Source organism: Centropristis striata, chromosome 14, assembly GCF_030273125.1.
Source record: "Centropristis striata isolate RG_2023a ecotype Rhode Island chromosome 14, C.striata_1.0, whole genome shotgun sequence".
In the NCBI taxonomy this organism is placed as follows: Eukaryota; Metazoa; Chordata; class Actinopteri; order Perciformes; family Serranidae; genus Centropristis; species Centropristis striata.
This window is the reverse complement of record NC_081530.1, coordinates 17,436,958-17,723,604: the sequence shown is the minus strand read 5'-3', so window position 1 is coordinate 17,723,604 and position 286,647 is coordinate 17,436,958. Positions and strand designations below refer to the sequence as shown.

General features: G+C 37.2%; 22 protein-coding genes and 1 long non-coding RNA gene across 30 annotated transcripts in view; 5 read left to right on the top strand and 18 right to left on the bottom strand.

Moving 5' to 3' along the window:
• Positions 1-3,213, bottom strand: part of zmym4.1 (zinc finger MYM-type containing 4, tandem duplicate 1) — a 25,073-nt gene extending 21,860 nt beyond the window's left edge. The window contains exon 1 of the mRNA XM_059349296.1: positions 3,013-3,213. Within this exon, the coding sequence (XP_059205279.1) occupies positions 3,013-3,057 (45 nt within the window). The 5' untranslated portion in view covers positions 3,058-3,213. The remainder of the gene's footprint in view (positions 1-3,012) is intronic.
• A 10,948-nt stretch (positions 3,214-14,161) lies between these two features.
• Positions 14,162-33,017, bottom strand: sfpq (splicing factor proline/glutamine-rich). Of its 2 annotated transcripts, XR_009395626.1 has the most exons (12): positions 32,065-33,017; positions 30,981-31,169; positions 30,422-30,723; positions 30,209-30,304; positions 29,453-29,649; positions 29,236-29,320; positions 28,949-29,060; positions 28,775-28,823; positions 28,267-28,364; positions 15,074-15,122; positions 14,409-14,499; positions 14,162-14,293 (listed from the first exon to the last, which is right to left on the bottom strand). XR_009395626.1 is itself a non-coding variant. In XM_059350425.1 (10 exons), exons 1-10 carry the CDS (start codon positions 32,818-32,820, stop codon positions 25,334-25,336), a joined length of 1,995 nt encoding a protein of 664 aa, XP_059206408.1. In that variant the 5' UTR covers positions 32,821-33,015; the 3' UTR covers positions 24,956-25,333. The 2 variants fall into 2 exon arrangements, 1 of the variants encoding a protein (XP_059206408.1); XM_059350425.1 differs by lacking the exons at positions 14,162-14,293; positions 14,409-14,499; positions 15,074-15,122 and adding an exon at positions 24,956-25,444 and having other exon boundaries at positions 32,065-33,015.
• A 2,869-nt stretch (positions 33,018-35,886) lies between these two features.
• lypla2 (lysophospholipase 2) lies at positions 35,887-52,894 on the bottom strand. Its single transcript, XM_059349450.1, has 10 exons — positions 52,865-52,894; positions 47,265-47,357; positions 45,147-45,178; positions 43,983-44,048; positions 42,543-42,590; positions 42,319-42,389; positions 41,916-41,989; positions 40,686-40,787; positions 40,300-40,470; positions 35,887-39,509 (listed from the first exon to the last, which is right to left on the bottom strand). The coding sequence occupies exons 2-10, from the start codon at positions 47,340-47,342 to the stop codon at positions 39,459-39,461; spliced, it is 693 nt and encodes a 230-aa protein (XP_059205433.1). The 5' UTR covers positions 47,343-47,357; positions 52,865-52,894; the 3' UTR covers positions 35,887-39,458.
• A 3,048-nt stretch (positions 52,895-55,942) lies between these two features.
• On the bottom strand, positions 55,943-61,501 carry pithd1 (PITH (C-terminal proteasome-interacting domain of thioredoxin-like) domain containing 1). The gene is made up of 6 exons (XM_059350003.1): positions 61,186-61,501; positions 60,280-60,323; positions 59,791-59,868; positions 58,850-58,954; positions 57,618-57,726; positions 55,943-56,347 (listed from the first exon to the last, which is right to left on the bottom strand). Exons 1-6 carry the CDS (start codon positions 61,381-61,383, stop codon positions 56,246-56,248), a joined length of 636 nt encoding a protein of 211 aa, XP_059205986.1. The 5' UTR covers positions 61,384-61,501; the 3' UTR covers positions 55,943-56,245.
• Positions 61,502-63,561: 2,060 nt separating this feature from the next.
• Positions 63,562-81,223, bottom strand: eloa (elongin A). 2 transcript variants are annotated; one of them, XM_059350209.1, is made up of 12 exons: positions 81,013-81,223; positions 77,130-77,186; positions 75,861-75,973; positions 74,237-74,856; positions 69,929-70,266; positions 69,084-69,195; positions 68,082-68,234; positions 67,473-67,570; positions 67,139-67,319; positions 66,899-67,028; positions 66,145-66,308; positions 63,562-65,922 (listed from the first exon to the last, which is right to left on the bottom strand). In XM_059350209.1, the coding sequence occupies exons 1-12, from the start codon at positions 81,082-81,084 to the stop codon at positions 65,861-65,863; spliced, it is 2,100 nt and encodes a 699-aa protein (XP_059206192.1). In that variant the 5' UTR covers positions 81,085-81,223; the 3' UTR covers positions 63,562-65,860. The 2 variants fall into 2 exon arrangements, with proteins under 2 accessions (XP_059206192.1, XP_059206194.1); XM_059350211.1 differs by lacking the exon at positions 81,013-81,223 and adding an exon at positions 78,835-78,973.
• A 10,149-nt stretch (positions 81,224-91,372) lies between these two features.
• klhl43 (kelch-like family member 43) lies at positions 91,373-96,858 on the top strand. The gene is made up of 6 exons (XM_059350125.1): positions 91,373-91,803; positions 91,899-92,047; positions 93,146-93,492; positions 94,542-94,841; positions 94,924-95,099; positions 95,401-96,858. The coding sequence occupies exons 1-6, from the start codon at positions 91,490-91,492 to the stop codon at positions 96,197-96,199; spliced, it is 2,085 nt and encodes a 694-aa protein (XP_059206108.1). The 5' UTR covers positions 91,373-91,489; the 3' UTR covers positions 96,200-96,858.
• A 4,107-nt stretch (positions 96,859-100,965) lies between these two features.
• On the bottom strand, positions 100,966-104,972 carry rpl11 (ribosomal protein L11). The gene is made up of 6 exons (XM_059350706.1): positions 104,818-104,972; positions 103,973-104,123; positions 103,324-103,430; positions 102,824-102,955; positions 101,258-101,368; positions 100,966-101,041 (listed from the first exon to the last, which is right to left on the bottom strand). The coding sequence occupies exons 1-6, from the start codon at positions 104,821-104,823 to the stop codon at positions 101,012-101,014; spliced, it is 537 nt and encodes a 178-aa protein (XP_059206689.1). The 5' UTR covers positions 104,824-104,972; the 3' UTR covers positions 100,966-101,011.
• A 2,607-nt stretch (positions 104,973-107,579) lies between these two features.
• LOC131985344 (cyclic GMP-AMP synthase) lies at positions 107,580-114,817 on the bottom strand. The gene is made up of 9 exons (XM_059350408.1): positions 114,757-114,817; positions 114,515-114,673; positions 113,676-113,908; positions 112,151-112,370; positions 111,851-111,981; positions 110,391-110,544; positions 109,803-109,902; positions 108,634-108,756; positions 107,580-108,500 (listed from the first exon to the last, which is right to left on the bottom strand). The coding sequence occupies exons 2-9, from the start codon at positions 114,651-114,653 to the stop codon at positions 108,113-108,115; spliced, it is 1,488 nt and encodes a 495-aa protein (XP_059206391.1). The 5' UTR covers positions 114,654-114,673; positions 114,757-114,817; the 3' UTR covers positions 107,580-108,112.
• Positions 114,818-119,024: 4,207 nt separating this feature from the next.
• On the bottom strand, positions 119,025-127,179 carry LOC131984334 (elongation factor 1-alpha-like). Its single transcript, XM_059349193.1, has 8 exons — positions 127,105-127,179; positions 125,959-126,111; positions 123,546-123,725; positions 122,653-122,949; positions 122,426-122,576; positions 120,860-121,116; positions 119,921-120,155; positions 119,025-119,220 (listed from the first exon to the last, which is right to left on the bottom strand). The coding sequence occupies exons 2-8, from the start codon at positions 126,100-126,102 to the stop codon at positions 119,099-119,101; spliced, it is 1,386 nt and encodes a 461-aa protein (XP_059205176.1). The 5' UTR covers positions 126,103-126,111; positions 127,105-127,179; the 3' UTR covers positions 119,025-119,098.
• Positions 127,180-127,508: 329 nt separating this feature from the next.
• Positions 127,509-138,107, bottom strand: LOC131984749 (elongation factor 1-alpha). Its single transcript, XM_059349688.1, has 8 exons — positions 137,984-138,107; positions 136,725-136,877; positions 135,528-135,707; positions 134,399-134,695; positions 134,093-134,243; positions 130,608-130,864; positions 128,936-129,170; positions 127,509-127,884 (listed from the first exon to the last, which is right to left on the bottom strand). Exons 2-8 carry the CDS (start codon positions 136,866-136,868, stop codon positions 127,760-127,762), a joined length of 1,389 nt encoding a protein of 462 aa, XP_059205671.1. The 5' UTR covers positions 136,869-136,877; positions 137,984-138,107; the 3' UTR covers positions 127,509-127,759.
• A 183-nt stretch (positions 138,108-138,290) lies between these two features.
• Positions 138,291-142,103, bottom strand: LOC131984750 (elongation factor 1-alpha). Its single transcript, XM_059349689.1, has 8 exons — positions 142,015-142,103; positions 141,045-141,199; positions 140,146-140,325; positions 139,759-140,055; positions 139,522-139,672; positions 139,182-139,438; positions 138,847-139,081; positions 138,291-138,735 (listed from the first exon to the last, which is right to left on the bottom strand). Exons 2-8 carry the CDS (start codon positions 141,186-141,188, stop codon positions 138,614-138,616), a joined length of 1,386 nt encoding a protein of 461 aa, XP_059205672.1. The 5' UTR covers positions 141,189-141,199; positions 142,015-142,103; the 3' UTR covers positions 138,291-138,613.
• A 12,152-nt stretch (positions 142,104-154,255) lies between these two features.
• Positions 154,256-174,308, bottom strand: si:ch1073-513e17.1 (sialin). Of its 4 annotated transcripts, none has more exons than XM_059349327.1 (12): positions 174,006-174,308; positions 169,672-169,749; positions 169,353-169,496; positions 166,867-167,084; positions 165,011-165,244; positions 163,982-164,156; positions 163,568-163,686; positions 162,156-162,317; positions 160,880-161,012; positions 159,639-159,786; positions 158,257-158,347; positions 154,256-156,628 (listed from the first exon to the last, which is right to left on the bottom strand). In XM_059349327.1, the coding sequence occupies exons 3-12, from the start codon at positions 169,435-169,437 to the stop codon at positions 156,461-156,463; spliced, it is 1,533 nt and encodes a 510-aa protein (XP_059205310.1). In that variant the 5' UTR covers positions 169,438-169,496; positions 169,672-169,749; positions 174,006-174,308; the 3' UTR covers positions 154,256-156,460. The 4 variants fall into 4 exon arrangements, with proteins under 4 accessions (XP_059205310.1, XP_059205309.1, XP_059205312.1 ...); XM_059349326.1 differs by having other exon boundaries at positions 169,353-169,493; XM_059349329.1 differs by having other exon boundaries at positions 169,672-169,700.
• A 137-nt stretch (positions 174,309-174,445) lies between these two features.
• Positions 174,446-177,829, top strand: mycbp (MYC binding protein). The gene is made up of 5 exons (XM_059349332.1): positions 174,446-174,614; positions 174,842-174,914; positions 175,044-175,092; positions 176,731-176,860; positions 176,959-177,829. The coding sequence occupies exons 1-5, from the start codon at positions 174,600-174,602 to the stop codon at positions 176,983-176,985; spliced, it is 294 nt and encodes a 97-aa protein (XP_059205315.1). The 5' UTR covers positions 174,446-174,599; the 3' UTR covers positions 176,986-177,829.
• A 12-nt stretch (positions 177,830-177,841) lies between these two features.
• On the bottom strand, positions 177,842-179,354 carry LOC131984493 (gap junction alpha-9 protein-like). The gene has a single exon (XM_059349330.1). It carries the CDS (start codon positions 179,352-179,354, stop codon positions 177,846-177,848), a length of 1,509 nt encoding a protein of 502 aa, XP_059205313.1. The 3' UTR covers positions 177,842-177,845.
• A 3,490-nt stretch (positions 179,355-182,844) lies between these two features.
• On the bottom strand, positions 182,845-188,284 carry LOC131984494 (serine/arginine-rich splicing factor 10-like). Its single transcript, XM_059349331.1, has 6 exons — positions 188,124-188,284; positions 186,092-186,196; positions 185,031-185,134; positions 184,709-184,880; positions 184,564-184,614; positions 182,845-184,224 (listed from the first exon to the last, which is right to left on the bottom strand). The coding sequence occupies exons 1-6, from the start codon at positions 188,186-188,188 to the stop codon at positions 183,996-183,998; spliced, it is 726 nt and encodes a 241-aa protein (XP_059205314.1). The 5' UTR covers positions 188,189-188,284; the 3' UTR covers positions 182,845-183,995.
• A 1,404-nt stretch (positions 188,285-189,688) lies between these two features.
• Positions 189,689-192,658, bottom strand: LOC131984766 (fatty acid-binding protein, liver-like). The gene is made up of 4 exons (XM_059349711.1): positions 192,421-192,658; positions 191,238-191,410; positions 190,053-190,142; positions 189,689-189,841 (listed from the first exon to the last, which is right to left on the bottom strand). Exons 1-4 carry the CDS (start codon positions 192,485-192,487, stop codon positions 189,788-189,790), a joined length of 384 nt encoding a protein of 127 aa, XP_059205694.1. The 5' UTR covers positions 192,488-192,658; the 3' UTR covers positions 189,689-189,787.
• Positions 192,659-193,445: 787 nt separating this feature from the next.
• LOC131984765 (Na(+)/H(+) exchanger beta-like) lies at positions 193,446-212,623 on the bottom strand. The gene is made up of 12 exons (XM_059349710.1): positions 211,915-212,623; positions 205,653-206,113; positions 204,192-204,442; positions 202,915-203,132; positions 202,515-202,711; positions 201,309-201,398; positions 199,715-199,785; positions 198,732-198,905; positions 196,721-196,835; positions 196,537-196,635; positions 195,491-195,563; positions 193,446-194,878 (listed from the first exon to the last, which is right to left on the bottom strand). The coding sequence occupies exons 1-12, from the start codon at positions 212,204-212,206 to the stop codon at positions 194,718-194,720; spliced, it is 2,202 nt and encodes a 733-aa protein (XP_059205693.1). The 5' UTR covers positions 212,207-212,623; the 3' UTR covers positions 193,446-194,717.
• Positions 212,624-214,642: 2,019 nt separating this feature from the next.
• Positions 214,643-217,834, bottom strand: LOC131984768 (uncharacterized). Its single transcript, XR_009395594.1, has 3 exons — positions 217,733-217,834; positions 216,128-216,217; positions 214,643-214,774 (listed from the first exon to the last, which is right to left on the bottom strand). It is a non-coding gene; the product is annotated as an uncharacterized LOC131984768 (long non-coding RNA).
• Positions 217,835-218,930: 1,096 nt separating this feature from the next.
• Positions 218,931-231,610, bottom strand: LOC131984958 (cilia- and flagella-associated protein 69-like). 2 transcript variants are annotated; one of them, XM_059349939.1, is made up of 23 exons: positions 231,255-231,610; positions 230,263-230,322; positions 230,100-230,165; positions 229,604-229,713; positions 229,439-229,515; positions 228,797-228,967; positions 227,361-227,513; positions 226,964-227,138; positions 225,960-226,083; positions 225,804-225,852; positions 225,581-225,702; positions 225,267-225,498; positions 224,451-224,615; positions 224,243-224,358; positions 223,153-223,271; positions 222,727-222,808; positions 222,431-222,623; positions 222,127-222,264; positions 221,721-221,797; positions 221,226-221,423; positions 220,825-220,911; positions 220,646-220,729; positions 218,931-220,116 (listed from the first exon to the last, which is right to left on the bottom strand). In XM_059349939.1, exons 1-23 carry the CDS (start codon positions 231,342-231,344, stop codon positions 219,949-219,951), a joined length of 2,856 nt encoding a protein of 951 aa, XP_059205922.1. In that variant the 5' UTR covers positions 231,345-231,610; the 3' UTR covers positions 218,931-219,948. The 2 variants fall into 2 exon arrangements, with proteins under 2 accessions (XP_059205922.1, XP_059205923.1); XM_059349940.1 differs by having other exon boundaries at positions 228,869-228,967; positions 231,255-231,609.
• A 132-nt stretch (positions 231,611-231,742) lies between these two features.
• On the top strand, positions 231,743-246,206 carry LOC131984959 (lysine-specific histone demethylase 2). Its single transcript, XM_059349942.1, has 21 exons — positions 231,743-231,896; positions 232,917-233,059; positions 233,294-233,415; positions 234,025-234,114; positions 235,138-235,249; positions 235,351-235,464; positions 235,548-235,586; positions 236,091-236,283; positions 236,361-236,545; positions 237,018-237,188; positions 237,783-237,857; positions 237,945-238,079; positions 238,729-238,900; positions 239,609-239,736; positions 240,502-240,633; positions 241,390-241,464; positions 242,029-242,145; positions 242,316-242,441; positions 242,592-242,714; positions 243,520-243,672; positions 245,170-246,206. Exons 1-21 carry the CDS (start codon positions 231,881-231,883, stop codon positions 245,251-245,253), a joined length of 2,505 nt encoding a protein of 834 aa, XP_059205925.1. The 5' UTR covers positions 231,743-231,880; the 3' UTR covers positions 245,254-246,206.
• A 160-nt stretch (positions 246,207-246,366) lies between these two features.
• Positions 246,367-251,658, bottom strand: tekt1 (tektin 1). The gene is made up of 8 exons (XM_059349943.1): positions 251,571-251,658; positions 249,692-249,881; positions 249,416-249,581; positions 249,170-249,298; positions 248,870-249,016; positions 248,452-248,677; positions 248,152-248,348; positions 246,367-247,630 (listed from the first exon to the last, which is right to left on the bottom strand). The coding sequence occupies exons 2-8, from the start codon at positions 249,861-249,863 to the stop codon at positions 247,471-247,473; spliced, it is 1,197 nt and encodes a 398-aa protein (XP_059205926.1). The 5' UTR covers positions 249,864-249,881; positions 251,571-251,658; the 3' UTR covers positions 246,367-247,470.
• A 1,148-nt stretch (positions 251,659-252,806) lies between these two features.
• On the top strand, positions 252,807-263,452 carry LOC131985036 (nucleolar protein dao-5-like). The gene is made up of 21 exons (XM_059350055.1): positions 252,807-252,965; positions 255,087-255,203; positions 255,321-255,446; positions 255,543-255,623; positions 255,710-255,856; positions 256,037-256,114; positions 256,209-256,331; positions 256,412-256,540; positions 257,386-257,532; positions 257,623-257,751; positions 258,212-258,289; positions 258,384-258,506; positions 258,587-258,703; positions 259,492-259,608; positions 259,725-259,844; positions 259,939-260,037; positions 260,126-260,257; positions 260,330-260,437; positions 260,524-260,628; positions 261,407-261,547; positions 262,821-263,452. Exons 1-21 carry the CDS (start codon positions 252,890-252,892, stop codon positions 262,889-262,891), a joined length of 2,364 nt encoding a protein of 787 aa, XP_059206038.1. The 5' UTR covers positions 252,807-252,889; the 3' UTR covers positions 262,892-263,452.
• A 1,596-nt stretch (positions 263,453-265,048) lies between these two features.
• On the top strand, positions 265,049-279,971 carry LOC131985038 (probable C-mannosyltransferase DPY19L4). 2 transcript variants are annotated; one of them, XM_059350057.1, is made up of 19 exons: positions 265,049-265,387; positions 266,841-267,014; positions 267,648-267,769; positions 267,854-267,944; positions 268,062-268,183; positions 269,381-269,526; positions 269,802-269,925; positions 270,005-270,139; positions 270,869-271,000; positions 271,285-271,386; positions 271,489-271,562; positions 271,680-271,838; positions 272,858-272,977; positions 273,073-273,193; positions 273,453-273,509; positions 273,607-273,689; positions 273,774-273,906; positions 274,474-274,632; positions 278,539-279,971. In XM_059350057.1, the coding sequence occupies exons 1-19, from the start codon at positions 265,297-265,299 to the stop codon at positions 278,701-278,703; spliced, it is 2,310 nt and encodes a 769-aa protein (XP_059206040.1). In that variant the 5' UTR covers positions 265,049-265,296; the 3' UTR covers positions 278,704-279,971. The 2 variants fall into 2 exon arrangements, with proteins under 2 accessions (XP_059206040.1, XP_059206039.1); XM_059350056.1 differs by having other exon boundaries at positions 267,645-267,769.
• The last annotated feature ends 6,676 nt before the right edge of the window (positions 279,972-286,647 follow it).

The window sequence follows — 286,647 nt, the reverse complement described above, 5'->3', positions numbered from 1 at the left end:
AACGTGGAGTGTTCCTTTAAGGCTGTGCAATTGGGCAATGAGTTGAAAGGGGTGTGTTCAAAAATATAGCAGTGTCTGCCGTTGACTTTACAGACTCAAAACTATTTTGTACAAACTTTTGTTTCTAGGATTTAGCAATCCTGTGAATCACTAAACTAATATTTAGTTGCATGACCACAGTTTTTTATAACTGCTTCACATCTGTGTGGCATGGAGTCAACCAACTTGTGGAACCTTTCAGCTGTTATTCCACTCCAAGATTCTCTAACATTCAACAATTCATTTACATTTCTTGGTTTTGCTTCAAAAACAGCAGTTTTGATGTCACCCCACAAGTTCTCAATTGGATTAAGATCCGGGGATTGGGCTGGCCACTCCATAACATCAATGTTGTTGTTTTGGAACCAAGATTTTGCTGGTTTACTAGTGTGTTTGGGGTCATTGTCTTGTTGAAACACCCATTTCAAGGGCATGACCTCTTCAGCATAAGGCAACATGACCTCTTCAAGTATTTTGACATATGTAAACTGATCCATGATCCCTGGTATGTGATAAATAGGCCCAACACCATAGTAGGAGAAACATGCCCACATCATGATGCTAGCACCACCATGCTTCACTGTCTTCACTGTGTACTGTGGCTTGAATTCAGAGTTTGGGGGTCGTCTCACAAACTGTCTGCGGCCCTTGGACCCAAAAAGAACAATTTTACTTTCATCAGTCCACAAAATGTTCCTCCATTTCTCTTTAGGCCAGTTCTTTGGCAAATTGTAACCTCTTCTGCACATGCCTTTTTTTTTTAACAGAGGGACTTTGCGGGGGATTCTTGTAAATAGATCAGCTTCACACAGACGTCTTGCTAAACCTCCAAAATCTCAACAGAGCAGATTGCACCAGACAGGAAATCCGACACAGAATCAATGCAATACACTTCCACCCCTTTAAAAATAAAACACAATATGCAGTTCATGCAGCCTAAAACTACTTCACATCAACATTATGTTATGACCGGGGGCACCAGATCATCAATCAATCAATCAATCAATCAATCAAAGGGTCTCAGAGGGGCGACATGGACGATAAGATATTGATTGTTGAAGTGGAACAGCATACAATCATTTATGACATAACACATTCTCTTTATAAGGATTGATGGTCAGGTCAACGAATATTCCACGTCGGAGAAGCAAAGTAAGCCCTTTGTTGTTGTTTACTTTATACACACAGTTTATCACGGGATCTCGCGGTCTCCCGTATGTTCAGGATTAACGCGTGTTCTCGTTATTTGGCGTGCATACGGCTGGCTCGCAACGCTGCCGTTCCGCGCCCGGTGTGAATTGACGCCAGGCAGACGACGTAGCAAAAACGCGGCGGAGCCGTACCGCGCCCGGTAAAAAAAAAATCCCCAGTAACTGTCACAGCACTTACAGGTAACTTTATTCTTCGATCCATTTTGATGGTCGTCTTCCGTTTTCTGCCACGTGTCTCTGGTTTTGCTCTCCATTTTAAAGCATTGCAGATCATTTTAGCTGAACAGCCTATCATTGTTTGCACCTCTTTATAGGTTTTCCCCTCTCCAATCAACTTTTTAATCAAAGTACGCTGTTCTTCTGAACAATGTCTAGAACGACCCATTTTCCTCAGGCTTTCAAAGAGAAATGCATGTTCAACAAGTGCTGGCTTCATCCTTAAATAGAGGCCACCTGATTCACACCTGTTTTTTCACAAAATTCATGACCTCACTGATTGAATGCCACACTGCTATTTTTTGAACACACCCCTTTTAACTCATTGCCCAATTGCACAGCCTTAAGAGCGTACATATCACGAATGCTGGGTCTTGTTGGTTTGCTGAGAATCTACTGCACTATCTACTGGTACCTTGTTTGCCATGTAGAAATAAAAAGTATACTAAAAACCTGGATTCATCTGGTTAGTCACATTGGACTGCTATTATTTTGAACACTACTGTATAACTCTCTTTCACTTCCAATGACTCTATGGATGATATGGCTGTTTTATATATATTACTAGAAGTAGGTGATACAGTGATGATATGTTTTGATGAGGATTAAGCTTCAAACTGTGGGCGCTGAACACCATTTTCTGTAGGTAGTACACTGACTATGGACAAGCAAAGCTATTTCTGTGAAAACAATAACTCAAATGCCTCACACATAACTTTCTTTCACTGTAAATGGCTCCATAGCTATACTAGCTGTTTTATCAGTGGCTTTTTCATTATATATTACTGTTTTATTACCCTATGAGACAGATACTGTAGTGGCATGTTTTATTGAGGTTTTACCTCCAAAGCGGGTGCGCTGATGACCATTTATTGTAAGTGATAAGTGGCGTCCTCATGCAACCCTAGTTCAAAACAATCCGAACTATCCCTTTAAGGCTCATTTTGCATGCCTTAATGGACCGTGCCCTGCAAAATGCCCGTGCAGAAAATACACTCAACTTTACAATGGAGCTAGATTCAATGTAATCATAGCCGACATGCATGTATAAAAACAAACTATAGTAAAACACGGGTTGTCAATATAAACTAACATTTGCATGAGCACACACAGTGTCAGTTTTAATGGTTTTATTGGTGCATCCTCACCACGCAAACATGACAAGTTAGCTTGCTGCTGAGCAATGTAAACACAATTAGCGTCAATGCTGCATAGCTGCAAGTTTGGCAATGAGAGGTGTGGTTACCTCCGTTAGAGTCGCGTCCTTGGATTCAGTCATGTTTGTGATGATTAGTTGTTTAGTTACACGCCCTTTTTCCCCAAAAGACAAACTATTAGCTCACATTTTGCTAGGCTAACGCTAGCTTGCCTCTTAACCTGCCCGTTAGCTCGTTACGGTTAGCTAGCCTTTATCAGTGTGTCCACACGCCACAAGAACTAACAACCATGCTTATTACATAACCTTCTGCACATGTTAAATGTATGGACGTGTTCATGTGTGAATGTTGTGAGGTGTGTAGAGCCGTAGCAGCGTGCACAACATTACCGCGCCAGCCGCTCGGACAGACGACACTTGATTGGTGGCCGCCATGTTTGCTCCAAATTCCTGATGTTTAGGGGTTTGAATATCAAATTCCACTCGGTGCTTTTAACACAAACTCTACAGCAGCACACCTGTGTTACACTTTTATTTGTGTCCCTTTCTACATCTTTTGCTTTCAGTCTAGCTTGTTGCAGAGCGTCTGTCTTCTTCTCTTGTTTACTCTTGAGGCAGCCGCCAAACTTCAGGAGCTCTCTGCCGCCGCCTCCGGTGGAACGTGTGTACTGCTTTACATTAGCCAAGTGGCCAAATGTATATTATGGACACCTGGAGCAGGATTCACAAAAGTGTTCTTAAGATAAAAAAATTAAGAAAATTCTTTTTTTAAAAAACCCAAGATGTTCCTAAGAATATTCGTAAATGCTATTCACCATTTTTTTCTTTAGAATTGTCGTATGTCTCAGGAACTTCTAAGTTTTCTCACTTAGACCACATTTTTCATGTTAAATCTTGACCTGAAAAGCTGTCCGCTAAATGTAGTGCAGTACAATATATGCCACGAAAATGTAGTGAAGTAGAAGTATGAAGTAAGAAAAAAATTAAACACTCAAGTAAAGTACAAGTACCTCAAACGTGTACTTGAGTAAATGTACTGTGTTACATTCCACCACTATACTGCCAACTATTATTTCAGGCCCTTCCAAAAAATCCTGTAGTAGGAAAAAAATGTAAGTGTTTGTTTGTTTACAGGCACTGAAAACAATTTCAAATATTTTTTAATAAAGTGATCTAAAAGAAATTGATTGTAATAAGTTATATTACTTTAATAAAGTAAATTAAACAGATTTTTAACAGGTGATATAATAATAATAATCTGTAACCTGCTATATTTACAAAAAGGTAACCTTCCCAACACTGTTTGTGATTTTTCATTAGTTTAGTGATGATAGTACATTGAAAATAACACATTCTTGATCAAGTGCACATTAAAGTATACCTAGAATACTTAAATTAAATGGACTTATTTTTTCCATTACCTAGACTAACTGAATTTCCCCTTGGGGATAAATAAAGTAATTTTGATTTGATTTTGATTTTATTGGGAGCATATATCCACGGAGTTGCTAATGGAATAAGGATCCATTCATCTATTTGCAGGCATATTTACACATAGTAGCCTATTATTCTGTGTAAATGGACGCTCATGTCCAGGCTCACATTTTTTTTTAAAAGGAAACTATATGGCCATAAGTATGTGGACACCCAAACACTATTTTTAAAACACTGGACTTAAACATGCTGTAATAACAGCCTCCACTCTTTGAGAAGGTTTTCCACCAGATGTTGGATCCTGGCTGCAGGGGTTTACTCCCTACAGACACAAGAGCACCAGGACTGGCTACCATTTGCTTTATCTCAAATGTGTTGGATGGGGTTTAGTCAGGGCTCTAAATCAATGTCTTTAATACAGAATATTAATGTATTTTAACTACTAAATAAAAGATAAAAAATGTGTATTACTTTAAGAGCATGCTATATTTAGATTATTGTTACTGATTTACCTTGCCTTCAGATATTCCTGGAACTGAAGCCGTTTCTTCTCTTGAAAGCCACCAGACTGCATTAACAAAAACACAAATTTTACCTACCGTTACTTTGTTTGTGTTAATGTGTGACTTTGGTGTTTCAAAAGGTTAGTTCAGATTCACCAAAGTCAAACAACAACATAAACAAACTAACCAGTCATGGCAGTCTTCCATCAGTTTTTGGTAATGGAGTCTGGTGGCTTTGAAGAGCGCATAGAACGGCTTCAGTTCCTCCACGTTAACTTAACAAGACTGTGGCTAAATACAGACATATATAGAGTATTTATTTATTTTAATGGTTTTTGTCCACAGCAGTACAACCGCCATAAACTGGAGGTAATACACTGACTATGAATATAGAAAGTATCCCATACAAATCCCACAAAAGAAACAACTATCTCTTTAAGACGCTCCCTAATTTGAACAAGGAAACAACAGTGTCCATATACTTTTGGCCATATGGTATTACATTAGGAGATGAAGTATTAGTGGTATGTAAGTGTCTTTGGCGCTCCCTGCTGGAGCTTCAGAGACGTTATCTTATTGTCCAACTCGTCCATGAACCCTTCGTCCACAGACTCACTGTCCACCTCCTCGCCTTCGGCCTCTGTGGGCAGAAACACGTGGAGCTGAGTGCGAGCTGGACCGGCGGCGGAGGCAGCAGCTGCCAGAGTGGGACGTTCACTGCAGCTCGGGAGACACGGCTTCCCAACGACAGACAGAGGCTCTCTCTGACAGGACGAGTTGCGAGACTGCATCACCAAAGGTCGGAGGTCACCCTGTACCATCTCTGCGCTCGGGGCCGGGTTGTGTGAATGACGCCTCGCCGGTCTTGGCTTGGAGCTGGGCTGGATGGCGTGGGAGAAGTGGATATAGGCCGGTCTGATGGAGCTCTGGACCTGCTGGAGGGTCTGACTGGTTCCTGATGGGGGGCAGGTCTTGCAGGGGAGCAGGACTGACGACTTGGAGAACGTAGGAGGAGGTGGAGGTCGCTTCTGTGCAACACTAGGGCGACGGATGATGGAGAATCCCTCAAATGGGAGGTTTTCATTCGGGGTGAGGAGAGAGGGCTCACTGAGACTGTGGAGACAGTAATGGAGGGTTTAGTTAACAGTGGATAAGCTCATAAATGGAAGGTATTGTGCATTTGATGACTAAAGCATGAAACTTTCTCCATGGTTTCTATAGACCATGAAGTTTATTTTCAGATGTGGAGGCATTTCAGATTTAACCCCTGGTACTAGGCAGAAGGCAACAAATGTTAGGCTGTTAAATTTAGATTTTGTTTACCTTTTGCAGGCATAAATGTGATAAACATCAATTATGTCTTATTTATATGTTGTTATTACACAAACACTGCAGGGTACAGAGCCCCCTAACCAAATTGAGGCTTTAAACTAAATTTTGTTACAGGACAATGGCTAAGGCAGCAAAATGTATCTTTATTAGAACAAAGTTGCAATTTTGGCAAAGATATACATCTATCTATAAAAGCAAGAAGCGTCTGTGTGTGTGTGTGTGTGTGTGTTTAGGGCATATCTCACTGACCGTTAGTCAGACTGACCTCAGATTTCATATGTGGCTTACGCATGACCTGAAGGTGTGCATCCTCAATTTTGAAGATTTTTTAATTCATTTTTCAAAATATTATTATTTACGTAGGACGTGTTGCGGCATTGCACTGTTTCTGATCGGACGCCTTTTAGGGGAGCTCGGCCCCATTGTTTTATAGGCCTACACCTGGTCAGTAACACAATTCACTCTGGATTTCCACCCTGACTCATCTCATCTGCAAGTCTATTTAGCCTACCTATCTTTAGGAGTTTTAAAGTGCGCTAGAAGGTTTGATTTTCCATTAATATTCGAATAGTTTCCATCGAATAACAATGTTCAATGCGTATGTGCTGGATGGTGTGTGTACCTTATGAAAAGTAAGTGTTTTATGGAGTTGCAGACATTGTAGTGGTTTGCATGTAATGTACGAATACATACTTCCTACGGGCACTGCACTTGTGGTAATAATGCAGAGTGATGGAGGTCTATTACAAAGTGTGGCCTATAAGAGCATCAACATGATTAATGACAATGTCAACTTTCTGATGTTTTGGATCTTAGTTTGGCCTGCTAACTTAGTTTGGATAATTTGGTTGAATTTCCCCATTGTGGGATTAATAAAGGATACATTTTAATCTTAAATCTTAATCTTATTGGCTTCATTAAAGAGAGACTAGTTGCCATCACCAGACTCATTCGCAAGTATTAGTCTGGAGCCTCTTTTTAAAGGGGCGTTATTGACAGGCAAAGACCAAAATGTCTCTGAATAGACCCACAACCAATCAGAGCAAGGGTGTCCAGGTCAATTACAGCTAAACAGCTGCTAAAATATTTTTTATGAAAACATTTTAAGGCAATAAATAGGCAACGCAGTGACAGAATATTGATTGGTATTTGATCAGCACTGTCTAGACCAGGGATAGGCAACCTGAGGCTAGAAAGTCTACGGCCCAGCACCTTAACCTCTAAATTTTGCATTAATGCACATTAATAATTGCTCATTATGACCTATTAGTAATGTTGGTAGGCTAATTTAGACTTTGTAGGCTGTTTCACCTTCATTGCAAGGTGCAAAATAAGGTTTGTGGCTCTTCTGTTAGTAAAGGTTGCTGACCCCTGGTCTAGATTGACAGTTGGATCTGAGTTTGAGTTGCTTTGGATATCAGTCAGCCTATCAAACCTTCCTGGTCCAAGCCAGCTGGAGAGCTGTCTGAGTGGGAGAGTGATCATGCACAATCTGCCACAGCAAATAAAATGTGAGCTCAGGAGATTCGACTGGTTTATAGAACAAAGAGAGAGCTCAATGTGTTGTTGGCTGGCCAGCTGGGAGGTGGGGTCTGTAACCGGTATTGTGCGAACCCAAACGCAGTACAAACAAGGCCCAGAAACGAAGGTCAGTTAATGGTTTTATTAACTGCAATCCGGCAAACACACAGTTCAATGGGTTGGCAGGTGGCTTGGTCAGGACAGGCAAAAGTTCGTAAACCAGAAGGCAGGCAGTCCAGGCGAACAATCCGAAGGGGGGCAGGCAGAGCTCGTAGTCAGGAACAAAGGGTAGAGGTAATTTACCAGGCGGCAGGCAGAACAGGCAGGTTGAAGTCAGGCAGGGTCGGAACCGGGAAGACAGGCAGATGAACGCTGGAAAGTCTCGCATGGCAAAGAACAATCTGGCACTGAGTGAGTGTGAGGCTGGAGAATATATACTGAGCAGGCAGGAGGGGCTGATTGGTGAGTGAGGGCAGGTGTGTGATTAGTGAGTGTGAGCAGGTGTGTGTGATCAGTGAGTGGAAGCAGGTGTGTGATCAGTCAATGGGTGTGGTGAGAGTAGAGCAGTGGAAAATTACTGAGTCCATGGGGAAAGGCTGGAGCAGACTATGACAGGGTCGGAAACTGGGAACCTGCAGAAAAAGTTTGGGAACCACCAACCTGTCCAATAGTTGTCCAAAAACCACAAAAGTCAACCTCATGATGGAGCTAGACAAGAAGCCAGAGGATCCATAAAGACAGTAGGATTCATAATCTGGGAACCATCAATGTCTGTACTAAATTAAATGACCATCCATCAAATAGTTGTTGAAATATTCTCCAGTTTTGACCAAAGTAGTGGACTCCCTGATGGACAGACTGATGATGTCACAGCTCAAGAGTCAAATAAAAACACATCAGAACTTCTCATTTATCTGATGGTTATTCAAAACCTGCTCTGCTTGGGTGAGCGGAGGCCATCAAATACTCAGTCAGACAGTGAGGTGCGTGTGTTTGTGTGTTTAAGAGCTTAAAGTCTGTGTGTGTGTGTGTGTGTGTGCGCCTCGCTCAGGTTTCTCCCTCCTCTGAGTGAAGCCAGTGTGGGTGCTGCATCAGGCGACGGATCGGCTTCCACACCTGAGATTTATGACACACTGGCCTTCTGTACTCAAAGCAAACCAGAGGGGGGAGCGCTGAAGTGGCCCACGTTATGCCATCAAACTGGGACGCCCCGGAGAGGAAACAATTACACTGTAATTCCAGTCAAGCGATGAACCTTTGACAGGCACTTTTGCTGACATGAATAGAGACGTTGGAGATGTGAGAGTGGAGATGACAGACAGCTGATTAATCACATTCAAACGATCTGCATCTGCTGCCTTTTATCACAGACACACTCATCAGACAGTTGTTTTGTTTGTGTTCTAAATATATGTCAGTTAATACACATTTTATATAAATATCATGTAAAGGTATAATATGAATAATTTTGCCCTAAGATCTCTTACTTAAGTTATGCAGAATGGACCCACTAAGACTGTTTTATATATTCTAAATATATTATTGGATTATAATTTGTGATGCATTTATAGAAGCACCGTTTTAATTTAGTAAGGATAGGGCTAATTTTAACTACTTAATATACTGTTCTGAGGTTTAATGATATATATATAAAAAAGTCTAATCACTTCAAATTTATCATGTTTTTTATGTTAAATCTTGACCTGAAAAGTAACTAAAGCTGGCAGCTAAATGTAGTGGAGTAAAAAGTACAATACTTGCCTGAAAAATGTAGTGTAGTGTAGTTTTGCTACATTCCACCACTGGACCTAGGTTATATATTTTGTCGAGTTGTGTGCTTACACTGTCCCAAATGGTTCCAACAATTTTCAAACTCTATCTAAAATCTGTAATTTAAATCAAGGTTAACGGCCTGTTTTATTTGGTCATCTATCACTGCCGTCTTATCCGCTTTGAGCATGCATCAGCATAGTGGTTGTCTGCTTGAAGCTGTCATAAATGTACTTTTAGTCCACTTTTAAGCACCGTTTTTATAATACACTCTATATTTTAACCAGATGAAGGATGTGTGGTTCTTACGATATCAGATAAACAAGCTGAGCGAATATCAACGTCAGTTCTGCTGGCAGCCACTCCAGGACGTCCTGTGTTCACCAAACAGCAGTGGAGAAACACTGATTCTACGTGAAACTGCTTTATTCTGTATGTTAACTGGTTTTAATCACTTGGTCTGCTTGTTTTGAAGAGGAGGAGACCTCTGTGGATAATTTGGCTCCCGGTAAAAACCTCCTTAATCGTGAACGCTAAAAAAATATGAACTTATTTAGATACTTCTCATGGCAAAACATTTTTTTAAAGTTTTTATAGTCAAATTAAGTTTTATTTATTTAGCCCAAAATCACTATTGTGCTTCTGAGAGATTTCCAGTCTGTTGAATATTTCTCTCAGTTTGGATAAGAAGATGCTCTTCACACACAAATAATTTGTTTAAAATAAATATAAAATATTTCATCGCAATATTGTACATTTTGCTTAAAATAAATGGTTTGAAATTTTGGAAAAAACACACATTCATTGTCTTGTCTTGAGCTGGATGTTCGGACTGAACATCCAGCTCAAGTATGAAGCTACCGTTAGCTTAGCTTAGCATTAAGACTGAAAACAGAGAAACAGCGCGACTGGCTCTGTTTAAATGTGGCAAAATGAACCGACCAGCTCCATTTTGCAGGTTTTTTTACCACATCAGGACAATTTGGGTCAGAGTCAACTTGATGTGACTCACTGAAATATTTCTTAAAATGACCGATTTCCCTTCAACGCAAATTTCATCATGTATAAAATTATTTGTTTTCCAAATCCAGACAAAGACGGGATCAGAAATGCTGTCAGTGCTGTTTTTGTACAATGGGAAACAATATTAAAGTGGGTAATCAGTAATATTCTCACCTTTGTTGATATTACATTGTATTGTTTTATATTTTCATACAAAATATCATGACTTAATTTTCATATTTGGCACAAAATGAGCTCAGAGGCCTGTGGTTTCTGGTTGCCTGAATAGAAAATACAGCTTCAACTGGATAAACATGCAACAAACTAAATATTTCTTAACCAAGATGGTTAGAAAATTATTTAAGGATGCTGGAACTCACTTAAAAGTGTTGTTTAATCCCTGGAGATGTTTGGAAATGTAATGTAATGTTTCTTTGTGTTGTGTGATGTGATGTAAATCTGAGATGCAGCTCACCTGAGACGAGCCATGCTGCTCCTCCTGCGAGGCCCCTTGGCTGTAGCCACCAGTGAGGGCAGCCTCAGAGGGCTCCTGGTCCCCCTGCTGCCTCCTCCTGCTGTGGGTGGAGGCTGCACAGAGCTGCTGAGCAGACACGTCTGGACCAGGGCTCTGCTCTTCTGCACGGCTCTCTGGTGCCACCGTCCATTAACGTCCAGCCCCAGGCCCAGCACGGCTGTCGGGGGCGACGCTCCAGCTGTGCCACTCATTTGTTCTCTGAGTTTGTGTCACGTCTGGAGGAGAATTTACCTGAGAAATGTCTTCAAACTGGAGTTATCCTACCACACAGAGACAACCGTATAGACATGAAGAAGACAAGTGCAGGGAGGATCTGTGTGCGTGGGGGGTGAATGCAGAGGGGATTGTAGCGCTCCACCTGTTGGCAGCGGACGCCATCAATGATGCATGTCCATTAATGATGCATGGCTGGAGCTGGTCAGGTGCACACCACCTACTTTACCTCCTCTCCCTCTCTCCCTTTCCCTCTTCCCCAGGTCGGCTTACAGTCAGAGAGAACAGCTGGTGAACAAAGTGGAGACAGAGATACAGTAAACTTCAAAGAGAAAGCTTCAGTTGTTTCTCACAAAACACGTCTGAAAACCTTCTACCAGTGTCAATTTCCTGTAAAAACTAAGCTTTCTTCTCTTTTTTGTTTTGACCCCAGCATCTCTTAATCTTTTATATTATCTTTTATTATTATTATTATTATTATTAATATTACTTTCTCCTTTTTCATGTAAAGCAGTTTGTGTTGCATCTCTATTGTATGAAAAGTGCTATAGAAATAAAGTCTGGTTGATTGATTGATCTCCTGTATGCTGAACTGGACCAGTAGAGGATTAGATAACACTATTAAATACTGTAAAAGGTACCAATAAGTCTGGATCTGGTGATGTGCTACAGGTCATGGCTTTGATTCAATATACTGCAAGGTGAAATATTGTGGTTTTTAAAAGCTAATTTCGGAGAAATGTCATTGTATACAGAATAGTCTGCCACATGCTTAAAAAAACCAAAAGTTTTTTTAATACAATCAGAACAGTGATCATTTTTCCTTTCATTTAAATTCACACCTTTTGCTTCTGTTTTTGCTGCTGTGACAAGTGAATTTCCCCATTGTGAAATCAATAAAGTATAATCTAATCTAATCACAATCTGTCTGCTATGAATCTTTGCATCTACATTTTTAATTGAAAATCGATATGGTGTTTTTGAGAATTGATAGTTTTACAAAACACAGTATCTTGGTACACAAGTGTATTTTCTTACCATTACCACTTTTCTTTCTATTATTATCACACAGTCTGTAGGGACCATCTTAATGGTTGACATTAAAATGCATGTTCCAACATTTAAAGATCACTTCAGTAACAGTATGTTTACATTTTCTGTGTTTGTGCAGCTCTGTTTCCAAATAAAGTAAGAGCAAAATTTTATTAACTATTATTTACGAAAATAGTGAAAAACTAAATGACATGGTAAACTGCAGACTGCTAGGATTATTATTATTTATATTTTTTCAAAAGTGTTTAGAAAAAAACTTGGAACATTATTTTATTTGGAACTTATACTTTTGACACACACACACACACAAATGAATTGGACGTTGAAAACAACTTCAACGTCCAATTTTGAGTCATAATCAAGTCAAATTAAAACACATTTTGAACACTGTCTGTGGGGTCAAAATGTCACATGAGCTCACCAGATTCGGGTGTGAGGTGCATTAATTATAAAAGGTTGGGAACCACCACAGAAACTTAACACTTTCTCTATTTTACCTACAATAAACAAGATATTACAAAGCTTTTTGCAATTGCAAGCAATAAGGAATATACAACAGTAAAATAATTTGTTAATTAACTTTTGTTTGTTTTCTTTCAGGGAGTAAGATCAGTTTTGCATTTTCAGTAAGTCATCACTTAACTGGACTACATTATTTAGTAAGAACAAACTTTAAATAACTATTATATATAGTAGTAAACTATTATTTCATAAATGGCATGGTAAACTGCAGGCTGTTTAATTAAGTTTTCCTAGGATTACTTTTTTTTATTTCAAAAGTGCTTAGAAAAAAAACTTGGAACTTTATTTTATTTGGAACTTTATTATAATGACAAACGTTTTTTTAAATGACTTTTTGCAAAAATAATGAGTTAGTATCTCAAAATGTTGACATATATATATACACACATATACATATATATATACATATATATATATATATATATACACGCGCATATATATATATATACATATATATATATACATATACATATATGTATATATATATAAACTTAACACTTTCTCTATTTTACCTACAATAAACAAGATATTACATAGCTTTTGCAAGCAATTGATATGCGACGGTAAAATAATTTGTTAATTAGCTTTTGTTTGTTTTCTTTCAGGGATTAAGATCAGATTTGCATTTCCAGTAAGCCATCACTTATATGGACTACATCATTTGGGATCAAGTTTACAGTTTTTCCTTTAATTCGTCACCTGTCTGTGTTTGGCTGCTAAGTCTGTTTACAGAGTGTTATCGTACCAGAGTGGAGCTCAGGTGAGCCGACACCAAACTGACCCACATTCGGCCTCTCTCAGCCGGCTCGTTGGTGCCCTCAGGCTCCTCCGTATCGCCTTCCTCGCTCCGGCTGGACCTCCTCCAGGGTTGACAGCCAAACCCTCAAGATACACGTGTGATGCAGGAGCGGAAACAGTGAACCTTTAGCCTTAATTGTATCCAGAGCGGCTTCAGATCAGGAGCACTGAGGTGAGTCAGCAGGCAGAGCAGGTAGTTAATCAACTGCTCAGAGCTCAGCTGGAGCTCCTAGTGTGAAGAAAATGACAAATGAAATCAAGTGAAACCATCTTCTCACTTCAACAGCTATTGTGGAGCAATATCAGTGTTTATATTTAATAATTAGGTATATTAAATGTGTCTACTGTTATTTACCTCCTGTTTCCTTTTAACAAATAAACATATAATGGGCAATTATTTTTTTAATCATTTTAATAGGTTGTTCATCATGTAAAAGTGGATATTTGTGAGTAAGCATATTTCTTTTATTCTAAAAAAAATATAAAAACTATAAGGTTTAATAAAATGTGTTTACTTCTGTTTTCATACTTGTGTACAATTAAAAATATATATATATAAAAAATGTAGTCTTCCCTTAAGTGGTATCTTTCAAAAGATTATTTTATTTATTATTAAGTTTAAGATCTGTCCAATAAAATAGTGGTGAAAGAACAAAATAGAATCATGTTTTTTTTTTATATAATTGTTAACAATATGTTCTTTGCAAACTGCAACTCAAGCATGATGTTGTAAGTGTTGTACAGTTATACTATAAACTCCTAAAAGCTTCTTATTGTGAAAACAGGTTTAAATGGACTCTTAACCCATAAATAAATAAACATGCAGTCATCTGCACTGAAACACAAACAACAAAAGTCAGGTTTAATACATTTTATTAAAAAACATCAAAGCAGAAAACAAGACAGTGCATCCCTCCTCTGGACTGCGAGCTGTTTGTCCTCCTGCTGGACGCCTCCTGGTACTGCAACAGCTCTGCAGCCTGCAGCTCTGAAAGGAGAAGCAGAAAAAATAAGTGAACTGAACTTTTATCCTTTATGCTTTTGTAACAATGTTTACCATTTTTCACATTAATATCTGAATTTTAGACTGCAGGGGAACTTACTCGGAGGTCGTCCTGGCATCACCACAGTGCGGTTGCTGGCTCTCCTGCAGCTTTCTGGTATTTTATCATCAGACATCAGTCTTCATTTAACCTACACAACACAACACAAAAAGAAAAGACAATCTGTTATTCAACTTCCACAATTAACCTGCAGAATATAATGACATGTACTAATTTTTAAATGGCCTGCACAACCTCAGTGGTGTTTTAATTTAATAACTATGAGCACAAGTTACAAAACAAAAGCTGGAGGTGTGGAATTAGAAAGAAATTAGACCCCTGTTGCTCACTCAAGCTGCAATCAGCACAACACACCTAAACCTCCAACCTAACCAGCAAGACTGGAATTGCATTGTGGGTAATGTATGCCCCAGGTTTTGGCTAGGAAGAAGAATTCATGGAAGCAAGCAGCTTAGGTTAGCTGTCAAGTGCAAAGTATCACATGCAGTTGCCTGAACAGCCGACATGTTTGTTGGGAAATATGCAAAAAGAAAAAAATACACAAAAAGCTATAATATGTAGCATTTTTTTTTGTTTGTTTGTTTTTTAAACAGCATTCCAATTTGATCACTCAACCTCAGATTAAAAAGTGGATGTGGGTAGGGAGAAGTGGTGGTCGAGCGAGCTACACAGTGAATGAAGAGAGGGAGCAGCACGGATCTTACCTTGGTTTAACGATGTCGATTCTCAGCCTCCTTCGACTGCTCGAGGCTCCTGTAGCGAGAAAACAAACAATGAGAGCCTGGCAGGGAACCGGACAGCAGGTTTCTAGGATACTTTTTGTTTGATATACAATTATTTTAAAGTTGCCAGCTTTACAAAAAGAGAAAAAAATGACAGCCTCCAAGCATTTACGTGTGTTTTGTGTGTGCATGTGTTGGTGTGGCCGTGGAGATTTAAAAGAAACTAATTTTAAATACAGGTTATGATGTTATGTGAACATGCATTATATGCAAGTAACTGTTCATGAGTATGTAAATGTGAGGAGAAGTACAAATATGTTGTATGAATTGTGTGACAAAGTTAAAACACAGGTTTTAGAAAGGCATCTCAGCACCCTCGAGTAGATTCATTTGTTTAGAAACTGCAGACGAGACAAATTCATGACAACAACGTTCAGATCTGTTGCAAACCTCAGGGGAAGGTAATTCTGTTACAAAGCCATGTGGACTTCGTACTGACACGTCAGGGGTGTTACTGCAGAAACCCCAAACAGAGCTGGGAGCTGCACCGTAAAGGTGGTAGAGACGTAGATGTGGTCATTTTCAGTGTCAGTGGTGCAGACTTTGGGCAGTGCCCTTTTAGATGAGGCCATTAGAGGCCAAAAGGGTTATTCTGGCATCACACTCAGAGACGGGACATAGAAAAGAATATTTTTGGCCAATCAGGACCAAGGACTTTGATAGAAAACGGATCACAGTGCAGATAGATACATCTCGACAGCCTCCAGGGCTCGATTCATGGCATTGGCTGAACACAGTGCGGTTCCCTCTTGATCAAGGAGAACCATTAACTCCCAACACGGTCCTTTACAGCTACAAGACAACTCCTACGTACGAGCTACAGAAGGAACATGCCACACTCGCGATGTACTGTTTTCACAATGACTGGCTGGTCACTGGCAGGACAGGGCATTCAGGAAGAGTCACAAAATATGAGCAGTCAGAGGTACTGAGAGGAGAAAGGAAAGGAAAGCAATAGAGTCCAGCACTACTGCAAAATGTTCTCACAGACGAACTACATGTCTCTCAGTCTCTCTTCCTTAATTATTTTCAAGAGGATGTCAAACAACCAGGAACTTGAAGCCAATGTGTTTTTGCCGTGTCTGTCTTACAAACCACTCCGGCCTTAAATCAACAACCAACACTTGGATCAGAAGTTTACAATTTGTGTGCATTTATCATCACCGATGTGCTGAGAGCATGATTACAGTACTGACCCTCACCCTGTCTACAAATACATGAATAAATAGTGCAACAAAAAAATTAGTGATTAATAGATTTTTTTTACTTGTCTTTTGTCTTGATGCTTCGATGAGGGAATCATCATTTCTAAACTTGGGAAATAATTCTCATGATGCTCTAGGGGATATAAGGAGGAAGTACAATGTAGTGATTCAGTAAGTTATGATGCAAGTTGCAACTTAAGCCATTGTTTACATTTTGGCAATTAGCAACATGTTTTAGTAAGAGTACTGGGTATACAACTACCTCTGGATTGTTTTGATACTAATGGAAACTAAAATATGAGGATTCTTGGGTAAGTTAAAGAGTTTTTTGAGCAGAATCATAAAGTGCAATTGGATAGACATCAAAGATGTGATTATCGGGAACTCTAAGTCACACTGAATCTAAAAGCATCCATTTTAACCTTATTTTAACTTTTGAGACTGGACTAAGTCACACGAATGTTTTTACAACAATAACTTTACATTTTCAGAACACTATGATGCACAAATACCATTGTGTTTGTTTCTCCCCATACAAGACTAATTGTAAACAATGCACAGCCAGGTACATGAAAAAAGTAAATAGAGAACTTATAGACCGAGGTTGTAGGAAAAGTGGAGAGAAACGGTCTCACATAAACTCGGAAAGTTTGTCATAAGAAGTTTGAATTTAAATATTTGCATTTTTCACGAGAAAGAAAAAATCCACACCAAACTCCATCTATACAAACAAAATGTCACAAAGGTTGTGGTGTCAGGATCAAATGCAAGCTGCATTGAGAACTGGATAACAAAAATGGGATGACTGACATAGGGATTTAAATTTTATACAGTCCCACCCAGACGAACCCAAGCAGTATGTGACATGTTTCTCTACAAAGCTGCAAAGACATCCCAACCCAGGACCACAATAATATTGTTGTAGTTTTACAGATATTTCACAGTCAGAGACAGAGGGAGTGGTGATGACAGATGGAGCAGTTCTGTCAGCTACCGATACAATATCTACTCAGTTAAAGTACGAACATCTAAATTGTACGATAAGTCAGTGTTCACATTGGGACTACAGTACTTTAATGTGTAAATTAATGTGAAATAAATTGACCTGCATAGTTCTATTGTTTCCGAAGAAGCATAAATCTAAACTACTTAATGTAGTCAGAATTTTATTTATACACATATATATATATATATATATAATTGTGATCAGACACAGCACTATGTAAAAGAGACGGTATAAGAGAAATGTCACCTATGAGATGGCATTTTTGTTTTTTCTGTTCATTATTACACACAGCCTGCCTATTACCAAAGCTAATTACCTATTAAATATGGAAAAAAGTTCAGCAAAAGACATCAGCACAGGCTGAATGAAGGGAACTGAAATATTGTGTCCAGTTGTACAAGATAAAGTTTTTTAATGCATTAAATACTGCAAAATTAGTTTATATCCTGCTTGAATACTTCGAGCAACGCAAAAGGTAAACAGCCTTCCATTCTCTTGATTTGCAGTGTTCACCAAGCGACAATATAGTATCCCACCCCTCTGCTTAGACACTGTAGAGTTGAACCAGTGACTCAGCCGTCCATACATAGTACCTTTCATGCATACATACAGAAAAGCCAAAGTACTACAACCACACGCACACTGCACGGGCTATAATGCTTTGCCACATCCACACACAAAAAGGTTGAAGAACAGAGATCTGCACTGTGATGCCATTCTTTTCAAGTGTGATGCCAGAAGCCCTGTGAACGTCACAGTGAGCAGTGACGTGGTGGAAGAGAGGACAGACAGAAGAGTTAAGTTATGAGAGACCTGTGCAACTTGCATTATAAACATGGATGGGACACTTACCTTACTCGTTCAGCTGATCTGTGTAAGCATACCTCTGGCTGCAGTGCAAACAAGTCCAGGCTTTACTGTCCACTGACTTCTGCAGAACTACTCATCGTCAATGTAACCCAACTGCAGAGAAGGGCCTCTACTGTGGTCTGGGGCAGCCTGTCTTTGACAAGCTGGCTGACAGCAGCTAACACACCTCTCATTTACCCAAAGACATGAAACACACACAACCACACAGGCACAACACGGCTTCCTCTCTTCAACTGTAAGGTGCACGGGACTTCCTGCCTCAGGTAGGTGGTGAATAGGAGGTCGGTCAGGTACTAGTGGGTATCAGGAATTTTTCACACGAAGAGCAAAAACAGATGAGGGGCTTAACAGCAATGAGGCCAAATCTTGAGTAAGAATTTTTGTCTACGATTTGCTTTCAATTATTAATCCAATGACAAAGTGAAAGCGTGTCTAACTAGGGGACATGGCTGGTTTAAACAGCACAATATTATAGTAACTTAACAGACTGTTTACTGTTTTGTTCTGAACCTGAAATATAGTTACTGTGTAGCCTGTTCAGTCTGCCTTTGGATATGCCTTGACAAAGAAATTTTCTTAAAACAAAGCCTTTATTTCCACATTTATTCCTACAATGTCGTAAAAATGAGCTGCAATAAGTCCCTGTAATATTACTGCAATGTTACTGTGCAGTTTGTTAATGATGAGTGGCACCATGTAAAACAAATCTTGAATTTCTCTGAGGAAATGTCAGCATCAAAGGTTAGGTTTCAATTTATAATGCAATAACAAAGTCAGAATCTGTAGTAATGGAGATCACTATGTTGAAACTTCTTAATACAGTCGCTAAATTGTTTGTGTGCTTGGCGCCATTTTTAAAAAAGTAACTGAAATTTGATAAAAGTAACTTATTCTAATGAGGGATGGGCATGAGAAGTTGATTTGAACATTAGTATTCCTTTAATGTAATTTTTTTTGCTTTGTAACTGTCAATATCCCACTACGATGTGCTACTATGACAAATGACTCATGCAAGCAAACAAGTTAATTCATACAGTAGACTAAAGTTGCATCAACACTTAACAAATACAAGTAAGTTTTCGTGTAACTGTTTCTGACCAACGGCAGGCTACCACACAAATTAACTCTCCACTTTAGCTGCAGTAGCAGTATGGGTAGTTGTCGACTGATTTGATGGTAAGCTAGCGTTACTTGCACTTGAATAAACATTAAAGTAACCTACAGTATTAGTTTTATTTATGCGAGTTTCATCTTGATCATCAAGTTTTCCCTGGTCAGCAGTAATGCAGCAGATGAAGGCTTTCTCTGTGAAAGTAGGAACAGAAAGAGCGAAGCTGTGGTTGCTGTTGACAATGTTCAAACTAATAAAGAGTTTTCTGTCTTGGTATAGACTAAGTAGAGGTGCAACTACATTAATTCGTCCATGAAGATCATTTCTGCTCTAGTGCTTTAGACAGGGTTCACAACAGCACAACTCCCATGATTCTATGGTACCAAGTATTCAAAAACTTGTACTTGAATATGAAAATTAGTTCAAACTTGGGCTCTGGATATCAAAAAGACGGCTCCTTACCACACTGTTGTGTAGCATGGTTCGGTGCTTGTTCTTATGGTAGTAGTACTACTACTAAACTGAAGCGTAGCATTGCACAATTTACATATGACTGCGTCCTACATGGAGCTTCAGCAGGTGAGCAGCTTGCGACTGGAGCTCATGGCGCTGCGACATGAAGGGTGGCCAACTACTGCTACACAGCTGGTGGTTGGTGGTCATTCAAAAATATTCTCTATTCCACACCTCTGTAATGTAGTTACTATCTAGTCTCTTAAATGTGCTTGCTGCCTTCTGTCAATTAAACTTGACTGTGAACTTGTCTCAATAAATGGTAGTGTCAAAGCTTACATTTCCATTTTTAAAGTCAAAATGAGCTACAGTTGGGTGTTCTTGACACAGTTAGCGTCGTCTTGTATATTTTAGCAGGAGGAATGGCCAAATTAGTTATCTCTTTCAACTTTAGAGGCTACAGTCCAAACTAAAAAGCCAACAGCTAATAAGATCAATAATATAATAATTAAAAAAAAGGTGCTATTTGGTCCTCAAGAGCCTTATTAACAAAATGAAGAAGCTACAGACTTCTTGGTTTGGAAAGTTCCTTCTCATAGTCCAACACCTTTAAAGATGGTCAAACCTGTTAAAGAAAAACAAATTGTACACAACACCAACACACAGATATAACATTACAACTTTTAAAAGTTACACTTGGATCACGTCAATGAGCACTACTATTCTGCAGGATGTTGAGATGCTGTGTGGAGGAGAACATCTCTTTAGGAAGAGCAAAGTGCTTAACCAATACATATTTCACTGTACAACAAAAAACATCAATATTTAAGATTCTGGTGAGCTGCATATTGAACTATGTGTCTTACCAACTCCAAAGAATTGTCGGTCATCTGTCTTTTTCGTTCTTTTGGCTAGTTTTTCCATTAGCTATGTGTTATTTAGGTAGGAAATAAGTCCAGAGTCACACATTGGTCTCCATCTACAAAAAAATACTTAAACTAAATTATCCTAGTTCATCACTATAAAGTGATAAGAATCAAGAAAGTAATAAAACATGAAAAACAAGCTAAATGAGGGTGCCTTTGCCCTTTTTTTAACTCTTGAAATTAATATAACTACGATCTGCAACACTGGTTGTAAACTTATTTGTTATGGTTTTCTTCAGCAAATCTCTTTAAACCTATAATTGCAATGCAGTGTTATAAATCCAAAGACAACAGTAGCAGTTTTTTACTTATCAAAAATGTTTGGCATTTGCTGATGTCAATCTCTTTGTTGGTTTAAATTATCTTTGGGCACAGAGTTCCCTTCATCTCCAGAGAGGATGCAAGAAGAATGACAAAAGGTAGAACAGCACCATTGCCAAACAGTCTATCAAAACTACTCTGACTGAAAGGCACCGTGTTGGCTAAGACGGCCTCCTTGTTTTAATCCTCTGGACTTAGTTCTATTGTGACTCTTGAGTTCATGGTTACAGTGTGTGAAAGGGGCTTCACTCGAAGTTGTATGTATGAACAGTAGTGTTCAGTGTCTAAATCAGTTGGAACAGACATTACATTAAAATGACTTTACTGTGGGCAACGTCATCCCTTGTACAAATTGTGTAATATCGATTGGGGCCATTTGTGAATACAGCTAGTCGTTGCCCGGAGGATTCACAGCGATCAGGAGGGGAAGTTGGGGAATGGGAGGGTTATGGCATTTCTATGATGAAGAATATCAGAGGAATACAAAAATCCAAAGGCGAAGAAAGGTTATTTACACAAAGACGTCAATGAAAATGACTAACTGGATAGATGACAAGATTCAGGAACTCCTGATGGAAAACTTGTAAATACAAATTCAGATTGAGACCAATTTACGAAACTGGTAGGGTTTGACAATTTGGAAACATTTATTGAGATTATATTGACTGATATATGGGAATAATCATTTGACTGTCAAAATCTGGAGGCTGGGACACCTCTGCAGCACTACTACTATTTAGAATTATGTTTTAAAGTATATTTTGCCTTTAACAAACAAAACAAATTTGATCAGTTGTGCAGCCCTACAAACCAGCTGTGTAAAGAAAACAGTGATTTCTGCAGCATACTTTTTGCCTCATGTCCAGCACGCTCTACCCAGGTGGACTCGATTCACCGGAAATTTCCCTGTGTTTATATGTGAAAACCGCTCATTTTCACACAAGTTCAGGGTTTAGGTTTATTGGTAAAACATTCCTGATTCCATGCTATACAGCCACTTATTCTTCCACAGTCCACAACCTTTACTGCTGGTCAAACCTGTTAAAGAAAAATGGACACAAACACACGTAACATTACAGAAGAACACTCCATGATATCCAAGTCTATTACCAAGTATTTGTGGTCCTGTTTTGCAGTCATGTCAATAAGTTTGCATGGTTCTCAGCTGCCACACGAAGGAGGGGGAAGTTCTTAAATTCCCTTACATTTGAGATAATGTGCAAGGTACATTATCATATTTTGCACAAGAAGAATGCAACAAGTCACTTTAAAAGTTTCTTGATGTTGTACATACTTCAGTGTTTTGGCAGCTAGTAGACAAATGTAAACTATCATAGGATGCATTGTGGTCATCCAGTCAAAGGTCCAAATGTTGCCCAAAGTCAGTCATTGGACACTTACTGTTTACAAAACAGCACTATACAAGTGACTCCACAGCTAAGACTTATAGCCACTTATCATTCTTATTCATCTTAAAATGTTAAGATTATGAAAGTTTGAAAAGCTGCACTGTTGCAAGTTTCAACTGCCAATCTAGTGCCATGCTTCATCTATCAGCATATTCTCCATTTCCAGAACAAAAACACAGTCAAGTGAAACAATTATACTAGAGGTAAATGAAATGTGCTCAGTCTCAAAGTTAAGAATTAATACAAGGATACTTACACTCATTTTTATAGCCCATCTCCTCCTACCACACAATTCTGAGAAATGCTTGCTGAGGCAAGCCACTGTTCATCTGATGCTAAAATACCTCATCAGGTATGGACTTGATTCACGGGGAGAGGCCAGATTGGGCAGTAGATTAAAAATGTCAATTTCTGTTGCAAGAAATCCTTAATGAGGGTTTTAAACTTTTCCCTTCATTTAATAACTTAAGGAAATGTTAATAATTTTATCAGTTTCTTTACATAGGGGGTTATTCAACAATTTGCAAAGTTTAGTTACATCTGTCATCCAACAGATTTGGTAATTAAATTGGCCATTGGTCAAGTATGCTTTTGTTTTCAGCATTCTCTACAAGAGGTAGTCATCACAGGGAAGTAGAGGTTATGTTTACTTCTTATAATTTTACTCTGAGCTTTTGAGTCTTGTCATGTTGCCTAAGATGAAGTTAGTGTAACTACAACTTAACACATGTCACATGAAATATAGAAAGTTGTTTCAATTGGCTCGTGTTGAATGTAACCTAATGTATGATATGAAGCAAACATATTAAAGCCATATCTGAGGAAATAAAAAAATAAACCACTGTTCCCCTGCCTGTACCCAAGTAACACAGCAAGGCTAATCTATTACCAAGAGGTAAATACAAAGAAAACCTCTTTTAGTTATGTTGGTTTGTGCATCAAGCCATAAAAGAATCTAACTGCAGAGCACAATATACATATAATATTAAACCAACAAGTCTTCCTTCTGTGTAGGGGGAAAAAAACTGTAAAATGTCGAAGGTCGGCATGTCTTGCCCCACATTTCACTGCACTACAAGCCATATCGATGCAGTTTGTCTTCGTTATACCTCCATGCCATGGCACAGAATTGAAAATCTTCATTTCTTGTCTTCTTTCAGGTCCAGCACAACAAATGCTTCATCCCAGTACAAAGAACAGCTTGTGCAAGTGTTGGATTTATATCCATTTTTCAGCATTGGCTGTATTTGCCAGTGGCATGTAGCTCGATAAAAATGCATAAATATTTTGCAAGAATTTAAAATTCTTAAAAGCAATAACTTAACTGATCAATGTGACCTCTGTTTAAAAGAGTGACTCCTTTCTTGCAAGTTTATTTTTAGAAAATAAGTAAAAGTTGCCATTTTCATCCATAGGTGGAACACATGCCGATATATTTATGCTACAGTTCTAGTGGTTATCATGATTTCAATACTGACTGCAAGTCAAGCTGGATCCCTTGCCAGTCATGCAGAGGCAGATTTACTCATGCCAAGAAAGTGCAACTACGGTATGAACATTAGGTTCAGATAAAAGTTTGTCAAGTCAAGAAAGACTTCCATTTGTGTTCAATCAACATACAAACTGTTGTGGACTACGTTTACATGCAGGTTTGTGAAAAATAATTGACCCAACTCTCATTTCTCATTGAAAGCTTAATGCCTGGCTCAGAAGCTGGATTCTGTTTTGAAATAGTAAGGAGATCTCATTGTGTGGCAACAGTAACATATTCATTTTGGAATGGATCAGAATCAAGCTGCGGACATAAATTCTGCACTCCAAGTACACTAAAAAGGATCTTCTAATTATTAAGATATATTGGACTGCATGTAAACGTAGTCAATGGCCTCCAAACGTGCACACAAGACAGACACTAATAGTATGTAATATAAGCAGAATGAGTCCATTGGAAGACAAGAGGTGTCCACTTGGTTGCCCACAACCACACACAACTACTAGAGGCGTTCTTAAAGGATCTATGTGTAGTATTTCTGCTTTTCTGAGAGCAACTAAATACCATTGACTAAGACATGCTTTAAAGATTTTTTTCCCCCCAAAGAGACTAGATCTCAATTTCCACTGAGCATTATGTTTGTGGAGAGACATTGCAAAGTTCTCATGTAACAGCACATAATAAATTGAGTCTCTTACTGAGCAAGTGTTGGGTGCAGATACTAAACGTCTTAGCAGTGCCATTACACACTGCAAGTCAATTACTTAAAAAGCTATTAAAAGCAAAGGACAGGGATGGGGCTTTTGCAGCGAGCCTTAGGGTGGGCCACTCATTGGGTTTATTCCATTGGGTTATACACGTCACTGAACGAAAGGTCAGGACCGCTGCAGAGATAACACATAGACCCTTTAAGATCTAATGTGGCAAAGGTATCCACATTAATAACGATCAATTGCCGTTATTGGTTGCTTTTTTATACGTACTGTAGTTTTAGGAATAAATGTTAACGTCTGTCCTGATAGAACCAATGTCTCTTTATTATAATACATGCTTTGACTCCAAATGTATGGCACAAAACACAGCCATAGAAAGTAGAGAAAGATGTTACAATTATCACTTCACGGCGACTCACAGAGCATAATACATCTAGAAAAGAAAATTATACATGGGTCAGAAAGAACTAAAGGATCACACAAGGGTGTCCTATCTTTCCATACTACTGACAATACAAAATAAAAAAGGAAAATATTGACTTTGTCATAAAATTAGTAAATTGTCAGGCTAAAAATGTAGCAACAATTTAAACTTAAATACAAGAAACGTGACTCAACATGTTTGTTGTGGAGAATCTATACAAGTGGTGCTGCTGGGAGCATCAAAGAGCAGGATTTAAAATCTGGGTTTCTTAGCAGGACCATCAAACTCCTCACGCACTCTGCCGAACCCGGAGTTACCAGGTCCCATTCCCCTAGGACCACCCTGGGCGAAGCGCTCGTTGCGCTGTGGGGGTCAATTTGCCAGGAGGCAGACAGCAAGGGTGTGTAAGGTAAGGTTCAGTGAGCAAGCACACAGTTCATGTCCATATGGAAGTGTATAAAATAGTACGGCAATAGAGTTGATTTGTTTTATATTGTGAGATTTATAACACAACCAGCAGGAGACACATCCGAAGAAACCGTTCGTTCCAATATGAAGGTCCACAGGTGCCACAGGTTACATACGGAAAAGGAAGAGAGGGTAATGCTTTCGTTAGTCAGTGCCTACCTAGTATGGTCTCTCCAGTGCATGCCAAGACTAGCCTCGCTATTTTTTGGCGGTCTAGCATTTTGTAAATCAGGGCTCAAGACTAACGGTGTCCTGGGAACAATAAAAAATGTGTTTGGACCAAACTGAGATGTTCCCCAGGACAAATAGGATTTTTGTTTGTAAGTATATATGCATGTATAACAAGCTGAGTGTTAACAGCCAGTGGGTAGCGGCGTCCTGCAGTGTGTTCAGCTAAGACAGGGCAGGAAATGGAGGGGAACATGAAGCAGTGAACTGCAGTTCAATGTGACAACTCTGATAACTTACAAACAATGTACTTAATTACTTCAAATGAATACAATTTGAAGATTTTGAGTTATAGACACGTAAGTGTGCACAAATAACTTCCCAGTACTGTTTTAAACCTATTTCGTTGAATGGAGCAAAATAGTTATTTATCTCAATGTTTTAATGATGTTTTTATTATGCCACTAACAACCAATAACTATAGATGACAATAGGAAGTAAAAAGTACATATATATTTAGATGGCTTACATTCAGTTTTGGAAAATTGAAAACGTTTTTGGGTGGTGGTAAAAAAAAAAAAAAAGTTAGTCTGGAGCCCTGCTATAAATGCTGCACATAAAATTGAGATAATTTAAAAAAACAACAAATAAACCACTTAAAAAGTATATAAAATATATAAAGATTATAAATGAGAGCCAAACATTGTCATATTCCTTGTTGCAGGCTGAAGTCATATTTGTTTAAAATTTTTGAAAATAAAAATAAAAAAAGAAGTGCCATTGGAACAAATTCTGCATTTCAATGTTTCCTGAACAGAAATGATGGTGTGTTATCAACTGTCCAGCAATCAGAGCACCGCTTACGGCACTGCAATGGAAAAACTTAACTCCAGATGTCAAGAAATAAGTAGGAAACAAATGTTTAGAATGTCGGAACAGTAAAACGTACACATTGCACAACACATTCAGCACAACCATTTCTCCAACAAGAAAGCAATTTTTTATAAATATGCACTTTGTATGCTGATGCAGAAATGTTCTGTGAAAGTAGAAACGTGTAAAACAGCCTGGTTGTCTCAAAAGCCAAAACTCTAAGGCTTTGATTTACAACACAAGACTTCAGGGGAAGAAAATGGCGAAAGCCGTACATGTAGGAATGTAGAATAATATATATTCATAACTTGATCCAAATCAATCTGCTCAGCCTACTTAAGACTTTGACTGAGATTAAGACATTCAGATGTGAATAAAACTACAGTGTGTAAATATGTACACTTCATGAATTGTGAAAAAGTTGCATCGCCAACATCAACAATGCCAACAGCATACCTGAAAAAAAACTTCCGAAAGTCTTAACAAAAATAACTTTAAAGGGAAAATGGTGCTTTACACTCAGAAACACTAAATAATTAATGCACGCTAATATCATAATGACTAAACAATGTTTGATTTGTCAAAAGCTACAAATTGAAAGCGTGCCATACAAAACCTAGTTCAGTAAGTAGAAGCATATACTGTGCAGCTAATGCAACTGTTGTATATGGAAAGCTTCAAAGCTTGAGTATTCTGGAAATGCTTTGCATTCATTTCACCTACAATGTCACATTTAGCCATTTTTGCAGACAACTGTAATTCAAAACCAACATAACACTGGTACTACAATTCTGCCAGAAGCGATGATCTAAAGCTTTGTCCAGTATTCAGCAATATAACCTAAACCTAAACACAAGTAGTCACAAGGTTTTGCCTGCCCCCATCAATTAGTTCCGCTCTAATATACAATTTTGAATATCATTTAACATTCAATGCATTATACCATCAGCCTGCACTAAAGCATTATTAATGCTGAGTTACAAAAAAAGATGTTGATGAGCAGGTCCAGAAGATGAACTACACCCCTACTTCAGTTCTCAAAAAGGAGCTTTACACAGGACTTCACACTGCAACAAGGTACACGTAGTCTGTTCATATACAACTTCCTTTCTTCTCATGACAGACGATACATGAAACTGCTAGCACAGTATGGGGAAAAAAACAGTTTAAACTAGATAAGCACATGGTCAACACTTTAGAGAAACAACCCTGGTAGAGGAGATTCTGCCCTCGGTCAAGAAAAAGTGCCTGTCCAGCTCACGTGAGACAGGGCTTGCAATAGCAGTCCACTACACACACGGTGTGATAAGAGTGAGCAGAGCCACTGAAATCTGTCTACAGTTGTCAGAGAGCAAACTGGAGAGCAATTCTTATGATTTAGTGCAGGTTGACGGTTTTATAGCTGGAAAGGGGCAAGACTCAGGTGATGTAACTGAGGGGGCTCGGCTTACCATTAAAAGAGAAACCCTATCAGGCAGGCAAGATATCTGTCACATTCACCAACCAGCAAACCACCCAATGACAGCTGGCAGCACAAGTCATTCTTGGCTCCCATTCCTACTCGGCCAGCTGGCCGTCTTGCTAAAAAAACATCAGTTGAGAGTCTCTCCAACAAAAAGGAAAGCCGAACACAAACTACATTAACTACAGATCGTCCAAAAAGTGGGATACGTTACCATTTCTTTGCCCATCAAGCCTCCTGAAGCTGCTCCCTGGCCATCAAAACCCAGTCCACCCATGGGGAACTTCTGGTTGGCACCACCGAAGGGCAAATCTAACGGGAATATATAAAGTTAAATTCATATACTGCACCTGAAGTACATACATTACAAAAACTCCTAATAACGCCTTGCAAGGCAAAGCTTAGTTTAATTAGATAAAGAGGGAATCACATAACACTGGAATGATGGAATTACCTGAGTGCTGTATTAGACACATATAAACAAATTTGTTTGTTAGCTACAACCTATGCAATGAAATACTACAGCATTGAAGAAATGTCTACTTTTATAATAATTTGTTTACACTGTTGTGAGAGGTTTTGGTAGTATGATGTGTAGATGGATTAAATCGGCATATACTTAGAGCCGTTGATAGTAACTGATATGCCATAAAGTTCAGAAAGCTCTTGAGTAATTACTTTGTAAACAAGTAATCATAATGAAACGGTAAAAAATAACTTACCACCCATTCCCAATGCGCCACCAGCACTCATCCTCATTTCCCTGTCCCTCTGCAAGAAAGAAAAGACAAAAATATTAACCCAGAAAATATTAACACAGAAAATATTGACAAAAATGTTGCATAATGGCATAAATGCAACAGTCTTGTATTGTAATGTTCAAGTGATTAACTCACATCCATGAAGTTGCCCATCCTGTAGTTCTCCTCACGCTGCCGGCGCATCTGTTCTTCTATCTCCCTCTTGCGAATCATCTCTTCTTCCCGCCGGCGACGCTCCTCTTCTTGTCTGTTTATAAGGAGAACATTAATAATGTGATCGAATTTCAGCATAAATATTAACAGATTATTATTTCTTATTACAAAGGAGAACAACTAAGGAATATAGTGTTCAAAGGATGCCTGGATGACCATTATCAATGTCAATCAACAACAACAAACAAAATATAAACAAACATAAATACCTGAGCTGCATCTCCTTCCTCTTCTGCATCTCCTGACTGTGCATCTCCTCCATACGCCGCAGCTCCTCCTGTCGCCTCAGAAGATCTGAGCGGAAACAAGAAACCAACACATTTAATTGTGGCAATAAGGTGCTCGGAAATTGACGGATCTTTTCTATTGATAACCAACAGATGCAGGGTTTCTATTTGAATCTGACAATAACACCACTTCACTTGCCTTGTCTGAGCAGGTTGGCCTGGTGCTCATGGTATGCGTCCTCCATCTCGCTCTCCAGCTTCTCACGGGCCTCGCGCATGTTCTTCTCCACCTGCTGCCGCTGCTGCTTCTCCATGTCATCCAGGGACTTCCAGCGCTTTGAGTATTCATATTCAAAAGTGCCGGGACGAGCAAAACGAGGTGGTTCCTCGCGCTCTCTGTAGAATCAATCAACATTACTCATTATTAGGGTTACATTATTTTATCCACAGCATGTAATGCGTACCAATCATTTGTCACACAATTTCATAATAAATTGGCTAGAATTATTGAGAATAAATACTCTATAGTGAATCGCAGTTGCAACAGCAGAGACAACTTCAACCAGCATGCTGTTGCAGTAATAGCTAAATCTTTTGAAACGGACCAATATTTATTGACTTCTGTCTTTCCATTTGTAGTCAACTTTAACACAGAATGCAATGTAAGCATCTAGCTAAAAAAGTGGTGTAAAAAAGCTGTCGGCAGCATCTATTCTCTACCCTCCCTTGATTTACACAGTTAGCATCTGCCACTCAATATTGATTTTTAACAGCTGCAATCCCTGACCATCACCCCCATCACACCATCTGCTGCTCACACAATGACTTGATGCAAGTAATATGCATATTAAAGATGCCTGCCCCCATCCCTTTGCAGGAATAAATGGATCTTTTTATTCCTAAATACATGTCTCTGAATAGGGTACATGTATCTGATACAAACAGATTTTCTTACGCTTGATATCTGGGGTTTTTCTGTGCCAATTTTTCTGGAAGACCGTCTTCATCATCAAACTGCTCCAGAGGCTCAACAACAACCGGCCGTGGTGACCTGAGAGGGATAAAACAAACCAGATGAATAACCAAACATTTAAAGCACCGTCTATGGGTGTTCATCAACTTATTGTACACACCGCATGTGGAATTATTTAACTTAAACGGTGCTTACGTGGTGAGGAGGAAGACACCCTCGTTGCACCGATCCAGTGCCTTTCTGGCTGCAGGTTTGGAGGCGAACTCGACAATGCCCTTGCCTGAGGAGCGCCCACGGTCATCGACGATGACGATGGCCCTCTCGACCATACCGAACTGTGAGAAAGCTTCTTCCAGGAGCTCATTGGAAACATATGGTGACAGATTCTTCACAGACAGAGCTGCAGAGTGTGTGGCAAATCGGACACGCAGGGGTCTGCCTTTTGTCGGTGTGTCATCCAACTCTGCTTTAGCTATCTCTGCAAGAGCACGGGACTCCTACAAAAACCAAATGTTTCAATTACTAATAAGTAAGATCTGTTTTCAAGTTATCACAATCTTCTGACTTCTCTAGGATCAAACATTAAGATCAGAAAAAATAACATTGTTAGCTGTGGCGCGAGACTAAAAGCAGTAGTCAAGAACACAAAGTAGTCACTTTGTCAAAATGGATATCAAATTCTTGAATGTATTATAGTTATCAAGCACACTACCCACTATAACACTGGGATGTATTTAAGGATGTAATGTCTTACCAATCGGATGAAACCAAAGCCTTTGCTTTTGTTGATGAAGACCTCGCTGGGCTCTCCGTATTTAGCGAACAGCTTCTTGAAATCTTCTTCTGTGATGTCGTTGGGCAGGTTCCCGATGAACAGACGACACCTCTGTGTGTACGACTTCTCACCGGGTTTCAGCAGCATGGACAGTGTTGCCTTGAAAGCCTGTGGATTGATCGCATCATTAAAACTCAAGTTTCCGTGCTAAGTCAAATAATAAATGTATACTCGGTGACGAAACAAACTGATATTGAAGGACAGTGGTTAAAAAAGCCGAACGGCTGTCTTACGCTTCAGCATGATAATGTATTTGTTTATTTGTGTGCTCACGTAACGCTTAGGGCTTTATTCTCCGACCAGCCGCCCATCCCCCATTCGACGTGAAAGCTCAATGGAAAAACAGCTTGACCTACATTTTCTGACCCCATTTCTCAGCAAAACTGGCATAAACAAGATGAGTCAACAAGACAGGGCAGCGGTGTAAGAAAAAACACTTTTATCATCTTTGACTAAACGTTTAACCAGGAAATATTTTTGACTTAACGTTTATTTCACTCGTCTGGATTTTAAACAAGATGGCGGATGGCTGAAGCGAACAAACTGATGTGCGCTGGTTTTAGTCACCGCTGTGCCCCAGACAGCATCCGGAGCTCTCTGAAATATTCGGCTATTATGCTCGTTAAAAAATCTTCACCATGCCATGTTGCCATCAGTTTTTTTCCAGCGGGACCTCACCTGTCCTGATAATTAATTATTAACTTTGACTTACTTAATCAAAATTTTGAACCAAAAAGGAACAAAGCAGGTGGTTTCATATATTCTAGTGTGTTAAAAATTGAACATCGGTAGAGAATGCAGGACAAACCCCGCCCGCCCGCTCGGGAGGCTCTGTGTTCCAAATCGAGCGTTTAGCTCGTCGTACCCGGCTACCAACGTTAGCGAACAACAAAGACCGTTGACGCCATTCACGGCAGAAACGTTAAACAAAGAATTACTGAAAGTGTCGATGCTGTGTGTAGTTTCAGTTGAGACTGAGGTTTTAATAAAATAGAAAACAGACCTTTTCCTGGGCGTCCGACTCCTCTGTGGACATTTTCTCGGGCTCCTGCTGTCTGACTGGTGGCGGTCCTCCTCTCTGGCCTTGGAAGGGCCCAGACCTCTGGCCCTGGTGAGGGCCCCCCGACCTCTGGCCCATCTGGGAGCCTGGCCTCTGGCCTTGGTGGGGGCCCGGCTTGTGGCCTTGGTGGGGACCCGGCTTGTGGCCCTGGTGGGGGCCCGGCTTAGGGCTCGGGTGTGGAGGCTGCTTCTGCCCGTTCGCGTTGCCTGCTGGAGACTTCATCGGCTGGTTCTGGCTCTTGTTGGCCTGGTTTGGTGGAGGTGAGGTCAGGTTAGGCTTCGGCGGGGTCGACTGGACCTTGGGCTGAGGTGTAGAGGCTGGGGTCGGGGTAGGGGTGGTGGTAGGGGCCGGGGTGGTGGTAGGGGTGGCTGGTTTCTGCTCCGGCTGAGCCGCTGGTGTCTTCTGCTGCTGCATCGGGCCTTTCATGGTGAGAGCCGGGCCCGGACTTGGAGGAGGGATGATCGGCAGCGACTGGTTCTGTTGTGGCTTCTGGGGGGTCTGTGGTCCCTGGTTAGGCGGTCTGTTGAAGTTATTATTCGGACCCTTTCGGTTCTGGTTTTGGTTCTGGAAAGGATGGGTCCTGAAGTGTGGGTGTCCCATCAGTCCGCCCCGCATCGGGCCGCCGGGCCCACCGGCCCCTCGGCGCTGCTGGAAATTATTCATCCCGAGGCCGCCGCGATTATTGTTAAATCGAGACATTGATCCTTATATTTGCAAAAAACTACGATTAAAATACCAAAAACGCTATAATTTGCTGCGTAATCACGGCCTTCAACCGGTAGATCGAAGTCCTTAAAATGGCGACTAACGGTTGTGCTTCGACGAGTCTTTCTTCTCCAACAGGACGGCGAGCTCCGCCCGGACCACCTGATTGGTCCGCGGCTCAGTGGGAGGAGTCATCTTCCTCTTCTTTTTTGGTGTTTATTGGCAGTTGGCATCCTTTCCGTTGCATTTACCGCCATCTGCTGGACTTAACTTCTTTCATACTTTCCTTCTGTTATATTCTTTGAATTAGTCCAGTTGTGGCAAGAAATCTCAGAAGGATTTTCCTCCCTTCTCTAGATTTCCCACCTTCTATTATATTTTTGAAGTTTTCTCCTCTTATACCTGCCTTCTGCGTCTCTACCTCCATCCTTTCCCTCTCCCTTTCATACTCAGGACATGCTGTTACCACATGTTCTACTGTCTCCCTCTCCCCACAGTTACACTCACCAGTTGCATGTTTTCCTATTTTACTAAGTGTGTTATTTAACCTACTGTGGCCTATTATTAGTCTACTGATAATTACTTGTTCTGTTCTATTATCACCATAACTCCCTGCCCCCCCCACTACATTTTTCAGTTTGTATGAATGTTTCCCTTTTATCTCCCTCTTCCAATGATGGTTCCACTGATTGCTTATTTCTTTCCAGATTAGACTTTTCCCCTCTGCTTTTGATAATTTTACATTCATTTCCAGCTCCTCTTTTTTTACTGCTTCCTTAGCCATTTTGTCTGCTTTTTCATTTCCTATTAAACCTTAATGAGTTGGAACCTTCATGAACACTATTTCCCTCCCATGTTGTGTCAATCCGGATGTTTTTTAACAGTATTTCATGTAATATTTCCTGGTGTGTTTTGGCTGTCTGTTTTTAATGCTTGATATTGATGAAACTGAATCACTACATATAACTACCTGTCTTTCCCCCATGACTTCCACCCCACTCTACAGCCATTTGTATTGCACATAACTCCACTGCATATATGCTTGAATTATCTTTTTCAAGAATCAAGTTGAATTACTATGCTAAATACTAATTAAGCTCATATTAGATTAGATTCAACTTTATTGTCATTGAACAGAGTACAAGTACTAGGACAACGAAATGCAGTTTAGCATCTAACCAGAAGTGCAGAGTAATAAAGTGCAAGGGTATGTACATATGAACAGAGTATATAAATATAGTGCAGGTATGAATTGAATATGCTACAGGATATATAGTGAATGAATGTTATAGAAATATATACAGTAAAGAATGTACAGTATAGCAGCAGTGCAGGTAGATAAATGGATGATAATAGTCATAAATAGTCATTAATATGGGCAGTTTACAGTAACAGTAGGTGGGTCACCTGCTGGTTCTGGAGTGCAGGGACCTGGAGGGGAGGAGGGTAAACAGTTCTATTTATATATATTATATATAATATTATAATATTTGGGCCTCTATTTAGTTATTTAGGACACTGTTATACTGCGGTGGTAAATGTTACTGTAGTGTAAAACATTAGAGAATTTTAATGGCATAAGAAAACATTACTTGCTTCAACTGTAGTTGTAATGTAGTTCAGTTGATATAGTTAGTTACATATGTCCCTGTATTAAAAGATCTGTGAATTATACTGAGTCATAGTGAGTTCAAGTCTTGTGTGTCTTTATGTTAATATTAAGATGACTCACTTTGCCTGTAATAAAGCAGTAGTTCATCAAGATGCAGCAATTTAGCAGAGCAAAAAGTCACTCTCAAGAACTTCCTCCTCTTGATGTTCACTTGAATGCAACACTCTTCACAGATGGTCGTTTCCTGCCAATTTAAATTTTACACAATACTCTAAAACATCAAGGGCCTGCCCTACATTCATCACGGTAATCAACTGTTAATCTTTCTCTAATCTAAGTAATCTTAATGTAACTGGGCTTTAATCAAGAGTGTGCCCATTTAAACCTTTTGATAAACTTTTATAGTTGTAGTTATTTAAATATGCAAATTGATTGTGCAGTTTATATTATAAGGCAGGGCTTAGGACAAAAACTCAGACTTGACAAAATTAAAATTATTTATGACCACTTGGATTGAAAAGCCCTTTGATTTAAAGAATCTCCCCCTGCTGGGATACAATAAATCAGATTATAACATGATAATAAGAAATATGTATTTCCTGGTTTGCAACACTATTTTTAGAGAAAAATATTTTTTGTTATTCCTTTATCTTTTATTTTATTATGATTTTACTGAAACTTGTAGGTTGAATTTTATACCCATTATTTATTTATAATTATAAATATTATCTATTTCCCTATTTGCTTGTTTTTTAATGTTGATTTTTAATATCAATCACCTTTTATAATTTATCTCTTTACAATTCATTGTCACTTAATATTTATGGTTACATAACAATTATATATATATATAATTGTTTATAATATTTGTATGTGACTATATTGATTATTCATATATATATGTATATAGATATATATATATCTATAGACACACAATTGTTCATTATTTCATATATATATATATATGCATTAATATAGCTTTTTACCATACTGACATGTTAATAATATAATACTAACTATCCAAGTCAAATTGATCTGTTAAGGGGTAGGACTAGATAAGTTTTATTACTCCCTCCTACCCCCTTTCGAGCATGCAGAAAGTCTGTTTATTATTTAATTTTTTTGCTTTTTTGTTTTGTTTTTTTATTTATTCATCTATTTATATTTAAACTTGTTTTTTTTTTTTTTGCTTGCATGTTCGAAATAAAGACAACCAATCAATCAATCAATCAATCAATGATTGCTACTATTTCTCTGTTTCTTCATCCATTGAGGAATCACATGTACAGAGATGGGCACCAGAACTTGACCTGACCTGCTAATTCATGTAGCTCTGTAAATTTCCATAAATAAAAAACATGAAATCAATATTTACCTACCTTTGACTTAAGTAAACTGTGCTGTGATATATGTCTAGCTTTGTAAATGAAAGACGCTCAACTCAGATGGACATTTTTTTTGTCATTTATTCCGCATACAGGTGTTTTGGAAACCAAACCAAAAAAAAGTGGAGAGACCACAAAGTCTCATCTAAACATGTTTTCTTAATGCTCATTATTACAAACAGACAAAAAATAAAGGATGAGATGACAACAGTGACAAAACACAACAAAACCAATAAACAACAACAAAAAAATATTCAAAAGCTTAAAGAATGAACACATACATCCCAGGAGAGAAAACACACGAGAAGGTGCGACATTGTCACACTGGAAAAATGTTGGAATATTAATTAAAAAGAAATGACCAGTGAAGGTGTCAAAGAGGAGAAAAATAAACTAAATAAAGAGAAGTGAAAAGTGAACAGGCTGCATCAGAGGTTCAGAGGAAAACTTGAGGAGGTAAAAGAGACATTCAATGATTTGTCAACAACAATCAAAGCAGATGTCTTCCCTCCTTTCTTTTTTTTTTTTTAAAATCAGGATTGATTACAGCAATATAGAACAAATAATCATGAGAGCAAAATTAACATTCACAAAGGAAAATGCAGAACACCTGATATATATATTTTTAAGCACACACGACTCCTCAGAGTTACACTCCTATGTTCAAGGATCACACGTTGTTCAAGATTAACTTTTTTTATTTTTTATTTGTAAAATCACCCTTCGGTTATGTTGGAACAGCTTCTTGCCAAAGCTCTCCCAGTGTGTTTTATTTTTAAGAAGTTAACTATAATAGCATGGGGTTTAACTTTAAATCTGACCTTTTTATGTTCTATTAGTGGGTTACAGTAAGTTGCCAAAGGAGGGAGCGAGGAAGTGAATATTTTTCTTACATTTTCATGTGAATAAGTGGCGGAAGGTTTTAAAACTCAGGGCTGCTTTGGTGTCACATGGAAGAAGATATGGAAGAAGGAAGCAGGTTTTTCCCAGAGTTTAAAACAAACAAAACCATTAAAAGAATCAACCGATGGAGAGGAGGAGGGTGGTGGTGGTGAAACAGGAACACTTGAATGGGGGGGAAATGTTTAATGAGGAAAGTCGGTGGGAGGAACAGTGAAGCGACTCATGGTGTGCGTTCCAAAGCTCATACTGCCAAACTATTTAGTATGCAAGAAAAATATTTAGTATGTCTCAATGCATAGTATGTCAAAAACCCCAAATACCAGGTTGTTCTACTGCATCTTGTTTCATTTTGCAGTATGCAAGCAGCTTGTTTTTCTGGCTATTCTGACCAACAATCCTCTGTGCACCGGAAGATGCGTCACACCGACTGAGCTGCCAAAAGACAGCAGACAGCTCATGAAAGTAGCTGCAACACATATACAAGCAAGAAGATCAAGGCGCAATGTGTCCCAATCGTATGTAAACTGCATGCAACAGTAAGGGCTCCTTCTTTAATGGCGTACTAAAAGTAAAAAGGAGTAAAAAAGTATACGATTTGGAACGCAGCATTGGTGTACAGTCTGTGCGGGCCTGCAACCATCTAAAGTGATGCATCATTTCATGCAACTCGGTCACTCAGTTCATCTATAAGCCTACAATGTTATTAAAAAAGGAAACCAGCTGAGGTAACTTAACATAAAGAATCACACAAAGCAGAAAGAGGTAATGAACATGCAAGTGTGGAAGTTTTGAAATAAACAGAACAGTGCGGCAATAGATTTTTGATTTGATTAGTTTTCTTTTATTTCAGTTCATTTTTCTTCATATAGTTCAATCACACTCGTTAAAAAAAGGAATACGAGGCCCTCATAGTTGTTGCTTTAATAATAAAGAAAAAAGGTGGGGGATCTTTGTAGGTGGATTACAGATGTGAGACCCGGACAGGCTGCAGGTCATGGGGGTGGTAGGAAACCAGCTGCTCCAGCTCTAAAACCTGCACCTGAGTCTGTGGGACTCCAACGCTGGAATGAAGCTGCAGTCAGACTGAATTTACACTCCTGTGATCGGGAAGGGACAGGAAGTAGCGTGGGAATGTTTTTTTATCAAATATTTTACTGTCATAAAGAATGTCCTTGCACTCAAGGCAGCATCACTTCTTCCCTGCTCCTTGTTTTATTTCACCGTGCAGGACTATAAATAACAAATACTGCTTGATTGAAAACCTCCATCAAACTTCTTCTATCAAACCGCTACATGGTGTCAATGAGATTCAACCAAAGTAGGAAGGTCAATTCGCGATGAGAAGAAAATATGTCTCGGAATGGAAAACCGGGTCCAAATGTCCAAAAACTTGCAACAAAAAGTATTACACTGGGAAGAGAAAGAAACGGTCCAAATTGCGGCTTAATTTTTCACAAAAAATCCGACAACAGTTCTGTAAAACGTTGCATGTACTTGGCAAAAATTGGTCTGTGCGATGAATGAAATTAGAGCTGCACAACATTGGAAAACAACTGATATTGAGAAATATGTTTTCATTTATCCAGGGAAATGCTCCCATGATGAGAAGTGTTAAAGTGTAATGTGCCATGCCGATAGACTGGAAGTGATAGTTGTCATAATTTTTTTCCTTTTTCCTTCTGTATTACGCAGCAAAAAAGCTGGAGCACAACATGTTTGAGTAAATTTGACATTTACACATCCTGTGATGTGACTATTTTCAAAGCTGAAATGAAATATTTTGCAGCTCTAGCACCCATGAACTACAGCGATACACTGCATAGGCGAGTGAGGTGACAGTTTGTGTGCTTGTTTGTGATAATTCAGACAGGAGAGTGAGTCACTGTCACTCGGTTTGTAAATAGAGACTGCAGTGTAGTTCATCAATTTCACTGACAAACCAGAGAACTGTACAGTAACATGATGATAAAACTCTCTAAATGAAAACAAATGCTGTAAATGTTTCTACAAGGTGTTCAGATTCAGAGATAATGAAATCATTGATTCTGAAAACGCGTCTGCTTTTTTATTTGTACGCAGGAATCGAAACAGCAGAATTATTACGGCATTGAGATAAATAAAATCAGAACGATTCCCGTCCCTTCAACATTGCAAGTGAAGTCCAGTCTGACTGCACCTTATATGGTCATATTAGGAAGGTTATGACCTGCTTATTAGACTCATTATTGATTTTTATCTTACAGTCTAACACAGGAATGGAAGAGGGGAAGGCGTGGCAGTGGAAGTATTAGAGAATGTGACAGCTGGAGGTGAAGATGAAGCAAAAATTACGTCAAAGTGGAGAAAAACTGAGGTTTTGTGGAGGCGACAGACAGAGGATGTTTAAATAAAACCAGCAGGAATGTTTCGTGTGAGTCATGTTTCTCCCTCCGAAAGGCTAAGACTTGTGAGTGTGAGCACTTAATTATGTTAGAATCACATCAGTGTGTTTGACAAATCTGTTTTTCAGTACGAGTGCTGTCGGACTGGACTGCATGGAGAAGCATTTCTTTTTCTTTTTTTTAGCAGTGTGGATTATTAAATGTGTGTGCGTGTTTTTTTCATGCGTGTGTTTGTTAGCTTGCCGATGTGTGTGGAAGAGGGGGTGCTCATGGCTGTTTCCTGTGGGAGAATGGCAGATCAGGGGTGAGAGGTCAGTGTCCCAGGGGGTCACGGTGGGGGATGAGGTGATGTCAGATTCGGGGCAAATACTTCTCAATAAATGCCTTTACATGCGCCATCTCCTGCAAGAGAGCAAAGTACATGTTGGTACGGTGGACAAATCAAACAGATGATACTAGTCGTGTTTCCATCAACAAATTTCTTTGTGGATAACACAAAAATTTGGTAAAACTTTGGAAAATTGAAAGAACAATTATAAGTTGCCCATTGAATCTAATTCCTGAAGACTTCTCTCCATTTTCTTTCGTGAGGGGCCAAAGTTGTCAGATTAGCGGCTTCTTTTTTCTTGTTTTTTCCCCTTCTTCTTCTCCTGTTTACTGACGGATTAACCTACAGCAACACATTACACTGCCACCTTCTGACCAAAGTACGTTTGTGCGGCTTTGATGAAAACTTCCCTAATTTGCATTTTCTTTAATGCGATATCTCAAAATTTCATGTCAAAATTTGCTTCAACTTTAATGGAAACATGGCTTGTGTTGTCTTATACCTGATGCACAGAAACACTGATACACTGTTTGTAAGATAAGCCGAAAAAATACAGAGTTGCAAAGTGGGAGGGAAAAATCTCTGGTTTCTGGAACAGGAAACGAGAGCAAAGACTGGAGAACTTGTATTAAATGCTCAGAGTCCAAAAACTGGGGCTGGACAACTAATCAAAAATGTAACGCAACAGACATTTAGAACCTCTAACCGATGTAATCTTGCCTATGACGACTATTTTCACACAGAGGAGATCTCAAACACTGAGCCAAGAAAAGTGCTGTGTCGGTCGCTCGGACACATTTTGGCTTTAGGGCAGACGACACAAACAAAAATAAGTCAAATGTAAAGACTGTGGCATTACAGTACCTGAGGACAGGAGGAGTGAACGACCCCTGGGTAGGTTTTGAAATCAACCATGTGTGGGTCGACTATGCATTTCAGCTTTTCTGCCGTCAGGGCTCCGAACTGCCTTGGGATCAGGGGGTCCATGTCACCGTGGCACTGCAGGATCGGGATGTTCTTGAAGCCGCTTGACGCCTGCAGGAAAGACACAACATGGACTTCAACAATGATCACAGAAAATAATAATAACAATGGAAGTTTAAAAAATGTCACTTGTTTTAACTAAATATTAAATATTTCTCATCTTTAATAGTGCATATTAAAAGGAGAGGAGTTCGAGATTAGGTAGACAAATATCCGCATTGAGGAGAAAGAAGAATGAAAGAATAAGAATAAAAGTGCGACTTTACCTGTGGGAAAGTCCTGTGAAGTGGTAGCCAGCAACTGAGAGCCACAACGCCGGCCAGCTGATGCTGGCAGGTCAAGGCGGTATACAAGGACAAGGCCCCACCCTGAGGAGGAAGCACACATTCACACAAGTTTATTACACATTATTATAACCTAATTTATTACATTAATTTAGATTACTTAACCCTTGTGCCTAATAAGGGACATTTTGGCTTTTTAAATGTTTTATTTTGTGCTGTGTTAATGCAGGTTGTAAGTCTGTAACTTAGAGGTGTGTGAGTTTTTCTTTTGAGTTTTGGAAGTTGAACCTCAGCTCTGATAAAAAGTCAAAAATAAGCCTGGAGTCAGAATTGTAGTTTTTTTTTTACTATCTTTCCACCAGATTGAGTCATTTTCTCATGTTTTCTGTATGGGACAAATGCATGCTATTTGCCTTGTGTCGAACAGAGATATTGCTGCTGTATAATGGAGCACTGCAGTGGTTGATGCAATGCATCAACGTCGGTGTTGGTGCTAATCATTAACATATCCCAGACTGTGGGTAAAATAAATTAGCATAAAGAAAATAATTCAAATTTATAAAAATTTTCCCCATAAAACCCCCCAAAATATTCTGTTGAATACAGCACAAAGACAAGATATCTAATGCTCAACATGGGAAACTTTTGATTTTTCCAAATTTATGCACTCATTTTGAATCTGTTTTTATTTACATTCAACTCTTTTGGAATTGGAATGGTAAACAAAACCGCCATTTAAAGGATTGAAATTTTGAAAATGAATATTCTTGATTTATGATCATTACTGATGTTGTTTAAAAAAAATAATAAAAGTGAATATTAATATATAGTATTTTATAGAAAAAGAGACATTTTTGTCCTCCAAGGTAACAAGTGGGATTTTCTTTAATCTAAACTGCACAAAAAATTAAATGTTGTTGCAAATCATTGACATATCCCAGACTGGGAAAAAAAATCCCCCATTATTTAGTATGAATACATTCAAAAATAAATAATTGAATTGGTTAAAATTCTGAAAACTTTATGAATATTTGGAAAATATGATAATCTTAAGTAATGAAAAATATATAAATATGATTTTATGTCAGTTTTTTGACACAGACATTTTTTCCTCTAGGGACATCAGAGCTCCTTTTTTAAGTGAGGCATAGGGGTTAATGAGTAATAACTTACAAATAATGTTAATGTGGAATAAAAGACATTAAGACCAACCTGAGAGAAGCCACCAAGCATTATACGGTGTGGGGGGATCCCGTTTTTGACCTCATGTTCAATTATACCCTTGACTGGAGAAAAGAAGACACAAATATATAAATACAACAAATAATGTCTTCCCTGACACTTTTAGGGTCCATTTCATTTCTTCCTCTGCTCTTAAAGGAGTTGTTGTGCTCTGTGACCAACAGGAGGAGCCTCAGATCTTCGACACATTTCTGTTTGTTAGAAGGTCGAGGTTGAAAAATCAAAGCCTGCCTGAAATTAACTACTTTGTGCAATGAGTCAACTGCTGAAATGTGCTTTAAAGTGTTCTGAAAGGCAATAAAGACGTAGTGGAAGTAAGGGTAATAATCATGTTGATGTGATTGTAATGGAGGACACTTTGAGATAAACTCACTGCTGTCTGCTGCCTTCTTGATTCCAGATTCGTCCTCCGGGCAGTCGGGACTCAAACCCTTGAGGTCAAACCTGCACACATGAAGAGGCGAGCGTTTAAGGAAATCAATGGTCACAGCCACTGTATTGTCAGTGCCAGTATGGGAGCCTATTGTGGTTTCCAGGGAAACAATGGCATCCAGTGTTGAGCTAAAGAAGGCTGTCTGTTTCGTCACGCCAACTCACCACGCGCGCATCACCGTATTCATGTTGAGAGTGACGGGGATCGGCGGCCTGCGGGGGGAAAACATGACAGTCAGTGTAGAAGATCAGCAAAATGTTGAAGCATTGATATAGTCACTCAACAGGACTATAGATTTAGGTTCACTTTTGGTTTAAAGTTGATTTTACAGTATGCTTCTGCCGCTAGAGGTCTCTAAATCAAAACAATAAAAAACGACAGAAATGCCATCATTACAGTCAGTTTCTCCCGGTTAGAATTCATTGTTCAGGAGGTTAAAACGGGAGACAAATTATCTGCAGAGGTCTCCTCCTCGCAAAAGCAAATAGATCAGGTTATTAAACACTGAATAAAGAAGTTTCACCTGCAAAAATCTGTGTTTCTCTGATGACGTTCTGCCTTTCGGCAGAGGAGCTGCTGCTAACATATACTCAGCTTGTTTGTCTGATACCTTAAGATCCAGAAAGCTGATAACAAAAATCCTTTATCCGGTTAAAATATATCTAACTAAAAGGCAACAAATCTCTAAATGCGGGTGAGTGAGTGAGTCACATATCTCAAGAGTTGGTCCGCGGATCAACTTAACACTCGGCGGGTGACCCAAGTGTGGTGCAGTTTTGCCAGACGGTGGCGCTATAACCACAAACTTTATGTTTAGGTCTGTAACTTTAAACCATCAGTCTCAGAAACAAAATGTTTCTTTCCTAGATTCTGAGGGTCCATACAAATGTAATCATAAAGTCATGCCCGTCTGCATTTGAATAGATTTTCCGGCATTTTTAAATTGTGTTTTATTTTCATCAGTTTTTTCACTGCTACTCCTACAAATGTGGAGCAATCGTCACCAAATTTGGCACAGAGCATCTCTGTACAAAGCCAAAAAAAATCACTTTTGGGAATTTTTTGCCTCAAAAGTTTGCTGAAAGTCATATCTCCTGAACACTTTTTTGGACATGTGTAGATATGATGTCTGAGTGACTGTTGTGCTGTAGCACCAATCCAAATATAAATGAAGAAATCTCTGTCTGTCTATTTATGTGTGACTGTCCTTCACATATCTCAAGGACTGTTCATCCAATTGACTTCCCACTTTGCAGGTGTACAGCTGGAGACCTAAGGAAGCGCAGTGTTGAATCAGATAACCTGTTCACCAGATCACTGCAAGATTTCATATCATGCATTAAAACTGGAAACTGGACTGGCAGGTGAAAGACAGAGCCTGTTCCTAAAGAAAATGAAACATTTCTTGGGGTTTGAAAATGTAATGTGTAAATGTTACATATACTTTAAAAGAATAAAGAGCCAGAAACGGTTTGTTTGCTCATTTCGCTCCACACAACCAAACCAAAAAAAAGATGTTTGTTTCCCTCGCTGCCGACAAGTGACAGTCTTGGAGGAATAAAATATGACAGAAGGAATCGTAGAAAGGGAAAAAAAAGACTTACGCGTGGGGGCAGATGAACTTGACGTGGGGCAGCTGGATCCCTGTCAAAGAGTCTACCCACCCATGCCTGACAGAAAACAGAGAGAAAGATACTCTTTGTTTCTCAGCCCAGCTTCAGCAAAATGACAGATAAGCAGAACAGTAAATTCCCAAATGTATCACAGCTCAGTGCAATGTAGCTACACTTCATTTGCACTTGAGGTACAATTAGATCCTCGAGAGAAAAAAACACCCATTAAAGGGGATATTTTTGATCTCCACTGACACGATTTAACATCTGATTAAGTGAATCAGCCGACATCAAGTGCTGGTTTGAGAGCTTTTTACATTAGTCATTCAGGGTGCCGTCAGTGGTGTGTGTGAAATTAAAGTACATGATTGAGGGCATCAATTAACTGCATTTACACTTCAGCACCACTCCAAGCATCTCAGGCAGTTAGAATAGCTCCGATACTAAAAACGAGATGAAGCCACAGGTCACAGAGATAGCCAGGATTTCAGAAATACTGAGGTCATGAGTCTTGATACACAAACTCTCACAACATCTAAGAAAGTTTGACCAGACACAAAAAACATGAACAAAAGAAAACATTGTGAAATGCATTACAAAACTCAACAACCCACTTGTGGGTTTGAAGAGTATATTTTCATTAAAACAGAAAAAAATCACCAAAATGACTCATTTTTATCATGGCCAGAAACTGTAAAAACTGAAATTATACTTGGACTTTTAAATTTCTATCTGTTTTTTAAAAATGTATTTGTGATGAACACTTCCGTCAAGAGAAATAACAGAATCTAAGCTTAACCTCTTTATCCAGAGAGCCTCTGGCCAATATAATCTATTTCTCAAAATCTATTTATAAAAGCTATCAACATTATATCGGTTTGAAATCATGAAGTCTCAATCTATAAACCATCTCTTATTGCAAATTATAACATATTTTTTCAGAATAGTGAATTAGTGGTTTAAACAGTGACATATCATCAAAATCACTTTATTCTACACATCTTATTTTTTTATAGAGGTACAGGTGCACCTCTACTCTGATCTCACAACTCACAAATTTAAAAAAAGTAGATAAACAGGATTACTAAATCTTTCACTGAGGGTTGCATGCACAGACATGTTCACATCATGAATAAAGAATAAAACATTACTCACCCTGAGTCTCCTAACCCATGAAGGAAGATCAACTGCAGCACAAGTTAAAAAGATCTGATTAGATATTTAACTGTCAACATTTCTCACCCTTCAAACACAGGTACCGAGACATTTAAAAGTTCCTGATATAAACCTGTTTTGAGCACTGAGACAATTTATCACATAACATCTATCTTGGAGCACACGGTGTACGACGGGTTAGTGTGCATACTTGTTCCAAAACAGGGAAAAAACAGGTGCCAATCTCCAATTCTTGCCAAGGAAAGCTCTCACTGCCAGTTTCCACACACACTGCTCCCCGCAGAGAAACCATGAAAGGGAATAACAACAATTTAGAAAGCTGGCAATTCACTGCTCGCTGGCGGGAAATCAGAGACTCGGCTGTCTTTGCAGAGATCAAAACACTTTTCTTCCATGTAGGGTTTGAGGGGGGGCTGGTACCAGCGACAGTCGGCTTTGATCCTGGTATTTAACAAATCCCGGCACTGTACCCGACAAAAGCTTGTTTCATTTTTACGCTCGGATCCAGCCGAGCATCGACACACACTGTACTGTACTTGTTACTACTCCTGCTACAGGTGTCACTTCTCCTCACATGGGAATAGTGTTTATAAGGACTCTTTATTGGGATTTTCTGTGTTAATTTTGACTGAACATTTCTACAAATTCTATTGAAGTGTTCAAGTACCTTACAGATATATCTGAAAATATGACTGAAGTTTGAATTTGTGATGATATACATGATTGTTGTCTGTTAAATGATCAGAATTTTAAAAAAGCTTTGCTGCAGTTTTTACAAACAAAACTAATGTTAACAACCTTTATTCAGGGTTCCTACACCTTTTGTCTGTACATGTACTGTTATTACTGTAAAGTAGTTTTTATATGACAGAATTGGAGTGTGTAGTGAAGTGTGTCTTATCTTATTTTATCGTATCTTAACAGTACAAAATAAAACTCTCAAAGGGGTGAATTATGGGTTTATTTTGACCAAACCAGAGTTGGTGATTGATGGAACAATAGAAAGACTAAACGACAGGACTTTGACTTGCCTTCGAGTCAGTAACTAGGTAAAATTACTGTTTGTCAATGGAGTCTGGTGAATTTGAATAAATTAGTGTAGCTGCGGTTTCTTAAATTAAACCATTTTAGTCTCTTAACAAACAGGGTATCTCTGCAGGTATCCTTTAACTTATGTTGTCAGCCATCGATAATCTATCACTGGCAAAACGTTTTATTGGACGTACTTTGCAGGACGATGTTGCCAAAAACATTATGTGATTTATCTGATGAGTCCCGGCTGACGGCTGCAGCAATCTACCAATTCCAAAACTTTTTGTACCACCTTTTGGTTTTTTTCTTTCACCAAAAAACACAAGGTTTAATGTTTTAAAACAAGACACCCATCTGTAGGCAGACACTTTTCTTTCAAAATCCAAGCACTTTTCAAACCTTAAAAGCATCTCTATAAGTGTATTCAAGGATTCCCAGCAGCACCTGGACCCTGTTATTACCCGCAGAAAATGATCAATCACTTAAAAATGTAGCCGTTATTAGTGTTGCAATGCATTCAGACCTAAAATTAGAAAACAATGCAAGGGGATAGCATGGGGGGGGGAGGGGGGAGGGTGTTCCCAGGTGAGAGGATGCAATACAATTCAGGAAGTCCAGAATGAGTAACAGTAGGAGTCTGAAGGCTTATCAGACGATGAAACACCGCACAGTGTTTTATAATACTATGACTCATGAATTTTACAACTATGGAAAGTTATCAATGCGACAAGTAATTCATCTTTCATACTCTATGAGAAACGTCTCATCCTGTCTCTGTAATTCTCCACCTGGAGCGGAAGACCCAGAGGATGGAAAGATATTTTGGTCACCACAGACCAGCGACTGTCTGATTTAGTTTTAATGGAGCTGGTATGTGAAGGTCTGGAGACAAAGTCTTTTCTTCCTACACAAAACATCAGCAGCTTCGTCATTAAAGTATTCTCCGTCATTAAAGTATTCTTGAGGTAGATGGTGAGTCTCCTATTCCACCTGTCGTCCGCAACTAAGTGACGCTAAGATGCTCTGAACACAGGCACAGATGAGGTTTTTCTGGTTTTCACTCACCACAGCGGTCTCCTTCTCCGTCCCAGACACCGTCACAGCCTCGGTGAGCAGCGGCACAGACATGTTGTTGCCACACATACACTGTAAGAGGTGCTGCAGTCACAAGAGAGGACAGGGAAAAATGTCAGCTTTGTGCAGATCGCAACATAAAATAAGTTGTCATGTGCATTGGAACCGAACAAAAGAGCTTTATTTAACCCATACATTTCAGACATTTTTTGAGCAATTTGCAAAATTTCCCACATGATTTCAAGAGTTGCCAGAGTCTTTATATTTACCACAGGACTACTCACATGACAGATAAATATTTCAAATCTACTCAAAGTTCAAACTTTACATCTTTATTTCATGTGGTTGAAGAGAGATTATGCACATTCCTAATCTATCTTGTGGAGCATTCTCTACTATTTGAGTTATTTGATTACATCATATTAACTTGTTTTGTCTGGTTTCTTGAACTGCAGGACAAGTGGACATATATAGAGGATACAATTAGATTGTATCAAAGTTTAAAGACTATATTTAGTATGACAAGGAACAAAATAAAACAAAATAAAAAACTAAAACATTTTAATTAGATCACATGAAAAATCTGACTTTTAAGTAAGAATTTTTGAAAAATGTTATTGGTATAATTGTGGTTATATATACATTATCCTTTATTGTATTTATTTATTATGAAAATAAAATTCAAATTTATGTTATGCATTCAATTTTTTCTATTTATCTAATGCTTGCTACCATTACCAAATGTGTATTATTTTCCATCAACTCCTTTTTTTGGGTTTATAATGAAGTTTATTATCACATAAATGTTTGCAATATAAAACGTTTTTTTGTGCTGCATATGTGTGCATATATTAAGGCTATAGCAGTGCATTACAACATATTTTACCTAATCTATAACCATGTTTTTATTTATTATTTATCAAATTTTTCTTTCTAATCTTTACATTTGTTTTTACTTATATTTAAAGTTCAAGAAAATCCACTATTTAAAAGCGTTTATTTGAAATTAAATAAATGCACGTTTCCAATCATGTAAAATAATCGTGGTCTCAAGTAAATACTAAAATAATTTTATTTTTCACTTTCATTCACACTGCAAGATAGGGCATGGCCTTGGTGGGTATCTGTGCTCTCTGAGAGCAATTCTACTTTAAAATAGGTCACTTTCAGACACAGGTATGGTCAGTGCCGTGTATCTGTCCAGTGGTTTTCGGGGACTAAGTAGTTTTTTTTAACTTCAGCAATAACAAAGAAAACAGCCAACTCCAGCTGGTTATTCATGCAGCCATTCAGTCTGCAGACAGGAATAACAAAGCTGAACATACCACTTACATGTGCACCACACATAATGAAGCTTCAGCAGTCATGAGGCATGTGTGTTTGTGTGTGTGTCAGCCAGTGACAAGACTCATTAACTAAATTAAATGCACTCCCTGCCCTCTACTGTACTCTGTAAACCGGCTGCAGGCGTCCGTCCCTCTGTACAGTGAGTCAGCCATCGATAACAAGCATGAGATCAGGTGGTGTCTTTACAGTAAAGTCAGGCAGTAAAAGCTCCTTAATGCCCTTTAACTTTCCTGTCGATGTGGGAAAGAATGAGGCAAGACGGGACGGGCGGGTATGGTGGCGTGCTGCATGATTGGTAAATAGATGATGAGGAGATGGATGGGGAAATCTCTGGAACTCCAAGGTTAATGTGTAAACCTTGTGGGGGATTATGCTCTGCAGGGTGTTAAAATTCTTCTGCCGTTAGGTTCGCTCTTTGGCAGGTGACAAATCTGAAGGTCAAATTCACGGCAAAAATAAGTGGAAGTGGACGGTTTAAGAGTCTGGTGGACAAAAGAAGGTTGTTTTTGGCCCACGTCTTGACCCTTGATAAATGGGTTCTAAATTAATAATAACTGGGCAAGGTTAATCAACAGGAAACAGGCTCTCAGTGCCATACTAAGTTGTAATGTTGAGCCATAGCAACACTAAAATACTGTTAAAACTTGATGCATCAGTATTACCATTAGTAGTTTATTAATCTAATAATCTAAATATGTCAGATATCATAATATATTTTAACAGGGGCCATTTTTCTGTGGAAATAGTATTTCTACTTTTGATACTAAGTAAGATTATAAATCCCAGAAATTTACTGGAAGTGGAGCATTTTAAAACTTAACTTTAACTAATAATGAAAAAAATAGGTGAGTACTTCTTTCGTCACTAAATGCTTTGACGTGAGCAAGATGTGAGGTGATTAAAATGTGCATTACAAGATGTGAATCCATGTCACCAAATTCTAATTCAGTGTTAAAAACCTGTCTTTATAAAATGTTATATAGCTGCACTCAGGCCCAGGATGGGAACAGACAGAGCCACAGATAATAATACTTAATACAATAGATAACATGACTAAAAGCAGGCCTCACAATAGATAAAAAAAGACGGAGAGGCAGAGTACGAGCTGGAGGAGTGCAGGAAAATTAGACAATCTGCTGTAACAAGCTCTCTAAACATGGAAGCATAGTCAGAAAGGCATTAAATCACATTTATACCCCTTTCCCCCCTCCAACTGTTATTGTTCAGCAGATTCACAATGATCCGTAACCTGAAGTACCAGTATAATAAAACTGTGTGGGTTTTCAATGTGTGCTCCAAGAAACAATGGCTCACTCTCTTCTCTGCTGCTGGGGGAGGACGGTTGTTAAAAATAGTGTCACAAGCATCTTGTCCAATTCAGTTTGGGTCCAAAACAACAACAACAACAACAACTGAAAACAGGACTTCACAACTTCACAAATTCAATTCAATCTTTGCCTTGGAGTTTCTGACCGTGTACTACTTAAACAACTGAATGGCTGCAGCAACAACCTGATCATTAATGTTTCCTATATCTTCCACGGTCCTCTGCCAGTAATGATAAATATTTAAGCTGTGGATGGAAACGCATCAACTATACGCTCACTGCCAGGGAAGCCTTTAAAAGTTATTGGTAGAAATTATGCAGAATGCTGACTGGCTTTCTGAGATATCACAATTTTTTTCTACCAATGATAAGAGGTGTGGCTGATTATGTTTATTATCTGTTATTTATGTTTTCAATTAGTCTATTACAAAATGTGTAAATGTGAAAAGCAGTGTTCACAAGCTCTCAGAGCCCATGGTAAGATAAAAAACTGTTTGTCTTGTTTGACAATGTGTCAGAACTTCACAAATACTTTATTCAAAATGAATACATAATCTAAAGTCATCACCTAAGCTAAACAAGAGGCAGAGAAAGTTACATTGCTGCAAGAAAAAATGAATTAAACAATATATTTTTGGCAATTAATTCTGTGTTGTTTGACTTATAGTTTCCGCTCCCTTTTTTGTTTAAATTGAATTCCTTTATGAAACAAAAAAGGCCAGGCCTTTCCTGATTTCTTTGTTAAAATTGCATCATTTTGAGTTTTCAACATCTGGTTGGACAAATTGAGCAATTTCATGATTTTGTCATTGTGAAAACACATTTTACAAAAGCTGCCGTTGGTCGGCGTCATGTTTGTTTCTGGTTCTTCAAGTCAGGGAGCTTTTGTTGCATACCATCCCCCGTCTCTCTACCTCCTCATTCCCCTTTCATCTCTAAATAAAAATAAAAAGGCATTCAAATACATTCAAACCGGTTACAGGCTGATGTAGAAGATATATCCCATTGATATATGGGCACTGTCAGACAGGGATGTCTGTCATTAGTTTATTAATCAATTAAACGTTGCTACCCTCACTAAAACTTGCTGTTATGTTTTTTTGTTGACAAAATACATAATGCTTTTTTTTTAAAGATTATTTTTTTGGGCATTTTACTGCTTTTATTAGAAAGTGACAGATAGAAAGGGGGAGACAGAGGGGAAGACATGCAGCAAAGGGAGCTCAGGCCGGATTCGAACCCGGGTCCGCTGCAGCAAGCACACAGCCTTCATGGTAAGCGCTCTACCAGTGTGAGCCACCAGGACGCCCCGAAAATACATAATGCTTAACGTAAATATTCAAGCGTGTTTCCTAAAGATTTATCTTCCTCAAGAGTATTGTTATTAGAAATGTTATTTTTTTTACTATTATTTTGTGAGTTGTCATGTAATGATTTGTAGGATAATGCAACGTTGTGCAAAGTGAGACACATTTCAGCAGCATTTAAAACAGGATTTGGTTATTAAAACATGGGATTAGTTATTTCAAATGGCTCTTATAACATGTTTTATTTATTTATTCCTTTGCTGCGAAAATGTAAATTGTGCTAAATTCTGTCAGGTTTCTAAGTGTTTTCCTATTTTCAGAGTGGTCAAATAGTCTCAGTTTAAACTTAAACACCCCTAGAGTCAATTAATAGTGGGTATTTGCTTGTATTTTGGTCATAATTATTCAGAGTAGATATTTTTCTGACATTGAAGGCTATTTCAAAGCTGAGATTTATTGTGACAAAGCACCAAGTACTGTCTGATGATGACTGAATGAAAATGTAAGTCAATAGCTCAGTGTTACTTTTAGGTAACATTAAACTAAGAAAGAAAAGAAAGACACCGCCTGTGTTGCAGACAACTTAAAGCCCATCACGAGTCTCCATCCTGCATGACTCCAATTACATTTAAGTCCAACACACACACACACACAAAAGCAAGAGTCGTGCTGCAGTCTGTGTGTGAGTGTGGACGTCAAACGGTTGAACACACGTACACACACACACAACCACCAGGCTGCTGCATTCAGAGAGCTCTTTGCTCAATGGCCACGGATGGCTGGCAAACAACAGGATAATATGCGGCACTGAGTGACAGGCATCCCCCCTCCCATACACGCACCATCCAGCAGCAGCAGCAGCAGCACCAGGCGGGGATCAGGTTAGCTGCTGCTGCTGGAGGTTAGCGGCTAGTAGCTGTAGCTGATGTAGTCAGGTGAAAACAGCGACGTTTAAACGGCTAACGGTTACGTAAAAATAAAAAGTATCGGTAGCTGAGGCTGAGGAGGAGGGTGGTGGGGGTGTCCGAGAAGAGGAAGGAGACAATGAATGGTTATCATTGTTATTATTCGACCCTTCATCATCATCTTCATCCTCCTCCTCGGTAGTGATGGCATCCAGCAGTGTAAAGCCTCCGATGCCCCAAAAAGTCTCGCTCCCAACCGTCGCTCTCAGCTTTAATCTCGGTTTAGCTGCGCGCACACACACACACACACACACACACACACACACACACACACACACACACACACACACACACACACACACACACACACACACACACACACACACACACACACACACACACACACACACACACACACACACACACACACACACACACACACACAATAACCTAGTGGTAGTAGAGCTGCTAGCTAACGTCGCACACACACACACATTAATTGTATTGTCTTCTAACCGGTGTCTCTCCTCTTCCTCCGCCTCGGGCTAACGTTACGATTCAAACTCGGACCTCTAACGCGGGCCGTTTTGTAGAAGACACCTTAAGGAACAAAAGGGCTCCACTCTGAGGCAGATTGGACCGGGTTAAAGTGGTTTAAATTCTACCCCCGCGGCCCGCTAGCTTATACAAATGCATTTCACTTACCGCTTGCTGTCCCAGTTCACGACGGAACGGAACTTCCGGTACTGGTCGCACACAAGCAGGGGGCGGGGATAGAACGTAGCGACGTCACGGCATAGCAACGCCCTAACGTAGATACCATTATTTTCACATCACGATTTTCTCATTAAATACATTTATTCTAACATAATTATCAATATACAGAGATTTAAAAACATCAATACTGTATCTGAAAGTACTTGCTATTTCATACTTTCAACTCTACAACAATTCAGATGCAAAAAATGTACTATTTTAACTAAACTACTACAATGTCCAAGCATCTTTTAACACTGCTGCCTACATCTGACTTGAGATTATCAATAACTGTGATCCAATATGAATAATAATATACTTTTGACTAATAATACTTCTTTCATATTTGCCTTTATATTTCTTATTGTTTAAGGTGTTAATACTTTTTAATATTTCTTCTTGAATCATTAATTATTTGTTATATTTATTGTTATATGGCTTGTTTCTATTTATTCTTATTTTATTTATGCTTCTTCCTATTTTTGCTATGCACTTTTTGCTGCTGAAACACTGCAAATTTTCCCATTGTGTGACTAATAAAGGAACATTATCTTTTCTTATCTTACTTTTTTAACTAAAAAGACGAATGTAGGATTTTCACTTGTATGGTATTGCTATTAGAATAAAAATGAGTATGATGAATATATATCTCATTATATGATCACTGTGCATTGATTAAAGTAAAGCATACCTCTTATTTGCTTCCTGAAAGAAATGTGATCTTATAAAATCAAATGTGTAATCAATATTACTTCCTTAAAATAAATTGGAAAAAAATACCATGTGGGCTAATAAAAATTAAATCTACATTAATAAAAGATTTTCCTCTAATACAATTCAGGGGGGAAATGATTATCTAAAAACAATGAATTATATATAGAAGTAAATATTTGCCTTGTAAATTAAATTTTAGCTCATTAAAATAAATCTATATTAATAAATATTTGCTTTTAAGAATTGGAAATAGTAACATGTGAGTAAATAAAAATTAAATATATATCAATACATTTTCGCTTTTAAAATTTTTAAGTACCACGTGAGCTAATAAAATAAAATTTATTTTAATAAATAATTGCTTCTTAAAATTCCTAACGATTGCTTAAGAAATTATAAAAACAAAACTACCTTGTGAGCTCATAAATGTACATTCATACATATTTGCTTATCGCAATCTGGAAAATAAATTACTATCTGAGCTATTTTTGCCTCTAAAAAAGGCTTCTTTTTTATTTTTAAGTACCGTAATTATTACATTTTTCTTTATTTTTTAAACATAGCAACATTCCCAGTTGTCAAACATGATATTTTCTAACATATGTTCCTACACACTGAGCTCACGTGTTCCCATAAATGCACTCACAGGCTGCTGCTGACTGCATGATGACACACTGCATTACTAACAATGAAATCAAGGATGACATAATGCCTTTGTGGAACATAAATAAAAGGACTGAAGCTAATAAGATTGCTTTTAGGGAATTCACTACAGTAAGCTTGGGTCAAAAGGAAATATGGATGTGACATGTTTGTATTAAAGTGTTATTGTAGAGGAATCACAGCTTGGCCTTAGAATAGACCTTTACTGCAGGGAGCCTTGGATTTGGTCCAAGTCAGAGTCTCAACACCTCATCCTCCACTGCACTCCCCTCGCTCTCCCTCAGACAACATCAAATTAATTTAATTATCTGTGTCAACACAATATGTAGCTTCTGGAAAATCATCTTATCACAGAGATAAACTGAGGAAAGACAACCAGGGTGTTCTGGACCATAGAAATAAAGAAATCTAAGATCTAATAGTCACATAAAAAACCACTAGGTGGCAGAAAGTATCCAGCCAGTGTTGGATTTATAAAAGGCAAATAATGTACTTTGATTTGCATTATACAAACATAGGTCCCATATCTTTTTCCAAAGCCAAATTCAAGCACTTTTAAGGTGCACTTTCAAGCATTTCCAGCACCTTAAACATGTTGTAAATTCTGTATTACTGTATAGTTTATACATTATAAACAGTATACTGATTATTTCACTTCTTCATCGCATTAGATAAGATTTTATTGTGCTATAAAAAAAACTTTTTGTGACAGCGAAACACAACATCACAAAAGTAGGTAAAGTTTTCAGCTTAATTAAAAATGATCACAATATGAATGTTTTGTTTCGACAAAAGGCTTTGTAGAAAAACAAATCTCCTATTATACATTTTTAATTTATAACAGTTTATAGAGTATGTTGTAATCTAAAAAATACCATGATCTTAATATCCTTCTAATACATTTCTCTTGTGTTGTTCTTCCACATTAGAGGTGTCATGTGAGTGAAATCTTGATATCTTGTTAATAATTCACGATAAAATCATGTAAATAATGCAGCACCTCTTAAATTGTTTGTTTTTCTGTTCTTGCTTTGTCTTCAATTTTTTATATTTATTTGCAAAGAAAATGTTAAAGATGAATTAGACTTGTAGCTAATTGTTCTCTCCAAATTTTCTATACTGTAATAAAAAAATAATAAAAAAGGGAAAATCTGATATTGTGAGCATAAAGAACAAGTGTCAAAAATATAATAAGTAAAATTATGTCAAGAGACACACACTATGGTATATATATACACTGGTATATTCTCTATTGTTAGGGGTCTTTGGCTGAAAGAGATTGTGAACTTCTGTCCTATAAAACATAAATTTCAAGACATAAATCCATTACAAATCAAGTGTTTTCAAGGTTTTCCAGCACCCACAGGAACTCTGTATGGATTTCTATGCATTTAAAAAGGTGCTATTATGTTTTGGTTGCTTTATTTCTGCAGATGTTTGAGTGCCAATTAAATGTATGTACATATTTCATATCTTAAAGTCACTGTGTGAAGCTAATTATCCAGTGTGTTAATATGATAACAAAAAGCATCACTTGGTTAATTTCCATCCTCCCATGTTTTATTTAAGAGCAGTTGTGGCTTTAGTGAAGTGTGTGGATAAGACATGAACCAGAGTATACAGGTTAAACTGATAACAGCAGACTTTATCTGAGTGTCGTATGTTTCATGCATTTATTATTATGATTATTATTATTAAGCTTTTTGCCCACATCAAGCCTTTACTCTTTTTTAATTCCTTAGAAAGCAGAGCAACATCTCGGCACTTCCACACACATCTGAAGCTCTCTGGTCTTCAGATTTCAGTCCCGGTCGAGCTCGACCAACCTGCCGCAACACGCAGCGTTGAACTCATCTTTGACTTCAGCAGCAACACTGAAACCTCTCTTCTTCTTTTTCTTCCTCCTTGTCCTCTTCTTCTTCTTCTTCTTCCTCCCGACTCTCTGAAGCTGCTTCAAGAAATGAAGTTGGTTTGTGGGATGATGCTTTCCACTTTGTGATCTGCAGGGTTCGCTGCCGCCTCGTAGTTACAGATCGTCACCTCGTGTCTGTGAGCCTGAATGGAAAATAGAAAATAAAAAAATAAATGGTTAAAAGATCAATTTTCAAAAGATAAATAAATAAATGGCTAAAATATAGCTAAATAGATAATAAAAATAAATAGATAAAAAATGGTTCAATGATCAATTTAAAACGATAAGTAAATAAATGGCTAAAATAGTCAAATAAATAAGATAAATAGAAAGAAAGTACATTTTATATTTATATTTTTTATATCCTTTATTTAACCAGGTAAAAGTCTCAATGAGATAAAAAAAAATCTCTTTTCGAAGAGAGACCTGGCCGAGACAGCAGCATAAAAAGTGACAATTACAACATTTAAACACAGTTAACATAAATAATTAAATACAATCAAATACATATACAGCCATCACAACAATATCACAAATAACTAAATAAATAAATGGCTAAAATAGACCTAAATATAAAAAAAATTAATAAATAAGACACTTAGAAAGTATATAAGTTAAATAAATAAATGGCTCAAATAGAGCTAAATAAATAATACAAATAGATAGAAAATAAATAAATGGTTTAATGATCAATTTTAAAAAGATAAGTAAATAAATGGCTAAAATAGTCGAATAAATAAGATAAATAGAAAGAAAGTAAATAAATGGCTAAATAAATACATGGCTAAAATAGACATGAATAAATAAACAAATCAGATAAATAAATAGAAATATATAGAAAATAAATAAATGGGGAAAAAGAGAAATATTCATATTGGTATATACAGTGTTTCAGGTCAAATCTATTAAATTAAGTTAAAAGAAAGGCAGGGCAGGAGAGGGGGAAAAAATCTGGTTATATATTATATTTTCAACCATATAAAATAAAGTAACTTGCATGCACAATATGTCATTTTCTGCTGGGAAGCGTCTCTCAATCAAACCAATAACAAAAGCTGGAGTTTGGTAACGTTGTGTAGTTGTATGGGGTGATGGGGAATGAAGTAGAAACTAGAGCCTGACCGATTTATGATACTGATCTGGAAATCCATCGATAACTGATATATGATATGATATGATGATATGGTGGCAGATATAGTCATTTTTTGTGCTGCAATGAAGAAAATACCTTTTTTTACGTGGTTTGTGCACCGATTTTTCACCCCTCTGTTAATGTACCCAGAGAGCTACTTTCACAAAGAATAAATAGGAATAAAAATAAATAGCTAAATAATCATCATTACTGCTCAGTTTCAGTCAATTGCTGACTATTCAATCATCATTATTATTCATCATTTCTTTTCAAACACTGACCTCAGAGTACTCTCCCCTCAGACCGATGTAGTAGACTCTGGTGCTCGCTTCTCCGAAGTTCTTTGAGATGTGGATGGAGAGGTGGTTAACGTTGGAAAAACGAGCGATCCTGGAAATAGTGACACAGTGAAAGAAAGAGACACTTTGGTTTGAGAATGCAGCCACGCTCAAAGAAAGCACTGCTGAAGTGTAAAGGCTTGCACAGGTGGAATTAAACATGTTTATCTTGAGCCATGGCATGTTTTTTGTTTTTACAGAAACACTTATACATGTCTAAGTGGAGAAAAGCATGACAGACTGAGACAAACTGAAAGATAAACACAGTTGGTTCCACTTGTGTTTTCAACGCTTCTCTGACTAGATGACAGAGGTTGGATTTCATAACATCATGTCAGCAAACTTCTTGAATAACCCTCTGAAATCTTGTGCTATTATGTCCATTAAAAATCTGTTAAAAGGGGGGCGTCCCGCTAACCATGTATGCCGTGTGCTGCGGCGGAGCCGGGTTCGAATCCGGCCTGAGCTCCCTTTGCCGCATGTCTTCCCCTCTATCACCCCCTTTCTATCTCTCACTATCAATAAAGCAACAAAATGCCAAAAAAATAATCTTTAAAAAAAAAAAAAAAAAAAAAAAAAATCTGTTAAAAGATCTTTCCCATGCCATGTTGGTATCAGTTTTTTCAGCGCAACCTCACCTATATGTCCTGATCATTCATTTTTAACTTTGACTTGATCAAAATTTTGAACCCAAAAGACACAAAGGAAAACATCAAATCTCACCTTGAAAATTATGTTTCACACACAGAAATGTACATGTTGCAAATATGAAAATATATGCAAATATAACATATAACAGGTAAAATGAGAATTATATCTAGTTCTATATTTTTATACTAAATATATTTGACATCATCTCCGGTTTTACTTGGCCAAATATCATTAAAAAAAATCTGGTATGGAGTTTCAAGCTAAGAACTTTAGAGGGAAGCTGATGGCAAGGCTCGACATTGCTTTATTTTCATGTCTTCACATCATGAAGAAGTAATGTGCAGGTGGTTTCATGGACTCCAGGGGGATAATGTACAATCTAACATTACTGTATCACTTCTCTGTCTCCACAAATAACAATGTACTGGCAGCTTAATCAGCACCTGAAGGAGCATTAAAGTGTTGATTTGGGAACCTGATGGGACAAACAGATTTTACTTGAAGGCAGAAAGTTGGTGGCTCACTTTGTCGGGTACTCCAGCTCAGCGCCGGGGTCTCTGTTGAGTCTGAAGGCCTGTTCAGGTTCTCTGCCGGTGTCGTCGAAGGACATCTGAGGGATGTTCTTGTACCTGGAGTGAAAAATAACTTCATGAAAACGCCGCCCTCTAGTGAGGGAAGGGATGGAAAAACTTTAATTGAAGATTACCTTTTTTCTCTACGTTTTTTTCTCTTTAATAATATTGTAATTGTACAGAAACACACTAATGTATCGGACTGTCTGTGTCCCACTCAACACTCAACCACTGCCAATGCAAGATAAAAAGATAACTAAAGAAATGATTAAATACTAACTAGCGGACTAAATAAATAGAGATACATAAATATATTGTTAAATAGATAAATAAATAAATGGCTAAAATAGACATTAATTAATAAATAAAACAAATATACAAAAAATAAGATTAATTAATAAATGGCTATAATAGACCTAAATAAATAGAAAAATGGTAAAAAATATCAATTTTAAAAAGATAAATAAATAAATGGCTAAAGTAGACAAACATAAATAAGATAAATAGAAAGTAAATAAGAAAAATAAATATCTGGTTAAAATGCACAAATCAATCAACAAGATAAATAAATACAATAATGAAAATAAATCACAAATTAAATTAACCTTAATGAAAGTTTCAACAATTATAAAATAAATACAAAAATATAAAATTAAAATACAAAAAGGTTGGAGTTGCATCAAATATTTAAAAAAAGATTGTTTTTTTTCTTATTTTAATGGGACTTAGAATCAGCCCAAAACTCTGTTGTATCATGCAGACTAATAATTTATAAAGGCTTTAAGGAGGTGTAAGACCCGGACCATATAGAGTCCCCAGTTCCCAGCTGCTTTTACTGTTTTGTTACCTCGCTGCCACCTGAATGAAAGAAGAAGCAGTGAACCGTCACTCACAGTCGAATCTCAGCTGGATGAGAGTCATCGTCTTCTCCAGAAATGATGATGCCTTTCAGCTTCACACTGCCTGTAAAACTGAAAGACACACAACGTTCATTCACTGCTATCTCTGACAAAAGAGGTCCAAATCAAAAGGAGATGCTATCAGGTAAAAAAAAAAAGCCAACAACAACAACAAAAAACCCAAGACGCTGTGAACGACAACGAGCCGTCACAAGATGATCAATGGAGAATTATTAAAAGCCCCAAAATGAAAGTAGAACCACAAAAGATTTGGTCTGAAATAACATAAACATAAAGAGTTCATCCTATTATACTGGAGAAGAAGAAACTAACATACAAACACATTTTATCATAACTTTTGTGTTGCCATTTACAAAGATGTTTTTCTAATAAATGTTTATACAGGCAGCAAAGCACACAATGTGTTCTTTTCAGAGAAAATGTTAAAGTTCAGACGATGATAAGGATGATTTTAGGACTTACGGGATGTTGAACAGCAGCTCTTCATCTGCGTCACTCTCCACGAACTAAAAGAAAAAAATAAAATATCAAATGTGAATCCTCTCTGACGAACTGCAGAGTTTCAATGTGTCCAAGCTTTTTATTAGAAAAAAAAAACTTGCATATGAAAGGCTTAGCAGCATATGTACTTAAGAATATATGAACGCACATTTATTATGTTAATGACTTAGATTTAACAGATATTAAGTGATTGGACAATGCAGTTTCTGAGCTTGTAGATTTTTCATTTTTCTTCCAAATACCAATTATAGCATATATATCAATGAATACAGTCCATTTTACATAATTGCCTTTTCATTTTAGTTTTTCTTTCTTTGTTTTTAATCGGTGCATAAATGACGTTCCATTACATGGATATAAAATGCTGCATTTCATGGTGTAATTGGGGGGAAAGCAGACCTAATTCTATTTTATTTTACAAATTACTTGCATTCATAAATGCATGTTTTTATGTGAAATGTTTTTTTTTTTTTAACTAATAAATGTAGTGAAGCAATAAATAGGTCTACAAAATTATTATGTGGAGTAGTAGTGTAACGTAACATAAAATAACAATATTTAAGTACCTCAATAGTAGTAAATGTACTTTCAACGACTGGATTTTAACTCAGTTTCTCAGCCCAAATTAAATGTAATTAAAATAATTGAGAGGCCAAACTCCAGCTGCAGCCTCAGTGGAATCAATAAAGTTTGATTTAATAACTGCGCAGCTCCACAGCGAGGCTCCGCAGCAGCAGCAGCAGCAGCAGCCCAGCAGACCCTCACTCTCACCGGACACACTTCCAGGGAACCCCCGGGTGACTTCTACCGCTCTACGGGACTCAGGAGGGATAGCTGGCCGGGGTAGGGGTTCTGTTCGGCGGTTACCTTGTCCCGCTCCTTCCGCTGGTCCCACGGTTTGAACACCAGCTTCCCGTCCCCGTCCCTGCTCTCGTTCAGACACTGCAGCCTCTCCGTGTCGATCCGCCGGTACAGTCCGTACTCCAGGCCCCTCTCCGCGGGTTCGTGCTCCGCCTCGCACCCGCAGCCGTGGCCGTGCCCATGGCCGTGACCGTGTCCGGACATCGTGGAGCTTTAAACACGGATTTTTCGGTTACAGCTGGCTCAGAAACGAGATGACAGCCGCAACTCGTTCAGTTCACAAAGTGCTCTGCGACCAGCAAGTTTCATCAAGTCTGTCAAGCAAACAGACGTAATAAATGTACTTCCGGTTCCAGATCTTTCAAAATAAAACAGACTATTGTTAAGAACACTAAAATAATATTACATCAAGGAGTATTTTTATAGGGCCAAACCTCATATTGTCTGAATTAAAATAGAGATAAAGTAGGGAATTTAACTACTTTTGGGAAAATATGAAATGGAAAATAGACATTTGAAAGAAAAAAGTTATCATGAATATTTCTACTTGTACATATCTCTATTTACTTGATATGATATGATATGATATGATATGATATGATATAATATGATATGATATGACTTTCCTGCAGTGGGGAAATTAAGTTGTCATAGTACCTTAAGATACAAGTGCATAGATAAAGAGGACAGAATAAAGAATATAAAAAATAAGACATATACGTTTTATACACATTATATACATATCTGCTATTTTCCATTTATTATTAATATACATTTTTTGTGTTTGTTTCCTGAAAGTACTTTGCATTTTTACAGATATTGCACATTGGAGAAAATATATTTTATCATGTTAAATAGGTTAAATAGGTTGTTGAATGTAGTAATATGAACATACTTCAGGTGTATTTCTATTTTTCTATATTTTTAATTCTTATTTGTTCATATCTTTGTTATTTATCTATTATTTACTTAAGACTTGTTGCATTTGTATTTTATATTGTAATTTTTTCATCTTTATTTTATTTACATACTTACTCAGGGATCAATGAAGTATTTCTGATTCTGACTCTACAATAAACTCTTACTTTTTTAAAAATTGGTTTTGAATGATTTTTTTTTTTTTTTGGGGGGGGGGGCAACATTTTATTAGTTCATGCTGACAGAAAAGAATGCAAGAAAATGCATATCCATATATAGTTCAGCAAATCAGAATGTGTGACTATTATTATTATTATTATTGTTTCACATTTTCATGGCTGTAGCCTATTTATTCATGTGCTTATATGGATCTCCAGCAATATGAGCCTTCAGTGTTATATGTTTTACTCTCCTGCATATTATTTAATTTGGATGATTTGGAGATTATTTTAGTTTAAATGGCAAGTTCTGTTCAAATTTGACAATATCAACCAGAAATCTTGGACTGACATGAAAAACAGGAAAAATAGATTTAAAAAAATGATTTACCCTAAATTAGTTACCCTAAAGTTAAAGTGTTTAGGCATTAACAAAATGAAAAGTGTTTTTGTGCATAATAAAATATAGTCACCTTTCTTCACTTTGAAACTCGGCATTAAATGAGCTTATATTTTATTTTGAAGGGGAAGGAAACCATCCTCTGTAACATTGATGCCTCTTTACCTTCATGAACTGCAAAACACCAAACACGAGTCATGTGCTCTCTGATTGGCTCGCATCATTTACCACCAAACGTCAGTGCTGTCGCAAATCTTTCACAAGTGTCGTAAAAGTAAAAACATTCTACAACAAAAAGAATCTACAATAATTCAAATAAATGCATAATATATGTATAAATAATTGTGTATTTTACATGTGAATGAAAAATACTAGTGGCAAATAAGTAACTACTAGTAGTATAAAAGTACAATATTGACCTAAAACAGTAAATCTAACCATATTGTAAGTAAATGTTCTGCATTTCAAAATCTTAATCCAGTAGAAGTACAAAAGTATGAGCATCAAAATATATTTAAAGTACAAATATATCTATAGTAAGGTCTACAGGACATCTCTCGGGCCAGTTTCTCCATATAACCACCTCCTCCTCTGCAGACTTTGTATTTGTTCATTAAAAGAGAAAATTTGGACACAAAGTGAAACTCTTCTCTCATGTTCAATAAAAAGCACAAACAAAACACCACCACACATAAAGTATTTAAGGGCAAAAAGTCAATTTTAATAAAAATGACCATATAACATTTATTAAAATCTAATAAAATTACAATTTTTAATCTACTTAGTTTCGGGGGTGCCAGGTCCCAGTGTTGAAAATAAATACATCTCATCATTGTTGTAGACTTATGCTGCAGACGTCCTATTAACTTCCATCCTTATTGTTGTGTTTGCTTGTTCTTCTTCCTGCAGACTCTTCAGCATTCACTCAAGCCATTTGTCACAGTGAAGCAGATATAAACAAGGACACACACATTCGACAGCAGGAATACATGATCTGAAGCCACAGGAGGGTCAAAACAAGTCTACAATGGGGGTTTTTGTGTGTGTGTCACCTTGATGTCAATTGATCCCTACACATTAAAAAAAACGTACCATGTTTAAATATGCAGGTGTTTGTTTGTTTTTTTAAAAAGCAGAGTCTTTAACCAGCCACTTGATGTCTCGGCTGACGTGCAATTTGCATGCCAAAACAATTTTTAAAAAGTGTGCAAAGGTTCTTCCTCATGTAGTGTTTCATTTGATCATAATTAAAAAGTAACAAACAACATTTCTTAAAATGAAAAGAATCTGTGATTCTTTCTGTCCCATGAAGAAAAAGTTTGAAACTTTAGTAGAAGGTCCCTTTTTTTTGCCTTCTTACTAAGAGTTAGATAAGAGCATCGACGCCACTCTCATGTCTGTACGATCAATAAGAAGCTAAGTTAGCTTAGCATTAAGACTAGAAACAGGAGGAACAGTTAGTATGCAGGAAAAAAATACACCTATCAACTAATATAAAGCTAACACTCATAATAGTTTGTGTCTCTGCACAAAGGCTGCAACATTTGGAAAAAATAATGTAATTGCGATTATTTTATCTGATATTAAAATTACAATATGATTCATGATTAACAGAGGGAATTAAAATACATTAAAATGATCATGATCTCTGCAGCACCACAGTACTTAATTAATCTTAATTAATCATTTTAAATTAACAAATATTGTGCCTCATGCAATTTGTCCATACCATCGATTTCAATCAAATTTAAAAAATAGTAGTTTCCATTGCAAAAAGGACAATTCTGTGTTTTCAAGCAGGTTATAAGCTAAGAAAATTATAACGCTTGACCAGTAACTTCTGGCATCCACTGGTTCTGTCAAAAAACAAGTTTTTGGCACATAACCCCCTCTGTCTCCTCTTTATACATGATTTTACAGTGTTTCCATGGTTTAAACCAGGGGTCTTCAAACGCTGAGACTGAGCCCCTTCATATGAACCAAAGTTTACCTGCTTAGTTTAACTCAATTTCAGGATGCCTATAGGATCAATATTATGATTGAGATGATAAAATAAGATAATATTACTCTAATAATGCTGTTTGACATAGTTTTGGACGATACTAAATAGATTTTAAAAAAAAGGTCTGTCCACAGGGATTTATGAGTTCCAGACTCCAGGAAAGTAGGAAAACAGTAGAAATCCCCCAAACAGCTGTATCACTCTGATCAAATCACACACATTTAGGTTATTCCAATATGATCTTATTAATTCATGTGATTTTTTTTTTTACTTCCATGCTCTGAGCCTCCTCTGAAGCGGTTTGGAGCCTCTCACTTTAAAAAAACCCCTCTGGTTTAAATACATAGGGTTTAACAAAGGAGAAAAAAAAGTCTGTCAAAACAATCAACAATTTTCAATACCACATGATTAAAATGATAGAACGGAAGCTATAAAATAACAAATCTACCAGCAGGATGCACAGAGGAAAATAACTGTGTGATCAGCCACTTTTTCTGTACCAGCAGCACTGTGTGCAAATCATCTATGCTAAACCGTATCGACGTTTAAATCTCTGACAACCTGAGGACAGACCCATGCTAGCCGTTTCACCCTGTTTAAAGTCTTTATGCTAAGCTAAGCTAAGCGCCCCCTGGTTCTAGCTTCATATTTATCGTACAGATGTGAGAGTGATCTTTTTGTCTCTGTCGGAAAGCAAAAAACAGGCATTTGCCAGAGCGTTAAGCTATTCCTTTTAAAATGGCTGCTAGAAAAACAAGAAAAGTAACAGACTGTGTGTTTGCAGATGTATGTGTGTGTATGTGTGTGTTTGAGTCTTTCGCGTCTTTTAAAAAATTGGTGACTTAATTTTCCGAGCACAAACGTCACACCCACTGACCGCCGCTGATGATATAAATACTAATTCAAAGACCCCCAAAACAGACGCCACCACTTAAATAAAAAAATGTAAAAATCAACCGTTCTTCCACCAATACTGAAACGTTCCTATTTTATGTTTGGTGGACACATGACAGTGTGTGTGTGTGTGTGTGTGTGTGTGTGTTCATGTGACTGTTTCTGTGTGTGTGTGTGTGTGTGTGTGTGTGTGTGTGTGTGTGTGTGTGTGTTTGTGTGTGTAGGGCTGAGGGGGTCCTCCAGTAAAACTTTGCTAAACTTAAATTAAAAACAGTTGGAATTCATAAAATACATTCAGTCTCTTTCACACTATCGACGGGAGAATCTGTTCTTGAAAGCTTTGATAGTTTTGGCCATCATGGGGGCGATTTCTGCAAGAATAGAATAGATTAGAATAGAATAGAACAGAGTAGAATAGAGTAAAAGAGTAAAATAGAGTAGAGTAAAATAGAGTAAAATGGAGTAGAATAGAATAGAATAGAATAGGGTAGAGTAAAATAGAGTAGAATAAAGGAAACAAATGGTTGGTCAGATTAAAAGAGCTGAAACACAATTTTTACTCTTTTTATGATCCTAAACTCACACACACTTACTTTTGACCTGTGGCTTGTCCCGGGCAGCAGGTCCTGGTCCTCCTCCTCCACCTCCTCCTCCTCCTCCTGGTGCTGAGGAGCGAGACGAGCTTGGAGAAGGGTTAAATTGGGAGGAAGAGGAGCGGCTCGTTTCAGCAGAATAATCAGCGCTGACTGGTCTTATTCTGAAAGGCACAGGAAGAAAAAAAAAAGTTCTGTGACGGCGATAAAGTGCAAAAAAGTCGTGAACAAAAGCAAGAACTGCAGATTTAATTATAATGTTGTCTTTAAAATGTAGAATAAAGGAAAATTCCCACATTTAATAATGTGAAAACAGAGAATCTGAATTATTTTTAAAAATATATAATAATTTTTTATTTGTAAGTTACATGACCAATTTTTTAATTATCAACATTTCTTACAATACTATTTTTTTATGGTGATATATATATATATATATATATATATATATATATATTTTAATATCTATATTCACATCACATTACCAAAACATTTTATTATTGTATTTTCATCTAATTTTTTAAATTTAGCTATTTATTTGATTTTATAAAAAAAAAAATCTTGCATGCATGTGTCTGTTTTAGTGTTTGTATTATGTCGTCAGTTGGTTTAAAAAAATATATGTAATTTAAAAAAAAAAAGAAAAATTGTTGTACGTTAAAATGAACCACACTGTTTATATAAACAGTGATGCCGGCTGTACACATTAATAAAACCTGAATTCATGTGCCACCATGCTGGAAGTGATACTGACTTGATGGGAGCTGCAGCTGCGGTGGAGGCGGCTGAAGAACCGCTGATGGTGCCGAACTTCTCCTGTCGGCGGCGGACGTCCCGCGGCGGCTTGGCGACAGAATTCACAAACGCCATCTTAACCTGCCGCCCTGCCAGGACAAACACAAAAACGTCAAAATAAATTAAGTTCTGTGACATTTCTGTAAAAAATAGCTCTTTCTTGTCATTCATTCATGTAAACCTAAAATGCTTCTCCTACCTTTGGGCTTGTTGGCGTGTGCGGAGGAGATGTTCTGGGTGAGCAACCTCAGCCGCTCCTCGCGCTCGTCGTGCAGCCTCAGATACATCTCCCTCCACGACTCGTACTCCTGAGGAGACTCGCGCTTAAAGTCCCGCTGACAGTGACGCATCCACAGTTCATCAGATTCTTCCGTGAACCACTGAAAGAACAAAATCAACACATCAGTCTTCTCAGGATTCCTAAAACATTCTGCAGCTTTTTGTTTCCTCTCATCAGCGGAGGAAGAAGCATTCAGATCCCTAACTTAAGTAAATTGTGTCTGTGTGTGTGTGTGTGTGTGTGTGTGTGTTACCTGGTTGCTCTGCTCGATGCGGTACAGCTGCTCTGGGGTGCATCTCTCCAGCACCGGCTCCAGGATGTCAAACGGCACTCCTCCAACCTCAGCGATGGCTGAAAGAGCACAGAGGAAACAAAACATCTGTGCAGCAGTGTTTATTTGTTTTCATTCATTCATTAAAAAGATAGCCGTCTCCTAGCCGTCTCCTACTTTGGCCCATGGTCTTGGAATAATCTGCAAACTGTGTAACATTTTACAAACCTAGTATCCCTGGGAAAATTTAAAGCAATTCAAATGGTCCATGTAACTGAAAATTGCCCTTGTTTTATGTATAATGTGTGTATTGCCCAATTTTCTTTTTTGCTGTTTTTCTGCTGTCACTGTCATTTTAATCTGTAAATGGCAGTATGGCAATATTTTATTGTTTGTTGTGAGTGCCAGAACTCTACAATCTCTCACAGTTTGGTCCAGAAAATATTTATCGTAGTATTGAAAGCATAATAAACTACATTTTTATTACACTTCAGTCCTTATTGTCTGCAGGTGCTTCAGTGCAACCTTCTGGGAGACTCTGTGATTGTTTTGCGGCTTTGTTATAAAATAATATCCAGCAGTTTCACTCACAGTCGATGTTATTCTGCAGCACACGGATGCACTGCTCGTACAGGGTCATCATCCTGGGCAGGTAGGCGGTCTTCGACCCCGAGTAGACCACCATCTTGGAGTTGAACCGCTTCCCCGTGAACCCGGTGTCCTCCTCGTCGTTGCAGACGGGAACTGAAAGTGAAGGAGGGAGTGAAAGTGAGGCAGTGTGACACACAGCAGGACAGGGTGACATTTACAGATGTGGCGACACTGACGAAGAAGAACAAAGCGAGAAGACCTAGATTGCAGAAATTCACTCGTTGGAACATGTCAAGGCTACAATTTCGAATTTGACACCTAAATTGTGTTTAGCTAAGCCAGAAGCCTTCAGGCCTCTGAGGCTTACAGCTGCACAGTTAGTTACTGAAAAACATACATTATACAGTCAGCTAGGCAAAATGCACACAAGAAACAAGGAGGGATTCAAAAATTGCATCATTGTTGGAAATGTAGGACTTTAATCAGAATCAGAAATATTTTACTGAGCCCTTGGGAGAAACTGTTTTTGTTACAGTTGCATGGAAAAAACGATTAGACCACCATTGTTTTCTTCAATTTCTTGTTCATTTTAACGCCTGGTACAACTAAAGGTACATTTGTTTTGACAAATATAATGATAACAACATAAATAGCTCATAAGAGTTTAATTTAAGAGCCGATATCTAGGCATTTTCCATGGTTTTCTTGATAACCGTTGTCAGGACAACCATGGAAAATGGCAAGAATTTGAAGAAAATAAGGGTGGTCTAATACTTTTTCCATGACTGTATATGAACTATGAACTAATATTTGGGTCATTATTCCTTCTGCATTAGGAAAAAAAACAATTGAAAGACCCAAAGTCCACCTGCCCTGAACTTGGATGACCTGAACACGTATTTTGTAATGAACTGGAACTGAAAATCACCTGATTTTCATGATTGGGGAACTGAAATATAAAAAGGTTGCTGCATATGAACGAAAGTTAGGATATTATATTACCTTTCCGTCTCTGAGGGGACAGCGGCGTGACGTCGATGGAGGGCAGAGGTCTGTAGTTGGGTTGAATCGCTGGCAGAGGGATTTCAGGGAGAGTCGGAGCAGATTCAACCACCTGCAGGCAACATTAGACATTAACCCAGAGGTGTCAAACACGCAGCCCGGGTCCAATCTGGCCCACTGGATGACTTGGCAACAAGTTAAAATTGCAAAGAAGTCCCAAGTATAGACAAACACAATGTGCTTAACTTATACCATGCAAACAATAAAAATATTATGTAATAATAATTTTTATTACACACATATATATATATAATTGTGCTTTTAGTGGGAGCAGTTCAATAAAATAAAGACAAGCATTTTTCTACACCTTATTCTTGTTTTAAAATAATTCACATTATATGAAAGTTATAGAGAGCGATAAAAAGGTGACTTTATATATAAATAAGGCGACGCAATAAAAAATTTGGGTGCACGAAAATTTTCACCATAAAAAAAAAAGTTAGTTTGCAGCCCTGGGGTCCTTGGGTTTTCCTAAAGTCTCCATATAAATCTTTTTTATTATATAAATATATTAAAACGTTATTATAATTATTATTATTATCACCAGCACTTTCCCGAAATGATTTTCTATTATTGTTTTTAGCTGTTTTTTTTCCTTTTTTTTAATCCTTTTTATAATTAGACTGTTATGCTTTTAACCTGTAGCACTTTGAGATTTCCTGTAATGTAAAGTGCATTACAAATAAAATGTATTACTATTATTTATTATTAGAAAAATTTGGTGCAGCTCTGCAAAAAAGTTGGATCGCTCTGAAAATAGATTTTGTTTCTGCTGTTTCTCTTACCCTCTTGCGTTTTTCCGACGTTGCCGAACTGGAGCCTGAATGTGGCCTCTTGGAGCTCTGGGTGCCGTTGGCCTTGTTCCCTTTGGAGGAGGAAGAGGAGGAGGAGGAGGAAGGGGGGGGAGCAGGCGGAGAGGAGCGTGAGCGATGGGAGGACGACGTGGAGGAGGAAGAGTGAGACGGTCGACTGTGTGACGAGGACGAGGACGACGATGGCTTCTTCTTCTTTTTGACGGGCGTCGGGGCGTCGTACGTGAGGAAAGACTCGAAGGACATGGTGGGAGTCTCAAAGTCCTCCTCCTCCTCTTTGGGCGGAGAGTCCTTCGGCGCCCGTGGTCGCCCTGGAAACAAGAGCAGGAAATCAGCAGTGGAAGGTAACTAAGTACATTTACTCAATACTGTGCCATATTGCCTTACTGATACTATCCACAATATTTATACCATTAATCTGTTCATACCATCATATTCATATTATTTACATCTTCCAGATTTGACACCGTCTTTTCGTCGATGTCTTCTTGCTTGTATACATGTTTTTACATTTATATTTTATATCTTTAACTTATATTATATATTTCATGTTTAGTGCTGTTGCACCGAGGATAAGAGGGAAACACAATTTCAATTCTATGTATGTCCTGTACATATGGCAGCATTGATAAATAAAATTAAGTTGACTTGACTCAAGTATATGTAACTTATTCACTCAGGTTACTTATTCTTTGAGTTACTTTAACAATTTAATTTATATGTGCAATATTCTCTGTGCAATGGTTGCATCTTCAACTGTCAACTCTGTTCCTTTTGTTTAAATTGTTAATACTTTTTTATATTTCTACATGTCTAAATTGTTATTACTTTTTATATTTCTACATGTCTAAATTGGTATTACTTTTTATATTTCCACTTGTGTAAATTTTTAATACTTAATATTTTTGACTTGTTTAATTGCTAATACCTCTCTTATATTTCTTGTTTACACTGTTGTTATTTGTATTGGTATTTGTATTGAAGCTCCTTTCTATTTTTCTGCTGTAATACTTGAAATTTCCCGTTGTGGGACGAATAAAGGAGAATCTTATCTAATCTTTATATTTCTACTCCACTACATTTAGCTGACAGAAAAACACAATACATTTAAAGTAATATTATATACATTATATCTATATTAAAATGAAAATGCTGTTTGCATAAATGAATCAATAATAATAATAATAATAATAATAATAATAATAATAACAATAATAATAATACAATAATATGTTTGGAATATACAAAACAGTGGGTTCATTCTGCATAACCAGTACTTTTACTTTTGATACTTTAAGTACATTTTGATGCCGATACTTTTGTACTTTTACTTCAGTAGGTTTTGAATGCAGGACTTTTATTTGTAGTAGAGTAATTTCACAGTGTGGTATTAGTACTTTTATTTAAGTAAGGCATCTGGATACGTCTTCCACCACTGCGGAGGAGTTAAGAGGAAGCAGTGAATCATGGAACATCAGGAGCCTTGTTCAAAACATCCTGTTTTAAAGCCACTGGTCGGCTGTTAGTTTCCATATTGATTTTTAAGTGTTTTCCTTGGTTTCAGAGCACTTCATGCTGCTATAGTGGCACATACATCTCACATGTTTAGATTGTTTGAACAAGTTTTGTCCTTCAGCTCCTCTGACTCGAGTCTGTTAGTTGTTCCAAAGTGCAAAACTGAATCTTTTGGTGAGGCAGCTTTTATATTCCAGCCGGAAGTGTTGCTATCTTTAAATGTAAACTTTAACCTACATATTCAGCCACTTAAATTGTATCCTATGGTATTATTTTACTCTTATTTTTATTATTATTATTATATTGTTCAAATTGTATTGACTTTCTTTTAATCAACATTATCCAGCTTTAATTCTATTTTTTAGTTTTTTTAAATTCATGTTATAATTATTATAATTATTATTACATTTTTCAAATTGTATCGGCTTTCTTTTAATCTACATTATCCAGCTTTTAGTCTTTTTTGTTTTTTTTAATAATAATAATAATAATTAATATTATTATTATTATTATTATTATTATCATCATCATCATTATATTTTTCAGTCTTATTGATTTTTAAAATGTATTTTTATTATTACCGCTTACAAAACTATTTCATTGTATTTAATGTCATGATTTTATTGTGGTTGCATCTTTTTAATTTATTTTTTTCTAGTTCTTTAATATATTTTTTATTTCACTGTCTTCCTACTATTACTTTTTTGTATATATTTCACATTTATTATTAATTTGACTATTTTATGACATTTTCATCATTTTTATTGTCTTGTGTGCACTGGTCTCAAACTATTAAATTGTTTCTTTGTCATTTTACTAATAACTTATAAGTTTGTCATTTCCTGTCAGTTTCTTAACACACAGATTGTATCTCAGTGAGCCGGAACAGGATGTTGCTCATTTTGTGGGCCTGTTGAAACAGAAAGTTTTCTGGTGCACAGAGCTGCAAAACTAATCATCTAATGAACACAATGTCATTATTTACAAGTTTCCAAAGAGTCCCTGTATGTGATCACTACAAAGACTCAGCAACACTTCTACTCCCCTTTCTTCCAGTATCATCAATATACTCTGTATTATCTTGTTCGAGCCCATTTCAGACCGTTTTGAGACGTGATATTTACGCCTCTGTAACATTTCAGCTTCAATCAGAATGTCCCAGAGGTGTGATGGAGGGACCAAGTGATCCCGGATCTGTATCACCTTCAGAGGTAGTAACAGAGCCGTTAAATTGGAGACTTCTCCAAGCGGGATCAATATGAACTGGAGAAGCCGACAAGACGGAAAATACTTTGTGTAACCAAAATTCTCTGGTAATAAGAAAGGAAGTGGGCTGTGTCATCAGAAATATGCCTCTCACTTGAGTCCGACAGTTGTCGAATCATGTTCAGCAAAATGCAGAACAACTTTGCCGAGTCTATAGAATATTCTGCCCCTCGGTCTCTGTTCACATGCAGGTACTTTAGTAGCGGCTAACCAACTGAGTTCAAATGTGACAACAGACCAACGCGGCAAGCAGTGTTTCCAATTTAGCAACTTTGTAGCGACTATTCAGACCCCTCTAGCGACTCTTTTTCAAAAAAGCGACTAGCGACAGTTCTAGCAACTTTTTCTGGTGCTATTGGAGACTTTTGGAGACTCGTTCCTACTCTTCTTAACAAGTAGTAGGCGCCATCCCAAAGCACTCGCAAGCGGCCCAGTCCTCCCGCAGCAGTCTCTCCCAGCTGCAGTCAGAGCAGGAGCTGTTAACCACTCATGAATCACGCATGCACCAAATCACCACTCAGTAGCGGCTCAGAAAGTACCTACCCGAGCAGGTACTTTCTGAGCCGCTAACCAGTAAAGTTGGGCGGATCCTCTCTCCCAAGCCACACCCATAGCGGCTCACTAGAGGGAAAAGTACCTAATGGAAATGCGCCTATTGTTCTGAATGCACTCCCCGCTGCCGCCGATGATTGTACACGTACTGCTGCTGCAATGCGAATTCAGACTGGGGACGCCAATATTACACCTTTGAGGAAACAGTATGAATGTCGTCTGGCGAAATGATGGCAGAGGTCGTTACGGCTCTTTTGCGGGAACGCAGTATGAAAAGGGGGAATGTTTACACCGTTTGCCTGGATTGCTTTGTAATCATTCCATACTGAGGACAGACAGGAAAATGACTCTAGATAACAGTGAACTAGAGGTGTGAATCAACAGAAGCAACACGAGATAAGATTTTATCCTGATACTTGAGTCACGATACGATATTATTGAGATTTTCAGCATTTTGTGATATGGTGATTATTGCGCTAAAATATATTGGGATTCAACTGTTTAACTGCATCTCTTGTTTTGTCAAATAAGAGAAAATTGTCAGTCTATTCATCTCATTTCAGTCTTTTTGTTTCTCCACAATGAGAGTCAAACCCACAGACTGACCAACAAAGTATTCAGTCAAACTGAACTGAACTGATATCAAACATGTATGGACGACAACAACTGCAGCGTTTGATCAAACTTTCAAAAACAACAAGCTTCACTGCTCTGAATTTTTTTTTAATTAAACATAAAAAAGCCAAACTTTGCAGCGTTATTTCGACACGATATCCTGACACATGGTGCCTAAAGATTCCTTAGATCTTCTAGTTTCATATGATCCCAGTATCTCCAGTATATTCTGAAAAGTGAGCCCACTAAGGCTCGCAAAACAGCGCAATACCATGCCGTATTGATTTCTCCCCCCTACTTCTACAGTGAACCTCCTCTGTCGAACATACTCACCATCATCTCCTCCTTTCTTCTTCTCCTCCTTCTTGCCCTCATGCGTGGTGGACTTCCTGCTGTGCTTCGCAGACTTCTGTAGTGGACTCTGCTGCCTCTCTCTGTCCGCGCTGCGTTTCTTCCCTTCGTTCCCTTCCCGTCCTCCTCCTCCTCCTCCTCCCCCTCGATCACTACTCATCTGTGCGTGGCGTTGCCGCCGCTCTTCGTCTCTGTCCCTGTTTTTGTCGCTGTGGGAACTATGGTGGTAGTTTTTATTGGGTTCTTTGTTTGGTTTGGCGTGGCGGATCTCTTTGCGAGGAGGAGGAGGCGGAGGACTGGGCTCGGGGTCAGGTTCATGTTCAGGCTCGGGCTCCAGCTCGGGTTCGGGTTCGGGGCTCTCATACTCGTCCGACTGGTAGTCTCGTCGCTGTGGCGGGCTGTACTGCTCGTGTTGAGGAGGTGACGGCGAGTAGTTTGTGTGATAACCTCTCTCCTCCTCTTCCTCCTCTTCTTCCTCCATGTAGGAGGGTTCTTCCTCGGGGGAGGGCTCCCGGGTGCGTCTGTGGCCTCCACCTCCTGCTTCTAGGTCCCGAGAGTGTGTGTGTGACCGAGGCGCCTCTTTGACGTGGCTGTTGGCGGGTCTGAGGAAGAAAGAGACACGTAATGTCTGGGAGAAAACTAACAGGAATCATGCAAGAACCACCAGGCAGCAGGTCAACAATCGAGGTCACACAGAAGTGGTGAAACCCAACTGAAAGCTGCAACCTGAAGATTAATTTGAGATGCAGCTCAGCACTGTGTGTCAACATGATCAATCAATCAATCGATCAATCAATCAATCAATCAAAATTATCAAAATGTATAAGAGTTTAGAACATCAATGTTTGGCTTTCTGAAGTCCATTTCCATGATCAACCATGTCTCATAAGTTGGTGCAGCAATTTTTGGGTTAGGGTTATAAACATTTGGTGCTAAATTTGACCTTTTTTTTAAATCAAGAATTAATAAAAATAGTCAACAATTCCTCCAAAATACCACATTAAGACACCAAGACCTTGAGGAACACCCAGGAAAAATCCGTGCTGAGATTTCTAAAGTTTCATAACTTTAGACATTTCTGCAAGAAGGGCATTTCTCTGCGATTGGATGGCGAGCACTTCTGTTGTGTAAACGGTGAGAAACCTCTTTATCGTAAATATACTTAGGAAAGCTGCACATCCACTGAATGCTCTCGGTCTCTAGTGTGTGTTTGTAAAGTTTCATGAGGCTGTGATTATCCTAGAGGTCACAGCAGCTCATTTTATACACTGCTATCAAGTTTCAAGAAATGTTCTCAATGCAATGAAACGGCTATGATGTGGACTATCATCATCACACATGAATGAAACTGGGCTCACTGAATCCACTAGAGTCTCAGCTTTCCAGTGATACTACATTCATGCAGTTCACAGACTGTTTAGGGACCCCAGGATGCAGAAATATTCAAATTTAAAGCATGAGAAAAGCTGCATGGGATAGCATAAAAGGGAGACTCAAGGATACCAATAGAACTTCCACTGACGTACAGCAACATGAGAGCTAAAGCATGCACCTCTCCACTCCTGACTAGTGTTTGCACTTCTCAGCTCAGCTTTGCAGAACGTACCTGTCTGCAGACTGAGGAACCAGTTTCTTCCATTTGGCTACGAGGCCTTTTGCCACCTCTCCTGCCAGGTCATGTTTTCTAAAAGAATTCACAGTCTTCCCGATTCCAGTTTCCTAAAAGAGGGAAGTGAAAACAAGGTAGATGACAAACTGGGAACACGATTATTTTCACACTTTTGTCTCTATTTTAGAGACAAAATACTTTATAATTGCACTTTCATGTTTAAATATACAGCGTGCTGCTTTCACTTCCATGTTCTGCTACATGTCTGCTCATGTACAAATCAGAAAATTACACCACTTTACTGTAATGCAGCCATTAAAACCAGGAAAAGACAATGCTAGGACATCCAAAGTCTACGATATCAAGTCTCAAATTACACTATTTATATTATATCATTATATTGCACAGCTAAGATAAGATAGAACTTTTTTAATCCCGAAGGAAATTCTGGTTCCAGATTTCTCCAAAGTTACAAAAACAATCACAATATAGGATAATATAAGAAAAACAATGAACAAAATAGGTAACAATAACTATATATAATATAAATACAAATATATAGCTCTGCTCCAAGTTAACAAATATTTGCACCAGAAGAAGACTTCAAATGACGTTCTTATTAACCCAAATTCAATGCATTTCCTCGAAATATAAATAAAACGGTACCACAAATATAGGCTAACTAAAGATAAACATGCCATCATCATCATGATGCAACCAAATAAAAACAATTCAGGCAGAAAATTAAAATAACATGTTAATATAGATGATGATTACTGGTTCTTTTAGCATCAGAGTTCCGATTTACTTATTTAAATCAACAACACAAGGCAAAGTTAAGGAGATCTTGTTTATATTTTCAGCCCCAAGTCTTATTTTAGATGTCACATGAGAAGTGTCTGTTATTCTCCTATATCTTGTCTGTGCTGTTACTTTTACAGCTGTTATCATATCTTTTGCAGCTCCATTTTGCAGATAATTGCTATAAGTTGCCGCTGACAAGAAAGAAAAAGCTGACGGAGCAAAGACTTTTTGTTCCCAGCAAGCTTCAGTCCTCACACACTAAAACCACTGTCTTCAATTGGTTTTAATTGTAAAAGTCTGCGTTGATTAAATGTGTCTCTAATGAGCTCCAGACTGGTTATCTACTGGTTTTGTCTGGAGGCCTAGCAGGTCACTGCAACTTTAAAAAATGTCACCACTGCAGTGCCCCAATCTTCTTTTTATTGGGTGAGATTTTAATTTGTGAATTAAGAGGATTCTTACCACCAGGATGTCCACAGTCATGGGAAGTTCCCCCAGTCTTTTGAAAGTCTTCAGTAACTGGGGGAAAAACAAGGGAAAATAAAAATGATTTAGAGAATTTTTCTGGAAAAAGGTGGCACACTTAAACACTGTAAAAGAAGAAGAAACAAAACACAAATATCTTCATCTTAAAGACGAATTTTTCCACAACTGCATCTTAATATTAACCGTTTTGTAAAAAAAAAAAGTCACAAAATAGTGAAGCGTTATTTCCAGGTAACGTCTTAATCCAACAAAGTATCCAAAAAATCCAAAGCTATTCAGTTTAATATCATGTATGACTAAGAAAAGCCTCAAATCTCACCTTTAAGAAACATGAACCCAGCTGTTTGGCTTTTTTTTTGCTTAAGAAATTACTAAAATTATTATTCAATTATAAAAATAGTTGTTAATACATTTTCTCGAAATCAACTTATTGGTAAACTGACTCACTGCTGCACCTTTAGATTAAATCAAATAAATACTAATAATCATAATAAAGATCAGATGGAGACGTTATAACTCTGTGCACTTGTAGCTGAATGAGAATATCTAATGACTGAAAATGAAAAAGCATCCATTTATCTTCTTGACTGATCAAAGAATCATTACTTGACTGATCAAAGAATCATTACTTGACTGATCAAAGAATCATTAGTTGCAGCTATAAACAGTAGAGTCTTTATTTATTTTCATGTAAAATGCCCTCCCTTGTTTCACAATATTGTCTCTCTAAAATAAATAAATAGCACCCAGTGTATTTGCGGATGTTGATGAGCTGTTCTTGACCTTTAATTTACAGTTAAACAGAAAAATAATTGCCAAATGTTTTGATAATCGGTTATTCATCTTAGTCATTTTTCATGCAAAAATGGCATAAAATACTGTTTTAGTTCCCTCAAATATGGGTTTCTTTTTTTTTTTTAACTGATTAATTGACAAAATATCTAATAAAAAAATATGATAATGAAAAGAATCATTAGTTGCAGCTATTAAAAGAACTGTCCCTCCCTTTGTTGACATTATTTTTATGTAAAACTTTCTGAAATAAAGAAATTACACCACATTTATATCTGATGGTTGATGAATTCTTCTTGACTTTTAATTGACAGTTAAACAGAAAAATAATCACCAACTATTTTGATAATCGGTTATTCATCCTAGTCATTTTTCATGCAGAAAATGCTGTTTTAGTCCCCTCAAATATGGGGGTTTCCTACTGTTTTTAACTGATTAATTGACAAAATATCTAATTTTAAAAAATCTGATTAATCGATAATGAAAAGAATCATTAGTTGCAGCTATTAAAATTAAAATTTTCTCCCTTTGTTCACATTATTTTTTATAAAAGACGCTCTGAAATAAAGAAATTACACCTGTTTTCTACCTGATGGTTGATGAGCTCCTCATTACTTTTAATTGACAGTTAATCACAACTTTAATCACAGTTAATCATAAAACTTGCCAACTATTTTTAAAAAATCGGTTATTTATCCTAGTTATTTTTCATCATCATTTTTTCTCAAATATGGGGTTCTCCTACAATTTTTTATCAGATTAATCTATAATGAAAATAATTATTAGTTGCAGCTTTAAAAATATTTTTTAATTTTAAATTCCCTCCCTTTGTTTACATTACTTTTTATGTAAAACTCTCTGAAATAAAGAAAATGCACCTGTTTTGTACCTGATGGTTGATGAATTCTTCAAATTAAAATAAATGTCTGATCCACAGTGGAAACAGCAGCATTTAGCAGCCCTGCGTCATGCAGACTGGGTGATAGATAACGTGGCCTAACGGGGCCGAGCAGTTGGTAAAAATCACTCAGCTGTGATTTCACCATTTTTAACTAAAATAAAAGACTTTAATAACAAGTTACAGCTTCTGTTTACCAAACATGTCTCACACATCGTGACTGCTTTGTTACATATGAGCAGTGAAAGTAAACAAAGGGGAGGTCGGGTATTGTTAATCAACATTTATCCCGTTTTAATTTGTAATAATTGGAGAGCAGTTTTCAGTGCAGTGAAGTGCAGCTGCTGTTTCATGTTAAATGACATAAATCAATGTACCATTACAGGCCCGGAGTCGGTGCAACTGCCATTACTTTCCGCACTAACGTGAGCTAGCTAGAGGGCTAACGGCTACTCTGGCCCAGAGTTTCATTATCAGATAAAATACGCTGTGGTTAATTTAAATATTTTGACAATTAATAGAGTGTGTATTGGCGGTTAATAAAGCAGGCTGGCAGGTATTAATATTAGCTAAAAACGAGCGTTAAAGAAGTACGTTATAACAAGTTAAAACCCCTTAATTATCGTGACGTCTCACATGATGCATTCACAGGCTGTCGGAGATGCTGAAATTCAAAGTGAGTGCTAATCAATCAAATCAAAAGTAATATTTTAAAATGGGTCCTATAAAAGGATTGAAATACTCAAGAACTTTTAAAGCATGAAATACTACTAAAACTAGTACTGTACATTTGCACACATATATATGGTGAATTCAGACAGTACAGTATGTTCCCTCTGCAAAAACAAGTACTGAAACCACAGAACATAATTTATTTTCTTCTTGTGACTTTCAGCTATATTAGAAGCAAATACAATGAAACAATTTAATATAATATGCAGTAGATTATGGATTGGAAATATAAAAATACGAAATACGAAACAGTAAAGAGTACTGCCAACAGTACTAGAGTCAATCAGTAAATACCGGTTAATAACCAAAGTAATTTTTCATGCAAAAATGGCACAATTTGTTTTTTCTCTGTTTTATATCATGTTAAACTGTATATCTCTGGGCCATGGGTTAACAAAACAAGGAATTTAGACATCAGTTCACTTGCAAATATTTCCTATTTTATAGAAAAAATGATGAACTGATTAATCGAGAAAATAATAATCATTTTAATTGATAATGCAAATAATCATTAGCTGCAGCCATATATATCTTTATATTTCCATGTAAAATTCATGTTTTTCTATTTGATTATAATTTTAACTTCTCAGACCAGCACACCACAGCTTGTTGTTGTTTGTAAAAGTATTTTCATTTGTCATTATGATGTGACATCGGTGGGAAAAAACTGTAAAGTCAAATGTTTTATTTTCACAGACAGGGGATGCACAAACTGTAGCTACTTCTGTCTGTATTTTAAATGGTATTTATGTGAATTTAAAAAAATAACTTGGAGATAAATCACGTATGATCTGATTGACATTAGAGAATTGGGGTTCATGTCAACACCTAGAAATAACTATGAATACATTTTATAAACTATACCTGAAAAAAATGTCATTTATTTCTCTAAAGTTACATAATTTACACACAGTGTTATTACTATGCCAATAGCCATCCTTTGTTACATCCTTTTTGAGTGAAATGATCAATAAATGTCATATGTCACACTTTTGGTGAAGTTTTTTGTGTTTCCTGCAAAACTTGAAAAAATGAGTTAGGCGATTATTTTAACAGGGAGACGGTATTTAATAAAAACGTGATGGGATTCATTCATTTCAGCCATTCTATTATTAGTTGACAATAAATGAGCTATCATAATTGTGTCGTTTGTTTACTTTACAGTGGCATAAGCTATAACAACTAATACATACTTAATTTATAAATAAAAGCTACAGAAGTTAAAAGAGTTACTATTATTGTATTTCTGACCCCAAAAGGCACCAGGTTTCTTTTTTACGTAAAAGCTTTTGAGAAAACGAAGCCGGACAGCGGCCCTCAAACGCAGCATTTAAAAAACCGTTGCGAGTGTCGGACCGCGGAGACCAACCGTCGCATTCCGGGAGACAGTCGGTGCTAAACACCGAATCTAGCCGCCTCCGCCGGTTGAGTCGTTACCTTTCGGGGCTCCGGGTTCTCCAGGAGCCGGGACTGAAGTCTGTCCACTGTTTCCAGCAGTTCCTCCGCCATGTTTACTGCTGGTACCCTGTCGCCCGGAAACTACTTCATCCTGACTGAACAGAGAAAGGGAGAAAAAAACGGAGAGGTTCCGCTCGTCCATTACCGTTACGGCGAGAAAATAAGTTAAAAAATATATATTGTAATATTTAATTACATAACAAAATAAATAAATACATTATTGATTAAATTATTATGGTTAATGGAGGGGAAAATAAATAAATTTTCTACATTAAGAGGACGGTCATGAAAGACGGAACTACGTCACAGCACAGCTGACGCAGCACGCAGGGACACCTGTTAGATTGACGTCAGTGAAAGCGCTGAATAAGCAGGTAGTGTAACTTACTGTGCAACATGCAGTGGTGGGATACTATTCAGATCCTTTACTTCAGTAAAAGTACTAATACCACACAATGGAATTACTCCACTAAAGTAAAAGTCCTGCATTCAAAACATACTGAAGTAAAAGTACAAAAGTATCAGCATCAAAATGTACTAAAAGTATCAAAAGTAAAAGTACTGATTATGCAGAATGTACTGCTCGGGGTGTTTTATATATTCCAGGTATGTTATTGTATTATTTTTATTGATGCATTTATGTAAGCAGCGTTTCTACATTACACATATTTTTTTTTACATTTATCTGAAAGCCTGAGTTACTATGCATTTTAAGACTTTACTTAAAAAAACACATTACAGTCTCATTACCATGATGTATTTTCACTTATTAAACTCCCCAACTGTATGTTAAGTTGTTAAAATGAATGTAAACATAATCTAATTATTTGAAATATACTTTATTTTCACAATTAAACCCAAAAACCAAGTACAATTTTGAAATTAATCCACTACAAGTAAAGGTCCAGCATTTAAAACTTACTTTGGACTTAAGTACCAGCATCAAAATGTACTTAAAGTATCAAAAGTATAAGTAATTGTTATGCAGAATGGACCCACTCAGATTGTTTTATATATTCTACATATATTATTAGATTATTTGTATTGATGCATTTATGTAAGCAGAATTTTACTGTTGTCCAGGTAGGGCTCGTTTTAACTACTAAATATATGGTTATGAGGTTTAATTAAAAGAAGTGTCCCATCACTTTAAATTTATTATGTTAAATCTCATGAAACATGAAAAGTAAACAAAAGCTGGCAGCTATATAGTGGAGTAAAAAGTACAACATTTACCTCTTAATGTAGTGAAGTAGAAGTATAAAGTTACATAAAATAGAAATATGAGTAAAGTACTTCCACCACTGCATACATCAAACATTTTAAAAGAAGCTGGAGACTTCTGGAGAGTTCCCCCCTTTACTACTAAACAGACACATCAGATAACATGTTTTAAACCTGTTGGTGCAGAAGTTTCTCCTCTTGTTGGTGTAAAAGAGGAATGACAATCAAACAAAGAAAGCAGACACACAACCAGATCTAAAACCTGAACTCCTGAGGCCATTAGGGGTGAGGAGGAGGGTGAGAGGAGGGACGGCCTCTTATGGGATATTTTTGGAGGGGAGGGCGACAAGGACTGCCTGTATTTGGAGACGGAGGTGGGAAATGAAAGAAGAGCATCTGATGTGAGCTTCAGAGGAGGCGTGGCTGGATTTTAGAGGTTTTTGGAGGACGGGGGCGTTTGAATCATACGTCACAGCCTCGGCTGGGACCCTGATTTCCTCCTGATACCCACACACACATACACACACACAGCACTCTGGCAGGCTGACAGAGGACGAAGCAAAGAGGAACCTTTTACAGAACAACAACGAAGAAAAAAGAAAGAGAAGAAAGCTCAAAGAAGAGAAGCTAAGAGGGCAAAAGGAAGAGAAGCAGAGCAGGAACCAGGAGGGAGAAAGAGGTAAAAATACTTTATATTTTAATGCATCACAGCTCCCAGAGTCTAGTTTAAAGGAAGCAAAGTCTAAAAATGTCCCCTTAAACCTTCATGATATATTGCACTGCATTCATCTGAGAGCTGCAGCTACTTACAAACAAAAGCATATAATACATTTATATAATATAGTTGAATATTAAATCATTCAATAGTATATAAAGGAGTTAAATTCAGCTCCATCTCCACCAGCTGTAACATTAAAATACTTTTTATGTGTTAAATAATATTAAAATAGTGTATAATAATACAGCTCTCTGAAAGGGACTATTATCTCCAACAGGTACAGATTTTTTCAAACAATTTTTATAAACATTTTATAAATAGAAACCCAATATCTATGCATACAAACAAATATCTAATATCCATAATAATTATAATAATATTTATAAAATATAAAAAGATACATGCATATAAATTAATAAACAATTTTAAAATTATTAAAAAATAATTTGTTAAATTAATTCCACTCACATAAATGGTTAAATATTAATAATATTAATACCAATAATTAGTCAGATTTTTTTTTAAACACCAGTGACTACTTTTAACTAAGTACTTTATGCTTATGTTTTACTCAAAGTATTTTAGTATTTTTACATACTGATATTGCTTCTTTTAAATAATATGCACATCTTCCACCTGGAAAACACATATATTTAAAAAATATTTAAAAAATACCTAAATTAGTAATTTATGGTAATATTTATATTTAACCGCTGAATGGAAACAATGTGAAGTAGTTGCCAGTTGCTGTGTAGATATTATTCACTGTGTGTGTGGGGGGGGGGTCGGTGCTTCTCTTTCCAGTCCTCAGCTGTAAAACACACACACACACGCACAAGACACACACACAATGTTCCCGGTGTGTGTGTCAACTCCTATAAATACACTCCTGAGATAGACGAGGAATTCAGCTGCAGCCACGGAGCGTCACAAGGAACGCAGAGCCGTGTTTTGTGTGTTTATGTGCAGGTACAAGTGGTGGACAGAAAAACAGCCGATGAAATAAAACCACGGCTGCAATCATTACCATTTGGTAAAGCTCCACTCTATTGTGTTTGTTTTGACGTCTTTAAGCTCATTCTTTTGGTTTTACAGTAGCTTTACTGTTTTGGTTCATTCTCACAGCTCTCATGGCGTCAGGTAGCTGTTTTAAGTGTAAAAGCTCTAAAAACCTGTGGCCATTGACTTAATCATGAGCCAGGAGGTGCAGCATATTATGACCCATTTTGACCCGTTTTTTATTAGGCAGTGACCTCTAGCGGCCGCAGTAATGAATGTAAGCACAGAAAAAAGTTAAGGGAACAGAACTTGCTTACTTTGTAGGAGTCAACCATCGTTGTATTATAAGAAGTGGATCCGGGACCCAAAGATGGGTCAAATGACTGTTGGAACCTATTCACTCCAATGGTACTTGCTTGCCTGGAGAATACGTCAAAAAAGGTTTTCTGGCTTCCGGGTTTACTAGACATAGATAAATGTCTTTTCTCGGCTGTAGAAAAGTTTTAAAAACATAAAACCTTCATGGATCAAAATAACAGAAACCAACATAATTGAGCTTGTTGCATTTTGATTGCAGTTTATTGCGGGGAAATGCTTTCTGGGCTGCAGGCTACAGTTTTGCTGCAATATCGCAAGTGGCCACTAGGAAAAATTATTTGAAAGGTTGAGCAGCGACGGCCTGGTCAGTTCTTATGAGACATCCATGGTGTCACACACACATAAACCCTGCTGCAACATGGCATTGTAGTGAATAAATATGAGGCCAAACACAGCAATAATCTACTTTATAATTCATTATACATGAAGTTAGGACTCGTGTGCCTAACACAAACTGTCTTTTAATCAAATCCAAACTTGTTTATAATAGTCAAATAGAATGGTTATATTTCATTAGATATAAAACAAACTATAGTTTGATGGTACATTGCAGTCAACATTGATTGTTTAGCAGGTAAACAGATTTCCTCAGGAGTTGATGGGGACCAAATCGGAGCTTAAAAACCCCAATAATGTTGCTCCGTAATTGCTTGATGTGTAAATAAGCAACTCTAAAATACTGCTCTCATATGAAACACGGTTCATAGTTTGTATTAAAAAAAGTTGACGGAGCCCTGATGACATCACACACCGATTAGTGGACTATTGTTTTGAAGCCATCAGTGTGGCATTTTGGCCGTCGCCATCTTGGTCTTTTGGAGCCAGAAGTGAAATTATTTATTTATCTCAAGTTAAAAAGGAATATTTTGAGAGAGTCAGGTGAAAAGATTGTTAAAAATCTTGTGTATGGAGCCAGAGTCAAGAGGCAATTAGCTTAGCTTTGCACAAATACTGGAAACAGTGAGCCGACCCAAACATCAAAAATACACTTATCACAGAATAAATACCAAAACAGAATCAGTGAATCAGAGGGTTACAGTGGGCAGCTCATCAGTGTGAAAACCATCAGTTATGCAATTTATTTGGAAAGACACAGCTCTGACTAAAGCAACCTAATACTTCATGTCAGTTTTCTGTTTCTTAGCAGCTTCAAACACTCAGCGAGCAGATTCAACTCTGAGGTCGCCGTCTAAAAATAAAACTCAGCAGGGACTCTGGTGCTTGGATTACCACCCTGCTCTCTTTCTTACATGCTCAAACTGTTTATTTTTCTGTTTGAATTAAGACACTTTACCACCTTTACACAAATGAATCTACAGTTACTTTATGTTAATTTTCAATTTTTTGAATGTTTGCCACATTCACGCAACTTTATTTCTCTCTACGAGACAAAAAACAGGCATTAGTTTACTGAGGGGACGATATACAACACTGTCTCATGACTCCAAAGTTAACATTTAACATTACAAGAGCAGCTTAAGGATAAATAAATTAACTGAAGCTGACGTTTGTGCAGCTCACATGTTGTGATCGACCGTCTGAGTGGGTCAAACTCTATTTCTGTCCAGCTGAAGTTCACAATAATGTTAATAAATAATATCTTAGTAGTAATAGTAATGTATTACACAAATTGATGTGTGCATTTTAGTTCTGCAGAGGCCTCTGAATAGTTTGGGTTATGTTAATTTTGATCTAAGGAACTTTTTTCCCTTGTGTCTTCAATTTGTTACTGAATAAATTGTTCATGACAGGATGAATACTGGAAATACTTTATTTTAAATCTGTAAATCCTTTTACTTTATCAAAAGTTACTTATAAATTGGTTCTAACTATAGCAAAAATGGTGACAAAGTTCTCAAAGTTATTTGAGTTAGTTGTTGATACTGCTGATACTCTGCTGCATTTAAACCCCTGGGAAGTTTATTATTATTTTGTTATATATTATATTTGAATCACACCTTTTTTTGTCGTATACATAGAACAGAACAGGAAATACAATATCTATCTATCTATCTATCTATCTATCTATCTATCTATCTATCTATCTATCTATATATATATATATATATATATATATATATACACATACATGTATAGTCACATATATTGTACATACTTGCTGTAATTATGGACATATACATACCAGCACAAATATAGGTACCCAGATACCATGTGTAGTTACGTGCATAAACACTTTAAGTCAAGATGTAAAAAAAAAAAAAAAAAAAAAAGAAACACAAAAAAATCCTGTAAAATAAAATAAAAATGACTACATATTCTGTATTTGGATTTTTCCTCTAGATAAATCTCATATTTTTGCACATTTAGCTTAGCTGTGTGAATAAAAGTACTTGGTTATCCGACTTTAGTATTTAATTAAAATTATAAAGTTGCGGGTGCACTAATTGAAACCTGTTTTACCTGAAGTTTTCTAGGAAAATTATACAAAAAACATATGAAATTGGAAATTAAAAAGAATCATTATTTGTCAGTGGTAGTTTTTTGTACAGGAAGGTGTAGAAATTATCTATGTTTTAATCAGTTTTTGATCAGTTTTTTTAATCAGTTGTGATGCTTTTGTTTTGAAAGGAGACGCTGTTGTTAGTTACAGTATATTTGTTGCTGGTGATGATGGTGATGATGATGATGGTGATGATGATGATGGTGGTGGTGTTTGTTTGGGAGGAGGAGGTGGCGGTGAAGTCTGGCTCCCAGTCTGGTGGATGACGGAGCAGCTGCTCTCTAACCTTGGGCCCAGATATTTCTGACGGCTGATCTGTGCAGATTATTTTTATGCCACAGAATCACTGAACAAGTGAAGCGTTTGTCTGAAACGTCGCCAAGACTTTGATTTTAATCTGCACTCAAGTACAGTTAGCCTTTAGAATAAGTGAGACAAGTTATAGTATTTCAATTTTATTCTGCTTCATACATCTACTTCATAAAACATACAACATTCTTATGAAAAAAACTTGTCAATATCAGTTTGCAGTTTCACCAAAGTGATTTCAGATATAAAAACCTTGATTAGTTTCATTAAATAAATATATAATTCACAAAAAAGCAAAGGTTAAAGAAAAGTACAATTTATAAAAGCACATTAGTAAAACAGAACTTTGTTTTGTCTTCTTTCCTCTCACATTAATCACCTCATGACCACCAACGCCGGGCTAAACTGTATAGAAAGCTGTTAAATAAGCTCCACTTTGAGCTGCTACAAGAACAAAATGCTGCTTACACAATAATGCACTAGCATTAATAATCTAATGATGTCATATTTGATCATATATTGGTCAGAGGGAACATTTTTATGCAGAAAAAGTACTTTTACTTTAGACACTTCAAGTACATTTTGTTGATACTGTAACTTAAGGGCTTTTACTTGTCATGAGGTAATTTTACACTGTGATCTTGATGCTTTTATAAAAATAAAGTAGATGTTATATTTAAATGCAAAGAAAATATGTAGGAATATATTGTTCCTGTTATGAGAAAAATATAGGGGGAATACTTGTATTCTATTAAATAAAAGTCTACAGAAATTGTGTTTAATTTCTGTAGACTTTACTTACACTCATGAGTAAAAATAGCCCACAAGATATTAGTTATATTGTTGTTTTTTCATGAATCAAATATGTTTTTGTCGTCATGCTGCTCCTCGTGTCTCCAGTTGGCCCTGACACTGAATTTCTCACCTTCTCACATGTTTTAATGTGATTGTGACACTCACAGAAACTCTTGGCTGCTGTCAAATAAATACATTTCTCTTCTTAGTTAATTTGAGGTGTAATGGATTTTTACAGTATCTGTTGGTGTTACAACGGTTTAAAGGCTGATTGCAACATCAACAGGCAGCAGCATGTATGGTCAGTAACAGAGAGCCCCTCCTCTTCATATGACACCGACAACAGCTGCTGCTGCGTCCTGTATGTCCCGGTCTGTCCATGTGTGGAGCCGCTGGCCGGCGAGCCAATAGCTATTTAAAAAGAGCCAAGTTCAGACACAGAGCGAGGAGGGACGGGGAGGGGAGAGTGGTGCATGTGGTTGTGGTCAGAAGCTCTGGTTGTGGTGTTAGTAGCATCGTCAGTGTCGTTTGCGTGGTGAAATGGTCAGATAATGTATTTTGAAATAGAGAAATACAGCTTAACTTAATCATTGATGTTCTGAAAAAAGTTATCTTAAGATTTTTCAGGAGTAGAAAGCTCAAGAAACTTTTAAAGCACGTACAGTCATGGAAAAAAATTATTGGACCACCATTGTATTCTTCAATTTCTTCTTCATTTAATGCCTGGTACAACTAAAGGTACATTTGTTTGGACAAATACAATTATAACAACAAAAATACCTCAAAAGAGTTAAATTTAAGAGCTGATATCTAGCCATTTTCCATGGTTTTCTTGATAATGATTTTGGTTATTATCAAGATATCAGCTCTTAAATTAAACACGAGTTATGAGTTATTTTTGTTGTTATGATTATATTTGTCCAAACAAATGTACCTTTAGTTGTACCTGGCATTAAAATGAACAAAAAAAAATTAAGAAAACAAGGGTTTAATATTTTTTTCCATGACTGTCAATGGGCATAAAATGTCCAATTTAAGTTAAGTTACATGATAAATAAAACCTTAAAGTTGAGGGAGGCAGCTTTTTTTGACATCATTGGTCACCGTATTGTATTTCAAGAGGTCTGAGAGAAAACTAGAGTCCTGCACCTCATTCTGGCTGTTTAATTGAGCCAATGACAGGAGACTTTGGCCAATCAGAGGTAATTTTTTTCTTTTTAATAAGAATTAAATAACCTTATAAAGTTTGATAGAGAAAAACAAAACAGAACTCAATCAAGTACAGTTTTGTACTTGTGGTTGTTGTTGTCGTTGTTGCAATGTTTGTGTTCGAAACAAACTTTTCACATTTCCACAGTGGAGTTTAAGTCCGGTCCTTCCAGTCTTTTTCATTGTTTTTTTCAAATCAAATGCCAAAAATGACACAACCACAAGGATAGAAACAATTCCTTTCACCTAAGCGTCATGCCACAGATACAAAACCAAACCAACTAAACACAAAAAGGTCTAACCTTGATTCCAAAAAACATCGGGACATTGTCTGAAATCTAACCAGATCAGAATGCAGATAGTTTACATAATACTTTGAGACATATATTCAATTGAAACAACAAAGACATTATACTTAACCTGCCCACCAGCAGGTTAGGAGTCAGTTTAGTGAGATATAGTTTGTTTTTTCTGAGCTGATGTAGTTTCAGTTGTGTTTTAGCCACATGCTAAACAAGCTGCAGAAACTACCTTTCAGATGGAGTCTCATACACATTTTTTGCCTTACAGTTCTTCTGTTATAAGCTTTGGCTCAAAATCTTTAGTGGTCTAACCCTAAACTTTCCCCTACCCCTAAACCTAGTTCAAACGGATACACTTTTATGGATACAGATACACTAGAATTCTTCCTAGAGTCATGATTTAACAAAGAAAACTACAAAACATATAAGCTCCCCTCAGTCATATCCAAGAAACTCCACAGTCTTATTCCTCTTGTTTGTTTATTTCAGACTGTGCACTCTGCACATCAGCACTTAAACGTGATCCTTTCACTCTCTGTTACAGTCCCTCTGCTCCCCGCGCTGATCTGCAGCTCATTGCGATCATGAATAAGATTCCTCAGTTGCATTAAATGCCGGCTGTCCGCTGTAAACCACAAAACTCGACCCTGAGCTGCTTTGTCGGACACTCGCACCTGTCATTCACACTGCTGTCGACACGCAGAGACACACAGTTTGTAGGTGATCCTCAGCAGGATTTACAAAAGGTGTCCGGTCTGTTTGTTTTGTTGTGTGGTGATCAGAGATTAGCAGGGAAATGTGCATCTGTTGGTGCGTTTGTTGTGTCCTTCAGTGACCGTGAGACTGAGATTTAAAGCCTGGAAACATTTGCCAGGAACAAACGCACCTTTCTCTTTAGTAATCTAAAGACACATTGTGGTGAGAGATGAAGAAAAAGATGATACAACATTTAAATAGAGGTGGAAAGAGGTTGTTTTTATTTATATAGCACCTTTAAAAACTGAGTTTACAAATGCAAAAGCAGGATATATAACAGCAGAAAACCAAACTAAGACACATCATGCAAAAACATAGTAAAGAAAAGACAAATTAATAATAATGATAAATAAAACTAAAAATAATAAAGTAATTTAAAGATAAAACCATATTTAAAAAACAGGTCTTGAGCATTGACTGTATAATAATAATAATTTCACCCATTGATTTGGGGACTGCTGCTTTTGAAGCAATATTTTGCGGTCGCCATATTGTTTTTTTGCAACCAATACATGCACATAAGGTCGAGATGAGGCTATGTCAGAAAAAACGTTCTTCTAAATAGACATCTGACTCCTTAGCGTGTCTTTAAGTCCAAGCGAGCGCTGAACAACACATTTTAACCAAAATGTTCCAGTTAACTTTGCTGAAGTTAAAACACATTGTGAAAGAAAAAACTTGCAGCAATATGGTTGCGACCTGTCAATCATAAAGTAGCCGCACCCTCAAGCAAACCCTGCTTTATCACCTATTTTACTCTAAATGGGACCATAATTCACAAAATGAACATAATGTTGTATTGATTTAGACTTAAAACTAGCTATTGAGACCATAAATCCATTATCAGAATGTTTACTGAGGTAATAAATCAAGTGTATTGCTGATTTTCCTATTGACTTACATACAAACAGAATTCTTTCTGCAACCAGTGGAGTCGCCCCCTGCTGGCCATTGAAAAGAATGCAGGTTAAAGGCACTTACTTAAGGCATTGGCTTCATATGTCACTTATCATAAGAAGTGAGTTTTAAAATTTTTCGAATGAGAATAAAATCCCTGTTTTTTTCCTTCTTTGTTCCAGGTGCTGTGTGCTGTGTTAAAGTGAAACCACCAACGAAATCCCAAACCAGTCCAACCATTATAACATTATTAGCTCCAACCTCCATCCAAAGCACTTATATCTTTACATTTATTGATCAGCTCAGATTGCTAGAAAGTGATCCCTGTCTGTCAAGAAGTCGACTCAGTAAACCGTACTCACTGTACAAAATATTTTAGTAAACTTAAAACCTAGGAGAAGTCAAACGATGGCCCCCAAGAAGAAGGCCTCCCGTCAGAAGAAACCCGTCGAGGAAGCCGTCCCTCCGGCCGCCGTGGAGGCCGCCCTGCCCCAGCTGAAGGTGGAGAGCCGCGGTGACGGAGTGGTGGTGGTGGAGAGTGGCGTGAAGAAGATCGAGCAGATGGCAGCGCTGGACATCGCTCAGCTGAACAGCCTCAACCTGCCGCTGCCGCCGCCGGTCATCAAGCCCGGGGAGAGAGGCCTCGGCCTGGGCAGCGAGCTGACACGACCCCTGCACGGAAACGCCCTGCTGGAGGAGCTCAGCAAGATGCGGCAGGAGAAGTAGGTTCAGATGCGATGTGACACAAATGCAGTATTGTATTTATGGTGAGTTCTTGTCTCTGCTATGTACGTCATCCCTCCATCCTCCTCCGCAGGTTCCTGACTGATCTGGAGTTGGCCTGTAAGACGAAAGCCTTCGACGTCCACAAGCTGGTCATCTCCTCCGTCAGTCAGTACTTCAGAGAGATTCTGGCCAAAGACCCGGGCATGAAGCGCCTGGAGCTGCCCTCCCTCTCACCACTTGGTACAATTTATTTTTTTATCACTATAAATTCATTTTGTGCATGATCCCGAACCAAATATATTTAACTTTCAGGAAATTACAATCAAATGTGAAATAGTTTCAATGGTCGTTGTTTTAAACATGTTGTTAATGTTGTAAAATGTCATTACTCGGTTAAGTTTAGGAACAAAAACTACTTGGTTAAGGTTAGGAAAAAGGGTTTAAAATAACTACTCCATCCCAAACTACTGTGCAGTTATGTAGGTGGCATGGAAGAAGATGTAGGACGGATGTTCATTTTACAGCCAGGTTAACTTAAAATTACAACATTGAGTTTTAATTTCAAACGGGACAAGAATAAAAAGGGTCCACGGCTTGTTTGACCCATCCATCACTGGTCCAAACGGCCTTTCTCAGTCTTTATTCTTAAAGATCGGCTCCTTTCTTGCTTTTCTTCCATATCGTCATAATGACTACAGCCACCAGAGGGCGCTGTCTAACAAAAAAAGTAAATACGGGTCGTAATAGGTTGAACCTCCTGGCTCACAATTATGAGAAATTCGAGTTTGTAAGTACTTAGTATATACAGTCATGGCAAAAAATTATTAGACCCTTGTTTTCTTCAATTTCTTGTTCATTTTAATACCTGGTATAACTAAAGGTCCATTTGTTTGGACAAATATAATGATAACAACAAAAATAGCTGATAAAATTTAATTTAAGAGCCGCTATCTGGATATTTTCCATGGTTTTCTTGATAATGATTTTGGTTATTAACAATAAAACCATGGAAAATGCAATGAAGAAAACGGTGGTTGGTCTAATAATTTTTTCCATGACTGTATGTGTGTGTCACAATTTCTGGTTATATGATTTTATGACAATATGATTTCTTTATAAGATGATAACTACTATCCGGGCGCAGTAATGTGCTGCCCACTGCTCCTTGCATGGTGTGTTCACTTGTGTGTAGAAAAGGATGGGTTAAATGCAGCGGTTGAATTTCCCCATTGTGGGATTAATAAAGTAATCTTCTTCATCTTCATCTTCATCTTCATCTTCTTCTTCTTCTTCTTCTTCTTCTTCTTCTTCTTCTTCTTCTTCATCTTGTTCTGGCAGGCCTGGCTAACGTCATCACCTTCGCCTACCTGGGCCGCGTCCACATGTCCCTCTACACCATCGGGTGCACCGCCTCCGCCGCCGCCACCCTGCAGATCCCTCAGCTGCTGAAGATGTGCATGGACTTCCTGCTGGCCGAGCTCAACGTGCAGACCTGCGTCTACATCTGGAACATCGCTGCCGCCTATGGCCTGGTGCCCGTGTGCGACGCCGCCCGCCGCTTCGTCCTGGAGAACTTCGTGCAGTTCGCCGACACGCTGCTGTTCACCCAGCTGACCCTGGAGCAGATTGTCGCCTTCCTGCAGGACGATTCGCTGATTTTGCCTTCGGAGGTCACCGCCTTCCAGGTCAGAGGTCAAACTGTGTCTTCGGAGGTCAAGGGTTGAAATGCAAAGCTGAATATTTAAGTCGTCCTGAGAAACGGCAGGTCTTCTAGGAGGCTTCGGTATTAACTCGAGCCGTCCTGCTATTTTCATCCAGACCTAAAAACAGACCCCAGACCAGCTGCTCAGAGCATAACACAGACCTGCAGGTCGACTGTGAGCAGAAACCTCCAACTATAACTCACTGTACGCACGAAGAGACGCGTTTATTAATACACAACTCTGTTACAGACCTAAATAGACAAACAGCTGAGAGATCGTCATATTTATAAACTGAACCAAATGTGCCAGTCAGCGTTAAATATATCTGTGATCTCGATTTATTCCATTTTAATTGAACCACCTTTTATTTCTTATATATATATATGTTTTTATCTACTTTATTATAAAATATAATATATCTTAAAAACAAACGTATATATTAAAAAGTTGTCAGACAATTATAATTTATCATAATAATAATAATAATAATAATAAATAAATAATGTGTTTATTTAATAACTATTAATTAAACTAAATATAAAGTTTTATCTTTTTCAGTTAACCTCCAGTCAGGAGTTAAATATTTTTTATTATATATATATTTATAGTGTTGAAATAATTCAAATCATTTTCAATTTTCAAATTTCAAAATTTTTTTCACTAGTTACTTTTAAACTCCTTTGTTTTTTCTATAATTTCTTTGGTCTTATCATATTTTATCATTTTGTTTTTCGTTTTGTTTTTACTGATTTTCCCAAACAACATTTCCTATTTTCTTAATAATATATATATTTACGATTTTTATTTATCTTTTTGATCATTTTATGTCTATTGATTGGAAAGTTAATTATTATACATGAGGTTATTTGCTTTTTTATTTATTGTCTTTCTTCTGTTTTGTTTTTAATCCCATACTATAAAGCACTTTGAGCTGCATTTTACAAATAAAGACTATTATTATTATTATTATTATTATTATTATTATTATTATAATACAGTATATATATATATATTCACGTCTCCCCATCCAGTTGGCCATGAAGTGGCTCGACTTCGACGCCTCTCGCCAGGTTCACGCCGCAGAGCTTCTGTCTCACATCCGCTTCGAGACGATCCCGGCCAGCGAGCTGGTGAGTCAGATCCAACCGGTGCCGCGTATGATGATGGACCCTCAGTGCCACCGCCTGCTGGTGGACGCCATGAACTACCACCTGCTGCCCTACCAGCAGAACACCCTGCAGTCCCGCCGCACGCAGGTCCGCGCCGGCCAGCAGACTCTGCTCACCATCGGGGGTCGACCATCGCTCACTGAGAGAGCTCTCAGCCGCGAGGTCGGTGCTTCTCTCTTTATTATTTACTTTAAAAGAAGCAGAAGAAAAGAATCCGTCACTGACCTTTGACCTCTGTGTCCAGGTGCTGTGGAGGGACCCTCGTGAAGGAGGAGCCAGCTGGCGCCACCTCACCCAGCTGCCGGCCAAGAGCTTCAACCAGTGCGTGGCTGTGATGGACGGCTTCCTGTACGTGGCCGGAGGAGAGGACCAGAACGACGCACGCAACCAGGCCAAGCACGCCGTCAGCACCCTCAGCAGGTAGGAGGAGATCTGAGATTAACACAGCAAACACTGAATGATCAGACGAGACACCTGTAGCGCAGTGGCCGCTCTACATAGGGGCCAAAATTATATCAAACAAAAGGACTTGAAACTGAGACATGGCGGTCTTGACTCAGGACTTGAGGGCAAAGACTTGTGACTTGCAAAACAATGACTTGGTCCCACCTCTGGTCAATATTTCATGTTTGTCATGGTCCTTGATGTGATGTGATGGCGGCTGCAGATCAAATTTCTTTCTGGATGATAAAGTCAAAGTTGACCTTCTGTCCTCCACCAGGTACGACCCTCGCTTCAACACCTGGCTCCACCTCGCCAGCATGCGTCAGCGCCGCACCCACTTCTCTCTGGCAGCCAGCGGCGGCCGCCTGTTCGCCATCGGCGGCCGTAACGTGGAGGGCCTGCTGGCCACCACCGAGAGCTACCTGCCCTCCTCCAACACGTGGCAGATGCGTGCGCCCATGGAGTCGCCCCGCTGCTGCCACTCAAGCGCCACCCTGCCCTCCGGAGACATCCTGGTGACCGGTGGCTACATCAACTGCGCCTACTCCCGCTCCGTGGCGTGCTACAATGTCGACACCGACACCTGGAGCGAAAAGGCGCCCATGGAGACACCGCGCGGCTGGCACTGCTCCGCCACCCTCGGGGAGAAGGTGTACGTGGTGGGAGGGAGCCAGCTGGGGCCCGGCGGCGAGCGGGTCGACGTGCTCTCTGTGGAGGTGTTCTCCCCGGAGAGCGGCGCCTGGAGCCGGGCCGCCCCGCTCCCTCTGGGCGTGAGCACCGCCGGGCTGTCCCCACTGGCTGAGAAGCTGTACCTGCTGGGAGGCTGGAACGAGGCGGAGAAGCGCTACAAGGCGGCGGTGCAGAAGTACGACCCGGCCACGGACAGCTGGACAAGGGCGGAGGATCTGCCGGAGCCCACGGTGGGCGTGTCCTGCTGCACCTTGACCCTGCCGCCGCGCCACACACCGCGCCGCCAGCAGCACCGCAACACCCCGGCCAGCGAAGAGCAGCAGCAGCCGGCGAAGAACCGCAGCAGAGAGAGCAGCACGACGCCGTCACAGATGATCACAGCGTAGAGAGACGAACCCACGAGAGAGAAGGACTGAAGAGACGAGAGGGTTTAACCGCTGGAGAACATCTGGATCATGTCTGCTCTTTATTCTGTTTATATAGTAAAAATGATTTAAAGCTGAAAATATATTTCATTCTGTAAATAATTACACAAAGAAATTCGGATGAAGAAAATAAACAACTAACCCAAACAAAACAATAGTGTAAAAAATTTAATTTGAAAAAAAGGTGAACAGGCAGAAAGATAATTTATTGTAAAAATAATTTAAATAAAAAAATATATAAATATGTTAAAATAAACATATTATACATTTGTATGAAAAAAAATCAAATATACTTTGGATTGTTATGATTATAACTCTAAAAGTATTGCTTATAATAATTATGGAGAATTTTATTAAACAAAATGTATTTTCCCCAGATTTCCACAATTACAGATGAGATCAAATAAATGTATTATTTATTCTCTTTAGATCTCATGAATATGAAACTAAAAACTGAAATTAAAATTAATTTCATACTTTAAAAACTGAATAATTTTGGATGAATATATATGTATTTAAAAAAAAGCAGACAACTAAAAAGACACTTAACCCAAACAAAAAGGTCATTTAAATAACTGCAAAAATATGTAAAATGTTTAATGAATATTTAAAATGATATATTTTTAAATAAACATGTTTTATATTTGTATAAAAATATATTTAAAAAAATTAAAATGTTATTTTAAAAAATGTAAGACAAGGTAAAAAAAATGTATGACATTTTCTCTTTAGATCTTGTGAATGTGAAAAAATTCACCTACTAATAACTAAAATTTAAATTTAGAAAATAAAAAAAGGTTATTTTAAACAATATTGATAAGATAAAATAAACTCACTTGTGCCGGAAATTGTTAAAAAAAAATTGCAACAACATACAGAATATGCATACATATATAAGAATAAAAAACAACACATAGAACAATAAATGTGCCAAAACAATACATATAAAATAAGTAAACTAAACTATAAATAATGAACTGATATTGAAAAAGTAATAAGAAATGCATACTGCACTTCTTATATAACAAAGTTAAGGTGGTATTGGACTTGGATTGGAAGTGATATTCCACATGAGGTTGAAAACAGAACGTATTTACTTCTGACCTTTATTATTAAACCGTTATTATAATTACAAGAGAAGGAATTTGATTTAAAGATTCAGAAATGAAATGCCTATGTATGTGCTGGTTTTGAGAGCTTGCATGGTCCAAAGTGATCTCAGGAGGTTTTACACGGATGGAAACAGGAGAAGAAAAAGGTGGAAAAAGGAAGAGAAGTAGAGAGCAGCTGGTGGAGGATGAAGTCTGAACGGGTTGAACAAATGTCACTGTGAATCCACTGGCAGTGTGTGTACAAAGATGTATCTAAAGCAGAGTGTATGTATGTGAGTGTGTGTGATGTTCAACTGTGAAAATAGGTGTGAATGTGTGTGTATGACTGTGAGGAAAATGAGCCAATTCTGACAACAAAAAAAACTGCAATAATCCAAGATTTCTCACCAGCAAACTTGGAATATTTCTTTGTGACTATTGAAGCACGTCAGCAATAAACAAACATGTTTATTGTTTTATTTATTTAACGTATATCTGTCATAAGGAGTGTAGCTTAAGTGTAACAAAATAACTTAAAAAAATATAGATGTAGTACTTAAATATAAATATTTTATAAGTGCAATGGAGTGGAAGGAGGGAGAGGTGAACACAAGAGGAAGGCAGTGTGGAAACTAAACAACAGGTGAGATTTAAAAGCCAATAATAGTAAAATAATAATCTAAAAAAAATACAAAAAAAGTCATAATTAAATAAGAAAAAAGATTAAGGTTAGGTTTAAAGAAAGCAAAAAATATTAAATGATAAAGCTAAAAGAAAAATGCATAAAAAAATCTGCAAAATATAGATTAAAAAAATTCCAACAAATAAAGAAAAAAAATCTAATAAAAAAAAAATCAACAAATAAAGAAAAAATAACATAAAAATAAAAATCCGATAAATAAAGAAACATCCACACAAACCTCACCTGTGTTTGTGTTTTGAAGCATTTGCCGCCCTCAGACATCTAATTTTTACAGAAACTAAGACAAACCATCTGAAGAACCAGTGAAACTCCAGCAGGTGGAGGAAACAAACTGATTAAGATCAGTTATTGATAATATATTTTTTATTTAATGAGGTGAATCTGGCTCATTTGATTGGATGAATCCCTCTGTATTTGTCACTGGACGAGCTCTGTGCTGGTGTTTTCACTGAATAAAGCCAACGTGATCAAAACAAGCAGATTTCCTTTGTGTGTCTTTTTTTGTTTAACTTATTTGTACATACCGGGCTTATTGGGAAAGTCATAATAAATATTATAGGTAAACATATGACTTATTCTATTTAGATATGTGTATATGAAAAAAAACTCATGAACTTAAAACTGGAATTAAAATGAATTTCTCTATTTAAAAAAATACCCAAAACTTCTAGATAAAGAATATAAACAACTAGAAAATTTCCCCTGGGGAAATTCTGAAAGGGCCACGGGGGCTACTGCCGGTGTGTGTACACTATGATGATATTCTTCAGAGATTTCAAACTATGCCCTTTAACCTCAAAATGTGTGCGTGTATCTGTAACTGTAATCACATCAAAGATCAAAGGCAATCAGATCAAAGCAATCAACAGAATTAATTGACACCTGTTCCGGCATAGTGACAGCAGAGGTGGACAGACTGAAATTTCTTGCCTCGAACAGAAAGCATTTTCAAAACCATAATACCCATTATTGATCCGACTTCACTTTGAGCGTCCTGAGTTCTTCCTGAACGTCTACATATGTTTTTTTTTAAGAAAAATGAAAAAATAGCTTTGTTAGAGCGATCTACAAAAACTGTAAAATGTCCCTTTTTCTGAAATCTTCCTGCGTTTTTAATATGGGAGCCAATGAGGCTGTTGGTGCATGTTGGTGGTGCATCTGTGCGCCGTACGCCCAAACTATAACTCTGACAGCTTTACCAGAGGACTGTGAGTGAGAAGACAAATTTTCCTACGTTTCTATGTATAAATGATCTCTGTAGAGTGAAATTTGCGGCCTGGAGCGCAGTTTTCAAATTTATTTTTTGACAATTTCTTCTCTCCCTCTACACTCTGGCGATGATGTCACACACGAACATTCCGTGCAATACACACCCATTATAATCTCAGAATTTCTCCAAAAATGATCATGGTCATTGAACAGGGATTGATAAAAAACTATATTATGACCTATCGAAACGTGGATTAATACACCGATACACAAGATTTGTGTCTACTGTTTAAAGTTTAAATGGAGTCTCTAGGTGAAATTATGCCGGAGAAGTAGACGTTTAAAAATCTCCAATTATTGTTCTTTTTCGCTCATTTTTTTTCGGCCATCCCATTTATTTTAATGCAAAATTTTGGGCAGTTTTTTGCGACCTACGTCGCAAAAAATTCATATTCTGTAGAGAAAAGTAATAGCACACCGATCCCGATCAAACCGCACGTTTTGATATATAATTTGTCCTGCAACTCTTCAAGTTGTAGGACTAGTAGCGGGACGAAATTGCGTCCGGAAGAGGAAGAAGAAAAAATCCACAGTATAACAGTAGTTATACACTGGTCCCTACAGCTATTGCTATATGGGACCTGTGCTCGGTGCGATTGCCCCGAGGCCCTAATAAAAAACAACAAAAAGGACAATCAAACCAAACAAAAGTCGCATAAAAGAGCAGAAAGATTAAATTTCTATCAATATTTAGCTAAATTATGGAAAAAATATTTAGAATCCTAAATAAATATTTAAAATTTATAAATATTTTTAAATAAATATTTTGTGTTAAAAATTGATCTAAATGAATTCAGTTCGATTTCGGGGGGGGAAAAATCCAATAGATTTACACAATTTCAGATTAGGTAAATTAAACCTAAACACAGATTGATGCCAATTCTTTTTTACTTTTAGCAAAGACTTAAGTGGGACCTATTAAATCTTTCTGACAAACTAAATAGTATGGTAGTACAAACAAAGAGAAGAGGTTTAAACCAGCTCTATGTTTCTGAGCTGCAAGAAACATGTTCAGATCAAGATAAAATTAAGCACCAATTAAATGTTTTAAAGTTACAACTTTTAAGTTGCAGGACGTGATAGAAATCGTTACCCAACTCAGCAAAAATTGTATTTAACCATATGTCCAAAATTCTGAAACTCACAATAACCATCTGAGGTGATAAGATCTACAAGGAAGAGGAAAACAATCAGCTGTACACTAAAATTAATATAAATATGCATCTTGCTAATAACATCTTGCATTAAAGAAATCAGGATTGAAAAAAGGGACAAAAAAGCCTGAAAACCTTTAAGATATATTTCAAGAAATAAAGCATAAAATAAAAATATTTTTGGGTTTTTGGGTGAACTGTGAACCTTCGATTACAAGACACCAATCAGCTGCACTCGGGGGTACAAATGAAAGCAATTTTTTTAATTCAGATATTTATTTACCCATGCCCTTTAACAGGTTGAATACAATGAGTTTGTATAGAAATGAGTTGTCTTCATTCATTTACAGCAATTATGTTACTTTAGATACAGCCCGTTACATAAAAGAGGAGAATGATCCTTTCACTGCTGTATTACTGATGTAGTACAGTGAAAGCAGCTTTCTGGTGTATTAAAAAACTGTTCAGTCTCTACAGAAATACAACAGTAACAACACGAGACCAAAGGAGTCATTTTTTCCATTTTTATTTGTTACAAACATCAAAAGGTGGTCCTTTACTTTCCGGGGAGGATGATGCCGTCGTACTGCAAGAATAAAGAGACAAACATTAGATTATAATCAACAGATATGGTATGATATGGTAGGTTTAGATCTCCTGTTTAAATAAAAAAAGCCAGTATCTCCTATTTGATCTATCATGAATTCAAAATTGCATAACATATAATACATTAGGGCTTCTTCCAGGAAATGATCTTAAATAAATTCAGCAGGTGTCTCAGGATGAATCCGACAACACTCACTTTCTGCTGGAACCAGCGCATGGCCTCCTCTTTGCGGATGCGGTGCCTGAAACCGATGCGGCCTCTTTTCCGCTTCTTGTCGGCGATGCTGAAGCCGGGCCTGCCCAGAACCTGAACAGAGAGAGAACGGGTCAGAAAACTTCAACACTGATTCTCCATCACACATGAAAACTTTGGAAACAATAATCAACATTTGTTGTTTGACTGCTCGTCTTCAGTGCTGATGGAATATCAGACTCAGTGAGTCCAGCTTTGATTAGACAAGCTGAAGAGTCATAAAATTAACTTTACGGCAATATAAAGACAGAAAAAAGGACTCCTTAACATTTGAGATTCTGCAAATAAAGATTTAAAAATCTACTAGATAAATTTGGAAGAGCACTTTTTTTTTTTTTTACCACTGATTGATTTAGGATATTCTGCTAATTTTTGCACAAGAAATAGTTTATGGAAAGTTAAGTGTTTAATTGGCAAAGAACAAGACATCAAGTACATTTTTGTTATGTGCACCTCTGACAGAGTTGCACATACGAATGAGGTCAAAGTCTAACAGGATCAAACTCCATGAAGTAGCAACATGATTTACTTCAGAAACACTGAAACTACCAGGAAAAACTGCATTTAACACATTTTCTGTTGACCAACTGAAGAGAAGCTCATCAAATTACAAACGCACAAATATTTATAATGCAGCATCTGATCTGTGAGCCTCAAATAATCTCACACTGAACACAAAACATTCTATGATACAAAAAAGATTTAAACCATTTACATTTTCCTAACATGAAAGATGCTCAATTAGTACAAGACCAGAACTATCAACTGGCGAATGTTTGCCTCTGCAAACATCCATGTCCAGTTTGATATGTAGCCATGAAAGACGATAATGCTTAAAATATTGATGTTTCTGCAAAGATTCTGCAAATTGTAAAATGCTTCTCACACAGCTTCAAACAAACTGCTCAGAAGATCTAAACAATCCCGCCAGTTTCAAGATTAGTGTCACCACTTCAGTTTCCAATGAGAAGTCTCTCCTTCTTTTCCCCGAAATTAGTGTTGAAAAATGGCCAGAAGTAAATATTTCATAACAATTCAGTAAATATACTCTGAATATAAAAGGTAATTCCTGTTTATCCTCTTAGATATTCGAGTGAAATTTTGTCATAGTAAGTATGAATTTTTGAGGTAAAAATGCATTTTATGAGGTCATGTTCAAAGACAAATCAGTTCATCTGTTAGTCTAAGTAGACTATTGTGTGAATCACAAAATATTATTTCAAGGTATTCCTGAGATAGAGTTCACAATAATTGGACAAATCAGTGGACAACTGTACAAAATAATGCCTGGACAGTCATACAAGTGTCAGCAATTAATAACTTAATGTGACAAATGTGCAACCACAATTGAAACATTTTATAACCACCTCAAATATTTTTTTGCAGTTAAAAGTACAGTTCAATCTTCCACATTTTTATTGATTGATTTATTAATATTTAGATGTATACTACTCACTACTTTACACCTACAACACGCTTAATTTAGGATATTAATTTTTCGCCACTCACCACGTAGAAGTCCAGTCCGTAGATGCCGATGCTGGGGTCGTATTTGATGCCCAGATCGATGTGCTCCTGAATACCGAAGCCGAAGTTTCCGGTATCGGAGAAGTTGTTCTTTCTCAACTCGTACTCACGCACCTGGAAGCAATAACATGTTCATAAAATATATTTATTAATTAGCATGCATTTGGTTTTTGGGAAAACTAAAGCTGAAATGTTAACTGGATGAGCAAGACTGAGCATGAGGGAAAATAAACCTTAATGGATTTCAAATCCAAGTCAACACAATGACCAAAATCAGCTTTACGTTTTGTGTGAAAGTTTCTCCTCTATATCTGAACCATGAGTCTAAGGACAGAGGATGTTGAACACTGCACAGATTGTAAAGCCCCTGAGACAAATTTGTGATTTATAATATTGACAAGTCCTTAGAGAGTATCAAAGATATGAAAACAACTACTGAACTAGTGAGACATGTGGAGGCATAAGCAACATGGCTTTCTGACCTTGAGTCCTTTCTCGAGGATCTCCTCTGCTTTGGCTCCACGGACGGTGCAGTGGACAGCAATCTTTTCATTTCTGCGGATACCGAAGGATCGCACAGTGTAGCGGGCTGCGAAAACAAGAAGTGACAAACATGAAATACAGCACTCTGCTAACTAGAAACTCAAATTACTTTATCAAATAATTTCACACTTAAGCTCAACTTCATTGTAACTCCCTACACACTTTGTCTATTAACAGATAACTACAAATTAAGGCAGAGTCTGTAGTCAGCAAGACAAGATTTTGAAATCTTTGAAAGTGTACAACGTAGTCAGAGTTGTATTGACCAATTAAGTGTGAGTGAGCTTTAGTTGCATTTCAAATACTTACAAAAAGTAACTACGGAATTGCTAAGCAAACTGTAAACGATAATCTGGGCATGGAGGAGCATGTATCAGCCTGCTGGCTTCACAATAACCACCAAAATATTGTCCCTTTCCCCAATTCAGAGGCTAAATTCTGCTCTAGGGATATGTAAAATGTGGCTTTTACGGGCATATTGGATGAGACAGAGCCCCCAGTCAAGGTTCGACAGCTCCAAATCCTAACCTCTAGTCTCTCCTACACACACACACACACACACACACACACACACACACAGGTACTCACCCTTGGAGAAGACGGGAGTCTGCCCTGTGAGCTGCTCCAGCACCTTAGCAGCACGGGTCAGCCTGTCTCCGCTCTCACCAACACAGATGTTCAGGCAGAGCTTGCGGATGCGAAGCTCTCTCATGGGGTTCTCCTTCTTCTCACCCTGGTCCTGAAAGACAAATAAAAAGTTAAACCCACCCAGTAAACATCTCACAGAAACACCTGACTGAAGAGAAGCTGTGACACCTCATCAGCCGCTGCTGCCATGTTGAGTTTACCTCCGTGTTAACTTGCTAACAACCCAGAAAGAAACCTTTCACAAGCTTTCAACCAGAGTTTCGGGGTAATATTAACAATTTTTAATCTTCCTAAATCCCTCAGTCCTGACGGTGTTTCTCTGCCTCAACATCAAACTCCTACCAATCTCAGATAGACACATGCCGGCCGGAGAACATGTCCGTACATATCCCGCTGCCTGCTGTTAGCATTAGCACCGCTCACATACGTGTCCGGAAATTAAATACTAACTTTTAAACAACTTCACAAGCTCTTAAAACACGCCTGCTGTCTAAACATAGTGTCATCATGTCACTGTAATATCCATAAATTACAGCATATTGCTAAAAGTGAACACGGTGAGTGAGTTCTAGCAGCTAGCCTGTTAGCATCACTCCGGTTTTTACATTTAACTGCCTTCTGTTACATTTATTGCAAAAATAAGACTTTAGTTTAATAATCCATAACGGAGCCTAAGTGTCGGTTAGTAAATCAGCGGTCAGGATGACTCCACAGCTCCGATGATTGTGGATTTCAACTACAACTTCATGTTTGATCGCCATCGTACGATGTGAGACAGTACTCACCGCCATGTTTGATCACTAGAAGAGGACGACACGTTTCCGGCAAAAGACTTTTATAGTGGCGTGCCAACGCAAAAGAGCCCGGAGAGACACAGCGGGGAAACACAGAGGGTTCCGGCAAACGGCAATAAAAGCAAAAATAGTTAATGATTGTAATTATCAGTGTTTGAACATAACTAAGTACATTTACTCAATACAATTTGACGTACTTTTCCTTTACTTGAGTATTTCAATTTTATGTAACTTTATATTTCGACTCTACAGTTACTAAAACTAATTTTAGAGGCAAATATTATACTTTTTACTCCATTATATTTAGCTACTAGCTTTAGTTTCTTTTCATGGCAAGTTTTCAAATACAAAACATGATATATTTGAACTGATAAGACATGTTTTTATCAAACCTCACAACAGTATAGTAGTTAATATGAGCTCTAACTTGAGAAAATTAAAATGCTGCTCAATAATAAAAAATAATATAATAATATATTTGAAATATAAAAACAATCTAATTGAGGCCATTCTGCATAACTATGAGTACTTTTAATACCTTGAGTGCATTTTAATGCTGATACTTTTGTACATTTGTAACCGGTGGAGGCACGCCCGCCGATAGGGGGGGACAAACGGGTCTGCTGTCCCGGGCCCAGGGTAGGGGGGGGGCCCAGAACTGGGCCCTCATTAAATTATGGAATGATTAAAAAAATAAAATGAAATAGGCCTATTTGTGGAAAAAATATGTAATATTTATTTGAGTTAAAAGCTTTTTATTTGTTTTCTTCCTAATTGTCCTTGAACTAGTGGTCAAGAACCCCCCCCCCCCCACCCCCAACACAAAAATGGTTTGGCCACTGATCAAACTTTGATGTTGCCGTTTGATTTGAAGTTCGCTTTAAATGTCCGGTAAACACAAGTCCGGTGCTCAGAAACGGAAAGAAAAGAGAAGACAAGAAGAAGAAAATGGAGGCCTTATTTTATGAACAAATATTTTTCAAAAAGGTGGTGACGGTGAAGCTGGGACTAGTAAAGTGAACGTAGAGCGAGGTAAGAAACAGCGCAGCCAATGTTTACAGCCTTGTAACGTAACCTAACAAGCTCGCTCTAATGTTAACGTCCATTAGCTTGTATGAAAGCCTGACACAACACGTTATCTTTGACAGAAACAAAGTTTGGTAGCTCCGTCAGAGAGGATGAGACAGAGAGGGGAGAGATCCAGCAGCTGTCAGGTGACAGAGAGAGTGATGCGGGAGGGGCCCGCTGCCTCGGAGGGGAGGGACAGGCTACCGGTGAGAGAGAGAGAGAGAGAGAGAGAGTCATTTATAGTTTATTTATTTATTTAGTCAGTTATTTTCCTGCTAGTGTCAGAATTCCAATACATATGAAGAGTGTATTTAGCAACAGCGCATGTGTAGTTTGTTAATCTTAACCATTATTGTCTCTTGTCAAAGAGAGATGTGAGGAGAGGAAAGGAGAGGAGAGGAAGAGCAGAGGAGAGGAACAGGAGAGAATGTTTTTGCTTGCAATGTTTTATTAAATTAATATTTAATTTATTTTTAAGTATAAAATAGATTCATAAAGCTCATTGCACAAATAGGCTATCTGCAAAAAAGCTTTTTGTAAATCAGGGATATCATACTGGAAAGATGGGAATTAGCCCCTTATTTCAAAATATACACTCATAATCTACAGGGTAAATAGCTGCACATTTAGTCATGACTTATAAAGAAAGAGGAGAGGAGAGGAACAACAAGAGAAAAGGAGACATCTGGGCGCGGGGGGGCCCATCTAAGATAATCTCGTCCTGGGCCCAGGCAAGACTGTCAGCTGGCCTGGGTGGAGGCTACTCTGCGTTGTGTAAAATTGACGCTCAGACCAGTTTTCCTGTTGGAGGCGATCTCCGTTTATTCTCACAGCCTGACAGATACAATTTAACAAAAACAATCTCCAGTTAGTCCTTCCCTCAACTTCAGCTCCTCTGCCATTAACAGTCACAAACGGGCAAATATTAAATGAACAAAAAATAACTGACAGATACAATTTAACAAAAACAATCTCCAGTTAGTCCTTCCCTCAACTTCAGCTCCTAAACAAGTCTACAAAAGTATATTACAGAACATATAAGCAAAACGGTCAATTAACGGACATACACAGGAAAGAAATGCAGCTTAACTCTGCCATTAACAGTCACAAACGGGCAGAGGTACGCGCGAGGACCCAATATATATTCAGTAAACGGACACACAAAAATGACGTGGATTACAGGAGCTTAATGAAACACAAGCACAAGCAGACTAAAGAGGATAACATGTCAGGTAATAACTATATATACAGATTTGGGGAAATTATAATACAATAAATCAAAACTAATATATATTATTATTATAATATTAACTATCCTATTTGCAATATTTCTGTACAATATTCTATATTCTATATTAGCCTTGTTACACATTTACTTAAGTAAGTTTTGAATGCAGGACTTTTATTTTAGTGGATTAATAGTATAATAGTATTAATACTTTTACTGGGATCTGAATACTTTTTCCACCATTGGTAATTACACATACTATTATATTATTTAATAATATTATTATTAGTAGAATATGAATGATTATCTGATTGATACATTGATCAAGTGAAAAATAAATCAGCAAGATTTTAAATAATTAAAAAATAATAAAAACAATCCCATAAACAGTCCCACTGGATCAAGATTCACAAATATGAGGAAAATGTAGTGAAAATGTGATATTGAAACAGCCTTATTTAAGACCTTTATTTAATTAGGAATGAATATACTTTATATTCGTACAAGTGATGACAGTACACTGAAAGTCACACAAAGAAAACACCATATGAAAACCCATAAATTAATTAAATTAAAGAACATTTTAATTAATTAAAAAAAAAAAAAAAAAAGGAAAATACACACAAATAAATATACAAAAAATAATATAATTCATTATTAAATTTATAAACAAAGTAATTGCACAGAGATGATAGTCAGTCCCATCTGAAAAAAAGGAATAAAAGGAACTAGATATCCTACAAAACATTGATTTTGATAAGAAATACACCAGTAAAATAAAAGACATCTGAAAAAAATCTGTATTTAAAGGTAAGCATGAGGATAATTATTTTCCTTTTACATTATAGTGTTAAAACATTCTTTATCATAATAAAAAACATGATATTCTATAATGTCACTGATCAGATAGAATCAATAACAATTATTATACAATAATTCCTGCTTTCACCTGATTTAAAAGAGGAAGAAGTGTCTCTATTTTCCCATAATTTATATGTAAAATAAGACACAAATCACAGCTACAGCAAATACCAGGACCATCAGAGCAGTGTTCAGAGAGAAACCTGCTGTCTGCGTGGATGCCTGGTCAGCAGATGTCTCGGAGGAGGTGTCGTCCTCTCCTGCAGGAGTCAGGAGTCTGAGAGGAGCGACAGGAGGTGCGGGCTTCAGCAGCGGCAGTCCGTCCCTCCTCTGCTCCTCCAGGGCGCCGACGAGGAACGCCAGCGCTCTGCGGGGGAACGCGGCCTCAGAGAAGAGGTTGCAGCTGGGAACAAAGAAGTGAGGGAGGGTGCCGGTGCGGGCGTGCATCTCCAGAGCCCCGAGGAGGTGCAGGAAGCAGGAGGCGAGCTGCTGGTGAGCCCACATGGAGTCATCGAACCTGACAGGAAGATGAAGACACCAAAGAAGTGACTATACTGACAGATATTCCTTTATTAGTAGTTTTTACAACCAATACTACTCATATCAATCCACAAATAAGCTAAAGACACTACATTAGTAAAGAGTCGTACCTGATGGACAGCGTGTGGAGGAAGGCGGTCTTCCCGTGGTAGGAGCAGAGGTGATCCAGTTCTTTGGGGAATCGTTGTTTCAGGCCTTCGATCAGAGACTTGAGCAGCATCAGACACTGTTTACTACCAGAGGAGATTACATCAGTTAGTATAACACAAAAGCTTTTTATCCCAAATGTAAGTGTCTTGACACATATTGATGTAAGATTAAATCATAGATAAATAAAAGATTATTTTCTTTAGTTTAAATTTCTTAACCTTTCGTCCTTCTATTAAGTCCCTGTTGACCCTATTGACAGTATTTACTGTTTGTTTTTTAAGCACCACACCACCTTTAACAAGGCAGCATTATAGACTATGAGTTGTAATTAATTAATAGTTTTATTAATGGGTCCAGATCGGAGTAAATTGTGTTCACCTTATCATGAGCTTTTTATTCTCTGGAAATTTTAAAAGGAAACCGTCACAAAATTTGATCCAAGATGATTCATTATTCCTTGACGTATATATACTGTTTGCATTTTTCTCCTTGTATTATTTTCTGTTTTTTTGTTTGTTTACTGATTGGTTAATTGCCCCACTCATCTGATGTGCTCCATGTTGTCATTTATTTATTTCAAAATCATTTTCTTCTACCTCTTCTGATGTATGTCCTATTTTCTTCATTACTTGGATAGTGTGCAGTCTTATGTATGTGCAAATAAAAATTAAAAAATAAATACATTTTTAATACATTTATAAGAGGTAATCTTAAATGAACCAAAACGTTTCTGAGTATACATTTGAATTTTATTATTATTTAAATTAAGTCTAATAATTAACAATGAATGGATTTTCTGCAGCGTTTTCCATTAAATAACTGGCCAGTCAAATACTTTTTTGAGAACCCAAAAGTTTTTCCTATTAATTTCATCAATTAACATTAGTAAATGATTTATTCAAGAGTACTCATTAAACCATTGATAACAACTTAGAAACAGTTTATACAGAGTTTCTTATTGAAAGCAGGACAGAGAATTCTCTAATTCTCTCTATAATACTAAAACATTAATCACTAAAGCACTTTTATTAACATTATTTACTCTGTCTAACTGACACCACACTGATTAAATTACATGATTAGATGAATAAAGAACTTCATGACTGTGAAGATGTGAAAATAAACTCACCGGCAGCATTTGGTGGCTTTGCTCTCACAGCAGGTTTTCTTGTTGCCGTGACTCGTGATGATTTTCTTCTCAACGTGCGAGAAAGAAATCCTCCAACTTTCTGTCAAAGAAAAGACAGAAAAACGGGACAATGTCAACACACAAATAACACAAAGACCCAAGAACAAATATCTGTCCAGTCACAAGATGAATCTGAGAGGAGTCATAACATTATTTATTAAAGTTCTGCTACACAAATCTGTTTTTTTTATTTTTTTTATTATTTACATTATTCGGTGTTAAAAGCCTCAAACTGTTATTTAACTGAAACGAGACACTAATCTTCCTTGTTTAATCTTAAACAATGTATTTCATTCCATAATCTGATCAAGTAAAAAAACAACAACTGGAAAGTAACTTGTAACTAAAGCTGTTAAATAAATGTAGTGGAGTAAAAAGTACAATATATTCCTCTGAACTGGAGTGAAGGAGAAGAAGAAAGCAGAAGAAAATGTGAATTACCTACTATTACCTCAAAATTAAACTTTAAGAACAGTGTTAAGTATTTGATCACTGTGTTTTACAGAGGCAGAGAGACGTTTCTCTCACCTTTGGCATCCTCACAGAGGTTTCGTCCTTTTGGCCTCTTTGGTACAAAGTAACACGGTAAACTTGTGATTTCTTGGCGAACTTTCTTTCCCAGCCAGTTGTCCACATCAGGACCGTGACGCACGGCGAGCGGCCAGCCCTGAGAGGGGTGAACCTGCACACAGCAACAAGGACAATATTACTAAGTACATTTACTCAAGTTCTGTACTTAAGAACCATTATGAGGAACGTGAACTTTGTGCTCTGCTGCATCTTAGAGAAAAAACGACTCCTCCTACTAAACCCTGAAGGTATCTGGTGTCAGACCGTTTCACCTTGTTGCTCAGAGCTAAAAGCTTGTCAGACTTTCTTCTCTTAGTAACAGTTGCTAAGGTATGATTGGACGAGGATCGTTTGGGGGAGGAGTTTTGCAAATGGTCAATTATAACTTCTCTACATTTATGTGACAGCTGGAGTTACAATGCAGATTTATATTATCATTACAAATACATACAACAAATTAATTCAGATACATTATTACGTGTTAAGCTACCCAGCAGCATGCAAAGAAAACAAGCTCCACATTTACCAGCAGCAGCATTAAAGTGATACATAAATGTATCAATATTCATAATTTTATATTAATGTATTTGGTCTGTTTTTTTCTCCATCTAATCTCCTGATTCATGAAAATATTTTATGTCAATAAATGTACATGTAGGTTGTATTAATTACTTATAACGTGACGTAAATAACAAAGATTTCTGAAAATTCAAGACCTTTTGAAGGTGCAATTTGTCGTTACTGGTCACAGGAGGCAGTGTTTCACTTTGTGTAAGCAATGCATCATTTACTAAATGCAGTGTTGAAAAGTAAGACATGTTAAAACCTCACAAAGTCTTTGATTATTTATTAATATTATTATTAATTATAGTTGCTGTTGTTGTTTTTAGTTATCTTTCCTTACCTGTATATATACATACAGTATATATGTAGGGACTGTAGTTATAGATATTTTCCTCAAAACAAAATCACACTTTTTTTGTTTGTATTTTTTAGGTCAAACTCGAATTTGTACATTTTTTTATGATTCATGTTAGAATTATTTGATTGTTGTTGCTTTATTACCATTACTATTATTATTATTATTATTACTATTAAAAACATTTTTTCTTTAGTAATCTTTCCTTACCAGTAAATATACTGAAATTATATATGTATCGGGTGTAGTTATAATATTTTCGTCAGAGCAATATCACACTTTTTCTGTTTGTATTATTTAGGTCTAACTCTTCCTATTTCCATTTCTATATCTGGTCACAATGTTGGATCGTTAAAGTCTCTGTTGCACATTTCTTTATTTTGGTAGATTTTACTCTTTGTATTTGCATTCCTTGCTTTTATTTCACACTTGCTTTGGCAACATAAACTTTTCCCATGTCAATAATAGAATAGAATTATTTGAAGATAAAAATGATCACCTCCAGAGCAGGAACCAGGTCCACGGAGATCACCTCGTCACTGCTGACTTCAGTCCCGCACAGAGACAAAGTCACAGCCGGAGAGTACGGTCGCTTCCTGTTCACCTCCCAGTGAAAGCCTTCTACAGGAACTGCAACACAGAAACATGAATACAGTCACTCAGGTTCCCAAGGTTAGAGGGAAGTCTCCAAAACATATAAAAGTGCAGAAAATGAGTCACCAACTTTAACAGAATGTAGAGGGAGAAACCAGACGATTGTCCCAACAACAACAACTGAGATAAAAGATGCTGAACAGACCTTTGTAGGTCTTGAGGAACTTGCGGACGAGGCGGTACATCTCACTCAGGACCTTGCTGGACGAGAGCGTGAGCTGATTCAAGAGGAAGGCCTGTATGGGGCCCCGAGGCGGCCGCACCAGGTCCAGCCGGTAGAAGAGGCCGCCGTCGAGCTCCGTCATGTTGAGCCGAGACGGAGCCTGAAGCTTCAGCATCATGTCGAACTCATCGGGGTGGTGGATCTGAGATTCAACACAGAGTAGAGAAGGAAAGGGTCATTCTCAGGTCCCACAGACTTATTCAATGGGAACCGGAAATATCTGTTAACCACATCTGAGTGACGTGGGTCAGAGATTAGAGTTACCTGGACAATAGGTAAGATAGAAATATTTAAATTGAATTAACTTTAACAGGTCAGATTAGACTCGGACATGGATATTGGTGTGCTTCTTTTCCATAAAAAAAACAATATACAAAATCATAACAATACACGTAAAATATGTAGAAAGGCTTTTATTGGGCTCTGAGTGGAAAAATAAAATAAAAATAATTATAATAATTATATTAATTAAATTAAATTAAATTAAATTAAAATAAATCAAAGTTATAAAACTTATAACAAATAAAAAAAACACATTAATAACAAAAATAATAATATTAATAATAATAACAATTAGAGCCTGACAGATATATTGGTTGACTGATATTATTAACTAATAGTTGCCTATTAAAGGCATATTGAAATGTATTGGTATTGGCATATAAGTTGCCCAATATGCACCAATATGAAAATTTTTTTTACACAATATAAAATGCCGAAAACAATGCATGGGGAGATTTCGAAATGGTGTCATAATTCTATTTATTTATTCATTTATTTATGTATTTATATTTATACTTTATTCACACGGTCAGCTATTGACAAAACAGTGCTGATGTTTATTAAGTAATTTCTTTTATTACGATATGTTCTTTATTTTCTCACCATTTTTAGAATTGGTGGACAATGTTAACCATAGCATATATAATAATGTAAATAATGTTCAGTGTTATTTAATAGTTATTTGTTTAAAAGTAGCCTTCTGAGTACCTATGCAGAGTCACTATGGTGCAAAATCCACATAAAATGCCTATTAGAGTAGAGCTGTTATTGTTACTGTTATTATAATTTATCATAAATTATTAATTTTTTTCTCCCCCTTTTCCATCTGATGTTTAAAAAGAAAAATAGGCTTTTTGTATGAACAATGTGTGTGATGCATGTGTAATTTCTGGATGCCAACAAACATTTAAATACAACAATTTAAAAACTTTTACTTTTACTAAAAATTGCATTGTCATTACAAGTTAGTAATAAAAGACCTGACATTAGACAACAGTAAAGCTCCAAAAAAGCTGAAAAAAAAATAATTTTCATAAAGCATTTGACAAAAAGTCACTCACAGCAGTTTGGTATAATGTATATGCATGTTGTGATAAATCCTTTAATTGTCACAGATAAATAATATCATTCTCTGTGGCTGCTTGAGTGTTTATCATGACCTCACCTTCACTTTCTCAAAGTAGCTGCCGGTGTTGAGGAAGTCCGTCGACTGGAAGAATGTCTGATCCCCGTTGCTCCGCAGGAACTTCAGCAGGTTGTCTCGGAAGTCGTTGACCACCTCAGCGGCCCAGCGGCGGTCCGTCAGACGGATCTTCAGGTCTTTGGCGTTGACTTTGATCCAGTTGATTAGCTCCGGGGAGACAGAGAGCGACTCCTCCACCGCTCTGCGTCCCTCCTCTGTAAAGGAGGAGACTGCAGCTCAGTGTGCTTATTCAGGTACAAATCTGAGGTACTTTACCAGAGATTTTTTTTCTTTTTAATCTAACTTTATGCTTTTTATTGAAATATTTAGATTTAACTTTATTTTTAAAATGTAATATTAAGATCGTATGTCAATGTAGATGCAAATATCTGTTTGTTTTTCTAACATATAATCATATTACATTAAACATGTTGTTTTACATGGATTTATGTCTCAAAGTTGAGGAAAATTTGTTAAATATTCAAGACTTATTAGATATTTTGCTGAAAATTTCAAGCTTGTTTTATTCTTCTTTTTTTTTTTAAAGATTATTTATTTGGCATTTTTATGCTTTATTGAAAGTGATAGAGTGAAAGGGGGTGATAGAGGGGAAGACACGCGGCAAAGGGAGCTCAGGCCAGATTCGAACCCGGCTCCGCCGCAGCAAGGACTCAGCCTTAGTGGTAAGCGCTATATTTACATCCTGTTTGTCTCTTATCTTGAGTGTTTTGTGCTTTAGTGGTAATACTTAATATTTCCACCACATTAAGTAAATAATAATTAAGACATTTTACAGGCTGAAAAGATGTAAACTGCTTCACCTGCAGCTTGTTGCTGCTGAGATTTCTGTCTCTGTCTGGCTGGTGTAAGTCGTGGAGGACTCTTCTTTCCTCTGATGTCGTCTTTACGCTGCAGCGCTTCAGTCCAAACGCACTTCGCATCTCTGTCCTCCATGTCCATGACTCACTCCTGGTCTCAGCCTGTAATATTAATGTAGGAAAAACAGAATAAAAAACAGAGCATATTGGGGCGTCCCGGTGGCTCACACTGGTAGAGCGCGTACCATTAAGGCCGTTTCCTTGCTGCAGCGGACCCGGTTTGAATCCAGCCTGATGTCCCTTTGCTGCATGTCTTCCCCTCTGTCTCCCCCTTTCTATCTGTCACTATCTAATAAAGCAGTAAAATGCCCAAAAAATAATCTTAAAAAAAAAAAAAAAAAAAAAAAAAAAACAGAGCATATTGAACATCATTTAGGAAGAAGGTGTTTATACTGGTATGGGGGAAAAGATCAGATCACCATCACTTAACTAAGTCACAGCTTGTACTTTTTTATGCCAATAAAATATAAATTGTGTTAACTCAAACACATGTTAAGGTTCTGTTTCCACCCAAAAACTTTAACTAAAAAAAGTCTACATTTTGATATATGTTTGCCTGACATTTACTGATCATGTGCTCTACAAAAATAGTTGGTAAAACAAAACAAACTAAAATAAACTTGGGGTTTTTATGTCAAGACAGCAAACCATTTTTTTCTGCATTCTACCCAAAATTCCAGCAGGGGGCGCTGACGGCGGTTGCAGAAGCATTTCAGTCCAACTATCTCAATGCAAATTGAGAAACCTTCTCACTTGATTTATTACTTCAGAATTTTTTTAGGACACCACTATGGTCTCAATCTCTAGTCAAACATATTCTTCAAGAGAACATGAATAGTGTAAATAATGGCCCCATTTAGAAGAAAATAGAAGATAAAGAATCGTATGATTTGGGGCGTGGCTACCTTTGATTGACATGTCACTCACAAGGCGAGCCGTCATCATAAGAGAAGCAAAGCAATGCGTTTCCATGGCAACGTTTACCGGTTTGGTCTCATAACATTGACTCTTTCACACTGTATTTTCACTTAATGACAGTTTATTTGAACATTTTGTTCATTTAAAATGTCTTGTTCAACGTTTGGTTGTAACAGAACTGTATCCCAAATCGTGATCGTAGATTGTTAAATACATATTTAAAAATCTCCGTGTGAAATTTCAGTAATATACATGGAGATTTACATATCTTATTACAGTACGAAACTTACTTTGATGCTAAAAAAGTATAGAGACTGTATCCCAAATCGGACACATCTGCAATGTCGCACTTTCCAGTGTTTTCATGGTCATTTCGAATAAGATTGCCAGCACCAGTGTAGGTATAATTGATTTATACATTGTGACGGTCCCCGTCTAGTGTTGATGTGCTGATGTGGTTGATCAGTTATTGTTTCTCCTATGTGTCCTTGAAGGTACCATCAGCACATAAAAGGATAAAAACCCAGTTTCAACGCTGCTCTCTCTCTCTGGGCTGAGTCCTGCCTGCAGCACATCTCTTTGTTTGGGTTCTGCTTTGTTTTCACTTTACAACATTTACACTTCATATTGCTCACACATCCACATTTACATTACTGATGTTACTGACTTACACACTTCACATTTGTAGGCTACTTATAACCTCAGTTGTTTAATTAAATTAAATTAATTAATTAATTATTAATTAATTGCCTGACATTGTAATATAATTAATTTTATAATATAATAAAATTATTAACATAATTAAATTAAATTAATTAATTAATTAAACCTAACTCAACATGCCACTCAACTCCTGACACAAGCTGTTGTCATCTCAAAACTTGACTACTGTAACGCCCTCCTGACAGGCCTGCCAGCCTGCACAATGAAACCGCTTCAGATGATCCAGAACGCGGCGGTGCGCCTGGTCTACAACCAGCCAAAAAGGTCACATGTCACACCGCTGCTCATTGAGCTCCACTGGCTACCTGTTGCAGCCTGCATCAAATTCAAATCTCTAATGCTGGCCTACAAAGTTGTCTCCGGTACTGCTCCTACCTACCTGAACGCACTGATTTAGACATATGCTGGCTCACGACCGTTGCGCTCTTCCAATGAACGGCGCCTGGCTCTGACCCCCGTTGGTCCAAGGCAATCCGGACTCTTTGCATTTCTTGTTCCCCGCTGGTGGAACACACTACCAGTTCCTACCAGAGCAGGGGTGTCCCTCTCTACTTTTAAAAAACTCCCGAAGACCCATCTCTTCAGAGAGCATCTTCTTTCCTAGCACCACACGATAATTCTACTCCTCAAAGAATAGTCACTAGCACTTATTGATGCACTAATAGCTCTTATTACACTATACCTTGATTATTTGCTTTTACTCTTCCTGTAAGTCGCTTTGAATAAAAGCGTCTGCTAAATGACTAAATATAAATGTAAATGTAAATTAATTAATTTCTAACTCACCTGTGTTTGAGACGGAGTTGGCTGCTGTGTCTTTCCTTCTTTTCTTTCACTTTCAATTTTCATTAAATGTAACCTGAGGATAACACACTGTGCCTCCTCCTGATTGGTCAGCTGTCTGTAGATTCACTTCAAAAACAGCTGGAAGGGTTAAACATGATGCCAGATGCTCGTCTCCACCCATTATTAATGAAAGTCCCGGAAGTGTTTGTCACTGATCAGGCTAACTCGTTCCCCACTGTTTTTCTGTGTCATAATACCAAGACACGCCTTTAAGATTCTTCACATTCTATAATATTTTTCCTGAACTAAATAACTTGGCTAATATTTATTAGAACACCTTATCTTACAGTTCATAAATAGATATGTAAATCAAAAAAATATATACTGTTATGGAAACATATTAATATTGTTTTTTGGAGTACTGTCTGTAAAGCCTGACAGATGTATCAGTTTACCGATATTTGCCTATCAAATGCTCCTCTGTATTTATCATTATTGGTGTTTGGTGCCCATAATATGAAAACTCATGTTATTTTTATTCTTTTAAATGACACCTTACATATGGTACTGATGTTTATTCAGCTATTCATTTTATTTTTATTTTTTCAGATATCATTTTTAGATTTGGAAGACAATGTAATACACTGTATGTTTAATGTAAAATAATGTTGAACACCACCTCATCAACCCACCAGCAAGTATGAAATGTATGTTTTCTTTATAAAATCTGGAAAAAACATTGTAATAAACAGATATTATTGTCAGAATTTGAACTCGAACACGAAGTCAATGTTTTCTTGAGAAAAAGTCACCCAATGAAGCTTAAAATTGTGATAATTCTGTCAAAATCACTTTATTCTACACCAAAAATAAACTGTTAAGAACTGGACCCTGTTAAAAACATTAATTTCTGCTCCTCAGCAACACTTTAAAGTCATGATTGATTCTGCTGAGAGGACAAATACTCACTGAAAATCAGTTTACACAGAGCAGAGAGGAGAGGACAGGAGAGGTTGTAAGTTGAGGCTGTAAAAATGCAAATAGTTCAATATGTATAACATGTGCAGACCCAGTTTTTTCCAATATTCATGACACTTGTGGGAACTTGTGTCATGTGTTGTATATAAATTATATTTTATTCCAATTAAAAAACATAATTAATCAGAACTAATTCAACTGGGGTTTCTTTCTGTTTTCATGATGTATGTCATTATAACTGTGTTATTCTGCACAAAGGAAATCTATGAGTTGTTCCCACTTCTAGCCATGATTTGCTGATTCCTACATACTGCAGTGAAAAATAGTAACGTTTAATTTTTTTTTTTTTTTATATTTATCAAACGGGTGACTTATATTAAAATCCACCCCTCATACAGCTGTAAAGATGTTAACCGCTCAGTCAAATTGTGCAGAAATATGCTGCACAAAGGTAATGGGTTGGTGTCAAGAAACGTAAAGCAATATTTTCTTTGCTGTTGCGTTTTGTTAAAACACTGAGCAATAAAATACAACACATCTTCTTTGTAACTTTCATGTTACAAAATTAGGATTTAAAGCTCATGAACATACCACATTTAACAACATATTATAATCATATTTCCTGTCATATATAATAATTTGGTAATAATATAGAAATATTTTATTTAGTATTTAAGCTGTTTTGATGTGTGCAACAATAAACTAAGTTATATCATTGCTAATAAATAGTAAACATTATTAAATATAATTTTATTTCTTAACAATAAAATAGCTATTAACTAAATATTAATGCACCATATTTATTATGGTTATTATCAGGTTTGGTATTTAAAAGGTTGTCAGTTTAAGTATTTAATGTTTGTATTGTCATTAACAGTGAACAAAAAAAAGTTAAAGTTGTGAAACAAGAAAAGAAACACCTTCATTTGGCATGTTTCAGATTTTTATTAATTTGCTTTTAACCTAATTCTTATAATAGTTTTCCCTAAAAGTCAGAAGCCTTCCTTTCCGGCGGAAACTTTTCCGATGGCTTTTAATCATCACAAACCAGAAGACGGCTTTGGGATGAAGAGGGGGTGGCTGCCGAGGCTTGACTTTTTGTTGGACGTCCTGCAGGAGAATTCATTTCTTCGCAGTCGCCTTCTGTGCAGCTTTGGTCGTCTTTCCAGTAACATCAGATTTAGTCACGGACTTGATGACACCGACGGCCACGGTCTGCCTCATGTCGCGCACAGCAAAACGACCTGAGAGGAGGAGATGAAACAGGCTCAAAAGATGCCACTGACATATCACCTGTTTTTATGTTCAAGGAATTTTCCCTCATTGAAAGCCTAATTTAAACAAAGGCAAAAGCTAAAAAGTAAGCAGCTTAGCAGCAGTCAGCCAATGTCTAAGTACATTGCAACTGAAACTGAAAGCAATTGAAATGTCAGTGGGCATGTGAGCACTGAAGGCAGTCCAACTGTCAGCTGAAGTGTAAGAGAAGAAAGGAGTTTCAATCTCAGGTGACGTAGAAGTTCAAGTTTCGTCAAAGTTTCGTCCAAGTTTATTGGGCTTTTTCTTTTCCCTTTTTTCTCTTTCTCTTTCTTTTGGGTTTCACAAACACACAGTTTATTGAGGCTGCTGTCCTATAGATTGAAGTGAGGTGTGGATGTGGGGATGGATAGATGTGGGTACCAATATAGGGTGACAAGGGCGTGAGTTTAAATGTGGATAGTTGGACTGTGAAAGAGGGGTACAGATTGGTTGCTCAAGAGATTGAACAATGCATGATGTGACTGAATATAAAAAATGGAACGTGTGTATTTAAAAACCATTGTAGAAACTGGATTTTGTGTTTGTATAACTTGTTATAACCCACAACCTTCTTGCTGTGAGGCTAAATGCTAACCACTGCAGCCTCCAAAATCAGTTAAATGAGGAAAAAAAAAAATGTTTACTCACCCAGTGGAGGACATTCGGAGAAGGCCTCCACAACCATGGGCTTGTTTGGAATCAGTTTGATGATGGCGGCGTCTCCAGACTTGACCATCTTGGGGGCGTCCTCAAGCTTCTTGCCAGAACGACGGTCGACCTTCTCGATGAGCTCGCTGAACTTACAGGCAATGTGAGCGGTGTGGCAATCGAGCACGGGGGCGTAACCTGCATGGATCTCACCTGGGTGGTTCAGGATGATGACCTGAAACAATAAATGTTAAGTGCATTCAGAAAGGTTGATGAGAGTCCACTGCAGCTCCTGCTAGTGGCCAGCAGAAGTCTGCAGATGTCCATGTTTGCCTGAAATGGAATCACTATAGTCACAAAAAAATAATTAATCAATCAATCAATTAATCAATTAATTATTATTATAAAGTACTTTTTTGAGATTATTACTGATGTTGAATATTTACATCGCGATTAGCAATTCAGCTCTTGTGAGCATCTCCACTTCCTCCTAATGTAAAAAAGTGAAGCCAAATATCACGGATGGGGGCGCTGTCATCTGACACTGGTTACCATGAGTCACACAAAGTTATCATTTGGAGCCAGAATCATCCAGCTGGTTGATGAGAGAGCAGGTGTTTAAGTTATAGCTGAGAACTAAAGCTGGGAACTGCTGTACAGATAATGCTGCATTCACATGGAATCAGGTCGACGGCAAACTGGACAACATTTTAGTAGAACAGAACAGGACAGTACAATTAGGTGAGGTCGGCAGAGAATATGGGCATCGTAATGGTTGATGGCATTTAAAGAAAGGTTTTGATGATGTTTTATCATGGTTTCTGCATCTCTATGTTCACTACATGTTGGGTTTTTTAAAACACAAATCAAAAGACTGTTACTTTTAAAAATCCAAGCCCAGTTCCTCATATTTACTTATTCCCATTTGCTCAGACTCACCTGGGCGTTGAAGTCCTGAGCACCCTTTGGTGGGTCGTTCTTGCTGTTGCCGGCCACGTGTCCACGGCGGATCTCCTTGACGGACACGTTCTTTATGTTGAAGCCGACGTTGTCACCGGGGAGAGCTTCAGGCAGAGCCTCGTGGTGCATCTCCACAGACTTCACCTCAGTGGTCAGGATGTTGGGAGCGAAGGTGACGATCATGCCGGGCTTCAGGATACCGGTCTCAACACGTCCAACAGGTACAGTTCCAATACCTGAGACAGCAGGAGGAAGCAAGTTTCTAGTAGATAGTCCGAATCTTTTGAAATAGGGCTGTATGAGGTGCAAATCAAAGATACTGGATAAACAGAAGATGGGGCTTTACAAGCTTCGCCAATGCAATGAAATCATGTACACCACCAACTTAATATGTATTTATTATATTGAATTTTAGTTTTTGTAAATAATTTGCTAACAGTGGATATTTACAATGCTAACATTCATATACAGACATTTGTAAATGGTTTTGATGCAGTCTTGTGAGACTTTGGGTAACGGTTAGGATATCTGTTGCAAGATCTTGCAAGAGTGAGACGGAGAAAGGGCTCAAACAAAGTTAATTTTCTCCTGCTTTGTCCGTCATAAAAAGGCCATTTTTGTGTCTGAATGTTCAGAAGACGTGTCCTGTGAAAAATGAGTCCAATATTTACTATGATAACTCTGGCAGTAACTGAACCCACGTTGACACAGAAACAGGACCCGAGCCGTCAGTGAACCATCTCACTTCTAAGTCATATTCTACCAAAACACTGAATACATTTTGACTACTAAACGACATTAATTCCTTTTTCCCATTAAACCTTTCCTGTGCCAGAAAGCACCCTTCCTAGTTTTTTTTTTCACTGCAGTTTTACACAACGTTGTTGTGAAGCATGCAGTTAACACTTCGCCTGAGGTGAATAGAGGACTTTAGCCATGTTTCTTTCCACTAGGGGGAAAAGTGGCCACCGGGAAAGTCTCAGGCCACACCCTTTCAAAAGTCTGCTCACTCTGCGTGTCTCCATTACAAGATAGCCCCCAGAGGGATTTACGAGACTCCGGAGGTTTTCAACCGTCGTGTAATCACTTTGCGACAGTTTCGACCATGACGTCACATACGCAACAGGTCAAACACGGGAGACTCAAAAGTGGCCGACAGTGCAGAAGCACTTGGATATCTATATTTTAATACTAATACCAATATACCACAACAAATTCCTTGAATGTGAAAACCTACTTGGCAATAAAAACTATTCTGATTCTGCAGTAACAGATAAATATTAGTTAAGTAATTGATAGCATTAAATATTTCAAGAAACTTTAAAGCTTTCAACTTCAACTTTGAATTTGTATTTTTTTTTGTGGCCGATGCACCAGACTGAAGCAGTCTCTGGGAAACACTGCATTTTACTGTGTTTTTGGTGAACCTTCAGTGCTTATTGTGCCACTTGGTTTGATTATTTTATAACTCAAAATGTCATGTGAAATAATATGAGGTGTTGTGCTGTAATGTGAGGTGAGGTTACAGCACCTGACACTACTTACCACCAATTTTGTAGACGTCCTGCAGGGGCAGACGGAGGGGCCTGTCGGTGGGGCGGGCAGGGGGCAGGATGGCATCAAGAGCCTCCAGCAGGGTGGTTCCGCTGGCTTTACCCTCCTTACGCTCAATCTCCCAGCCCTTGAACCAGGGCATCTGAAGACCGAATCAGAGATAGAAATTGGCCCATGTTTTCAATAATCGGGTTAAAACAAGTGGAAAATTCCCTTACCTTGACACTGGCCTCCAGCATGTTGTCTCCGTGCCATCCAGAGATGGGGACAATGGGAACAGCTTTGGCGTTGAAGCCGATCTTCTTGATGTAGGCGCTCACTTCCTTTTGGATTTCCTCGAAACGCTCCTGACTGTAAGGGGGTTCAGTGTTGTCCATCTTGTTGACTCCAATGATGAGCTGCTTTACTCCAAGGGTGTAGGCCAGCAGGGCGTGCTCACGGGTCTGGCCGTTCTTGGAGATACCAGCCTCGAACTCACCAGTACTAGCCGCGACGATCAGCACGCCGCAGTCAGCCTGAACAGGAAGATATTTTTTATATTTATCAATGCTTGGGCAGTTTGTCTATATACCCCACTATTTAGAAGGCCTGACAGTATGATTTTCGATACCGTCAAAAATAAAGACACTGCTCATTCAGTCTATTTAAACTAGTCGCCATGCTTTTTTTTATATGTAATGCAAAACAAGCCGCCCCCAGGGGCCAGCCTCGAGACAGCAGGCATCTTAGCTGAGAAACAATACTGACATATACTGAATTCACCTGTGACATCTCAGAAAAGTATGACAGTATGAAAAAATTAATACCACCCAAGCCTACTTTGGAGAATTTTCAAAGGTGACAGTATAGTGGGATAATAAGGCTATATCTTGGAATTGATTTTACATGCCAGGGATGTTTACTTCAACTTAAAATAATATAATAATCTGATTCTCTGGAACTACAAACACTCTGAAATACTGCCTGTAAAGAGAGCAGATACAATCACTGCATCCTCTGTACCCGACCCTAATAAGAGCTTCAACTAAAAACTTAATCATAACTTGTGGTATAATGTACAACCCTGAATGTGAAAGGCCAATAAAGAGCAGGTTAGAAAGTGTGTCTTTACCTGGGAGGTACCAGTGATCATGTTCTTGATAAAGTCTCTGTGTCCAGGGGCATCGATGATGGTCACATAGAACTTGGTGGTCTCAAACTTCCACAGAGCGATGTCGATGGTGATACCACGCTCACGCTCGGCCTTCAGTTTGTCCAGCACCCAGGCGTACTTGAAGGAGCCTTTGCCCATCTATTGCAATTAAAACAATACAAACAAGTTTGGCGGAGGTCATTTTAAAAATAAAAACACTTGCATCATGCTGATCACCTTTTTAGTAACATGTTTTGTATGTATGTTTGTAATATAATTAGCTTGAAGTAATTTATTAGGGCCACGGGGCACTCCTCCAAATACACATGCTTCACACACACACACACATTTTGAGGTTAAAGGGCATAGGTTATATAAATACTTGAAAAGGAATGCTTGTTGTATTAATTGTTTGAAATAAGAAGAATCTCATCATAGTGTACATACACCGGCAGTAGCCCCCGTGGCCCTTTCAGAATTTCCCCAGAGCAAATTTTCTAGTTTACTCTACTAAAGTGAGCTGGATCATTTTGTCCAGTGTTTCATGTAGCAAGGTGGCCTTTTGTGTTTTCTAAATGTATTTATTTTAGAGTTTATTATAATACTTAATAAAAATACAACTATCCAACAGCAACTAGTCATTTATGTAGAATAAAATAGAATACAGTTCTTGTGAGCCTTCTATCATTACTTAGTATTATTAAAGTAAGATTATAGGGTAATAATATTTTGGTTATATATAGTTAAAGGTCATATATTAATTTGGTTATGCAAATTTTAATAGAATTTTCAGTATGATTACCATGTAACTAAAAAAATGAATGAATTGTAAATTTAGTGATTATATATACTACAATTTACACATAAAAAAAGTTTGAAAAGTAACTGTGTGGTTACATTTTAAAGAAAGAATAGTGTATTTTTTTTCTTACCATCAATTTATATTATTGGAGTTCATTTATTCTTAGGTTTTTTTCATTAATAGTATTTATAATTATTTTTTAATACTTATTAATTTAAAAAAATAGAAATTGCTTTTTTCTGTGAAAAAAAGACGATAGAAGAACCTCATGTATATGTTCTTTTTAATCGAGCATGCAAATAACATTTATTTAATTATCATATTTAATAATATACCTTTATTAATTATATTTAATTTAAATACAAGTTGATGGAACAAAAAAATTTGAAAAAATTACTTACTTGTTTTTAAGAAGAAAAAAAAAAATTAAAATCCTTAATTGGGTGTGTAGTTATATAGCATATATCATGTAATTAGGGCCTTTTTTTAAACGTCTACTTCTCCGGCATAATTTCACCTAGAGACTCCATTTAAACTTTAAACAGTAGACACAAGTCTTGTGTATCGGTGTATTAATCCACGTTTCGATAGGTCATATAGTTTTTTATCAATCCCTGTTCAATGACCATGATCATTTTTGGAGAAATTCTGAGACTATAATGGGTGTGTATTGCACGGAATGTTCATGTCACGGTGTGTGACATCATCGCCAGAGTGTAGAGGGAGAGAAAAAATTGTCAAAAAATAAATTTGAAAACTGCGCTCCAGGCCGCAAAATCCACTCTACAGAAATAATTTATACATAGAAATGTAGGAAAATTTGTCTTCTCACTCACAATCGTCTGGTAAAGCTGTCAGAGTTATAGTTTGGGCGTATGACGCAAAGATGCGCCACCAACACCGCCAACAGCCTCATTGGGTCCCATATTAAAAACGCAGGAAGATTTCGGAAAAAAAGAAAGATGGAACAGTTTTTTTAGATCGCTCTAACAAAGCTATTTTTTCATTTTTCTGGAAAAAAACCCCATATGTAGACGTTCAGGAAGAACTCAGGACGCTCAAAGTGAAGTCAGATCAATGATAGGTATTATGGTTTTGCCAAAAATGCTTTCTGTTCGAGGCCAGAAATTCCAGCCTGTCTACCTCTGCCATACCGGCAGTAGCCCCAGTGGGCCTTTCAGAATTTCACCAGAGGAAATTTTCTAGTTATATTAATCTTATATTATTTTTTGGGCCATATCTGGCTGTCCCAACTGTCATTTATATACACTTGGGGGAAAAATCCAATCAAAAATGAATAAATAAATAACAAATGCGTCAATGAATGAATAATAGAAAAAAATAAACGGATTTTTAAGAATAAAGTTCAATTTGATACCAAGTTGAACCTTGTTAAATGTAGTGCACATTTTTCAACAGTAGATGGCGGTTGTGACTAACAAAAATAAGGAAGCAGTTACACCCTATGGTTTCACACCCGTTCCCCAAACCTGTATGACTTGTACCACAGTGGCCTCATTGTGTTTTACATAGTGTGAAATTTGGAATAACTTAATATATTATAAGGCTTTATTGTCTCCAAAAACCAACCTCAGCAGCTTCCTTCTCAAACTTCTCGATGGTTCTCTTGTCGATCCCTCCGCACTTGTAGATCAGGTGGCCGGTGGAGGTGGACTTGCCGGAGTCGACATGGCCAATGACCACGATGTTGATGTGGATCTTTTCCTTTCCCATTTCTAATTACTGGTTACAAACAATATGGGTGTAAATTATGAAATTAAAATGAAATATCTCGGGTTTAAATTAGTATAAAACAATGGCATGAGCACACTGCGGGACTGTCGAAAAGCCGATTGAAGACATGGTGGTTTATTATGTTGACAATGAAAAAAAACATTACAGGTTTAAATTTGGCAAGAAAATGAAGGTGAACTCGGCTTGGCCGCCATTAAATAAATATACCTGCATCATGCTGATCCCCTTTTTAGTAAAATTTTTTGGTATGTTTGTAATATAATTAGCTTGAAGTAATTTATTTACTATACTAAAGTTAGCTTTATCATTTTGACCTCAATGGCTGCCAACGGTTATTTAAAATCTGTCAGTTGATGTCAACTGAATTTAGCTAGCTGAAGTTAGCCAGCTGAAGTTAGCTAGCCGGCAGTTAACCACGTGGCATCATAACTAATCAGTCAAAAAAAAGTAACTATATACTCTAACATACATAAAAGTACAAAACTCGAAAAAAATACTTGATTACAACTTAAACTTTAGGAGTACAAGTATAGAGATTAATGGGCAAGAGAAAAATGAAGTAGTTCAGCATGGCCCTGGGCTATTGCATAATGTTCCAGGTGGAACAAATTGTATGTACTTATCTATAGTTGGGATTTAAAAAAAAAATCTATAACAAAGAATCATGTTTTTTAGTCTAATTATACGTTTTGTAAAATCAGAAAAAGATAAATTAGCTGTAATATAAATGTAAAGTATTAGAAATCATGACAGAAAACTTGAAACTAGTTCACCCTATAATCAGAAACCTCAAGAATGCTTCGCATACTATTAGAAAGAAAAGCTGATGTTTCACCACTATGATATCCAAACCATTAGATCAGTATGCCAGTATGAAGTTTCTACTGTTTTTTTGTGATATAAGGAGTTTTGATTCCTCATAAACAACCAAAGTGTTCTATAATAAAACAAAGTTTAAGCTTTAACTGCTCTTTAACTCACCTGGTTGTGAAGCTAAATGGAGGTTGTGACCGACTGTCGCTCCTGCTTGATCTACCTGCACCTTCCCTTACAGCTGCTGCCGCAAAAAGACAGAATTAAGGACAACGCCTCAGTCTTACCTACTCGCCCTCTGAGATGTTTGTCTGACGAATAATTATGCTGTTGCACAAACTATTTGTCTTTGTGCCGACACGCAGGTAAACTTGGCTAACTGGTTCTGTCAGACACACCTTCAAACACTGCTCTGTCTCTTCTTTTGCACCTGTGGTATCTCTCTAAACCCTCTCTATAGAGGAAATGAGAAAAGGCCTTAAACTGAAAATAAATTTGTGTTTTGATACATTGGGAGTGCTGCTGTAACTTGAGATCAATAAATACTTGGAATAAAACACAAAAGAAACATCTTCATTTGGCAATGTTTAAGATTTTTATTGTTTTGGTTTCGACTTAATTATGATTAATAGTTTTCCCTAAAAGGCACAAGCCCTCCTTTCCTGCGGAAACTTTTCCGGTGGGTTTTAATCAGCATAAGCCAGTCCTTGAGTAGAGAGCTCTGCCTCAGAGAAGACGGCGCTGGGTGACAGGGAAGAAGAAGGGATGGGTCAGACCGCTGCTGCTGAGACACGACTCTTTGTTGGACGTCCTGCATGAGAATTCATTTCTTCTTCTCGGCCTTCTGTGCAGACTTGGTGACCTTTCCACCGCCGGCGGTCTTCTTCTCGACGGACTTGATGACACCGACGGCCACAGTCTGCCTCATGTCACGCACAGCGAAGCGACCTGAGAGGAGGAGATGAGAAAGAAAAGACCGAAACAGACGAGTCAGTGGCCCCTTTCAGACTGATGTTTCAAGCCCTGAATATTTACGACTCTGTGGCAATTCACCTTCAACAGAATGTCCCAGAGGGGTAATAGGGGGACCAAGTGATCCCGAATCTGTACCACTTTCGGAGGTAGTAACAGAGACAGAAAATACATGACTTACATTATTTGTGAGACCAATATGCAGGTAATAAGAAAGAAAGTGGATTGTATTATCAGAAACACGCCTCTCACTTGAGTCAGACAGTAATCGAATCATGTTAAACAAAATGCAGAACAACAATTAAAGCTCCATTCATTTCTTATTCTTTTTTTTTTTACCCTTTGGGAACAACCTGTTAACACAATATTCAACTTCAGCACTTTATGAACCCGTTACATTTTGGCAAGCAATTGTCTACGTACACATCCAGTAACATTTTGATGAATTTAAAATCATGTTTCCTGATGAAAATAAATCCAATATTTACTCCCTTTTTAGCTCCGTTTTTGGTCTCCACCAAACCCCGGGCAAAATATTTGGCTCTATAGCCGCTTATCCTCTTACTGTGTCTGACTGCTCTTTGGTGTTAGGCAGGTACTGCACAATGGGTTAAATCAATTCTTTTTGCTTTTTTTCCTAAAACAATAGCTGCCTATGGTTGATTTCAAAGCTAGAAAACCAAAACGATTAGCTGGAAGGCGCAAAAAAAGTTGAAGTCTTCAAACATCAACTTAAAATCTACCAATTCAACAAGGCATAGACATTTTATCCATAGTTGATTAAATTACCTTAGTCTTTTTGTAATGTAAACTTTTAGTCCATTTTAATTTATCTTTTATTATTTCTCTGTTTTTCCTATCTTATCAATTGTGTTTGTCTTTGTTTTTTGTGTTTGCTGTTGCTGACATACCAAGGCCTTGGTGGAGTACAATCATCAGTTACAACTGGTCTTCTCCTGTCAAAATCGCTGCTGTAAAAAAAAGTGTACTTACTATAAGACCAATAATAAAACAGCATTTTACTTACCCAGAGGGGGATACTGAGAGAAGCTCTCAACACACATGGGTTTTCCAGGCAACATGGTGATGATGGCGGCGTCTCCAGACTTGAGAGCCTTGGGGTTGTCCTCAAGCTTCTTGCCGGAACGACGGTCGATCTTCTCTTTGAGTTCGCTGAACTTGCAGGCAATGTGAGCAGTGTGGCAGTCCAGCACGGGGGCGTAACCCTGGGAGATCTGACCGGGGTGGTTCAGGATGATGACCTGCAGCGAGGGGATACATGGAGGGAGGTCAACAGAGCAACATTGAAGATCATCTGAGGACATGGACTGCATTTGGCTGTGCAATAGCAGCCAAAATTAAAGGGGTAATTAGCAGTTAGCCCTGTCAGCACTGTCACCTGTTGTTAGCACTGTTGGCACCGTTGATAATACTGGGTCAACTCAATGGCTTTTGTACTGCATTTTCAGCCAGATCGCTCCAAAGAATGAGTAAACCCAAGCCTCTTGGAAGAGTGCCAATTGCTGCCAATTAAACATGGCGGCCAAGTGGTGGGATTACCATTTCCAGGTCCGTCTCTGGATGCATGGGCCCCCCAAAAAAATATTTTTTTCCTCAATAAACATTACATTGTGATAGAGAAATTTTTAAATCAATCAGAAATAGAGAGGAAACAAAATGATGGGGTCTATTCAGAACTCACTTATGAGATTTTTGCATTGGACTTTGGATCATTGCAGAAAATAAGCTCTGTGACAAACTCGTTTCTGATGCTGACGTGTTTTGTTCAGCAGGTTAATCTTAACCAGCTATTTTGACAAGCTAGCAAATTCATAGTCTAAAAACTTGTTTATTAACATAATTTACAATCTACAAGAGTTTACAAGAGAAGAGACTAAAGGCTGTAAGGTGGACGAGTGAGATAGTTCCTAACAAACACTGTAGTCTCATTAAGGCACTTGTTAGAAACCGCCTTTTAAAAAACGTGAAAAACTTGTGAGCATCTCTTAACCCTTGTGTTGTCTTAAAGGTCAAAAATGATCCCGCCACGATGTTCACAAACAAACAAAAAAAAACTAAACAAACACTAAAGGATCTTTATTTATGTCGAAATTTGATGACTTTTCCAAAAGTTTTATTTATTGTTGTTGTTAATTCACCTTAAAAGTCGGGGAAATGGTTAGTATTTTGTCGCTAATCTGTATAACTAAAATGCCAAAGTAGTTCAAGTAATTTATTCTCTTCGGTTTTTCTGAACTGTGAAGAGGGAAAATCGAGATATTCACAAAGTTTTTGATGAAAGACAGGTGGTTTCTTCGTGGAAAATAGATTTAGGGTTTTAAATACAATAAAGCTGCTTTACTTTAGGAGTTAAGTTAGTCATGGCGGGTCATTTTTTACCCTTAGGGGAGTACATAGAATATTAAGCATACACAAGGATTAAGCTTGTGTTAACCACAGACTATTTCAGGCATCTGACCACCAACCCATTCTATACCTAATTGAGCTTGAGGGGAGAGACCTCAGGCGCTAAAATGCTAACATACCTGTTTAAGAACCCGCCCTATGACTCGGCTAGCATTTGGAAAGTCTAGAAGAGCTTCAGGGGGTTTCAGTGAATGCAATGGAAGTTTGAAACAAAAGGCCAAATGTTTCTGTTTTAGTTTTAGTGTCTACCTCATGTAAAATCTGACACTCACCTGGGCGGTGAAGTTATCAGCGGCCATTGGTGGGTCGTTCTTGCTGTCGCCTGCCACGTTTCCACGGCGGATCTCCTTGACGGACACGTTCTTGATGTTGAAGCCGACGTTGTCACCGGGGAGAGCTTCAGTCAGAGACTCGTGGTGCATTTCCACGGACTTCACCTCAGTGGTCAGGTTGGGGGGAGCGAAGGTGACGACCATGCCGGGCTTCAGGATACCGGTCTCAACACGACCGACAGGGACAGTTCCAATACCTGAGAGCAGGAGGACAAAATGTTGCTTCTATGCTTTTCAATTAACTTCCAAACAAAATAACTTGTAAAGAAGGTTTTGATGGACACAAGAATGTGAAATGTAATTTTTGTAAGATATTCAAGAGATAGTTCCAATTCTTTGAAGTAGGGTTGTATGAGGTACTTATTCGTAGGCAGTGTATTCCTACAGTAGATGGAGGTCAGAACGACCTCGTTTTGTAGAAGCAGGCACAAGTACTGGCACAAAAGCTGAGCAATGTACAGCTGAAGACAGAAAGTCACACAGTAACACAAACTAGAAAATTTCCTCTGGAGAAATTCTAAAAGGGCCACGGGGGCTACTGCCGGTGTGTGTACACTATGATGAGATTCTTCAGAGATTTCAAACAATCAATACTAGTAATGTTATGATACTATATTATATACAAGGAACTAACCTACAAGAAACATTACTTTACAAGTATTTATTTATACAGCAACCTATGCCCTTTCAACCTCAAAATGTGTGTGTGTGAAACGTGTATCTGGAGGAATTTCTGGCCTCGAACAGAAAGCATTTTTGGCAAAACCATAATACCGATCAATGATCCCACTTCACTTTGAGCGTCCTGAGTTCTTCCTGAACGGCTACATATGTTTTTTTGTGAAGAAAAATGAAGAAATAGCTTTGTAAGAGCCATCTGAAAAACTGTTAAATATGCTTTTCTACAGAAATCTTCCTGAATTTTTAATTTGGGAGTCAGTGGGGCTGTTGGTGCGAGTTGGTGGTGCATCTGTGTGTCCTACGCCCAAACTATAACTCTGACAGCTTTACCAGAGGATTGTGAGCGAGAAGACACATTTTCCTACGTTTCTATGTATAAATTATTTCTGTAGAGTGGAATTTGCGGCCTGGAGCGCAGTTTTCAAATGTATTTTTTGACAATTTTAATTCTACACTCTGAGCGATGATGTCACACACTCTGAACATGAACATTCCATGCAATACACACCCATTATAATCTCAGAATTTCTCCAAAAATGATCATGGTCATTGAACAGGGATTGATAAAAAACTATATGACCTATCGAAACGTGGATTAATACACCGATACACAAGACGTGTGTCTACTGTTTAAAGTTTAAATGGAGTCTCTAGGTGAAATTATGCCAGAGGAGTAGACGTTTGAAAATCTCCAATTATTGTTCTTTTTCACTCATTTTTTTGTGGCCGTCCCATACACTTCAATACATTGACAAAAACAGTAATTTTACCTTACACAACTGCTGGTCTCCCACTGCCATAACCGGTTTGTTATTGCATAGCTGCAGGGACCAGTGCTTGGTGCGATTGCCCCGTGGCCCTAACAACCTGTTTGTGGCAGTGGGAGACCAGCAGTTATGTAAGGTAAAATTACTGTTTTTGTCAATGCAGTCTGGTGGCTTTTGAAGAGAGAATAGATAACAGCTTCAGTTCTTTGTCGTGTAAACCTAAGATGGACTGAAGGCAAGGTAAAGTGGTGAAAATATTGTAAATATAGTGCATATGTCAACAGATATGGATTGAAAATACATTTTGCTGCTGCCCCCTTCCTAAGTATTGTTGGAAGAGATAGCTCTTCAGCCTGGAAGTGGTTTTGAGGCGAGTTGACCCACGCAGGGTGGGAGTCGCCAGGTGTTTGGCTGATGCAGAGCGGAGAGGACGGGCAGGGGTGTAGAGTTTGACAAGGTCCTGGATGTAAGTAGGACCTGAACCGTTAGCAGCAGAGTACGCCAGAGCTAGAGTCTTGAAGCGTATCCGCGCAGCCACCGGTAGCCAGTGGAGGGAGCGGAGGAGGGGTGTTGTGTGTGAAAATTTGGGAAGATTGAAGACCAATCGAGCAGCTGCAAGTACTTCATGTATCCACACTTTAAATAATCTAATCTCTCCTTTAATAAAGGCTTGTAGGAGCTGTAAATTCTCACTGAACATTTCAGTGTTTCTCTGCAGCCATCATTTAATCATTTGTGATTTAATTGAGTTTGAAGCATTATTTACATGTCAGGCGTAGGTATAAGCATAGTTTAAGTGTACTCTGACATGATGCACTACATCCTGTTCCACCTCTGCAATTGTTCTGTCTAAAACCTGTTGAAAAACAGGATCCACGACCAGTACTCGACAGGGAGCGCTGTTATCAGAGGATGAGTCGACTCTGTGACCAATCAATAAAGAGTCTCCAATTTCACTATAAGCTGCTGTTGTTAGTGTTGTTGCTGCAACTTCCAGGCTTTCGGGTAAGCAACTCTACTCTGTGCTTCTCTGTTTGGTTTTTATATTTTACAGCTGTGTTTTATTCCACGTTAAGCTTCTTTTTTTTAGTTCTATGTATGTCGGTTACCATTCATGAGTTATGTTTTGAAAGGGAAATTAACCCCTTTTCAGACAGGGACTATGTGACATTGCTGGCGTCTTGTATCTGCTAATGCCATGGATTTTTATCATTCAGACATTTTTTTTGTACAAAAATATTGGTTACGACTTCATTCAGGCATGAAACTGATGCGGAGCTTCAGTGCTCGCATGATATTGGGCAACTCTGGTGCATGGGTGGGAGCAGTGGCTCCAGTGGAGGAGCAGGGAGGTGGAAAGTAATGATAGGACGAAGGAGGCGTGTTTCTGTTCAGTCACAGGCTGCATCAGTGATGTTTTCAAGGTTTTCTCCCCCTTTTTTGCCCTTAAAGCCCTAATTCATGATCATTGCTTGCAAAAATGGAGGCTCATTTACATCGATTACAAGACAAACTCATTATCAATTTATGTAATTACACAGGAAAATTGTGTTGCATATTTTTATAATGTCTGAGAAGACCTGAAGTCAGGACTTAATTCTTATTTTCTCACATGCTGTATGTTAAGTGTTTGACTGGATATTCAGAAACTGAAGAGGGAGTGCTCGTTGGTGTCTTATGGTGACTATAAAGGTTGACTTGTTTCAAGCATAGATTGATTTGACATTAAGATTCTTGCCTTATTCTCAGACTTGTGCCGTGTTGGAAGTGATACAGAAAGGGCACAGAGTTGAAGATAGTGAGACGCTTGTGAATGTCTGAAAGAGGCTTCAAAGTGACCAGGTGAGTTCAGGTTTGTCAGACCGGTAGATCAACTACTGATGATCAGTTTGCTGAAAGGAGCGCCTGTGAACATTTTGTTGCCTCCTTTTCCTTGAGGTGGCCTGTTATGATTTGACATCTCTTGACACGCCTTACCGCCAATTTTGTAGACATCCTGCAGGGGCAGGCGCAGGGCTTTGTCTGTGGGGCGGGAGGGGGGCATGATGGAGTCCAGAGCCTCCAGCAGGGTGACGCCAGAGGCACCGCCCTCCTTACGCTCGATCTTCCAGCCCTTGAACCAGTTCATCTGAAACGCAGAGTGCAGAGACAGAGATAGGAAGGCAGGGAGAGGTAATGAGAGGTGGTGAGAGAAGGGACAATGATTAGTCCAAGAGGATTGTTTCATGTGTAAATCCAAGAAATCCACATCATATTTTGACAGAAATGATATAAGGCCCATACCTTGTCACTGGCCTCCAGCATGTTGTCTCCGTGCCATCCAGAGATGGGGACGAAGGCAACAGTGGCGGGGTTGTAGCCGATCTTCTTGATGTAGGCGCTCACTTCCTTGGTGATCTCCTCGAAACGCTTCTGACTGTAAGGGGGCTCAGTGGAGTCCATCTTGTTGACTCCAACGATGAGCTGCTTCACACCCAGAGTGTAGGCCAGCAGGGCGTGCTCACGGGTCTGGCCGTTCTTGGAGATACCAGCCTCGAACTCACCAACACCAGCAGCGACGATCAGCACGGCGCAGTCAGCCTGAACAGGGAGAATGTGGAGCATATGTATATAGATACATGAAGTATACAGTGGACAACACATCACTGATGCAGCTCAGATTCTTTTGAAGTGGGGTTGTAATAGGTACTTATTCATATTGTATTTCCTACAGATGGTCAGTCACAGCCACCTCAGTTAGGAGAAGCAGGCAGGAAGCTAAGATGTACAACCATGATAAGGTAGGCAGTAAAACTGTACTGTGCACAGTATTCAGAATATTTTAAACGATCTACCTTGCCATCAGTCAGCCCTGTTTAAGTTTACACAGAGGAGAACCAAGGCCATGATATAGTCTCTTCAGAGAGATATTATATATTTTACTTCAGACTCCATTGACAAAAACAGTGATTTTACCTTGCAGAACAGAGGAGTTGCTTCTCTACTGCTGCCTTGATCAGTTATTTTATTTGTGTTATTATGTGTCTTTGGTGAATCTAAACAAATTCTTTGTCAAAAGCAAAGTCACACAACAACAAAAATAACCTAAATGATCGATGCAGTGATAGATCGACAACTCCCATGCTCTAGGATTTAAAATTACTGACTTTGTTAATGGACTCTGGAGGCTGTGAGAGCACATAAAGTCGAACAGCTTCAGTTAACGGCAAGATAAAGCAGAACAATATTCTAAATATAGCGTATACTTCAGCTGATAATTTTTTTTAGGAGGCTTAAATACATCTTAAGCTCCTGTATTAGTACTCCTGCCTGCTTCTTGTGGGCGTAGGTGATACACTGACTATGGATAAGGACTTCATACATCCCCACTTCAATACATCTGTGCTTTCCCTTTATAAAGTTATGGTTTTACCTGAGAAGTACCAGTGATCATGTTCTTGATGAAATCTCTGTGTCCAGGGGCATCGATGATGGTCACGTAGTACTTGGCGGTTTCAAACTTCCACAGAGCGATGTCGATGGTGATACCACGCTCACGCTCTGCCTTCAGTTTGTCCAGCACCCAGGCGTACTTGAAGGAGCCCTTTCCCATCTGTGCAGGGATAAATTAGGGAATAATCAGATTGTATTCATTATCTATGTATCTATCTATGTATCTATCTATGTATCTATCTATCTATCTATCTATTACATATGGAGCAGGAAATTAAATAGGACACATTTCTAAATAGCAAGGAAAATGTTCTTACCTGTGTATAAAATCATGACTTTTTATCGTGTAAAAACAGGACGGTTAATCCATTAGAATGACTTTTAGTACTGTCACCATATTCAAATTCTTAATTAACATACCTTATTTTGGAGGCCATTAGCACAAGTTAGCCCCCTTTTCATTAAACATCATATGCCAAATTGCACAATATATTAGTGTTTTAAAAGAGGGTCTTTGCCTCGCATATTTTAAAAGATTTTCCTGTTAAGATTGTGAAATATATAATCAAGGAGTAAGTGAATACACCTTTGAATTTGACCAACTTAACTTAGCTCCAAGTTTGTTAGTAAAATATATGATTAACATTTGTTTAAATGTTAGTGTTTTGGCTATTTCACAGTATTCCAATCAACATTTAGGCTTAAAATTTTACTATGTAGTTTCTTCAAAAAGTATCAGGCTATTTTTCCAATGTGTTGAAGGGCTATTAAAAAAAAGTTCTGAATAATATAAACATTGATGTGCTTTAATTTAATGTGTTTTAATAGTTTGTCTTATTTTTCATATAGATTTCAACATATAATAGTTAATTTAGTATCCACTAAAAAAAAGTGGTTATATGATCATTAAAAAAAATATTTATTGTTGGTTATTTCGTACTAGCTTTATTAATCAACGACACAGCTTTTATACACAATGTGTGGATTTTAACAGGGATGTTTTCTGTATGGTGCAGTAAATCAGAACAGTACATGTATTTAAACAGTAGGTGGCAGTTTGAGCCAAGTAATAGTGATTTTTATCCACCACACCCGCTTCCCACATGATGGTATGCAGTCTCTGCCTCCAGTCTCAAACATGTTAGATACAAGCTGCGGTTCCCTCACAAAAACAAACCTCAGCGGCTTCTTTCTCAAACTTCTCGATGGTTCTCTTGTCGATCCCCCCGCACTTGTAGATCAGGTGGCCTGTAGTGGTGGACTTGCCGGAGTCGACATGGCCAATGACCACGATGTTGATGTGGATCTTTTCCTTTCCCATTTCGAATTACTGGTTATAAACATGGGTATAAATGGCGATATTAAAAGTGACATATCTCTGGTTTAAATTAGTTTAAAACAATGGGGTGAGCACACTGCGGGGCAGTTGAGTTAATCAAATAATAAATACCATCTTGAGTCGTTAAATATTTACAGTTTAAACATATGTAGCCAGTATGGGCTCAAGTGGGGTCATTTAACAGTATCCATATTACACCAATCTGCTTTAAAAGGTTGTCAGAAGCGAGGCATGACAAATGTGTTTGGATTTATCTCAGTCACAACTGCGGCAAAAGCAGTTAGCTAACCTTAGCTAACCATTGCGCTATTTAAAAAAAAAAAAAAAGGGGGAACACAATTCGACGGGTGGGGAAATTTGACATAACACCGGTGCCTTATAGAGCCTATACAACCAAGCAATGAATATAAATGTCACCGTGTGGCGTATGTTTATACACATCAAAAGTAGCTTAACGGACTTTAAAACGACACACAAGTTTGGGAATTTCGACACATTTTCCGTAGCTGTCATTTGATGCTCGTGCACGCCACCGGAAAGTAGACACTGGTGAGTCACGCGCCATGTGCTCGATACCGGCCCCCGTCAGCCTCCATGTTGCGCCGGGAGCGCAGAGCCGCCATGTTACCGACTGATGCAAGCGCGCTCCCAGACAACATACAGCATTGGGGTGGAAGGGTGCGCGTTCACGACGGTAGACAGAAAGGACAACCATGACTGGCAGAAAGAAAATCTGGCAACTCATTTATACAGCTCAAGGTTCCCAATTAACGGATTTGTTTTGAACATCAGTAATTTAAAGCCCGGTTAAGACAAAGCCGAATACATCACCACATGCAATACAAGGTTTGGATAAGAAATCCAAGGTGAGCTGGCATGTTTACCTCATTTTTAAATGTATGAAAAATAACATCATGCAGGTTCTGTTTTAGTTTAGATTCAGCCTGATTTGGCTCTGGCTGAATGGCTTATGCATGATTCAGGCTGAGGACCCAATTTCATATTCTCTGCCCTTATAATACCCCAGCTCCTGTTAAAAACATGATTTAGTTCAGAGATTAACTAATAATCTGATAGAAATATGACATTTCACTAACCTGTGCCCAGCAACTAAAAAGACGTCCCCTGATTTAGCGCGGAGGGAAAAAAGGACAGAACTGGATCAGTCCTGAGTTTTTATACTGAGCTAGAAGGGAGGGCGGGCTGTGCATGCTCTTGTTGCTGTCAGACTAAAATAAGGGGTGCCATTGGCTGGGGTGGCATAATTCCTATCGGTGTGATTGGACGACAAGTGCATCACTGAACACAGATGTCATGATCAGAAAACAGCTGCATACAGAGAGGGGCTCGCCTGTGACAGTCAAACTATACCAACTGCAACAGAGTAAAGGACAGACAAGCCAATTTCAATTTTTTCAAAGACATTTATTTTATTAGTTACCAGCAGCTTTCTTTCCAATTAAATTTGTGGCATTTTAACAATCAACATTTCCAACTTAAACTTAACTGAGAAGAGGCAACGTCATGTGATTCAGGTAAGTGACAATGCCACGTAGTTCTTTTTTCCTGCGAAAACTTTTGCGATGGGTTTTAATCAGCATAAGCCAGTCCTTGAGTAGAGAGCTCTGCCACAGAGAAGATGATCCAGGATGAGGGCAACACAGAGGGGAAGGAGTGGCCCGCTGCTGCCGGCACACATCTTGTTGCTGGATGTCCTGCACGACCATTCATTTCTTCTTGCTGGCCTTCTCTGCAGCCTTGGTTGTCTTTCCGCTTGTTTCCTTGGCCTCAACGGCCTTGATGACACCGACGGCAACCGTCTGCCTCATGTCACGCACGGCGAAACGACCTGGAATAGAAGTGGGGACGGCAGTTAGTAACTGCATTTGTGCACTGTCATCATGTACTCATTTTATTGTTGAGCATGTCAAGATCTAGTGGTAGACTCTGTAGTACTTACCAAGGGGAGGGTAGCTGGAGAAGGGCTCCACAACCATGGGCTTCTGTGGGATCAGTTTGACGATGGCGGCGTCTCCAGACTTGACGAACTTGGGGGCGTCCTCAAGCTTCTTGCCGGAACGACGGTCAATCTTCTCGATGAGCTCGCTGAACTTGCAGGCAATGTGAGCGGTGTGGCAATCCAGCACGGGTGCGTAACCTGCGTTGATCTGACCGGGGTGGTTCAGGATGATGACCTGAGGACACATTTTTTAATTAGAACAGGTTGCAACTTGACCCAAATCTGGGATCCATTTTGTCAGCGTTTCTATCTAGCAAATTAAGTTTGACACCAACCTGGGCGTTGAAGTTGTCGGCTCCCTTGGGTGGGTCGTTCTTGCTGTCTCCAGCGACGTATCCACGACGGATTTCCTTGACGGACACGTTCTTGATGTTGAAGCCAACGTTGTCACCGGGCACGGCCTCGGGCAGAGACTCGTGGTGCATCTCAACAGACTTCACCTCAGTGGTCAGGTTGACGGGAGCGAAGGTAACAATCATGGAGGGCTTCAGGATACCGGTCTCAACACGGCCGACAGGTACAGTTCCAATACCTGAGAAAAATATAATTGGTTTAAGAACAAAATAACCCAACAGTTGCATTTGTGGCTTTTATTATAGAAATCAGTTTTCTTACCGCCGATTTTGTAGACGTCCTGCAGGGGCAGACGGAGGGGCTTGTCGGTGGGGCGGGCAGGGGGCAGGATGGCATCAAGAGCCTCCAGCAGGGTGGTTCCGCTGGCATTACCCTCCTTACGCTCGATCTTCCAGCCCTTGAACCAGCCCATCTACAGACCGGAACAAAAAGAAGTCGTCAGACAAGGCCGGTGACATCATGTCAACGAGTGCAAAGTCATAGTAAAAATTCCCGTACCTTTTCACTGCCTTCCAGCATGTTGTCTCCGTGCCATCCAGAGATGGGGACAAAGGCAACAGTGGAGGGGTTGTAGCCGATCTTCTTGATGTAGGTGCTCACTTCCTTTTGGATTTCCTCGAAACGGGCCTGGCTGTAAGGGGGCTCAGTGGAGTCCATCTTGTTGACTCCAACGATCAGCTGCTTCACTCCGAGGGTGAAGGCCAGCAGGGCGTGCTCACGGGTCTGGCCGTTCTTGGAGATACCAGCCTCGAACTCACCAACACCAGCAGCGACGATCAGCACGGCGCAGTCAGCCTAAAAATTAAAAACATTTCAGATTCAAGTACACCAAAACAAGATATGCTTCAAACTTTGAGCTTGTTCTGCATTACCATTAAGACTTACCTGGGAGGTACCAGTGATCATGTTCTTGATGAAATCTCTGTGTCCAGGGGCATCAATGATGGTCACATAGTACTTGGCGGTCTCAAACTTCCACAAAGCGATGTCGATGGTGATACCACGCTCACGCTCGGCCTTCAGTTTGTCCAGCACCCAGGCGTACTTGAAGGAGCCCTTTCCCATCTGTGGAGGGATAAATTAGGGAATAATCAGACTTGTGTTCATATGTGAATTAGAAAAGCAATTTAGATTACTGAAGTGATCCACAACACTTTAAATACCTATTGATAAGCTATGAAAGTTCAATTCATATTTAGATTTAACTTTAACTAGATGTCTCAAATTTCTGGTGTAATAATGCATGCATTCTCAACATGCTCCATAGACTTTTTTTAAACAAATGCATTCTTTCAGTGTTCTTAGTTCTGAAACTGAAAATGTACCCCAATTTTATAACCTATTGGCCAATCATTGTAAATGGAGCAGTAACAGATTGTAATTTGCGTTTTAGCACTTTTATGGGCCAAAACATTTTTAATGTAGGAATGGCATGTTTGAATTGAAAATGGCAGTTTTTTCCCCCTTTAACAGCGTTCTTTTACAGTATAATGAGTGTGCAAACGTCAACACTAACTTGGTTAAGTACAATCTGTATGATTGTGGCGTTTTGAAAACCCGTGTCTTTGTACAGCGGCCTGAGGCCTCCATTGAGCAAAGTGCACAGTCACCATCATCGCTGTCCCCGCTAAGCCCCGCCCCTGCGTGCGCGCACACGGGGGACGTTTGCTTCACTCTGGTGCCGGGCAGCGGGGCTCAGAGTGGGCACGCTGACGCCGCCATCTTGGCTCTTCTTGACTAACGGTTGTCAAGATAAAACTATAATATAAAGAAAAACTGCTCACCTCAGCGGCTTCCTTCTCGAACTTCTCGATGGTTCTCTTGTCGATTCCTCCGCACTTGTAGATCAGGTGGCCGGTGGAGGTGGACTTGCCGGAGTCGACATGGCCAATGACCACGATGTTGATGTGGATCTTTTCCTTTCCCATTGTTGTAGTTTCTGTCACGAAGAAACAAACAAAAAACCCGTTAGCTCTCATCTTTAAACGCGCCATCACTAATTAGCGTAACGGTTAACTTCCATTTGAAGATAACGGTTTCATTTAACCACGACACTTAACGGGCCCAGCTTAACGTGAACACAATCATGGCTGTAGTTCGCGTGAAAGTGATTAAAACTGACAATTAAAGCTCACATTTTAACGACAGACAAGTCAGAATGTACAGTTGACATTTTTAATCGTTACTAATGTGGGTACAAAAGGGGGATTTTCGCCGCTAACCTGGCGGCCATTGCTGCTAGGCCTCACGCGGCCACAAGCCAGAGGAGACACGTGTTCCTCCGGTATGGGCCACGTCGTATAAAGTTACAAAGATCTCCAAATATCCAGAAGCTATTCCGTCCAGCCTGCCAACAACTGTTACCCTATAGTATGTGCAGTTGTTTCACTGAGGAGGGAAGAGTAAACGCCATTCCAGCATCCTCTTGTCTCCGCTTTCTTTGTTCCTCCCCCCCTCCACATTCTCTCTTAAACCGCTTTTGTTACAAACTTAAACACAAAAGCTCTTTTAAAAAACACAACAGCTCTGGATAAATAACACAAACTCTTTTAAAAAAATGTTCCGCTGAAAAAATAATCCACAGGTTTGAGTGAAGTTATATAACGGAAAGGGCAAAGTTTTGGATCAAAAATGTTAGAACTTAAATTCCAGGCGGAATCTCATCAAACATTAAAACACAGTTGGAAAAAGGCCAGAGTCTTTCTGTTTCTCTTCTGTCTATCCAGCTGATGTACGAATCAAAGTTGAACTTACCGGTGTTTCTGGGTTTTCACGGCCAAAGCTGCTGCCCCTAGCCAGGTAACAGAAAGAGGAAGAAAAGGGTTGGACCGGGGGTTTTATACTGGATGGGAGGCGGCCTGACTCCCCGTCGCCCTCCCCGGTGCAGACCCCGCAAATCACACACATTCCTGCAAAAAACGTCAGCACGTCACCGGATGAACCGCCTGAAACATGTATGATGCTTCACCAGGGACTGCATTGTAGCTTAGCAGTGGATTTAACGACACAAGAAGCACTAAAATAGTCATAATAATGATATTAACAATGCAGAAACAGAGTGTAAAAAAACCCCCATACTTTTATCGATCAGCTGATCAATATTGGATCCAAGTTGTTGTTTGCTATTGACAAAATATAAATATATTATGTCATGGCATAAAAATAAAAACCACACACTCGAGATGTATTTAAGTGTTGGGCACTGTGGTGTTTTATTATATAAGAGAAATATAAATAATTAATACAATGATTATCACGTAAATATTGCATAAAAGTAATAATATTGGGAGGGCAGGGTGTATTTTTAACTGAAAAGGTCAGAAACACACGAAAAAAACAGCAAATAAATCTGAGGAAATATAATATGAATGGAAAGCATATGTTTCCCCTCTGTTGTTTAATTTTTTTCTATAAGTATGCAAGTTTAGTGGTATATATGTATGGTTATGGTTGCTTACTGTTGTATTTTTTAAATTTTATTTTCCTCTTTAAAAACAGACAAATTATCATGTAAAAAGCTGGATGAAAAGCTGAAAGAAATACACAAAATATCTCTTTATGAAACATAATTCACAGATTTTTTAATGGTGGTTAAAATTTTCGATATAAAATTTATATCGAAACAAGGTGTTTATAAAAGCGTATTTCAGCCACAAGACAATTCAAAGTGCTTTGCACAAAATAATATAAGCATAAAGAGAAAATACAGATAATTCTCATCAGGGATGGAAGGGAATTTTCATGATTAATATTTAAACCAATGCAAATAAAATAAACATTTCAGAGTTATATAATTTTCATCTTCGTTTTACATTAAAAAATGCAAATTAAAAAAAAAGAGTTTCATGATGAGACCAAAGCAACATGAAGCCCCCGGGCCCCCCTCGACCCCACCAGTAATCAGCCCGACAAGATTATCTAAATCCGAATGAGGGATTTGCATTCAAACAGAGCCCACAATTTAAAAAAGATGAACTCATGCTGTTTTCAAGACACCTTATCTCACCCGGTCGTTTACATTTACATCAGACGCATATTCGCAAGAGACTGATTAAATCAGATGTAATGTCTCAGGGTGAAGTGTAACTTCAGGTTCAGCTGGTTTATATATTTACAACCAAGAAAAGAGTGGAAAATTAATGTAATCCACCAAAAAAACAAATTTGTTTTTGTTTTTTTATCTGCTTATTCTTTTGATTAATTAGAAATATTTGACCTATCTGGGGAAAATTTACACAATCACACCCATATTTGCTTGATGTGTTATAATTAAACTGGATAAAAAGCAAAAGTCTGCTTATAATAGGGGGTAAACCTAATTAGTGGCCTGTTTGGTTACTTGGATGCTACTTGGAGGTCAGGAGGTCAGTTTCCTCCTCTACTCCCATCATTTTGGCATATTGCCCAGTTGTCGAGGCAGCTGCATCCCATGCCCGCACACACACACACACACACACACACACACACAAATATACAGTCTCACACACACACTGTAACTCGCTCTGCTTTCCCTCGAGTTCAGGTAACAGCCTCTTAAACTTGGCAGCTGCTGCTTTCACTCAGTGGCGAGCAGAGCGACCACGAGGGAGGGGGAGGACGGCGTAGCGAGAGGCAGACCGGGGAGATACGGGGAGATACGGGGAGAGGTGATAAGTTGACTGAAGGGCAGAAGTAGAACTTGTTTATAGCACGGGCCGATAATGAGACAATGGATCCCCAGGGCAAAGACATGAAGAAACCCCCCCGCCACGTCTCCTCCCAGACTGGTCTCCCCTCAAAAAACAAACCCAAAGGTCATTTGCACAGGGAGCAAAATACGACCCGTATTTACACTTGAAACTGTCCTGCAACACCCTTGCCCTTGGCCTGGGAGGGGTGGTTACAGGTTGAAAAAAACGTCAGACTTTCACCCAGGAGAACAGCCTGCGAGTCCCATGTGAAAAAAAAAAGTAAAAGATGTGATTCAAACATCACTAGACTTCAGTCCAGTAGTGACATTGTACTTGTAACTACTTCAATTCCATCATTTACTTACTAGAAACTACTTACTACTATACTTACTAGAGGTGGGGAAAAAACTGATACAGCATAGTATCGTGATATTTTGCGTGGCAATATTATATCGATTCATATCCACGTATTGATATTTGGTGTTCCAACAGGCCGTCATTGTTTTATTTCCGGAGGCTGTATTGGGCTCCCATTTAGGAGTATACTGGAGATACTGGTACCTCTTGAAACTAGAAGATCTGAGGAATCTATAGGCACCATAGGTGTCAGGATGTCGTGCCAGGAATTTGTCGGAATAATATCACAAAGTTAGACTTTTTTTATGTTTCATTATTCAAAAAAAGTCAGAGCAGTGAAGCTGAAAGTTGAGGAAAGTTTGATAAAATGCTGCAGTTGTTGTTGTCCATACATGTCTGATATCAGTTCAATTCAGTTTGACTGAACACTTTGTTGGTCAGTCTGTGGGTTTGACTCTCATTGTGGAGAAATAAAAAGACTGAAGTAAGATGAATAGACTGAGAATTTTCTCTTATTTGACAAAACAATTCTTGATCTGATTCATTTTTGTGGACACAAAATGCAGTTTAACAGTTAAATAAATCGCAATATATTGTATCGCAATCCTCACCATATCGCAAAATGCTTAAAATCGCAATACTGTTTGAATTGTGACTAAAGTATCGGGATAAAATCGTATCATTGGGCCTCTGCTGATTCACACCTCTAGTATTTACTGTTTAAACGCCTTACCAGGAAGTTAACCTAGATCAGTGGTTTCGTAGCCTAAATTCAATGAAACTGCCTTTTTTTGTATAATGACGTGTGTGCTATTTTTGGAACGCTCCGCTCTGCACCACAAACCACAAAACACTGACACGGGTTGCTACAGGTCATATTGACAAACGACCTATTTTGTGGTTTAAGATTGAGATCTTCTTGTTCCTACATTGGGGCAAGACACACTTTGTAAATGTTTTGCCTCTTTTGCTGTTGGTTTCTGTCTCTCTTACACACCTGTTTGTGCAGGCTGTTTTCATGAACAGTTTGTAGTTTTTCCTACGTGAAATTACGCACTTGAATTCGTAGCTGTCCCGCAAAATTTGACTCTGCAATGTTATGTCAAAAAGCCAAAAAGGAGGGTCAAACTTCAGGATAAGAATAGGATTTATTCACCGAATTAGCTTAGGTGTTTGGTGCGTGCAGTGTTAGAAAAAGTTTTCAGATCCCTTACTTAACTAAAAACAAAGTACTGTACGTATAGCACCAAACCTATAGATCTCAACTTACAGCACAAAGCATATAATGTACCTTTAAATATCTTCTCGCTCCACAGGGGGCCACAGTGTTGAGCAACAGCCATTCATAACCACAGGCTAGAGCAGGGATGGGCAACTTAAATGCTGGAGGGGTCCACAATTTTTCATCGTCACTACCACAGGGCCACATGTAGGACAGTGCACTTCACCAGATATGATGAAACTGCAATTTTAAATATGTTTACAGTGCAATAACTTAACATATTTCATGCTCAAATGCATGTATAACAGTATAAATAGGAATACAAAAGGTTTAAAGCAAATAAAAAATAACCACTTACTGTGATTTTGTTTTCAGTTATTAATTGCAAGAAATGATTTTGTGCGTTTTTACCCTGCACTTTTTCTTTTTTTAAACCTGTAATGTTTAATAGGGTTTTTTTTTCCATGTACACAAGAGACATACACAACAAAAGAAAAAACACTTAACATTAATAAAACAGTATCAACAATCATGGCTGCTGGTATCCATATTCTACAAAATCAGATTCATACAGTTTACAGTTCACGTCTTTCGTTATGTCATACAACACCGATTTTTTTCCACTTAGAAATAGAAACATCTTCCTTCAGTCGAAGTTGGTAGGTCATTTTTTCCATACAGTATATTTCTCTTACAATCCCTAGCCATTGTTCTATGGTAGGAGATTCAGTCTTGTACCAGTTCCTTCTTATTGTCTTCTTGGTCGCAATCAGCAGTATCTTGACTATATAACTATCATTACCAGTTACACTTTCAGTTACATTTCCAAGGTACATCATTTTACTTTCATTTGGTATTTCATACCCCAATATATCTTTAATTATGGCACCGACATCATCCCAAAAGGAGCGCAGCCTGGGGCACATCCAGAAAATATGTGCATGGTTAGCTTCTTTGCTCCCACATGCCCGCCAACATAGTTGTTCTGTAGTACTTTGTCTACTTTTAATCTTGGGTGTGATAAAGAAACGGGTCAAATTTTTCCACCCAAATTCCCTCCACGTTCGTGAACTTGTAGTCTAGTGTGGTGTTTCACACATATCAAGCCATTCCTCAGGGTTGATGTCGATGCCCAGCTCCTTCTCCCATCTAGTCCTAATGTAATCAGTTGAAGCACCCGTACAATCTCTAAGATTTTGATATAGCACAGATACCACCTTGATTTTTGACCCATTATACACTCGCATTAGTACATCTATCACTCTTTACCCTGCACTTTTAAGATTTCATTCTCAAATGCATGTAGTTCTACTGAGGGCCACTTCAAGTGAGGGTGCGGGCCGTATGGGCCCCCCGGGCCTCCAGTTGCCCATCCCTGGGCTAGAACATGTGGTGTCAGCCAGTTTGAATTTGGACGTGAAGTAAAAACAAACAATACTAAACACCTAAAATAGCCTCAATTATAGCTCACGTTCTTTAAGAAAACATGAACGTAATATTCTCTCAGTTGTAGGTGTCATGAGAAGTGAGCAGTCGTGTGTGGAAAAAATATAAACCAGCTGCTTTTTAAAATAACAATGTGTTCGGGCCTCTTTACTCTCTCGTGTTGGAGTTGTTGACTCTGTAGCCCGAGGGCCTTTGTTAAAAGAACCTGTTTATAGAAAACTACTGTCACAAAAACACACCTTTAGGGCAGGTAAATGGGGACTACTTCACCTTTCAATGCTGTTGGGTAGTTTAATGTATTTTATTTATTTAAACATGATGAACTTATAACATATAATGTGTCATGATCTTGTTAAGAACGAAATATGGTATTGATTCGTATTCATCGCAGGAAATGAGCCGACCTTTTAGCAAACATGAAGCCAGAGTCAGGAGGTTTTTCACAGAACATTATAAGCCACGACAACCAAGTCTTATAATGGTTTTTATAGTACCTATGCCGAATAAACAGAAAGAACAGTGTGGAACTTGTAGTAACAGATCACAGATATAAATACATTTTCAAAACTGTAAAAAAACAAAACAAAAAATAAAACTAGAAAAGAAAATACACAAAGCATAGCATTAATGTTCAAAAAGAAATAAACATATTTATTTGAAATATTATAAATATAATTAATATAATATATATTATAAGTAGTATGCTAATTATATTTATAAATAAAAACATATTTATTTAAAATAAATAAATACAGTTATTTATATTTTTAGAACAGTATTAACTTGATTCGTAAAAATACTTGGGATAATAATAATAATCTATCTATAGCTGTTTATGTATTTATTTAATTTAGATTATAGGTAAATTGGGGATAGTTGTATTGACATTTGTATATTGGTTGTAAATAAGTTTGGGAATTTGTTTCTAATAATGTAAATACATAATTTAATACGAGTTAATAGAGTAGACGTAAGAAATGGTTTGGGAAATATCAGTTTTACTTCAAACTACTCCTTTTTGGACACTGTTACTCTTGTCTTGTTTGTTTTATTATGTTCTTTTTATGGTCGAAATAAATAAAGTTAATTCCTTCATGTTAAGTAATGAATTTATTTAATTTTAATTCTATTTTTTAATTCCGATGTGGGTATACTTGCATTATGCATGAACTGGTCTTAATTATATCTTTGACAATATATCGTACGACACGATAAAAAGTAATTATTGTGACATCGCAGCTACAGACACACCGCTCTGCTCAAAAAGCCTCTAAGGATCTGATGTCTGAGGAGGAAGAAGGACAGCAGCTGTGCTCTTATTTCAGACACACTGCAGCGGGGTATGAGTGTGTGTGTGTGTGTGTGTGTGTGTGTCTGTGTGTGTGTGTGTGTGAGTGAAAGGGAGAATATGATTCAACGGGTGGACTGGCAGCACGTCAGCAATGAGTCATCCTGTATGAGCTGGTGGTTATAGCAACGAGAGAAATGTGAACATTTTAACTACTGAAGAGAAAAAAGAAACCTGCTTTTAGAATACATAGATAGATAGAAAGACAGGCAGACAGACAGACAGACAGACAGACAGACAAACAGACAGACAGACAGACAGACAGACAGACAGATAGATAGATAGATAGATAGATAGATAGATAGATAGATGGATAGGTTTTAGGGAGGAAGCTGCAATAAATAAATAAATAAATAGACTTATAAATAAATCAATATGGCATTGAATGCTCCAAAAATATTTAAAATCGATATTGGTAATAATAAATGATCAAATGTGATATGATTACATTAATAAATTAATATTTCTGTTTCTGTTATTTAACTTTTTCATCAATTCCTCTGATTACATTCCTAGTTTATTTTCTCTTTTTATTGTATTTAGCTTCATATTTCTTTAAATTATCAAATAATTTATTTAAATTGTATTTTTAATATATGTGCTCTATAAAAAACAAGTAAAACAAAGATATCACTGTACTGAAATAATTCACCTTTAAACTCTAAAAATACATAAAATATACATTAAAAAATACATAAATTCCTCTAGATTAGTCATGATAGCCTTTCTCTTTTTTCTTTTAATTTTGAAATCAAGTAGCCCTCGCTTCTCATGTTTTCTTTTGTAATTATAGATCAATGTTATGGCAATTACTTTGTCAACTTTTAGTTTTGTGTGTTGAAACAGCCAATAATTCTGAGTTATTTTCATGTTGTATTTAATATTTTTTAACTTTCAGCACTTTTTTTTTCTTGATTATTGTGACCATTAAGCACAAAAAAACCCTGGCTAAAATAAAGTCTAATTCCTTGGATGTGTAAACCTACTTGGCAATAAACCTGATTCAAGTTATCTTGCAAATAATAAATATGTTGTGTTTCTCCGATTTTCAGCCACATCAGCACTGAGGCTGTCCAATGATGTCTGGTTGGTGATGAGGCTGGACTCGCACTTCAACTTCATCAAACTGGGAAAAAGCATTTCTACATGGACCTGTGGAAGCTCACTGCAGCTCTGAGGAGTCACAGCATTAACCTGAAGATTTACAGGATGAGAAAGGAGACGAAACCTTTTAAAATGCATCCAGATTAAAAAGGAAATCACACTTTGGTTGAGGTGGTAAACACATGCAGGGTCGCAAGTAGGCATCACTTCCTTGAAGGCAAACAGGTTGTGGAACTAATTAACACTTCATCGAAATAATCTTTGCAAGTTTCATGTGAAAAAATGAATACTTTAAAGTCTTCAGCATCTGAAAATGATCAAATTGAATGAGGAGAGTAAATCACTCTTTGATATTGAAGGGACACAAGTAGACACGGCTCAGACATTAAAATGGTTCAGAAGAATTTATCTAAGGTGCAGTACACAAAAGAAGACCTTTTCCACATACTTTTTGGCCATATACAGTCATGAAAAAATATTGTTAGACCATGTTTTTCTTCAAGTTCTTGTCCATTCTAATGCCTGGTACATTTCCCATGGTTTTATTGATAATAACCAAAACCATTATCAAGAAAACCATGGCTAGATATCAGCTCTAAGATTAAACTCTTATGAACTATTTTTGTTGTTATCATTAAATGTGTCAAAAAAAATGTACCTGTAGTTGTACCAGGCATTAAAATGAAATGAAATTAAGAAAACAATGGTCTAATATTTTTTTCCATGACTGTAGTTAAGTATAGATACATTTTATTTTTAGCTTGTTCAGTAAATAGATGTACTATGTACTATGAATAAACACTGTAGATTCCAGTCTAAACCACAGTTAAGCAGCATCAACCGGTGCTTCAAAGTCTTCTTTATCTGCCAGTTTTAAGAAACGTGACTTGGTGTCTGTGTGGGTGAAGTTAAAAAAAAAAAGCCTCCGACTGATTCTGATCGAGGGCCAACATTCAGAAAACCGCACGGCACCGGTATTCATGTGTATCAAAAGACTAAGGAGTTTAGATAACTCACTCTAAAAAACAATGTCAGCACACTGTATGCAAAATATATAATCTCAGCCTGTGTGAGTACAGTTGATGCAAATAAATCACATTTGCAACACACAGACAGCTCCACTTCTCCTGCATCCTGCTGGTGCACGCTCCTCCCACGCTTCACACTTGCAAACAAAGTATTCCCATTTGGTTTACAGGCTATCGTCTGCATTTGTTTCACACCCTGAGAGATAAGGAGACGTTAATCACATGTGCATATCGCTGGCTCCAGGGTAGGGGTGACTGAAACCGCTGTTTTCTACTTTAGTAACTCAATCACCACCTCTGGCAGGCCCAAGAGGGGAGATCTTTGCCTAATTGAACAGTCTCTTTAAAGTTTTTTTTGTTTTTGTTGTTACCTATATGCTGGTTCTGTATCACTTACAGCTGTTGTTTATGTGTAGTCTGTTAAAATATTATAAATAAATAAACTTTTTCTCCATAATTGTGTTTTTCTGCCCCAGGTGCATGGTAAATATCACTTTGAGTACACTTTCTTAACTTTTGAACCTTGAAACCTATTACAACCCCATCATATATTTAAAATGTAATTTATATTTTTAAAATAAATCAACAAGAGTGTATTCTTGTGAATGTCATTTTGAAAATCAAACTGGTCAGTTCTATAGATATGTTGTGTAGATATGTGGACAAATTGACCCACATATCCTTGCAGGTAAACATTAGTGCTGCAACAAAAATGATTCTCATTAATGATTAATCTGCACATTAGTTTCTGAAATCCTTCTGTCAAAGCCCAAAGTTACGACTTCAAATTGCATGTTTAATGCAACAAACAGCCCACGAATCTAAATATATTCATCTGTTTACCATGTATAACAAAGAAACACATCAAATTCTCCAATTTGAGAAGAAAAAAACAAGCAAATGTTTGCCCTTTTTGCTTTAAAAAACTATCTGATTGTCAAAATAGTCAATGCCAATGAATTGCCTTTTGATCAAGTTTAATCAGTGAAGCATCAGTAGACTTAGAGGGGTTTTTGTTCAAAATGTTTTTATTTTATTTTAGCACATGACTAATATCTCACAGGAACCCAGATAATCAATTGTCCTGACTCAGCAACGCTCTGTTAAGAAGATCAGTTCTCCTGCTGCTGGTTATATTTTCATTTTCATATATTAACATACCCTTGAATTTACATCTGTGTAAGTGACTCATTGTGGATTTTAAATGTGAAACTGTGAGAAATAAATGTACTAAAAGTGAGATAAGAGTCTTTGTAAGTGATCCATAATAAGCCTGTGTCATCTAGTATTTATTGAAAAAAACAAAAACAATTTAAGTGAAAAGTACTGTACCTAAATACAATTTTGAGGTAGCCTATTTATACTTTACTTGTGTATTTCCATGTAACTGTATACTTCTACTTCACTACAGGGGTAAATATTGTACTAAATATTGTAAAACTGATAGCTTTAGTTACTTTTCAGGTCGAGATTTAACGTGAACATTTTAAAATGATTTTCTAATTGTATAAATTACACCACTCTCCAGTATATTAAGTAGCTAAATTTGCCCTACCTGAACAACAGCTGCTTACATAAATGCATCAAAAACAATTATCCAATAATATATTTAAAATATATAAAACAATGGGTGGGTCCTTTCCACATAACGAGTAATTTTACTTTTGATAATCTAAGTACATTTTGATGCTTGATACTTTTATACTTTTAAGTAACATTTACTCCTAGTGGAGTAATGCTGCAGTGTGGTATTAGTACTTTTACTTAATCTGAATACTTCTTCCATTACTGCTCACAGGGACCAAAATGATCAATATTCCTGACTCATTTCCCCTACAGCCAATTTTATTTTCAGCAACATATTTCTTGATTTATAAATACATTTAAGAAATAAATATACCAATGTTCAGACAACAGTCCTAGTCAGTGCTACATATTAGGCCTGTGCCATCCAATATTGATTGAACCAAACATATTAAGCTAAATATGGTCACTGCATTTTAAAATAAATACATAGGGAGGTGGATTCATTTTCTATATGCAGGATAGAAGCTCAACATTTGCTCCGGATGCCTAAATAATTTATTATTACATATATAAAGTGAATACTTGGCTCTTCAGGTCAAACAACTGCACTGTCATCAAAAATTCATTAGCACAATGCTAACGTGACATAGCTAGCTAGAACAGTTATTTTAAGTTACATATAAGGTTTTAAAACACCAAGAAAAATGCAGAGGCCACTTTACTGACTTATAGTCGTGAGGAGAAAAATGAAAGACAGTTATTCACATAATACAAGTCTAAAACAGTGAAATAGGACAAACGTTAATGATGCTAATAAATCCGCTAACATTAACTAGCCGTTGGTTTGACCGTTTGATCCGAATAAACATACGTAAATCACGTAAGATTTATCCAGCTACATTATAAATTAAACGTTATTTAAGAAAAGTTATTTGACGGAGAGAAAGTGAAGTTTTAGTGGGAAATGCGGAGAAATAAAGTTGGTAAGAGGCTGTGTAAATATCATGGAGAAAAAACAGCAACAAAAAAAACAGTGGACGAAACTTCCCGTAACACCACCCACCGGTGTCGTCATAAAAACATCCGGGTCATTCCTCAAAAATCTGATGCAAGCTTCAACAGCATCCTGAAACAACTGTTACACCCTGTTAGCAAACTGAGTGACATATGAGGGCTGAAGTCACAGCTTTGACTGCAGTAAAAGTAGCAGTACTACAGTGTAGAAATACTTTATTATAAGTAAAAGTCATTCAGAGACTTTCAAAACTAAAAATATATGCGTATAAACCATAGACTATATGGTATAAACATCAAAACATACTTAAAGTACTGAAAATAAGCATACCTATTATGCAGAATGACCAATTTCAGAATGTATATACTTGTATTATAATTATTTATGCATTTATGTGTTCATCCTTTCAATATTGCAGCTGGTATAGGTGGAGCCAATTTCAGCTACGGTTTGTAGCTTAATCCATAATAATACATTATAATTAGTGGATTATATTGTAATAATAATAACCATCTACAAAGTAACTGGTATACAACTAGTAAAAAGTTATCAGATACACTTAGTAGAGTTAATAGTACAATACTGGCCACCACAATGTAGTGGACTACAAGTATGAGCAAAGCAGAAAAAAATGGAAATACATAAGTAACTCGAAATGATACTTATTTATCTCAAATAAATTTGTATTCAAGTGTTTTTGTTTGTGTGTGTGTGTGTGTGTGGGGGGGGGGGGGGGGGGGGTGTTCTGGGTATACAAAATACAAAAATAATACCTAATAATAATAATCTTATAGTATAATACGACTAATTGTTTCAGACTAAAGGGGTTTCCTTGTCACAAAATGATAGAATTGCTAGTTTTACTTAAGTAAAAGATCTTAATACTTTTTCCACCACTGGTAGGACATTAAACACTGCACCCTAACTTTATGGACTTCACATGCAGGAGTATAATATTCCGCTTTGATGAAGGATTATAATTTTAAATCTTAATTTTTTTATTCAGTCAGCCCAGAGATCACTACCTATATTTAGTTTCTTGCCCCATCTAGTGGCTGCAGAGGAGAACTGAGTGTCACTAAGCAGCCTGAAGTGCTTTGATTTATTGCTGATTGTATTTAAAGTCAGTAAATTCAGGTGCTGTGATAATAAAAATGTAATTTGTGGGTGATGAAAAAATCCTCACAATCTGTGTATTTACTCAAAGAGATTTAAAACCTCTACAGACACTTGGAAACACAATGTTGATTCACATAAACGTACAGAGAAAGACTCCACTCAGATGCCACACATTTTAGTTTTCTTTTGCAGTAACAAACAAACTTGATTTTTTCACAATTAAATACAAAGTATAACATATTAAACACATTTGTACAAACTTACAAATTTTCAAAAGCACATAAATTATTGCATCCGTTTAAAAAAAACATCATATCTTACAATCACAGTGCAGTTTGACATACAGCAAGAGTCAAAGAAAAAGATTTGCTATAAAGAGAATTATTATTATAGTTTAAGAAACAGAAAACGTTTTTAAAAACACTGCAAATCCACATAATTCATAAACGTTTATGGCACTTTTACTCAAAAAATATGAATATCCTGGCAGTAGAAGGTGCTTTGGTTTTCTGCATGAAACTAAAAAGAAAGAGAAAAACATCTCCCAGAAAGATTACTTTGTAAAATATTGTCACTGTGAAAAATAAGGCCTTTTGTGTGTTTTTGTATGAGAAAAGTGCTTATTCTGGTCCTGATGGACAGTCCAGAAGTGGTCAGAGAATTGTAAACAAAGCAGCTTCAGTTAAAGTGGTTATTAACACTTCAATAACCACGTTCATAAAACAATCGGTCCCAATGTTGTTCACAGTTCAAGAAAAACTTTAAAATATACAAAAAAATTCACACAGATTAATTTCTTATGGTCCAACATGATATGTTGTATCGCCTATGTAATATTTAATGTAAATATTGTTGGTTATAATGTAAATATTGGTCTAATAGAAAGAGTTGTAGCTTAAAGGGATCGTTTGGATCTTTTTGAGTGTGGTTGTATGAGGTACGGTCGACAGGCTGCCAGATTGGAGAAGCAGACAGGAGTTCTGAGACAGAAGCTAAGAAATGTACTGCTGCTAAATGTATTTTAGCCAGCCCCCCCCCCCAAAAAAAATCAACATTTGTTTAGGTGTATAATATATTTAGAATATTTACACAGCTTTACATTGTTGGAGTTGCTGATCTATCTCTGCCTCAATCAGTTAATTTGTGTTATTGTGTGACTGTAGAGTTTTAAAGGGTTAGTTCGGGTTCACCAAACTTCCACAATTACACAAACACACAAACCAATCGAGGCAGCGATAGAACAGCAACTTCTGTGTGTTTCTATGTAGTATTACTGTTTTTCTCAATGGAGTCTGGTGGCTTTGAGAAGAGGTTTTGAGTACACTTAAACAGGGCTGTCTGACAGCAAGATAAAGCAGTAAAATAATCTAAATATAGTGTACACTTAAATTATTAGGTTTTTTTTAGGTGGCTAGCACATATTTATCTGGAGATAAGGCACGCAGAGTCAGTAACTTCTTCACTTCTTAAAACTCACTTTTACAGTCTTTTTATTACTTTTATGTAATGCTTTCCATTTTACTACTTCTCTTTTACTTTTTCCTCATTTTGTTTTTTCTTCCTTTTACTTTTGTTTTCTGTGTATCTGAGAATGTCTTGTGATTGTTGCTGCTCTGTCTTTTAATGTAAGAATTGTTTTTAGCCTCATGGCATCATTGTCTTTGTAATTAACTGCTCTCTGTCAGAGCACTTTGTAAACTGCTGTTTTTAAAAGGTGCTATATAAATAAAGTTATTATTGTATTATTATTTACATTATCTGCTGCACCCGTCCACAGCAGTACATTGTTTAGCTTCAGTGCTGTTCTTTCCTTTAAACTGGGGGCGTGCCGACCACCATCCACTGCAAGTAACACACTGACTGTGGATAATACCTCATACAACCTAATTTTAAAATAAAAATCCCAACTATTCCTTTAAATGATGCTCCTGTGACCTTCTGCAGAACAGTAAAAAGACAAAGAGTAGTGGCAGTAAACGTCCAGCAGAGGATTTTTTTTCCTTCATTTAAAATCCTACTTTAAAAATGTGCGTAAAAATTAGATTACAATGTGTAACACTGTTCTGTAGTCCTTCATGTCTCTGCTGACATACTATACAAATTGGTTCAAAAATTCACCTGAGTATAAACTTTTAAATATTATTCATAAAAACATTAAAATTATTCTTGATCAAATTGTCCTGGTCCACTGATATGAATGTGATGCTACGCTGGCTGATGATATTGGAGGTAAATCTCATACTCTTGATATTATAAGTGTAAATACTGCATATATTCTAGAATTTAGAGCTTCCTGTATGGGTAAAAATATACCCAGCTGTCTTTACTTGTTTGTTTGGATGAATTGGTGTGTATGTTTATGTTTTATGTGGTGATGGACCTGCTCCGGTCCCTCTCTGCCTCATCTCTCTCCTCCTCCGTGTTGGCCCACGGCTGGATCTTTCCGCTGCCCAACATGGCGTAGATGAGAGCGCCGCCGACGTTGATCCCAGCCGCCACCCAGAACACTTTCCTCCAGCCGGCCAGAGTGTGCTGACAACCACAGAAGAAGAGTATTCATTAGCATGTTATTTAACACTATTACTGCTAACTATATAGGAGTGGTTTGTTTTTAATATACCTGAATTGTCAGAGATGATGTTGTTTTTTGGTCAAGTTTACATCCATACTACTAGTGACTGAAGCCAGCTAGATTAATGTGTTATTTTTAGCTTTCTATTTGTTTGGCTAATTATTTTCACTTTCATTTAGGTAGGATTTAAAAAAAAATGGTTTCATCTTACTATTTCAATAATTAATCAAGACCTGTGGCAAACTTTTTCAACAATTAAACAATTTCAACCATTACTTAGCTTTTTTCAACTGTTTCACTTCTTTATTTATCTATTTGCCTATTTATACATTGTTTTTTAGCAAATCATTGAAACTATTTACCCATTTATTTTAGCTGTAACAATAGCTACCCTTTTTGACTGTTTACATTTTATATATTTTCTGGTTTTCCTTTTAGAGTATTCCTTATTATTATTTATTTATTTTATTTGTATTCTTTTTGTAAAATTATTAATAAGGACCATGATAAATTATTAATACTAATACTAGCTTTAGCTAACTATTACTGTACTGTTTAATAGGGCTAACTAATTTATCATCCAAGCCAAAACATTTTTTATTTAATTTATCCACTGCCTGTTGCTAACGTTAAACAATTTTCCAATTTTAACCATTATTTTCTTGTCACTTTCAGTAATCGATTTGAACTATTAATATATTGTTTTTGGCTTATAATTTCAACTATTTACTATTTCTAGCTATAACTGCATTTATCTGACAGCTGAACATTGACATTTTAATGCCTTGATTTATTTTTATGTGCATTCTTTTTGTAAAAATGTCAATACAGACCAAACTCAATGACTAATACTTCCTTTAACTAATTGTACTGTTTCATTTGGCTTACTATTTCAACTATTCATTCATTCATTTTTAAGAATTTAAGAATTATTTACTCATACATCCAATACGAATTTATTATTTATTACTTTTGAAATTATTTATCCATTATGGTTTATTCAATTCAATTGTCAACTCAATATGTGGATTTCTAAATCATAATTTTGTTTTCTCAAATGAGTTGAAAACTCCATGTGTGTCTGAATATCAGGGTTTTGAAACAGAAAAACTGATTTGATGTACAAGTCTGGGTGGAGAGAGCATGAGATAGAATATTTAGTTTCCTCACTATATAGTGATCGAACCAAAGATACAATGTGAGAAAATATAAAAAACAATGTATGCATTTAATCCAATAGAGTGTGTTGTTAATAAAATAAAAAGCAATAAAGATCAGTCTTGACTTGTGTTGAGCTAGATGTGTGTGTGTGTTACAAGTAAGAGCTGTAACCTGATATGCAATGAACAATCACTGTAATGACTAGACTAAAGGCAGAAGTAAAGTCAGAGTAAAGTCCGGTAAAATCTTGATATGTGTTAAAAAGCTTGTAAAATGATATTTGTGAAGGTTATAATAATTAAAAGTATGAATATTTTTAAAAAAGGAACTGCACTCTCATCCGGATATCTTGGTAACAAAACACAGGAAGTCTTACTGCCCAAATAAGGTTAAGACCTAATTTGCCCCAACATTATGACAGACTTACGTCTTCAGTGAAGTATCCTGTAGCGATGGGTGCCACGATTCCAGGAATGGTCCCGAATGTGTTGGTGATTCCCAGAAGGAATCCTGCGTACCTACAGGACAAACAGACAAAAAATACAAAGACAGTGAACGAGCAAGTAGTAAAAAATGTACTACTGTTTATGAAGTCATCCTACAGTTATTACATTTAATTCAGGGCTTCACACATACTGTAAAAACATTTATCTGTTATCCGATTCTGCTAAAAAGCCTATTCCTATCATCATAATATTATTATTCATGTCTCAGTCAGAACTGAAATCATTAGTTGAGTCTCTTTACTATATTATGTATACTGTATTTATATAAGGATTTGAATACAAGTGATGTCTATTAGGGCTCAGAATCGGTACAGAAATGACCCAGCACCATGTAGTATAAGTTGTAAAATTCTCCAGTCAAACCAAATACCTGCATTTAGTTGTTTTTTTCTCCAGGTCTAGAAAAAATACTGTGGAGTTCAGTGTGCAATGTATTTGTGAAAAATAATTAAGATTGGGGGAGTGGTGTTTTACAAAAAAATAATTAAGTGAATATATGAATGAAGTACTCTGTATAAGGGTACTGTTATTGGAACCGGTATCATAATTTCTTAAACGATATCCAGCTCTTCTGTTTACAAGGTTCATATACTTTTTGAGAGGTCAAATTCAAGCACTTTTCAAGGTCTTTCAAGGTCCATTTTCAAGCTTTTCCAGGACCTTACACAGGTTGTAAGCATTTTATACAGTCTATGGTTGTAAGTTGCATGTTTTAGAAGAGCGCTTACACGCTAAAAGGGGTAATTTCACTCAACCATACAGACAGCGATGGTATTACACTTTTAGGAGGAACGGTCTTCATTTCAGATAGGCTACTCGTTATTTTTTACATTGAACATGTGATTATCTATAGTCTATAGAAGGATATAGTCGGATTGCAAGATAAATACAGTAAGAATTTCAAGCACTTACAAGCACTTTATCCAAAATCCAAGCACTTTTCAAACCTTGAAAATACAACATTTAAATTCAAGCATTTTCAAGGATTTCAAGCACCCGTAAGAACCCTGTGTTTATATTGTTGTATTTTTAATTTTTAATTAAATATTTGTATAAATGTTCTATGTGTTTGTGGACTAAAGAAGCTACAACATATATTTCATTGTAATGTAAGATGAAAATAAATTAAGCTTGTAACATCGATTTGCAGTTTTTCCCTGTTTCATATCTTTGTAAAATAATATTTTTTATGTCTACAATTCTGAAGACAGCACTTTGGATGTTCTGTGAATTTTAAATTGTCACATGAAGCCCTAATCCTAATAAATGACTGAGAGGAAGGAGTGCGGAGGGTAACACCCACCGTGGAGCGATGTCTATTTGGTTGATGAAGACTCCGGAGGCGGTGATTCCTCCGATGGTGGAGGAGAGGGTGAGGCAGGTGATGGTGAGGATGTGGCTGCAGCCGGCGTAGCTCACAGCCACGAGGAGAGCTGCAGCTGGCAGCAGACCTGCAGGGAGACGGGAAAGTAGGGAAGGATGTTTATTCATTCAACCTTTATTTATACCGAAGAGATCAATGATCAATGAGTAGCAACCCTTAGTTACAAAGAACAAAACAAAGAGATTTACCAATACTGTTCTAAAAATAATAAATAATAAAAGGCAATAAAACCTTCTGATTAGTGAAAATTAAGTTAATAGATCAATAATGATAATTTAAAAATAAAATACAGTTGTGTAAAGAGGCCTCAAATTTTGCAATTAAGTTAGATCTATTCAAGATAAATTAAAATAACTTAAATGGTGTTTTTTCTAATTGTTATTATGAATAGATTTATTTTTGTGTGATTGATAAGCAAAAATAATACAGTCACTGGTTCTCTTCATGTCTTTTAATAGTTAGTTATAACAATGAGTTCAACATAAAACATTGTGCCTTTGAACATCTTTTAATTTGTTTTAGCTTTCAATACTGAATCCAAATCAGATGAGGGCAGCCATACTCCATTCAAAACCTGAGTCATGATGAGGGAAATTTCAATATTGCTATTGGTGTGTAATATATCGTTTTTCTCCTTAATTCATTTCATTCAACCTTCATATAATTCTTAATGTTGTTAATATATTTCTTTTATTTGCAGATGTCTCCAGGACATAAATCTGAGCATTGGACAAAGCAAATTTCAAAGTTATTATTTTATTTTGTTGATATATTAGATTCATTTTTTATTTTCACAGAAGTTAAATTGGGATATCTAGTTTTATCAATACATCAATCAGAACATATTGTCAGAAGCCATAAAAAAATCAATGTCTTTAGGAACAAAATAGATCAAATAGTAAAATATAAACCTAAATGTTTGTTTTTGATGTTTTCTTTCCACTATTCTGAGACAGAAGACAAGTCTAAGACATATTGGGGGAGAAGAATAGCCCAAAACCTCAAAATTGATCAGTGCATGAAAAAAAAACATGTTATTGCCTGTAGAGTCCTATGCACCTTAATCCAATGTTCTGTTACAGTCAAACAGACACAGAAGCAATCAGGCAGCACAGAAAGACACATAAACGAAGAGGATCTGAGAGTTTCTTGTCTCTTACCTGAGAGTGTGAAGAGCTTGCGTACAGTGGTGACGCTGAACACCTTCCTCTCGATCAGACTGTCCGCTACGACCCCCGACAGCGTCGAGCACAACCAGGCACCAAGGTACGGCAGAGCGGAGAGGAAACCATTCTGGACAGAGACACAGAGAGATTTCATCAGAGCTGTCGTCCTCTTCTGCAAAGGCCTTAATGTTTACAGGTTCCAACTCTTTGTCCAGCTCTAAGAGATGTTTGTTTCACCTCATTGATAAGTATATCTGCATGTATGATTTGTATTTTTAAATGAATAACCTCAACTTTATTCATATCAACATTAGTATTACCCTGTGTTTATGTGAGTGTACCTTTACATGTAATATCATAAGACTTTCTGGGTGGTATGCACTTTAAATAACACCAAAATCATTTCTACCTTAAAGTTTAAAGAAATGTTTTAACATGCTTATTGCATTTGTTGCTTAGAAGGTGCCACTCTCGGCCTACAAGAACCTCTGAAGCTCAATAATTTATATGTTAAAAAGAAAAAAAGGCTGTTATTACTAGAGGTGGGAATCATCAGAGGCCCCACGATATGATTTTATTCCAATACTCACAATACAATATTATTGTGATTAAACTGTTTCACTGCATTTTGTGTCCACAAACTTAAATTCAATCAAGAATTGTTTTGTCAAATAAGAGAATCTCACTTCAGTCTTTTTATTCCTCCACAATGAGAGTTAAACCCACAGATTGACCAACAAAGTATTCAGTCAAACTGAACTCAACTGATATCAAACATGTATGGACGACAACAACTGCAGCATTTTATCAAACTTTAAAAAACTTTAAGCTTCACTGCTCTGATTGTTTTGGGATAAAACATAAAAAAGCCTAACGTTGCAGCGTACGATGTCCTGGTGCATAAAGATTCCTTAGTTTTCTAGTTTCTTATGATACCAGTATCTCCAGTATATTCATAAAAGTGACCCCGCTATGGCCTCCGAAAAAAAAAAAGCAAAAATACTGCTTACTTAACGAAAGAGGAACGACTTGAAGCAGTCGAAGCAGATTAACACGTTAAAACACTTTAACGTATGTTTACTTTTGGAACATTTTCAGGTAAGCAAGCCCAATTAGGAACATTTCATTTTACACACAACCTCCAGTAAATAAAGTGAAATTGAACATGAACCTGACACATTTGGAAAAACCTTAAGATAAAGATTAAGTGCTATTTAACAACATTGTTTTTGACAGGAAACAGAGGAACAATAAAAAATGGAAACCTCACCGATTTGAGGTCAAAGTGCATGATGTTGTTCATGTAGGTGGGCAGGGAGGTGAGCAGGGTGTAGTAGGACCAGTTTGAACACATCTGGGTGACGATGATGGCCCACAGCGGGGCCGACAGCAGCATGGGCAGCAGGGGCACGGACCAGCCATGACCTGTACCCTGCAGGTAAATGACAGTCATGTCTTTAGAAATCACCACATATAACTATACCATAATTAAGATAAGATAAGATAAGATAAGATAAGATAAGATAAGATAAGATAAGATAAGATAAGATAAGATAAGATAAGATAAGATAAGATAAGATAAGATAAGATAAGATAAGATAAGATAAGATAAGATAAGATATATAAACACATAGATACAGAAGACAGAATAAAGAATATACAAAATAAGACATATACATATATTCTATAAACATTCTATACATTTCTGCTTTTTGGTATTTATTATTAATATATATTTTTGTGTTTGTTTGTTTTCCTGAAAGTACTTTGCAGATACAGATATTGCACATCTGAAAAAATATATTTTAGCAGGTCAAATAGATTAAATAACTTGTTGCATGTAGTAGTATGAACATCAATTAATTAATATATTTTAATATATGCAGAGATATACACAGTATAGTATAAGTGGTATATGGCATACATAATATAGAAAAAATACAGACCTAATGTGGCCGGATGTAAATAGATAGTAATATAATTAGTATAAATATATAATTAATGCTTAGTTATTACTGATTTTAGTATTTTCAAACAGGTTTTCAAATGTTGGGGAGAACCTTGACAGGGAAGCTTTCACTTACTTTAAGAAAGAAAAGCTGTTTTAGTGCAAAGGCTTATTGACTTGTCTATATTAGGAGAGCTAACAACAAAAGGACAGCTGAGGGGAAGAGAAAGTAAGACAAAATAGAGAACAGTAAGGGAAACAGGAAGTTTTAAAGGGAGCTACAGAACGTCACACTGTGAAGGGAAAAACCCTTCAACATAGAGCCGAGGTGTGAGGGGAAACTAAGTTTCACTTCATCCGAAACTCCCCTTCTGATATGCAGCTGGAATGAAGAGTTGTTATAAGTCCAGTGAGGCTAAAAGACAAAATAACTGTAGAGAGCAAATCATTGGCAGCTTCCACACTAACTGTACAAGTGGACTCTATTTTTTTGATAAAATATCAAACAAATCTATGGTAAATACATAAAAGACAAGCATAAATAAAGCAGAGCGTCTCATTCTCCTCGCTCCTCTAGTTTAAACTTTTTTTAACCTATACCTATGTATATATATATATATATGTCTAATTACAACTGCTTCCTTTTTTTGACCAGAAAAAAAACCCTGAGGAGAGCAAGATTGAGAAATGTGAGCTGTGCGTCACAGAGAATAAAATGTTAGTTAATGTTTCACCTGAGACCCGATGGACTTTATGATGTAATCTCTCTCCTCTTTGCTGATTCGGCGATGGGTGCGAGGGTCATCGTATACAAAAATAAACCAAAAGACTGCCCAGAGGCAACCAGCACCCCCTGAGAGACAGACAGAGAACACATTTTATTATAGAGTGGTGAATAATTAAAGGAAAATCTGGTGACATAACAAGATCAAACTGCATAGATGGATCATTATTTTGAAAGTTAAATCTGAGGAAAAGTCATATTATCAGTGTCATGATGATGATGAAAAAAAGGCATTATTTCAGTCATGTTTTTCCCATTTCCCAGATAGAGAATTTATGTTCTGCGTGATTACATTTTTATTAATTTGCAGCATCTACTGTAAGAAGAGACTGTCCAGATGTAAACATGATTTTGTGACGCTCACCACAGAAGTAGAAGACGGCGGGCCAGCCTAAGGTTTGGCAGATGAAGCCGGTGAGCGGCAGAGACACGAAGGCTCCAAAGTTGCCCCCAGACCCCGACAGGGTCATCAGACGGGATCGCTCCAGAGGAGGAGCCCACCGAGCCCACATGGACATCATGGCGGGGAACGTTACGCCCTGAAGAAACACGGAGAGATGGAGAGAGAGTGAGAAAGAGAAGTGAGCAGAAACAGGTTTTTGTTAATAGACAATTTAGATGTTTAACAATCCAAGGTTTCATGTGTTTCCTCTGTATTAATAGAGATGTAAAACAGAGCTGGAATTATATAAAAAATGTGTTTTAAATGTTTTATAGGCCAAAAATGAATGCATTTATCAAGCGAGAATTTATCAATAATGAAAATATTGTTGGTTGCAGCTCTAGTGCAAAAGCATAAAAGCACTGAAGGAAAAAAATAAAATAATTCTGCACTGTTTTTCAGGCTTTCATAAAATTAACTTTTAAAGTTAGTAAAAAATGTAAAGAATATTTTATTAAGGTAATAAAATAGACTTTCACCTAGTGTCTGTCTGTGTATTAATAATAATAATAATAATAATAATAATAATAGAAATAATAATAATAATAACAATAACAATAATAATAATAAATTATTCCATTGCAATTTACATTGTTATTTATTATTATTATTTTAAATAATTTTAATATTGTTTCTTTATTCATATGTTCAATATTTTTCTATATACATGTAACATGTATAGGCTAATATAATTATAAAACTGGATATTTGTAAGTATACCAACTTTTTTTTAATACTTGAAATGAAATACTTTTAAATGTTGAAAAAGAAAAAAAGAGTCTGTCTATCATCAGTCAATTTTACAAAAAGCAAATACCTGCAAGAATTATCTACAAATAAACGTCTTTTATTATGGTATTATTGGCGTTAAATTGAATCTAACTTAACTGTAACCAAACTGCACACACAACAATGCAGCAGCCTCCCGTCTCCTGCTCAACACACTCTTACCTCGCCGAAGCCCTCCAGCGCTCGCAGTGCAAACAGCCAGTAGGACCCCATCTGAGCCGCAAGAGGGGTGAGCAGCGTGAGGACGGCGGTGCCCAGCACACCCAGACCCATGAAGATAGTCCCCCCGTAGTGACCCGACAGGTAGCCCCCCGGGATCTGTGTGCACAGGTAGCCGAAGAAGAAAGCTCCCAGTAGCCAGCCCTGAGTCTCAGAGTCCCACGGGTACTGGGGGACCTGAGGACGGAGAGAGGGAGTGATTACAGTAAAAAGCATTCAGACACTGTTGACAGGCCTCCTGCTCCTGTTAACCCTCCTGTTATGTTCAGCAATAATGTTCATGGGCATGTTTAATTATACAAAAGAAACCAAAAGAATCCCAATATACATGGTTTATATTTCATGATTAACTCTATTACTAACCATTTAAATCAATATTTATTGCAATGGTGTTCTTTACTTCCCACAGATCATGGTTCAATGAGGAAAATTTTTCATTTTTCATTAAAAAAATGCATGTTAAAACTTTTTTATGTACATTGAAAAGACCTACATATAAGATACAATAGTTTCACATCACACTGTTGTTGTTTTAAAAAATATATATTTAAAAAAATATGTGAAATTAACCATTTCATTCTTTCAACTCTCAACATAACAGGAGGGTTCATATCTGATTTAAGATGAGGTTTCACCACCTGGTAAAGGTGACAGAGGTTGTGTAAAATGTGTAAATGAGTTCCACATTTATAGATGGCAGACACAAAGGCTATAAAGGGAAAAATAATAATAGTAATCTGAACTCTGGCAAAGTATGTTTTCCAAATTAATAGATAGGAATTTTCCAGCCATTATCTTGAAAAACTGGCACTTTTCTCCTCTCTAGTCTCTCTTATTTACCTTTTTTAATGCTGTTCAGTCAGATATGCAGATTCCCTTTTGACAAACCCAATTTAAAGGCATATTATGCAGCAGTTTACCTTTTGTCAACACAATTTTCAAATTCTTGTTTTGGACTTTTGTCTGCCTGGCCTTTTGTCTTGCTAGATTACGCCTGGGCCATATATCGATATGAAAAAAAATCAATATATTTTTAAATGTGATATGGAATTAGACCATATTGCATATATATTGATATAGTTCAAATTTGTGCAAATTTACATAAAAATCACTAACAGGATTAAAATTCAGAAAATAAATGAATTTAATATTTGATATTTATGATTAGGACTGGTGTTGATAAAAAAAAATTAACTATGAAACAAGAAAATCATATTAATGTAGAATATTTCTAAAGCTTGATTTTGGAGAGCACTTGGTTTTATGAGTGTGTTTAAGTGAAACTAGAGTCAAATTTATTTTTGTTTAAGATATTTTTTATTTAAATGTGCACTTTATGGAGGCTTGATTAAAAAAAAGGTAATCCTGTTGTTATACAGTATTTATGTTCACTTAAATAAACGAACATTTGCTCTTACTTTGCGACAAAAATATCGGGATATATACTGTATATTGATATTCATCCTAAATATATCAGGATATGACTTTTGGCCCATGGAGTTTGATGTCTGGAAACATCCCAAATAAAAAAAAGGTGAAACAAAGTGGAACAAAGTTTCTGCAGATACAGACACCGCTGAATACTTCTAGTGGGTCATAAGTGATGATAGGGGATATTTTTGTATGAGTGTGTACATTTAGGAAAAAGCCTGTATAGTTTACGTAAATAAACTAACTGACAGCATGTTATCTTGAAGTACGTTTCTTATCAAAAGTGTATTTTTCCAGACTAAACACATGTTCTAACATGTTTGAAAATCAATAGAAGGGAAAAGAAAGCTGAAAAGATTCTTCGTTACCCCATCAGGTTGTTGGAAAGTGTCACTGCTGTTTTCGGACCCTGGCGGCAGCGGACAGGCGTAGATAACGGAATGGTTCTGTGCTGGTTTGGAGTCGGTGTTATTCACCATGGCTACCATGGCCACGCTGAGGTTGACACGGAGGCCGTAGACGACGGTGAACCCGAGGAACATCAGGAAGGCCAGGTTGAGGCGAGCCGAGCAGCACACAGGCGGGACTGTTCAAACAAAATACAAAGGTTTTTATTCTTTCCTCTTATATCTGTATACAGTGTAATTTAATAATGGACGCAAGTAGCCATGACTGTTGTACTTTCTTTTTTTTGTTGTTCTTTTTTTCAGTTGTATCTGATTTTTTCAACCGCTTCACCCATAGGATGCAATACATGGATTTATATGTATACTTTGATGTTTACATGTGGAGCTGAAAAATTTCAATAAAAATTTAAGTTTAAAAAAAAAAAATACAAAGGTTTTTACATATACTCTGGACTGTGAGCACTATGAGTCATTGTGGGGAAGTTATCCTACTGTTTAAACAGTAATACTAAAGCTAAATACATAATTTTAAAACACATAAAACTATCTGAAAGACACTCATGAAATGCTGACTTCATGCAGAAACCAGGGAAAACACTTTTACTGTTACTTTGTGTTTTTGGGTGATGTTTATTAATAATCTTTTGAGCTTTTCCAAATTTCTGCACACAAATAAAATATTTTCGTAAATTATAAAATGAGTAGTTTGTGTCTCTATATATATATTATTCAGCCATGATAAGACTTAGATACAGCAGCCAAGCAATTCTGGGCAACACTTAAGTAGAATCAATGTAAAATCAAGATAGAGAGCTTCTAAACTAACTAAATTACTTTCTCAGATTGAGGTAATGATTGCATTTGGTCCCTGGGATTCTTATTTAGCTTTGGGTGTTGTTTATGTATTATATTTCGAGATTTTTCACATTTTTGCACACGGATATGTTCGTAATAATGTTCCAAAATGATGTGAAATTGCATTAATTGAAAAATGTAAAGTTTCCTTGAGGTTTAACACCAAATTAAGTGAGAGAAAACAGTGTTCATCTGATGGAATACCCACTTTATTGCTCTTTCAAACACTAACTTTGAAGAGCATCTTTATTGTCAAACCATCACTTTCCAGCTTGTGGTTTTCATCAGGGTCAGAAGTCACAAGCTGTATCTTTGGTCAGACAATAAAGTTGTTTTATATATATACAGTGTAGCTGAAATTCTGACCTCCTCTAGGCACTTTGGAAGTAAAGAAAGAGTGCTAATTTTGAACAACGTACAACCACAGAAATGATTAATAACAAACATTAAGCTGTTGCTTTCGACTGCAGAATATGACTTTAAAATGACATGAATCTGGACAGAGCAGACCTGTGATTACGAGTCTTTATTGGCAGTTAAGCTTCAGGTTGTTTGTCTTTATTTCAGTGGCCTCATCAGTTTGACTGCAGTCACCTGATGGTCAGCTACATCATTATATTATCTTATGTAACAGGTAATCGGTAACCAGAGAGGCGCTGATGTGAACTCTGCAATTTAACAAAGTAAATCACATGTTGCTGTGCAGCAGCGTTTACTGAAAACACTTTATTTTCCATATCAAGATATCTTTTGCATATTACACTATTTTGTTTGTGTTAAAAACCAACAAAACAGGATTCATTTTAAAGTTGGAGTCTGTGGTAAAGCTGTTGTTGCTGCAGTTGTTGTTGTTGTGCATGTTCAAGATTATTAATTTGCAGCATTTTGAACTTCTCAGATAATATTTTTTAAAGTATTAAATCATGTTTAATGTCATGTTTGAAGTGAGAATATTTTTGTTTGCATCAGAGATTATATTATATAAAAATGTAATTAAATAAAAACAGAGCTGCACCGAAAGTGTTTCAGCCTTATTTTTTCAAAGCAAAATATCCATGTCTGAAAATTTGCTGTTTTACCTTGTTGATGTTATAGTAAATTGAATATTTTATATTTTCAGATGAAACAAGACATGTTATGATATCACCTTGAGATCTGGGACATTGTGAAGATTTGCTGATTTCATGGAGCCCAAATAATTAATCAATGAAATATTATTTTTGAAAAAAAGTCTTAAATATAAAAACAATTTATTATGTATTATTGAATTATTTAGCAAAAATGGACACATTTCACAAGCTCTTTCTCTTATAATAATAATAATATATATTTAATATTACTAACATCATTATTATTAAGTATTAATTACTTTATATTTTTTTACTGATTAATTTCTTTTCCATGTCCTTTCTTAAAGTGATATTTTAAATAATCGTTATTATTATCCTATAACTTCTAGTATTGTTCATTTATTTTACGTTCTTATCATTCCTTTTATTATTAGCATATGACAGCATAGATATAGTGACAAACATCCTGATACTGTAAACATTCTGTAAAAAAACTAAATAAAAAAATGTGGTGAAAAATACCTTCATCATTCTCGATGAGAGGCTCGCTGTCCTCGCTCTTGTCCGAAGGAGCTGAGTTAATGGAGAGGCCATGTGGTCGCGGCATGACACAAATATTAGGATCGGTGGAATGATGTCACTGAATCATGGTGTCCACAAAACCTGCTGGCAGGACGAAGGTAGTAATTAGAAAACAGGAAAACACAAGGAGGATGTGAGATAAGCAAATGACACAGATGAGTAAATATAAGAAGACAAATAGCAAACACATCAGCAGATCAACTGATTTACATAAAAGCTTGATAACACCGATACACAAACACATTTACAGGAAACTTACAAAAGTTACTGATGCTCGGACTGGAAACACTGCAGGGAGGAAGCTCAGAGTGAGTTTGTCGCTTTACTGAACTGGAATCTGTGAATAATTAATAATAAAAGGTCACATAATAACAACAACATAACAACTGGTTGTGTTAAGGTAGTCACGCGTTCTTGGACTTAAATTGAATTGATTTTTCTTTTTGACTCCCCGATGAAGGCTTGATGCCAAAACATGTAAGAGTTAATTTTTATGTCGAACATCACAAAGCCATGACAAAGACATATTAAATATTTTGTGTTTTTTTATATCTTGTGATTTTTGAGACCGGTTGTGTTCTTCCTCTATCTTTAAAATAATGGACCATGCCTACATATTTTATTATAATATAATATACATTGATATAACAAGCATTTTGTAGGGAAATGGGAATTTAATTTAAAAGATGTCTACCTCATGGAGATTTTATGGCGGTAAAAGTTAAGTAAGAAAGGGGGAAAATTACCAAAAGACTAACAATTATCAAAACTTAGATAGTTACAATTATTTTCATCATCAATTAAATTTGCAAACAGAACCTATTGGGCAACTGTTTTGATAATAATAATTTTACAAGCAAAAATGCTAAATACCTACTGGTTCCTGCCCCCTAAATGTCAGGATTTAAAAAAATAAATTTTGAATTATTGTAGTTTTAGACTGTTGGTTAATGTTGGTTACAACTAATTTTTTTGTCTCTGGTTTTTGACATTTTTTTTTTTTTATTTTTTTTTGATATTTTTTGGGGCATTTTGTAGCTTTTATTGAGAGAGAGAGATATTGAGAGCGAAAGGGGGAGACAGAGGGGAAGACATGCGGTAAAGGGCTCCGAGCTGGATTCGAACCCAGGCCACCCACTTACGAGGACTGGGCCTCTGTGGTACGCGCTCTACCAGGTGTGCCACCGGGAACGCCCGGTTTCTGACATTTTATGGGCAAAACTTAAAATTAATCTTGATGGCAGTGGTGACCTACAGAAGAAAAACATTAAAATCTTTAATGAAGTATTAAGTTAATTAAACATACATTAAATGATAAATGGATTTGTCTACTGACGTAATAGCTTTAGGGCAGGATATAATTGCTGAGTCATTCTTAGTTATTCTCAGTTTCACTTCTCACATTCGCGACTGTTTAGCTGTGTTGGACAAAAAAGTGACAACATATGATGCTGCTGCTTCAAAAAACTGTTTTTCAGGAACTGAGAAAAATAGTTGTTGTTGCTCGTGATGCATTTTTGACACGATGGTTTTGGGAGGCTGAGCCGAGTTTCAAAACACTAAGAGGTTGAGAATTGCTCGTGCCAGCAGCAGACACAGTATACTGTTATCACAGTATGTAAAAGGATAAGAATTGCACAAAGATCCTCTGAAGCAGCTGGTCCGAGGTATCACATCAATAAATCACCTGTCCGATCAATTCCAATAAGTTTCAGGTTTCAAGTCAACATATATATCTTCTGAAGAATGTGTCAACTACCCAAAACTTTGATCCAAATGCATTGTAATCATGTTTACACCTTTAAAAGCTCTGTACAAAAAAGTGTTTGTCAGCACATACCAGCCCAGTTGTTATATAAGAGAGTTTTAAGGCTGATGACAATTATAATTTTCCTTATCGATAAATCTGATGATTATTTTCTCAATCAAGGGATTACTAATTTGGTCTATAAAATGTTGGAAAATAAAAACAAAGGACCAAAAATGAAGTCTTCAAACTGGACATTTTGTCTCTTTTTGTTTCAAAACTCAAACATAATTTACAATCATATCAAAGTAAAAATAAAAAATAGCAAATCCTCACAATAAAAAAGATTAAACCTGATGTTTAGCACTGCTGGTAAATAGGTGACTTTTTTGTTGACTTTGTTTTTGAGAATTGACTTGACTGAATTTAATTTACAGAAACTTTTCCTTTACACATTTCCAGTAAGTGTCTACGAGGAGGGGTCAAACTGGAAAAACTGGCTGCATGAGAAGAAAACTGACGGCTTAATCTGGGTATGTATACAATGTGGCTCAATAATCTTCACTTTCTCCATTAACAAATGTGTCTGCTGTGTTTCCAGTCAGTGACATGGTGTCAAATAAAGTGTGGAGTCCAGAAAGACATCATGCAGTGTACATTTAATTGGTCTGGAGTTTATCTACTAGATATGAGCTGGTGATGCTGATGTTGGTATTTGGATTTTTTCCCAATTCATCACTTAAAAATATACTGTTTAAAATCTGCTTTAATTCATTTTAAGATATTCACTGGCCATCGTTGTGAAAACATTGGCTCCTGAATATACTTCGAATACTGTAACTAATCATGAACCTGTGTATTCATTAATCAGGGCTCTTCTGTTGGTCTAAGGTATTCCTAAAACTATTGCTGACTTTCTTTTTAAATCTTCTTTTCCATGTTTTAAGGTGGACTTCATCTGTATCATTGTACTTTCCCTGTTGCTCAAAAGGTTCATAAAGGCCTGATACACACACTGAAATAATTTCATCAAATCTAAGCTTTTTAATGAAAACCAAAAAACAACGACACTTAGGACTCAGTCCTCTTAAAAGACTAAAAAATCTCACAGTGCAGTCACCGTCCTCTGCCGTGTTCACTGACCCCAAACTAACCTGTCTGGGAGGCTTTTGTTAACTTTGATCCTGGTATTTACCGTGAATTTTTCAAAGAGTGGTAATCAAACACAGTTTTAATGATAATTTAAATACTAACTGTCTGAAATTTTACCGTGGTTTACAGTGAAACCAGTAGCCGTTTCCTCCTTATAATCTCAATACATTTCTGTCTATTGGCTAATTGATTGGCTTGTGTGTATTTTACACAGATTTAACCTTTAAAACCTTCCCTTTAAAGCATGTTGACATAAAATTATTCAGTAATTATTATTTTTCACATCAGTGTGACAACAAATTGTTTCCAGATATCAAAAAGATCACCAACACATTTTTCATCCCTTATATAGTTGTGCTAAGTGTCAGGTCTTAATGCATGACAAAGCATGCATACATACTTTTTGCCTTTACCATGTGACTCAAGTCTGCAAGTGAGTGTCTGCGAAACTATGTGTGTGAGCCTATCATGAGATCCTCAGAAGAAAAGCCCAATACACTTCTTTCTCTCTGAAACAATTAATGTATTATGTATCATTAAACTGCTCTTTTCTGCCTCCTTGTTTTGGATGAACTGGGGATGAAAAGGTCAGTTATTGTGACAAGTTTTTAAGTCTTAAGTTATTATTAAATTATTATTATTTTTTAAATTAAACCCGCTAAAGCGAAAGTGAACGCTCGTTTTTAAATAAGCAATGTGAAAGCAATGTGTAAGTCCCTTTATCAGCACATACAAGTACATAAGGGCTTCCACCTATAAGTATTATGCATCACAATTGGTCTTTTTTAAAATAGGATAATGAAAAGTGCCCATAACAAGTTACTTGAGACTTAATGTAGTTATTTAGTGAAAATACAAATAAAATGACAAATATCAAGAGCAGATTTAACCAGCAGATATATTGAAATTTTACTTAAATTATATTATTATTTAAGTGTTTAATTTTCTTTCAACCAACATCTCACAGCATAAAAAAACACGGTATTTAAATTACAAATATCCATTATTCAGTCATTTAAAATATAGATAGAAAATGTAAAAAGTAATGTAACGTATACTGACAATTAATGAAAAGAGCGGAATTATAAGGCGACATGTCTTTTTCTATGAATAAAAGAGAAATGCCAAGAAATACCAATAACAGCAACATGAGATTAGGCTATTATTATAATTTTAAGGAAATCTTAAATTATTTGGAAATGCCTCAGTTACTTACCAGTTAACTGACAGTAAGTACTTTTTTATTATTATTACGATAATAAAAAGTGCCCATAGCAAGTTTCGAAAAGGCCAAATTAATGTTGATAATTTTGTGAAGATAACAGCATAAAAATCTATACTGATATGTAAAAAAAAAAAAATAGAAAGACAGAGACTCTAGTAGATTTAACTAGCAGATTTTTTTGTAATTTTACTGAAATTATTGAAATTTTAACTGATCCATTTTCTGTCAAACCACTCCAAGGCACAAAATTGGGCTGTTGTTAAACTTGGTGTCTGTTTTGTCCCAAGTATCCGACGTATACAAATATATAACAAACATTTAAATAGCTAAGTGAAAGTTTAAGTATAAACCAGTTATACAGTAAGTATAACCTGAACCTGCTAGGTTAGCTTGTTGGTTAATGAGCTATAACTTGTGAATTACGATTTAACGACGACCTGTATGGACAGTTCAGTCAAACACGCCTTACCTCGTGAAGATTTTAAACCAAAAACACTTGGTTAAAGCAGCCTGGGTGTAAAAGAAGACGGAACATAATACGCTTCATATTATTTGTGTCTTCATCTCTGCCGGCAAAACAACAAATGGGTTGCTGCTTTTCAGAAAAAACTGTCATATGAGCTGAAGCGTTGGGGAAACACTAGATCTATAAATGCACTGGAGTGGCTACGCCCCGTTTTAGACTCTCCAGTGACGCCAGTGCGCATGTTTTATAAATCTAAATTCCGGATGTGACGTTGTCGCAGATGACCAACGGCTGACCCGCCCACCTCTCTCGCTCGAGTGCCAGCGGTTATCTTGTAAAAGTACAAAAAATAATAATAATAATAATAAAAACATTTAAATACATTTTCGCTGTTTATTAGTCGTAACTTGCAAACCACATGTTTATGTAACAGGTTAAAGCTAATCAGTAAAAAAAAAAAAAAGTATTTCCGCATGTTTAAAGTGTTGTTATGGGCAACGAGTCCACCTCCTGTGTGTTAGACTGAAGCAGCTAAAACTCTACTCACCTGACGCTAGGTTTTAGTCACCTGTAAATAACATAGCTTTCGTCGCCTCGATGGCCCATTACAGAGTAAGTATTCTGTTAAACACTTCATGCATAGCTGTTACTTATTTTACAAGGTAAAGCTAGCTGCTCGTCTAAAGTGTGTACTAACTAGTTAGCATCTTAGCAATAAATTTTGTTTACATGAAGCCAGGCAGTTAACACACCTCAATTGGCAGTAGGTTAGATAAAATCAGTCAGACCTGTGCTGCATCCATTCGCTAACTTATGTAAATGTTTGTCTTGTGTTTTAGGCGTCAGAATCGAAGCGAGAACAATTTAGAAGATATCTTGAAAAATCAGGAGTCATTGACACTTTAACAAGTGGTAGGTACACAAGCACATGCAAATACCTTATTAAAAAAAGAAAGCATGCACAATTTCCCTCAATTTACTTACATTTGACCAGAATCCCCGCTGTGCTGCCTCGTCACATTTCTGTCTCTCTTTCTGCAGTTTTAGTGGCACTTTATACAGAGACTGACAAACCCAACGATGCACTGGAGTATCCTTCTTTTAGTGGCATGAACAGGTGTTGGTGTGTCTACAATAATGACTCAGAATCCCTCCCAACCCCAAAAAACAGTACAGTAAGTATTCAGATCCCTTACTTAAGTAAAAGTAGTAATACCACCCCGAAATGACTCCAGTACAAGTAAAAGTCCTGCTTTCAAAACTTACTTCAGTAAAAGTACAGGTTTGGAGATTGGTTCCTGCTGTACTTGAGCTAACATGGCAACAGAAATGGGAAAAACTCTGATCCTTTGCTATTATAAGACCCTTTAACCTGTAAATGCAATGGCAATTCTTCTTAACCGCCTACATTTGAGAACAGAAGACTACAAGACAAGTTCTCCATGGCTCAGGTTTTACAAAATTATTAGGATTCATGGAAAAGTTTACAGTTTAAATCAGATCTGTTACATCACCATTACATAATGTTGCCTCTGGTGTTACGCTGACAGGAGATAAAATTGGTCATTGGTCTACAAACAATCACAATGTCTGGTATGTTTTTAAAATGTCAGCAGTTCCACTGGGAAGATAAACAGCCATTCAGCTGCATAATAGGTTTCAAAATCTATAATACAGATGCCCTGTGTGAGAGAATAGCACTTTTTTCTCATCTATTGACAGCAAATGTGGAAACAGATTACACATGGATTTTTTTCTGTTTTGGAGTCTGAAAATGCTGCTAGATAACTGAACCCAGCAGGACTGCAGTTTTATGTGTGAGCCAGGCTCTAGTTTGTTGCACTGTAAAGTGTTGCTGTCATTGTTGGCAACTTGAATTCCACAGTATACCAAAACATATAGTTCACAACAGGACTGAGAATCTTTATAAAAATGTTGATACCTGTACTGATACATTAACCTCAATATAAGTTACCATATGATCAGTTTGGGATCAGTTTTAACACAAAGAAATTACAACATAAGACATTACGATACACATTTTTATCAGCTCCTTTACACCTATGTGACACACACTCTCTCTGAAAATACAACAAAACAAACATTTTTAGTGTCGATCCTGCACACTTCTATGACATTTAACGTTAGCAAGTCCACCAGTATTATTAGATCTTAGTACAAGCTTACTGGTGCTGATTAGATTTACACATTAACCCTCTGAACACCAAGGTGTTTTTTTACTCACTGGGGCCTTGTATTTCACTGCAATTTATAAGTCCTGCACCTGCACCAAGTCCTGAGCTCAGAATTTAATGTAAGGTGCAATGGTCTAGTTTATTTTATTTGGCAATGTTTTAAATGAGAATAAAGTGATTTTGACAGAAATGTCACAATTTTAATCTTAGTTTTGCTGACTTTTTCTAACCAAAACTTTCATTACCAGTTTCTTTCTACAATAAAGCTGTATTTTTGGCGATTAAGTCTAGTAATTTGGTTTTGAATGACAAGGCATTTTTCAATACTTGATCGTATGGAGGTTATTCAGTTCACATGGAGCTTGTTCTTGAGCCAGAGGAGTTTTTTTCTCACTGAAATCATAATTGACTCAAGAAGGAAACAAGTCACTGTTGTTGTTCTTTCCCAAGCTTGACCCATCTGGCTAAGGTAAAATTAAAGATTTCTGAGACTGAATATTGAGAGCCCTCATCGACCTTAACCACCTGCACAGTTTCATAAAGCTTCAACTCTGTGCGGCCCGCTCAGAGCCGGCAGACGCTGAGGCTCTTCGCGTGGAGCTGGCTGACCTGCAACAGAAATACAACCTGCTCATGGAGGAGAACCAAGAGCTGAGAAACAGGGTGAGATGCTGAGAAAAGTCTAAATTTACAGATAATGAGAGCTGCCTGTGTTAAAGTGCTGCTTTTACTTTAACCTCTGCCTGCTTATTATCTTCCAGCTGATGCAGTACGAATCCACCACCTGAGGAGGGAGCAGCACAGTAAAAGGAGGGTGTTTGTCATTTCTGTCTGGGGTAAAAAAACAAAAACAAAATGTTTATTACATAATAATGCATGTATAGTTAACATAAAATCAGTTATTTTTTGTTATACAACAAGAAGAAACTTTTGCTATGTTATAAATAAAAATGTCTTCCTCTTGATGTCCTAAATTGATAATATTTCCTGTTTTCAACCAGAGGCACTGCTTACATATCACCTGAAATAGATACATTAAAAATGCTTAAAACAGAAACATTTTAATAAAAATAAGTCTGATAAATGACAGCAAATTCAAGACAAATTTTTATTCATGTCACTGAACAAACACAAAGATATTTAGAAATACATTTCCATAGTGTGTGAAACATTCAGAACTGAGTATATTTTATGTTTAAGTGCACTCCATGTTTAATGTTCTGACTGAGGAACTTTTAGGCATGCTGTAACATGTCACTGATTTAAAGTATCCAGTTGTGTAACAGCACGTTGTGACCTGAAACAACATTATAGATTTGTGGCGCAGTTTTCCATTCCCCTCTAATCATTCAGACAGAGATTTAGCATGCAGTCAGATCATTAAATGTCCATTTGGATCTCTGTAAAAAACCTGTCAATGTTTGGAAACAGTTCACTGTGGTCTGACCACCTGTTGAAATCTGAGAAGTAGATTTAAATTTAAATATGATCAGAAGGTGTAAAATGCATAATCTCCATAGCAGTAAAGGCCTTCGTGCTTCTTTATAAGAACTTTAAATGTGTGAAAAGTGCAGTAATGTTGTGTTCACATAACTGCACCCACACATGGCTCCGTGAGAGTTTATGTTGGGAGCACACAGTCTGTTGTTTATATCTGCAGGTCAGTTGGAGCTCTTCTGCTGCTGGCACTGCTCGCCGCTGACACTCTGCGGTTTGGAGAGGAGGCGGTGGGGCTGTTACTCTCCCTGCTGTGTCTGGATACTGAGCTCAGCTCCCCTGCAGAGTCCGGGCTCTGAGACCTGCTCGGCCTCTTAATGTCTGATTTGGAAAGCATCCTCGCTCGGGGTCCAACACAGCTGCTGCGTAGCTTCACGCTGTTGTTCCCGTGGTAGGACTCCCCACTGTCCGAGCCATTATTCTCCACCAGAGTGGAGCAGTTCCACGGTGGGCTGACCCTCCGTGACTTCCTCACAATGCCTGACAGTGCTGTGCAGGAGGAGGTGTCTGCTACAGGGAGGGTGGGGTACTCAGAGCTGGCACACTCCATGTCCTCATGATGGGGTGAAGAGCGTTCCTCTGGGTCGTCCTCTTTGTCTGCAGGAGGAGAACGCGTCTCGCTGCTTGAGTTGTTGGAGTTGCCGGTTTGCTCCGTGGGGCTCTGCACTCCCTCCTTGCCGTCCTTGTGACCGTCCGGCTTTGCACCAGGATCCCCCTTTATTGGGACGAAGGCAGAGGAGGCGTTAAGAAGAGGGTATGTGGGTCCGTTGCCCTGCTTCTCCAAAAGTAACGTGTATCCACATGGCGCTGTGGGAATTGTCGTCTTGCGGCTCACAGACGTGCCAATGCAAACCTCATGCACAACTGAGTTCTTTTTGGACTTGTCGACGTAATATTCATCAAGATCGGCCTTCAGGTGTGGGTAGAACTTGAGGATGCCCTTTTTAACCTTCTTGTATGCCAGGTGCATGATCTCGAGAAGGCTGAGGAACAGGGAGAGGCAGGCGATCCCTTGCATGAACACCATGAAAACAGTTTTCTCAGTCGGCCTGGAGACAAAGCAGTCGACCACATTCGGGCACGGCTCCCTTTCACACTTGTAGAGCGGTTTCAGGCGGTGTCCGTACAGGATGTACTGACACACCATGAAGCTGACCTCCACCACTGAGCGGGTAACAATGTGGACCAGGTAAGTACACAACAAAGAGCCTCTCAGGGGAGCTTTGTTGAGCTTCCCCTGCTCCAGCTGCTTCATCTCCTTCTCAATCCTCCTCCGCACCTCCACCAGCTCCACGTCCACCGCCTCCAGCTCCCGGCGGAGAGCCACCTTCTTGCAGTGGCGCTCCTTCTCTAGGGCTCGCAGCTGGTAGATGGCGTGACCCATGTACACCAGGGAGGGCGAGGACACGAAGATCACCTGCAGCACCCAGTAGCGGATCAGGGAGATGGGGAACGCCTGGTCGTAGCAGACATTGCGGCAGCCGGGCTGGTCCGTGTTGCAAATGAAGTCAGACTGCTCGTCGTTCCACACGTCCTCTGCCGCGACGCCCAGCACCAACATCCGGAATATGAACAGGATCGTCAGCCAGATCTTGCCGACCATGGTGGAGTGGATATGCACCTCCTCCAAGATCCCCCCAAGGAAGTTCCAGTCTCCCATTTTTTCACATTAGCAGGGCTGTAATGATGGAGGAAGAAAGCTATGATTGTTAATAAAGGCCGACTGATTTTAGAGGCCGAGAATGGTATCATTATTTGGTCTAAAACATCTGATAAAGATACTCCTTTTTCTACATGACATATACCAACCAAAAGTGAAAGGCCCTCTTTAGAGCCAGTGTTTGGTTTGTCTGTGCTGGGCTCTGGTAGAAACACAAAGACTGTCACCTGTGACGTCACACATAGATTTCTGAGTCAATGTGGGTGACTGCGACAGTCATAATCTCGGCACTCCCTGACTTCTGTCTCATACAAAAATGGGGCAGAATGAAGCCTGGTTGCTAAATTATATGATGGCACCTATCTGCGACGCCCTTAATGATGTATAACTTTAAGCCTTAATATAATTTAAGTGGGTGAGTTTTATACAGTTGTCATGAAGGGGCAAGTTAGCTATAGAGACCAAACTGTTCTTTGTAACAGGCTGTTTATTTCTAATGTAAAGTTTGCATTTTTACATGGAGGTCTATGGGGATTGATTTGCTTTTGGAGCCAGCCTCAAGTGGCCACTGGAGGAACTGCAGTTTGTTTGTTTGCACTTTGTTGGACGAACTATGTCCTGGATACATTAACTCACTTTAACCCTACCACTCCAATTCACAAAGAGTAGGGACGTTGTCTAAAAGGTCATTAAAACAGAATGTGATAATATGCTAAATACTTGTGACATATATTACATTGAAAACTGTACAAAGACGATATATATTTAACCTCTTATATATTCAAATACTCTACTTCAGTACAGTTATGAACTACTTGTACTTCACCTCCACTACATTTCAGAGGGAATCATTGTACTTAAAAACAGCTGAAGTTACCACTTGTACTTAGTTACTTTTCAGATTTGGATTTTAAACAGTTTTTAAAATTAGCTTTCACATTGCAAAGGATCAGGCTATCCCAAAGAGTGGAAAAAACACATTATATAGATCCATTACACACAAAATTAAACATTTCATGTCTTAATTTATTTAATCTCTTCTAATTATTATGATTATGGCTTACATTTAATGAATACCTAAAATTCAGTGTCTCAAAAAATGTTAGTATTACAAAAGATCTTAAAATCTTTAAAAGTATGTTTAATATGGAAATGTTGGCCTCTGAAAAGTATGTCTATCTTGCACTCAATACTTGGTAGGGGCTATTTGATTAACTACTGGAAATGGACTTTTCCATGATATTCTCATTTATTGAGATGCACCTGTATATAGTAAATATAAGTAGTTAAAACAAACTCCACCTCTATAAACTTGCATGCTAATACAACAATATGCTTTACTGCATAATAGTACTCTTACTCTCAATACTTTTAAGTACTTTTTCCTGATAAAACATGATACTATAATACTAAATATAAAAAAAACAAATGTAACATATGTACACAGATTATTTCTACATTGTGGTATTGCTCGGATCCTAATATTTTACTGAGAATTAACCTGTTAGAGACTCATTAAAATGCTAAAATCTGACAGTATTAAATAGGAGCTTGGTATTTTAGTGTGTTAACCAGTGTTCAGGTATGTTGAAGTAAACTGTACGACAAGACAAGTTGGTAAAATTGGTAATCAGTTGGCATCCATCATGTCAAATTATCAAATAGAAATCAATAATTTTAATCCATCATGTAGTTTATAAGAAAGTTACTCAAGACAACAGCAAGAGAGAGAAAAATACATTCTGTATATAAAAACTCATGTTACTCACCAGTTACACCAAAATGTCAAACATTAATATTAAAATAAGTTAACTTACCTTTCATCTTGGATATGAAATGTAACAAAAAAAGGCCTTTTGCAATAAAGGTGCTACTGCTAGTGAAAATAGTCCTTTAGACGCATCTTTTATCTTCTTTATCCTCTTTCAAAAGGTCAAACTTTCCCACCGGGAGAGATTTCAGTCTGTGCTGTTGGTGGAAACTGGACAAGCACAAATGACCCCTGCTGGCTCTCACTGTTCACAAGTTATAGCCTGTGAAAGACAAAAATGATCAATACTGCAGCGATGCTCGGCTGCCATTTACCTCGCAGCAGTGTGAATGCACTGACTGCCAGTTCCTGTGAGTCATTAGGGGTGAAATGTGTTTTAAAATATGTGTGCCTGTTTCGGGTTGAACTGGTGTGATCCTCTACAGTCACACAGGACAGAAGTGGTGCACTGGGTTTGATGGCATCTGAGAGAGCCTTAAAGGTGCTCTATAATCAATACAATAACAGGCCTCTGAGGAAGACCAATATCTTGATTTAATCTGAAAATGTACAGTCAAAGATGTTTAAGTGCTAAATATCTACAGCAAGTTATGTTGCATAAGAGCCACAACAAACGAATTAGCAGTTCAATCTTAGTTCATGCTGAGTTCACTGGTCGGTTATTAGCAGCGTTTCAGTCAGAGCTGAATCAATTCATTGATTAATTGGTTAACAAACAAAATAAATTGCAACTATTTTGATAAACTCTGTAAATATTTGATAATTTGTCCTTTTTTTATGGAACAGATACCAGACATTTATAACTTCCTATGTAACCATTTATGTCATTAAATTATTCTTTTTTTAAAAAAAGACTTAAATACATCTTGAAAATAAATAAATGATGTAATAAATAGGCAAAAACTGCATTTTGCTAGATGTTTTGTCCAAGAAATAATTGCAGTAAATATTACAGTAATTTTAGGAGCATTTAATGTATGGAGTAGCTGCCTTAGCCCCACCTACAGTAAAAAACTGACACAGAGAGTGGAGGGCAAAAGCACTGCTACCAGAAATAACATAATAAACATTTCTCAGCATAGTTTTTTCTGTTAGTTCTGCTTAGGCGCTTAAAAAAAAAAAAAGACATTTAAGTGTTAAAACAGTTGGGAAGAACCCTGCCGTTTTATAATGACATGTTGGCTAAAATGTGACATTATGTAAATATTGTAAAATATATGGACATGACCTTGATAACATTTGCTCAGCTTGATAAGTGCTAGCAATAAACAATATCTATATCTTTTTTTTTATATTCCATTTATTTTTTTTCCACCATCTAAATACAAGTACTGGAAATAAAACCCTGGGAAATTAATATGATATTCTGAAATAAGTGCTATATTCAGGTCATGTGTATTATAAAAACAGTGTGAATGCACTATTATCTGTGTGCTATACAACAGCTAATCTTGATAAAGTTACATCAACCCTCCATGCCGCTGTTGTACTTGTTTAATCAATGTTATTTTTTTCAATACAGTGATCAATGGGGCACGTCCGATTTCATACATCGTTGCCCCGTCGCTGTGAATCTAATTTAAGTTATTCCTTCCAGCTACTGATCCATTAAAAGGAAATCAATGTTCATGGCTGGACTGGTCTGTTTTCCATGCAGATCACTGCAGACTGTGAATTTATTGTCTTGATACTGAAACACGTTAGACACCAGGCAGTTAGTCTCCTTAAATGCCCTACATAATGTTCAGTTCGATCATTTATTACAAAACTTCAGTGGACAGAGTTTCATCTACAAGCAGAAATTACAAACTGAAGTCACACAGCTTTTCCTTATACTGTATGTTATCCATTTATTACTCAAAATAACAGTTTCTTCCTACTAAAGATAGAAGATTAGGAGAATAAAACATGCAGTGACAAGATTCGTTCTGAAAAACCATCAACACAGTTGTGTAAACACCAACAAGAAACTTTTGTTCCTCCTCTCAAAACGGAAATTTGGAGAAATGTTTCCAAAAATAAAATACATTTTGAACAAAAAAGAAAACTGATCTTACAGAAAACACCACATAATTAAAACAGATTAATGTACATTTTAAACAGTTTGTGGTTAAAGTCACTGGTCGACAACATCTTCAGGACTGTAGCAGTGTTTCTGTGTATTTTAGCTTTAATACTTGTATACTTGATGCTACTGTTGATCCTTTTCCAACACCGACTGTACAGTTTACATTTTTAATGTTTTTCTATCAGGCAGTTGCTAAAAAAATCACTTTAGTGACTCAAAACTTGAATGTCAAGGCTGCTTTGACAATATAGGTTGGTAATTATCTCGATAATGTTTTAAGCAAGTTTATAGTTTTTGAGTAATACTTTTTATATGGTCAAGAAACACCTGTGGGGACAAAAAGGAAGAAACCCCTATGGATAAAAGGTCAGCAGCGGAGCAAAAAGCATGTGATTTGTAATAAATGTGATAAAATGCACAGAAACGCTGATTTGGTTTGAAAAGACTGGATTCATTTTAAAATACTGAACGTTCTTTTTTTTTGCAGAAACGGGTGCATAGGGTTTAGAAAACAAAACTATCAGTAACCGCATATAAAAAAGACAATTATTCCTGGCCGACTACCACTGAACACAAACCGCTGACCGTTTCGTATTTCTATTAAGAAATATCACCAATACAGTTTTTATAAACCCAAGCACAAAGGACCAGCATTGATCTTAAAATGGAGCCGCAAAAATCAAGCTTTCTACAAATGGTTCAGTGGACGTTACATTCATGTCAAAACAAACATTTCCTGACAGATTGACCTGCTCTGGCGCATCTGACATAAAGACGGATAGAAGGGGGAGCAGGTACTTCTCTAGCGTCCTCCTGACTTGCGTCCAGCCCAGGATCGGGACCGAGAGCGCGAACGAGAGCGAGATCTTGATGCGGACCGGGACCTGGAGCGGGATTGGGAGTGTGTCCGTCGCACTTCTTCCTCAGTGTAATGGGAAGTCGAAGGCGGGTTGACAGTTTCTCGTGGAGATACGGATTTGGAGCGGGATCGAGATCTGCCTCTGGACTCTCTCCGAGGCCTGTGCCTGTATCTGAACACACAACGAGACCATGAAGACACTGAACTAGGGATGCAACGAGGAACTAAACTCACCATTCAATATTAATCATCTTAATTTTGTCTCTCTGTTTTGAAACGTCACACATTTGTATCATGGATTAACTTCATCGCCAAGCATGTTATATTTTTACTGTGCTGTGCGTCAAATATTTTTTAAAAATCGAGTTTTTCCTGACACTTAAACGCACAGTATGTCATTTCTGCTGACTGACTTGGTGGTGTAAGTCTGCTGATTAAACTTTAACCAAAACAGAATGAGAAAGAAACAGATTCAAGCCACAACCTCTAAATATTTAGAGGGAATCTGTACCTTTCATCCTCGCGACTCCTGCTTCTTCCTCCATACACCCTTCCACGAGACCTGAAGAAAGACGTGAAAAGGTTATTTTCGCTTTCCAAAAACATCTTAAGTACGACAACTGTGAGGAGAAAGGTCTGCTGAAAGTAAAACCCACTCTCGAGGACTCTCCGATCGTCTGCGATGACGATCATAAGAAGGGCTGCGTGATCTGTATCGTTCGTAGCTGCGGCTGCGTGAACGTCTGCGCCGGCTGTCGCGATCGTAGTCGTCGTATCGAGAGGATCTGCCTGGAGAATGTCTTTCCTTTGACTTCATCTGATTGGGTGCTGATGTTTAAAAGTAGAAACACAAACAAAACATTCTCAGTAATGGTGTGAAATTCCTCTGGGAGCTTTTTCCCCCCGTCTAATCAAAAACACTTGTTGACAAACAAAACCGTATTTGGTTGCAAAAGTAAAAAAGCGATTAACACTTACTCTTTCTGTCACCCTGGGCAAACTGGATTTCAATCTGCCGGCCACAAACCCACTTTCTGTCCAGGCTGTGAAGAGCATCCTCTGCATCACGCACATCCTCAAATATGCTGGGTGGTTAAGGGTTTTTGTTTTCTCTCAGGTTAGGTACGGCCACACAAATTCAAACAAATGTCTTGTGTGTTTTACTCTCAGAAGGTTGAAGTGAGAGAAGGAAAAAATTAAGAAGCATGCATTTCAATATACTATAAGAGGGATTGGGGGATTCATCAAAACATTTTCTTTCATTTGTGTGGCCTTATTTATAAGACAGTTTAAATTGAGCACAAATTACACATTACTTGATATGATGGTATAACAAGTGAAAAAAAGCAAACAATTAGCCTTCTTTTGATTTTTGTAGAGATAAAAGATGAAGCAAGTTCTTCAAACACATCACACTTGTCTGAGGGATCAGGACTACAAATATATAAACAAATCAAACATTAAATAATTGCTTAAATTGCTTTGATTAAAATTAAAGAATGTCATTGATATCATAGCTGATTTTTCGTCATGTCGAATTTGTGGATTTTTCTTGTGAGGATACAAAATAATTCAGACTTGTTACCTTTGCCCATGCTTGACTTTGAACTTCATCTTGATCTTTACACTCTTTAATCGACTCCCACAGGGACTTTGGTTTCCTGCTTGCCTTTTCCTCTTAAAACTCTTTTCTTTTCCCAATTCTTTGCCGCCATATCCAAGCTTTGTCTCCGTTCCCTTTTCCTCTTCATGCTTTACTTTCTCTTTTCAACCTTTTCCCTCCCTCTGATCCTGAAGGTCTTTGTGACTTGACTTTACAGCTACTCTACACGGGTCTTTGTTACTCTTTGTGGCCGGTTCCACAACTGGATGCTTTTACATTTTCTGAAGCAATAACAGAAAAATATGTGTGTTAGAGATTCAATCAAAAGAAGAAAAGAAAAAAAGTCACAAAAAGCACATCTTCTCTGCTGAAAGAAAATTAAAATGTTTTGTTAGCAGCAGCACAAACAGTAAAAAAACTCATTGGGAAAGGATATTGAATGTATGCAAATCCTCTTGGTCGGCGTGTATAGAAGTCAAGTGGGATGTAGACATCCACTATCGGCCCATATCGGCCAAACTCACGCCGCAAATCCTCAGGCCTGAACACCGTAAATACAAGTATGACTCAACTGACCATCACGGGCAACTCTACCTACATCATCAACCAGTAACAGCAGCTGGGAGAGCAGCTGATGAGGGCTAGAGGGACAGTTGACCCCAAAACACACCTGGTGATCCAACCCACCTGTCCACACAGTTTCTGTGTTATCAACTGTTGCTCAAGAAGTTTTTTAATGGGAAATATTACCATGTCTTATTCCGATAATTAAATTATTTCCAATTAAACAACATTGCTTCAATTGACTTGTATCAAACAGATACAGTAGGTGGCAGTAAGTATTGTTAAAGTTGGTTTACCAATAAACACAGAGGAGAATTAGAGTAGTTTGTAAAAACATACGTTTGTAAAGTTTTTCATGTCTTAAACTAGAAAGAGTCAGAACTGTTTTTATGTGTCAACAGTGATGTCAATTAGATTTGGTTAGCGCTATAATTAAATGTGAATCTATCTTTGATCTTATTGGTATCCGCCATGCAAGGCACGTAATTATCCATACCGTGCGTTCCTACATTTTTTATTCTAGGGGTTGTGTTTTGAGGTAAACTTGCCCTTTAAGATACTTTTTTTGTTCAACATGCATTGTAATGTAAAACTCAAGTCTACAACTTGACATAAGCAGATGCACCATTGTTACTCCATTCACGTTAAGATATATGTATCAAATGTTCAACTTTTCAGTAAATACAAACAAATTGTGCCTGGAGTGCATGGGTCAATACGTTACCACAAAATATAGATGAATATTAGAAAAAACGTCCTTTTTCAAAGACTTAAACAAAATGCATTAATAAATATATTGAATTAAAAAAGATATTGAATTACTATGCTATATAATGCAAGTATAATTAGGTAGCTTATGGGACCTTTTCAAGCATCAGTAAAGTTAGAAATTTAACTAGATTGTGGAAATCACATCATAACTGAAATACTGCTGGCCCTTACAAACACCAAAAAATGTTAACCGTTTTTAAAATAAAAGAAAATAAACCATTTTAAAGTCACACTATCTTTGCAGTCACAAGAATCTCTCTCCTATCTTCAGCGTTATTTTTATTTGAACATTGTAGCAATAGTATGTACTTTATCCATCACTGGCATAAGTCAATTCATGTGTAAAGCGTTTTACGTTTTGTTGAAAAGTAACTACGCACTAGTTAATCCAACTTGCTAATATTAATAAATCATTAATATTTGCTAGCGAGTGCAAGTACCAGCTACATAGTAAACTAACAATTTCAATGACTGGCGGTTCATTTTAACTGAAATAACGGTTAACTGACGACAATTCAAATTAATGATGATTAACGTTAATTGAAATAACTGTTAGTAAACTGACGATAATTGAAATTAATGATGATTAACATTAATTGAAATAACTGTTAGTAAACTGACGATAATTGAAATTAATGATGATTAACGTTAATTGAAATAATGGTTGATAACCTACAGTAAGCTTGACTTGGTAAATAATAAAGCTCAACAAAATAAAGTTACTCTTTCGGTCTTTTACCTGCACTGTATATATATTTATTTATTTTTGTGAGATGTTGTTTATGAGTTAGCTAATGTTGCTACGTTAGCTCATTTATAAACATGAAAACGTGCTGAACGGTGAACGTGCAACAGAAACGCAACGCAAACAAAGAAACATTACCAACCAATTAAATATTAATAAAGACACTTTGCGACTACATATGTTGTTTAATTGTGATTACAGAAGCAGAAGCTGATAAATATTTAAAGAATAAAGCGTCTCCGCATGCTGCTTTCACGTAACTTGAGGCTCCTGCGAGGAGGCTAACATTAGCTAGCTGCTAAGCTAAGTGAGCTAACGTTAGCTGCCGTTAATGAGTTAGTTAGCGTCAGTTAGTGGATGATCTGCTCGGGTCTGTGTGCGGACTCACCTGGACTCATCGGAGATGTTTCTGACGAACAAAGACGTGTTTGGGGGCCTCATGTATTTGGCCATAAAGTTACACTCGCTCAGAAGAAGAAGAAAGGTTTCTCTTTTTTGGGGGAAAAGAAAACCTGCAGCGAAAATATTTGTAGCGCATGCGCACTTACAAGGCGCCTTTTGCTTCTTCCTCTCAAACTCAAAGTGGGCGACAAAAACCCACAGCGCCCCCTGCTGCCTGAATTCACCAACTGCAGCTGTGGGGCTACAGCTGTGGCATGAACTGAACAAAACAAAGTAGTGTGTGAGAAGTACAAACACCAAAAACACAAAAGAAAAACTATTTTTAAGTCACAATATCTTTGCAGTCACAAGAACCTCTCTCCTATCTTCAGTGTTACTTTAATTTGAACATTGTAGCAATAGTATGTACTTTAACCATCACTGGCATGAGTCAACTCATGTGTAAAGCGTTTTACGTTTTGTTGAAAAGTTACTATTCAGAAACTTTTATGTGGCCTAATAAAATTTTTTTGTGTTTGTTTCAAACGCCTTTTCAATGATTTCAATTAGACAGGTTGTTTTAATATCAAACTAACGAAGACATTATTCAACGTTATAGAGATTAAGCAGTTAATTAATGATAATTTAAATTAATGACGGTTAACTTTACAATTCAGAAACTTTTATGTGGCCTAATAACATTTAACCACTTTTTTTGTGTTTCGAAAAGTGACTAAAACCCACCCTCTGCTGCCTGAACTCACCACCTGCAGCTGTGGCAGGAACTGAACTCAAAACAAAGCAGTGTGTGAGAAGTAGTCAGATACTTCACTTAAGTAACAGTACTAATACCACACTGTAAAAATACTCCAATACCTTTAAAATGGATAAACTCTCGGGTAGGATGGCCTGCTCTGGCCACTCGAAGGGCTAGTCATTGGTATACTTTCATTTATAAGGCAATATTGGGACTGCTGTCTTCATACATTTGCACCTTAATTACTCTGAGAAATGCTGGATCTTATTCTCTTCTTTCACAGGATCAATTGTTGCTTTCTGTCCCTTATGCTCGTACGGAGTTGGGTAAAAAGGCATTTGTTTACTCTGCACCTTATGCATGGATATGCTACAGAACGACTGGAAACTAACTGACTTAATTTAGTTGAGCACTTTTAAATCCAAACTGAGTTATTGAGGCCAATTCCACAATGCACTTGTTTCTCATAATGCGTTTAAGTTCTGTGTCTTATGTAAATATGTAACTGTATTTTGTGTTTGCTGCCTCTTGGCCAGGGCTCCCTTGAAAAAGAGGTTCTTAATCTCAATGGGATATTTCCTGGTTAAATAAAAAATAAAAAACACTACAGAGAATCGGGTACACATTTTAACTATAAAACCTCCCCAGTTTATTACTTGCAATAATGCTACATCATTTTTTGTATTACAGGTTTTCTGAAATGTGTGTAAATATTTACATGAGGCATTATTGTATTAAATAAGTAATCAATACTTGAGTGAATGTAGTCCCTTGCATTCCGCCACAAATAAAACAAACAAGTTGGTTTAATTAATCATTCAAATTTATTCATAAATGTTTATTTTTAGTTTTTTCTACTGTGTTATTTCCACATAACTCCCTGCTCAAAGCTGAAGGATCCATCAGCTGCAGGTTCATCCGACTCGTTTGCTTCTGCTCGTGGCAACTACAGAGCCAGCAGTGATCGTCTGCAAAAGAGAGGAAGCAGAGAAATAAAGACAACACGGCTAAAGCACTCAGATTCTTTACTTGAGTAAAAGTAGAAATACCACACTCTATTTTTATACATATATATTATATATTTTTTCTAAATGCATGGAGAGAAGCCATCCAGAACTTCATTATACTTGAGTTTAATGCCAATAAAGATCTCTCTGATTTGATCCTGAAGCCGCTCACCTCGACCATTTCATCTCCTTGGATCTCTCGGACAGCTGTGAACTTTTCAGCCTCAGTGATCAGCTTCCCGTTCTCTTCTCTGACGGTGCACTGATCAACATGGAAAAGTCAAGAAGAAAATCACGCCTCATGTGCATCAATCACTTTTAGCAACCAATAAACAAATTAATGTACAAATTACAGCCTGACAGATATATTGGTGTGATATTACTGGCTGATATTTGTCTTTCAAAGGCAACATACAATATACAATACAATAGAATACAATATGAACCCTTTTGTTGACAGAACAATTAATGCAGAAAACAATGCTTTGAGTGAGAAATTGTGTTTTCCATCTTTTTTATATATATTTTATTTTATTCTGTATATAAATGGTCAGAAATTAAATGACACTTTACTAACAGTGCTGGTGTTTATTCATCTATTTTTTTTATTTTCTCAGTTATTTTTTCTGAAACTGGTTGATAAATTGTGTTTTATATTTATCCTATTTTTATTTATTCTTTATTGAAATGGTCAGCAAGTGACTGACAATGCACACACAGTACTGATGTTTATTTATTTCTCTATTTATTTTAATTTTAGTTATTCTTGTTTTAAAATGGTCAGCAAGTGACTGACATTGAACATGTTGTACTGATGTTTATTTATCTACTTATTTTATTTTTTCCCCAAAATTGGTTGACAATGTAATACCCTGTATGTATCATGTCATCAAGACAAAAGTATTTTTCTATTCCAACTCAAAAGTCCTCTGTATCGGCCACAATGTCTGTTCATTTCTGGTCTAAAGGCCACTTTAGTATTTTAACTTTAGTATCGGACCGAAAGTGAACATTATGTCACAATGAAGTTGACCTTTGACCTTCAAGGCATAAAATGTCATCACTTCGTCATTATGGCCTGTTTGACATTTGTGTGAAATTTTGTCATAATCAGAAAATGAATTCTTCAGTTGTGGTCAAAAACATGTTTTGTGATGTCAGTGACCTTTGACCTACAAAATCTAATCAGTCATCTTTGAGTTAAGTGGATGTTTGTGTGGGTGACAAAGAGGGACAGACAGACTTTTTTTTTTTTATACATAAAAATGCACAAAAACTGGACTATAGCCTCTGACAGACTGAAGCCTACATCAATTCCTGATTGAAGACACTTTTCAGGTTAAACTCCCTTACTTACCTTAAACTTCTTGCCATTCACAGCCATGATCTCGGACTCCTTTCCGATGGTGAACGAGTGGATGTTGGTGCAGATGGGAGTCTTCATCGAGTAGGTGAAGTCTTTTCCATTCTGCTCGATCACCCACACCGGTTTGACATCCTTTCTCATTTTCACAATCATTTCAGGAGCACCTTGAACACAGATTTTAACAAGAGCATGTGATAAACAAATACGTCTTTGAACCCCCTGATGACTTCATATGGCATGACTTATTTATTATTATTTATTTATTTATTTGTAAGATTCTTTTCCTTCCTTGTGTTCAAGGTGCTGAATGGCAGAAAATTCTGTCTTCAGCGTCACAAATATGGAGATTTCCTGCTTTTCTCTGTTTTATATCATATAAAACTGAATATCTTTGGGCTTTGAACTGACTCAACAAGATATTTAAAGACATCAATTTGAATTATGAGAAACTTCTTGATACATTTTGGATAGTCACTTAAACATTTTTTTAATGTTTAACTGGAGATGTTTTTAACATCTTTAAGGGCATTAAGGACAGAAATGTCCACTTGAAAATTTTAATAAAATTATAGTATTTATATATGTGTGTATATATACATATATATATATATATATATATATATATATATATATTATTTTTTATTAAGTTTATTTAAGTTTACATTTTTTATTATTTTATTAAGTTTTATACATATACATTTTAAATGCCAATTTCATCACATGACACAATTGTTTTTTTAATTAAAAAAATTTTTTTTTTCAAAAAGTTTTTCGATGCATTACTAGCTTTTGTGTTGTGTCAGATTTAAAATTTCCTACCTGACAAAAAAATGTCCACTTCCAAAAAACTGCTATAAAAATATTAGATTCACATTTTTTCCCCACTTTTTGGGTAAAATCTTACAATCAACTTCAGTCTTGATCAAAACTGCCAAGTAATTGATTATTTTCAGTATTTTTTTTAACCATTTAAATGCCAGTTTGATATCATAATGTCACATTTTATGACAAAAATGTTCCATGTAATCCCATTAAAACCACATTTTTTAAATAACAAATAAATGAGTTTTAATTGAACACTGAATCACTGAATAACACTGAGAAGCATCCAACTACTAACACAGATCACTCTTTGTTTATAATAACTCGTACTAGATGGTAAAAATATTCTTACCCATGATTTTTAATAGCTCCTCGATGTTTTCCTCAGTATAAACTTCCCAGGTGCCGCTGAAGTCCATGTCTGCTGCTCGTACTGATGGATGTTTGTTGTTCCTGTTGTCATATTCCCGTCACACACGCTGCTGGTTGGCACGTTGGGGACTTCAAACTCCCTGTTATTTAGACTGAGAGACAGGAGCCAAACAACAGATATTAAGTAACATGTAGAGGGAATATTGCACCAGAGGGATGCTTCTTCCAACAGAAAACGCTGCATTAACTCTGGATTTAAGCAATGACATTTCTTTTATTTCACACAGGAATTAAAGCTTTTCTTCATTTGACAAATATGACTCTTTTTTTTCTCTTCATAATATAAAAATACTTCAACACAAAAAGCGGTACATTTTAAGGCAGACGTGCAGGCAGTCCAGTGCAGATATGAAAAAGGTGATTCAAGAGTCTCGCAGCATGCTCAGTGACCACGAACACACATTATGTAGAGCTTCGTCACACAAAAAAGTCAGCTGGAATGTTACTGAAGCTCGAAACACTTTACAAAACAGTCACATTATAAACAGACGAGTGGAGCACATGGTGGACAGGAACACTATTCTTCTGTCTGCAGAGGGCTTCTGTTGCAGTCCCTGAGAAAACACTGAGCAGTCATGCAGCGAAGTTAAACACAAGCTTGTTCACAGACTTCGGTTGAACTACATTTGTTGCAGTTTATTCTAGACTTTAAACACTCTTGGATCACCAGATTTGTGCTTTCTATTTCACCAGGACAATGTTTTTTAATACTTATTACATAGCTCGATCGAAGGATGTTTGGATATGACAAGGATATGAAGAGAAGTGGGATTATAAAAGCATGCTTCACAAGAGCCGCTTGTCAGATGATAAGTTGAGGAAAATTCCTTCTGCACCCACACAGTCCAGCTGCAATTATAAGTCAATTAAACTATTTTCATAATTGATTAATCCTTAAATATGTTTGCATGCAAAAATGGCAAAAAAATCAGTTTTCAGCCCCTCAAATATGGATATTTCCTGCTTTTCTCTGTTTTATATTATATTAAATGGAGAATATTTGGGCTTTGAACTTCAGAGATGCAGGGATGGATGTTTTTCAATATTTTCTGGCTTTTTATAGACCAAAACAATCGCTAATGAAGATAATCGTAAGTTGCAGCCCTACCCCACAGCTCTCTGTGCAGGAGTGAGACAACAACCAACACCTGAACTCATCTAAACTCTCTTCTTTAATTTTTGGCAACTTTTTCTATCAACAACCAAGTCAATGTAATCCAGGAGAAACAGCTAAAATAAATAGCAAAAGCTGCAACTAGCGATTCTTTTCATCATCCATTTGCCCAAAATGTCTCATTTCATCCACAACTCAGATATTCAGTTTAGTGTCACAGAGGAGTAAACAAACCACATTTAAGAAGCTAAAATCAGAAAAGGTTGGCATTTTCTTTCTTTAAAAATGACTCAAACTGATCAATCGATTATCAAAACAGTTGTTAATTAATTTAAAACGACTTATCGAGTAATCTTTGCAGCTCTAGTGGACATTATCCTGTATTTAAACAATATCGGGGTTCCCTCCTCTATATGACAGACGGCTTTTTGCCCGCTGAGGATGTTCGCAACAACTAAAAATAAGTTGTTTTGTAGCATTATTCAGCCTTTAGAGTCATAGAGCAGCACTTTCTCATACAAATTAACATCAGTATCTTGAAATGCTCACAATAAAAGTTTGGGGCACGGTTTCTGAATCACCTCAAACATTTCTTTGGTATTTCTGTGCTTCTTCTTGCTCATCAGCTAATACTGATATTTCAGCAATATGTTAAAATGCATAATATCAGTGGAGCTCTGCTTTACAAATTCATCATATTGAGCTTTGAGGGGGTAAATTCCATCAATCCGGTGTTTCAAGCTTGTTAAACAAGTGCTCCGTTTGATTTTTTGATGCTTTTAAAGACACGTAACGCTGACACTCTGCTCACTTCAGGCTGTATAAAATCCTGAAACAGCAAACTCCAGTGGGGGCATGCTTTGGTAATATGTTACATGGTAAAAAAAAATCCCAAAATGCTGAAAAAAACCTGCATAATCTCTTGTCACAGAAACAAAAATAATACTTCATAAATATCAAGCTTTGCTACGACTCCTGTTTGAGCAGCTTGTGACTGAATGGATGCTTTGAATCTGTAAATATGTGCTTCATGAAGAGACACCATCCTCTTCCTCTTCCTCTTCCTCCTCCTCCTCGTTGTTTGGACCGGGCTCATTAAGGCACTAAGGCTCCCGCTCATCCCTCTCATCCTGCTCTTTGGCTCTCTGATTGGTCCTCTGGGGGGATTCGCTCAGCATGGTGACGTCGTCAGGAGGGCTGGGATCGGGCCGGGCCGCCTGACTGCGGGGACTCTCGCTGTCGTCGTAGGTGAACACCTGGTTTTCTGGTGGAAACAGAAACAGTGCAGCGACAAATAATGAGCATGATGTTTAACAGTTGTAAAATAAACTCGGCAGCATTCTCTAGTGCAGGGATGGGCAACTGGAGGCCCGGGGGCCGCATACAGCCCGCACCCTCACTTGAAGTGGCCCTCAGTACAACTACATGCATTTGAGCATGAAATCTTAAAAGTGCAGTGTAAAAATGCACAAAATCACCTCTTGCAATTAATGTTGGTCTGCTGTTCTTGCATTGAAAAAAAATAAATCACAGTAAGTGGTTATTTTTTATTTGCTTCAAACCTTTTATATTCCTATTTATACTGTTATACATGCATTTGAGCATGAAATATATTAAGTTACTGCACTGTAAACATGTTTAAAATTGCAGTTTCATCATATCTGGTGAAGTGCACAGTACTATATGTGGCCCTGTGGTAGTGACGATGAAAAATTGTGGCCCCCTCCAGCATTTAAGTTGCCCATCCCTGTCCTAGTGGACAAACAATTTAACTGTGACACCGTTTTAACCAAGAAACATGTTGAATTAATGAACATATTGCTTCACTGTGACTCTAAATGTAGATGTTTTATCATACAAAGAGATAAACTCTGACCTGATTCAAAGCAGACTTTTCTCACTGACGGTGTTTCCTGGCTCTTTGCAGGAACTGTGAGGTAGTGACTCATCTGTGAACCAGACAAAAAAAGTTTAAATTCACAGTTTTATACCAATCAATCACAATATTCTTGACATTTAAGATGTAAAGTAACACCTTAACCCTTTAAACCTCAAGCTGTTTTAGGGCATTTTTTGCTCTTTTTACACTTTGCTCCCAGTAGACATTGTATTTCACTGCAATATACAGTCATGGAAAAATATTAGACCATTGGTTTCTTCAATTTCTTGTTCATTTTAATGCCTGGTACAACGAATGGTACATTGTTTGGACATATATAATGATAACAACAGAAATAGCTCATAAGAGTGTAATTTAAGAGCTGATATCTAGACATTTTCCATGGTTTTCTTGATAACGATTTTGGATATTATCAAGAAAACCATGGAAAATGTCTAGATATCAGCTCTTAAATTAAACTCTTATGAGCTATTTTTGTTGTTATCATTATGTTTGTCCAAACAAATGGGTTTTTATTTACATAAATAAATAAATAGCTAAATAAACATAATTACTTTTAAAGAATAAAACAATTAACATCATTTCTAAATCACGGCAAGCAACATCACTCACATTTTAATGTCACATTTTTAAAAACCTATTTATTCTCCTTTGCGTTCAGTCCCAGCTAGGCAAGAATCCTTGGCTTTTTAACTTTAACTCTGTTTTTAAATTAAAACTATTTTATTGTTTTAGTATTATTTTATTGTTTTCATTGTTTTTTTTTAATGATTACTGTATTTGTGTATGATTTTATTGTATTTTACTGTACAGCACTCTGGTCAACTGAGGTTGTTTTTAAATGTGCTCTATAAATAAACTTTGACTTGACTTGACATTTTGGACAGCATATACAGCGATATGGATACGACTTTGATAGGCCAATCAATATATCTTTCGGGCTCTACAAGCAACCACAAATAAGGTTCAGAGACAGACGTGTAAAAAGGTCCCACAGAAACAGCCTGTGCTGTTTTCCTCACCCTCCTCTCCATCTCGACCCGCTGCTTCCTGAATCGAACTTCACTCACGTCGTCCTCAAACGGGTCGATCATGAGGTCGTGTCTGCTGTAGGAACGCAGCTGCAGAGGAGATAATAACACAAATTATTCACTTTCACCGACACGTCTGCAGCGGGACGCATCACATGCAGACACGGCATCCTACCCGCTGTCTGGTCTTCTGCAGGTTTCCCCTCAGAATCTTTCTGATCTCCTGCTCTCGACTCTTGGAGATGCTCGGGATCGCTCGCCGTTTGGCCGGTCCTCTCGGCTGAATGTTTCTGTGTGGACAAACATCACATATCGTCACTATAATTTAAAACCCTCTGGAGTCCACGAAAGGACCGGCGCATTACTTCTTCATGACGTCACAAAGTAAAAACTAAGCAGCGTGTTTCTTGCCGTCAGCTTTCCTCTAAAGTTCTGGCTTGAAACTCAAAGCCAGTTTTTATTTGATGATGATGATAGGTCGAGCAAAACCGAAGATAAGGTTGAATATATTTAGTACAACAATATATAACTATGTTCTCCTCAATTTACCTCTTATACAGTCATGGAAAAATTATTAGACAACTCTTTTTCTTCAATTTCTTGTTCATTGTAATGCCTGGTACAACTAAAGGTGCATTTGTTTGGACAAATATAATGATAACAACCAAAATAGCTCATAAGAATTTAATTTAAGAGCTAATACCTAGCCATTTTCCATGATTTTCTTGATCATAACCAAAATCATTATCAAGAAAACCATGTTAAGTGGCTAGATATCAGCTATGTACCTTTAGTTGTACCAGGCATTAAAATGAACAAGAAATTGAAGAAAACAATGGTCTAATATTTTTTCCCACGACTGTAATCAACTTGCAATTAACATTTAAAATTATTCATTGAACAGGATTGTGTTTTGAAAGGAAAACATACTTTTCAAAAATCAGGTCATGAACTCTGGTCTGCTAAAAAAACAGGGGGTCTTGGTTCGCTTCCGAGTGCACTAGAGTTCAGTTTGCTGCAGGTGAGAACGCAGTCTGAACCAAAGTAAGGAAGATGACCAACACACAGATACTAATTCTGGGTTGAATTTGGACGGCACTTGAAAAAAGTCTCGTGGACAGACGTGGTCTAATGAAGAAGTAAAGTTATCGAAGGTCAGACAATCACATGACACAGTTGGTTTTGGCTGCACACAAAAACAATAAAGTCTTTAAATTATTTAGCGACAGAATGGAGACTAATGGATTCAATCACACAGCAGATCAATGCCGCATAAAAATGAAAAAGAAAACTCCGCCAATAATACAGCGACTATAAGTCAATAAGTCAGCGACCTGCTTCTATGTGTCCGCTCTTTCCCCTGAGACATTCTGTCTAAATGACCTTTCATTTGCTTACAATGCTTGGTGCACTTCCACACAGTGTGGAAGCAAACTAAACGAAAAATACAACAATGTTGCAACTTCACCACAGAATGGCAAAGAGTCCACCAGACTTAATACAGTCATGGAAAAAAATATTAGACCCTTATTTTCTTAAATTTATTGTTCATTTTAATGCCTGGTACAACTAAAAGTACAATTGTTTGGAAAATATAATGATAACATCAAAAATAGCTCATAAGAGTTTAATTTCTTGATAATGACCAAAATCATTATCAACAAAACATGGAAAATGGCTAGATATCAGCTCTTAAATTAAACTCTTATCAGCTACTGAGATTCAGAATCTCCTTTTCAAGAGAGACCTGGCCAAAATAGCAGCCAAAATTCAACAAAAGTGCCAAAAAAATAACATTTACAATAAAACAAGTGCAATATAACACAATATGAAAACATAATTAGCCTTATTAAGAAAAACAAGCACATGTCTCTATCACCACAGTCTTGATGGTAGCTTTAAATTCATTTTAGTTTCAATCAGTCAATTCAGATTGATATCAGGCTTTCTAGTTTCTGTAGATTGTTCCATTCCCAGGGTGCTGAGTAAAAGAATGCAGTTTTTTCCCAGTTCAGTTGAAACACGGGGGACATTTAAGAGTAGCCACTTAGAGGAGCGGTTATCATAACCTTTAGTTGTACCAGACATCAAAATGAACAAGAAATTGAAGAAAACAAGGGTGGTCTAATCATTTTTTCCATGACTGTATGTGAAAGCGACCTTATCCTCTCACGACTGATACTCACTGCATGGAGACGGACGACACGATGGTCGGCAGCTTGGCGGCACTTCCGCTCTCCACCATCATCATGGCCTGTTTCATCTCCATCTTGTTGTAGAAGGAAATGAGCTGCGGCTCGGTGGAGCGCTCGCCTGCTATCAGCCACCTCTTCACATACGCCTTGTTGAAGCGGTTCAGCCTGGGAGCAGCCGACAGAGCAGACATGTGACATTTACACTGTCCCAGAGTCACACACACTATCATGTAAACTCTTAAACCTCACAGTGGAAATGTGACACTTCAAGAAACAATAAATATAACATAATAATACATTTTTGGACTATATGTATAAAAAAAGAAGTAAAAAAAGTCAGTTTTAGTTCCACACAGTTCAAGTAAAACCTTGTTTTGTTGGACCAACAGTACACAACCTGAAAATATTCAGTTTACTATAATATTCTCACATCGGAGAGGCTGCATTCAGTTTTGACTGACAGATGACAATGGATTCATGATCAAAATGATTGATTCATTATTTAGTCATACCTAATGTCATGGTATTTTGTTGTTTGTTTTTTGTATTTAGAAGGAAATTATTCAGTGATTAAGTATGCAGGAGCTTTTCTTGTAAAAATTATCCCTCATTAGTGCTGCATTCAAAATGTTTCATAAGTAGGTTATTATCATTATTATCAGCACGAAATATCAGATGTAAAAGTGCTCAGTGCAGCAAAGTGACTGCGAAATTGCAGAATATTCCTTTGATTGTTTTTCATGTTCAAACCGTCAGACAATCCTACAGCTCATCATTGCTTTTACTATAATAAAACCACAAATGACTTGCATTTCCTCTGTGTGGTGACAAAGAAATGTTATTGTCGCACGTGGATCTGTAAAACAATATTAGCAGGTAACCTCATGACACCATCACACAGTTTTGGATCCCACACATCATGTTAAAATTGAATAAAAGTAGTTTCTCTGTGCACAAAACAAACAGGAACATACTTGTCTTTCCAGTGATGATGTCCATAATGACCACAGATGCCTTCAATTCCAGTGAGGAGATGATCCAGAAACTGAAGACAAAATGAGATTTATATGCTGTTATTTCAGCAGAATCAAAAACGTCTTACCAATGACAGTTTAATCATTAATGTTCCTTTAGAAAAGTAGCAGGCTGGGGGGGTTGGGGGACATGCAAGTCTTTACATTATTAAGCGACAGAATCGTGCTCAATGGATTCAATAAAAGTGAAAAACTCTGCCAATAATATAGTAAAATCTGTCACATATTCTGTCCAGTAGACGAAGGAAATTTGTTTACAATGCTTGGTGCACAGATCAGAATATTTTAGACAATAAATGGAGTCATTTGGTTTTGTCACTCATACATACAATTCGCAATTCATTTCTTATAAGATACTGAATAAAACTTATTGTTCTCCCTCTGAACTGGCTGGACTTAAACTTGGAAACAGTGACACGTGTCTGACAAAACAGAAAAAATGTGGGATGGAATAATGATGTTCTTGAATAAAATGTTTGTAATACATCTGATTCAAAATCCCACCATATGTCTCATGGGAATACTACCATACGGTGTTTTAATGTCAAAATAAAAAGATTATGGTGTCTATTAGCTCTGGTATCAGGGTGAAGGACAACTCTAATCCTCCACTACATCCACATTTAGAGGATTGATCGAGGTTCTAACTACTATATGGTGAGCTGTAGAGTGGCTGGGAGGGAGGATCGATTTAATGATGCTCATTGGAGAGATATAAAAGACGGAAACTAATCAATCTGTGTTTGGATCAGATACATAATTTATGTGCTGTATGGACTGCCTAGGGTTGCTTTTGTTTGTTTGTTTGTTTTGTTTTATCATGTCGGACTGGGTTTTTTTCTCTCTTTTGTGCCAAGCATGTTTTTGCTAGACTGTGGACTTCATTTTTCCTATATTATTATAATTTTTAAATAAGATTTAATTATGTATTTTTTTTTTTATTGTCTTGTCTGCGTTTCTAATCTTATTACAACAAAAAAAGGACGACCTCAGCAGGACAGGATGTAAGAAGGCTTTTTTGTTATGAATATTGATCTAGAAGCTGATCAACTGCTGTGGATTGAAACTGTGGGCCTAAAAGTATTAATGAAAAAACAAAAACAATGCTTGGTGCGCCTGAATGTCTGCCAGGCCACAATGCACCGCAGAAAACACTCACCGACATATTATGAAATTCGCTTTATATTCATTTTCTCGCTGACACTGTCAAGAAGTTGAATCATCCCACTCGTGTTTCTATTTCTGCGTCCGTTTCTGTTTCAGTGGTGCACGGGGCATCAGAGGACATGTTTCCTCCTGACTTCCTCTCACCAAATCACTGAGGAGTCATTCCTCACGCCTAAAACTAACCAACCAAACCAACGACGCTACCAGTAGTACAACTAGAGGATTAACGTGGATAACATGGTTGGACGATGCTGCATTCAAAATTACTAGGAAATGCCATATCTCAGTGTAAAATACAGGACAATTACGTATTTTACGGGACGGGTGACAACTTTATGTGAAGTTGTAAACTGATTATTGATCTCACTTGTGTGTGAATCTCCTCATTAATCGATCCTTTGCTCTCCTTCTTCTTCTTCACAGCCAGAAGCTCCACCAGAGGCCTGATCGTCATTCCCTGCACACAGAAACAAAACAATAACAAATAACCTTATTTACGTTCCAATTTCATGACAAAAGAAATTTACAGAATTAAATAGATTATTATCTTCGCTTAAAAGACTACCTTCTTTTATATATCTTTTAATTCTGATGTAAAAATAAATAAATGAATAAATAATATATTAATATTTTTTTTTTTCTCCCCCTTTTCCTTCTATTGTTTAAAAACAAAAATGAAAAATGCGTGTGATGCCTGTGCAATTTCCGGCTGCTAACAAATTATTTACATACATACACAAAACATACATGAATGCTATTTAAAACTGAACACTCAAAAATGTTAAATCAGCAAAAATTATTACAATTCCCTAAATTTTATGTATTTGTTATAATAATAATAATAACAATAATAATAATAATAATAATAATAATAATAATAAAGTTTGAAAAAAAATATATATGAAAAAATATTCTCTGCAACTTATGATGAAAAACTGTAACAAGCATACATGTTTTATACTACAATACTACTATCCATCCATCCATCCATTTTCCTCCGCTTATCTGGGGCCGGGTCGCTACTATAATACTATAATCATCATCCCCCTGGCCATCCGAAACTCCGACTCACTGCCGTCTTTCAAAAGTCAACTCAAAACCCAACTCTTCAACATCACTTACAACACCTGATAAATCATTTTCCACCCTCTGTCTTCTTATCTCTTTCCTATCCACTGTATTGTTGTTTTTGAATATTTGTATGTGTTTGTATGTATGTATGTATGTATGTACTGTATGTATTGTACATTTGTATTCTTTTTCACTCTGTGTTTTTTTGTAAAGCGTCTTTGTGTATTTTGAAAAGCGCTATATAAAACTGATGCATTATTATTATTATTATTATTATTATTATTATTATTATTAATAAATAAATGTATTCATTTTTAAATTAATTTAAACATTTATTAAAAAAAAAAAAAACTTAAATAAATAAATTGCAATTTTCAATAATGCTGTTATGGAGGACTGGATCTTAATTTAAAAAATTTCGACTTGTAACTTTACGCCAAAAAAACACAGCACAACACAAACAACAACAACAATAAAACACTGAAACGCAAACGTTGGTCACCTGCACAAACACTGTGAAGAAAACGACGGTGATGATGGCGGTGAGGAACATGTGCTTCATCTCGCTGTTGGTCAGCAGGAACCCGAGTGAGAAGGCAATGGCGCCTCGCAGGCCACCGTACGCCACGATGAACTGGTCCTTCTTGGTCAACTTCACGATACGGAATTTATTGATGATGAACGTGAGGCCAATGACACCTGAAAAACATTTATAAAGAAGAGGAAACATAATTACAATTATGATTATTCCTTCTTCAAATCTTTTTTTTCCCCCACTTTCTCCAAAACAGGACAAAATCATAAAAATGCAGGAATATATTTTAAAAAAAACAACAAAAAACAAACCTAGTTTTAACCCAGATACACATCACTTTGTATTTCAGTTTAGTTTGTCGACTGACCGAGCACTCGGGACACCAAACAGAGGACGACGGTGAAGATGACGAAGGTCCAGTTCCAGGCGTGAGGACCGGCCACCGTGGACACGCCGAGGAAGATGAAGATGAGCGTCTCGCTCACACTGCTCCACATCTTTAGGAAATATTTGATGGTGGTGTACGACTTGTGGGAGATGTTGGCCTCCACGTACGGTCGCATCACCACGCCACACGCTATCAACCTGGTTTGAGACAGAGAGTTGTGAGGTTTGGCAGCTGTTAATGCTCATGTATAACACTATATTTCTACAGTTTCTCCTCAAATCATCAAGGTGACTAAATAACAGAAGTCAAACCTTCCCTTCTAATTGAGAAATTCGTTTTTTAGTTTTTTTATATATAATTTTTGAAAACGGCAGTTACAAAATGCTTCAGTTAATTTAAAAAAAAGCTGAAATGTTATCACCTCTGACTGAACAAGGACAAAGTGAAAGAAAGTCCCTTAAATTCACTGGTTGAAGTTTTAACAATGTAGGAAAATGTGTAAATGAATAAACTGTAAACTAAATGTTTTTGTTGAAAAAAATAAACTATTGGTGGTTTCTCATATACAGATTCAGAACGTTTGAAAAAAACAAGTTCAGATTTTCTCTGAATCTACCCAAAATATAACACGAACCCAAAAATTTTTTTTTTCTTTAGCAGACCCTAAAGGTTTTTTTTTTTTTTTAATTAATTTAATTTCACTACAATGTATGCATTTGTTGTACAATTTATTTTTTCATTTTTAAATTATAAAAAAAAATATTTTGCGCAATTCTTACAATGACAAACTGTAACATTCCTACTATACTATACTATCCATTTTTAAATGTACTTCTAAATGTATTCAATGAAATTGTTTGAACCAATACAAGGTTAAAAAAATTAAGTTGCAATTCCAGTTAGTCGACAACCGGGATCAATAATGCTAGTATGGAGGATCAAACCTGAATCATTTAAATAAATTACATTTCTGGATTTTTATTTCAACAATTAAGACCAGTAACTTAGTACAAAATAAAACACAGAAATGCAAGAGAAAAACAAGGTTATTTTATCGTTTTGTTCAACAAGCATAATTAAAAAAACGCTGAAAATACAAATGGTACATATAAGCATGCAAGTCTCTATGTTTCCCTGGATTTGAAAACAATAGTAACATTAAAAAAAAAAAAAACAGGCTGAAAACTGAAAGAACCAGATATATTTTTTGCTGCAGGAGAATAACAATCCCATTCATCTGAGCGACTTGGACTTACGACATGATGCCCGACAGGTGGAAGACCTCAGCGGAGAGGTACGCCATGTAGCTGTAGAGGAAGACGAACAGGGGCTCGATGACGCGGGTATGCGAGGTGAAGCGGGAGGTGAAGGCGCCCAGGACGCCGTAGAAGGCTCCCACCAGGACGCCACCCAGCGAAACCACAAAGAAACAGACGACGCCGAGGAGGGCGTCGACCACGGTCACAGTTCCTTCGTGAGAAAACTCCTCGAACAGGTGATACAGAACCTGCAGAGAGAAAAACACGTTCTCCTCATTTGATCCTCCCATCTTCCTTTCTTTACAAACTGAAATACTGATGACAAAATGTGTTTAAATTGTTTGAAGCTCTAATGCAGACACCAAATAGTGATTTGGAGTTGTAAAGAAGTAAAAATGCATTAAAAATGTACTATTTTCTGCTTGTAAGTCACATATATTTGTGCAAATTTTCACAGCAACATCTTGTTATTGAAAGCTTCAGGCAAGCAGTCATATCTAAAAGGCTCTGCAGCTCTGCAGGAGAAAGCACAGATGTGAATTAATAGGAAATTGATCGCTCTTGTTTGCTGCATATTCTCACTGATTGCCTGTTGAGAGGGCTGATCTGATTGAACTGAATACAGACTGAATAAAATGTCACTCCAATTTATTGTGGATAAAGTAAGTGTATAAACTTGTTTTTGTTGAAAGAAAAATGCACAATATAGTGTTTTTTTGCATGCAAATTACCCAAAAATTACAAAACAAAACGTAGAGTTTACATAGATGTATAAATGATTTAAATTAATTATATACGTTTAGAAAAAAAATCAATAAAAAAATTATTAAAAAGAAAATTATTTTGTTAAAAAAAAATCAATAAAAAATATTGTTTAAAAAATAAAAATTCTATGAAAGAATGTTCAAAAAAGAAAATTCCTTACAATATATTTTTTTAAAGAAATCAATAAAAAGATTGTTTAAAAAAGAACTATAAAAAAAGTTTAAAAAATAAATTGTTCAAAAAATAAATTGTTTAAAAAAGGAAAATATATTTTTTTAATGCTTAAAATAAAAAAATCAATAAAAATCTTGTTTTTTTAAAAGAAAGAAATCAATAAAAATATTTGTGTGAAGCAACAAATATACAATAATCTTATTTAAAAATGAAAATCTTTAAAAATTGTTTAAAAAGGAAGAAACTATATAAAAAACATTGTTTTAAAAAGAAAGAAATCAATAAAAATATTTGTGTGAAGCAACAAATATACAATAACCTTTTTTTAAAAATAAAAATCTTTAAAAATTATTTAAAAACGGAAAAAACTATAAAAAAAAGTATTTAAAAAGAAAGAAATCAATAAAAAATGTTTAAAAAAGCAAAAACTATATCTAAAAAATGTTTAAAAAAACAACAACTATAAAACTATAGTTTAGGGAAAGGAATAAAAAGCCCCTGCTGACTTCCTTCACTCACCACAGTGACGGCGTCGTTGAGCAGCGACTCCCCGAACACGAGGATGTGCAGCAGCTCGTTGATGTGGATCTCCTCGAACACGGCCAGCACGGCTACGGGGTCCACGGCCGACACGATGGAGCCGAACAGCAGGCAGGACAGCAGGTCCACGCTGGCCAGCTGGGCGCCTTCCACCCGGCACACGCAGTACAACATCCCTCCGATGAAGAAGACGTTCCACAAAGTTCCCACCACGGCGAACACCAGGATGGTGCCGATGTTCTCCGTGAAGGGCCGGATGGGCAGGAAGTAGCCGGCATCGAGGATGATGGGAGGCAGCAGGTAGAGGAAGAAGAGCTTGGTGTCGAGGACCGGGGCGTCCTCTCCGATGCCCTCGATGATGCCGCCAACCAGCAGACCAACGCCGATCAGCAGACAGCTCTCTGGGACGACGTTTGACACTCTGGGAATGATGTGAAAACCTGCAGAGAGAGACAGATTTTAACTTATTACTTACTTATTACTCACTAAAACACATTGAGTGTGAAAAATTGAGATCAGTAAGATTGGCTTGGAAGGCCCTATTCAGCATCTATGGACACATTGCCAGCTTCTATGGTGGACGGGTTGTAGTTTTTGCATTCTCTTTGTTGTCAGTGCTTTTTATTAATTAATTTTATATCATTAATATTTTCATTATTTATTAATTTTATTTATCTATTTTTTTTCTCCTCTTGCTTTTCAGTTTGTGGGTGGGTTGGGGAAGGGGGTTGGAGTTGTGTGTTTGTGTTTTCATGTATATCTTGTTGAATTGAAAACTGAAAAATAAAATATCCTAAAAAAAAAAAAAAAAGATTGGCTTGGAAGGAGTTGAGAATTAATATCACTAGTCTGATAGAAATAAAACTCAAATATACAAAATGAACAGATGATATCTGAGCTCACTGGTGTTTCTTATTGTTTTATATTCAGTTTATGTGAAGCATGTTACATGTTATAAAATATTGTTCATAAAAGAAAAATCTATGAAAAATAATATTGTTTAAAACAAACAAAAATAAATTGTTTGACAAATAAAAAATGTTGTTTGCAATAATAAAATCTAGAAAGAAATACTGTTTTAAGAAAAAAATAATAAAAAATATTGTTTGAAAAAGAAAAATCTAATTACAAAGAAATAACATTTCAGTAAGATTACTTGAAAATATTTGGGAATAAATGTTGTTAGCCCAACATAAAATTAACTCAAAAATACAAAATTAAATGATTGGTTTTTAAAAAGGGCAGATGATATGAGTTCTGATTTTTTAAAGCTTTTATATTCTGTTTATGTGAAGCATATTGCTCTAACAAACTGTAATAGAAACTAAAAAGTATATTAAAAGACTAACTAAAAGACTAAAGACTATTTTTGCAAAACTAATCAGCAATAAAGTTTGAAATAAATGCACAAGAACAGGTTTTTTGAGTCAAGAAGTGCTAATGCAAGAACAGCTGGATGTAATATTAACTGTAAAATGATACGACAGGACATTAAAAACACATTAAACGCATCGCTGTGAACAGAGTCGACATGCTGTGAAACATCACTGTGTGCATTAGAGCAGCAGATTGGCACCACAATAAAAAATGACTCCATACTTCACTGCAACGTTCTCATGAAATATAAAACATGTTGCAGCAGCTGCAGGCGAACACACACGGGCTGTTTATAGGAACAGAAATATCTGTCTAGGTTCAAGTCTGTGTATTTAATCTGCAACTGGGAAATCTTCACTGTAGTTGATGTTACTGGAATGAAAAATAAAGCTGTTATGATCAATGATCAATTCAATTGTTGATTAATAGGTCTTTGATCAGCAAATTCATACTATTCTTTTAAAATAACAGTGAGAAATGAAAACCGTCCTCTTAAATAAGACCCAATAATGAAATCCCAATTGCAATATGGATAAATAATATATGAAACAGAAAACTTTAAGAACATAAAACTAACAAATGTTTGTTATTTTTGTTTGATGACTAGAGATGGGTACATTAGTAAATCGTCAGAAAAATAATCAAAAACTTTCATAATTGATTAATCATTAAAAGTAAGGCTGCACAATTTGGGGAAAATAAATGACTGTTTTTTTTTTTTTTTGATATTATTCACAATATTGGATGAATTTATATTTTGTCCAGAATCTTGCTAATTTTAATTGAAAAATACATTTAAATGATCATGGTGTGATCCCCGTTTTTTTTGCTATTAAAAAAAGACTTTCTCTTCAGTCTGTACTAAACAATTTTTAGACTGTGACATCTTGTAAGCACAATAATACTTAATCCAGAAGGTATTTTAACAAATATTGCACCTTCCTGTGATTTGGAGATCGCATTGTCCATACTGCGATTGGATTAATTGTGCAGCCGAATTAAAAGTATTTTTTCATGCAAAAATGCTGCTTTCAGCCTCTCAAATATGGAGATTTCCTGTTTTTCTCTGTTTGATATCATGTTAAACTGAATATATTTGTGTTTTAGATCGACAGGACAAGAGATGGGACGAACATTTTAAAGTATTTTCTTAGATTTTATGGAAGAAAAACTATTAACTGGCAGATGAATTAATAATGAAAATATTAGTTCTATTGATGACCTGCTTTAAGTGATAAATAAAGGGCAGATTGAGTGGATAAATGCTGGACAGAACATTGTGACTGCTCCTTTAGTTTCCGTCTCTCAGCTGAGCGAGGCCTTGACATTCAGCCTCTCGGTCATGTGACTCGGGTCGAGGCTTCTGTCGAGAACGAGTTACTGCGATGTTTCCTCAGAGGTCCTGTGTGCAGCCGCCCTCCTCTCCTCTGACTCGGCACACTGGGACCTTTGTTATCGAGCAGTGCATTAGGACAGGAAGTCGGACCGGCCCTGGCAGACAACAGCTGGACAGAACAGATTAGAAGCCACAGAGCTTCGTGCTGCTCACTCAGCCAACGACTAACCGCAGGAAAGATTCTTTCAGCCAATCAGAATCATCTATTCCGGCTGTTTTCACCTTCAACATGGTGGCACGGAAGAGACACGAATAAATTAAGTCAAAATGCATCACTATTTTTTGCCTAAACTGTCCTCTGGAAGAAAAAACATCACTGTACTGAAGGAAACTTCATAAAATAATTGTCAACAGTTCACACAAGTGCTGTTTATCCTGTTTTAAAAATACAAAACAGAAAAGAAGAAAATTGAAATATAATAGTCTAATGCTAATTAATATATTTATGAATATCCAACTGCTGTTTTATCCTTATTTTTCTTCTTTTTTATAGGTTTTCTTCCCCCACATTTAACTACCAATTACACTTTGGGGGACTTGTTTTAAATGAGGCACTAAATAAATGTAACTGTTAACAAAAACATGAATTTTAAAGTGATATAATTTAATGACAGTAAGCGACGTTTATATTCCACAATCAACACATTTAACACTCCTTTTCTTTTAGTATATGTCTTAAAAAATAACTTTTAATTGTTTTTGTTATTTAAATTGAACAACAGCAAAAAAGCTAGGTTTAGGAGTAGATGTTTGTAGAGTTTTTGATTTTGGGTTTTGCCGGTCGGGTCTGGTCCAGTGAAATTTGATTTCATGCAAACCGACTGAACTGAAGCAGCATTTGTTATTGCAACAATGAAATGAATAGATAAAATGTGATGTTTTGTTATTTTCTAAAACAAACAAATGCTCTGACTTTCAAACAAACTGTATTCTGGCATACTTCACACTGATTCAGAGAGACACAACAGGGCTTTATCAGCAAAATATTGAATTGGTTAAATTGGTTCTTTCTTGTTAGAAATCTTGTTGCAGCATCTTGTGTTCAGCTCTCAATAATCCTAAAGCAATTTCAGGCGGATCTGTGACAATTAGTCCGCCCAACCCGAGATTAATGCATAAACAAGAAGCTTCTCACTCTGGATGCATTTTCAGATAAAAAAGTGTTTGTTATGTTAACGGTCTGCTGCAGAGATCAGATATTCTTTGTGCAGGCTGCAGGAGAGCAGATGGCGTCACCACACACGACTTCAGTTGTGTTTCTGTGCAACGCAAACTTATTTTAGGACGAACCTGATGGTGCGAGCGTCTGTCTGTCTGTAAACGAACACAATTAGAGTTTAAATTCAGCCCTGGCAAAGAGGTTTGGAAGCAGTTGTTGGAACTAATTAGAGGGATTAAATGTTTCTCTGTGGAGATTTAAAATAAATCATCTCTCCCCTCTGACCTTTAGCTTGGACACAACTACACTCCTCATGTGTTAGGAGTCTACTTGATGCTTTCTCAGTTCTACTCATCTTAATACTTTTTCTTATAGTTGGTTTTGCCAAATGGTATTTAATATGAACCTCCTCTGGCTCTCAATAGTCCCTAACTCAGTCAGCTGTTCATACATAAAATATTTAAATCACTTGCAGAAATCCTGGGAATCAGCATAAACTACAGCAGTTCTTTTTGGTGTACAATTTATTTGACCATTTTCATGAAAATGTGCTTATTTAAAGCATATAAAAGTGCATTAAATGTTGTAACTTTTTTTGATATTGATAAAATAAAGCAGGATTGTGTAATCCCATCAGACAAATGTAAATAAAAACTAAATGCCAGTAGCTGTTTATGTCAGTGTGTTAGTTCGCATATGAAATGTGATTTATAAAGAAAGTTGCTCGCTTGCACAGAAAAAGTCCAATCCTTTGGGAATGTATCAATACAAACAGACGTTTAATGGGCTGGATGCATGCCCGAGTCAACAGTGGACTCTCAACATATTTTTTATGTTATAAATATATAACATAATGTAAATCATAATGTAAATAATAATGTAAAACTGCAGCTTTATTCTGTCACTAATAACATGGCACAGTCAATCTGATAGCTGCCGACACCAAAACATGCCAGAAGAACAAACTCACCCCAAACTCTATAAAAAATGCTATTAATTTTAGGCTAATCTGTATCATCTTTTTTTAAATGGTCACAACTGATAGGGATCTAACCAAATAAACAAATGTTGTTTAATGGACTGGATGCATGCCAGACTAAAAACTAGACTTACATTTTTTCCATTTAAAATCTTTTTGGAGTGTGAGTCTGCAGAAGGGTAATTGGAGGTCAAAAGTAAAGTATTGACAGCTTTTTGAATGGAGTTTCGTACACCTTTTACCAACATAATAAAAAAAAAAAGCTTTGTTCAGTCACTAATAATATAACGGTGTATCAGCTGCCAACACAAACACGTGGTGCGACTACACACCAAACTTCATTCCATTTTATATGGAAAACAGGCCAACAACAACAACTTATAGAGATCCAAATAGGGATGGGATACATGCCAAACTAAACAGTGGACCCTAACATTTCTTACGTTACACATAATTTTGGAAATTGGAGGGCAAAAGTAAAGTATTGATTGTTATTTAAATAGAGTTTGGTTCATCTTTCACCCACACAATAAAGAACTGCAGCCTTTAAATTGTGCGACTAAAAATAAATTAGCTTTCTCCTGTCACTAATATGATACAGTCAACAGCTTTATTAGCTAAGGCCAAAAAAACTTCTTCATACCAAACTCCATACAAAATTATTCTAATTTAAGGCAAATGTGTATGAAGGATCAGAAACTTTTATGTAGTTTTTTATGGACAACATGCCAACAACTTGCATGCCAGATGCAACATGTTTTATGTTATCAATATTTTGGGGGGTGAATATAAAGAGGGGGAAAAGGAGCGCAAAAGTAAAATATTGCCAGTTTTTTAAATGAAGTAGGTAAATCTTTCACCCACACAATGAAGATCTGCAGCCATTAATTTGTGAGATTAGGAAGGAATGGCTTTTGTTCTGTAACTAATAATATAACAGCCCAATCAGCTGCCAGGAGAACATACTCACACCAAACTCCATGCAAAATTATTCGAATTTTAGCCAAATCTGCAAATATGACTTTAGCAGATTCTGGAAACATAATTTTCGTGGTTTTTCAGTTACCTCTGCGTTTTGTTTGTTTGACATCCTCAATCAAATACTTTTATTTTAATTCCTGCTGTTTTTGTGCATTCATTTTGTCTCCTCTTTCACCTTTTTCAGAGATAAACTTTCAGAACCAAATCTGGACAGAAAAAAACACCATAACATACAGTTTTGCAGCCTGTGTAAATAACCCTCCTTTATTTGATGATAACCCTGCCCCTCATTAATTCAGGAGATGGGAGTGTTTGATTATGTTTTTGTAGTGTGTGTCACATCACTCACCAAGTTTCATGAGCAGGGCCAGGAGGATCCACAGGGAGATCTCGAAGGGCTTCTTGACGTACTCGAAGTTGAAGGAGAGGACGGGGAAAGCCTTTTTGTGAGTCGTGGAGTTACTGTGATGGTGCGGGTCCTGCTCCTGCGGCTCCCCGGCTGCATTACTCCACGTCTCGTTTCCCGAAACATCATCACGACTCGAGGAGGCGACGGAGACGAAGAGCAGCAGCAAAACGCACGTCAACAGCCCGGTGAGAGGAGGACTGCAGCTCCTCCGGGCGGGACGGAGCTCAGCCATTTTTTCAAATGGTTTGACGGATGAGCTGCTGCAGCTGCTCGGAGATGAAGATGAAGATGAAGATGAGGATGGGACGGGAAGCGAGCGTGGTGCGCAGCGCACTTTTACGCACAGGCATCCTGAAATTACGCATATTTTGCAGGAGAACAAACGGTGGTTTGTGTTTCAAACAAACAAGCTGCTGTCATCAGAGGGAGATTATTTTAATACGAGATTTTCTTACTCTGAACTGAGGTGATTTAAAGCCTGGAGAGATGCTGTCTGGTTGTTTTAATCACGTTATTGTCTCTTCAAACTCTGAGAACTTCATCAATGATCAACACGCATCAGACAGAAATCTCTCACAGTGCTGCTGCTGAACTCTTTTTCTTTATAATTTAACAGGCAGCTCAGCCAAAGCTGAACCGGGGAGAAGGAGACATCTACTGGAGAGGAGGTCCACAACAACTACCACCAGAACAGACTTTAAGTATTTTATTTGTCTTATCTCATATCGATGGAGTAACATTTACTATATTCAATTGTATCCATTGTTTCATCTATTCAAGTTACTTTTGCATTTTATTGTTTTCATTATTTATTCTTCTTCTGTCTTTTTTAAATCCAGTTTTTATTTCACTTGCTTTCACTTTAATTATTCTTCTCATATGCTTTAAGAACAGTACTTGTCTTACAATAAATGTACTTAGTTATATTCCATCACTGATTACATGCATAAATATCCATGAAAAGTATCTGCATGACTCAATATATTATCAAGAAAGGTGTCCTCATTGCATTTTAAAGATGAATTAGGTATACCCTGGAATGTAACAAAGTACATTTACTTAAGTAAAACTTTGAGGTTATTTTATATTACTTTATCATTTCTATTTTATGTAACTTTATACTTCTACTCCACGACATTTTAGAGGCAAATATTGTACTTTATACTCCACTACATTTAGCTGCCATCTTAAATTATAATATATGATATTCTGTCGGTTTATCACAGTGAGTTGAACATTAAATAGGCCTACAGTCAGATTTTCTGTTATTAATATAAATTATAAGGCCAATTATGGAAATATCATGGACATAATCAGGAATATTCAGTATTCTGTATGTACCCAAACATATCTATATGCAACCCTACCTTATTCATCATCCATACTGGTTATCTATTTTTAGATTTAGCGCCTACTCTTATGATATCTTAGTCTTTTGTTTATTTGCACTCTTCCAACTTCGTTTTGCCAATGCTCTCCAGAAATTTCCCTCAGGCTGAATAAAGTCTTATTTTATCTCCTCTTATTAAATCCAGCTCTAATGTTTTATAGTTATGGTCCCAGCAAAAAAAAGAAAAAGAGAAAAAGCTTACTATAAATACATCTCTATACATGTAGATAAAAAAGCAATAAGACTACAGTTCTCATTCTCTTCTGAAAATGTATCTACTGATGTTAAAGAGCATGTTGATTTTCAGCTGGAGGGTAAAGAATCACTTCCCCCTCTGAGTTTCATCCACATGAGTCGCTCCATTCAGACTGTGCAGTCGCCCGACAGTTTGTGTTTTCCCACAGAACTTTTCCACGCGGATGAAGCCTGAGAACCACTGAGCGGCTCGAATGTTACAAAAATATCACATGTTAAAACTGTGAACATTTTTATTTGAGATTTACATCAATTTACCAAATTTTCTTCCCATGCAAAGTAAATCACTTGAATGTCTTTTAGTGCCATTTTACATTTACAGACATTTCTTTTTTTAAATGCTACATGAACAAACATGAAATTTAATTTAGCAAAGTGATGAAAACAGCTGCTCATAGTCCATTTTGTAACTATAAATACTCAAACAGGTGATGCTGCTTTAGGATTTACAATCTAATTTCAAAACATTAAGGTGCTAAATTACAACAAACTAATGTCGGAACTGGAATATTTTTAAGGAAAAGTGTGAATTCAAGACTAAAATCAATAAATACAAGCTCATGTTGAGAGTAACTTCCTAAAAAATATTAATTTATTACAGTTTTTGTTGTTTTTTGTTGCTCTATAAAAATGCAACTGCAGGTCAAACATCAAAGCTGAAATCCTTGTTTACAAATTAAATGCTAATTTACTGCTTAAAATTAAAATTTGAACTTAAATTTAAGGTAACCTGCAGAAAATATGTAGAGTGGTCAAAACTACAGGTTCACTTATAATTGCTAATAAATGTTTAGGTTGCAAAGAAAGTGTAAATTGTTTGACCATGTGTCAAATCTCCCTCTGGGACTGAACAATGACTCACGTTTTCCTCCTGTGACACTTATAGATTTCCCTTCAAGCGAAACACGTCTCGACCTGCTCCATCACAAACCTTCTGCCACGTACACAAACAAACAAACAAACAATCTGTCACATGAACCCGCCCCGCAGAGCTCCTCACTGCTCTCAGGCTTGCTGGTGCTTCAGTTGGACCCTCTCAGCCATCTGCCTGGCGCTGTACAGAGACACTCCCATCCCCACTGTGGCCATGGTCATGGCGATGGGGTCGATGAGGCTGCTCTGTGGCTGCATCCGGACCTCACCTGAGACCTGCCTCTGCAGACAGAAGTCACACAAACACCAGTCAGTCAGAGAGCAGCTAAAGTTGTAGCATGTAACTTTATTTTTCAACATTGAGGTGAGACACTACAAGCAAAAACGTTGTTTTGTCATGCACTGATTAATTTTCAGCTCCACTTACATTCACCCAACTTCACCAAGCAGTTTTTATAACCTTTTCTATATTCTGAAGGTTTTCACAGAAGGGGTTGCCTATATATGTCTCATTCCCTGATTTATAGAACATTTTGTTCCTAAAAACATGACAAAGAATTTTTTTATGGCTTTTGACAGTATTTTCTTATTTATGAATATATAAAAAAAGATATACCATTTTCCTTTCTGTAAACAACTTTAAATCTAATACATCAACAAAATAAAACAATAAGGTTGAAATGTACTTTATCCAATGTTCAAATTTATGTCCTTGAAATATATGCAAATGAGCACATATTTAATGAGTTAACACCTCATTTGCACATCTAAACATAACATTTCAGAAAACTTGTAATGCAAAAGAAATATTGTCTTAATGCAAATGACAAACTGGGGAAGTTTTATGGTGATATCTATAAGTTAAAAAAAAGATACCCTTTTCACCTGTATTGTCTCCCCTTAAAGGGATAAATGCCTTTTCTTACCATAGAACTCAACAGTATCCTGACCAAAACAGCTGATCTGCGGCTGTGCAGTAGAATTTGATGAATTTTTTATGAATTATTATGGTTTATAAACTTACATAACCTTTTAGGGAGGGTTGAAGGGGAACGGATTACCCTGATCCATGCAAAAGTCTGTGGTTGACCCTGAAATAGGCTCAAGTAAAATAATTTATTTACTGACTTATATCAATCAAGCCACTTTGAATAGATTAAATACATTTATCTGGATCTGTCTAAATCAGAAAAGACTCTTTTCATGCAGTAACATGAGCAGTGAGGTCGAGTCTGAACAGGTTATATAATGTAACCTCCTGAGACGAGCTACGTAACCTCTCTGTAAAATATTAATTTACTTGTCCCTGTCAATTTAAAGCATTTCTCTTAAGTATTTATATAAAAAATCCATCTAGTATTAACCCAAAATACTTTCACTGAGTGGATTGATATATTAGTTTTCTGTGTTAGAATGAGTTATAGAGTAACATATTTCTCTATATCATTTTATGTGGGAATGAAATGTGCCAGTTGAGAACACCAGTCAAATAAAAAACAAAGACTAAAAAAATCAGTGTTTTAGTACACACCAGGATAAACCAGCACCAGCTTAGAACCAAGAAGGAAAGCAATGCTTTCATTTTCTTTTTACAGAAAGAAATCTTCTGTGAGTAGGTGAGTAGGTGGGTTCTACCTGGAGGAGGCGGAAGTATCCGGGTGTCAGTCGTCCCAGTCTGATGATCATCTCTGCAGCTGGAGCTCCTCAGACGAGACAACAAACTTCCTGCAGGGCAGAAAAACCTGTCGTCACTTCTCCACAAGCTCATGTTGAAAATGTATGGAGCCCCACTGTTAAAAAGTTTTTCTACTTGATTTTATTACATTATTGCATTCTCAGGAAGACGTAAGCAATAAGAAAAGAAAAATTTGTCTACCAGACATTTTTATAACCAATTTTTTTGCACTGTGTGAAACTACACAGTGTTTTGTTTAGTCAGACAAACTTTTCTACTTCTTTTCTGTAGCAGGAAAATGTTTTTTTCTTCTCATCTGTCCAATTTCATCATCTCGTGACCCCTCTGGGAGGAACTTGACCCCTGAAACCTCTGGTTTTAAAAAAGAAGTATATTTTTGGACATTCAGTTTCAGTCACAGTATCTGCAGATAATCTAGAAATAATAAATAAAAAGTACAGATGTATTCTGTAGCCTGAGAAGGTTCACTCTTCTCTGACCTTTTCACTCTGACATTATGTGCAATTGTTTCTCAAAATCTTTTATACTTTGACTTGAGTGCTTTCCTCTGTAAGTCATCTCACTACTTCTTCTACAAGTCATAATTTAATCAGAACTTCTTGAGTATTAAAGCAGCTCTTCTGAACCTGAAGGTCACATGTTGAATCTACTGCCATCAGTAAGATACTTTTATAAAGTTTTAACATTTACCAGCTGCAACATTGTGATGGAAGCATCAGTAATGGTAATCCAATAATATATTATACATTATTTTGAAAAATGCCATTCTGTATTATTTTAAAAGTACTTCTACTTTTGGTACTTGAAGTTAGGGCGGCAACAGATGTTAATTTTTATTCTCAATTAATTTGTCAGTTATCTTTTCAATTAATCAATTAGCTGTTTTGTCCAATAAATGTCAGAAAATGCGGAAAAATGTCAACCAGATTCAAGATGATGTCCAAAACAATGTCTTGTTTTGTCATAAATATATTGAGTCTACTGTAAAGGAGGAGTGAAGAAACCAAAAAACATTCACATATAAAAGCTGGAATCAGAGAATTTTGACTTTTTCCCCCCTAAGAATTACTCAAACTGATTAATTGATTAACAAACTAGTTGGTGAATAACTTGACAACTAGCTGATTAATTGAATAATCTTCGTAGCTGTATTTGAAGTACATGTTGATGCTAATACTTTTGTACTTTTACTTGAGTAAGATTTTAAATGCAGGACTTTTACTTTTACTGCTCTTTTATGCTGTGGTATTGGCACTTTTTATTATAATGTTTATCACCTGTTAGTACGGACAGAAGCCAACACAGTTCTTAAACACAACAAAGTTGTTTCGGCTGTTACAAAAACATCTCATTCTGATGAAATTGGAGAATTTGAAGTGCTTTAAAATCTAAAAATGGTCAATTATTTTACTTTATTCAGTTTAAATGTCCTTAAAAATGAATATAAAAACAATTCAGTATAAAGTTTAAGTTGTATGAAATAAGTAAAGACTTTCTAAACACCACCAGTCTTCAGGTTAAAGGTAAAATAAAGTTTCTCTCACAGTTTGAAGTTATCAGGTCCTCAGGAAGTTGACGAGCACCCATCGACGCCTAACCCTCACATTCATCGACGGCTGCAGACAGACAGACAGTCTGACAGCATGTGAAGCCCCGCAGCAGCCTGAATAAACAGTGGCAGCCTGTCGTACTGAAGAGGCTCCTGTGTGTCCCTGCTCTTTTGTACAGTGTGAAACGTCCCAGTCTGACGGGGCTCAACGGGCTCAACACGCACTCACAGAGCTGCATGAAAAGCTGCGGCGGTGGCGGCCTGTCACAGATGATTTGGTCATCCAGCCAGAGAAAAGGGTGAGAGCAGAGAGGAGAAGAAGAAGAAGAGGCTCGGTGCAGCATGTTGCACGCTTGAAGGAACATGTGTGTTAATGCGCTGCAGTGACTTATGTAATCCAAAAACACTAAAGAGAAAACACTTTTATCAAATGTCTTCAATGGACCACCTGTGTGCCACAAACACAAAAAGCCTCTGACATGAACATTAACCTTGACTGGACATAACTAGATGTTTTTTTGTGTTTTTATTACTTTAGTAAGTTGTTATTACTTTGATGTTACATAAGGCCTCAGTTTCCATGATGCCACATTGATTGTTCTTTCTGTTCATGTTTGGTTGGTTATATAAAGAAAGCATGTTGGAGAATCAGGGCTTTTTAAATCTCATGTTTTGTTAAACTCCTGCCAGATTTGTGTGAAATTTTTTAAAGATTACTCTGGGTAAGGCACCATATATATTTTATTACAATATAAATCTAGAAATAGTACATTTATGAGGTCCAACCACATCAGAATCACACATTTATCTTAGTAGAATTGCATTTCTTCACTATGAATTTGTATTTTGAGTTTCATGTAAACATTTTAAACCTCCAACCAGTCTCAAATCAAACTTTTCTTGATTAAATACATACAGGCTGTTTTTTGAGCTCCAAGAAGGTTTGAATCACACTTCCTTATAAAATATTTTAAAATATTTATTATTATCCTTTGGATAATTTGTTTAGGCCATTAGTGCCTTGATGTCATTATAATAATATGCGATTGTTTCAATGAGTGATGTCATGTTTCAATGTGAATTTAAGCTGGTCTCTCCCACTTTTTCTGTAAGATAACCTAATGAATGTCTTTACACCCATGTTAAATTCCTGCTCCCTAATTTTTTGTTCAAAATCAGGAAAATCAGGGCTTGAAATACGCCATGCACATTCACTGTAGCGCACGGAAAATTGTGTTTTATATTTCTGCGCCTTAGTTTGTGTGATTTGTTACTGTAACTGACTGGAAATCAGCAAGATTATATTTATTTTTCATGTATTCACACCAGGCCTGGTCTTATGAAGTGCTTTGTTTTTTCTTACTTATTTTTAGACTTTATTTAAGTTGAAACATGTAATGATGATAATATAACATGTTTACAAGGCCTGACATCACAAGTAATAATATTCTCCTGTAAATGCAGGTTTTTACCATTCAATATATATAAATATATATTATTCATCTACATTTATGCATCAATTCATGTATTCTCTTCTGAACATGTAGGCATGGCCAACATGAATTAGCAGTTTATCTGTTAACTGTTTTCAATGTTGTGATGGTCATAATATGGAAGGATTTATTGCTTTTGTGCTGAGAAAAAAAGTACAAATACACCAATTACTGCAGTATATAAGTTGTGTGTTGAAAGTCAAACATTTTTGGTGCATGTATTTACAGGTTTTATGCATCAATAAAAAAAAAATAAAGTGCTTCAAGCCCCGAGAATGATTTCTCAGAAGAAATTTTCACATATTTAAATCTAATGATCTGAATGAAAAAAAAGAATTACAAATCAATATTAGTATAATAGTATTTCCAATTTTAACTGAAAAACACTTATGATGTTTGAGTATTTGTTTATTTTTACAGCTGTACTATTTATCAGGCATGCTGAAATAAGACCAGTCTGACTAATAATGCCCTGTCTGTTTAAGGGGGGTTGGAGGTGGACGAGACGACAAGGTGCTGATTGTGCACAGCAAATTACCTCATGCCTGCATTTGCTGCCAAAAAAAGATGTCAGTATTTACAGACACTGGGAATGAATTAGAAACTATAAGAAAAAAATAATAATATGCATAATAAATGTGCTGCAAAGTTTGTTTTGTTTTGTTTTGTTTGGGTAAAATAAAGGTGCAATAATAAAGTACAGGCGTTGTATTAAACGTCAGTCTTTCACAGATACAGTGCTGAAGTATTCAGGGTCCTTTGTTGTTCGGGCTCCCACTTCGACCTGACCTGCAGCCTTGATGGGAGCTCTGGCAAGCTTCACTTTCACTCCTGCGGGCCCCGGAGCATCTGTTCTCTCTACAGACAGCACCTGACCGATGAAATGCTGCAACACAAAGCAAAACATGGCATGCATAAATCATCAAGTGAGTACTTGTCCTTATTGTTCTGCACAGCTCGATGTCAAGAGCTGATGAATTAGGTTAGCACATACATTTAGCATTGTATATTAGCACTGACTTTTATTGTTTCTCTATTTTATTATCTGTCAATTGTTATGTTTGTCCTATCTATCTATCTATCTATCTATCTATCTATCTATCTATCTATCTATCTATCTATCTATCTATCTATCTATCTATCTATCTATCTATCTATCTATCTATCTATCTATCTATCTATCTATCTATCCATCCATCTATCTATCTTTCTACATTTAAACTGATCTTACAAAAGTGTTTGATTTTTACAGCCTCAGTGCACAAAATTAAAGTACTGTCAATAATTACGGTTTTATATTAATTCTTTAAGAATTAGATTGGATACATTCTGGATAAAAAGTAATCTCTTGATCTCCTGAAGCCAAATTACTGTCAGTGAGCAGTAAAATAAAATGCTGTGTGTCAGTGAGAGACCTTTGCTGGATGAACTGCAGCCTCTTCACTCTTTGGTTTGCTTCTGGCTGATTCGATGTATTTCTCTCTCTGTGCTTTTACTTCCTGTAGAGAAAACAAAAGGCATAAAAACATAGTTCTTCAAATGGATTCTTTGCAACAGCACCTGAGGTTAAATCTGTGAATGTGAGAGATAAAACCTTCAGGATCTCATAGTTTGAAGTCTTGGAAACGTAACTGTCCCACGACTTTGCTGTAAGCTCCCGCTGCTTCCAGTGTGACTTAATCTGTAACACAAAGACACACAAAAAAAGAAAAACTGGTCAAGTTTCAGAGACAGATTATTTTCAGTGACAATATCAATACACTTAAATTAACTAGAACACAATAAAGCTGCACTGTCAATATTGAAGCCCACTTTCCAGTAAAAATAATGATTACTTGATTAAAGTAATAACTTGGAGTATGCTAAAAGCCTAAAATTTTATAATGATTTATCATCTCACATGTTGACTTTGTAGTCATCAAAGGAAATATATTCAGCTGACTTTCTTTCATTTGTCTTCAATTTTTTTAAACTTCTGACTGAAACTCTCAGCACCTCTGTGTACATGAGCTCCTCCTCGCCAATGTCCTCCTTCTCTTGCAGCTCCAGGATGCTGTTTTGTTCTGCTGCGACCCTCCTCGCCGTGTCCTCTGGAATCTTACAGATCGTACTCAGAGCCTCCTGATCGGGGCTGATCGGCCTCACTCCGTCAGAACTCAGCTCCCTGCTGATCTCGTCCCACACCTCACCGACCTACAGCGCCACCACAGACACCTCAGTGTTTAAAGTGATCCTTTGTTTACTTTCTGGAGTAAAATTAGACTTTACCATGTTTGCATGTTGAGTTTAAATATAAAGTGAGACACCCTTTGGTCTCTCTTTGTACTTAATTAGTTCTTAAGTAATTCATAAGCTATTTACTCCCGCAGCAAAAATTAAAGCTTGTATGTGAAGAATTTTAACTCAATTAGATCTATTCTCATGGTGCAAATATAACTAATTTCATATCTAGCAGTTACATTTTCTTTGCTTAATAAAGAGAAACCCTGCCTTGAAGTCCAGATATCTCCTGACGATGCTTAAGGTCACATAATGTTTTCTTGACAATCCAGGAAGGTCTTGAAAACCTACAAAAGTAATAGATAATTATTTTCACAGCATTGCTTTAAAGGCTCCTTTAATATTGTGGTTTTTTTTATTTTGCAAATGTACCGTAAAGGCCATTATGGTACTTATATGATCATGAATCAAGTAAAACACTGATCAAGATCTAAACTTTTTTATCGACATTTTGGCTAAAATAATGCAGTATATGGTCTTACAGCAAAAATTTTGGACATTTACAACATGCTTTAGGCTACAACGTCTAGGCTAAAGGATAAAAAAATCTCATCAGATGTTGATGTTCTGTTTCAACGCTGTATTTACTGCTTTGATTCTTTAAAAGCTGTTCTACCAAGTTTGCAGAAGATGGAGTAAATCTTTGAGCGCAGGTTCTCCGACAGCTCCAACACGGCTGCACTCGGTACGTTAGCGGGAAAAGACAGCTGGGGGCTCTCCTGCTGGTGATAACTGAGGATTGGCCTCTGGGGATCTTCAAGTTAGAAAGCAGAAAATAAGAGAGAAAGATTGATAAACATGAGATGCATTGCGCGAAAACAAATGTGGTGCTGTAGCTTCAATACAATACAATACTGTCCAATCAAATATATAAATATGTTCATGTACTCCCTCACAGTGTATTCTATCTGCAGACTGACCTGTGATCCCTCCGTGTTGGTTTCGGCTGACTTTCAGCTCCTCCTCCACGTCCCTCCACAGCTGCAGCAGGAATCTTGGCGCCGTCTGCCCGTCGGCGTCCCTCCAGCTCAGGATGTGAGACAGCGTGTTCGGGTTGTCACATAACTCCAGCAGGGTGGCGAGGATGTTGCAGTGAACACACCTGGGGCACGACTGTTGAAAAGAGACACACAAACAGCTTCACGTCAGTTCTTTGAACATTCAGGTGCATATGGACACAAAAGTGCAACAGAAACTGGAACAATCAGCTACTTACACTGAGTAAGTCCAACAGAAGAGATGCCCCCTCTTTAGCCAGGAAGTAATCTTCTGTGGTGTAGCAGCCAACAATACAGGACCTGAAGGGACACAAACTTTCTCAAATGTGGGGAAACAATGAGCCTTTTCCTTACTGCTTTATTTAAGTTTAATTAAGTTTATTTGACTATACAGTATTTACTTATATCTTGGGCTGTTTCAGAAAACTGGACAAAAATATAGTAAACGAGATGAGGTGAGAGTTTAGTATGTTCTTTACCTTAATCTAGTTATTTTATTAAGGACAGAGCGTATAGGACTAAAATTGTCATTTAATTTAACCTTTTTAGGAATTAGAAGGTAAATCAATCTTTATTAGATGTCCAAAAAACTAAAATTTTAACATTTTGACGATAGATATAACATATAACATAGCTGAACTGACCACACACAGTCCACTGTGGAGAGGATGAGCTTGTTGTGTCCCAGACCGCTGTAGAAACTGCTGGAGCCTTTTTTCAGGAAGTGAACCACCATCTCAACTCCTTCTGATCCAAACAGTTCCTGTCAGTACAGATATACTGTTTGTTTTACAAAACTGTCTTAATCTGAGTTTGAGATGACTACTGGCTGACACAAAACATAAAGACAGTTAGCAGGTAAAATGAAATTAGTGTTTAAAGTTGCAGGCAGATGGAATAACACAATGGGCAGTATTTTTGTCTTAAAGTTACTGTACAGAAGTGAAGTCAAATATCACGCACACAACCCCAAAACTAGTGATGTGCCAATGAAGCCTCATGAACCATTGCAATTATTTTCCGAGTCCACTAGATGGTGCTATTGGTTTCAAGAAAAAGGCTGAAGCAATGGTAATTGAGTATGCTTTCAGCTCTTTGTTGAACAGAGAGCACCATCTAGTGGACTCAGAAAATAATGACAATGGTTCATGAGGCTTCATTGGCACATCACTACCCAAAACCCCCCAATGACCTGGTAAGAGAACAACGCAAGAAGTCAGTCATGACATTACAACCCTGTTTTAGAGCATCTTATCATTTATTAAAAACAAAAAATGTCAGAAAAATTAACCCTAACAAACATCAGCGTGACCTAAAATTACAGAAACCATCTTTGGGAAGAATTTATTTGATGTTAATTTTGATTATTTAGTTTGGCTCATGTTCCATCTGCTGACATGAAAGGGGTGAGGTTATAACCTGCCATCAGGGGGCGATCAACATGGTTTGACTTCAGTTTTGGGGAGCTGTCAGGCCTCCAGCTTTATTGACAGTCTTAGCTGGCCAACTTTGCAAATTACTTCAGAAGCTAATATAATCACTGGCATTGTCTTTTTTTTCTCAAACAAAAACGTATCATCTTGTCCTTATCATCATTCAAACTACTTTAAAAGATGATATAATCAGACAAAAGTCACATACTGGCTTCAAATCAAACTATTTCTTGTGTGTTTTACAGGAACTTAATGGGATGTTTAACAGGAACTGTAATTAACAGACTAGTTTCAGCTTTACCTTTCTGTGCATGTCGCTCTCACACAGCGCTGAAAGTATCAGTTGAATATCGGACTTCATCTCCAAGGTGACTACATCGTCCTCATGAGGACTTGCTTCCATCTGCATCAAAATCCCTGAGATAATACAACAAGCAAGTCCATATCAGCCACATTTATTGTAAGTAAAATGTTTCTGCTGATGTTGTGCCAATTTTAATTCAATTCACCCAGCAGCTGATTGATGGTCCCTTGATCACAAAGGTCCTGGCTGACTGACTCTTCACCCAAAGACGTCATTTTTCGCAGCATTCTGATACAATGCCGCATCTGAGGCTTCTGGTTGCCTCTTCCTCCTGTGGCCTCGGAGCTGTGACCCTGACCAAAGTAAGCATCTGGAGGAAATATGCAATAAATTTTAAAAAATCCATAACGGTAAGCTACAATATCAAATTATAAAGATTGCCTTGTGGTAGTAAACTAGTGTCTGCCATTTTTTTCAGACTTGGAGATTGAAATACATATATTTTTTATGTGGTTTTACAAAAGAAGACTACCTTTCTTATGACAAAAAAAAGCTCTATATTTAGATTTTTATTAACCATTATTCAGAAAGGGAAAATATGTTGAGACCGAGGTCACATTTTCAATGGCGTCCTGGTTACATATTATACATTTTAGTCACAAAATGTGATTTATTATTGACAGATAAAGTCAAGTTATCAAAATTTTATTAATCAATCTCTTCCAAACATATCACAATGAAAATGAAAGGGGAAGATTGTGCCTGAAAACAAAATTATACCAACTTTATGGGCGACCGTGTATTTGGAGAGAGGAAACAATCTTTTATTTCATTTTAGGAGATTTTTTTCATATTCTGTGTCTTATGTAACAATTTAACAACACACTCAAATCATATTACATGACCAATGAACTGCAGTGTTGATGTTGTTCTAAAGGGCGCTCTGACAAGTCACATGCTTGACCTTTCAGATACAGGTCCGGCTCTCTTCAGTCTCCCATGTGTTTTGCAGCATTCTCACCTTGAGCGATGCACCAGTCGAGCAGCATCAGCTGACAGGCGTTCCCCTGACAGAACATGTAGTCGTCCAACAGGAGCGGAGCGATGGTGGAGAGGGTGGCGAGCGCCTGCAGCTGGAGCTCCTCCTGCTGGACGGAGGACCACTGACGTGAAGCTGAATGACGCTCTGACGAGGCAGTGGGTGGTTTTATAAGTGTCAACAGAGCAAGCACAACACTTTCCTCTTTATACAGCTGGGAGAAGGAAACATGCAGTGTTAAAATATCACATTTAGACTTCAATTACACACACAATACTAACTGATTGGTGACTGACCTGCAGAGCAGCTGGGTCCTTTGACATTACAACCAAGAGATGCAAAAGCAACTTCTTCATTTTTAAGTCTTGGTTATTGTAGGTGAGCTTGAGGGCACGGACCAAAGGGTCGTGACTTTTCACTGAAAGATAAAGAAAGAAGTCATGAAAGCTGCTACTGTACTTATAGATATTTCAAATGGTGAAAATAAAATAGCAATGTATAAGGAAAGAGTGTCCTCACGCTCTGGAAATGTGGCGAGAACCACAAGCTGTTTGGCAAATGAACTCTCCTGAAAATTAGAAACACCATGTCGAGCAAACTGTAAATATACTGGGCAGTTAGTATCAGGTGTATAGTATTTTTCATCATACAAACACTTACTCACACCGTACTCACAATAAGAAGAGAGTTGGGATTTTCAGCGATGAGAGTTGTGATCACGAGGAGACCGTTTCTGAGTTGGAGGTCAGACTGTTGGGAACCATTCATCAGCTGGTGAAAAAACGCTTCTTTCAGAGATCTAAGGAACAAAACAGGAAGTAAGACACAAATATCTAGTTGTACAGACAGAGGTACATTATATCTCCTCTCTCTCTCTCTCTCTCTCTCTCTCTCTATATATATATATATATATATATATATATTAAGAGTAAGATATATATCTTATATATATATCTTACTCTTAATCTTGAAGTTTATATTTTTCAGAAATTGTCTTGGAGAAATTTAAACCTTGTGCAGCATTTAAAAGAGTTTGTCAAAAAAAATGCCCTCTGATTATATATTAATATTATTTTGCACTTTCATTGAATTATGTTTTAACCCACTTCAGTACTGATCATAAGAACCAAATATTGTTTTAGAATTTTAAACTAACAGTTTGCTTTCCTTCCGCCACTGTTGATGTCAAAAATGTAAATAAACACAAAAATGTAACTAACTAACTAGTTTAACTAGAACCTTTTTCCATATACTACATTTTAGGGGGATTTCTCTCATATTATGTCAATTAACAACATTGACATTGATGCATTCTTCTTCTTACATAAGAGGACAAAAATATTGTCTTCCTAAAACTGCTATGAAATACTTTCTTTTAATATATTTTTTAACTTTTGTTCATGTGATTTTTTAAACAGACATCAGTCGTGATCAGAACTACAAAAAATTTGACTGATTTTCCTTTAAATGCCAGTTTGTTCCCACTAAACTGTCATAAACCAATCAAAGGAGTTGATGTTTAACCTTTTAAAATTAGAAAAATGTCCTGTGTGATGCACAAGAGTTAAGATGTTTACATTTTAGGATTCATCAGCTAAATAATTGGTCATTAAATTAAACAGAGAAATTAATTTTACAGCCTCATATGAAAACACGTGAAACTGACAGGAGACACGTACATGACACACTCCATGCTGCTGAGCTGAGCCGTGACCTCCTTGCTGCCTCTCTCCAGCAGGTTCCAGAGGACCTCGGAGGAGCGGAACAGGACCTGACCGGACGGGTCGGGTTCGTTCATGTGGAGACAGATGGTCTCTGCTCCTTGTGCATTCAGAATTAACGCACAGTTTACATCTGTGTTTGTAAAATGAAATGCAATTAATGACTGATGTTAAAATGACCCATTGACCTACTGACAAGGACACTTAAAATCACTGTTTTGATTGTGTGTCTCAATTATTAGATGATTTATGCTCTTGATGGCTACTTTCTCTAATGAAGGAGGCTGGATTGACATGTCTGACAGATCCCCTCCTCCACTACATCAGTGGACCCAAAATAAAACCAGTTACAGACCAGAGGAGCTGGAGAGGATCTGAAGTGTCTGCAGGAGCTGCAGCCTGATGGCGGGCTGGTTCTCCAGCGTGGCCATGGAGAGGAGCAACGTTTTAGCCAGGTCACTGCGCTCCAGCAGCTGCAGCCTGTAGCCTGGAGAGGTCGGCTGAAGCCCTGCAGAAAAACATTTTTAAAAGAATGAAATAAAATGCATTATGTAGGAAACAAACTAATGCTAAGCCAAGGGAAATCACAAATACAAAAACAGAAAAAAAGAATTGAAGAAGAAACACGTTATGTTTTACAAGTGTTTCATATTAGAAAACCAGGGTAACAAGAAGAACACCAATTTAAAAAAGTGATACAACAGAAGGAAAAAGGAAGAAAATTAGGATACATAATGAAAACAACAAAGAAAAAAGCTTGAATTGAACATAACATTCAGAGCCTAAGTTATGTGTGATTTCTGGAAGCAGTGCACTTAAAAATGTATTTAAAACATTAGGCCCAGTTTGTAAATGTGTGCAAAATGCATCTTTTTTTTTTATAATTAATGTGAATGTTTCTGACTCTAAAAGCCTCATTACAACCCTCCACCCACGTTGTTTTTCTTTTTTCTTTCTTCCTTATTTTATTTAATTTGGTAATCTTTTGTTTCAGTAATGTTCATCTGCTTACTATTTTGTCAAGTGCAGGCCTATAACAAAATGATGATTTTATAATTCATGTGAATAATACAGTTTCATGGTGTAAATTATTTTAACTACCGGTATTCTATATTCATGTGTTTATGTATACAAAAATGTGTCACTCTATATGCACAAAGTTGTTTTAAGTAGGGATGCAAGATATTATCGGCACGTTATCGGTATCCGCCGATATAATAAACTGATTAAATAATGGGGTGCATCACCTCTCTGTTGCACCTTGTTTGTAGCTCATAGAATTGTGCAGTGTAGTCTGAGCCCACCTTTTTATTTATCTTCTGATTAGGGACTGAAGCTGCTTATATTTTTTGTACTTTTTGTGATTTTGTTTGCACAGTGCAGATTGAGTCGTCACATATTGGGCTCCTGTTTTGTTCCTAAATTTGAATTTAGGCAGCAGTCTGTAAGGTACATGTAGTTTTATTCAATTTGGGTTTAATTGCTGTACAGTTGCACTTTTCACATGTTCCCAGTGAACACAGGTTATGTTTACTTATTATGTCAATTGGGAAACTGGCCAAATTTGCCCCGATTGTGGGTATTAGTTGTACAGGAAAAAAATATCGGTATCGGTAATCGGCTAAATGAGTTGTAAAAACCGGCATATCGGATATCGGTAAAAAATCCAATATCGTGCATCCCTAGTTTTAAGATAAGACACGCCTTTGTTGATCTCCAGAGGTGATATTCTGATAAGAAAGGAAACGAAGGCACAAGCATGCCACCACAGAAGTCATGAGAAAACCTCACTCAGTGAAAGTCTAGAAAATCGGTTGTCAGAGTGGAAAGTCCGAGGCTTTGGCTTGGGGAGACGGTCCGTACCGTCAAGCAGCTGTTTAGGAGCCACACAACTGTAGAATGACGTCACAGACTCAACTATGTGAAGTCTCACTTCAGCATCTGACACCCTCATCAGACAGCCTGCCAACAGAAACACAACTGTCAGAGTCGCTCATCATCATCACTCCTGTCTGGAGAAACTGCTGTCTTCGTTGAAGGAACAAATCAGTCTAGAACACTATTAAAAAAATAATGATGAAAAAAGCCAATGACGATAAAGAGATTTAAAGAAAATAATGATGTCTTGCACTGAAAAGGTTCGGCCACTGGATTTCAGATCCCACTCCACTCCACTCCACTCCACTCCAAAAACTACAGTTCCCTGCTGTAGAAAATGATGAACATGTTTGTTTTAAATTAAACTGTAAATTTGTGACCTTATGCATTACTTCTGTCTCTTTTTAGGATTTTTTGCCAGTAGATATAATAATATGTAATTCTTCCAGCATAACCCTTGAAGTCTACAACATATTTAAAAAATGGAAGTAGTTGCTGCTAAAAAGAAGAGAATAAATGAAATTTTTAAATCATTCCAATAATTAGTTTGTGTACCCATGTGAGAAAGGAAGTTTATGACGTCCTGAGCGTAGTGCAGTTCGTCAGATGCTTTCTCCTTCAGGAAGGGAAGCCTAAGATGACACAAAGCAAAATGTTGACAACAACAACAACAACAAAAAACATTATTTTCGATGATGGCAAAACATTTGAGTTTCTTACCTACAGATTAAAAGCGCCTCACACAAAATGAGCCCATATTCAGGGTGATCCGTCACTTTCTCAGCACAGATGTTGAGTATTTTGGTGATGCCTGTCAGCTCCTTCAAAAGCTTGAAATTATCTAAGAAGATTTAACAAGTTTTGGCAAAGCATATACAGGGATAAATCCCAGTGAGGGAGGGGAAGTGATGGGCCAAAGAGTCATCGTGATAACTGAGGTTATTTCTGAACAGGGAAAATGCTGACAGACGCAGCGATACAGCTGCAAATTAGAGCCTTGGGAATTAAGTTTGCCTCTGTGTTCAGGTTGCATGAGAGCAAATCTATTTTCATCACTGTGCCAGGGGACGGTAATCAAGGAAATTTGACAAACTGCTGCAGTGTGTGACACCTGAGAGGGATTTATTTTGGAAAAGATAGACCCTTCTTGGAAAGAAAAGTCTACGTGATCAGACATGTACGTATGTCAGAAGCATGAATTCAGAACAAAGGATACAAAGCCAATTTGGCATCTCTTCAGTAGTTTCTTCAGGACAAAGAGGTGCCTCTCCTTCAAGTTAGCCTTTAGTAAAAATAAACGTTATATAGAGTATACAGTGTGATTAAACATAACTCAACTTAAAACAGAAAAAAGTCTGATGGTATTAAGTTCAACTTACTGTCAAAGGATCTTCAAGAAGATGAATCACCTTACTGAGTTCAAGACTTTTAACACTGACCTGTAGAGAAATTACAGTTTAAATTTACTGTCTGTCTCCATTGGTGGCAATTATTAAGCGAACTCTGAATATGTGACAAAATATTTTGCATTAAAATTATCATCTCATGTCATATTTGGTTGTATGTCTTAAAGCTAATACTTTCCCCTTTGCTAGTTATTGCCACTTTTACTTCAGGAAAAGATCATAATACTTCTTCCATCACAGTGAATTGATGAATATTAGTATTAATATATGATATATATCCATAGAATATATATATAGTATGCACAATATAAAGAACATATTAGAATACACTATAAATAAACTATACTAATATACACCACTACTATTACAATGCAAAATCTAAATATCGCAAAAAATATATACAATAGTATGCACATTAATTTATTTTAATTTTAATGAAATTAGGTTTTTTATTTTATAAGTATTAACATAACATATATTGCATATAATATATATAGTAAACACAATAAAAAAAACATACTAGAACACACTTTAATCTTTTACACTTTATACAATAAGGGAGAGTGGGAGAAAAGTATAAATATGTGCAAATTCAATATATGCAAAGTTATTGAAGGGGCAACGCAGAAAATGTTTTTCTGCACTGAGTTCTTTTGATTTTAATATTTTCAGTACATTGGAGTATTTTACACTGTGGTAATGTTACTTGAAGTAAAATATTTAAATACAGGACTTGTAATTTAGAGTATTTTTAAAGTGTGGTTAAGATACTTTTACTGAAAGATCTTCCATTGCTAGTTATTGCCACTTTTACTTGTATAAAGTAGTTTTATACTTCTTCCACCACTGTAAATTGGTGATTATGAGCTAGCTGAGAGCTAGTGGAGACACTTAAGCAGTATAACTTCAGCAGTAAACTTGGCTACAAAACCCATTTAAAACGTGAGACAGGAACTGCTTGTTACCTCCTCAGTGTGCTGGTTCCTATCCGATGCTCTTGATCTGATGAGAGGAATGTCCGGTTTTCTTCTGTGCACAACTTTACCTGAATCCATGTCCAAAAATGTCCTCTTGTGTCAACTTCTTACTTTAAACATCGTCGGTTCATTTGATTTTTATATTTTGGTCTCCGTTGGTTTGCTGACGTTAAAATACCGAGAAAAAGTCAGCAATAAACATTATAAATAGAGCCAAGTTTACTTTTATTTTACCTCGGTGCTTGTTCGCCGATAACAAATAACTAATATTGACTTAAAATAACTTTAACTCGAGTTGTTTTTTAGTCACAAAACTCTTAAAAATAAAAAATATCGGCTCCGTTTCTTTCTGCCGTGCCCCGAGTCTGACAGCGTGCCACTGTTGCTATGGTGACAGTGTAGTACGGCGAGCAGCGCGGCTCAAATCTCACCTGAAAAAAGAAACGCCCATTTCCTCTTGAAAACAGGAAGCCGTATTAATGCAACAACAGCGCATTGATTTCCCCTCACAACAATAAAAGGAGGACGTATTGTAATTATTTTTAAAGAACCGCCTGACAAACAACACAAACGCGAATTAACCGCCCGGTTTAGAAGAAGCACCGCAGTGAGCCATGCTGTCGGATGCAGGTCAGTGTTAGCTCGTTGCTACATGCTAATAAACGTGACAGTGTTTGGCTGGTTTAAAGAGCCTGCTAATGTGTCGCCACATTTTCTCTGTTTACTTACAGTTTAATCCTCAATAGCTCTGGTTTAATCGTCATTAGGTCAGTTAAGGCGAGTCACTTCAAATCAAAGCATCGTTTTCATGCACTGATATTTTTTTAAGGCTTGTTTTGCTCTATTTTGCGTCAATAACATGTTTTCTCTCAGACTAGTAGATAGAAAACATCCGAAATACACATTTAGCTGTTTATTTTACTTCACTTTGTCTGTTTGCGTCTGTAGATGTCTTCTAAATTCACTTAAAGTTATCATCAGATATTGCATTTTTTACACATTCAAATATATAATTATAAAAACGTGTAACACAACAAATAATTGCCTTAATCTAAAGTAAACCACTGGGGGACGTTTCATGCTCATATCTGTAATTTAAAATTACAACATGACATAATTTTATAATACATATTTTTTAAAGAACATGTTCTCAAAATGAGTTTTTTCCTCATACTTTTAACCAGAAAACTCCAATTCAGGGGCCACATGCATAAAACAAACTCCAGTTTCTATACCATATCTATACTACTGAAGGTTTTTAACGTGGTTTTTATACATATCATATCATTCATAGCCTTATTTATTTAACATTTTATTCCTAAAAAAATGTGAAAACAGATTTTTCTTTATGGCTGTCTACAGTATTATCTGATTTATTGAATGATAAAAACAGACATCCAAAATTCCCTTTGTCTAAAAACCTTGACTTTAATATTCAAACAAAATAAATATAAGCAAATTAGCAAATATTTCCTAAAAAAATCTGAAAACTAATAATACAAAAAAATAGCTGTTTTAATATAAGTAATCTGGGGAAATTCTGCTTCCCCTAGTTAGGATGCATTATGTTCTCTGTCAGAAAGAGCTTTATCAGTCACAACAAAGTCTCCAGTCCACTGTCAAGTATGTGTTGATGTCTTTAATATTTAGACTATTCTGGGAATGCCTCTGGTGCTCGGCGAGCCAAGAAGAGGAGCTCTGGGGAGTCACCGGGGGACGGCCAGACCCTGCGTTCCTCTGGAAGGCAGATCAACGTCCGGGTGAAGCGCACCAACAACCCTCCACCTGGACAGGTAAACTGCAGCATGCATGTCCAACCAACCTCTGTCTGTTTCCTGAACACAGTCACAGTGTTCAATGGTTTACTGATACTCATATTTGATATTTAATACCTGATCTGCCTAAAAGGGTTCGCATTTTTGCTGATACTGATCCAGAATTTTAGATCTTGGCATCTTTAGTTTAAAGTAATCTGTGAATGAAGTTGACTTGAGCTCTGTGATGTCTTTCTCCACATGTTCTTCCAGAGCAAAAGAAAAGCCACAGACACAGAGGAGGAAGACGACCAGTCTGAGAAGAAGTACAGAAAGTGTGAGAAGGCCGGATGCTCTGCCACGTACCCCGTTTGTTTTGCAAGTGCATCTGAAAGGTAACAAGTGTCCTCGTATAAAAGATCAAATCTTATCAGGGTTGGGCGATGGCTTCCAAATGAGCAGATCACATTAACCTGACACTGCCAGGTTGTTAATTTCACAGAAAAGTCTGAGAAGCCTCATTGGAAACTGTTTGGAAAAGGGCAGGCACGTTCAAAAATACATGGCAGGTGACTGGATGATCTGTCTATCACCGTCACACACCGTCTGTGCTAAAACAACTCAGGGGAGGGGCAGAAGCCTGCAGTGCTCTTCCTATAATGGAGAAATAGTCTCCAGCTGTTATATCAATGGTGCTATTGCAGCATCGACACTAACCTCTTTAGGAACCGCAGTTGGTGTTCATTACTGTTTTTATTTTCAGACTTTTGAGCCCACTTACTGCCCATTCTTACTTGATCATACGATTTTCCCTTTGACTACTTTTTTAATATGCACCCATCCTACCATGAACCATGAGAGCCAACTGCCATCATTATGTATTAGAGTGGCACAATTGTCAGGAATGACGACTAAATCAGGGCTTCTAAATCACAATGTTAGGCTCAGATCTTAACTCACTTCTTTAGATTCAGATTGTTTTTAATGCTTCTGTTTCTTCTCAGGTGTGCTAAAAATGGATACACGTCTCGCTGGTATCACCTGTCATGTGGTGAACATTTTTGCAACGAATGCTTTGACCACTACTACAGAAGGTAATGTTGACAGAACAGCTACTCTATATGTATAACATTAAAGCTGGAGTGAGGTTCTTTTACATTTAACTTAAGGTTTGTTGCATTCAAACCTTGTTCACCCAATGCTGATTAAGACTATTAGTGCAAAGGAAAGCTCTTTGTATTTGGTATTACTAGTGCATTGCCCGTAGGAAGTATGTATTCGTACATTACATGCCACACTACAACATCTGCAACTCCATAAAACACTTACTTTTCATAAGGTACCACGCCATCCAGCACATACACATTCAACATTGATATTTGCTGGAAACTATTCGAATATTATTGGAAAATCGAACATTGTAGCGCACTTTAAAACTCTGAAAGATAGGTAGGCTAAATAAACTTACAGATGAGATGAGTCAGGGTGGAAATCCAGAGTGAATTGTGTTACTGACCAGGTGTAGGCCTATCACACAATTGGGCGGAGCTCCCCTAAAAGGCGTCCGATCAGAAACAGTGCAATGCCGCAACACGTCCTACATAAATAATGATGATGTCTAATTATTCAACTTATGATGATATTTTGAAAAATGAATTAAAAAATGATGTACACCTTCAGGCAATGCGTAAGCCACATACGAAATCTTAGGTCAGTCTGACTAACGGTCAGCGAGATATGCCCTAGACACACATCCACACACACACACACACACACACACACACACACACACACACAGACGCTTCTTGCATTTATAGATAGATATCAAGATTGTGGTCCCTGGTGAACCGGAGGATAGGTTTCTGGAGTGGATGCTCTCGATAAAACAGAAACTTGTCGTTTAGAGGAAGGATTAAGTCGCTCCTGGAGGTGTGGGAGATGCGGCGAACTCACCTGCAGACATGTCATCAACACGTCAACAGTTTTTGTGTAATAACTGTAACTGAGATAAAAGTTCTGCCCTCCAGCTTTAACAAATGTTTCAGGATTTTCTGCACAGTGACACTAAAAGTTGCATCAAGGCCATTAGATTAACTTTTTTTTTTGGTTGCTGGCAGTCACAAAGATGGCTACGAGGTCTTTGCTTCTTGGAAGAAGGTGTGGACTAGTAATGGGAAAAGTGAGCCGAGTCTGAAAGCTTTCATGGCAGATCAGCAGCTTCCATACTGGGTGAGTGCAGGCAGCTTTACTGTATCCTGTTAAACAGCTGAATGTGGTTATTATGAGTTCTCCATGTCAGAAATACACTAAAGTTTATTATGTTCCTTTAGGTTCAGTGTACTAAACCGGACTGTAGAAAGTGGCGTCAGCTGACTAAAGAGATCCAACTCACTGCCTCTCTCGCAGCAACATATCGCTGTGGGATGAAGTTCAACAACATCAAGGTAAACAGGAGTCAGGAGTGTCACCCAGACACAAAACAGACATTTCTCTTGTTTTTGTGATCGTTTTTTGTCTTTGCCTGCAGAGTGAAGGACCGGACCAGTGCTCCCAACCAGAGGACTTGGTAAGCTGCTGGTGTCTGATATAAGATGTGTTAGATTTTTTAGCCAGCCTTGTTTCAGGCAAAGTCTGAACCAATAACAATTCATTCAGTCCTTCTGCTGGAGCTTCAACTAAGGATTATTTTCATTATCATTCAATCTGCCTATTATTTCCTCAATTCCTGGCAATCGTTTGGTCTGTAAGATGTCTCAAATGTTCTTTTAATGTTTTGTTACTAAAAATCCAAAGATATTCAGTTTAATATGATATAAAACAGAGAGAATCAAGAAGAAATAAGACATTTATTGGTTGAAAACATTTTTTTGGCAATTTTTGCATGAAAAATTACTTTTATTTTAACACATTATCATAATAGTCTGCAATTATTTTCCTGTTGGTCAACTTATTAATTAGTCGGCTTTATTTTGCATAAATTTCCCCCAAAAATACACGTAGTATATGTGCCTTTGAACGACGAAGTGATGACTTTGCTGCTCGTTAATGCCACGCTGTTTCATTCTCACAGAGAGTGGCTGAGGTGACGGACAGCTGGTGGCATTCAATGCTGATTTTGCCGCCGTTGTTCAAAGAAAGTCCAGCCAGCCCGTTCCTCGCTGCGTACTACCCCGACTGTGTGGGGATGAGTCCGTCAGGCTCTCCCAGCAACATGTCGCTGTCTGAGCTGAGGGCGGATCACTGCAGAGCCGTCCCGCCACAAAGTAGGTCCCAGGAATGATTTATTCCATCTCATCAGTCTGAAGTCATGTGGTGTAGTAATGATGGCTGTGTTCATCAGTTCCAGGCCTGTGTCCGTACTTCCAGCCGTTCTACCAGCCCAATGAGTGCGGCAAGGCTCTGTGTGTGCGGCCGGATATGATGGAGCTGGATGAGCTGTACGAGTTTCCAGAATTCTCCAGAGATCCCACCATGTATTTGGCTCTGCGTAACCTTATTCTGGCTTCCTGGCACAAGAATTGCAAGGTACACTGCAGACAACAGGGACACTTTTTTTTTTCATGTTTTTTTAGCTTTAAATTTTGGAATATAACTGACTGGTTATGTCATCTATCACGTCTCCTTTTGGAAAAATAAGGAAAATCTTTACAATGCTAACCTGTTAGTCTTTCTGCTGATTTTAAAATTATTTCAGTACTTAATATAATACACTTCAAGCAGCTGAAAATATTGGTATTTTTAAACAGAAACTAAAAAACCCAGTTACTTAGTCTGGCTTTTACATAGTTTTCGTGACTTTAATTATTTATACTCATTCTAATATGACATTCATTAATTACTTTACTTTTTTTTTTACAACATTTTGTTGTTGACAACTGTGATTTATTTTAATGTATTCATTTATTTATTTTTGCTATTTTTAACATCCTGAAGTTGAAGTTTCTATATGGATACAATTTGATGAATTGACCAACAGCTTTTCCCCGTTTGTCTAAAGGAGGTGCTGACCTCCCAGAAATGCGCCCTGCACATCATCGTCCGGGGGTTGGTGCGTGTGCGCTGCGTGCAGGAGATGGACCGGGTGCTCCACTTCATGACCAGGAAGGGCCTCATCAACACGGGCGTGCTGGCGGTGAAGCGGCCTTTGCTCCCTGAGAGACACGGCTCCGTGAGTGCCCTCGTCTCTACTTCATCATGACACATCTCATGGAAAAGACTGTCTAAATTATTTATTTTGTTAAAAAACTTTCTCATACACTTCTAGATGCTCAGTGGATTAACACATGTATTGATTTTGATGGATTTCTTTTCTTGTTTTTGTTACTGTCTTTTTTTCTCTTTTATTTATTTTATTTAAAATTTGCTTGAATAAGTATTGTTGAGAAATATAAAAATACAAAACTATTATGCTTTACCTGTATTTTCAGCAATAGTAACAATTAATCTTGAACAAACCTTGTAAGTATCAAACTTTTGTTCGCCACAGAGCTCACTCTCCAATAATCCAACATCCAAACAAATTGCCTTTTTATTAAGGGACCCATGGTGTTGTTAACCACCTGGTTTTCATACAAAAATACATCATCCTTGCAGCACTTTATTTTGTCCTGTAAATATCATATGAAGGCCCACAGGTATGTGATAGAGTCAGGGGTCTCCACTAGGTTTTGTTTCAGCAAAAGAACAAGAAAACAATATTATACAAAAAAGTTTATCACAAAATAAAGACTTAAAGGACCTGCCACATCATCTATTCCTGCAGAGAAATGTTCTCATCATTGGAGCTGGCGTTTCGGGGCTGGCTGCTGCACGACAGCTGCAAAACTTTGGCACTCAGGTAACCGTCGTTATTTCCTACTGAGCTCACATTTTTCCCAGTTTGCTGTGCACACTGCGGCCCCTTTACGTCCTCATCGGTTTACAGGTGGTGGTGCTGGAGGCGAGGGAGAGAATCGGAGGTCGTGTGTGGGACGATACTTCTCTGGGCGTCACTGTCGGGCGAGGAGCTCAGATTGTCAACGGCTGTGTAAACAACCCCATCGCCCTGATGTGTGAACAGGTAAGATTTTTCATTAACTCTAAATTCTGCAAGAAAATACTCTACATCAGGGGTAGGCCACCTGAGGCTCCAGAGCCACATGTGGCTGCCCCTCTCCAGTGGCTCCCTGTTGCTTTGACAAAAAAAAAAAAAATAGAATTTGTCTACAATTTAATCCACATCATTGTAGTGATTCTTACATTATCCAATTGTAAAAATATGTACCCAATAGACAGGAAAAAAATGTGCATCATAGCCTATGACCTTCTGGCTCTTTGCTCTATACATTTTTGCCAAAACTAGCTAACAGAAAAAAGACTCATACATGGGTCATGGGTTCAAAGATTTGTTTACATTTACTGCCAGTACTTCACACAGAGTGATTTGCTTGATTTGCAGCGAGAAATTGGCAAATTACCTTCATTATAAGTCTCGAAGATGCGGCTCCAGAGGGACTTTTCTTTCTGTTTTTTGGCCAAAAATGGCTCTTTTCATGGAGAAGGTTGCCGACCCCTGCTCTACATATTTATGCTGCACATTAAAGCTGATCTCAAGTCTGTTTTTTTTTTTCATTTCATCTTCTGAATGGAAACATACACGTCTTGTGACATCTTGCATGACTCTAGGATTTGTGTTTTGTCTCATTTGACTCTTCGCTCTTCTGCTGCAGATGGGAATCAAGATGCACAAGCTGGGTGAACGCTGTGACCTCTTTCAGGAGGGCGGGCAGGTTACCGACCCAGCCATCGACAAGCGCATGGACTTCCACTTCAATGCCATCCTGGACGTGGTGGCAGAATGGAGGAAGGACAAGTCCCAGAACCAGGACACGCCGCTGAGAGGTGCTAAACTCTAGACATGATGGTTTTATTCTAGAGTGTGAGGTTCACTGTGGTTCAGTGAAGCCACTTGTACACGTGGAACCAGCAGCTTTGATAGCTTTCATTATCAGATTAATGTTGTCTTGTGTTCACGCTTAGATCATTTGATAAAAGGAAATCTCCATTATTTGTTTAGTAGATTGCTTACTCCTGGGTTAGGGTTGCAGCAATCATAGCAGCCATTCTCATGTTCAGCCTCACTTAGAAATTATCAAATGTATTTACATATAATTTCCAGATGTCATGATGGTGATGAAGAGCATGTTGCAAAGGGCTGTGGGATTTGGAAAAAATATCCAATTAGAATTTTTTTTAACTGATGTTGCAATTGCAGTATCCAGAATTATTATTTTTTACATCATTATTCAAATTTTCATTTAAAGAAAATTCAAAATGATCATGGTGTGAGGGACTTTTTTGAGAGGATTTGTACCAAACAAAGATTTGTTTTTCTTTAAATCTCTAGAATAAGATTTGCAGAACCTCAGTTCTTAATTCACTCTTAATACACATTTTGCCTTTAGCAAATATTGCACCTACTGCGACTTGTCCACAATGCAATTTCAATAAAATATCAACTCATTGTGCAGCCCTGTTGCATCACAAGTGTGAAACTGAATTTGGTCAGTTTAGAAATATTTATTTGAATGCATTTTCTAATTTCTGCAGAGAAAGTCCAGGAGGTAAAGAAGAACTTCCTCCAGGAGTCTGGAATCCAGTTCAGTGAGTTGGAGGAGAAAGTGCTTCAGTTTCATCTCAGCAACCTGGAATACGCTTGTGGGAGCACGTTGGACCAGGTGTGGGAAACTCAAACACTAAAGGGCTGCACGATTTTTCAGTTTGTATATGTTTTAATTAGGAAAATTCAAGCTAGTTTATTGTTAGCAGTAAATCCTATATTTCTATTTGTGATATTTTGTATTTAACCATTTGATGCACAACATGGGTCTAAAATGACCCTCATTCATTTCCCAAGCTGCTGTGTGTTTCTGTGCTCTATCTTTTGATATCAACTTATTTTATGATTGAATATTCCAAGTATTCTTTAAATATCTTGTTTTTGATAACAATAGATCATTATTTCCATTTTGGCTCTCATACTTTATGAAGAAAAATAGTTTTGTATTATTACATAGCTAACTACTTGGCTAAGTAGCTTGCTAAGCTAACTACTTAGCCAAGAAGTTAGCTAAGTAGTTAGCTTAACAAGCTACATAGATAAATACTTAGCCAAGAAGTTAGCTAAGTCGTTATCTTAGCAAGCTACTTAGCTAAAAAATGGATATGGGTCATTTTTGACCCATGTTGTGCATTAGAAGAGTAGTGACACAAAAAGGGATTTTATTAAAAAATGAATAAAGGAAAACATAAAATTAGGATGATTATAATGATCAACAAAAAACTAATTTAGGAAAACCTGGAATACTGTATGATCAAAATTATTTATTGCAAAGATATAGAACATAAAAACTCTGTCGGGTCACTTTAGACCAATGTTGTGCATCAAAGGGTTAAGGAAGCTGTGATGAAAATGTTCTCAAGTATATTATTTTTGTTTGCAGGTGTCTGCAAGATCTTGGGACCACAATGAGTTTTTTGCCCAGTTCTCAGGAGATCACACTTTACTCACAAAGGGCTATTCCGCTTTGCTCCACAAACTGGCCGAGGGCCTCGACATCCGCACAAAGTGCCCGGTTTGTATTTTTGTCCTTCAGTTTCAGCTGGGAATCAGCCCAGCTCAGCTGAAGACTTTTCTGTTTGCCACTTCCTTTACTGCACTGTAACTTTTATTCCTTTGATATTTGATTTTTTTTTTTTTTTTAATTATCAGCTCGCTTTCAATTAAAATTTTTTATCTTTTATATTTTTTACATTTCTGATCTTCTGCTTAGCTACGAAGCATCCAGAACTCTCAGATCATCTAGGACTGGTCTGCTTTGTGTTCCCAGAGTCAGAACTAAACATGAAGAGGCAGCATTCAGCAGCATTCATTTCATGCACCACATAAAAAAGCCGAATAAATTAAGGGACTCCTCTCGTTTAGCGATATGAGTAGAGAATTTGATATTTTAAAAATCAATTTTTAATCTTTGAATGTACTTTTATATTTTTTCCTAAATATTTTAACTGCTTGTTTTTAGTCTTATATTTTTATATTTGAATGTCATTTTATATATGTCTCTTTCTATTGCTCTAATTTTTTATTCTTTATAAAGTTTTATGTAAAGCACTTTGAATTGCCCTGTTGTTGAAGGTGCTTTACAAATAAACTTGCCTTGCCTAAAGTATTAGCAACATTTTTTTCAATATGCTAAAGGTAATATAAAAGTTCATATAGAAGTTATGCAAGAAAAACCCTTCAGATTGCAGCTTCAACTTTGTCACACTATGTTGTATTACTACAAAGATAAATCCCAGGTTTAATAGTCTGGTTTGTTTTTCAATTCCAGGTTCAGGCCATTGATTACTCAGGTGATGTTGTCAAGGTTACCTCCTCCAACGGCTCCCAGTGGAAAGCACAGAAGGTAAAAACATGTTGATAAATGTTATAAAATTGATTTATATTGTCTATATTAGCAGACTTTACAAGATTCAAGACTCAAGAGGTTTTTTTTGACAAGTAAAAATGGATTTACAGTTGTTAGTATCAAAATTGTACAGAGCCAAGGGTTTTGTATCAATAGCTTCTTGTTCCAAATGTTCATTGTCCATTCCCTTTTAATAATATGAATATGTAAGGAAAAAACAAAGACATAGAATTTAACTATTTACATCCAGGGGGGTATGGAGGCAAAAAGTATATATAATAATAAATATAAATGCCTGTAGCAGTTAGGCATCATTCAGTTGTATTCATGTCACTGAGATCTAGTGGGAAACCCCCCGCAAAAAAAGGAGTTTTTATTGTCATTATACAAGATAACGGAATTTCCTTCAGACTCATGGCTTAAAGGCATACAATATGTTAAGAATACATACAATAATTTAAAAAGGCACATGTTAGAATACTACTAATACTACTAATACTTTACTTTGGAGGATGTATAATTGTAATGTTATTGAGTTTTTACATCCTTTTCCTCTCTCAGGTTCTTGTTTCAGTCCCGTTGACTTTACTCCAGAAGAACTTCCTTCAGTTTAACCCTCCGCTTCCCGAGAGGAAACTGAAAGCGATCCACAGTCTGGGAGCCGGTATCATAGAAAAGGTAAGAACTGTTTTCTATGTGAACTTCATAGTAGCAGATTAGTACAGGCCACCAGGCAAATTACGGCAAATCTTTATTTTTATTTTTAAGGCAGAGTAACAAAAGTGGCTTTCTAATAAGAAAGTTGCTTGCTTGTTGATGCGAAAATATTCTTTTAAAATGTCTTTCAGATCGCTCTTCAGTTCCCGTACAGATTCTGGGACAACAAAATCCAAGGAGCAGACTACTTTGGTCACATACCACCAAGTCCTGACAAGAGAGGCATGTTCAGTGTCTTCTACGACATGGAGCCTCAGGTTTGTTCATCTTAAAGTCCCACACTACAGCTTTCAAAGAGGATAGAAAAGGAAAAGGAACATTTCTTGATTTTGCATTTTGTCATGATTAGATTGTGCAAAATGTGTGTGTGTGTGCGTGTGTGTGTGCGCGTGTGTGCGCGCGCGCAGGGGAAGCAGGCTGTCCTCATGTCTGTTATCACTGGCGATGCTGTCCCTGCTGTCCGGGACATGGAGGACAAGGAGGTGGTGGATGAGTGCATGAAGGTCCTGCGGGAACTTTTCAAAGAACAGGTAAAGCTGTCACAACGTGCCTGATGAATAGTGGACAGAGACTGAAAATAAAAGTATTTCTGATGCATGAAAAGGCCTTTTTCTTAAATAAAAAACAATGCAACAATGAATAGTCCTAGGAACTAAACTTAGGAGCCAAACTGTGAGCTGAGAGCCCCTTTTCTTATTATGTTTTTTGATAAAGTGATTTATTTTGAAGATACAACCACACAAAGACTTTGACATAAGCCCCCACCCTGATAGTTCCTGGGTACACTTCTCCCAGTCACTTCGTCCGAGCGAGAACTAAACTTAGACCCTGATTCCTTCAGTTGAAACTCAGATAAAGTCACACAGTTCCTGAAAAGGTTTTGCAGTTGAAAAGGATTAAAACACATGAAGTGAAAAATTCATGAGGCAAATTTTCTATGAGCATGAAATATACTTTGTTGTACCGCCACCTGTCTATAAGCAGGATTGGTGCAAAAAAAGTGGTATTTATTAACAAGAAGCTTACTAAAATAAAAGGCATTTAACAGTGAAACTAAAGAAAAGAACTCCAAACATGAAAACTGTAGTCTCTGTTTTTCACTCATGGCATCTTACCATTTCAGCCTCACCTTAATTGATATGCTTCAAATAATCTGAAATATTGGACTTACTTCCCTAAACAGTTACAGAACAGAGCCTAATAAATACAGAGAAACGAGTGGTGACCATTTCATAAACCTGTTTTCTTTTGATATACAATTTTTCAAAGTTACCTGTATTATTTTTGTGTTTCTCATGACTGTTGTTGTTGTTTACCGTCTGTCATCCTTGACAGGAGGTCCCAGAGCCACTAAATTTCTTTGTCACACATTGGAGCAAAGACATGTGGTCCCAGATGTCCTACAGCTTCGTGAAGACGGGGGGAAGTGGCGAGGCCTACGACATCCTCGCTGAAGACGTGCAGGGAAAAGTGTTCTTTGCTGGAGAGGTAACTGGGACCAGTGTTACATGTGATACCTATCTCTATCCACACACATTTTCACTCTGCTTCTACTGTGACAAATAAAAAGGTAAAAATGCCAAAAAGGAGAGAAAATGATCCAAGAAAAGATGGGGAATGCTGCACCGAGTCATAAGATTAAGTTAAAAATCAAATGCTCTTCAAGGAAATGGGAAAGTTTGAGTATGAATAAAACAAGAATTCTTACTTTTTGTGGAAGTCCCTGGTGTGAGTTGGCACTCTAAGTAGTATTAAAATCCTTTATTTCATTGGTCATCAATGATTTAATAAAGAATTTTTATTTACAATCAGAATGAATCCTACTTAGACTGCCAATTAACACCATGGACTTCCTCTGAAAGTAAGATGGACAGTCAGAGCTGTTTGTTTGTTTTTACTCATTCTGCATTTTCGATTACTTTGTCAAATTAATTTCTGTTGTTTTATATGAGATGCTTATAGCACTCCTTTTACTTATAATGTCAGATGTGTGGTCATAGGCCTGTCACAATAACTATTCTTATTGGAAGATATATTTTCACAGAAATTATTGCGATAAACAATAATATTGTAACTTTAAGGCCACTTATATAATGATTATATACTAGGATTATAATGCAAGAACACTCTTTCAAAGAGCAATTAACTTTTAATATTTAACAATATTAATACACGAATGTGGAAAAATTATTAAAATATCATCAATAACTACAACAGAGCAGAAATATTTTTTTAAATGCTGTTCAAATATCCATTGTTTAGGCCCTGCGTTCAGGCCTTATGATAGTCTGTAAAACCTGCTGTTAGTCAAACATCATCTTGGCTCAAGTGTTGGTGACATTATTAAGTAAAGAAACCAGCAAAAAGTTTTCAGATCCTTTACTTCAGTAAAAGTACTAATACCACACTGTGAAATAACTCCACTAAAAGTAAAAGTCCTGCATTCACAACTTAGTAAAAGTACTAAAGTATCAGCATCAAAATGCACTTAAAGTAATAAAAGTAATTGTTATGCAGAATGGAGCCACTGAGATTGTTTTTTATATATTGCATGTATTATTGGATTATTATTGACGCATTTATGTAAGCAGCATTTTCATTTTAACTGCTTAATATACTGTAATAAGCTTTATTTAAAAAAATGTAATAACTTTAAATTTATCATGTTTTTTATATTACATCTCGACCTGAAAAAGTAACTAAAGTGGGCAGCTAAATGTAAAAAGTACAATATTTGTATCTAAAATGTAGTGGACTAGAGAAGAAAAAAAAGGTACATAAAATGGAAATATTCAAGTAAAGTACATCTACCTCAAAATTATACTTAAATACAATTGAGTAAATGTACTTAGTTACATTCCACCACTGCCTGCAAAGTCCATATTGTCATATATTAGCTATAATATCACCAGACTAACAGATTGCATATTTTAAAACTGTTTTAAATTGATTTGTTGTTGTTGTTGTTGTTTTATTCGTTACCAGGCGACCAACAGACATTTCCCTCAGACTGTGACAGGAGCGTACCTGAGTGGAGTCAGAGAGGCCAGCAAGATGGCTGCTATGTGAACTCTATCAGCACTCACACACACCAGCATGGACACACAACAAACCGTTAAAAACTAACTCGGACTGTGTCAACCTGAATTTCACTGTACTGTGACGTGTCTGATCAGCAAGACGCCACGGTGAAGTCGGGCTTCTCTACAGATTCAACAAAGGAGGAGTGTTTTTTATTTCTATCAAAAGATGCAAAATTAGTAGCAAGGCATGAACCTTCTCTGTGCAGCTCTGTCTGTGTCTTCAATTTGAGTTCAAATGATTGATGTAGGTAGCACTTTGTGATGGAAAAGGTCAGAAATGTTTTCATATTGAGGGATTAGGGTGCATGAAACATTGTTAAACTTTGTCATCTAATCACAATTTAAGTCAAATTTAATCTCCAAGTATCAGGTTTCAAGAGATTATGTTGTAGTGATGTTTCAAGAGTTACCCACCGATGTTTTATACGACTGTGATGTGATTATGTGTAATGGGAGAAAGGTTAGATGTATAGTAGGAGTACTTCTGTGGTAGCATTTTTGGTTTAAAACAACTATTATGATTTAAAAACGGTAAGAAAAAGAAATGAGTAGTTCATGTGTGTGACGAGTTGAATAGTGAATGATCAGGACTGTACCCTCACTGTCTCAGGGATGTGATCAATACACCTAGCAGAAAATGTTGGAAGAAAATAATAATTGTGATTGGACAATAATGAAAAATGTTGGAAAAAAAAGTAAAAGAACACACCAAAGGAGGTTAAAACTCTCCATATTTCTCTTGCATTAGTTCCCTGAACAATGTCAGCACTTTCCTCACTTTGTTTGATAAATGTTGACTAATGAAGCTTTACATGTAGGTCCTCATATCTCTGTCTGGATCAGAACATCTACATGATCATGTCCTGTTCGTTCAGCGCTCAAATATTTATCTTGTATGTGTGTAATAAACTGAGCTATCAACTGCCAGACTGATGAATATTTAGATCTTTTTTTATTTTGTCCCTAACCTCTTCTTCTCTGAACTCGGGTAAACTAGCTGCATAGCTGAGGGACCCGGAGAGAACCAACGCTGACATGCAAACTCTGCAGAGGTTTGAAGCATGGACCGTTTCGCTGTGAGGCAACAGTGCTGAACGGGTGAGTTATAAAGACAACTTTAATGGGTTTTCTCCACAAGATATAAATACAGCTAAACCAACAATCCAATAATTACTTGATGGACAGAAAATTAATCTGTAAACATTTGGATAATGCCTCTTTTTTTGGAAAAAGAAAAGCCAAAAATTCACTGTTTCTGATTACAAACAAGACGTTGCTGGTTTTCTTTTACTCTTCCATAAGTAAACTGAGTATTTTGGGGATTTGGATGTTTACCAGATGTGTGCATAATGTTGCACAAAGAAAAGGTGCAGTGTTCCTTTTGTTAAATACAAATACAGCTATTCAACCTTAATGCCAATTGCTTACAATTCTTTGAGTCAGCAGCATATTGGCCAACTTGCACAGTAGAAAAATAAATGTAGAAATAGATGAGGAGCTGCCAAAGTTGGCATAAAGTTTACCTGTCTAAATCAGAAGTGCAATTATTTTAAAAACATGTTAACATACTGCAGAAGCAAGTTCCAATGACATATTTAAGGAGTGTGATTGGGGTTCTGTACACAAGTAGCCTATATACACGTGCAACTCAATAAATTAGAATATCATGGAAAAGTCAATTTCCAGTAGTTCAAGTCAAACAGCCCCAACCAAGTATTGAGTCATATAGATGACATACTTTTCAGAGGCCAACATTTCCATATTAAACATACTTTAATTATAATTAGTCTTTTGCAATATTACATTTTTGAGACACTGAACTGTAGGTCTCCATTAAATGTAAGCCATAATCATTATAATTAGAAGAAATTAAATAAATTAAGACATGAAATGTTTCATTCTGTGTGTAATGGACCTAGATAATGTGTTATTTCCACTTTTTGAATTTAATTACTGACATAAATAAAATTTTCTATGATATTCTAATTTATTGAGATGCACCTGTCTCTCTTTCAAGCACCGAAAGTAAAACTATTACTGAGAGATTGTTAGAAAGCACAAAAACAAGTCTCACTGTGAACTTAATGAAGAAAACACTAATAAAAACTGAGATCATACCAAATGAAAGAGAAATAAATTCACATGTGTAATATAAAGTAAAGTTTATAGAAACAAATACTTTGTTTAGGTACAGGAGACCCTCTCAGAAGTTGTGTATGACAATGGGCTCCCTGTGTTGGGCGCAGATGACCTCGTCGATGTAAAGAGAGCTCGCCTTCATCTCGATGTTCTCCTGCAGGTCGAGCTGGCAGCGATCCAACGCCCTCTGCTCCTCTTCTGACTGGGCCGCTGCTTCCAGCAGTCTGACAGTGAAGAGATAAAGAGGCGCCACATAATGACATGTTATATCTATAAACAATACATCAACCGATATGGGAAGAACCATAATAGGAAACAGGAACACAAGTGGTTTTATTATTTCAAAATAATTTTGTGACATAGTCATGGAAAAAAGGATTAGACCACTCGTTTTTTCTTTTTTTTTCATTTTAATGCCTTGAACAACTAAAGGTACATTTGTTTGGACAAATATAATGATAACAACAAAAATAGCTCATAAGAGTTTAATTTAAGAGCTGATATCTAGCCATTTTCCATGGTTTTCTTAATAATAACCAAAATCATTAACAACAAAAACCATGCCTTTAGTTGTACAAGGCATTAAAATGGATAAGAAATTGAAGAAAACAAGGGTGGTCTAATCATTTTTTCCATGACTGTATATATGCAATCAATCTAATCCAGACATGACGTTATAGTTGCCATCACTAAACATTTGTTGCCTCGTCCCTTCACGTCACAGGCGAGTGTTTCCTGATCTTACTTGCTGATGTGAGCGGTGAGCTGCTCGACCTCTGCGAGGAGCTGGGCCTGCACTGGATCATAGCATTGCTCTTTCCCGGGCCTCTGGCGGCGCAGAGTCAGCCGGGCCTGGGCCAGGCTCAGGACATGCTCGTTGTCTGAGATGGACACTTGCAGATCGTCTCTGATCCTCTTCAGCCTGGCAGATTCAGACAGCACCTAGACAGGACACAGGTGTCACCCAGGGGTCCACCAGACTTTGTTTCCTTTCACATCTCTTTCTGTCTCTGCCAAATTCACACCATACACTCCTCTGCCCCACCTTGGCCAATTGATCCTCCATCTGGCTCTTTGAACACTTGATCTCCTGGATGTTCAGCTGGAAGGCTGCTGCTGTGGCCTGGACCTGCTTCTGCATGTCAGCGGCTGTCTGCTCCAGGAGAGACTCCACCAGGGCCCGCAGAGACAGAGAGTTGGTCTTCTGCTGCTCCGCCTTGGTGATGTTGAGGTCCGAGATGTTCTCCCACTGCTTCGGAGTCACTGTCAAACTGAGAGCGGGAGAAGTTTATAAATAATGTTAGACCATCAACACACTGGTGGATATAAAGTACGAAAATACTCAATAATCAAAGGTCTTATAATGCATCTTGAGAGGAACACAAATGTTTAAAATCATCCAAAAAGTTTGAATAGAAATTATTTTGTTTTCCTATTTTCATAGAAAAAACATGGTGGTTCACCTTGGTAGAACAATTTCATTGTTTTTGGACCTCTGCAGGTTGTTGATGGGATGAGTGGTCATTAAAGCACAGGAGTTGTCGATGCTCTGAGCCTCAAATTTCTCCTTCAGATCTTGCTCCAGCTTGTACTTGGCGGATCGGTCCAATCTGGAACACAAAAACAACATATTTAGTCTTGCTTTCCTGGCAGCCATATCAAGTTATTGAATTTTCTTTCCAGGTTTAACAACAAGACGAAACAAATCCAAAAGGCCTGGATGCTTTTGAGATCACCTGCATAGATCAGTCTGTCTCTCTTACCGTATCTGCTCAGTGATCTGCTCTGCTACTCTCTGCAGAAGGGAAGCCACTCCTTCAATAACCTCCCTCTCCTTCAGCAGCTCTCTGTCCACCTCGTCGTGTAGTCTCTCAGAAGGAACACGCTTCCTTCTGCAGCAACAGAACACAAGGAGAGTCACTCATCTTCTTAGGCTACTGAAGACAAACAATAGCTCACAAATCTAAAACGTGAGATTTCAGATACGACATATATTTCTGAAGCCTAACCTCTCCTCCAGGCAGACCACTGTGACTCTCAGAGGCTCTCTGCAGGCCTCCAGGGCTTTTCCCACTCGGCTCTGCAACGCTATGAGAACATCAATCTCCAGAATAATCTCCTCCAACTTCAGCTCCAACTCCCTCTTCAGAAACTGGATGTCTCTTACTCGCTGATCTGAACAGCAGAGGAAAAACAGTCTATCTCTGTAGGCTTTAAAACATCATCCTTTAGTGCTAAACATGAGCTGTGAAAAACATTGTAAACATTTCCATTCTGGTGCATACCAAGTCGCTTTTTATCATCAGTTTGCATGCGTTTGCATGCTTTGTCAGTTTCCTGCATTAGCCTCACACATTCTGCTCTGAAGAGCTCCGAGTGGTTCCGCGTGACCTCAATGTTCACAAGATCGGGACCAACTGTGTTCCCCTGTTGGGGAATGCGGTCCTGGATAGACATGATCTCCACTGCTTGTCACTGAGAGGAGGCAGGTAGGAAGAACATTAATGAAAGTGTGGCTTACACACATGTAAATATATTATTGAATAGAAAAAGAACATGATACAAACATTGCCAAATGGCATATGAAAGTCAGAAAATAAATTGTTTTGTTTCCTACCTTACCTGAAACACAACCTTCCCTCTAGGACTATTAGTAACTCCATGTATTGCTTTATTCTATTCTATGTTAAATCTTGTGCGTGTAGGGGCTACAACAGTGATACTGAACTTACAGTCTGCAGGCCAAATCTGGCCCTTGATAGGGTGCTGGGTGGTCCGTCAACCAGTTTTTTTTCCCCCAATGAATATAAATTGATTCAACTGGTATTTATGTGTACTCTGAATGGAAATAAAGTGCCAGAATGCATTTAAAAAAAAAGTCAGAATCGAGCTGAATGACCTCAAATCCTAGAAACACCCCCTACTCACACCTGACCTGGATTGAAATATCTGATTTATCTAGTTAATTTGCTTAATGAGATAATATATCATTTAATTAAAAAAACAAACAACAATATTCATTTTGGAAATAAAAAAGCAAGTTGAGCATCACATTTTTTAAATCATATTTATTGATTGTATTTTTTAATGACACTGGCAAGCACTTTGGGCAGCATTTTATCAATGTAACTTATAACCTACTTATAAGTCGTTACACTGTTAAAATAATCGCCTAAGTCATTTTTTGTCAAAATTGTTTTTTTTGCCTAAATCATCTCCTCATGACGCCGGCCACCTATGGTAAAATCACCTACATCCTCAGTTGATCAGATCATGTGATTTTACCCCTATAAGATCATCACTTCTTTGACAATTTGCCACAAGAGCTAGAGGGAGATTGTTTAGTTATCAGTTTAGTTTATCAGTGTTTTATTGTTGACACTAATATTGGTAGCACTTTACTCAAAGGTGTCTACATACGAGTGACGTGAGCCTGTCATAAACATGACATGGGATGTGTCATGAACATTAATGACACTTTGAAGTAACATTAATGCTCATGATACTTGTCATGTCATGTTTCTGACAGGCTTGTGTGACTCTTATGTAGACACCTTCAAAATAAAGTGTTACCATATCTTGCTGAAGTCCCAAAGGCATGTTCAAAAAATTACCTAAGTCATTTATTTCTCTTAAGTTACAAAATGTACACACAGTGTTATTACTACGCCAATAGCCATCCTTTGTTACATCCTTTTTGAGTGAAATGATCAATAAATGTCATATATTACACTTTTGGTGAAGTTTTTTGTGTGTCCTGCAAAACTTGAAAAAATTAGTTGGGCGATTATTTTAACAAGGTGACGAACTGTAACTTTATGTTAACGTTAGCCTGCTACATCACACTGTGCAACCGTGCAATGATATAGTCTATTGGCGAATCATGTAGCCAAAATTGTTACCAGTTTTACTTGATTTCAGTGTAACAAAAAGTTGAGTTTTTTGAATTGTCAACACAGAATAAACCCAATAGCGTTAATGTTCTCTAACTCGCCCCGCAGTTACCGCAGGTTAGTTAGTCAACTTTAACGTTAACCGTCTTTGGTTTGAAACGGATACAAGTCTTTTTTCTCACTTGCGCTCAAAATATACCCGGAAAGACACATTACAGCAAAAAAACAACAAAAACAAAACAAAATAAAGAAAATACTTGTTGTAACATACCTGTTACCTGCGCTTGAAAACAGAGAAATGTTTCGGTGTTTGAACTCTTCTGCCTCTCAAACGTCAACCGTACCTAAACAAATGTTCACCATGGCAACGGATGACGCGCGATGGCTGGATACGATTTTTTTTTTTTTTACAAAAATAAAATAAAATAATTGTTTTATTTAATACAAATCTAACTGTTTTAACTGATATTCTGACAGTGTGAATAACAATCCCTAATATTATGCATTTAAAAAAAATTTATTTATATTTTGATCCACAACCCTCTCTCCCTCATTATAAAATGGCATCTAATTAGATGCTTAATTCTCTGGATTTTTTACAAACAACAGTTTTTCCAGAAAAAAATGTCTGTCGTCATTTAATTATTATGGAACTTGTTACATTTTATTATGCTGATGCTGTTATTTCTTATCCTGCATTGTGCTGTATTGTCCTACGTGTTATTTTGTGTGCATAGATAGATAAATGATAAAACTATCTTCTTCCCTTTCTTAGATAAAGCAATAGCACACTTAAAAACAAACTCTACTACAAGTGAAAAAAGTACAATATTCGCCAGAAAGGTGTAGTGGATTACAAAAATTTCCAAAAAATGGAGAAACTCAAGTAAAGTACTTAAGTATTAAGTACATTTTGATGTTAATACTTTTGTACTTTTACTTAACCATCCTGTTCTGTTCGTTTTTCATGAACAGCAATATTGTTTGTGGTTTAATTTGACCCAGGGTTTGTTTAATTATCCAAAAGTGCCAGAAACCAAAAAAATCCCAATACACATTGTTTATATTTCATTAACAACTCCATTACTAACAATTTCAATCAATATTTAGTGCAATGTTGTTCTTTACCTCTCACAGATTATCAATGAGGATAATTCATTCGTCTTTCATAATAATGCACGTTAAAACTTTTTTTTTAATGTACGTTAGAAAGACCAACATATAAAATTGTGGGAGGGAGACAGACAGACAGACAGTCAGTCAGTCAGTCAGTATCTTTCCCGAGGGAAATTCAAGCATCCAGTAGCAGCAAATAAAAAATTGTATAAAGTATAATTGTATTGCTGCTAAAGGACGGTAAAGGATTTGAATACTATAATATTTCCCACCACTGCTGTTTGCTGGTGTAGCTGTTTCACAATATGTCCTCCGCTCCAATAGGTGGCGGTATGTACTGTAACGGCTACAGCTCACCATTCAAAGCACACGAAGAAGAATACTTTGCCCAAACCGCTCTAAACCGAAACAAAGCAACATGAACCAAACCCGAAGTGGTAGCTCGGGATTCAAAACTGGGACCATACATAGGGCATGACTGGAGAACAGACAACTATTATGGACTGCAGCACAGCTGACGTACCCAGTAACACAGTACACGACTCTGCAGGTAGTTAGATTAATATTATTGTTGTTAATTAAAGCCGAGGAGGCATACGTTTATTAAACTGCGTTACAGCTAAAAGCTAAGTTAGCTTCAGGTTTGCGCCAAGACATCCCACCAAATCGAGACTTATAAAATACGCCAATTCGACTAACAAGCGGGGATTAATATGTTATAACACAGATAATTAAATCAAGTAATGGAAATTGTTGAATCTATTCCATTTATTCCCCCGCTTGTTAACGACAGAAGTAACTATAACTCGGTTAAGGTAACGAGTGTTAGCAATACAAGTTACAGTTATGCGACTTTATTTTTTACAATCAGAATTATTGCCAAGTCGGTTGTTACATACAAGGAATTTGCTGTGGTGTATTGGTGCATAACGTCACCTTTTTAAAATAATCACCTAACTCATTTTTGGTTTTGCAGGAAACACAAAAAAACTTCACCAAAAGTGTAACATATGACATTTATTGATTATTTCACTCAAAAAGGATGTAACACAGGATGGCTATTGGCATAGTGATAACACTGTGTGTAAATTATGTAACTTAAATGAAGAAATAAATGACTTTATGACACTTTATTTTGAAGGTGTCTACATAAGAGTCACACAAGCCTGTCAGAAACATGACATGACACGTATCATGAGAATTAATGTTACTTCAAAGTGTAATTAATGTTCATGAAACATACCATGTCATGTTTATGACACACTCATGTCACTCTTATGTAGACACCTTCAAAATAAAGTGTTACCATATCTTGCTTCAGTCACAAAGGCAGTTTGAAAAAATTGCCTAAGTCACATTTTATTTTGACTTAGGCATAATAAATCTGCTTAAGTCACACACATGACATAGGCCATTATCTTAAAGGGGTAAAATCACTGATCTAAAAAAATCAATGATCAATGATCTAATCAACTGAGGATGTAGGTGATTTTTACCATAGGTGGCCGGCGTCATGAGGAGAGGAATTAGGCAAAAAAACCCAATTTTGACAAAAAATGACATGGACGATTATTTTAACAGTGTGACGATAAGAACAAACAAAGTACAATAATATAAAGCAAATACTTCAGTCAAAAAACTGCATCTTTTAAATAGAAAATATAGAATAGTAAAAGTCAACATACAAAAAAATGTAAACCGTAGAAACAATATGTACAAATATGGACTATATTATTGCAATAATTCTTTGTTCAATCAGCCCAGCTTTACTTACAGCCTGGATTATATTGTAAAAGATAGCATTTTAATATGACCCTGGCTGGTTTTTACCATTATAGTATGTTTTGGGGTTTCCTCTGCCTCAAACTAGAGCACCACTAATTGGAGTCTCCCAGTTCAAAAGTATGTTGAGATGGCTATCAAAGTTATTTATAAATATTTAATAATACTGAATAAATACTGTCTGGATAGCAAATTTTGCTAAATCAGTTTCATAAATTTACAAAAAATCTAATTGGAACTCTAATTTACAATTAACTTAATAATTATAACCAAATTACCATTTCATTATTTATGAAAGGTTGAAGGAATTTAAAGTTATTTGCAAAGGGAGGTTCCACTCTTGTGCAACATTAAACAGACAGCATGAGTATTACAAATAGCATTTATTCACAACTAATACGTCTTCAATTGAGACTCTCCATATACACATTTTCTTCTGTTTTTAGCTGTTTTATCCTTTTTAATCCTTTTTATAATTAGACTGTTATGCTTTTAACCTGTAACACTTTGAGATTTCCTTTAATGTAAAGTGCATTATGAATAAAATGTTTTCTTATTATTTATTATTACTCTCTAAGCAAATTCCATAAAAAGTAATCATCTCATAAACAACTATATTTAACCCTAATCCAGATCCAGTTATTAAGCATTAGCTACATTTATGTGTGGACACTGGTGAAACAATTTTTCCTATTTTTTTGATGAAATAAAACTTTGATCAGTGAAGAAAATCTTTTGAATTGTGGTCATGCTTAGTTTTTAGTCAGGATACAAGACTAGAAGAAGGGCAGGTTATTTGTTCCAAATGTATTGTTGAACTTGTTGGATTTTCACCAGACTAAATTTAAGATGTATTTGCTGTTTTTTAACCCATCGTGTGTCTGATCAGAGAACGACAACTCCTGCTCTGATGATGATGTACCTCTCTCGAAGCTCCGCAGTGACGAGAATCAGTCACGTGAAAACACACACAGCTCCAACAACAGTTCAGAAAAGGACCAAAGTGGTGAGGACAACAAATGAATGATACTGCCAGTTGAAGTAAAATATCTCGAACTTGACGTATTTGTGAACTTTGAAAGCAAAAGTTTTTAATTCTGTATGTTTAAATCACTTGTTGTAGCTTCGGATGACTCCGCTGATGACAAGCCTTTGATAAAAAAGAAAACAATCTCTGTACCAGCTGAGAAACCAGAGAAAAAAGAAAACACATCAGCAACATCTAATGGCACGAATAAAAAGAAAGCAGGTGGTTACATACCCACATGCCATCAACCACTTTTCAGCTGAGTTTTCTGTCTATAATGGATAGCTTTACTCTTTTTTCATATCCATATTGTTTCAGATTTGAATACAGATGAAAGCTCTGACAATGAGCCTCTTGTAAAAAATGCAAAGGAAAAGTCAGTTGATTCAGAGAAGAAAGGTAAGATCATTTTGGTTACATAACATATGAAAAAGTTGCTGTTATCTGCAGCAGAAACTTGTTATTGGCTTCCTTTTCTTACACAGAATCAAAAGATGAAGACAATAGCTCGGATGATGAGCCTTTGAGTGAACTCGCCAAGAAACCGAACCGCACACGTCAGAGGAAATCACCGAGAAAGTCACCTGGTACTCCGTCGAAGAAATCTAAAAGGAATGCAGCAAGGAAAGAGGGTAGGTGTGTAAATGTGAAAACCAGAGAAAAAAGAAAGCACATCACTCACATCTAATGGCACAAATAACGAAAGCAGATGGTTACAATACCACATGTCATCAACCACATTCCAGCTGTGTTTTCTGGGGTTTGCCTGCAATGGACGGCTTCTAATCTTTTGATATATGTAACTGTTTCAGATTCAAATTCAAATGAAAGCTCTGACAATGAGCCTCTCGTAAAAATTGCCAAAAAATCCTCCAAAGCCGCAAAGAAGGGTAAGATCATTTTTTCTAAATGTAAACACAGCATATAAAAAAAGTTGCTGTTTGCTGCAGCAGAAACTTGTTATTGGCTTCCTTTCTTACACAGAATCAGAGGATGAAGACGATAGCTCGGATGATGAGTCGAACCGCACAAGTCAGAGGAAGTCACCGAGAAAGTCACCTGGTACTCCGTCGACAAAGTCTAAAAGGAACACAGCAAGGAAACAGAGTAGGTGTATAAATGTGGAAATCTAAAATGCTTTTCTCAAAGACCTTCTATGAAAACTAAACATGTTTTGTTTGTTCTAGTTAAATATGCAGAGTCTTCCGGTGACAGCTCAGACGATGAACCACTGGCAACAACCAAGAGGAAGCTGACGAAGACTTCAGACAACAGCAGGAACGCTAAAACAAAACGTGAAGACAAATCATGGGAAGGTAGGAAACACTTGATCTTGACCTGATATCTAGACATTTTCCATGGTTTTCTTGATAATAACCAAAATCATTATCTAGATAACCTTGGAAAATGGCTAGATATCAGCTCTTAAATGAAACTCTTATGAGTTACTTTTGTTGTTGTCATTAGATTTGTCCAAACAAATGTACCTTTAGTTGTACCAGGCAATAAAATGAACAAGAAATTGAAGAAAACAATGGTCTAATATTTTTTTCCATGACTGTATTTTCCATCTTGGTCCCACCGTTACGCCTCTGGGACGTTCAGAATGAAGGCAAACGTGACAGAATCGTAATTATCGCAGCTTGTAATGACATTGTAGGAGACAACATGTGTATTTTTGCCTATGTTGTTTATTTTGTTCGGCTGCACACATCTGTCAGGTATATGTCACTTCTGGTGATGGGACAGGGGTGTGGTTTCACCTTACTTACCTGCTCAGTTGTATGGCTGGAGGTAGAACAAAGAGGGTGAGTGTAGGCTTCGATATTTATCTGTTGACCGTCACTTTGAATACTCTTTTGCATCAACTTTTTCTGTTACATTTGTTTTATTTTTTTTTCATATAATAACTGCTTGTCAGTTCACTTTTTATTTGCATAACAAACCAGTTTAACACATCTGAACTTCATGGATTCTCTGAGAGTATTATTTGGAACGTGTCACAGTAAGGAGCCCACTTAGCCTCTTAGCGGCTTTTTTTCAACGGATAGTAGTCGCTATAGGCAGTCTGAAAGGGACTAATGATGTAATAGTGCAAGAAAAGGTGTATAACTGATAATTACTGCAGGTACTTCATTCTTGACTTACTTTTCTTACACAGAATCAGAGGATGAAGACAAGAGCTCGGATGATGAGCCTTTGAGTAAACTCAGCAAGAAAGTGAACCGCTCACGTCAGAAAAAGTCACCTAGAAAGTCACGGGGTACTCCATCGACGAAATCTAAAAGGAGCGCGTCAAGGAAAAAGGGTAGGTGTTTAAATATGGGAATCAAAATCAACTAAAAAGCTTTTACTTATAGAACTACTACAAAAATTTTATATGTTTTGTTTGTTCTAGTTAAATTTGCAGAGTCTTCCAGTCACAGCTCAGACGATGAACCACTGGCAACAACCAAGAGGAAGCTGACGAAGACTTCAGACAACAGCAGGAAAACTAAAACAAAACCTAAAGACAAATCAATGAAAGGTAGGAAACACTTTTAGTAAGACAAACCAGAAAGTATTCATTTAATTTAAAGGTGCTATTTGCTATTTGCATTTTTTTTTTACACGCTCATGTTTCGAAGCAACCAATGCCAGACCCTTGCACTGCTCGCTTGCTCTTTCACATTTTCGTTGATTTTAGCCAGTAACACTGCAAAGAAAAGGTTAATAACTAATGATTTCTACTTGCCAAGAGCAATGCAAGACACGGCAGCCAGCTAGCTAACTGATACTGACAAATCTTTGTTAAAAAAGAAAACAATCTCTGCACCAGCGAAGAAACTACAGAAAAGAGACAACACATCACTCACATCTAATGGCACAAATAACAAGAAAGCAGGCGGTTACAATACCACATGTAATCTACCACATTTCAGCTGTGTTTTCTGGGGTTTGCCTGCAATGGACGGCTTCTAATCTTTTGATATATGTAACTGTTTCAGATTCGAATTCAGATGAAAGCTCTGACAATGAGCCTCTCGTAAAAATTGCCAAAAAATCCTCCAAAGCTGCAAAGAAAGGTAAGATCATTTTATCTGCATGTAAACACAGCATATAAAAAAGTTGCTGTTTGCTGCAGCAGAAACGTATTCTTGACTTCCTTTTCTTACACAGAATCAGAGGATGAAGACGATAGCTTGGATGATGAGCCGAGCCGCACACAAAAGAGAAAGTCACAGAGGAAGTCACCTGGTACTCCATCGACAAAGTCTAAAAGGAATGTAGCAAGGAAAAAGGGTAGGTGTTTAAATGTGGACATCTAAAATGCTTTTCTCATAGACCTTCTACGAAAACTAAACATGTTTTGTTTGTTCTAGTTAAATATGCAGAGTCTTCCAGTCACAGTTCAGACGATGAACCACTGGCAACATCCAAGAGGAAGCTGACGAAGGCTTCAGACAACAGCAGGAAAAAAAAACTTAAAGAAAAAAAAGGTAGGCAAAACTTCTATTAGGCCGAACAGAAGGTATTTAATTTAAATGAATTCAATTTAAGTACTAATATCTTGGATTTTAAAAGATCGTTCATCCTCAGACAGCAGCTCAGATGATGATGACATGCCTTCAATGAACCTCTTTGCCGACAAGAAAAAAATGCTAAAATTACTTTATTATAGTCTGTTGATATATATTAGTTGAATATTTTGTCCATAAATGACAGAAATACACCATATTATGGGATGTCCAATAATTGGACCAAAAAAAGTCATACTATAGTATGTCAACAGTGAGAAAAAGACAAATTTACAAGTATTCTTTGGCTTTCACGAGGTCCATTTGCTCTTAAGTAATGACTACATTTACCTTTGGTTGCACAATAAGACTGGAGAATCAATTTAGCATGTTTTTAAAATACGCACTGACTTAAATTAGTAAGTACACTGCAAATTACTTGTTTCTTACAAAGATAAAAACAACAACTTAGATTTAGAAGTGTTAGCTAATATCTTGTTTTAAGAGTTAATTTCTTATTTTAAGTGTTCAACATGCTTATTTCTAGATTTAATAATCTCAATTCAAGAAATGTTGTCAAGTGAAATTATCCATCCATGCAGCAAGATAATTTCCCTCAGATTTTGTGTTTTTATCTTGTTTTTAGACACACCTTTTTTGCTGTGTAAGTACGTTATTGCATCCAAATTTGTTGTTGAACTTGTTTGATCATTTCACCAGACTGAACATAAGATGTATTTACTGTTTTTTATCCCAACTTGTCTGATCAGGGAGCGACAGCGCCTGCTCTGATGATGATATACCTCTCTCGAAGCTCAGCAGTGACGAGAAACAATCACGTGAAAACACACACAGCTCCAACAACAATTCAGAAAAGGAAAAAAGTGGTGAGGACAACAAATGATACTGCCAGATGAAGTGAAATATCTTCAACTTGATGTATTTGTGAGCTTCGAAAGCTTTAAAAGGGACTGATCTCGTATGTTTAAATCTCTTCTTGTAGCTTCGGATGAGTCCTCTGACGACAAGCTTTTGGTTAAAAAGAAAACTGCAAAAGCTAAGAAACCAGAGAAAAAGGTCAACAGGTCACGCAGATCTAATGGCACAAATAACAAGAAAGCAGGTGATTACATACCCACATGTCACCAACCACATTTTAGCAGTTTTTTTACTAAAATGAACAGCTTCTAATAATTTTATACACGTAACTGTTTCAGATTCAAATCCAGATGAAAGCTCTGACAATGAGCCTCTTGTAAAAATTGCCAAAAGATCCTCCAAAGCTGCAAAGAAAAAAGTTGATTCAAAGAAGAAAGGTAGGATTATTTTATCTCAATGGACACACATGATATGAGTGTTCTCTGCAGCAGAAACTTATTCTTGACTTCCTTTTTTCTTACACAGAATCAGAGGATGAAGACATAAGCTCGGATGATGAGCCTTTGAGTGAAGTCTGCAAGAAACTGAGCCGCCTACGAGAGAGAAAGTCACCTTGTACTCCATCTAAGTCTAAAAGGAGCGCAGCAAGAAAACCGGGTAGGTGGAATTAAAATGTCATGTAAAATGCCTTTCTCATAGCTCAAACTAAATATGTTTTGTTTGTTCTAGTTAAATATGCAGAGTCGCCCAGTCACAGCTCAGACGATGAACCACTGGCAACAACCAAGAGGAAGCTGACGAAGACTTCAGACAACAGAAAGAAGACAAGAACAAAAGGTAGGCAACACTTTTAATTAGAGCGACCCGAATGTTTTCATTTAATTTAATGTCATTTAAACTGATTAAAGCCCCTTCATCCTCAGGCAGCTCAGATGATGATGATGATGATGATGATGATGATGATGTGCCCTTGGTGAAACTCGTTGCCAACAAGAAGAAACCAGTGAAGAAAAACACAAAGACGAGAGGTACTGTCGATTTTTAAGAAAAAAAATTCTCATTAAAAAAACAAATATTCAAGAAAACATAGTATTGTGAAGCATTTTCTCTCTCTCTCTCAGGGTTCGTACGGGTGCTTGAAATCCTTGAAAATGCTTGAATTTTAATGTTGAATTTCAAGGTTTGAAAAGTGCTTGGATTTTGGATAAAGTGCTTGTAAATGCTTGAAATTCTTACTGTATTTCTCTTGCAATCTGACTATAGATAACCACATTTTCAATGGAAAAAAAAATATAAACTGAATAGCCTATCTGAAATGAAGACTGCTCCGCCTGCGTCTCGCCTGCGTCTTCTTGTTTCTGAGATGTTTCTTGTTGCTCTACCCTGTATCTTCTTACTGAAGGGAGTTTTCTAATTCCTAGTGGATGTGGGGGGTCCTGAAGTATTTGTGGGGCTTTCCTTCTAGTTTGGGTCGTGTTTAGTTCCACCAGCTGCCAGTTGATGATTTTTGTGAGCTTACTTTTGCTCCTAGTCCCTAGATTCCCATACCAGTATGTTTTATGAGATGAGCAAACTACTTTAGTTGTTAAAAGTGTAATATCATTGCTGGTGGTATGGTTAAGTGAAATTACCCCTTTAGTATCGAAGTACTCATCTAAAACATGCCATTTACAACCGTTGTAAAGTACTGGAAAAGCTAGAAAATGGACCTTGAAAGTCCTTGAAAAGTGCTTGAATTTGACCACTGAAAAAGTGTACGAACCCTGCTCTCTGTCATACATTTATGTTTCATTAATTTTTTTTCAGAGCCGTCATGCAGTTCAGGCGATGAATACTTAATGATGGCAGCTAAACACCCACTAGTGACCAAACTGCTCAGGATAATACTGGACAGATGTGATGATGAAGAAGCTGGGGCAACAGAAGGCATGGACAAAACCATGACAGGTACTGTCTCTGAATGTGTCGGCTTATCTTTGTTATCCAAGAAAGGGTTGGATTAAAGCTGACTGGATCTGGATGCAGATTCTTGTAGATACTCAGGAGAAGAAGCACAAACACCTGAGGTTAGGTTTGGGTGGTATTACAGTACACCAGGGTATTTAGAGATCCTGGCCATATGAGATGTGCTCTTTCAGTCTTAAACATGCTGTTTAATCCTGATGATGAAGCTGAGCCGGCCAACACGGACCAGGCTTTTTTGGGTATAGTTGTGAATCCCCAGAGGCCCCACAATACGATTTTATCCCAATACTTGAGTCACGATACAATATATTGCGATTTAACTGTTTAACTGCATTTTGTGTCCACAAAATTAAATTCAGTCAAGAATTGTTTTGTCAAATAAGAGAAAATTCTCAGCATATTCATCTCACTGCAGTCTTTTTATTTCTCCACAATGAGAGTCAAACCCACAGACTGACCAACAAAGTATTCAGTCAAACTGAACTGAACTGATATCAAACATGTATGGACGACAACAACTGCAGCATTTTATCAAACTCTCCTCAACTTTAAGCTTCACTACACTGAATTTTTTTTAATGAAACTTTAAAAATAGCCTAACTTTGCAGCACACGGTGCCTATAAATTCCTTAGATTTTCTAGTTTCATATGACACCAGTATCTCCAGTATATTCCTAAAAAATGAGCCCGCTACGGCCTCTGAAAAAAAAAAATACTGACAGCCCCCCTGAACTCAAATTATCGATACTTGGCAGCCATGAATCTATATAATATTGCCACGCAAAATATTGCGATACTATGCTGTATCGATTATTTCCCCCACCTCTAGTTTTGGGGACATTTTTTTATTTTATTGTGAAAGGTTTAAGGTTTTACTTCCTTTGACGACACAAAGCTGCTAGATGAGTTAACAACGCAGTGAAGCTAGTGTCAGTTCATAAACTTACATTTAGAATTTGCACTACTTCATGTTTCATAAGATAAAACAGGTGGAAGAATCTTTCTTGCTTGTGCCATGTCGGACACTTAACTTAACGTTGCTCGGGAGTTGGTTACACACAGAAACACCATGTTGAAAAAAACAGATTCTGACCAGGTGTACCAGTCATTTATAACTGAAGAATCCCCTTAGATCACAGACAAGTTTCTACAACCAAGCCCAGTTGCACTTGATTTAACCCTTTTTTGGACGGTGCAGGTACTGATTACATGACAAAGTCAATAAATAAGCAGTAACATTATTTTTTTCACACAGAAGCAACAAAAGCACAGATTGATGAAAAGGCCTCGAGGGAGGAGACAGTGGAGTCACCAGAGGAAGAATAATAAGCAGATGAATTGCGAGGAAAGAAGGCATTTTATTGTTGCCTTTCACCTGCTGGACGGGACGTTCAGACCATGGAGAGACACTCCTTAAAAATCACAGTTAATGTTAAGTTAAACACTGTGTTTTATGTCCAGTACATACATGTTATGTAACCTTTTAATTTCATTTAACTGTCTGGGGGAAAGAGTGTGTTTGTACACTTTTATTGATTAACTTAGTACTACATTTGGTAATCTTTAAATGTTGTGTTTTTTATAAATGTTCTCTGTGTGGTGTGGCTGTTAAAAAAGAAGAAACAACAAATTTTTTATATTTTTACCGTCATTTTTAGTTTGGGGCCATGTTTTATGAAGATTTTTTGCAAATTATTTTATGTTATTTTACTAATGGGGCCTTTTCTTTGCATCGGTTATCTGTCTGGTTTTATTTTTATTTTTTTAAAAGAATAATACGACACCCATTGAAATAAACTACATTGCTGTTTTCATATGAGCTGTACACTCATGAGCTGCAGTGAAATCCTCTTGTGATGGATTAAACTGCTTTCACTAGGAAATTCATATCAGAGGAGTCTGTCTCTATTTCAGTCTCCAGTGTGATTGTATTCCAGGTAAGGTCAGTTTGATTTATGCTTACTAAGATAATTTCATTTTTATTTTTTTATTATTTAAATCAGAATAACCTTTAAAAGTAATTATACATTTTTACTTTGGGACATTTTGTGGTATTAGCAGAACTGTCTGTCTTCCTCCATACAACTCTTAACTTGAGACAAACTGACATATATTCACTTTATTTTAGTTTACAGGTAAGTTACTTGTTCAGATTTAATATGTACAAAATATATGTTAAAATAATATATGTTAATAAAAACACAACCATTTTCTATAATTAGTTACATTTTTTTGTCAGGTTAATCAAATAATTTTGTTTAAGCAATACAAAAAATGTCCCCCTCAAATGCAAAAGATGATACATTAATTTTAAGAGGTACAAATAATGTTTTTGAGGTTTTTTTTGTACCTATTGATCTATGTTAATTTATTAAATTCTTAATCAATCTTGTGATCTGTAAAATGCTCAAATTTTAACAAATGCATGGTCAAATTGACATTATTTGCTCAGTTTTTTTAACCTTATGGTGACAGGAGTTGCTTTTTTTTAATAACATTTTATTTTTTGTTGACTGATTAAATTGCCACAGTATCATAGAATACTTAAAATGATCACAAAACCTCATGCTTAAAGATTTTTTTTTTATTTGTAAAGAACTCCATTAAATAATCGTTAATTCATCTTCTATCGATATGATCGACAATTAAAGCATTAGACTTATTTTTAGTAACAATTACTGACGTGGGAAGGATAAGATCATTTGAGATGAATGCAAATATTTATGTTTTATTCACATAAAAACCAAAAGGGAATTGAACATTTCGTCACACTGTTAAAATAATCGCATAAATCATTTTTTGTCGAAATTGTTTTTTTTGTTGTTGCCCTAAATCATCTCCTCATGACGCCGGCCACCTATGGTAAAATCGCCTACATCTTCAGTTGATCAGATAATGTGATTTTACCCCTTCAAGATAATGGTGTGTGACATGCCTTTGTGACTTAAGCAAGATATGGTAACACTTTATTTTAAAGGTGCTTACATAAGATTGACATGAGCGTGTCAAAAACATGACATGGGATGTGTTATGAACATTAATGACACTTTGAAGTAACATTAATGCTCATGATACTTGTCATGTCATGTTTCTGACAGGCTTGTTATGTAGACACCTTCAAAATAAAGTGTTCTCTTGCTTTAGTCACAAAGGCATGTTCAAAAAATTGCCTAAGTCATTTATTTCTCTAAAGTTACATAATTTACACACAGTGTTATTATTACTATGCCAATAGCCATCCTTTGTTACATCCATTTTGAGTGAAATTATCAATAAATGTTACACTTTTGGTGGAGTTTTTTGTGTTTCCTGCAAAACTTGAAAAAAATGAGTCAGGCGATTATTGTGTGTGTGACGAAATTTAACAGGTTTTTTTTGTTTTCTTAAATTGAATGATTTTAATGGGAAGTTTGGTCCTCACTCTTCTTCGCTGCTGTAGCAAGCAGCAACTTCCGCTATGTCCCTGTGGTCGCAGCCCAGCAGCAGCAGCAGCAGCAGCAGCTTCGCTAAGTTCAGTCCTCCACACAGATAACACCGCAAACCATGCGACCGTTTAACTGCTGCTTTCCGACTTCACACAAGGAAACATGATTTAGAAAAAGGGGAAGCTTGTAGCTCGGCTTGCCACCTTCTTTTTTATTATCACAAAGCGGAGTGGTGATTTGAAGGCTAGCCGTGTGTTAGCTAGCATGCTGCTGTCTCCACTCCTCTCGGATTAAATTCATCTCGTCATGACAGAGTTAAGATGTCGAAAACCGGACACTTTGGAGGAAGATAAAGGAGAGCCTGAGCTCCAAAATGAACCAGAGGAGCAGACGACACGTACGTTTATTTAGCTAACATAGCAGTTTGCTATCAGAGAATCAGTTACTGCAGCTTCCTGTTCAAAAAACAGCTTTTAACTTCAGTTAACTTTCTACAGAAACACTAACCGCCTGATCAAGATTGTCATTTAACCCTTTATAGAGAGCTGGGGGTTGTGGGTGCTGATTTTTAGGGGGAGATAGCAGGTCAAAAATAGATGTCAGATACAGTCATGAAAAAAAATATGAGACCATCCTTGTTTTCTCTTTTCTTTCTTGTTCTTTTAATGCCTGGTACAACTAAAGGTACATTTGATTGGACAAATATAATGATAAAAACAAAAATATCTGATAAGAGTTTAATTTAAAAGCTGATATCTAGCCATTTTACCAGGTTTTCTTGATAATGATTTTGGTTATGATCAACAAAAAAATGAACAAGAAATTGAAGAAAAAGGATGGTCTAATATTTTTTCCATGGCTGTATATCATTTTTAATTTTATATTTTTATTAGTAGAAAGGAAGTTGTTCTGCTAACACATATGAAGTGTCATAACTCAAACTATCATCTTCGTTTTAAAAATGTTTTTTTTTTCACTCTTAGTCATTATTTTAAAGCCTCAGTCCATCTACATATTAAAGACAACCTGTGAAAAACATAGGATATATTTCCAAGTTAGCTAGTATGATTTTGGTTATTATCCAGAAAACTGGGGGGAAAAAATGGAACTCTCACACACTTGCCACCACAGACTGATAAAACTTCTGCAGCATCTTACTACAGATGTCCAGAGATCTGAGCTTCCTCAAGAAAAAGAGGCGACTCTGCCCCTTTTTGTAGAGAGCGTCAGTGTTTAGGGACCAGTCCAACTTATTATCCAGGTATACACCTAGATACTTAGAATTTGGTACCACCTCAATGTCCACCCACAGGTATTCACTGGCTGAAGAGGGGGCTTGAACCTGCGGAAATCTATGATCAGTTCCTTAGTCTTTGAGGTGTTCAGTAGGAGATAGTTCTTGTGACTCCAGTCACTGAAGGCTTTTATCAGATCCCCATATTCAGGTTCATGTCTATTCCTGATACACGCCACAATGGCAGTGTCGTCGGAGTACTTCTGGATGTGGCAGGACTCAGAGTTGTATTTGTGTACAGTGTGAACAGGAATGGAGCCAGTACAGTCCCTTGTGAAGCTCCTGTGCTATTCAATCATGTCCCAGAAACACAGTTCCCCAACCTGACATACTGTAGTCTTCCTGTCAGGTAATCTGTGAGGTAATCATTGTTCTATATGTAACAAGGAGACTTGTGGCCACCCATAGAGCTCATTTTCATTCAAATATGTATTAATATGTTGAACTTTGGCGTGCTATTGGTACCAATGGTTTCCTCAGATCTCGTCTCATATGATTTGATCAGTGGAAGGCTCAGGGGGTAAACTACTCTATATCTGTTGCTACACCTGACCAGGTACTGAAGAGCCGGTGAACACAGAGGAGGAGGGGAGTGTGTCCATTGGTGGAGATGGAGCTGACAAACAGCAGAAAGATGAAGGTGAAGTTAAGGAAGAGGATGCTCCAAAAAAAGAGGAGAAGTCAAATATACCGGAGTCACCTGTAAAAAGACCCAAGGGCTCTTCTGCATGTAAGTTAATGTCCTGTATATGGATCTGTCTTTATACTTACAGCACTGCTCAATGTAGGGTTGATACAGTGATACATGTACAATGTTGATACCACTGTCCAATAAGTCCTATAATGCATATTTGGTATGATACTTATCTTTTTCAGATTTAATATCTACTACTAAAAAATAAATGGTTAAAATCAAGCAAATATATTCTATTAATAATCAGATATTAAGCAAATTCTTTTGTCAATTAATCAACAAATAATTTAATTGGCGTTTAATTTACCTATATTAATATATTTTATTAAAATCTCAATAATTGTGTATTCAGTAAAATTTCAACAAATTTAAAAAGTACCTGTTAGAATTGATTTATTAATCTGCTCAGTTTATTTATTATCCTCAAGGTCCATTTAATTTCTAACTAACTAATTGATAATTGTTACACTCTATAATAAGAGACAAATACTTGTTTCTCCAGTGACTCTACAATCTTAATGATGATATTGCAGGATAGTTACACTTTAAAACTATCTGAGGTCAAATTTTTCCTTATAAAAAACAGACAAATTGTGTTTAACTCATAGTAAATCACTTTGTAATGTTGTGGTATGTGAAAAACACTGTTATATTTCTGCTCCTCAGCAGGTTTCTTGCAGCGCCTGGTGAGGGTTTTCTTCGGATGTCTGGCAGCAGTTGCCTGCGGCATGCTTTATGCAGCTTATCTGTCTGCGTATCATGATAGGAAGTTTTGGTTTTCAACTAGACAGGTGGGCGTTTTTCATAAGTCCGCTTCATTATATTTCAACTTCACTACCATATAAATTCTAAGATTCACGTTAATGTTTTCTCAGGAGCTAGAGCGTGAAATCACCTTCCAAGAAGGCAGCGGGATCTATTATTACTACTACAAGCACATGCTGACTGTACCATCCTTTGAAAGAGGTACGTGTATCCTTTAAAAAATGAAATAAATACAACCTCAAAACAGACACTTGGGGCTATGAGTGCCACTCTTTCCTTGTCAATCAACTCTGTTGTTATGATGTTTTTGTTTTCCAGGGTTTTATGAGCTGACGCTGGATAACAAGACTGTTTCAGGTCAGACTGTCAACGCAGTGGATCGTTTGTTTCTGTTTCCAGAGCTCATCACAAGCTTCATATACAGAATCACTGGCAGTCAGGTGAGTTTTTTTGCTGTTTGATTTGATTATCAGAGTTGAGCGTACTGTAATACCTTCGTGACATATTTGTTTATCAGATGGTAATATGAGATAGGAGGTGCACATATGTTTCCTTAAGAACAAAGATGCTAAATCGTTACAATCCATTGTCTTATAGCAAACAAACACTGGCCAACAGAGTGTAAATAGTTACATCATTTCTGTCATGCACCGTTCAGCCTGAGATTTATGCAAGGCGAAACAGTAAACATTAGCTAAGACCAATTTAACTTGTTTGCTGCTTGTTTTAGTACTGTGATAGCCAGTTAAATTTGCATTTTAAGATTGCGTACATATGACAGATTCAGTGATGTATGTCAAGATCCTCAGCTTTCCAGTGCAATTCCAAGACCACAGCATGCAGAAATTTACAGCCATTGCGTGGTTTCTGCTGATCTGTTGGAAAAGGAGTGACTCATGGGTACCCACAGAATCAATTTTGTTTCAGATATCTTGAAAATGTCAGTTTTTCCCTGGCCAAACCTTTACCTAATTAACCAGCCTTCCATACAAGGTGTCATGATACTGTTGGTAGCAATGCATTTCTGTGTTTATCAGGCTACATTGGTGTCGACATTAAACATGATGTACACATCCTTAGATTTAAATTTGAATAATTTTAAGAACAAACAACTATCACATACAATTAAACCAAATAAACTATACAATATTTAGATATTTAGACATAGTCTGTATAAAATGAATAAACTGACCACATGCAATGCATTTCCTAGGTCTTCTACTTTCATATGATGGTAATATTTTTTTTTCTCTGTAGTGTTCAGACAGTTTGCTACAGTCTCTGGGGGGAAAAAAAGAATGTCAGCTAGGGCTTCTGGCAGGCTGTTGAAACTTGAAGGTGAAGTTTGCCACCTAATAACGGCATAAATCAGTCAAAGCATTGAGCCAGGAAGAGTGGAAAGAGGTCAAACTTTTGCCTGGCAATGAGCGAATGCTCATGGGGCCCAGCACCAAACAACATGGACTTGCTACTTATTTTGTCAGATTTTGCCTGAGGTCTTATTTAAGTTATGCTAATGTAGCGCTTTGTTTTTTTAATTGGATTTCTGGCATTGATATAGTTTGTATATCCCTTGCTTTAAATGGCTGTACGCTGCATTTACAGTGATAATACTCTGCTTCTGTCTCTGCCTTCAGGATTTTGTGGAGCCAATCTACTTCTATGTCGGAGCTGTTTTCGGGCTCCAGGCGGTTTATGTCACCGCCCTGTTTGTGTGTAGCTGGGTGATGAGCGGCACCTGGGTGGCCGGCATGTTGGCTGTGGCCTGGTATGTGATTAACAGGTGAGAGGCATTCTGCAACCCGGTTTCGCTGTCAAATTTTAGCAGTTAAGTACCTGCCTTGTGACTTCAATCATACGTCTGTTCTTTCTTTTTCTTCCTGTTTCTTTCCTACTTTCTGACAACAAAACCAATTTGAAAATGTGACATTTATGCCTCTGATAAAACAAATACAAATCTCAGTGGTGAAGCATAATAATGCCCTGTAGTTTCAGATCCCAGTTTCACTTGTTTTCTCTCTCTCTTCCACTCAACAACTCTTCTGTGGGCCATTTCAGACCAGACACAACCAAAGTAGACTATGCCATTCCTCTGCGGGACAACTGGGCTCTGCCTTACTTCTCTTGCCAGGTTGCAGCTTTGACTGGATTCCTGAGTCATAACATCAGCTCTGCCACTGAGGTGAGGTGATCCTCTACTAAATCCAAGTTAGGCCAAACTCTGCATTTACACACGTTAATCAAACTGTATTTCTCTGCAGATGTTTTGCTATCTTACCATGAGTGCCACCACCCTGACCTTCCTCCTGGTCTGGGAACACAGCCACTACGTGCTCTTCATCCAGGGCCTCTGTCTTTTCTTACTCGACTCTTTTGACCTTGTGCCATCACGTAAGGTAAGGAAGTTGTTGTTATTTATTTTCTCTTATTCTGGTTAGACAGGACACAAAACCACAATTTGTCATTATTACACTGTGTTTATTTTCCCTCTGCAAATGAACAGAGATATAACATGTTAATTAGTAGATTTTAGAGTTGCTGATAGGCAGATTTTGCTATCTTCATAAGCTGTTTCTCACAGTTTTTATGCTAAGCTAAGCTAATTGGCTGATGCCAATAGCTTAATATTACAGGAGACATTAAGGTAGTGTCAAACTTCTTATCTGACTCTCAGCAAGACAGCAAGTAATTACCCAAAAAAGTCAAACTAAGTGTTTTAACCACTTTACTCATGAAATCAGCTGTTTTAGTATTACTGTTCACTGGAAAAAATTAAAAACTCTTTTGGACTCAATCCAGTTATAAAACAAGATAATCTACTTCTAAAAAAAAGTATAATACAAATTATATTAATATTGCCTAATCTATATCTCACATTCTGCAGAAAACTTGGGTTTAAACGGAATTAATAGTCATGCAAACAAATAAGGTGCACGGCATTCGAATGTTGATGCAGAATTGATGTCAACATTATAAATCAAGCTTTAAATCTGTGAAATATTTGGTGCAGCCCTGGTTTAAAAACCTGTTTGTTCAGTATATTTAGATCCTGTGTTGATCCCACAATCGTCCTCAAATATTGTCTCTCTTTTTCTCTCCATCATCTCTCCGTCTGGGATGTAAAGATGGCTGACATCCACAAAGTGTACCTCAGCTCTCTGTTCCTGGCCTACTTGTTCCAGTTTCAGAACCCGACCCTGCTCAGCTCGCCTCTGCTCAGCCTCCTGATTGGCTCAGTGCTCGCGAGGTACTTCCAGGTAGAGTTAGCTGCTCCCTCATGTCAGAGCTCAGTCATATTACTATTACATTTGGTTTTTACTCAGTGTTGACACGATTATATAAATCATTTGGTTAACCGATAATACCCAGTTAATTGATAAAGGATTAATCTTTTAACTAATTCATCCAGTTAAAAACATAACATTTGCTTCTTCCCAAATGTGACAATGTTCTATTTTTCTGTGTTTTATCAGTAATAAAACATTGCCTTCAGTGTTTAATTATGAATAAACACCATCTCTGTACTATATTTCTGTTGCAGCAAAAGATGAAGATGGGACCTCTTGTTGCCAGAGTGATGAAGCTCTTCCTACATTTCCACCTGGTCTTTACCACAGGGATCACCTTCAGTTATTTGGTCAAGGTAAAAACACCATGGAGGACATGGGTTGGCTGTCTGTTAATCCATCTTGTGTAGTTTTTATTCATTAAGACGTTATTAATCATCACTGTTTTCCATTTACAGAAACTTCTGCCTTTAAGTGAGAGTGACTTCATTTTGAAGTTCCTAGAAGTCAAATTTGGGCTCAACACAACAACGTGAGTTAAAGCTAAATGCAATGCAGGCTGATCATGGGTTTAGATAAATGTTGGCTCTGGCTGTATAAGCTCATCTAATGTAATCTAATGTCAATGTTTTCTTTCCTTCTATTTCAGTGACTTTATCACAAACTTCCTCCTGTGCCAAGAGAGCTTCCAGGCACCCGGTCAGGACTTGTATCTCAGACTGACGCAGGCCTCAGTCCTTCCCTTCTACTTCCTGGTGCTCACTGTCTGCCTGCTGTCCACCCTGCAGACCATTTACAGAAGACTCAGGTCAGAGACTCCTCTGTCTTTCTAAAAATGTATTTGATAGAGCTGGTGATCCCAGCTTGAAGTTTCTGTGCGTGAGTCAGCATTTATCATGGTTTCCCTTTTGGCTGATGGCTTGATATGAAGCTTTTTTCCTGTCTTGATATAAGAGCCTGGCCTTTCAATTTGCGAGCATGATTCATTGATTTCAAGTTCAGATTTTGTAATTATTTCCGTCAAAACCATCCCTTACATGATTTTCTTGATAATGACCAAAATCATTATCAAGAAAACCATGGAAAATGGCCAGATATCAGCTCTTCAATTAAACTCTTATGAGCTATTTTTGTTGTTATCATTATATTTGTCCAAACAAATGTACCTTTAGTTGCACCAGGCATTAAAATAAACAAGAAACTGAAGAAAAGGGGTGGTCTAATCATTTTTTCAATGACTGTATATTGTTGGTTGCACCGATTTACTGTACCTTTTCCTCACACTCAGGTTGCTTCTGGGTGTGGATATTTTAACTGTCCCTTTTTATTACAAAATCTGTAAAGAAAGCAAGAAGGGCTGCCTCTTGTCAGTCTATTACTCAACTAACTGGTTGTTTTGGTCTTATTCTACTGTAAGTCTTTAGCCGGTTAGTCATTTTTTCATGCCAAATAAATTATTTCCCAAAAAATATTACAAGTTTTGTAGTGGTGTTTCTGCTGGAATCTTTATAAAGAAACTATGTTTTAGAGATCTGTCAACTAAAGCAACTGTTAGATTAGTCGATAAAATACAAGGAGCTTTCGGCAACTACAAATTTGTTCAGTCAAGAACAGACTGAAAAGCAAGGAAAGTGTATATATAATCAAGCCTTGGAGAATGGGAATGAATGAACGGGGTTAAAGAGTAACGGCGGAAGCTGAGAGCAGGAATTCTGTGCAACCAACAGTATACACAATGAAATCATGCTCTTAAACTAAAAGACCACGCTCTTCAATAATGATGTGGAATGATGTCATGATGCTGAAAGCATTTTTACTTTCATACAGTGGCCAGCCAATGAGAACCAACCTTAAACTTGAAGATGGACGAATAGGAGAGCAGCCAGAGGTCATCTATCACGTTTTTCACACGTTGCTTTTTGGAGGCCTGGCGCTGCTGTTTGACGGGTATGTTCATCAGAGGAAAAGTGTCTTTTAGAATTTGAATTTCTAACACATTTGTTGTGCCACATTCAGACATGGAGTGTTCTTTTTTCATGCAGGATGAAATATTTATGGACCCCGTACGTCTGCATGTTTACAGCGTTTGGTGTGTGTTCTCCGGACCTCTGGATGACTGTGTTTAAGTGGCTCAAGCTGAAGTCAATCCACCCTGTAGTACTAGTAGGTGGTTTCTCATATTTACTTTTGTGGATTAACACTGTGCTCCTTCAGTTATACAAAGGTGCAGGACTTTTAACAGACATTTCTTCCAGTTAAATTAAATCGAAAGGGTGTTTTAAATACCATTAATATCTAACCTGCCGGGTTAGTTGCTACTTATCAAGTATTATGACATAGAGTTGCAGAAAAACTTCCCCATCACTTTTATTAACCACCCAGGTTCTTGCTTCATGTATTAATTGTTGTTTTTACTCTCCAGTCTCTGATCCTGAGCACAGCGGTTCCTACCATCATTGGTTTCAGTTTGTGGAGAGAGGTGAGATTTTCACATCATTTCAAAAATATGTTCAGAAGCTTTTAATGTCAGACATTTAAAGTCACATTAAGTCTTCCTGCTCTCTCCTGTTTTGCAGTACTGCCCTCGCGTCTTAGCAGAGTTGTCTGACCTGCAGGAGTTTTACGATCCAGACACAGTGGAGCTGATCAGCTGGATCAAGTGAGTCATCAGATCTCTACGCATTTTCAAACATATCTGTAAAGTCTTTATCGTGGCATCTAACATTTTCCTCTTGTGTTGCAGGTCACAGGCTCCCGTGGCGGCCGTCTTTGCAGGAAGTCCTCAGCTGCTGGGAACAGTCAAGTTGTGTTCAGGTTCAGCTGTGACAAGTTTACCACTTTACTCAGACATCAACCTGCTGAGGAGGACTGAAGATGTGAGTGAGATGAAAGGGACAAAAGGAGACTTTTGTTTGACTTCCATTAAAAGGATTTTAAAAATGACTAAAAACTTTCCTTTTTAGCAAAACTTTTGTTTCTTGCCCTCTGGATGGTTTCTATATATTTTTTCTTTCTGTTTTTAGCTGTTTTTATATTGTTTTTTTTAATCCCTTATCCTTTTTTAAAAATCCTTTTTATAATTAGAATGTTGTGCTTTTGACCTGTAGCACTTTACGATTTACTTTAATGTAAAAGTGCATTATAAATAAAATGTAGTAGTAGTAATTTTAAACAAAGCCACATAGCTCAAGTCATTGGGTTATAAAGAGGTGATTTAGAGAACAAATTGTTTCCATTAAAAAAAGTCAGCAAAATGTACTATAGTAGTGCGTCAAAAATAATTAGGCTTTGTTTCGTGTTCTATATTTCTCAACCCTCATTCCTGTCATCTCATTACAGCCTATACTCTATAAAAGGCATAACAATTACAATATACAAAATATATTCAGTATTTAGATATTCCTTATAATATTTTAAAACATATTTTTTCCCTGTGTTTGTAGACCTACCAGGTGTATGCAATGAGATCTGCAGAGGACATCTACAAGATTCTGACCTCTCAGAAGACAAACTATGTGATCATCGAGGAGTCGATTTGTAACGAGCTTAGTCATAATAAAGGCTGTCGGATCAAAGACCTGCTCGACATCGCCAATGGACATGTGAGTGAAGACACTTGTTCTCATTTTACCACAAGCTGCAGATTCCCTCTCTGTATGTCTGGTAATATGTGTTTTAAATGGTGCATGTTGTTTCCATGAGTTGAGAACCATGGTTTTAAGTTTGTCCAAGGAGGTTTTGAATAATTTTTAAACAGACCAAGTGTTGGGGGAGTGCTGTGAAGTGTACACTGTACAGCTAAGAGTCAGCACTTTTTGGATATTTGGGACTTGCAGTGACAGTTTAAGGGACGGCCACAATGTTCAACAAACATTTGGGGGTTTCTGCAGTAGTAGAAAAATAATCTCACTAAAGATCCTAACTCTTTCAACAACTACATCTGGCAGAAACCAACGTCATTCTGAATGATTTAGTCTGCTATATGTCTCTTAAATTAGCATGTAACTTTAACAAGTTCACTCACAATCCATAAAACTACCAAGAGTAGTGTTACTGCAGAAGGCAACTTGTGTCCCACAGAGATAGTTTACGAAATCCACTCAACGTCAGTTGTAGAGTTAAAAAACAACTATTCCTTATGAATCACAAGCAGGTAAATTGTTGGATAGTATGAATTGAACAGGACAGGACAAGATATGAAAAGTGTGTGACTCCACAGCTCGTCTAGGCTCTACTGCCGTCTCAGTTCTTAAATTTTTTACAAGCAAAATGCACGGAGGTTCGCTCTCTTAAAGTGACAGGACGCAAATTTCAAACAATAAACAAAATAGCCTGTTCCAGACATGAAATGTATTCTTAACATTCTTGAAGTGAAATGTATCAAAATATGTACTTATTCAGTGTCATTAATTCACTTAATAATCTAACCTCACATATTATAACTCAAAGAGGTACAAACAAACACAAGCTTCGTCCCAAACAAGTAGAATGTAATATAGACAAAATGATTGCGTCGATAAAAGTAGATAATACAAATGCATTTTTAAAGTCCCTAATTCTTAGGCCAGGTGGGCAACCAGGCTTACAATACACTGGATGAATCCTTTTTAGTGGGGCGGATTAGCTGAACAATCGTTCACTTTGTGATAAAAGCATGAAATTTGGTAGATGTGTTGGTGAATATGTTTCAAACAAATCTGGATATTGGGCCACCTCAAAAGCGCCCCCTAGTGGCCGTGGCAGGCATTTGTTATACAAATGAATCAATTATGAATAAAAACTGCCCTTTTAATAATACCAACTGGTGATGAATTGTATATTTTTGGAAAGCCTGATTAGTCACCTTTACAACGAGGTACAGCTTATAAGGATCGTGCATTCATGGAATGAGCAACGGGGCTAAACGTGTGGGTAGCACCCCCAAAAATGTGCATCCCCTGTGGGGCGGATTAGCTCAATAAATCACAAGAATTGTTTATTTTGTGATAGAAGCACACAATTTGGTGGATGTGTTGGTGGATATGTTTCAAACAAATCTGTATATTAGGCCATCGCAAATTTGCCCCCTAGTGGCCATAGCAGTCATTTTCTTATATATTCACAAAAAATATTTAAATTATTTCTTAAAATATTTAAAAAATCTAAACTAAATATACAAACGTAAATTAAAAAATGTAAATACACATATTAAATTAACAAAAATCCAGTTAGACACTCTTTCAGTTATTTTTCCTGCCCCACCACAATCGGGCTAGCCATCGAGCTAGCTAGCAAATGAGCTAGCTAGCATTTGCTTCCTGGGACAAGCAGTGCAGTGGACTGTCCATCAAGGTATGTCTAAATATTTTATTTCACCTGTTATAATTATGAATAAAATATGCTATGAACATCATAAAGGCTAAAGAGAAAAACAATCATCATGGGCCTTGGCGGAAAAGTAAATTAGCAAGATAGCAAAAATAGGTACTTAAGCTAGGTAGTTAGCTTGGAACATGTATCTGTGGCTGTTGGGTGTGAAAGCTTAATAAGACACTGTTAAATTATGTCCTGTGGAATGTGGACATCCCTCTCTGCACACACACACACACACACACACACACGCACACACTCCTCTCCTCCACTCTCCTTTGCCCATGTGGTTCTTTGTTTCTTTTTTCAAATGTATTTTTAACTCCATCACAGTTAGTCAGGCGGCTTAGGACCAGATTTGAGAAGAAAGGGGACACGCCGGACAAAAGCACCAAAATTTTTCCACATGCTCTCTATCACCAAAGGTTTCAACTTTTGGTAGGAGCCACTTCATCAAGATTGCAGATCGGAGATGGCAGCCATATAAGCCATAAGCCATAAGTCTATGAGAACCAATATATCTTCCAAGCCACTTAGAAGGTCAATCTTGGTGTCAAAATATACATTTTCTGGGTCAAAGAATCATTTAAAGCTATTGAGAATATCACTGGATGACTCACTGTAAATAATTTGTTGATCAAGATCTGACATGAGATGAAAGTGTACCCTTGATTTTTTTGAGCAGTGTACATGGCAGCTAATCCACACTCTCCCGTGAACATTGATTCCAAACAGTTTCAACTCAGGATACCCTGCTGCAGCACTTGAAGCGAGTTGCCCAGTCTTTGTGAAAAAGAACATATCTATTTGATCAAATAATCATCTAGTGATATTCTCAATAGCTTTAAATGATTCCTGGACCCAGAAAATGTATATTTTGACACCAAGATTGACCTTCTAAGTGGCTTGGAAGATATAGCATTTCTCATAGACTTTATATGGCTGCCATCACCGCAATCTTGATTAAGTGGCTCCTACTAAAAATTGAAACCTATAATGATAGAGAGTATGTGGAAAAAATGTGGTGCTCTTGTCCGGCGTGTCCCCTTTATTTGGCTAAGCCGCCTGACTAAGTCACACATCTCAGTACAAGGATTTTGCCAGAAAGAGTAACCTGCTACAAGTAACCCTAGTAGAATTTTTTAAATGTATGATTTTTTTCTCTGTCTAAATGTGTTTTGTTTTTATTGTTGCAGGTCATACAATATTGAAAATTATTTTTTCTTTTTAAGGAGCAACAGAAGAATACAAGCCAAAGAGGAGGCCGTAGCCTGTGAATGGGAATATCAAGACCTAATAAAATGTTATACAAAGTTAATGTTCTTTTCTATTAGACTGTAATAAAGCTTTTGTCACTTTAACATGTCTCTAAATTATATTTGTGGTGCTGAAAACATGAAACAGCAGCTATAGGGTAGGCAAAGCATTCCTCGCCAGTAACCACCGGCAGCCATTTTTAAAAATGGCCGCTTTTAAATGGCCATTTTTAAAAATGGCCGCCACAGCCATCAGAATTTTTTTTTGCGATGGCCCAATATCCAGATTCATTAAACATGTATTCAGCAATGAGTGTACCAAATTTGATGCTTTTATCACAAAATGAACGATTGTTCAGCTAATCTGACCCACTACACAGGGGATGCACATTTTTGGGGGTTGCTACCCACACGTTTAGCCCCGTTGCTCATTCCATGAATGCACGATCCTTACAAGCTGTACCTCGTTGTAAAGGTGACTAATCAGGCTTTCCAACAATATACAATTCATCATCAGTTGGTATTATTAAAAGGGCAGTTTTTATTCATAATTGATTTATTCGTATAACAAATGCCTGCCACGGCCACTAGGGGGCGCTTTTGAGGTGGCCCAATATCCAGATTTGTTCGAAACATATTCACCAACACATCTACCAAATTTCATGCTTTTATCACAAAGTGAACGATTGTTGTAAAATATTGAGCTAATCCGCCCCACTATTTATGATATGAGAGTTCTTCTCATCTAACTCTTAGCATGGAAGTGAATAAATCTTCTTTTAAGCCCATTTGTCCTACTGTTGCATAGAAATTACCATTAGGGACTGCTTGTAAAAACTTTTAGTAAAGTATTCATTATCACATGAGTTTTAAAGAAACTTTTCTTCTTCTTGTCTCATTCAGGTCGTTTATGACAAAGGAGAGATTTACTCTTTCTCCAAACACGGAAGATTCTGCCACGAGATAAAGATGAACTACTCGCCCTACACGAACTACTTCACTCGGGTTTTCTGGAACCGCTCGTTCCACGTCTACAAAGTGAACTCTGTCATCTCTTTTCAGTACTGACCGCAGCTCCCGCCTCCCTACTGAGACTTCCAAAGAGCCCGGTTCTGCTCTTCCCCAGTGTTTCACTCCACATCCACAACGTCACACGGAGAACTGCAGTAATGTCGCAGCGTGTGCTCAGAGAAATGTCTAATCACTGGTATCTTCTGCATGCTGGTGTAGATAGTGAAGCTGCAAATGCAATCCAGCAACTGAGCACACTGTACTTGTTTTGGTTAAACATTATTTGATCAAAACAACATAAAATGGCCCTATTGAAGATGCCACAATAATCACTGTACTGTAGTTTTATAAGCCATGTGTTGCTGTTACTGTGATGTATTTAATGAAGGAAGACGTTGGTATGTGAGGTCTTTTATCACTTTGTTCAGAAGCCGGCAGCAGCTGTGGTTGCTGACATTTTTTCAGACTCTGCAAAAGGGAAGTGGGTCAGTAAACATGTTAAAGGAAACCCCCACCTCAGTGGAAAGCTTTTAAATATAATTCCTGGGGTCTTCATCAGCTGGTGAATACATCTGAATTTTGGCAGTATACCTGTGACACTGGAAGTTGTGATATCTTACATGAAATTGCGTCAAAAACCATGAATGAAAGGTGAATATTTGTGGAGAGACTGTTTGTTTTTAATGTGTCATATGTGCTCTGCTTTTCCTGTTGTAACCACATTTTTTTTGTGATGGAGCCACTTTGTTTTATATTCCAGTGTTGACTGATCAACTCCAGGACAAAAGAAACGGCATCTGTGAACTTTCTTTTAGCCTTAAAGGGTAGTGGAGGCTGGTTCTGAAGCTACTCATTTCAGTCGCTTTGTCCTCATCTGGATGCCTTATTTTGAGATGTGGGAACTGACATCTCTTTATCCATCACACCTCTCATTATGTCTGACCGTTTCTCCTCCCCTGGTTCTTACCTGAAGTCTTTGGTGGTAAATTCCTTCTGGTGCTGTCATGCAAGTCTCACCAGTACCTGTCCCTCTGCAAAAGGCCATGTAGTGAATATTAGGTTTTATGGAGATACGGAAAATAAAAGTGTGAATGAATTGAAGAACACAAAGCTGATCTCTTGTTTTGCCATTTGGTGAGGTGGAATTTTATCTTGCTGTTTATGCTTTAAATGTCAATTTTATGTCAGATATTTCCTTTATTATTTCCTTAAATACAAAAGTGTGTAAATACACACCTGCAGAGATTTTTTAAAATTATTATTTTGGCTGATAAGATGTTTTTCCAATACTGTCAATACTTTTTATTTTTTTATTTTAACCTTGTGTAATTCCTTCCAGCTTCAACTTACACACATTTCACAATTATCATTTTTTACTACCCATATTAAAATGGCAATATCTCAGTATCCATTTTCAATTATATATTCCGTACCTTTTTTCAATTCACTTTGCTTGAATTTGCTTTTATCTATTCTGCATGAGTACCTCGAGCACTCCCTGGTAATTATATTTTTTGTATAATTTCCTTAAATCTTTTTTCTGGGTAAATATTATCCCAGAAACAAGATTACAAAATACGTAATTGCAAGTTTAACCTGAATTCATTAATGTGTATCACTTTAATGTAGCAGCCTGTAAAGGTGAGGCTTTTGAACTTTGAAAAATATATCATAATTTATTAGCTTATTTATATTTTGTTTGAATCTAAATCTGGAGAGTGATTAGCAGTGGTGAAAAGTAACTAAGTACATTTACTCAAGTACTGTACTTAAATACAATTTTGAGGTACTTTTGCATTTTTCCATTTTATGTAACTTTATACTTCTACTTCATTACATTTTGATGCAAATGTACTTTTTACATTTAGCTGTCAGCTTGAGTTACTTTTCAGGTCGAGATTTAACATGAAAACATGATACATTTAAAGTGATTACGCATGTTTATAAATTAAACCAAATAACAGTATATTCAGTAGTTAAAATGAGCCCTATATTGGCAACAGTAAAACGCTGCTTACATAAACGTATCAAAAACAATAATCTAATATTTTATTTGACAGTTGAATGGGTTCATTCTGCATAGTGAGTACTTTTACTTTTGATACTTACGTACAATTTTGATGCTGATATTTTGTACTTTTTCTTCAGTTTTAAATGCAGGGCTTTTACTTGTAGGTTAGTAATTTCACAGTGTTGTATTAGTACTTTTACTTAAGTAAGAGGTCTGAATACTTCTTCCACCACTGGTAATTAGGGCCTCGGGGCAATCGCACCGAGCACTGGTCCCATACAGCAATAGCTGTAGGGACCAGTGCTCAGGGCGAAAAAATAATTCTGAGATAATGGGTGTGTATTGCACGGAATGTTCGTGTCACAGTGTGTGACATCATCGCCAGAGTGTAGAGGGAGAGAATAAATTGTCAAAAAATAAATTTGAAAACTGTGCTCCAGGCCGCAAGTTCCACTCTACAGCGATAATCTATACATAGAAACGTAGGAAAATTTGTCTTCTCCCTCACAATCCTCTGGTAAAGCTGTTAGAGTTATAGTTTGGGCGTACGACACACAGATGCGCCACCAACATGCACCAACAGCCTCATTGGCTCCCATATTAAAAACGCAGGAAGATTTCGTAAAAAGTGAGATTTAACATTTTTTTTAGATCGCTCTAACAAAGCTATTTTTTCATTTTTCTTAAAAAAAAACACATGTAGACGTTCAGGAAGAACTCAATGCTCAAAGCGAAGTCGGATCAATGATAGGTATTATGGTTTTGCCAAAAATGCTTTCTGTTCGAGGCCAGAAAGTCTGTCCACCTCTGGCTGCTGTCACTCTTCCGGGACATTGGCAGATGTCAGTTAATTCTGTTGATTGCTTTGATCTGATTGCCTTTGATCTTTGATGTGATTACAGTTACAGATACACACACACACACACACATGCGCGTAAGCGCTCACACTCTATGAGGGGTATTTTATGCCAGCACACTATACTTAAACGCCTAAAACACGTCGCCTGTGCCAGCATAAAGTCTGATTAATAGGCGTGCTTACAGACACGCGTATAGTACACCAGATGACATGGGTGACGGGTGAAAAGTGCCACGAGCGAACGTAGTGGACGCCTGTGTGTGTGTGTAACGCGTGTACGTTAACAGTGTGTTACTCAGTGTAACAGTTCAGCTGTTACACAGAGTCTCAGCTTCATATGGTATTGTTTATAAGAAAGCACAACTTACAGATGAACTCCAAGCCCCCACAGAGCTGTCAGGATATTTCTATTATTTTCAGGCCAGTTTTTATTTTCTTGTTAACGAAATCTCTCTCTCTCTCTCTCTCTCTCTCTCTCTCTCTCTCTCTCTAGGTTTGAATGATATCGAATTGATATTTAATGATAGCAAGGGTGAAAGGGATAATTAAAATAATTTCAGCTACTTAAAAATAGTAGGCTAATAGTAAAGTGCAACGCTCACAGCCAGTTCCCAGCTTCGCGCGCGGACATACAGTTCATTACGCACCAGCTGTAATTAGGTAGGTTTACCTGCCTGCAGAAGCCGTAATCGCTGTCACCCCTGAATATTAAGTAGCCATGCGGACAGCAGTCCGTTCACAATATGATTCCATCGGACCTTATATCTACACTGTTTAACCCAATTCGGCACTTATGCACAGTCCCATTATGTTTTACAGACATTCGTAGTTAACTAATGAGGTAAAACATTTTGTTTAAGCTGCATTTTGCTGATTTTCACTCCTAAAACAGGCTAATTAAGCCTCCGGTTTTGGCCGGAAAAACGTTAAGTTTATCTGGTACGTACGAGATAGTCTTTCTCTTCATCTATAAGTTGTGCTTTCTTATAAACAATACCATATGAAGATGAGACTCTGTGTAACAGCTGAACTGTTATAGGCTTACACGCGTTACACACACACACAGGCGTCCACTACGTTCGCTCGTGGCACTTTTCACCCGTCACCCATGTTATCTGGTGTACTCGCAATACGCGTGTCTGTACGCCTATGTAGAATTGTACTTAACAGTCACGCGGGTCTTCATGTCACGTATTTGAGGCGTAGTTCACCCGTCACGCAGCCGTCACGTAGGCGTATGTGCAACAACGCGTGTACAGCGTCTGCGTGACGCCTGCGTGACGCCTGTCTGTCCATTGAAAGTGAATGGAATTTACACGCGCACGTTAGACGTTTGATGTCATCGCATAGGCGCTGTACACGCGTTTTAGTATAGTGTGCTGGCATAAAATGCCCCTCATAACACTCCTCACACATGCATACACATGCTTCAAACACACGCGCACACACACAGGTAACTTTATGTGATTTTAATTACAAACACACACACACATGTAACTTTATGTGATTTTAATTACACACACACACACACACACACACACATTTTGAGGTTAAAGGGCATAGTTTGAAATCTCTGAAGAATCTCATCATAGCGTACACACACCGGCAGTAGCCCCCGTGGCCCTTTCAGAATTTCCCCAGAGGAAATTTTCTAGTTTTAGTTTGTTAGCATGCTAAAATTATCTCAAAATGATGGCAAAAATCATACACAGTTATATACAAGTTCAATTTTGACCTACAATCAAAGTTAGTCAAAGGTATACTGTGAACCTGCATACCAAATTTCATAGCCATATCCAATAGTTGGAAAAACTTCTCAATTAAAACCAAAAGCGAAAATATAGTGAGTGAGCGTGATGAAAAAAGTCAGGATCACCAGAGTCATTCAGGTTCATCCTCTGGGAACCACAGATGACTCACCTATGCAGTGACTAACTGAATTTGCCATCACTTGAACTATACAATTAATTCGTAATAGATTTTTCTCAAAATTAATATTCTCGTGAGTTTTTCTACAATGTTCTGATTTAATTTAGCAAATGCTTTTATCGAAACTTCATTGGAGAGTATAACACAAACAAATATCTATTCTGGTCTTGAACCATAACATCATGTCACAATATTATACCCTCTCTATTTACCCGGGCTTGGGACCGGCACTGATGCTACACCAGCGTGTCTCATCAGAGGCTAGATTGCTTTATTTGAATGCTGTTGTTCTTTGTTTTATTTATTTTTTATTTTTTTGCTTTTGGGAGCTCAGGCTGGATTCAAACCCGGCTCCACCGCAGCAAGGACTCAGCCTTAATGGTAAGCGCTCTACCAGTGTGAGCCACCGGGACGCCCATACAGAAAGTGTTTTTATATTTTTGGGGGCTATTTACACATTATTAACAACTTTTTTTAAAAATATATACTTAAGGGCAGTTGAGAGTTTTTATTTTGCCTCATGTATATATTTACGGGTAAACCTGAGCGCCAGGAGAAAACCCTACATGACATTGTCACAGACTATTTACACATTAACGTTTTTTTAAAATATATACTTAAGGGCAGTTAAGAGTGTTTACGTCGCCTCTAATGTATATATTTACGGGAAAACCTGAGCGAACCAGGAGAAAACCCTAGATGACATTGTCACTGACTACACATTATTTACAAGGGTTTTTTTGAAATATATACTTAAGGGCAGTTCGGAGTATTTACGTTGCCTCTAATGTATATATTTACGGGTAAACCTGAGCAAACCAGGAGAAAACCCTACATGACATTGTCACAGACTATTTAAACATTATTTACAAGGTTTTTTTGAAATATATACTTAAGGGCAGTTCGGAGTATTTACGTTGCCTCTAATGTATACATTTACGGGAAAACCTGAGCAAACCAGGAGAAAACCCTACATGACATTGTCACAGACTATTTACACATTATTTACAAGGTTTTTTTGAAATATATACTTAAGGGCAGTTAAGAGTGTTTCGTCGCCTCTAATGTATATATTTACGGGAAAACCTGAGCGAACCAGGAGTAAACCCTTCATGAGTTTGTCTGGAGGAAGAGACAGCTACTGTTGTCTAGCCTGAGCTAAACAACCGGCGTCAACCACCTTATCGTCACAGACAAATCCATTCTTCTCCTGCTTTTCCTCCTTCTGCTTTTTCAGTTCTTTCTTCTGCATTTGGCTTTTAATCTTTTGCAGCTTTGCATCTCTGTCATCGACCTTCTTGTGAAAGAAGAAGCTTTTCCTTTTCCTGTCTAAGTGAAGAGAAATGTCCTGCCATTGCTTCTCAGCCAGCTCATTCCTTAACCTCTCCCCGAGCTCCTTGTTCTCTTCTCTCATCTCTTCTCTCATGACCTGGTTCAGCTTCTCCTCGTGTTCAGCCTGCAGAGCCTCAAGGTTCTGGCAGTTTTCAGTCCGGACCTTTAAGAGCTCTTCCTCCATAGTGCTGAATTTAGTCTCCCAAGCACTTGTATTTCTGAGAGATTCAGCCTCTAGATGGTCCACCTTACTCTGGAGCGCAGTCAGCTCCTTGCTGATCGGCTCAATGTTCAAAAAGTATTCCTGTCCGATGGCATGATGATAAGCTTTGAAACGTTTCACAAGAAGGACCTGCTCTTTAGTAAGGCGCTTCCCCTCAGCTTTCAGTTTGTAATATTTGTCCAGCCAAGGTTTTACAGTTTCAAAGTTGTCTTTCAGATCTTGGTTTTTCCGTTGGACTTTACTGTTGTAGAGCATCTTGGCTGAATTGAGAGCTTTCAGCTGTCCATATTCTCTACTCATCTTGCTTTCATCTCTGAGTTTTTCTTTGAGGTCCATCGCCTGTTGTTCAAGAAAAGCATTTTGTTGGATTATGGCTTCCTTCTTCTGCTTTGTCTTTTTTATTTTCTCTTCCAGCTGGTCTTGACTGTGGACTTTCTGCAAAAGGTCTTTAACCTTCTTGTCCAGGACATCATTTTGCATTGTCAAGGTTTTCTTTTCATTTTTTAGCGATCTATATTCAAGCTCCAATTCTTCACGATCCTTGAACTTCTTGTTAACCGCGTCAATTTCTTGCTTGAGATCACGTCTTTTCTGTTTGATCTCTTTCGTTTCTTTTTGAGTTATGCTGATTTTTTCCTCTAAGGCCATTTGATCCACGAGTTGAGCGCGGTATTTTATCGCCAACTTTTCAACATGTTCCAATGAATTACTGGCTGCTTTTTTCTCAGCTTTTAGTTCTTTGTATTTCTTGTTTAAGTCCTGGTCACTAAGCTGCATTCTGAGCTGATCTATTTCATCAGTCAACATTCGATGTTTGAGCTTAATGGCTTCTGTTTCACCCTGGACCTTGGAAACCTTGTCGTGGAGAGTCTCCTCACAATTCTGTAGACGACGATACATTTTCTATCAAGTTTTTGTCTGCTAATACAGTCAAAGTTGTAATCTGTATCACAGAGTTAATATTCTATGTATACTTCTTTACCATGCAGTGAGCAATCTGTCTCAATCTGTCTCAATCCTTCTATCACCAACCCCGAACCCTAAACCTGGTGCCTATATACAAAATGTGATGTGATGTCACAGTGACATCACATTCTAAAGGAAATACTAGCCATGCACACAGTTTGAAGTGACATCATCAGAATGTGACATCATCACATCAACCCCCCAAGACACACAAACACAGACAGACAGACAAACAAACAAACAAACAAACAAAAAGCAGACAGACAAACAAAAAACAGACAGACAGACAGACAAACAAACAAAAAAAACAGACTGACAGACAGATACGTAGATATACTTTATTTATACTGTGGTCTAGCAGCAGCAAAAAATAAAATACAAGAATATCAAAAACAAAATATCCAAAAACAATTACAACAAAGAAATGTATACATACTAAAATAAATTAGTAAAGTAAAAAGTAAATAATCAGTGAGTGCAGCTGTATGAGAGTCCAGTGTCATCTGTCAGACAGAGGATGTGTTGCCAACTCCTCAGTAAGGAAAGTAGCTATTGGCTGTCCTAGAAGTCGCTAAATTTACCATGTGCAAGTACTTGTAATGGAGGCTGTAGAAGAGAGGAATAACATTGTGGGGAAGACAAAAAGTGAGTAAAAAACACTCTAAATATGTTTACAACTGC

Coding starts and splice junctions, on each gene's coding strand:
- lypla2 (XM_059349450.1), bottom strand. CDS start 47,342: ATGTGTGGCAACAACATGTCTGTGCCGCTGCTCACCGAGGCTGTGACG. Junction 44,049..45,146: donor CATGGGTTAGGAGACTCAGG/GTGAGTAATGTT, acceptor GTTTTCTGTCAG/GCATGGGTGGGTAGACTCTT. Junction 42,390..42,542: donor AATACGGTGATGCGCGCGTG/GTGAGTTGGCGT, acceptor TCATGTGTGCAG/GTTTGACCTCAAGGGTTTGA.
- LOC131985038 (XM_059350056.1), top strand. CDS start 265,297: ATGACAGAGTTAAGATGTCGAAAACCGGACACTTTGGAGGAAGATAAA. Junction 269,527..269,801: donor GCCTGGTATGTGATTAACAG/GTGAGAGGCATT, acceptor GGGCCATTTCAG/ACCAGACACAACCAAAGTAG. Junction 273,690..273,773: donor GAGCTGATCAGCTGGATCAA/GTGAGTCATCAG, acceptor CTTGTGTTGCAG/GTCACAGGCTCCCGTGGCGG.
- si:ch1073-513e17.1 (XM_059349327.1), bottom strand. CDS start 169,437: ATGCCGCGACCACATGGCCTCTCCATTAACTCAGCTCCTTCGGACAAG. Junction 162,318..163,567: donor TAAAGTCCATCGGGTCTCAG/GTGAAACATTAA, acceptor ATTTACCTGCAG/GGTACAGGTCATGGCTGGTC. Junction 161,013..162,155: donor TGCACTTTGACCTCAAATCG/GTGAGGTTTCCA, acceptor GTCTCTGTCCAG/AATGGTTTCCTCTCCGCTCT.
- sfpq (XM_059350425.1), bottom strand. CDS start 32,820: ATGTCTCGATTTAACAATAATCGCGGCGGCCTCGGGATGAATAATTTC. Junction 31,170..32,064: donor AGTCGGACGCCCAGGAAAAG/GTCTGTTTTCTA, acceptor ATCAATCCACAG/GCTTTCAAGGCAACACTGTC. Junction 25,445..28,266: donor GCTTGATGGGCAAAGAAATG/GTAACGTATCCC, acceptor TGACCCCCACAG/CGCAACGAGCGCTTCGCCCA.
- LOC131984334 (XM_059349193.1), bottom strand. CDS start 126,102: ATGGGAAAGGAAAAGATCCACATCAACATCGTGGTCATTGGCCATGTC. Junction 122,950..123,545: donor TGATCACTGGTACCTCCCAG/GTAAAGACACAC, acceptor CTTCCTGTTCAG/GCTGACTGCGGCGTGCTGAT. Junction 120,156..120,859: donor CTCAGGACTTCAACGCCCAG/GTGAGTCTGAGC, acceptor TTATTGTTTCAG/GTCATCATCCTGAACCACCC.
- LOC131984766 (XM_059349711.1), bottom strand. CDS start 192,487: ATGGACTTCAGCGGCACCTGGGAAGTTTATACTGAGGAAAACATCGAG. Junction 190,143..191,237: donor TGAATGGCAAGAAGTTTAAG/GTAAGTAAGGGA, acceptor CATGTTGATCAG/TGCACCGTCAGAGAAGAGAA. Junction 189,842..190,052: donor AAGGAGATGAAATGGTCGAG/GTGAGCGGCTTC, acceptor TCTCTTTTGCAG/ACGATCACTGCTGGCTCTGT.
- eloa (XM_059350209.1), bottom strand. CDS start 81,084: ATGGCGGAGGAACTGCTGGAAACAGTGGACAGACTTCAGTCCCGGCTC. Junction 75,974..77,129: donor TGACTGTGGACATCCTGGTG/GTAAGAATCCTC, acceptor TCCCTCTTTTAG/GAAACTGGAATCGGGAAGAC. Junction 74,857..75,860: donor GTTCCTCAGTCTGCAGACAG/GTACGTTCTGCA, acceptor TTTCTTCCTCAG/ACCCGCCAACAGCCACGTCA.
- mycbp (XM_059349332.1), top strand. Junction 174,915..175,043: donor CATTGACACTTTAACAAGTG/GTAGGTACACAA, acceptor CTCTTTCTGCAG/TTTTAGTGGCACTTTATACA. Junction 176,861..176,958: donor ACCAAGAGCTGAGAAACAGG/GTGAGATGCTGA, acceptor ATTATCTTCCAG/CTGATGCAGTACGAATCCAC.
- LOC131984765 (XM_059349710.1), bottom strand. CDS start 212,206: ATGGCTGAGCTCCGTCCCGCCCGGAGGAGCTGCAGTCCTCCTCTCACC. Junction 201,399..202,514: donor TCTTCACAGTGTTTGTGCAG/GTGACCAACGTT, acceptor TTCTGTGTGCAG/GGAATGACGATCAGGCCTCT. Junction 196,836..198,731: donor GTGTCGTCCGTCTCCATGCA/GTGAGTATCAGT, acceptor TTGTCCACACAG/AAACATTCAGCCGAGAGGAC.
- LOC131985344 (XM_059350408.1), bottom strand. CDS start 114,653: ATGGACATGGAGGACAGAGATGCGAAGTGCGTTTGGACTGAAGCGCTG. Junction 112,371..113,675: donor GCTACTTTGAGAAAGTGAAG/GTGAGGTCATGA, acceptor GTTGAATCTCAG/ATCCACCACCCCGATGAGTT. Junction 108,501..108,633: donor CTCCACACGCTGTCCATCAG/GTACGACTCTTT, acceptor TCTTCCTGTCAG/GTTCGATGACTCCATGTGGG.
- LOC131984959 (XM_059349942.1), top strand. Junction 240,634..241,389: donor ACATCCGCACAAAGTGCCCG/GTTTGTATTTTT, acceptor TTTCAATTCCAG/GTTCAGGCCATTGATTACTC. Junction 242,442..242,591: donor TCTACGACATGGAGCCTCAG/GTTTGTTCATCT, acceptor GCGCGCGCGCAG/GGGAAGCAGGCTGTCCTCAT.
- tekt1 (XM_059349943.1), bottom strand. CDS start 249,863: ATGTCTATCCAGGACCGCATTCCCCAACAGGGGAACACAGTTGGTCCC. Junction 249,582..249,691: donor TGATGATAAAAAGCGACTTG/GTATGCACCAGA, acceptor TCTGCTGTTCAG/ATCAGCGAGTAAGAGACATC. Junction 248,678..248,869: donor AATGAAATTGTTCTACCAAG/GTGAACCACCAT, acceptor TCCCGCTCTCAG/TTTGACAGTGACTCCGAAGC.
- pithd1 (XM_059350003.1), bottom strand. CDS start 61,383: ATGTCCGGACACGGTCACGGCCATGGGCACGGCCACGGCTGCGGGTGC. Junction 59,869..60,279: donor GAGCTGCTGTTCAACATCCC/GTAAGTCCTAAA, acceptor TGTGTCTTTCAG/TTTTACAGGCAGTGTGAAGC. Junction 58,955..59,790: donor CATCCAGCTGAGATTCGACT/GTGAGTGACGGT, acceptor TTTTCACTCCAG/GTACAAGAACATCCCTCAGA.
- klhl43 (XM_059350125.1), top strand. CDS start 91,490: ATGGCCCCCAAGAAGAAGGCCTCCCGTCAGAAGAAACCCGTCGAGGAA. Junction 93,493..94,541: donor CGGAGGTCACCGCCTTCCAG/GTCAGAGGTCAA, acceptor CTCCCCATCCAG/TTGGCCATGAAGTGGCTCGA. Junction 94,842..94,923: donor AGAGAGCTCTCAGCCGCGAG/GTCGGTGCTTCT, acceptor CTCTGTGTCCAG/GTGCTGTGGAGGGACCCTCG.
- LOC131984493 (XM_059349330.1), bottom strand. CDS start 179,354: ATGGGAGACTGGAACTTCCTTGGGGGGATCTTGGAGGAGGTGCATATC.
- LOC131984749 (XM_059349688.1), bottom strand. CDS start 136,868: ATGGGAAAGGAAAAGATCCACATCAACATCGTGGTCATTGGCCATGTC. Junction 135,708..136,724: donor TTGAGAAAGAAGCCGCTGAG/GTTTGTTTTTGT, acceptor ATCCCTGCACAG/ATGGGAAAGGGCTCCTTCAA. Junction 127,885..128,935: donor CTCTCAGTATCCCCCTCTGG/GTAAGTAAAATG, acceptor TCCTCCTCTCAG/GTCGCTTCGCTGTGCGTGAC.
- LOC131984494 (XM_059349331.1), bottom strand. CDS start 188,188: ATGGCCAAATACATGAGGCCCCCAAACACGTCTTTGTTCGTCAGAAAC. Junction 185,135..186,091: donor AGAGGATTTGCATACATTCA/ATATCCTTTCCC, acceptor ACCACCCAGCAT/ATTTGAGGATGTGCGTGATG. Junction 184,225..184,563: donor AGGAGTCGCGAGGATGAAAG/GTACAGATTCCC, acceptor TTGTGTGTTCAG/ATACAGGCACAGGCCTCGGA.
- LOC131985036 (XM_059350055.1), top strand. CDS start 252,890: ATGACTGGAGAACAGACAACTATTATGGACTGCAGCACAGCTGACGTA. Junction 255,447..255,542: donor CACGAATAAAAAGAAAGCAG/GTGGTTACATAC, acceptor ATATTGTTTCAG/ATTTGAATACAGATGAAAGC. Junction 259,845..259,938: donor CACAAATAACAAGAAAGCAG/GTGATTACATAC, acceptor TAACTGTTTCAG/ATTCAAATCCAGATGAAAGC.
- LOC131984750 (XM_059349689.1), bottom strand. CDS start 141,188: ATGGGAAAGGAAAAGATCCACATCAACATCGTGGTCATTGGCCATGTC. Junction 140,056..140,145: donor TGATCACTGGTACCTCCCAG/GTAAGTCTTAAT, acceptor TTTAATTTTTAG/GCTGACTGCGCCGTGCTGAT. Junction 139,082..139,181: donor CCGACAACTTCAACGCCCAG/GTTGGTGTCAAA, acceptor ATGTGTCCTCAG/GTCATCATCCTGAACCACCC.
- rpl11 (XM_059350706.1), bottom strand. Junction 103,431..103,972: donor GACTCCCGTCTTCTCCAAGG/GTGAGTACCTGT, acceptor TTGTTTTCGCAG/CCCGCTACACTGTGCGATCC. Junction 102,956..103,323: donor TCCTCGAGAAAGGACTCAAG/GTCAGAAAGCCA, acceptor TATTGCTTCCAG/GTGCGTGAGTACGAGTTGAG.
- LOC131984958 (XM_059349939.1), bottom strand. CDS start 231,344: ATGGATTCAGGTAAAGTTGTGCACAGAAGAAAACCGGACATTCCTCTC. Junction 223,272..224,242: donor AGAGCGACATGCACAGAAAG/GTAAAGCTGAAA, acceptor CTGTACTGACAG/GAACTGTTTGGATCAGAAGG. Junction 220,117..220,645: donor CTGCAGTTCATCCAGCAAAG/GTCTCTCACTGA, acceptor TTTGTGTTGCAG/CATTTCATCGGTCAGGTGCT.